This window comes from Trachemys scripta, chromosome 7 (genome assembly GCF_013100865.1).
Source record: "Trachemys scripta elegans isolate TJP31775 chromosome 7, CAS_Tse_1.0, whole genome shotgun sequence".
Classification (NCBI taxonomy): domain Eukaryota; kingdom Metazoa; phylum Chordata; order Testudines; family Emydidae; genus Trachemys; species Trachemys scripta.
Window position 1 is genome coordinate 84533637 of NC_048304.1, and position 258123 is coordinate 84791759.

The 258123-nt window shown below is 45.2% G+C and overlaps 3 protein-coding genes across 5 annotated transcripts in view; all 3 read right to left on the reverse strand.

Moving 5' to 3' along the window:
• Positions 1-38924, reverse strand: part of CDH23 (cadherin related 23) — a 544508-nt gene extending 505584 nt beyond the window's left edge. Inside the window, exons 1-2 of the mRNA XM_034775586.1 lie at positions 38815-38924; positions 26474-26613 (exon numbers count right to left, since the gene is read on the reverse strand). Of these exons, the coding sequence (XP_034631477.1) occupies positions 26474-26498 (25 nt within the window). The 5' untranslated portion in view covers positions 26499-26613; positions 38815-38924. The remainder of the gene's footprint in view (positions 1-26473; positions 26614-38814) is intronic.
• Positions 38403-67760, reverse strand: SLC29A3 (solute carrier family 29 member 3). Its single transcript, XM_034775589.1, has 6 exons — positions 67631-67760; positions 64924-65225; positions 49295-49377; positions 43762-43988; positions 41854-42016; positions 38403-40416 (listed from the first exon to the last, which is right to left on the reverse strand). Coding segments are annotated over exons 1-6 (1455 nt in total). The 5' UTR covers positions 67632-67760; the 3' UTR covers positions 38403-39737.
• Positions 67761-80951: 13191 nt separating this feature from the next.
• On the reverse strand, positions 80952-240815 carry UNC5B (unc-5 netrin receptor B). Of its 3 annotated transcripts, none has more exons than XM_034776033.1 (17): positions 240296-240815; positions 129433-129654; positions 117327-117470; positions 113675-113778; positions 109725-109905; positions 108502-108669; positions 107632-107793; positions 103059-103091; positions 100171-100365; positions 97234-97623; positions 96328-96415; positions 95000-95168; positions 94374-94607; positions 91446-91595; positions 90026-90190; positions 88010-88188; positions 80952-86750 (listed from the first exon to the last, which is right to left on the reverse strand). In XM_034776033.1, exons 1-17 carry the CDS (start codon positions 240384-240386, stop codon positions 86585-86587), a joined length of 2841 nt encoding a protein of 946 aa, XP_034631924.1. In that variant the 5' UTR covers positions 240387-240815; the 3' UTR covers positions 80952-86584. The 3 variants fall into 3 exon arrangements, with proteins under 3 accessions (XP_034631924.1, XP_034631923.1, XP_034631925.1); XM_034776032.1 differs by having other exon boundaries at positions 107632-107796; positions 240296-240814; XM_034776034.1 differs by lacking the exon at positions 103059-103091 and having other exon boundaries at positions 107632-107796; positions 240296-240814.
• Positions 240816-258123: the final 17308 nt, after the last annotated feature.

Below are 258123 nucleotides of genomic sequence, written 5' to 3' on the forward strand. Positions count from 1 at the left end.
GAGGATCTGCACAAGATCATGTTACACCACCAGCCTCTTGGTAATCACTAAGGAAGGGATGGGGAGGGGAGGGGAGGGAAGAACAGAGAGAAAAAGGAACACTAAGAGAAAAGTGATGGTGTGGGGAGAGGAGAGAATTACCACTTCCTCAATCCTTTGCTTTAGCTGAGTCCCATCTCTTGTCTGCCCATTGTATCTGGACAGTAGGTCCTTAGAGCAGGAATCTTGACCCTGTGTGACGTTATGAGTGTGACATAATATTTCATTGGAAGGTGACAGGGCCAGAAAGAGTTAATTAACTCAAACTGACCTGACCCATGGGTGAACCTAGACTGGTTAGGAAGATATGTAAATGAATAGAGCTTTGAAATGCAAGTCTGCATTGGTAAAAGGGTAGATGTTTGCTCAGGGCTTGTGATGTAAGCAAACAAGTCCTGTCTATTGCTATAGTTTTAAATTCAAAGATCAAAAAGGAATATTAACATGTGTGATGATACTTGAGTGAAATAGTATTATTGTCTCTATGTCTCTTTGAAGGTTGTGGTAACCTGTACCTGAACTGTTTAATGGATAAATTATCCTGTGCTAATTGCCAGGATGTTTGGAAGGAGGAGAGTTAGGCCTATTGTTTTCTCAGGCCAAAAGGCTGCTGGAAATGTCTAAGAACCCTGGGACATGATCCTACTTCATCTCAGATCTGCTTTGGGTTTGAAGAGGGGGAAATCGTAAGCCATAAGGATTGAGATCCCCAGTCACTGACTGGAGCCACCCTGAATATGGACATTGGACTATAACCTATGGACTATTTCTAAAAGGACTTTTGTCAACTACAAGCTCACCTCTGCTATGTATCTGAACCTCAAGAATTGAATTCAAGTCTGTATGTATATTGATCTTTTAACCAACACTCTCTCTCTTTTCTTTTTTTAATAAATTTTAACTTAGTTAATAAGAATTGGCTATAGTGTGTATTTTGGGTAAGATCTAAGTTAGAATTAGAGCTGGGTATGTGGCTGATCCTTTGGGATTGGAAGAACCTTTTCTTTTATATGATGTAGTAAGATTTTCACTAATAATCATCATATCTGACAGGTGTGTCTGGACGGAGGCCTGAGGTTGGGTACTTTAAGGGAACTGTGTTGTTTGGACTTCTGAGTAACCAGTGAGGTACTACAGGAGCTGTTTTGTGCTGGCTTGGTAAACGTAAGCATTGGAATATCCACCAGCTTTTGGGGTTTGTCTGCCCCGTTTTGTTTGCAGTTCACCCTAATTGAGTGACCTCAGCTGGCTCCCACGGGCAGCACCATCACACCCTGTGTTTGAGAAGCCCCTAGCATGTGTTGGATGCTAAACAAACAAAAATGGGGAAATAAATACAGGAAAGAGGGCAGCAAGGTTTAATGGGGTTTCACTGAAATAGGTTATTTTTAGAAGTTATCAATGTCTGGCAGAGGCTCTTGTATCTGTGGAAGAAACCCACCTATGGTCACCTAAAGAGCACACTGCTAAGGCTGGTCTCATGTACTGTTGTTTAAATGTTTTAATGGATGGCTTTTATTACTTCTTTGAGGGTGGTCCCCTGTATCGGTAGCTCTGGCTCACCCCTGCCCCACACGGCAGTTCCAGAAATCTGGTACTTCAGATACACCAAGAGAGACACTCATTACCTAAGTATGTTTCTGTGACAGTTCAGTGACTCTCAGATCCTTGCTTGTGTCCATTAAATCCAGCAAAGACAGTGTAAAGATTAGCCTGCTGTTCAAAACTCTCCCTCCGCACACATACACCCTTCTCTCCCCAGTCTGGAGGAATTAGCCCCCAGCCTCCAATATACCAGGTCTACGAAAGAGAACAAAATGTCCCAGTGTTCCTGCAGGTCTGTCCACTGGCAAGTTATTGGAAAAAAGAGGGGGGATCTAATAGAAGCTCAGTACAGCTCCTGCTAGCTCAACACAGTCAGAGAAGCTTCTCTGCCAGGGACCACAAAGGCTTCCACTTCAAGCCTCAGCTACTGTGGTGGTGCAGCCCACACACAAAGCAAGCCCAGCCCAGCCTTTGGCGAGACACCCTGTTTGTCTTTCCCCACTTGTGCTAGGCTCTGTACAAACATGTGTTTGAAGTTAAGCATGGGCCTACATGCTTGCAAGCCCAGGCCCTAAACACACAAAGTAGCATTATTACAGTAGTTGCCACTAGTACAGTGAAGGGAATTTTACAGGAGAAAAATTCCAGTGGCTGTTGTGAACAATTGGGGTCAGTTTGCCCAATGAGCATAAAAGGACATGTAATCAGAGAGCAAGCACTACATTTAAAATTCTACAGTGATGATGTCAAGACATATGTTGTGCCTGCACATATACACTCATGGCAACAGCAGCAGCAACAGCTGGGACTCTTTATGTTCTAAAACAAGAGAAAGGCACAGCCCCAGATCAAGCAAATCTTGTATCCTAAACTATTTAAATTTAAAAGCGATCTGCATTTAAAGTCATCTGCACAGAGGGCAGCCAATACATTTAAGAAACTTGACAAATTAAATCAATTTTAAGATAGAGTTCTCAGTACTCCTTGGAGGCCATGGGGGAGGGGGAGGTTTAAAAAAAAAAACCCCACAAAACATCTCATTGCTTTTATTTATTTATTTTAAAGCAATATACATGTAGTGTAGTGTTGTGGAGCAATCTTGCCCTTTAATGGGATTCCCTTGAGCATAAATGTGGCAAAAGACAATCGGTGCATTGGGTCCCTTGTTAACCAACTGATCACAGCTCTCCCACAAATCATTCAGGACTAGTAGCATACAGAGGCAAACCCAATAAGCTCCACAGTTACTCTCAGAGCTGTGTGGGAACCAGAATTTCTATTTCATGGGAAATTCCATGTTTTTGAAATTTGTTTTAATTCCAAATAGGAATGAAACATCAATTTTTGAAGTTTCCCACAAAATGATTGGGGGGTGGGGAGAATCACTGGAAACAAACCATTTCATTACAATAAAAACATTTCATTTCAGTGTTGTCTTTATTTTATATTATAATGGGTAGCAACATTTAAAAAATGAAAAAGTCATTTCAATTTTTTTTTTCTTTTAATGGTTCCAGAATGGAATGTTTTGATATATTTTTCTAAACAAAATGTCTTCTGAACCAACACATTCCCACGGGCTGCTCTGTGACACACACGATCTCTCAAGCTCAACCTGCAGCACTACTAGAGGTGTGGTCCTCCAAACCTCCCACATTCTAATTTTGAGGAACCCAGATCCAAAGTGCCCTCTTCCCCTCAAACACAGTTATGGTTCCAGATCAGAAACAGCTGATTTACATGGGCCTGAAAACTCATGAAATTTTCAGCATCACTAAGCAGTGGCAAGGAGCAGCAGCACCAGACAAATTGGAGGCAGATGGGAATAAGGGGAGAGATAAGAGGGACATGAGAGAAAGAGAAGGGGATTCTCCTCTCCACTTATCTTGGGACTTCTCTGAAAGGTCTGAATCTGTGCCTAACTGTAAACTCTCTAGTTATATAAGGGACCCTGCCTTGTGCCAGAGAACCCAAGAGTTACACAGGGAAGTCCCCAGGCACTGCACACAGTTTGGTGCTGAACAATAAAGAAGGGGCCATGTAGCTGAACTCCAGACTCCCAATGACTCTAGATAGAGCTAATTAATGCAATGGCCTTTACCCCTCTCTGGGCTCTCTTCTCTCAATATCCACAGAGCCAACTTTTATTCTGCTATTCCTCCCCTCTCTGCCTGCGATAGAGCTTCTGAGTTGCTGTTTTCCCCTCCCATAGCTCAGTTGCTAATCTAACACAGGCAGTAAATTGTTTCATGTCTCTTAGTTCGTCTCATCAACCAGGCTGCCTCAGCCCATCACCTTCTTTCTTCATACTTATGCAAAATAAAACTTACACCGTCAAGAATTCTGGTTACTTTTTAACTGAATGTTAATAACTAAACTGTTTTTCCCCAGCCATGTTTAAAATGGCAATTAAGCATGGTCTACTAATTATTTGTATTACGGTAGCACCTAGGACCCCTTGACATGGATCAGGACCCCATTGTGCTGGGTGTTTTACAAACACAGAGCAAAGAGACAAAGAGCACCTGTGAGTTGACCATCTAAATTAGGCCTGAACTCCCCTGTAGCCAAATGGGAGGCTAACACATTTTGACTGGACAGTATGAACAGGGACCAAATTGTGTTACAAGAGTTTGTCAAAACAATACTCTTGAGACTAGAGGACGCTCTAAAAAAAGCTCCTACTGTGTCCCCATCCCAATAAGAACAAACCAACCAAATAATGAGAGCCACTGTTCTTATATAATTTGGGGGCATCCACACTGGCCAGTCAAATTGAGCTGGTCAGAAAAGGATTTGTTTTCCACTGAAGAACTTCAATGAAAGATTATTTTTGTTTGTTTGGTCCACTGGTTGGTTTGTTTTTAAATTTAAAACCTGAAAACCCAATAATTTTTGATTAAAAAAAACTCATTTGTAAAAAGTTGTTTTGTCAAAAAAGTCATTTTCCATTTCAAGATTGTATTTTCTTTATTTTAAGATACCCCCAACTCTCATTAGCTAGAAAGCAGTTCTGTCTGGTTATCATTTTTTTTTAAACTGTTCTTAGGAACCACTGCAGAGGAGGCTTAATTCAAACTCTTGCTCCTGTGGTACAGACACATTCCTGTACATTATGCTTTTTTGGAAGTTCAGTCCTCTTCCTTTTTCTACTATCTGCCTTAAAAAGTTTGGAGTCTTTCCCTGCTTCCTGCCTGGCATCTAAAATCAAAACCAGGAGTCATTTGGCCTTTGATCTGCAAAGTCTTGGATGCAAGGAAATTGACATGAATATGACATTTGTCAAAATCAGAACCACCATGTCATTTCTTCTGTAATCACTATGCATCCTCCCCTTCAACTTGGTCTCTGTCATCTACTCAAGTGGCAGCCTTGCTCACTTCAATTCTCACTCCAGAAGAAACTTGCATTCCCTACAGCCCGTACCATGGAAGCAAATATATATTTAAAAAACACAATGTTCAGTAATAAGAAATGCAAACATATACTCCAGCAATCAGAGCAGCTAATTTCCTGGCATGCAGAGCAGTCCTCACACATGCATCTGACGAAGTGGGTATTCACGCACGAAAGCTCATGCTCCAATACGTCTGTAAGTCTATAAGGTGCCACAGGACTCTTTGCTGCTTTTACAGTCCTTACACTGACATTTCCACTAAGTTATTCATGCTCTTTTACTTCCTAAACATCCCTTTCACTTACCAATATGTCACTGTTGCTGGGTGGAGGCACAAGCAGCTTGCTGCAGCCTTGGGACAGGTGTGTTCTTCCTAGTCTGTCCCTTTCCTGAAGACTTTCACGAGGCAGGTATTACTGCAACTGGGCATGTCAATCACTAGACATGCCACATTCTAGACTGGCCTCTTCCGCATGCACATCTCAGATATGAGAAGGCAAACTGAAGTATTCCACAGCTGAATATTATGCCTGATTCGCCAGTCTCTCTGCACCTTGTATAGCCATTTACAACTGTGCAAAGTGGGTGTAAGCCACTCCCAAATCAGAATTTGGTTCTCATACCAGCAGTAGTGTTTTACACCCACGTGGCACAGGAAGGATTGAGGGTGGCACTTACCCTGTCTCACTAGGACAGACTTCTTTACTTAGCTTTATCATTATAATGAAAATCCCCAGATAAATCTCACAGTTAAAAATAAAAATCTATAGCTATGTCTTTTGGCACCCAACCAGGGATCTTGAGTCATGGGAAAATGCTGGCCTCTACAGGACCTCAGTTTGAGTGAATCAACTTTCTGATATCTTTCTAAAGGAGAAAAGAAGTTGGCTCATGCAATAGTAACAATAGATTGATTATTCCATTACTGTCATTGCCTCAGGGAAGTACTCCTTCACGTTTTCTTTTTCTACACTGCGATTTAAAACTTCTCCAGGTGCTTTAATGGTTTCATCTTTGTCATCGTGATCTCAAGGCAAGAAGAAATACTCTTTGTCTTGTGATCATTTTGGTCCCTCTGAATTTTTCATGTGCTGGTACAGCTATGCTGGGCGCACCTACAAACAATGATATCTCCACTTCAGTAAGACCCTGTGGCACTAAGCAGCTTTTTCTGGAAACTTTGCTACTGGCAGATTGCACCACATTAAACAGGTGATTACGAACCCTCAGAACTAGAATGCCCTCCAAGAGTCTACATACCACGCAGCTTTCAATCTGGTCTCCATTCAGATATTCTTCCATGGCTGACCTCTTGCCAGACTCTGCTTCTCTCTCGAATATTAATTATTAGTAGTAAGCACTTATGTTATGGCAGTGCCCAAAGATTCAGAGGAGAAGCAAGACCCCCTTGTGCTGCATAAACATAGAAGGGATCATCCCTGTCCTGGAGAACTTACAGTCTAAAGATACAAACAAGCAAAGGATGGAGGATGTGGATACAACATATAAGCAAAAATAGAATCATAGACATTTTGGACTGAAAGGGATTTTGAGAGGTCAGCTAGTCCAGCCCCCTGCCCTGAGACAGGAGCAAGTACATTTAGATCATCCCTGACAGTTTTTTGTCTAACCTGTTCTTTAAAAGCTCCAAATGATGGGGATTCCACAGCCTCCCTCGGAAGTCTATTCCAAAACTTAATTATCCTTATAGTTAGAAAGTTTTTTCAACTATCTAACATCAATCTACCTCACTGCAGATTAAGCCCATTACTTCTTGTCCTATCTTCAGTGGACATGGAGAACGATCAATCACTGTCTTCTTTATAAACAGCTCTTAACATATTTGAAGACAGTTATCAGGTTCCCCCTCCACTCCCCCTGTCCACAGCCTTCTTTTTTCAAGACTAAACATGCCCAGTTCTTTTTAAATCTTTCCTCACAGGTCAGGTTTTCTAAATCTTTTATCATTTTTGTTGCTCTCCTCTAGACTCTCTCCACTTTGTCCATATCTTTCTTAAAGTGTGGCTTCCAGACTGGACACAGTACTCCAGCCGAGGATTCACCAGTGCCAAATAAAGCAGGACAGTTCCTGCCTGTTTTATAGATGACACACTTGTTAATATACCCCAGAATGATATTAGCCTTTTTCGCAACTGCATCACGTTGTTGGCTGATATTCAGTGTGTGATCCGCTATACTGCAGTACTACTACTTAGTCACTTATCCCCTATTTTGTAGTTGTGCATTTGATTTTTTCCTTTCTAATTCTAGTACTTTGCAATTTTCTTTATTGAATTTCATCTTGTTGATTTCAAACCATTTCTCCAATCTGTCAAGCTCATTTTGAATTCTAATCCTGTCCTCCACAGAGCTTGCAACCCTCCCAGTTTGGAGTTATCTGCAAATCTTAAGGATACTCTATATTCCATTAGCCAAGTCATTAATGAAAATATTGACTAGTAGTGGACACAGGACAGACCCATGGGGACCCTACTAGATTCACTGTCAATCTGGGAGGATGTATCATTGATAAATACTCTTTGAGTATGCTCTTTCAACCAGTTATGCACTCAGCTTTTGGTAATTTCCCTTGTTTGCATATGAGAATGTCATACGGGACTGTGTCAAAAGCCTTACTAAAAATCAAGATATACCACAACTATGTCTTCCCTCCTATGCAGTAGGCTATTAACCCTATCAAATAAGATTCATAGACTCTAGGACTGGAAGGGACCTCGAGAGGCCTACCTCATAGCAGGACCAAATACTGTCTAGACCATCCCTGATAGACATTTATCTAACCTACTCTTAAATATCTCCAGAGATGGAGATTCCACAACCTCCCTAGGCAGTTTATTCCAATGTTTAACCACCCTGACAGTTAGGAACTTTTTCCTAATTTCCAACCTAAACCTCCCTTGCTGCAGTTTAAGCCCACTGCTTCTTGTTCTATCCTTAGAGGCTAAGATGAACAAGTTTTCTCCCACCTCCTTATGACACCCTTTTAGATACCTGAAAAATACTCTTTGAGTATAAGAAAAGTGGGTTGGTTTGGCATGACTTATTCTTAATAAATCCATGTAGGCTATTACTTCTTACCCTCACCAACTGATCATTTCTATTTTGATTTGTTAGTATGTTGACATATTAATATCAAATTCACGGCCCCAACCAAAAAAGATACTCCAAACAATCCAAGGTCCTGATCCTGTCATGAGTTCCATGTAGGCAGAAGGCCACTTCATGGTTCTCATTGCAGAATCGGGGCCGAAATGTATACACAATGAAAGCCTCTCTCCTGGTCCTCATCCATCTTCGTTTTAATCTTTCCCTCCATTGTCTAGCTTAGATTGTCCTCAGGACAGACTTTGCCTTTTCATCATCATGTACCCCTCAGGCACTATAGAAATAATAAATATTAGCCTTTTTGTACAGGAGCAATTGAAACTGGAACTAGTGGTAGGTTAAGCAATAAAATCCGCTTATCAAACTATCCTTGCAAAGAACCTTCTCTCCCTATGGCTTATTATTTTTTAAACAGACCCTCTTGAGCGATCTGCCGGGGTTACCCCCTTGTTCGCGCTCGGGGAGGAGTGGTCCCAGTTTGATATCGCTCCATTAGCATCCCCGAACTGGAGAAAGGGGTCCGAACGGCTCCCTACGTCCAACACACGCATGCCAGGACACAGACTAGCCTGCAACAGGTGCCCACCACCCCTACAACTAGTTCAAGCCCAGGACAAGCAGCACGGCGCTACAGGGTCCCTGGTCTGTACGTCAAGGCTTCCCCAACTGGGGTTTGGAGGCCGAGTCGCCAGCGGTGCGAACCTCCCCCCACCCCCAGCCCGGTAAGGGGCTGTGCCGCTCCGGGCCGGGGGACACGCCGCTTGGCCAGCTGGCAGGACATGGCTCGCACCTTCCCCCAGCCCGCGGCTCGCCGGTTCAGCCTGTCCGAGCTGGGAGCCCAGCGGAGCGGGCGAAGATTTCCCCTGCTCTGGCATGCCGAGAGGTTCGGCTGGAAACCGAGGCGCTGGCCATAGACAGGCGGTGTCTGTGCTGTGACCCCTCCCCAGAGAGGGTGTGTTATACTACAGACAGCCTCTGCAGCGTTGTGAATAAACCAGGCATCTGAAGAGCGATGCGCATCTATGGCACCATATAAATAAGATTCAACTTGTCCGGGGGGGGGGGGGGGATATCTTTTGCCCATTACCTAGGAGGACTCCATGTATAAACGGGGGGAGGAATGCCAGGCCCGCTAATCCCTAGCCAAACTCATGCAGCTCTCTGGCATGGCACCAGCCTGGCATGCTCCGCACACACCGCGAGATCGATCATGCCCATAGCGATAACTGCATTTGGAAGGTAACTACAAGTTGTCAGAAACTTACAACGTGCGGCCATTGAGGGATGCCCCATCTCAGCATATTGCCAGGGCACCAAGTCACGGGAAGGGCTGGGGGGTTTAACAGATATTTTTAAATGATCACAGGCACAGAAATGAAATAGGGGCAACCCCGCCGAAAAAGCCCCTTCTCCCTGGGCAATTTGACAGGGAGAATTAAAAAAAAAAAGTTTCCTTGCAAAACAAAAAGAAAGGATATGGGGGCGTGGGAGAGAGTGGGGAATTAGTTCGATTGTTGCTTTCACTTTGTATTTAAAATATTGATCTTCCAAGGTAGACTGGCTGCCTCCCTCCCACCCCCCACCAAAACACAGCGCAACACAAAGACACGAAATGGGGGGAGGGGGGTGTCTCTTCACATAACAGCTGAGGGATGCGATCCAGAGAAACAGGCTGCGAGGTAACAAGTGTTTCTCCCGTCCGCTCCGGACTAGACACGATTACACCCACAGCTACGGAGCGGAGGATGAGACAGAGGCTGTAAAACTTTGCCTTACCTGACGCCCGGGAGCGCACCGCATCTGGGGACCGCTTGCTCTGTAATGACGCGGGAGGAGGCTAACTCTGCCCCTTCAGAGGCTGCAAGGTTGGAAATTCTTCCCCCCGGTCCCCTCCTCCGGGCTAACGAATCCCTTGCAAAGGATGGAAAGTTCAAGGCCGGCAGGGAGAGATCCGTCATCAACTCCAGCTCGGAGCCCTTCCCCGCCACTTCCAGCCCGTTTCCATTGCCCAACAACGATAGCGTCTCCGCTGCGCGCACGGAACGTTCACACGGCTTGATTCGGCGCAAGCGAAACCCGCGGCAGAGCGATGCCCTCACAGCCCAGCGCACCCTGGAGGAGTCCTGCTGTAGCCCAGCGCCTCGCTGACTGCTCTGTCCGAGGCCATGGCGGCCGCGGGCAACTTTAGCTTCTTTCTCCCCCCTTAGGTCCGTTTACACTGCTCCCCTCTGCGAGAGCCGCGGGGCAGAGGAAGGGGGTGCTGCGGGGTTCCGCGGGGGCAGCGCCATCAGGGACTCCCGGGGATTCGGCCGCACCCCGGCTTTGGAAACAATAGGAGTAAACTGAGCCCCTCGAATGCAAACGAGAGAGGGGATGGGGGGCGAATGAGTGCAGGCAGCACAGCTGCTGCTGATCACTTTGCAAGGCGGCAGCGCCTCATTGCCAGGTAATGAATATTTCAGTGCGCGTTAAACTGCCCTCAGCTGATGTCATGGTAGTTGCTGCTTTGGTGACTCTACAAATCCCCCAGAGAGAAGCCGAGCGGAGCGCAGAAACCAGACTCAGGTGCAGCAGCTGATGCTGTTTGCTAGTGAGTTCCCTGCCTCTCCGATCCTCCCCTCGCCCGGAGAAGGCGGCAGCACGGGCTGTCTCTGCTCTCACTCACTCACAGGGCGGCTGCTGCTTTTTACCTGCCTAGGGAGCAGGAATGTAGTTATTTAAATAACAATGCTCGATGTAAAGCGATCGTCCCTTCCTCAAGCCCCTGCCCGCTCTGGGAGTTTGCCGAACGACGGAAGCAACTGGCAGAGCAAAGCCCTGAGACTAACCCAGGTACCCAAGGGGCAGCTGCGGATCCCTCCAGAGTCCAGGGTAAAGCCAGAGCAATTCCATCAATGCCATGGGGGCTATTCCGGCTTTACAGGGCTGTAAGGGAGAGCAGGCACTGGCCCAAAGCACCTGGCGAGGCGATACCTGCAGTTTGTAAAGGGGGCTGAAGAATCCCCCAACAGGCTGGGGGGAAATCAAGAGAGGAGCTGCCGCTGCCTTTTTGCTGTGGTTCAAAGTACACATTTTAGCATGGAGGGGAAGCTACATGTATGAAATTCAATCTTGCCTCGCATCCATCTCTATTCTCAGCAGTACTCCGCTTCTCTTCAGTGTAACCCCCTACCCCCTCCCGCTAGTACAGTTTAGTCACTCTCCTGACTGAAGAGTACATGCACAATTTCCCCAGGCCTTGGATTATTTTTTTAAGACGTATGCAATGATTTAAAAAACACCAGCAGCTAGAGTCATTTCCTAGTTCCTTGGCTCCTTCTCCCTCAGTCATCTCTGTCTCCATTAAACTAGCATGTTTGACTAGAAATTTGGTTTTTCAATTGTGGAGTCTGGAAAATCTAAAGCATCCAACTTTTTTTTTTAAATAATTAGGTTGGCCTCTGGCTGATAGCTCAGCATTTAAAACAAAAACCACCTAGAAAAGGACTAGGTTTTGTTAGTAACAAACTGCACTGGAAAACAATGGTCTCTAACAACCCCATCACCCTTCTTCCCATAAGTCTAAACTAGGCATGGTGCATGTACATAAAGTTCAACTTGGCCTTTATACTATTATCTATTTATAAGCCGGTCTACAACCATAATATTAAAAGCAAATAAAAATGGGCATAGAATGACTTGGATTATTGGGACAGGCCTGAATCAGAGATAAACATGAAATAGTAGATCCGGGCAGGGATTGGCATCAGTGGGAATAGTGCAATGTTGCAAGAATACAGCTCACCTCCTCCTTGCTCTCTGGTGCCTGAGGTTCTGGCTTCTATAGGCAATGCCTCCCCCCCTTACTGTTATTTCTATCTTGCCTGTTACTGGCAGTTTGATTTTGGCACCTGACTTCCACTAAGGAAGAGGGCAATTAAATCTTCTCTGCACCTGTTTTGCTCCATGAATGTCATAAAGTAAGTTATTTCCAGTAACTCTCAATACAAGTAATGGAGAGAGATTTAGTTTTACATTTAATGACAAGTTACTCTCTTAATGATGATAAATTGCATCCACTAAACATGGCTTGTCTGAGGACTAGCCAAGTGTACAGTAAAACCATCTCAATCACTGTGTTTTCTTGCATGTTGGCAGAGTTAGGATACAATATGACAACAGGATTCAGTCTGCTTGCACATAGGACCAACCTTAATCACACAAGCAAAAGCAACAGGTGACTAAAGGGAATCAAGCTGTAAGGAGCATTTCCGGATGCAATTAATGCAGCAGTGGACTCATTTGTTTCCCAGGATAAAGTCTCTAATCACTTAGGTGCACTGGGCAACCTTCCCTACTCCACACTGACAATACACCTCCATCCTAATGCACAACACCTAGGCCTGCTAATAACTCTGTATTGCCTCTATTATGCCAGTACTGAATTCTCACACATTGCAGCTCTACTAACACACTTCAGTCTTAACCTTTAATGTCCTCACTGCACTAGCCCAGAGTTTCTTTTCAGTAGAGACTGCCAGCTCTATCCCTTTGACCCCACACTTGGGCTCATGAGAGGCTCAAGAATCATGGAAGCAAACTTGGAATAGCATAGCCTTTTAGTTAAATCTAGAAGAATTCTAACTTTCCTTTCTAAAAATTATGTCCTAATTTTTCAAAAGTGAATTCTTGGGGGCCCAGCTTGAAGATGATGGATTTTCAGAAAGCAATGAGCACCAACCCACTGAAAAGCAGGCCCCTTTAAGGTGTCTCAAGTTAAGCACCCAATAAACACTAGTAATTTTGGTAAATCTACATCTGTATTCAGTTTTAGACTGTTACAGAATTCTTCCTGGATGCTTTGTTACTCAAACACTCCCTCCCCCTTTAAGAACATCTTTGGATGAGTGACTCATACTGATTATTGAAGTCAGGGTCTGGTAGCATTGATTAATCCTAGGACTCTCCTGAACATCTGTGGACAATTATATCATTACCAAACTGTGTGGTGCTTATTGATTTGGAGTGGACAAATAGCTACTGTGGTCTAAACTGATGTTAGTAAATCATTTTGCCTGTGAGCAAAATTTGAACTGAAGGTGAAAGGTTTGACTAGAGCCTTCATTTGCTGCACCATGGAGATCTCTTTAATTAAGCATTTTGAATAACTGTCCTTTTCAAAAGCACAAAATAATAGTGCATCTGACTAGATGTAATCAAATATTTACTCTGACATCCACAAGCCAGTTTGATTTTGGTAATCTGCATATCACAAAGCCCCCCAAGAATTGTAAATGAAGTAAGAGTTTGCATTACACCGACAACCCTTCAAACAGGTCTGGTATAAAATGTCAGAGGTGATTCACGTATATAATCTGTAACTGTGCAGTCTAGCCTCCACAGTGCATGTGTGAAATACCTGCTCCAGAAGGGAAATCACACAAGCCTTTGTTTACAATAGCCTCAGGTTAATCTGCTTCTCTGCTGTGATGCAGCTGTTGGCTCCGCAGGTTCTTGAAGGCTCAGATGCTGTGAGCAGTGTTACTAGTTCAGGGGAAGGAGAAGCAAACGGGAGCCTATATATAACCTTCCATTCTAGGGCTTCTGAGTCCAGTGTTATACCTTAGAGCAAGCCACACTGTAAATCTAAGTGTCTCTCTGTTACCAGACCTGTTAGACCTTGAATTATGAAACCAGCATTATAAAACATCTTCTCAAGAACAGTTGTCTGCAGCAAGAAAGTTCCTCATTACACCAAAGGTAAAGAGTGGTGACAGGGTTGGACAAGTCTTCCTGGCTCATCCCATCCAGCTTCCTGCCTCCCTCGTGATCCTCCCCTACAGTGATAATTATACAATCATCTAATCTGTTTTAATGGGCAAAACAAACACCATTGATCTAGCCCCGATCAGTGGTTTCAGGGTTTAAATACTTACAGTATCACACTCGGGAAACTCTATACCTTGGAGAGATGGATTACCTATATTGATGGGAGAGCCCCTCCTATTGCTGTAGTGAGTAGCTACAAGTGTAGACTAGCCCTAAGAATGGCTATAGGAGCACTGGACAAGCTGAATGGTATGGAGTTTACCTTTCCCATATCTAAGAGAGGCGGGGACAAAGGGTGTTCTTTGTATTATTCACCACCCCCTCCATCAATCCCCATTGTGCTTGGCTTGGAGCACAAACGTAGTGTTGAAGGCGGTAGTCACTCCCTTGGTAGAAGGGGAGGTACTGCAACAGCAGATTAGAACCATGCACTGCAGAGAGGAGCAGGTGATTTGTCATAGGGAGAACTGCCCATCTTGGATTGGAGTAATGTTATGATGGTCAAGCATCATTTAGTGTCTAGCAGGTGGAAGAATCCCTTACTCCAGAAGTCACACTGCTGACGAATGGTCACTCAAACCCTCCATTAGGATTGGACCAAGAGAGAAGCATCTGCTTGCCCTTTAATGTTGGAAGGTGGAGACTCTGCTTGTGAAAGGGGCCAGGTACGCACAGAACCAGGGAGGAGTTTAATTCACTTGGAATAAAGAGAAATGCCAACTAATAATGAATATAGTGAGGTGCTATTAGGTTTTGCTGAGACTTACTTTAATATACATAAATTGTATGCTGGATTATGTCTCTCTCCTGCACCCTTCACATGTTGCTTGTTCTCTTAGATTAGGAGCTCTTTGGGGCAGGAGTGGTCCAGCCCTTAACATGGGGGGTAAGTGCTGCTGCTGGAATATACAAATAAACTGTACAGAGGGATTTCACTCACATCCATAGAACACAGACAAATAATTAAAGTAGAGAACAGCAAGAGACAAAATAATTAAGAAAAAAAAATCCACACAAAGCTATTTGCAGACCAGGCTCAGGATTGGCCATTTGCAGTCATTCGGACTTCACACAGATGATGGCTCACTTAATGACTCGCCATGATAAATTCAGGCCAGTGTTTCTATTTAAAGTGCAGCTCTCTTACACTTAAGAATCATTGTCCTATTCCTCTCGTTCATATTCTACAGCACCACAGAACACCATTCACCATATAACCTTGACTGACTTGTTTTAGGTCATATACACAGAGCTGTGGTCTATTTAAGCCAGCCAGCAGGTGCTTTTTTTTAAGTATCCTCCTAAGTCAGTGGTTCCCAAACTTTGTCCTAAGGTGACCCACCAACTGCCTTTTGTTTTGACCCACCCAGGGTACAAATTTGAGGGAGGGTGCATCTCAGAGCCAGTGTCATCCTTCTTCACCAATGCCTCCTCCTCGCCCCATCAAAGGGCCATCAACCACCTGCAGCAGCATCCTCCACCCTGGCATTGCACCCCGAATCCCAGCCCAATGTGGAGGGGAGGCCCAAGTGGAAGGGGTATTGGATAGCAAACCCACCCATATCCTCAGTGCAGTGACAGAGGGGCTAAACCTGGATCCCCACTCTGCATATTCCGACCAGGCTCACAGGGTCACGGTGCCAATTAAGTTTGGCACCATGTCACGACACCACTCATTCAAATGTGGCCTGGCTGCCACTCCTTCACAATGTGGTAGTGTGATCCCATGCACAGGTTGCAATGGCTGGGTTGGGGACTCTGGCCCAGGCCTGTGGGATAGGTGCTGCTGCTGTGGGGTGAGTGCAGGGCAGGTTTGCTCTCCAACCTCCCTCAAGGCTTCCCCTCCACACTGGCCCACAACTCATTTAAAAACTTCCCATGACCCACTGGTGGATTGCAACTCACCGTTTGGGAAACACTATCCTAAGGAACTCCACACTACTATGGTATGACTAAATATTGCATCATAAGCACAGCTCCTTTACCTTGTTTGTCTGCAACTCTTCTATTGCTAAATAGCCAAACATTGGGACTTTGTTAAAGACTCATTGCTATGTTTAAAAGCATATTCAGATCAAATACATCTCCAGACACCATCACTGCAATCAAGGTGATTGTATGGGCCCAAGTTGAAATTGTTATCCATGGTGCAGATCCCATCATGAACCCTAAATTAAGTCTTCATGCTGTCTGAGTAAAAGGGAGAGGAATTTTTGGCAATATTCTTGCAAATCAGACTCATTTGCTTTGTTGATGTTCATGAGCTCTGGTTTGAAGAAAACAAAGGCGTTGTGAATGTTATAATGAAAAAAATGTCCACCAGAATATTTGTGGAGGATGTGCCATCATGGCCATTTTGAAAAACTCTTACTGGCATGAGAGAGACACTGAAATTATGTCTCCATAATCGCTGGCACCACACGATCTATCGTCTACAGCCAAGCGCTGAGTACAACTGCATTTGCTCCAACCCCTCAGACAGAGACCAACACCTACAAGATCTTCACCAAGCATTCTCAAAACTACGATACCCACATGAGGAAATAAGGAAACAAATCAACAGAGCCAGACATGTACCCAGAAGCCTCCTGCTGCAAGACAAGCCCAAGAAAGAAACCAACAGAACTCCACTGGCCATCACCTACAGTCCTCAGCTAAAACCTCTCCAACACATCATCAGTGATCTGCAACCCATCCTGGACAATGATCCCTCACTTTCACAGACCTTGGGAGGCAGGCCAGTCCTCGCCCACTGACAGCTCGCCAACCTTAAGCATATTCTCACCAGCAACTACACACCACCAGGGCCGGCTCCAGGCACCAGCCAACCAAGCATGTGCTTGGGGCGGCACCTTAGAAGGGGCAACCAATGTTGGGGTGGCGGGGGGCGCTCGCGGTGTTTTTGTGTTTTTGTTTCAGCCGGGCAATGCGGGGGGTGTTTAGGTGGCGCGGTGCGGGGGGGGGGGGGGGGGTTGCGGGGGCCGGGGGCGGGGGGGGGGGGGGGGAGGTGTTACAGTGGGGAGGCGCTCTTCTTTTTTGCCTGGGGCAGCAAAAAAGTTAGAGCCAGCCCTGCACACCACACCATAACAACTCTTACTCAGGAACCAATCCATGCAACAAACCTTGATGCCAACTCTGCCCACATATCTACACCAGCGACACCATCACAGGACCTAACCAGATCAGCTACAACATCACCGGTTCATTCACCTGCACGTCCACCAATGTTATGTATGCTATCATGTGCCAGCAATGCCCCTCTGCTATGTACATTGGCCAAACTGGACAGTCCCTACGTAAAAGAATAAATGGACACAAGTCAGATATCAGCAATATACAAAAACCTGTAGGAGAACACTTCAACCTCCCTGGCCACACAATAGCAGATGTAAAGGTAGCCATCTTACAGCAAAAAAACTTCAGGACCAGACTTCAAAGAGAAACTGCTGAGCTTCAGTTCGTTTGCAAATTTGACACCATCAGCTCAGGATTAATCAAAGACTGTGTATGGCTAGCCAACTACAAAAGCAGTTCCTCCTCCCTTGGTGTTCACACCTCAACTGCTAGAAGAGGGCCTCATCCTCCCTGACTGAACTAACCTCGTTATCTCCAGACTGATTCTTGCCTGCATATTTATACCTGCCTCTGGAAATTTCCATTACATGCGTCTGACGAAGTGGGCATTCACCCATGAAAGCTTATGCTCCAATACGTCTGTTAGTCTTTAAGGTGCCACAGGACTCTTTGTCACTTTTTACAGATCCAGACTAACACGGCTACCCCTCTGATACTGAAATTATGGAATATTTGTAAAAAATTTGCACGCACACACACACACACACACACAAAGGATGCCATCTGGCCATGTCATTCAAACAGGGAACAGAAACTATACCACGAGACTTAAGTGACCAGGCTTACAGCGCAAATAAGCAAAGCAGCTAGCACAAGCTACAGCCAAGGGCACAGGGGCTGTACCGGAACCTTCCAGATGTCCCTAATCTTCTCACCCACTCCATTCTGGACCCTGGTAGCAATGGTCCCAGTAGCTTCCCCTCAGTATGGAGAAGAGCAGCAGCTCATAAGAACCTTCACAGCCTCCTGAAATCACTCAGTCAACCCTGACATTTGAACTCTGTTTTTTTTTCTCATTTGCTGTCTAGCCATTGAAGTTGGTTCTCACCCATTTCATATCACCTTTCTCCTACCATTGCAACCCTTCAGCTGTCCAAACTCATTTTCCCTGACCATGATGCTTCTCATCCTTCTTCCTGACATAATATGTGGAATCATAGTCTGTATTTACCCGGAGGAATGTATTAAAGAAAACAGCTACAAGTACAAACACGCTCCCACACAGCTTGAGTTCCAACTTGGTCTTCCTTGTTTCCAGACATCCTGTCTGGAATCCTGTGCAGCACACAGACATGTAATTGCTGAATAATACTGCAACTACACTTCCTTTATTCTCCTTACCTCGCTTCTGCCCACTCCTTTCTCTTACTCCAACAATCCCTTGCTCACCCCCTCTCCAACCCAGAGCACTCATCACCCCACCCCCCAAAAAATGTTTTTGTACAATCAATAAAACCTATGAAACTAAAGCCATGAAACTAAGAACACCTGTCATGCCTTGCCATTTCCCTGATCCTTTTGCTTGTATGGTCTAGCCCTTTCCCCTACCTTTCATCGGTGTTTGTCTTTTTAGACTGTAAACATTTCAGGGACTGTTTCCTATGTGTTTTATTGCACCCAGCACAAAGAGGGTCTTGGTCCTGAATGTATTGCAGTAGTGCCTAAAAGCCCCAAACAACAACACTTCATAAGCAACCAGTTAGTAAAGAAAAGCCATAGGTGAAAATTTATATGAATAGGAGCAGACAAAAGAGCTAAATTGATCAGTTAATTATTTGCTATTAATAATTCCACCATCTGTAATCATCATAATCCCCCATTTCGGTGACAAAGGGAGGACATTGCTCTCAGCAACATGGAATTAAACATCATTTCTTGCTTCTTCACAAATGGTCAGTTAACCCATCCAGGTTCATCAGAACTATCATTTGAAGACCACACAGGGCACCAGAAAGCTACATCTTCCAACTTGTCAAGAAATGCACAGAACTGGCATTACCCAGTAGAAAAGCCAATAGATCAACATCCATAGAAATTCCCAGCATTAATGCTATTCTTCATTCAACAGCACTTTAAAATGGGAATAGCATGTGGGTGATGGTGTCTGTAACCGGGTCTTGCCTCACCACCACTGGCGCCTCCTGCTGGTTGCTCCGGGAATTAGCTCTTGTCAGCTGTGGGGTGCCCTCTGCGTGTGGTGTCTCACCCATTGTCTGCTCTGCTGATTTGGGAACCATGTTGCTCCTCACTCGGCGGTGTCCGCTTCAGGACACTGCCCTCCTGCAGTGCCCAGTACTCCACTCTCACCCCCCTTCTGGGAGTGGGGGGGAGGGGTAACGACAGTCCTTCGACTTGCATCTGCCTCAGTGGCCAACCACAACCCCAAAGTCTAGCCTCTCACCTCAGGGGCAAGTTGCAGTCAGCCTCGGCCACACTCCTCCGTGGCCAGGCCCACCCGCTACTCTGGGTCCCAACCTAGGGACTCTCTAGCGGCAGCCTCCTTCTGCCCTCCTTCTCTCCCCTCTTGTCCTCCACTTCCCCTTTGGCCCCATGCACCTTTTTAGCAGGGGCCACAGCCTGGCAGGTAACTGGGCCAGAGCTCTCCTCTGCTCCCCCAAGCTTGCCCAGCACTGCTCTGTCCAAGGTGCTACCCCCTTCCTGACTAGCAAGGGACGAGGACTGGCTCCTGAGGGAAGAGACTGCCCTCTCCTTTGCTAAGCAGCCTTTATATACGGCCCAGCCTGGCCCTGATTGGCTCTCCACAGGACTTTGCTGATTGGCTGCTGGGCTGCGCAGCCTCTCTGGCCTGTTTCAGCCCTTTTTCTCATGGAGTGGGGCAGCTGCCCCACTACAGTGTCTTTCCCCCACCCCAGCTTCAGACCCTCACATATGGGACAACCCATTTGGTACAGTCAAGTCAGGTTAACTAAATGCTGTGAACGACTTTGTGTTGAACTTGCTTGATTTGATAGTCCATGCAACATATCTGAATGTTATGGTCAACAGTGACCCATTCTTCCTGCGTGAAATGAATTTCTAGGTTAATTTTATGCAGCATTTTAAGACCAGTATTAGAATCATGCTATTTATTTGGAAAATTATAAATGAATGTGGCAAAGAAGAAGCCTGTGCAAAGTTAAGGGATAGTCCATTTTGGTGATTAAAGGGATGGAATATATATTCCTTATATATAAGCTCATCTTTCTGCACTGAAAAAGATATTTTTATTCTTTGGGAAAGTAATTATCTTTATAATATTTTAACGTATCCATTGTGAAAATCACACATATTTAAACATGATGGAAAGACTAAAGGCTGGGTACACAAAAGACCTTCGTCCTGGGATATCTATCTATCCTCATGGATCCCATAGTTCTTGGCCAGCGATTGGATGGCTTGCATTCTACAGACGGTACAATCTGCATTGCATTGCTTTAGGGATCCCTCAGAGTCCCTTGGTAACAGGAGCTAGATGTTCTGGAATGTGCCTCATTATCAGTAACAGAGCACGATGTCATGCAACCGGAGGCATAGAGATGTTAACTGCCTGGGAATAAGCATTTGGACAGGAGCTCTAGGCCCCCATGGAATGGGCTTGCAGGTACAGCTCTGAACATTCTGCCACTGCAGACCCAAAAGCATAACTTTACTCCAAAGACTGAAAAGTGTTTGTCCAAGTAGACAGTGGAGAACATTTGGCTAACTGCAGTTTATCTAAATTGAAGAGAAGCTGAAGGAATAATCTTTGTTTACAATCTAATTTAGATTATAATATCTCCATTTTAGCAATTTATCATATTTTTCTGGTTTGTATGGTGCTATTTACATTAGATACATTCATTTCCATAGAGTTAAAGAAATGTCCTAGGTTTAAAAGAATCTATTTCTCATAAACTAACACAAGGGGTTAAATAACATCCTGTCCAGCATAATTTTACAACTCCAATCCAAGTAGTTAGAGCCTCTTCTCTCTAGCCTCTGAACTAGCTGTTGTAGTTGTAATTTTCTATAAAGGGGAGTGTTAGGCGATAGACAGAAAGGCAACTATTCAATGATTCAAAGTCTCAAGTGAGGAAGGAGTTATGGGCAGGGAAAGGCAGAGTTGGAGTCTAAGTCCCTTTATTTGGATCTGGATGGCAGCAAGCTGGAGCCATTGCTCCAGATTAGATTAGATGCCACTTTAGGACAGTCCTAACATTTCCCTTCTCCCTCTCAGTTTTGAGCCTTACATTGTAAGAGCACTATTTTTTTTTTCACCATTTATTTCCAGCATTACCACAGACACAGTAAAAGGTGCCATCTACAGGCTGACGGTAGACACTACAGCCTTTTAGCACTTCAGCTTCCCAAAAGGAGCTGGTTTCCCCTCCTTTAATAGGTCCTAGTCCTATGAGCTGCCCTGTTAGCTAAGGACGCTCACAACTGGGATATCAGAGCCTGGGGGCATCTTCCACTGCACAGATTGTTCATAAGCTCTTTGTAAGCCATGACTCCATGTGTTTGTATAGTGCCTATCACAGTGGAGCCCTAACCCTGACTGGGTTCTCTACGCACCACAATAATGTAAATATTAACTAATAATAAATGCATGTGATGGAATTGACTAGAAGCATTTCCAGGGGGAGGTTAGTTAGGTCTGCTCGGAGATTGCTTATTAGTATTAATAATTATTATTATTTGTGTTGTGGTAGCACCTAGCAGCCCCAACCCCATTGTGCTAGGCACTGTACAAACATAGCAAAGAGATGGTCCCTGTCCCAAAGAGCTCACAGTTGAAGTACTTCTCTGCACAGTCAGGTGCTAAGTGACTGGAGTAAGCAGCTGAGGGGTAGATGGGTTCCAGATCAGGGCAAAGGACAGCCTAGAATGGAGGGGTTTAGAGCACTAGGTTACATACCTTAGGGAACAATCCTGCACTGGCAAGCGCTGGCTGCACAGGACTTCTCTGACTCATTTCTAAAATTGAGGAAGTTGTCCATGAAGCATTCCCTACCACGGAGGGATTAGATTCCACTTAGTATGTGCCTAATATGGGCAACGGAACTGCCCGTATTGTACATAGTATGCTGGGCTCTCTGTCATAAACACCAGGAACATGTTTTTTTAGTCCCTAGTTCAGTTTCTCTCTCTGGATGGAAGTGTGGAATCCAAAAGGAGCATCAGATTATAAAGTCATGATCATTTGCTCATCTGATGCAATCCCTCTGTGCTGGATGCATCAGGCAGAAAGACAGGGGAAGATCTGCAATTGGTGCATGCTTCCAGAAATCAGTGAGAAGATGCTGCTGAGATGATGGCTATGGGCTAGATTGGAACTTGACAACCTGCCCTCCATTTTTTGTGATCATCTAGATCTGTGTAACACGGGCCAAAGAACTTTCCCAAAATAATTCCTAGAGCAGATCTTTTAGAAAAACATCCAGTCCAATTCAAAAATCACCAGTGACTGAGGATCTTCTACAACTCTTGGCAAATAGCTCCAATGGTTAATTACTCTCATCGGTCTGAATCTGAATTCCAGTTTGGCTTCATCTTCCAGTCATTGTATCATGTCATACCTTTCTCTGCTAGACTGAAGAGCCCATTAACAAATATTTGTTCCTCATGAAGCTAAAGAGTCTTGCAGAGAATGAACTGTCTCAATACCTCCCCTGTTCCCCCCCTTTCTGGGGCTGGGTAGGGAAGTAAATTACTCCCCTCCCTTTGTGTGGCCAGCCAGCTACTGTGGCTGGTAAGTAAGAGGATGGGGCCAGGACTCCCCTCATTCTCCTCTGCTCTCCTCTCCACGCCCTTCCTCCTCCCTTGCCCACAGCTGGGAGAATTGGACAAGTAGCCCCTGTTCTCCCATCCAGGTGAACATGGTGCAGGAGGGAGCCTTGATCTCTTTTGCTCCCCTCTCAAAGTCCCTATGTGGCTCTGCAATCTAGGCCTATAAGGGCCACAGGAGCTCCAAGACCCAGGGCAGAATTCTCAGAAAGTTCCTTTGCCAGTCACCAGAGCATGGCTGCCATTTGGAAGCTATAACTGCCACTTTCCCATCCCAACTTCTCCTCTCTAGCACGCAGAAAACCACCAATATAAAGCCCAGTTTCAAGCCCAAGGGAACGGTGGATAAGTGGCTCACCTCCAGCAAGTCCTTTCTGTAAAGGAACACCTGCGCTGGCACCATTGGCCTCTTAAACTGAAGGTAAGGGAGAGAAACACAGAGAGGAGGAACTGGCACCACTGTAGAACAAAAACACCTGGCTTAAAATGGCACCAGCAACACCTGACCCGGAGGTGTGCTCTAAATGCTAAAATGTTTGCCTAGTAAGTGCCTCGGCCACAGCAAGGAGCTGAACTGTTCACCAGTTCAGAGGATCCTGCATCTTTGCTGCCAGCTATTCTCTCATTCTCCCTTGCTGTGATGGCTCAGCCTGCTTGGTTGCCCTACAAACGGGAAGTGGAACCTCCATGAGTCACCAAACAAGGAGCTGGCTGTGGCGCGAAGGACAAGGCGAATGAGCAGCACAGAACGAAGCAGAAGCTGGGCCCCTCTCTTGTTGCATAGACTCAGGGCCTTGCCTACATTGAGGACTTTAAGATTTCCCACTACTGCCAGTGGTAACAACAGCCTAAGCTCGAGCGTAGGTAACGTGCTGGTGACCAGTGGCATTTTTGTCACTGTCATTTAGACATGCGCTGAGCAGGGTGAGATGACATGGTGGTAAAACGGCCAGCACTTTGTCTCCACTAGAGCTCCCACTGCGCTAGAGGACCCAACCAAGCACAGGGCACCACTGGGGTAAACTGGGTGCATACACATAATGAGCAACAACTCCTGCCCCAAAGAGTTTACAATCCAAATATACAAGCCAGGCCAAGGGTGGGAGAAAGGAAGTATCATTATTGCCATTTTACATGTGGGGAAGTGATGGGCAGCAAAATTAAACAACTTGTCCAAGGTCACACAGGGACTTTGGGGTAGAACTGAGAATGGAACCCAGAATCCCAGTCCAGTGCCTTACCTATAAAGCCATTCATGTCTATTTTAGTGGTTCGGCCTTGATGCATGCTCTTGGTATAGGCTGGTTCAATTTTGTTCTTGTCTCCTTGCATTTCCACCTGTCTATTTTCATCCTGTCCTAGCTGTGTGCACACCTAATTCCCCTTCCTTCTCTTCCCTGCCAGATGCAGCAAAAGTATAGACATGTATAAATTCATAATATAAGGAAATGCATCTTAAGAATGCCTGCTTTACACAACAGCTGGGTCACTGAGGTCACCTGGCAGCCACAGCATCTATGAAAATGATGCTTACTTAGCCCATAAAGAGCAGTTGCTGCTTGGTAAAGGCAAATATCTACATATCCAGCTAGTTTATCTCTAAGAGTATGTCAACACAGGGACAAAAGCCCTGCAGCAGGGCCACGGCTGGGCCAGGTCAGCTGAACCGGGCTCACAGGGCTTGGGCTTCAGGGCTAAACATCGCTGTGTAGATGTTCAGGCTTGGGTTGGAATGCAAGCTTGGGGACCTGCACCCTCACAGGGCTCCAGAACTTAGGCTCCAACCCGAACCAGAATGTCTACACAGTAGTTTTTCAGCTTCAGATCCCGACCCTCACGAGCCTGGGTCAGCTGACCCGGGCCAGCTGTGGGTTTTTTATCCCTGTGTAGACATAATCCTGTACTAAGTTACTCACAAAGGGTACAGTTCTGGGAGCAAGGTTAAAATGGATCACACTTACACACACAACTGTTTAACTGCTCATGTGATGTGTTTTTCAGAACCATCTTTGCCAGCCCTTAGTGAGAGATGTTTAAAGCGGGGTTTTCTCCCTTACAGCTCATTGTATTCCTTCTTCTTAATCCTGCAATGAAAGCCGTAGACTGAGCTTGTGACATTGCTGCAGTTTACAAGGCTGTCCTCGGAAGAGGATTAAATGAACTTTACCCCATATCTTCAAACCGAATGGGAAGTTAGGTTTGAAGGGGAAAGCCGGTGCTGAAAAGCAAAGTGAAAACCATAAACAGGACAGTTGGCCTTTGTATGTGATCTCATGTTTCAAGTTTGCTCTAATTCTAAAGTCTCTTTTCAAATCAAAACCTTCTGCTTTATATTAAAAACATTTGTCAAAGCAGATATTGTGTCTTATGCTGTTGCATAATAAAAACTATGCTGTGCAGAACAAATCATGCAGTAGCTACTGGGTATCACTCATATTTATGAAATCTGGAATCTATGCTAAATCTTGGGGGTGAAGACTGCTTGTATTCATAGAAATGTGCTGATTACATTATAAGCAGATAAGTGGACTAGTTCAATTTTGTCCAGATAGATATACACACGCTGGAATTCGTACTTAGCCAACCCCTGTTACATAGTTATATCCTCCCTCCCAATATGGTGTAATAAATTAGAAAACTTTCCTAGCTCAGTTAGTTCTTCCAATGCAATCCAACAGAGCACTAGCCCATCTTACTGGGAGCTACAGTCCTTCGCCATCTGTTTAGAACCTAATTACAAATGCAAAAAAAAATGTGCTTTACAATTGCACCAGTAAAAAGCTGTAAATGATTTAAATGCATGCATATGTTCCCTGCAGAATTGAACATGCATCTGTGACTTCTCCTCACATTAGAGACACAAATCAACAGAAAAGTACCCAAATCTGACTAACAGAATGTTCCTATAATGGTGATTTTTATACCTTTATTTTTTTTTTTATGGTAAACGGGGCTTTTTTGAAGCAATTCATTCAACTGCATTTTCTTCCGTTCCATTTTAAAAACTGTTTGTCACCATTTTGTAAATATAGTACAAATCAATCCATAAAACTTGCAAAAGAAGGGCAGGAACAGAGAGTCAGAGGGTGAGCCTGCAGCTGGCGGTCTACATTTCAAAGCACGTTTTTTTTTCCTACAGAGTGAAATGCTACAAGATTCAACGATCCTGTCTGGGTGGGTATGGGATCAGACCAGCTGCCCTGGAATAACTCCATCATTGGGGGCTGATGCAAAGCCTATTCAAGACACTGGGAGTCTTTCCATAGACTTCAATGGGTTTTGGATTAGGCCGTAAGATAGTCTAATTTCAGAGTTGGAGCCCCACTTCCAGGTGTTGGTGCTCCCTCAGTCCATGAAAGAGACCACCAGCATTTTAGAACATTGGCTTAGGTGCACATTTATATATGGATGGGGGAAGCAGGTAGCTAATTTGAGGTGTGGCAGTGGGGGAGTGCAACTGCCAAGCAACTATAGCTTAAAAAAAAAATGGAACCAAAAAACCGTAGGGCCAATGTTTTAAATAGTCCAAAACAAGTAAGACTGTCCCAGGAGCATGCATTGCCCTTGACTGTAGAGGTCAAGGTAGCAAAGTCTCTAAATGCAGCTACTTATGAGCTGCTGAAGGAAGGTCAGAGAGCAATGACTTGAGAGACCCACCTGTAATAAGGAAATCTCTTAACATTCTGCTGGAATCAGTGTGGTGATGAAAAACACTGATGCTTCCTCCCTTCCCATACGAATCAAACTGACAGGAGAGTGGTAATTAGGAGTGAAGTCATACTGGCTGGCCTGTGGACCTAGATGGAGAGAAATATGCATACAGCTCATTAGGAAGCCTGTGAACTTTGCAGATAGGCTTTATGGTTAGGCTGCACAGACAGAACAAGAATTGCCACAGCATGCACAAACCTGCCTGTTTGCCTTATTCTAACGTCACAGGAATAACTCTGACCAATTGTCCCTCTACTCCATTGCAACAGACTGGCCCAGTCTCATGGATGTGGAGCCCCAGCTCCTGGAGTCATGTAATTACCTGATATCTTTCATGTAAAAGTTTTAGCTCTCATGGTTGCAGAGGAAATCTTGAACACATGAGCAGATTGGGACCTAAGGTACTTCAAAAAACAGATGGCATATAAAAAACCCAAATTATTTTTACAATCTTACTTTTTGGATGGGGGGAGGGAGGCAGAACTGATCCGTGACTTGTGAACATTTAAGAGTGGCAGTATGGTGGTAAGGAAATTGTGGGGAGGGTGACAGGGGCATATTATGCTGTAAGTGGGTATGTCTCCTCCACGCCCCACCAGCCCCTCAGCCAACTTCCTTCCCAGTGCAGGTACCCCCCTAGCCTCTTCACTTTTCTGGTAAAAAGTCTTTATTTTTGCCTGGCTGGGCACAACTGAAAATACAGGCCATTTCCATTTCAGCATTCTTACCATTCCAGGCTTGTCCTCACCAGAGAGGCGAGGAGAAGCTTCAGTTTTATCTTTGTTTTGTCTTGTATCCTCTGGCCACACTGTATACGAGCGCTGTGCAAAACTGGACTATATCAACTGGAAGTTTGGAAGGGTTCACGTGAATCTTTTATTTGGTTTCATTTCACATGGGTTCGCACTCATTAATTTTGTAAGAATCATTCCCCGGTCTTACATCCATTAGTGAAACAAATCAAAACACTGCAGCACTTCAGCTGGTTTTGCCTCAAAACTATGTGAAATGACAAGCTTTCCCCAGCTACAGTGTGAAATCATAAATTGACACAGGGTCATGATTCTGAACCCTTGCAAAGAACGTAAGCTGGGCTCACAGATGGCAAAGAAACACAACATCTGAATAACATCATTTAGGATAGAGCTAGTCCAAAAAAAAAAAAAAAATGGGGAAAGTTTTTCCATGAAAAAAATTCAATGGAATTTTGGAAATTTGAAAAATTTCAATCATCTCTGATTTTGTAACGAAAGTTTGCGCAAATCCATTATAAGCCTGCCATCAGAGGAGGGCAGTGGACAAAAGATTAACCGATGCATGATAAATTCTCCTGTAGGTCTTTATTAAATGACTGAAGAAAAGGTGTTATTTAGAAAGACACTAGTCTTTGTGGTAGACTTAGATTTACTGGGAATGGTCATGTTAAACGGACTGTTGGCTGCTGTTTGCAGGGAAAGACAGATAATGGTGGAAGAGACAGTTACCTTTTTCCGTAACTGGTGTTCTTCGAAATGTGTTACTCACGTCCATTCAACTTAGGTGTGTGTGTGCTCGCCACATGCACTGGTGCTGGAAGTTTTTCCCTCAGCAGTATCCGGAGGGGACTGGCTCTGGCACCCCCTGGATGCCACCAAGGATGCCTACGCTCTAGTCGAGTGGGCTCTGATGATCGGTGGTGGAGGGACTCCCGCTAACTCATAGCAGGTCCGAATGCAAGAGGTGATCCAGTTAGAAATCCTTTGTGTGGACACTGGGAGGCCCTTCATCCTATCAGCTGTAGAGATGAAAAGCTGAGTCCACTTATGGAAAGGTTTTGTCCGATCGAGGTAGAAAGCCAGAGCCCTTCTTATGTCCAAAGCATGAAGGCACCTCTCTTCACTAATCTCATGGGGCTTAGGGCAGAAGACCGGAAAAAAGATGTCCTGGCTCATGTGGAAAGTAGACACCACCTCCAAAGAGGCCCGTTCAGCCACGCAACATCCACGCTGTGAGATGGAGGGTTGCGAGGTTGGGGTGCAAGAGTCGGCCGTGATCCTGTGACAGCAGGTCTGGTCAGTTCAGCAGGGTCCAGGGAGGGATCGCTGACAAGCTTGATAGCGTCCCAAACCAGTGCTGGAGAGACCACACCAGAGAAATCATGATAACCTGCGCCTTGTCCCTCTTGATTTTCGCTAGGACCTTGCTGATGAGAGGAATTGGAGGGAATGCATACATCAGGTTCCTGCCCATGGCAGGAGGAAGGTGTTGGAGAGGGAGCCCTTGCCCAGACCCTGTCTGGAGCAAAACCTATGGCACCTCCTGTTCTGCCTGGTGGCAAACAAATTCACTTGGGGAGGATTCCGTGGTCGATTCAGAAGTCCCAGAGATGGAGTGCCTCTTGGCAAAGGACTGAGGATTGCGCTCCACCTTGCCTGTTGATGTAGAACATCGAGGCTGTGTTGTCAGTGAGGACTCTGACCACTCTGCCCAACAGGTGAGGTAGGAAGACCATGCATGCTCTGTACACAGCCCTGAGCTCTTTGACACTTATGTGTAGTGCCAATTCCTCTCGGGACCATATGCCTTGGGTCTGGAGGGTGCCAAGGTGCGCCCCCCAGCCGAGGTCCAAGGCATCCAAAACCAACTTGACTGAGTGAGGAGTGCTGACAAAGGGAACTCCTTCCAGGACTTTCTGGGGGTCGGTCAACCATCGCAGCGAGGTAAGTACCGTTGTGGGGATGGTGATGACCTTCTCCAGGTGGTCCCTGGACTGGGAGTAGACTGTCGCCAGCCATTGCTGCAGGAGTCGTATCCGGCATGGAGCACTGCATATGTACATGCTGCCATGTGACCTCGTAGGCACAGGCAAACCCTGACCGTGGTCAGGGTAAATGTGGAGACTTCCGCGATGAGGTCCGTCAGTGCCTTGAATCTCTCCAGTGGCAGGAACGCCCTGGCGCAGGTCGAGTCGAGCACCACTCTGATGAACTCTATCCTCTGTACCAGGAGATTTTTTGTTGTTCACCAACAGGCCAAGGTGATGGCATGTGGCTAGCAGCACCATGACGTCCCCTTGGACCTGGAGTTGCCCTTGATGAGCCAGTCATCGTAGTATGGGTAGATCTGGATACCCTGACATCTGAGGTAAGCTGCCATTGCCAACATGCACTTGGGAAATACCGGTGGTGCTGTCGCTAGGCCAAACAGAAGGACCGTGAACTGATAGTGGTAAGGACCTACCATGAAGATGGAAAGAAGCGTCTGTGTCCCTTGAAGATGACGATGTGGAAGTATGCATCTTTCAGATTGAGGACGGCATACCAGTCTCCCAGATCCAGGGAGGGGACGATGGAAGCCAGGGAGACCATGTGGAACTTTAGTTTTGCTAAGTAGTGGTTCAAGCCCCGCAGGTCTAGTATGGGCCGCAGACTGCCCTTGGCTTTGGGGATTAAAAAGTATCGGGAATAGAACCTCTTGTTCCTGTACTCCACAGGAACTACCTCCACCGCACCCAACTGTAGTAGACCCTCTACCTTCTGTACAAGAAGATTCTTGTAAAAGGAGTCCCTGAAGAGGGTTGGGGAAGGGGGGGGGGTTTGAAGTAACTGAAGAGTGTATTGAGGACCCACCATATTGAGGACCCATTGGTCCGATGTTATAGATGCCCACACAGGGAGGAAGGAAGAAAGGCGATTGGCAAACAGAGGGGAGGAAGGATCTGAGGAACAATCCAGTAGGTCGCATTCGGGCGTACCCTCAAAACGGGCACTTGCCCGTCTGCTTACTGCGGGTCAAGCCTGCCTGGGATGTAGACAGAGGTTGGTGGCCATGGAGTTTAATGTCCGTCTGTCCGGTGACCAGGGCGTGCCTGTCAAAAGGGAAGTCTTGCATTGACCGCTGAGCCTCCGAGGAAAAACCAGAGAGGAGCACCCATGAAGCCCTGCACAATGAGATGGCCAATGCCATGGTATGGGCGGCGGCGTCCGCAGCGTCCGATGCCACCTGGAGAGCTGCTCTGGCTGCAGTCGTGCCCTCATCCAGGATCGCCTGGAACTCCTTCCTAGAAGCCTCAAGAAGGGCACTCTCGAACTTGGTCATGGCCTGCCACCTATTAAAATCATAGCAGCCTAGTAAGGCCCAATGGTTGGCAACCTGCAACTGTAGACTGGAGGATGAATAAACTTTATGCCCAAACAAGTCTAGTCTCCTTGAGTCTTTATTCTTAGGCATAGCCCCCAGTTGACCCTGTCTCTCCTTGTGGTTAACTGCCTGTACCACTAGGGAATTGGGAGCAGAGTGGGTATAAAGGTACTCATGGCCCTTGGATGGCACAAAGTACTTGTGCTCCCCCGTCTTGGAGATCAGAGGCAAGGAGGAGGGGGTTTGCCAGAGGTCATTTGTAATTTTAGCGACCACCTCATGTAGGGGCAAAGCTACTCTGGCCGGGGCCACAGGGCAGAGAACATTAAAGAGGGAGTCTGCGGGTTCCTCTAACTCCTCCGCCTGGAGGCCGAGGTTGGCGGCAACCCTCTTTAACAGCTCCTGATGCACCTTAGCATCATCCTAGAGCACCAGTGGAGGGGGCCCCAATGTGGCCTTGTCTGGAAACGAGGAGGAGGAAGCCAGTATCAAGGGGTCCTCCACAACCATAGGTGGTCTGGTGGCTTGCTCGCCCACCCACTTCATCCTGCGCCTGCGGGGTGCCTGCAGCCGAGGCCTCTTGGGCTGGAGGGGGCGAGACAGGGCAGTAGCCGGTCTCTACGAAGCTCCGGATACTGAGCAGGTGGCCTGAGAGGGCTGAGAGAACCCACATGGTTTTCATGGGTACCACTTTGCCTACCACGGAGTCTGATGCCACGGGCCCGCCAACGTAGTCTGCGCCATAGGTGCCGGAGGCTGTCCCGCCACTAGGAACCTTGCTCTGAACCTGAGCCCGAGCAGTCACTCCCCTGCGACCAAGAAGGGGCTGATTGGTGGCTCTGTGCCGATCGGTACAGGTCACCCCTCCCAGAATTGGATCTGGCTGACCTCAACCAGCATCTGGCTCAGGGCCTCGGCAACCAGTGGCACTCGGCGGATCCGCGATGGCACTGGGTCAGCAATCTACGCCTCACGCTTAACATGTGGTACCAGGCTGTGGAGCGGGACCAGGAACCAGAGTGGACTTGACATTGTGAAGATGCTGCTGCAGGTGATGATGCTGCCCTAGGGGATTGGCGACGGTCCGGGGAACAGTACCGTCGGTCCGGGGAACGGTACTGTCGGTCCCTCAACCTGTCCCTGGAGCAGTACCAGTGCCACAGAGATTCCAGGCGCAGACTCCGAAACTCCTGCCGGGGGGGCGTGCCTCCAGAGGTCTGTGCCTGGTTACCAGCGAGCTGCGCCTCGAGCTTCTCTGCCATTGTCTGAGGTCCGGAGACCAGATGAGGCTGCGAAGCTTCTGCCTGTCACGGTCAGAAGCGTGTTGGCTGCGAGAGGGCGACCGTTGGTGGGACGTTCTCCGTGACGGGGAGCGCTGCGGGAAAGTGGAGACTGTGGTGATCCCAATGCGGGTTTACCCTGGGACCGGGACCCCACAGGGGGCGGAGTGGGCGGCCCTGAGAGGGACATAATGTCTTGCGCAGCTTGGAGAGCCTCCAGTGTGGACAGCACCTGGAGCTGAGGAGGACCTCTGCCGCTATCTGGGGTAGCCAGCAGGGAGTGGGCTAGGCTACACTGCTCAGCCTGAGCTGAGGCCCCAGATCCCAAAGAGGGTGAAGAGGCGCCCGAGACAGGGCCTTGGTCCACCCCAGACTTGTTCTTTCCCTTGTGGGAAGCTGGAGACCTTCCTTGTCGCGTCTTCCTGGGCTCCTTGGCTGGAGCCATGGAAGGAGACCAGTGCCAGCTCGTAGATGGTACTGGCGGGGTGCTGCACACCGAGATCACGATGCTCAGCACCGAATCAGAGCGCTGCTCCAGCATCGGGATAAGGGCAGATGTCATCAGGCACGCCTTCAAACGAATGCCACGCTCCTTCTTCATCCTGGGCTTGAAGGACTTGCAGATTTGCCCAAGCACCGTAAACAACTATTATGTGGATTGCTAATAGGCATGGGACTTTTACAGCGATCGCAGGGTTTAAAGCTTGGGGACCAGGGCATGCCCCGTCCCATGGCAAAGTCCCTTTAGTCTCTAACTTAACAAATAGGTTGAACTAAACTAGAGGGAAACGATATACAATAATATTTGCAAGAGGCAAATGAGTTTGAAAGAACGAGATGCAACAGCTCTAGCACCAGTTCCATGCACCATCACTGGAAGGAACTGAGCATGGAGGGGCATATGCGCGCCACTCCAGGGGGCACCAGAGCCGGTCCCCTACGGATACTGCTGAGGGAAAAACTTCCAGCACTGGTGCATGTGGCGAGGACACACTCTTAAGTTGAATGGACATGAGTAATCACTCGAAGAAGAAGGTAAATTTTCCTCAATATTTCTGGAGTACTGATCAATGCTAAATTGAAGCAGGATATTTAATTTGCTCGCTCGTCTTGATTCTGGTAGATTGCAGTGAGAATTTGTAATTCGTGAATTTTAAACCAGGCTTAACAACTTAATTCCACATCAAACATTTATGTATTTTTATAAGTGCCAAAAAATTGTTGTTTAAACAAAATCAAGAACACAATTGTTATTGTTACTACTATTTCCACCAAGGCATCTATAAGAATGACTTTGGCATTACAGAACATAATTATTCTATATTCGGAACTTATATGCCCCACCTTTCCCCATATCACAGTTGTATTTGAATACCTCCTAATCTTTAAGATGCAACACCCCTGGAAGGTAAGGAACTACTATTGTCCCCATTTTACAGGTGAAGAACTGAGGCAGAGAGCAATTAACTGCCTTGGCTCAGGATCACAAGGGAAGTCTGTGGCAGAACAGTAAACAATACTTGGGTCTCCCAAGTCCCAGGCTGGTGCCCTAACCATTACACCATCCTTCCTCTCAATATACATAGCTTTGGGTTTTGCTTGGATTCTTCAGCAGAGCTTTCCTATCATTCTGTTAAGAGGGCAATCTTCTTTTTGTAATGCTTTCGATGCTGTTATTTGCAGTTTGCTCTTAGAAGCTTGAAAACAATCTCTCTACCCCTGCTAGACAAGCATGAATTCCTTTTCCCCATCCCAGAGTGTCTAAAGGAACTGAAGTAAACTGCAGCCTTTTGCTTTGCGTTATCAACACTGGATTCATTTTGGTTGGGAAGGAACCTCTAGTTGGCTATTGTATACGACCTCTAGCCTCCTGACTAATTATTCCTCCTGATAGTGGGTGTCAGGCCTAACCTGGAATATGTTCAACAACAGTGGCTGTATAAACATGCTTGCTAGGTCATTGCATTGCTCTGCAAAGCCAACCTTCTTCAAAGGCACTTTTTGCTTAGTATTTCTGTTGCCATTCTTCTATACTCTTCAGTTTGATCTCTCTTATACAGCACAGCAATGCACACAATGCATCACGTGGCTTTGCCCATGCTGTATACAGAAAGAATTACATACCAATTGTTATATGCAATACCCTATAAATTATGTGTCTCTTTTCGCTGCAGCATCACAGCACATGCTCAAATTGTCATTGCCTTAAATCTTCCGTGGTGTTGTATTCTGACCAGGATTCTTCCATTTTATATTTATGTCTGATTCTGCCTCCTACACTGAACCTCTATTGATTTCCCCTCTCCCCTCATTTATCTAACTCCCTTAGATTAATAACACCAATAAAGGTAAGAGAAATCCCTCGTTTGCATCACCTGTAAGTTCAGTAAGCAGTCTCTCTGGATCTTCCTCCAGGTCATATGAAGGTATTGCATTATAACTGGCTCCAAAACTCTTTTTGAGCCTACCTCACTACCCTTCCCATAATTACTCTGAGCCTCCAACAATGTTTTTATCTGAGATGCAGTCTGGTCTAATAATCAGAAGAGGATTGGAAAAGTCAGAAGTTGTGGATTCCATTACTACTTATTGTTCTTATGCTCCATCAGACATTGCCTTCAAATTTTGTGAGCACAGTTTTGATCACAACAGCCAGGCAAATGATGTCAGTTGCACTACCCATTAATTGCTGGCATAAAATCAGAGGCCAGGTTTAAGCTTCTTATTTTTCCCCTCCATCTCTGTGATATATTGTTGGTGTAATACTTAACATGTTTGTAAGGTTAACAGTGATTGTAGAACCTCTCTATCTATATCCTTCTATAAAAAGGTGCTATGGAAGTGGGAGGTATAAGGCATTAAAATAAACACATAGTAGGGGAGGATAAATTGAGAGTGGATACTGGAGAATCACTGTAAGAGAATGCCAAGACTTTACAGAGGTCAACAGTCACATTTCAAAAGCTCTCTCAGGACAAAACAATGACAATACTCAGTTCAAATCAGAGTTCAGTATACATTTGGGCTGTGTGCATGTATATAAGCCCTCATTCTTGGCTTCTCAACCTCTGGTTCAGTAATGATATCACCAAATGTGTAACCAGTAATGGGGGAAACCGATCACAAGATGTGGCTGAAAATGCATTCCGTTGATCAGTAATGGAAGTGGAAAGCTTGCTTAGACTCTGAATATGTCAAAGTAAAATTCACGCACTTCAGACTCCAGCATTTACCCAGTACTAAATTAATTTTATTAGTAATGCTATGAGACAATTAGGGTTCTGTTTCAAGAGATACCACCTCATTTCCCTTTTTAACTGTGGACAGAATCAGAGTAAGTGCAAAATAATCAGTTAATGAGCAATCCCTCTCAAGGATCGTGTTCTCTCTCAATACTATGTACCCTACTCACAATTAGGGAGATTTAAAAGAAGGAACATTGAGCAGGTGGCTTCATATTTTAAAAATCCATTGAGAACACTTTTAGACACAAGTCTATTAAAGAACCGCAAAGCAAACCTTGAGCTGAAGTCCTTTCAGTCTTAAGCATCTGAAATAAATTTTAGCATTAGGAAGAGCGCCTTGTAACTGTCACGGAGACACCGGGCCGATGCTCTGGAACTGCTCTCTAAAAACCAGTCAGGACTCTGGTGAAGCATGCCACTGTTGCCAGGGCAAGAAGTCTACGTGCCTTCAGCCTTCCTGTGTCTGAAATTCAGAGCATTCAGCATCCCCGTTCACCGTGTGCTCCCTGCAGTGAGTCCGCATGAGCAGGGTTCCTGGGGAAACCAAAGGGCCCTGCGCCCCACCTCCGCAGTCAGACATGACTCTCAGCCAGCATTGTAAAACGGAAGGTTTATTAGTTGACAGGTACACAGCATAGAACAGAACTTGTCAGCACTGAAATCAGTGAGTTTTAGCCAAGTCCATCTTGGGGGATCCCTGGGTCAGACGGCCTGGACTCCCCCTCTTCCAGTTCCCCATAGCAGACTGCCATGGACCCTGCTGCCTGGCCTCCGACATGCCCGTTGCTCCTCCTCCGCTCTTTGTCCTGCTTCCTGGGCAAAATGTCACCTGGTTGTATTCCTTTCCTGGTTCTCAGGTTATGAAAGGCATCAACCATCACCTCCATGCAGGCAGCTGGGCAGCCTCACCTGCCTCGAGGGCCTCCGCAAAAGTCAAGCACCCAATTCCCACCACCTACGCAATGGTGCAGTACACAGGGAAACTGAGATACACACAGTATTAGTACAGGACAGTAAGACTCACATGCAACATAACAAGGTAAAAAAACCCCACTTCATCAGTTACATTCAGCCCTGCCCAGAGCTATCAACAGGCAAAAATATTTTAATTATGGCTTTACATTTGCAGACACAAGAGACTGTATTTAAGCATCTACCTGATCTGCAGTTACAATCAGCTAATTAGAAGTGCTAATGCCATTGTTTGTGTCTGTACAATTGACTGCAGGTATAAAACTGGATGCTGGGTTTAAGCCTCTTTTTAAAATATCTTACCCCGAATGGAGGTTATGTACATATATTTCCCAACACAGTTCTATTCCAGGCTCAGTTTTTTTTCTGCAAAGAGAATGAAAATTATCCGATATTGCACAGGGCTTATGTGATATAGGCAAAAATGTTAGTGGGAAATAGTTACGACCACAAATGTCACCTTTATGCCTTTATCTGTTAAAGTGAATTTGAGTTCAGCTCTCCAGTGATGAGAGACTAGTGCAGTACCCTGCTACACCACACAAAGGCTCCTAAATCTTCACAACATTGCAGAGGTGACAAGCACCAGTATGAACCAAGTCCTATTTTGGTTTAAAACAATATTACACACATACTTGCGCCTTGGGCTTCTGCAGAATGGTTGTCAGTGGTAGAAGTGCATTTAAACTGTACCATCTAGTCATTTAGCTACCCTTTAGAATCTAAACATGTATCAGCCTTGGCCAGGCTGTACTATATTTCCACGCAATGAAGGCCAAAGGATTAGTTCCTAGTGAAATGACAGTATTCATTTCAGTTTTTTAAAGCCTATGCCATGCAAAGTCACATTCTGTAAAGCTTCTCCTTCTGCATCACATGCCCTGTAAATTTTCCACTCATGTCTGGATTTTATGTTTTAAAATTACCTGTAAAGCTGAACTGTGTGTTACCCATGATCCCAGACTAAATACTGAAAAAACACTTAGTTCAGTCTCAATAACTGCTGTCAATCATGGTAGGTTATATGCTAGCCATGTATTATTCTCTATATAAAGTAATGAAAGCCAGCAGTGGGTAGACACTTTGTGAAACTCTTAGCTATCAAAACTGAACTTCAATTTTTAAAACCTTATCATCTACTGTTACTGCCCACACAGACCACAAAAAAGGAAGAGACTCCAGAACACAGGGCACTGGCTTCAGCAACTAGGCCACATTACTTTCCAATTAATATTCTGTCGAGTGTTAAATAGTAAAAAAACTAAATATATCTTTCAAGTTTTAATTCTTAACTATCCACACCAAAGCCTGAAAGCCTTTAAATAACCATCACAGAAATGGTCCTGCATTGGCAGCAGCATGGCATGCGGCCACGCCACCCTGACAAATCTTATGACTTACCGGCACTAACTCTAGGCGAGTTCTAACTCCCAAGGTTATTCATCCCATAGCATCTCTATCATGAGAACTAGTTGTGGTGGCAGTTTTTTGGCACATGACCGCTGGCACATTAGGAACTCAAAGGAGAGACTAAAATCTAAAGAAGTTACCAGCTGAGGGTGAATTTGAAACAGTTACCTAGAAGCAAAAGGTTTGATATTCCTCTTTCAATTCCTTGAGACATCAAATCCTGGGACGGAAACATTTTCCATGGTTATTTTCTCCAGAGGCATTCAATTGTAATGACAAATTATAAAATTAGGCTGCTACTCAATCTCCTTTTACAGCATATATCCATCCAATTTTAGAGTAAAAATATAATCAGAAACAGATTTAGTTTAGTTTGTGCTTCATCTAAATTTCATAGATAAATTTAAAAAGCCATCCCATTTGGAGACAATCTTTTTGCTTTATAACATCTCCTTATTCTGATAACAGTATAGGCCAAATTTATCTAATGCCAGATCATCAGTGTAATCTTTCCCTTCCTTCACAGCCAGTCCACTTGAATTAACTGGGGTCTCAATGTTTTTCATACAGTGAATTTAGTAAACATAATAAAGCGCTCCCTCTAATAAATCTTTTTTTTTAATAAAATTTCCTCCTCTCAACACACATCGTAGAACTTTTAAAAATATCAGCAAAATTTATTATTACTGGATCCTTTTCAGTTTAAGATTTAATTGGTCACCATTTGGTAGGTTTGAGAAAAAACATTAGTGTCCATTCACTTGAATTTGTGAAAGTTGCCACAACATGAACCAGTTCAAAGATTTAGGTAAAAAGAGCAGCACAGGAAGTTAAAAAAAAAAAAAAAAAAAAAAACAAAAAAAAAACACACAATTAAGCCGCTAATCATTCTACTATGCTAGTCACAGAAAAGGGCTGTTGTCAAGTCTAGTAAAGCACAAAGTATTACCCCACTCTCCAATAGTATATGCAGTTAAGAGTGAGGAGATCTAGGACATCCCCCTATCAATGCTTTGCCCAGTCTAATTTGGAATGACGCAGGCAGTGGTGTTTCCACTCTATCCCTAAGGAAACTATTCCACAGTCTGATAGACCTCATTGTTAGGAAGTTATGCCCAATATTCACAGTTTTTCGTTGTCTTAGAAAAAGTGTATAAAATCCAAGTATTGTACTTTGCTGTGTTTTTTCCCCAAGAATAACACTTCACTGCTTCGTTCCACATCATACACATACAAACAGCATTAAAATTTATACACTTACCCAATGTCAGCTGTAATAAGCAATCCTAAATAACAAAGCAGTGTTTATGTACATCATACGAGGGAAGTATTCCACAGGGAAATAGATTTCATTTTCATTTTCAAGGTCCCACAGCATTAATTCAGTAATAAAACAATTACAAATCCTCCAAGAGTGTCCTTTTAAATTGTCCTGCAGAAAATAGTGGGGCTTACTGAAGCATCTGAAAATGTTAGGTCTTGCAATGTTGGGTTCAGTAGATATATGAAAGAAGGCATAACTGTGGGTGGAAGGAAAAGAGCAACATTTGGTGCACATCCACTGGACCTAATGAGTTGTTCCGGGAGATGAAGCTTTCACACCATCACAACTGGCATTCTGGACTAACCCCCTTTGACAGTCTGTGGGAACTTCCCACAAACCATGGGGGGGAGGGAGCGCTTGTTTATTTGTTTGTGTTCTTTTACAAAACTCATTATTAGTTCACCTCTACCGTTAGTAGTAACTTGAACCAGTTTAGTCAGCCTTCTTGCTTGGGAAGCCAACAAATAGTTAATATAAGACCAAAATGATAACAGACACGGTGACAGCGATGAATAGGGTACATATCAAGCTCCTTTTTGAGCCTAGAGAATCTCTGCAGATGCTTTGTTTCTCCCCATATTAGCTAGGCACTCCTTTTATGAGCTTCTTAATGAGGGATGCATTTCACCTGACTTTCAGGTTCAGCAAGTAACTCCGCTGCTTTCCCTCAACTTTCCTGCCCACCTGCTTTTCAGGAGCTTGATTTCCGAGCCCCACTACACCTGATCAGGATCAGAGGTTCAGGAATGTAACTTCATAGATTCCCTGGGGAAAGGAGCGGGTTCTTCAGCCAACTGCTGGTGGCCTCAATCTGGTGCTGCCCAAGATGCTGGTAACACCCTCACCCTCCCACCTCTCTTCTATATTAGATGGACCAAAAGAATTGAGCAGGCAGATCCCAACGCCAATCCTAACGTCAGGTAAAATGTCATCACCACCCCTGTTGCCTCTGCCAACTCTTTTGGCAAGATCTTGGGGCCATAGATGATAGCTAAGGTACCCAGGTAACCATTGCTGAGTCCTAAGAGCACAATGAAGACAGCTGGGTAGACATCTTTGTTGAAGATTACCATTTTGATATGGCTCCGAGGCTGATAGTTACATAACATGAACAGGGGTAGTGACAAAGTCCTTAGGAGGACCAGAGCAGGGAGCAGTTTGCTCTTTGGGCCAGGGGCCTGGATCCAGGCGGTGATTTGCCGTCCACACCAGTCAGCAAAATTGTACAAAAGGAAACTGGTGAGGGGGATGAAGTACTTATTGGTCCATAAGCTCCCCGAGTCCTTGTTGACAGATTCTATGCTGGAGGAGATGGAAGGAAATATGATGATAGAGATGAAAAAGACATAGAAGACACAGAAGCCCAGGACAGCGGTCTTCTTCAGGATAGGACGTAGGGGTGGGATATTTTGGTCACTGGTCGCTTTGGCTGGAAATGAGCTGGTGGTAATGCCTTTTGACTCATCCACTCCCTCTAAATAACTGCTAGGCAATACACCAGCTGGGTGTGTGCTACCCTTGTGGCTTTTCATGTAATACCTGAAAGGAGAGAGGAAGGAAAACTGTCAACAACCCAATGAAATCAAGATGGACAGCTGCAATGAGAACAGAATTTGGCTGTGCAGGAAAATTTGCTGGCACCCAACAAATAAGGAATTCAATATTTAGATTATATAGCTTGTACTGCCCACCTCATTAGAAACTGATCCCCGCCCCAGCCCAGAATCCAGAGAGAACGTTGATGTCTGCAAACTCCCTAAAACCTTGTCAACAGGGAAACGGAGAACAGAAATTCAGCACAAGCAGTGGCAATCCCCACAGTTACTGTCAGTGGATTTTATTTTAATAAAGGGCTACACATACAGACTACTTCAATGACCTTAGAATTTAATAGACACATAAGATCACATTCCTCTTCCTTGCCAAGATCCCACTCCCTACACAATATGGGCACATGTCAATCGTATCATGGGGGAGTGTACAAAATACTTGTTTCCTGTGCTCTTCACTGTACAATAAAAGAGGGCTGTGAACAAAACAAAAACATTATCTCCTGCTCCCACATGAACCTACCTACATCACCACAAATGCACTCTAACTAGTGCTTCCTATGGAATTTACTCAAATCCCATAGACTTTCCAACTCCCTTCTCCCAACCTGAATGTGTCATAATTAAACAAGAAATGCCTCTCATGCACAGAGATGCCCAGCTATTCACAGGAGGGCTCGACAGACATTTCAAAACCAATCAGGCTTGGAGAATCCAGATGTTGAGGAGTCCAAAATACTGGTATGTCCCACTGGTTACTGCATGAACCAGGGGACCTGTTTGGTTGTTATCTGTATGTTTCAGGGGTTAATCTGAATAAGAGTTAGTTTAACTACTTCTGATTAAGCAGTTCTAGAGCTGCTTATGTGGTTTCAGTCATTCCCCTCCCCCTCTTCCTCACAAAAGTAGCTTTTCAGAAACTCAAGACAAGTTGCAAATCCTCCAGTTTCTGTTTGTGGTTTCTGTCAAATCAGGAAGATCATATGAAAGAGACCCAGCAAAGGAACTGAACACAAGCAGCAGGACTGCAATGCACAGGGTGTGTTGCATGGCCCTCCGAGCAGGGTAGGAGAGAAGGGGGATTCTTGCAACAATCAGACAAGCATGTGAGCAAATAACATACAAGGCAAGACTGCCGAATGGCAGGAGAAATGGGCATCACATAAGACTATGATTTTCCTGACCCTTTACACTACACAATGAAAGAGAAAGTAGGTCCCCAGCTACCCCATTTGCACTGCTGTTCTTATCGCTGGCTTTTCACACCTCAACATACTACAATCATGTACTTTGTAGCTCTTATTAGGGAGAAAAATACCTCTCTACCTGCACCTGAGGCATATTCACCACATCCAAAGTCTATATCAGGTGAACCGTGCTTAGGGTATTTGCATAGTCAATGGCCTGGTGGCTTGACAGGCTTTACCTGGAGTATTCCAACTTGGGAAGAATCAGGTATACCACAATGCAGACAATGATGAAGACATCTGCTGTCAGGAAGTAGGCCAAGGCGCTGTCTGTAACATCAGCTGCTGCTGCCAGGTCCACCACCGATGCCACAGCACTGACTGTGCCTCCCATGGCCTGACCTACATGGGGGAGAAAAAGCAAGAATTCAGTGTCAAAGCAGCATGTAATAATGCCCAGCTTATACTGGATCAGCCAGGCCCAGACACTTGGGTAGACAGCAGCTTCAAAGCTGAAATAGAGGGCAGGAATTAGAGAGATGAAGGTAAGAGGCCTGCACCTAGGAATTTCAGAAACCATTTTTAACTGAAATGTATAGGCAAACTTCAGTGCTCTTGGAACAGAGCCATTGATAGTATTGGCCAGAGCCATACACACAGCTGGCAAGTGCTGTGCAAGTGCTCACACACAACTTAGCCAATGCACTTTAATCCTAACCGATGAACACGGCTTGAATTCCAGCGCCAGGTCTCTCGATACAAGGCAGCCAATCGCTGCAAGCTGTATGGTGGTTTTTCTACATCCCAAAACTCCCAAATATTTGGCTAGCTGGAAACCTCTAAACTCATTTCGTCTGACCCAAGCCTCACTGTAGTCTCGGCCTCCAGAGGTGAAAAGCCAGTGCATTACCACGTTGGATCATCTAGTTACCCCAGCAGCCTCGAAAGGGAAAGCCCATCTGCATGTTTGGTATTGCCTCTACTTCTATGTAGGTCTCAAATCAGTTATTTATTGGATCACAACCCCTACTGTGTACCAATTGTGTAGTGAAATGGGAGCTCCGCTTTTCATCCATCCGTCTCCCCCCTCCAGCAAGGGTACACAAATACATTACATTGTGGGGGCCAGGTGGGTCTGGTGTGCTGGGCTTTAATGTGGATTTCCTATGCCTAGTTTCAGAGGGTAGAGTGTTAGTTACTGGATCAGAAACCCAAGCTTGGTTTTCTAAAATTGGGAGTTTGATAGTCTCTCTCTTTTACCTCCCAAAATGCAAATCAAGTTGCCAATACCACATACACATTTTTTACAACAGGAACAGCCACATCTGAGACAAGCTAATTTCCCTCACCAGGGAAAAAAAAAATCATTAAAACATTCCTGCCTTGGCCCAAGGAAGTATTTCTGAAGTCACTGTCTTGATTTCTTCCCCCTCATCTCTCTCTTAACATTCTAAATGCACTGCAGGGTAGGTATCAACAACAGCCAAACCTCCAGGGACCTCATCACTCATGACTCTCAGCGTGTCCCTCATCAGTTATGGAAATGAGCATAAATGTGGAATATAAAAAGAGAGACAATGCGAAGTTTAATATTTCCTGAGATATAAACAAATGTGGAACTAAAGAATGTTCTTCCCCCTATAGAAAAATCAACTCTGTGGTCCTTTGTCTCACATTGTTTAGGGGAAATTCACCTACAGGATATGGATACCAAGGATCTGGTATTCTCCTTGTCTCTTTTGAGAGAACAAATACTATTTTAGACAGTGAAGTACGGCAGTCTACAAAACATTTACAGAAACTAGAGAGTCAACTCACATGACTGGCTGTTTTTCTTCCTTGGGAACTTCCCTTTATCTCAGTCTACAGATTATTATTTTTTTTAAATAAAGGAAAGGTCATGTTACTTCAGCCAACATGCAGACCTCATTATCACGTCTAAATGCAAGATGCAGCAAAACCTCCACCAAGATGGAGCATGTGCTACAGAACCGAAAGCACGGGTCACAAAACTAAACCCCGTGATTCTAAGCAGTTTCTAAGCTCTCGTCAGTCTGTTTCTCAGTGAGTGGGTAGTTTTCCATTGAAAAAGCTAATTATTTACTTACTGCCACCGATTCCATTTTGAATATCAGAGAGAAATTAACCTGAAATCAACGCCTGCGAATTCTTCATGGGGAAACAGCCTGTCAGGCCAAAGATGCTGCTAGAGAAGATGGTCGAGGCACTGCTGACTATAACCACACAAACTATGGTTATGACAAAAAAACGCTGTGTCCATGTGGATGTGTCCATTTTCACCAGCACAGTGATCACCACGAAGACAGCCAGCATGACAGCCAAGGAGGACAGAATGCGGATGCTGGCAGATACCCTAGAGAAGAAATGCAATGGTTTGGGGTTTTTTAAAAATGAGACCCCCTCCACTATCTATCCCCCCACTATCTATTTTAGTCACAGAAATCTATTATTCATAACTTCTATTACAGTAGTGCCTAGATGCCCCAGCTGAGATCAGGGTCCGATTGTGCTAGGCACTGTATACACACATAGTAAGAGACAGTTTCTGAGGCGCTCACAATTTAAACACACAGACTATGGGGAAGGGGAGTGGAAACAGAGCTGGGGGAGGTGAAGTGATTTGCCCCAAGTTAGCAAATTGGCAGAAGAACCCAGGTCTCCTGGCTCCCAGTATAGTGCCCTATGCATTAGACCATACTGCCTCTCCTTACATGTGACTCACCTTCAAATGCCTACAGGCTGGCACAATCTACTCTATTCTACATATTTCATTTTTAAAAACCCTAGTCACTGAAAAGTTTCCAGACAAATACAATAATGGCTATCATTTTGTAACTTTGAAACTCTTGGGTGGAAAAGGGTACAGAAATGCAAAGTACTCTACAAACTAAGTAATTTTCACAACTCAAGCTAAGGACCTTTGCTTTAAAGGTAGCCAAGAAGTGCCATGTGCTAGTAGTACTGACTGCTGTCAAAATGCAGCGTACAAGTGTGTAGCTGTCACCCTGTCCCACTTTTTAGAGCACACACTCAAGATGCCACACCACAACATGGGAACTTGGGAACTGACAATGGAGTTGTTTTGGAAGCACAAACGACAGCCTAGAAATGCATACTCTGGCTAAGGCAGGCTGCTGATGTGTCAGCCAACTGGGAGATAATACAAGAGCACAAAGGAAGCCAGGTGCCTAGAGAAATGAAGCTAGTGTAGAAGTTGCTATGAACTAATTCCTCTGGGGTGGGAAGGTCCAAGAAAAAGGGGAGAAATAAAAAGTAATTATTTTAAAGTGTTTAGATATCAAGTTGATGACTTCCACATCTTCCATCAGTGCTTATTCAACTCAATAAGTCTATAAACCCAACCAAGCTGTAAATATCTATTTCTAGCAGAAACAGGAGATATTCCCCTCAGAAGAGCAACACGCAGCAGCAACAAAGTCTGCTTGGGGAATACGGCAGGCTGGGTGAAAGCAATCATATGCTTGTCACTACAAGATAATTAGTTGCCTGAACAGGAAAGTTACTTATTATAGACACACAAGACTTTATCAGCTCACCTTCAGGGCAGAGGTGGGATGAAGGAAAAAGGAAGAAAAAGAAAAGCTAAGCTAGCAATCAAGATCTAGAGATGAAGTGTTGAAATATATTCCTTTCATCCTCAGATACAAGGTCTCCTGTACTAAACCTTATTCTCCTAGGCAGGTCTCCCAGGGACCACAATATGGTGCATCATGCCTTATAGTTACCCAAACGACAAATACTGTAGTCTGACTGGCCCATTTTTAGGAGGATGAAGGACTCCGGACAAATATGCCTTGTGTGCATGGAACACCTTTTTGAAAAGCAATTAAAACACAAATAATTATATCTGGTCAAACAGGAGCACGGATATGAATACAAGTGTATTCACGCACCCACAAGGAGTCAGCACTACCTGGTTTTGTTGTTCTCTCCCAAATGATGTACAAGAAAAACTTTCATGATCTCATATGTGTTGGTATCCACAGACAGTGCCACTACTTTAAAACAGCAATAATGGTTAGCTCTCAAAGATGCTGTTATACTGAAGGTGGAGCATATGCTAGCCAGACATGCTGCATAATATTTGAACCACAGGGAACCGATTTGCTCAGAATTCTTCATAATGTTAATCTGCCTCATGAGTATTTATGATGTTGAAAATTTAACATAATAAAACACTTATTGATTATAGATGCACCAGTCAGAAGAATCTGTGATATGCAGGAGATAGATGCTACATTTAAATGTAATGCATTAAATACATAATAGTTTAGTGAAATGGATACATTAGCAGTCTGAATGATATGCAAGAAAAACAAGAGCTATTTTCTGAAGTTCTCCTTTGCTTTCTTTCCCTTTCCCCTGTTTGCATGCAACATGCTAAAATAGGTAACAACTGAGCACCTATTTTAGGAATTTATCACTTGGCTAATAATTACTATGGTATTAACGGTGAACATTAAAGTACCTACTCAATATGAAGTAGGTACTGTACACACACATACTCACCTCCTGCCATTGTGCACTGATATGGCTCATCTTCAGACTAATTTCCATTCTTTCTTCAGTGATTAGAACTCACAGAATAAGGCAGATAAAAGGGACTGGCACACAGGCAAACACCGTAGGTACAGAAAATAGAACTATAGTTGCCAGTCAACAGGGAATCAAGACAAGTACAGCGCTATAGTTCCCTCTAAAAGATTTTCTCCTAGTGGGTGGGGAAACCTTTGCCCTGTGTCTCAGATTCTCTTGGCAGGGGGTAAACTGGTCAATGGGAACAAGGCGGAGCTTCCTGCAACAGGGAAAGGTACCCTGAGGCGCAGGGCCGGCTCTAACTTTTTTGCTGCCCCAAGCAGCTCCCCACCCCCCCCGCGGAATTCTGCGCCGCACCGCGCCGAGCCGTGCTGCCCCCCCGCCACCCCAAGATTGGCCGCCCCTTATCAGGTGCCGCCCCAAGCATGTGCTTGGTTGCCTGGTGTCTGGAGCCGGCCCTGCTGAGGCGGGTCTGAAGTGAGGGTAGCAATCCCACAACCCCCTTACAACAGTTTTGCAACCTCCCCAGAACTTCTTTTCGGTCAGGACCCCCATGGTTACAAAACTGTGAAATTTCAGCTGTAAACATCTGCAAATGTGAAATTGACTAATTTTCAAATCCTATGGCTGTGAAATTGACCAGAATGGACCATGAATTTGGTGGGGCCCTAGTTATAAACTAGAGTAGCATTCAGAACACAGATTTAGTAAAAACTAAGCGCGCGAAAGAACAAGGGTTCTGACTCAGGCCATGTGGCGGTAAGAAGGACTGGAGAGGCATCGACCCACACAGCCTATTATATCGTGGGGTGGGAGCACAAGGGGATGCACGGCACATGTGCGGATCAAAGGGCACTGCTAAGAAAGCCTTCTGGCTCCGGTGCATGGTGTGCATGCGCACCCCACATTTGGAATACTGTAGTAGGGTGATCACCCCGCTTCTGCCTGAAGGTGAGGTGAGGCGAGCCACCGGCCTGCAGAGGAGGTGCCACACTGGTGAGTCGGCGCCCCGCCACACGTGGTGGAGCATGTGGGCACCCAGTCCACCCCTGATACAAAGGGCAGGGCAGGGACTGTGGGACTATTGCCCAGATCTGAGAGGGAAAACGTGAAGGTGGTGAAGATGGACTGGTACTGGAGAGTCTGTGTGGTCCGGCTCGCCGAGCAGCAAGCGGGACTGATTCAGCTGCTGTGGGGCAGGGCACATAGATCTCATTGGGGGCCAGGCACCTGCGGCTGGAGGCTGGTGCCAGGGCCTAAAGACTGTTTCGCCTGTGGGCGACTGGGACACTACCAACAGGAGTGCTCCTACTGGGGACCCCACCTGGACAAGGAAGAAATTGAAGGCGCACTCCCTGTGAGGGTAACAGGGGGGCCCTCGAACATGTTGGGCCTGTAAAGAGCCCGGGCACACAAGGAGGGGGTGCCCTCAGGGGACTTGCCAGGCTCAGGCTAGCCCTGAGGGAAGGGTTAAGCCTGAAACAGACAGTGGGAAGGCCGTGGCCAAGGGAAGGCACAAGAGGTGCTTCCACTGCCATACCAAGGGCCATTTAAAAAGGCACTGCCCCCTAAGAGAAAGGGGGAGCACTGACAAAGGGGCCCAGTCTGAGCCTGACCAGGCTGGAGGGACAGGGAAGGCAGGGGGCCCAAACCAGGAACTGTTGGGGGCAGAGAGGCCCCAGATAAACCAGGGAACCCACACGGAATCCAGGAGGGCTACGGTGGGATCTCAGAGAGGGGAACCCACGTGGGAGCTGAGAGGGCTATGGTGGGGACCCAGACTGTTATAGAGGGAAGCAGGTGGCTCCACATAGTGGAGAGCCCGCAGCAGGAGAAGGATTCCCTGCGAGCCCAGTTGCGAGGGGCACTGGGGCAACAGGGATCCCCCCTGCACATTCTTAAGGGGGAGGGTGTGTAGCAGGGTGGTCACCCCGCTTCTGCCTGAAGGGGATAAAGCAGCCCTGGAGAGGACTACAGCAGGGAAAGCTAGACTCATTGGGGAAACAGCCACAGCTGGGGTCACGCCCCAATCAGGCCACAACTGGCCCTATAAAAGGGCTGTGAGCCATGAGCTCAAAAAGGACACTCTTTCTCTAGCTTCTGAGAGAGAAGGACCTGGATGCTTGGGAGCTGAGATGGGTGCCTGAGGTGGAGCAGGGCTGGGAAAGGACAGAGGGAGATGGCGAGCTCCAGCCTGATAAAACCCCAGGCTGCAGGCCTTGGTGAAGGCCTATGAAAGGGTACTGGGGCTGCAGAGAGGCAGCCCAGAGATAGGCAAAGACAGCAGGTCCTAACCTCCCTGCCGATGATGAGTGGTTTACAGACTGCAGTCCACCCTAGTGAGTGGGGGCTAGATGATGATTGGCAGTAGCCACTGAGGCAAGGTGGGGCTAGAGGGTTGGAGGTTCCCCTGGGAGGGGAGACCCAGAGACAGTGGGTTGCTGCTGGGGGCAGAACCCTGAAGTAGAGAGGTACCGGGGTCTGGGAGGGACACGGGGGGCCAGTGGCGGGCGAGCCACCAGCCTGCAGAGGGCGCTCTGGGCTGGAAAGAGTAATTCCCAAGACGACCAGCAGGAGACGCCACGCCGGTGAGTCGTCACCCCACCACAAATACATATAGGGACCATCATTCAAAGAAGAATCACTGATTCCAGGGACCTGTACTATGTTATAAACTACAGTAGCATTCAGAACACAGATTTCACAGGGAAATGTAACAAGGAACTTAATACTGTATTTGACCTTTTTCTACAGTGGGCTGTTATTTCTCTGAAAAAATAACATCACACAAGAGAACATATACATGAGTTTGTGCACAGAAATGTATCTGTGCCTTGTCTAATACTTAAGAGGTGTCTTGAGTGGGCTTTGCTGTGGCGACAGAACAGCAGAGTGAGTCTCTTTCCTAAGCAGTTTAGCTAACATTTTTTTCTGGTTAAATGTAGTTCCCCCTTAGATGTTTCAGCTTGACTTCAAGCCCACTGCTGTGCTAGCACTAAAAACTAGAGAAAAGGGTGGAGTGATTGGACTGCAGAGGGAGCAGGCAAGCCTGGAAATGGTGGTGCTTAATGCATCCTGGACTGGAGATGTAACTGCACTTACCTGTTGACTAGCACAAAGTTTCCAATCAGGCAGAGCACTGAAGGCACAGTTGAGGCAATGGAAATGTAACTTTCAAAGTAGTCCTGCAAAAAGCAACAAAGGCATTTAAAACCAAAATCAGAAACAAATCTAGCTACACACTACCTCAGAAACCTCTTATACAAGTAGCAGCGAACAAATCAAGAACACCAAGACAAAGCTCTGAGCTGCCATACCATCATAATGCCTGGGGGCCTACAGACTGAGCTGCAATTTACCAAACTTATTTCTAATGCACTTGTCTTAATCTTCCAGCTCGTTACTGTGTTGGCTACCATAAATAGTATGAGCTACTAAAATATTTACTGCATTAGTATCTGTCAAGGCTGATTCCCCACTCTGGCACTTCAAGTGCAGAAAGTGGGGGCCTGCAAGGATTCAAAAAATTAATTATGGCCACTCCAGGCTTGTATTAAACTCCCAAGGTTACAGTTTCTCTCTGATCTTGGATGGGTAGATGCTGCCACCACCCAAATGCAAACCCCTTGGAACCCAGGAAGGCACACTTGGGAATTCCTTCCTGTGCGGTACCCTCAAGCCCTCTCTCTCCCTCTCTCTCTCTCACACACACACAACCGGGAAGAGCTGAGAAAGAAAAGAAAGGAAATTAGCTGTTGACCCCAGTTAATTAAACAGCATATGCACAAGCCTCCTAGGACACAAAAATCCAATCCTGTTCTTAAAAAAGGTAAATTTTATTAAAAACAAAAAGAAAGAAAATATATCTGGAACTTAGGCTTTTGCTAGATTTTTAAAAGAACAATTCCAAAAATTAAGCACCCAAAATAGCTTTCTTGGGGGTTCAACTTAAAGTTTAGAAGCAAACAAAACCATCTGGGGTTAGCACAGAAGAGTCCACTAGCCATAAGAAATAAACCTAATTGTGTCTTTCTAAACATTCCTGATCTGCTTACATATTTGGGTTGTTAAAAGTAGTTCTAGATATGATCTGATGATCTTCATATCTGGCTTAAAGCTTCTCATAGCATAACTGCTCCCTGTTCCCCTCTTTCCCTGAGAACAACAGACAGACAGACAAAGGGAAGTTTTTTCCCAATTTTAAGAAGTCCTAGCCCTCTCATTGGCTCTTTTGGTCAGGTGCCCACTCCTTTCCTTTTACCTGTGAGCTTGTTAACCCTTTACAGGTAAAGCAAGTAGAGAACAACCACCAAGAGGGATTCCATAGCCAACTAGCTGGCTGGGTGTCCACAAAAGGGAGCTATCCCCCCTCTCAATTATCACATTATCCCTCTGGGATGTGTGTAGTACGGTGATTTGTTCAACCCTGGCAGGGTACAGTAAGTATGTGCATCTGGGGAAGTGAAACAACAGGTCAGGTCCCCCTAATCCAGGGGTAGGCAACCTATGGCACGCGTGCCGAAGGCGGCACGTGAGCTGATTTTCAGTGGCACTCACACTGCCCGGGTCCTGGCCACCGGTCCAGGGGGGCTCTGCATTTTCATTTAATTTTAAATGAAGCTTCTTAAACATTTTAAAAACCTTATTTACTTTACATACAACAATAGTTTAGTTATATATTATAGACTTATAGAAAGAGACCTTCTAAAAACGTTAAAATGTATTACTGGCACACGAAACCTTAAATTAGAGTGAATAAATGAAGACTCTGCACACCACTTCTGAAAGATTGCCGACCCCCGCCCTAATCTAACAAGGGTTTAATCAATGGCTGAAACAGCACAAGCAACTAAATATATTCATATTCTTTAAGACAGAGTGGCTGATTCCAGAATGGCTCAAATGATCACTGACTTCTAGTGCATTAACCAGGCTAGACTCTGCATTCCAAGCCCTGGTGGGCCAAGCAATGGCTGTTGTGGTGTGTTCCCCCACCCCAACTTTGTCACTATATACTGCCCAAGAAAGTTCACTCAGAACATAGTTGTCCTCTCTATTACGTACAATATGGCATGACATTTAACTGCCAAATACATTTCTCTCTCCATCATAGCACATGCTCCAAAGCATTTTATAAATTAGATGGTGAAGGCAGATTGGAAACTTTCTTTTACCTGGTCTCATAACTCAAGAGCAAAGGGACATTTAATGAAACTGAAAGATGGCAAATTCAAAACTGAAAAAATAAAATACTTGTTTATATGACATACATACACAGTGAAGCTGTGGAACTCATTGCCACACAATGCTACTAAGGCCAAGAGTTTAGCAGGATTCAGAAAAAGATTAGACATTTATGTGACTAACAATAATATCCAGCATAAAAACAAACAAAAGTTGTGGAAGAGCTATAACCCCTCAAACTTCAGGGCTTAAACCAACCTCTAACTACAGAGGGTTAGGAGCAAATTAAAGGTTTTCCTGGGCAATTAATCCCATATCTGCCTAGTACATAGTTTCCTATACCCTCCCCCTGCAGCAGGAACAGGACACTGGATTAGATGGACCACTGGTCTGATCCAGTATGGGAAATCCCATATGTTCCTGCACTGCAAATGGAATGACTAATTGACTGAGCAGCCTGCAAGGACATCTCATTAAGAGGTCTTAGTGATTTAGAGCACCTCTGTATTTGTGTGGAAAGCTTGTGTATATGCAGACAATCAGGTAGCGATTTGTCAGGCCCTCCAATCCCATGGCCAGGAGCATAAATGGGACTGACGAGGAAAGGGTGGATTGATTTAAATTGCAGTGCTTTAAATCACTAATGTTTAAAATCACCAAGCAAGAAACCTTGATTTAAAAAATTGATTTTAATCATATTTTGTACTGGTACTTTTAGTTATTTTCCTATAGCTTACTTCTCATTAGCTGGGAACCATTAAAACATGGTGTCATGTATCAGAGGGGTAGCCATGTTTGTTGCTTTTTACAGATCCAGACTAAGAGTCCTGTGGCACCTTATAGACTAACAGACGTATTGGAGCATAAGCATAAGCAACAGGTGCGTCTGACGAAGTGGGTATTCACCCACGAAAGCTTATGCTCCAATACGTCTGTTAGTCTATAAGGTGCCACAGGACTCTTTGTTGCTTATTAAAAATGTTGATTTGCAAATAAATATAGCCTTTACACCCCATGTGGTGGGTTGTGTTTTTTTGCTAAAACAGGACCATATACTATAGCTATACACAGTTACTTAAAAAAAAAATATAGCGCTTAACATACATTTATTCAGATACTTAATTTTTATATTTTTATCATGTTAGACAATGGTGAATGATGCACTTCTTAGTGACTGTGACAAAACACAGTAAAAAAGTAGTCACCTAATCTCGATTTGGATAGAAATTTAAATTCAATTAAACTTCACAAAAACAGTATTTTAATTGTTTTACTAGTTCAATAAAACTACCTTAAATGTGGGGGATACATCAGAAAAAAGTGCATCAGAAAGTTTACTAAAACATGTTGTGCATTTAAAACGAATTGATTTATTAAACAAAGAAAGTATTGTCTGTAGTTAGCGAAGTGAACTGATTGTTTCTGGTTACCATGTCCTCCAAGATTTTAAAACAAGTAGATCTCATCCTTTCACACCTAGTTTTTAATTCATAGATTGGAAGAGGAAAACAAGCTTTCCTGCTTTTTCAACGTCCAATTGGTTTCTTAACTTAAAAAGAATTAGTCACTGAACTGAACTAGTTGTATATACTGAAATGAAGAAATTATTCTCTCTGCACTTATAGAAGAGGCTATTGCTGTCCAAAGCTGGTTTAGCACTTCAACAAACTCTGGTTCCAGGTGCTTAGCCAGTGACTTCCACTACTTCAGTGCTGTGATTTTCTTTAAAACTTGATAGCAAATATAACACTGCTTAATATTATTTTTTGTTTTTAATATAAATGATTTTAATAGATCATAGGCTTAACATAGGTTTTCATCACTTCAAATTTAATTTTAAATAGGTTTATTTAAAAAATAAAATTTAAATTAAAAATCTGTATTTTTTTTTAAATCATTGATTTTATCCAACCCTGGTCAATAAGTACTTTCCTCCCACCCCAATTTCCCTGCTAACACTACAAAGCTATGTTATGGAGCAATTTACAGAGCTGTTATTATATGCTGGGCTGCCAGAGGTCACTTCGTGTTTCAGGCTAGCATTGTCTATAGTCTAGTATATTTCCACATCCATGAGAATTAGCAGCTATTAATCTGGGATTGTATTATTTGCCAGAGAGAGAGAGACAAACAGACAGGCAAGGAGAAGGTGACTAGGAAAGAAAATGAAGCTTTTAATTGGAGACCTTTGAACTTCCACTGCAAGAATTCTCAAGGCAGAACGAAGAGTATGTAGAAACAGACAGAAGACTCCAATTAATTTCAACTTTCCATTCCTTCTCCCCCTTCTCCTAATAGCAGTGGATGCCTTTTATTAGGATTCCTTAAAACCTTAGCTGTTTAAGAAGAGTCTTCACCCAAAACTACGGTGTATCACAGATGTACCTCTTTGGTTCCATCCCCAAAAGAACGTTGGTTGCCATCTATCAAAAGATCGTCTCCTTCAACAGCACTGCACCTATTCACATTGGCCTCCATGGAGAGCACATATGCCCAGCTCAGAACTAATCTGATATCTATCTCAGATACATATGTGGCCCCCATTGCCAAAGTACCATAACACCTCACCATCTTTAACGTATTTATCCTCATGACATCCCTGTGAGTAGGGAAGGGCTATTAGCCCTATTTTATAGATGGGGAACTGAGGCAGAGAGAAGCTAAGTGGGTATCCTTAGTCCTAGACTAACCATTGGACCTACCTTCCTTCCCTTCACAAACACTGATGTAAATGAGGCCTTTTGTCTGGAGCACATGACTGGTAGCCACAATCTGCAGAGTTTCTAATCCTCTGATGTTTATTTTCTCTTTGGCCTTGAGCAAATCCTTTAACCACTTTGCCTCAGTTTCTCCACCTATCAAATGGGAATAATGACGCTTACTTGACTCACAGGTGTGTTGGAAGATTCATTTATATGGAAGTACTATACAAAAGCATTATTGTTAATTAACTAAACTGAAAGTTTGCAATGATTAATCAAACCTTTTTCTTCACTCTCCACTCACAGTTATTTGGGCCCTGCAGAAGACATACCCTGTAACACTAAGCATATGCAGCTAGAAAGAAGGCATGTAGAACACACCAGACACGCACACTCTATGTGAAAGGGCCAAAGACTTGGACTCAAATGTACCTTTACTGTATTTGCTCATGTATCATCTAAGCCCTGGTCTACACTACACAGAGGCAGCCTGGACTCTCGGCTCCACACATTCCCCCTTAGGTCAGTGGAAGTGGTCTTAGTGAAGACACTCACCACCAACCGAAGGAGGGTAGTGTGAACACAAATAGTAATTACTGTGGTGGCTGTAAGTCGACCTAATATAGGTTGACTTAAGTTTTTGGTGCAGACATGCCCTGAGTAACTTGGCTGACATTTAGGTCAATATTTGCAAGTCTGACATACAGAGGTGAAACCAGGCAACAATATCAATGAGACACAGAAAGCAATGACTACAATGAAGGCAATGATTTTTGTGCCAACATCACAGATCAGTTTTTATATTTGAATTCATTTTATGTGTTATTATGCTGTTAAAACACTCATTACTTTCCCCCTTTTTTAGGGTGCAGAATTATTGTTTTATTTCGATAGCTTTGCTGTCTCAGCTAATAGAAAGGCTTATGTGTAGGTCATCATGTGGAGAAGTATATACAGGAAGTGGAAATGGTTATATAATTCTTTGTTAGCTATGTACAAAGATGGTGCCATATTATGGCCAAGAATTAGAAGGTACTTGGCATATTTTCCCTTTACCTGAAATGTTCCTCATTTCTGAGAGTTTGAACCATAGTCTTTTACTCGATTTATGTGCATATTCATTTACTTTTTCCCATAAAGAGTTTTACTGTAAGCAGCAAAGAATCTAATAATCACTGTTTACGATTTCACACAGAGAGCAAGACACAAATACATGAATCTACTATAGCTGTAGTATGAATGAACAGACTCCAAACACAAAGCTGTGGGAAATGGAATGTGGTACAGGAGAGTACAATTACAAGAAAAGTGTAAATTTAATTGTTAAAATTTAGCCTTGTTTGTGGATTTTTTTAAAGGGATGCTGTCACCATAACTATCGCTCTCATATTTAGTTTTGTGAAAACAAGCCTTTATTAAACTTTTGACCAGTGAAATGTTTCCACATTTTAGAAAATCCAATTAAAGTAGCTGGATTTCAACACTGTAGGGAAGTGCTCATCTGTTTTACACATACTGTAAAATTTTCAAAGTGCCTAAGTGACTTAGGATCTTAACTGCCATTGACTTAGATGCTTTGAAATTTTTATTCCACAACACTAAGCACAGATCCTGCTGTTCAAGGCCCTAAAAACCTGATATAAAAGAAATTTGATTGCTAGCTTCCATGCCAAAAAAGTGTATAAAGCAGAGTACAAACACTACCAAGTACTGTGCATTGAATTCTTCAAATTTTTTCACTTTGAATAATCTAAGGGGTTATTAACATTGACTGTGTTAATTTAAAACATAATATACTATAGCATCACAGATGCTAGAGACAGAAATAGGTCTACAGCATTACATGCTCCAAGGACAAGGATGGCACCTCACAGAACATTTGCTAGTACCCTGACCAGCCTAGTGTTAAATATCTTCAGGGATGGATCTTCCATGACTTTCCATAGAAGACTATTTCCCAGACTATTACATTTTGCTGTTGGGAAATTACCATCTTCTATGCCCCAGAATTCAGCCTAATATTTTCCTTTTCTGAATGTCATGATTGCTTCTACTCATAACCCCTTAGTCCCTCTTAAATAAGCCGTCCCCCAGCATTGGTGTTTATATTCTTCACATATCTGTAGATTTATATTCTGTCCCTCCACCCCTGCCCAGCTTCCTAGTTCAGCTACACTGTATACATTTCGTTCTTACTGTTTCCTGGTTAGGGCCATATATATGTTTCTCTTCTCTGAGCTTCACTCAGTTTGTCTACAGCAGAGCCCAATACAATATTCCAGTCATGGTGTCACCAGAACAGGGGGGCGGGGGGAGGGCTGTCACCTCTCTATTCTGTGATGCAATGACTACGTATGCAGCACAAAACAAGCTTTTTCCTCTTCAAAGCAAAATGAGAATGCCAAGCAGCCAGCTGGGCTGATTTCAATCACATTTATAAAAGGAGGGAGGGGACTTTTCTCCAATCTCCTATATAGTTCACATCAACCCAGAAGGAACTAAATCACCAGCATTCTAAAATCTATGAGAACTGAGGTTTATAATGGAGAGGATGACCAATATTAATTACAGCATCTTCCAACACAATACTGCGATCTCTGCATATGCGTGATGTTATTCAAACAGCATACTGGGGACTTTAAAACAAAACAAAACACCAAAGTAGCAAATTAGTCACTAGCTTCAGCAGACTGCTCTGTGCTGCCAAAATGCTTCTGCAAAGTAGTTTTTATTCAGCTACAGCCTAAACTCGGCAGCAGAGGCAGCTGGCTCCAGCTGAGCTAGAAAAGCAATTCAGGCCCAGGGTGGCGGCTCAAGGCACTAGAGCGTTACCTGGATCACAGGGCATGAAATTAGCAGCAGCAAGCAGGTTGGAGCCAAGAATAGTTTGCAGTTGTAAACTCATCTTTCAATAGCAGAGTTGTGCTTCTGATGACTCTGCAGGGGTAGCACACCACTCCTACCCCAAAAGCCTGGGTAGTATCAGCTCCAAAGCAGGCAACACTGGAAAACCCTGTTGCAAGGGAGTCAACACCATGCCACTTGCCTGACAGGAGGATTCATGCCCCTAGTGACCAGAACTAGACTCCTTTCAAATATGACATACAGAAATGAGCATCCTAATAAAAAGCAATGATGGTCCTCAGACTAAAGCACAAGACTGGGAGTCAAGGAAACTTGGGTTCTCCTCCCATCTTTCCCACTGACTTCCTGAGCAAATTAGGTAACCTCTCTGTGCTGTAGTCCCTCCACCTGTAAAACAATACTTCCTTCTCTCTCAGGCATGTTGTAAAGCTTAATTTAGGTTTCCACAGTACTTTGAAATCCTCAGATGGAAGTCAGTGTAATTAATCGTATTTTACACTAAATTCCAAACAGAGCCTTTTATCTTTAGGTTACAGGCTTGACTCCAGCCCATAATCTTGGTGCCTTAAAATTCAATGGCCAAGATTTTCTTACCAATGCCCAAATGACAACTACAGGAATCATTGGGTTCTTGGTGCTTTTGAAAATCAGCCCATTTGTTTAGGTGCCTACATACAAATTTAGCAGCCTAACTTTAGGCACCCAAGTTTTGAAAATGTTGGCCCAAATGTCCAGAAGGGGGATTCCTCCCTGACCGTTGTAAAAAGGCACATCCTTCCTGCAAGAGAGGTGGGATTTTAAGGCTCCAGGACTGTAGATTGGTAGTAACCAAAGGCTACTACCATCTGAGGATGGTTGGTGCAAAATATGGTTGCCAGCCCTTGACGACTATGGAACTAGATTGAGACCACAAAATCTGCCTTACCAAACCACCATTTACAGTCTCAGCAAACACACAAGAATAAAATGGGCACGGAGACTGGACTACCCCTTCCACTCCTAGAGATATCTCCTCCAAGTCATGAGGACAGCACAAGGTGGGATACCGGAAGCCTGCACTGCTGCCGACTATGCTATATTTAGCCTGTAGATAGAGGATTTCATCCTTCAGGTCTGGCAAGCCACCACCTTTCACAGCTGTCAAAATTCACTCAGAGTGGGATTTTCAAAAGTGAGTAAGAAGCACAAATCCAGTTGCTTCTCAAGGGGGCAAATGATTTAGGTATATGAATAAAGGGGATCTGTGCTCCAAATTCACTTAGGAGATTTTGAAAATCTCACTAGTATTCAAAAAGAAAATCCATTTCCTTGTTTGAATTCGACCCTCCTGCATCTGACGTGGTTGAATGCAGCGGAGAGGAAGGCTTTCCGGGCAAATATCAAGCCGTCAGCAACTATATTGCAACCATCACACCCTAGTTATTTCTATTTGCTTAAATATCCATAGAAACCTCACCCACATGAATGAGTTAGTCACCCATGAGCTTCTAATAAACCATGATATAGCACTTCACACTGATCCCCAGAGTTTGTTATTTAAGGAGCTTTAGGAACCGAAACAATGACCACACAAGGACTTCAAACCAAAATTAAATTAATCAAACTGGCAAGAGCTAGATTTCCATGAGAACTGGTTGGAATCTTTTCTGCTATTTTCAAAGCTCAGCTCCACTTCTCAGTACATAGGTTGTAACACCTAAGAGGTTGCTAGCCATCACTGGTGAGTGGCAAACCTGCTCCCATTCCTTATGCACAGGCATATGCTGAGATGGATTTGCTCAGCCTCTTTGCAACTGGTCCTTCTCAGACGCCACATAAATTGCTGCACTATTTCCTGAAGTGCTACAAGGACTAGTGCAAAGTATTCTGGGGTGAATCTGAGGAAAGCCAGTTGCAAATGACTGAACATTAATTTATTTACTTATTGGCATATCTATAGCACTAATCCCACAGTGTCCAAGCACCTATGGGTTCACAATATGAAAGGGAGAAAAATGTTGATATTCTGGCATGAACATGTTAAGTCATTTCACTATAATGGCTGAATAAAACTAAGTAATGGGTTTGCTTTTCTGGAAATGTAATGTAGATTATAGACGTAAATACTGAAATTAATTTGGAGGATGAAGACATACGAGCTGACTCTCATCACAATTCTCAAAGTCAGTGTCATGTTCCACAAGGGCAGAATGTGGAATGAGTCCAAAATTCATTTTTGAATGGACTCAATTTCCATCACATGGTGATGAAGCAGCACAACTTTGTGATCTGAAGGCTTGGAAACCCATCTCTCCACTGCAAAGAAATTATACAAATTGACTTTCGTTTTTTTCATGTTCTTGTGAATCCCACTGGCGTTAAGCATCTCACTGCTTCTGCAGCAAGCTAACTAAAACCTCTGACCCCACAATGTAGAATATAAATTCTGATATTGGTGCATCATCAAGGAAGTAAACAAAACCAAACCAGGTTCATTTCTGCACCAGTGAATACACAGGAATGAGGAAGGAACTCAATATTTCCCATATGAAGAACAAAGTAAGTACGAAACAAAAAACATGATCTTCAAGCTAAATAGTGGGCAGTGCCCTTCGATTAGGAATACTCTAGTCCTTAAAAGTGCCGGGTAACAGTTTTCAGGAAGAAGAAAACATAAGGCTATTTCCTCATTCTGACTAATTACTTTCTTTACATTTCCAATTAATTGATACCTATAAAGAAGCCAAAGGTGATTTTACTTCCTCTCTCAGCTTCTCCTTCCATCCCTGCTCTCCATGAGAATGCCTTTCACAAGAGATCATTGCATCAGCATCTTCAGGGGGCAAGGCGGCATCAGCAGAGAACTCTATTGGAAAAGCTGTGAATGGCACTGAGCTGACTACTGGATAAGCAAGTAGCCTGGATCTTAAAAGCACTGATACAATTTCCCCTTCCCAAAACCCACTAAGGAAGAATGACCAGACTCTATTTAGGGATATTTAGAGACCTAGGTAATAAGTTGGTGATTTCAATCCATTTCCTAGTGGATAGAGTCCACTTCAGAAAAAAATGCAACTGCTCTTTCATCGGCAGAGAGATCAGGGGTCAGATGGACATGGTGACTGCATTACTCTCACATCCCTAGAAGGGTGGTCCCTTCAAATCAGGGGTAAAGATATGATCTTATGGTGGGGCACAGACTAGGGAAAGCTTCTACTGCTCCTGCTTTTGCTATAGCTGGTGTGTGGGTAAGTAGAGGCTTCAGGCTTGGCAAGATAGCACTTTTCATGAGTACTAAATTATTTATAAAAGAGAGAAAGATAATTCCAATTAAGACTAAAAAGACATTAGTTAATCAATAATGCTCTAGGGATGAGCCTTGCCTTAAAAGTAGGGAAGAAGATCGAACAGTTTGAGAGAAATCCTAACCTATTGGTTCGCAACCTTTCCAGACTACTGTACCCCTTTCAGGAGTCTGAAGTCCAAACCCCGCCACCTGTGGCAGAACCATGTAATTTAGCTTTGCGGGGGGCCTGTGGCATGGGACCCCAGGCAGTTGCCCTGTTTGCCACCCTCTAACACTGGCCATGCACTTGTGCCTCCCCGCTTCAGGTTTGCAACCCCCCGATTGAGAAACTGATCTAGATGAGTTGACGTACCCCCTGGAAGACCTCTGCGTACCCCCAGAAGTACACGTATCCCTGGTTGAGAACCACTGTTCTAACCCACCCAAAATGAGAAGATAGGCAGTAGGGAAGGGTGTGTATCCCAAAATGAACTCACAAATGTCAAGCTGAAAAGTTCAGAATCATGCTATAAATACAGAATGCATTTTTTCTCCTTTTGGGAAGTCCTATCATCTACTTTCTGAAATGCCTCATCTACTCAATCCATTTCTTCTCTTTCAAAGTGATATGAGTGTGCTAGGGCCTAATGTGTCAGCAGAATATTAAACTCTGGAGCAAAGGAGGGAAGGTAGATGCAACATATAGCAATATTTTTTTACTTGAAAAATTAATTACAATTGGCTTGGATAGAAACTCTCATGTGGAATGAAAACTGGCTAAGTGACCATAATCAAAGATTAATAATAATTGGCAATGTGACAAGCTGGGGCGAGGTTTATAGAGTGCCACCTTAGTGATCATATTAGATCAGATCTTTATTTAACATCTTGATTAATGCACTGAAAGACAAGAGTAAACAGCATGTTAATGAAATTCACAGCTAACACCAAATTGGGAGATGTTGCAAATACTACTGAGGAGACAGATTAGAAAGGAGGCTTTAGATTAGAAACATGGGCAGAAGATAACAAAATGGGATTTAATTTGGGCAAAGGCAGGCTAATATATCTGCCAGTTGGTGCCCCATTATACTAGGTGCTGTGCCACCACATAGGAAGCCCCAGCCCCTGCCTCAGCGTTTACAATCCAAGGCCCTGATCCTGCAATCTGATTTACATAGACATCCCCCAATCTTCCTATGTATCTGGATACTTCTATGGCCCTCACAACCACTGTAACCAAATGCCTCTCTTTCCCCACACTTCCCTGCCACTAGGCCCTTGTCTACGGGGGGAGGGGGGAGGAGAGGGGGAATCAATCTAAGTTACACAACTTCAGCTACATGAATAACGTAACTAAAGTCAACGTACTTAGATCAACTTACCGCAGTGTCTTCACTGCGGTGAGTTGACTGCTGCTGTTCCCCCATCAACCCTGCTTGCACCTCTCGCAGCACTGGAGTACAGGAGTCCACGGGAGAGGGCTCAGGGGTCGATTTATTGCGTCTAGACTAGACACACTAAGTCGATCCTCGCTGGATCAATCGCTGCCCGCCGATCTGGTGGGTAGTGTAGACATACCCTAAGCATGCTTCTTAGGGTGTTTTAAAATGAACAAATGAATGAATGAGGGTACTACTGTGGGAAAATCATGACAGAGATAGGTCTTTTTTGTATCTGAATGCAGTATACTTATTCCTGCATAGAATCCCAATGAAGTCAATGGGGCTGTGGCCACATAGATCAGATTGCAGAATCAGGATCTAATTTAAAATGAAATGCAACAAACAATAAGAAAAAGGGGCTCGGGCGGGCTCAGTCATCGGTCCCCCATCCTGGGGTTGTGTGGTAATTTTTGTTGTCAGAGGTGCAATGGAGTTTGAGAACTGCTGGACTAGAGTTAAAAGCCATTGGAATGTTAACCTCAGTGCCCTTGTCAAATTTCAGGCTCAAGTTATACTCTACCCAACTAAATTCCTTAGAAAGGTAATATACACTTCCTGCTCTGAACTGTAGCATAGAGTTCCTGTGCATTATTAAATAACTATGTTTCAAACTAGAGGTTGCTGCCTTTGAGCAACTAGTGATGTATAATTTTTTACATCAGTTTGCTAAATTTAGGCAGTGGTTTGTGACTCTTTGGGATGGAAGTCAAATAAATCATTATGATTAAAAGACATTAGCGACTGATGGAAATGCTAACGGGAGTAGCCAGAAATGCGTTTTCTACCTGAAGAAACCAAGCAGCAGCAAAATACATCCAGCCTAAGAGTTCCCAAGCCATTACAAGCTGTACTGCTTAGGTGGGTTATGAAGACTTTCACATTGTCAGGATTGCTCTCAGGGAAGCTTCTCTTGCCAACATTGACTTTGGAAAGCAACACTCAGAAGCAGAATTGGAATGAATTATTTTTATTTTAAAGAAATGATCTGACTGCAGGTGCTTGTGATGCCAGGTGTGTTTGTGTTCACCCACAGGAGCTTTCAGATTGGGGCATCAGAGTAGCACCTCTTGCAGGGAACTCAAGAATCCAGCAGCAATGAGAAGTGAAGAAACAAGGAATTAAGAAGAAAAATGCAACGTAAAACACAAAACCACTTCCTCCAATGGCAAGTTTGCTTTTCAAGGTTTGGACCATGAATCGAGAGGTGACAAGTTTCCCATCTCACATGCCAAAAGCCAGAGGCTTAATGCTGTAGCAGGTACTACATCCACACCTGCCAGCACTTGGAAAAAACCTGTACTGAATCATAAGGTGGCCTGCAGAATTGTAAACAACAGGACCTGGAATAGGCTTAGTGTCATAGAAGTTCAGCTATAACGGTCATTTGCAAAGTCCTGCTGTCATGATTACTTTTGCCTCTAAGGTACTTCATCACTAGGTGCACAGGGGGAAGATGTTGAAAACAGCACAACGCCTCTTTAGAAGGCAGTGTTAGTACTAATCTTGTCTCCGGCAAAGCAGACAGACACCGTGTGCCTCCTGTCTTCCCTGTGCATGGTGAAACATCTGATGTAACCAAACTGACTATAAAGTGTCTATTCCGAATACGGCCAGAAGCTACATAGTGCAGCAGCAATCCAGCTCCAAACTACAGCCCAAACAGATGTTAATTTTATCTGATGAAGCTGATCTGAGGAAGGCCAGGTGGCCTTGGATTTCTCAAGGTTTCATGCTTCCATACAACAAGATTTTGCTACACTGAATAGAAACTGTCCAGTACAAAGAAATCCCCTCCCCTCCCCCCGTCCCCTAGTCAGTGAATCTGAGAGATATACTCTTTAAGTGCCATTATTTTGTGGTGACATCTTAATCAGGAACAAGATTGTCACCAGCATTCCTAATTCTGGAATTTAAGAAGAGCAGGAAGTTAACTCTATAATCCACCATGTCTCCTCTCACAACTAAGAACTATTTTTACTTTTTTTTGTTACAGTCCACCAGGTACAAGAGTTATCTTTCCACACACATCTTAACAGACTAACCAGAAAGCTTCTATTTTAGACTTTGAAACCATTTATGAAAATTGGTTTTTGGACAGGAGTGGGCTGTGTGCGCGCACGCGCACGTTTCCATAAGGCAACCGTCTACAGGCGCAGCAACCATTCAGTAGGATGATTATAGTACAGCAATAAATAATGGTAGCTGAACATTGCATTATTAGGTCCTGTCTGACCTATGCACCTAACTTTGAACATGACTATTGCTAAAGTGGTGTCCTCCAGTTCTATATTTAATAGTTTCTGTGCTGAACTGTCTTTTGGAAAGCAACACACAGTGAAATTACAGGAGAAGGGAAATGGAAGTTCGCTTTTAGGAGGAAATGGAGCAATGTAGTGAATAACTCCAGATCCAACTGCCCTATCAGAATTTATGATGTGAGCTTTTGCACTGAAGCTGAAGCACACAATCAACTCTGTTTAATTAAAACATATTTGTGAATGAAAAGCATAATGAACAAAGAACTAAGGCTGTATTCGACTCACTTTACAAAAATTCTAACCTTAAAAAAAAAAAAAAAAAAGTTAGGTGGTCTGAAAAGGAATAGTTATGAGATCCAGAGTTTTCCAATGTCATATAATCTGTCTCTCATTAACTCTTTCCTCATCAGAATTACACCACATTCCTGACCTTAACTCCACCTTAAAATTTACAAAAATATATGCAAAAGTCAAAACATATTAAATTTGTAGGCTATAATTGGAGACAGATTCCTTGAATAAGAAATAAGATTTTACTTTTCAAGTAGGGGGAGGAATCGTAAGTGAACTTCAGGTAAAAGTTCTAAACATAAAAAGAGGTTTTGAAAGTTATGTTTATAGCACATTTAAAAAAAAAAAACTCTCTATCCCAAGAGATACAGTATGTAAAACTTCAGAGGGATTTGGTTTTTTTTTTTTGTTTTGTTTTTTTACAGAAGTGCCAAAAGGATGGAGGGGAAGAAATCAAGTTTATAATAACAACTAGTTTCAACCTTTAATTATAGAGCAGCTATTGCCACTCCTTAGTTCTGAGTGACTAACAGGCCCATTTTAGAGAACACCACAGCAGTTTAAACAATATGAAAGCAGAAGTCAGCTGCCTCGACCCCAGTACCTAGTATTCCTGTTAACCATTGCTAAGATTAAAATACAGAGAACCCAAACACATTGGATTTAGTGGCTGACGCAAGCGCTAGCACGCTGACATTAAGTGGGAACCCATCATACTCACACGGAGATCAGAGACTCCATGTCCCTTCGGCTCCTGTTGATTGGAGCAGTTCTGAAGTTTATATATCCAGTATTGTTTTGCTGTGATAAAAAAGTTCCAAGGCAACAGAGAGCCAATACCCAGGATGAAAAAAATAACATAGGCGCCATTTAAGTGATCCTTCGGCTTTTGCAGACTGTATCTGTTCCCCACCGGCTCCTCAATCAGAGGCTCTTCTTCTTGGAAAGAGGTATTCACTGGTTTATATGCAGAGTTAGCACTGTGCTGAAATCGGTCATCTCCATCTTCCAAATCAACAGCCACTTCCAGGGGAAAGCAAAGAAAGAGAGAGATTATTATGTATGATAAAAGTAATCATAAATTATATGCCAGCTGGGTGAAATATCTCAGGAAGCCAAGAAACACAAGGCACACATTTCCTGTCAGCTTGTAGAGGAAGATATCCCAGTTTTCTCTCTCAGCCCATAGAGAAAGAGGGGCAGAGTGGTCTAAAAAGAAAGTAGGATGAGACTGGGAATTGGGAACTCCCGAGTACTAATCCCAACAATTAATTCACTGTGTGGCCTTGGGCAAAACACTTGATTTCTGTGTTCACTTCCCTGCCCATACAGTGGGGAAACGTACCTCACAAGGATGTTGAGGATTAATGGGTTAGTTTGTATGCTGCTTTCAAAGAACAGGGATGTTATTTCAGACTAAGGTAAGTATAACAAAGAGGAGACATGGTCACTGACCACACACAGTGAACAGGGCTACAATGAAAGATGGAAACACCATGACTGAGAAAGGTTTAAGGTAGGGTGAGATGATGACGATGGAAACAATGGGACAAAGAACGAGATGAGACACCGAGGGATATGATGCAGTGCATGAGGGGCTACAGGCATGATGCTCTGCTCACTGGCACAATAGCAGATGGATTCGTTCTAGAGCTAAAGGAAGTCACAAGAAGCACTGGGCCAATGACAATAACCCCAAACAGGAGTATCTAACGAACTGTCATGCAGTCAGACAGGTCTACCCACTTCAGTATGTGGGGCATGTCTGATTGTACAACATCAGTGTGCTTGTTCTAACAGGGGTGGAGCCCCAATAAATAATTACTTGAATGTCAATGCTTTAATGCAGGAGTGGGCAAACTTTTTGGCTTGAGGACCACATTGGGTTTCCGAAATTGTATGGAGGGCTGGTTAGGGGAGGCTGTGCCTCCCCAAAGAGCCAGGCGTGGCCCGGCCCCTGCCCCCATCCGACCCCCCCTGCTTCTCGCCTCCTGATGCCCCCCCCGGGGCTCCTGCCTCATCCACCCCTCCTTCTCCCTGTACACTGACAGCCCCTGGAACCCCTGCCCCTGACTGCCCCCCGCCACCCCATCCAACTACCCCTTCCTGACTGCCCCCCCGGGACCCCTGCCCGCACTGAACCCCCCTTGTTCCCCACCCTCTGACCGCTCCAACCCCTATCCATACCCTCACCTCCTGACCACCACCCTGAACTCCCCTGCCCTCTATCCAACCCCCCTTGCTCCCTGCCCCCTTATCACGCTTCCTGGAGCACCGGTGGCTGACAGCACTACAGCTGCGCCGCCCAGAGCACCAAGACAGGCAGCCGCGCCGCCCGGCTGGAGCCAGCCACGCCACCATGCAGCACAGAGCGCTGGGTTATGCCGTGGCTCTGTAGTTGCACTGCCTGGCAAGAGCTCGCAGCCCCACCGCCCAGAGCACTGCGCCAGCGGCGCAGTGAGCTGAGGCTGCAGGGAAGGGAGAATAGCAGGGGAGAAGCCAGAGTCTAGCCTCCTGGGCCAGGAGCTCAGGGGCCAGGCAGGAGGGTCCGGCGGGCCGGATGTGGCCCGTGAACCATAGTTTGCCCACCTCTGCTTTAATTTCAATGTTTCCATCATAAACCCTCATCACACAGAACAGTAACTCAAACATATTTCATGCCCTACACAAGGCAGCATCAGCCTGTGCCTATCTATCCTTAAACCAAGTTCAAAATGAAATCTGGTGGGCCATTTTAAGTGAAAGACAACAAAGGAAGTAGCTTAGGGCAAGTCTACACTTAAAATGCTGCATCAGCACTGAAGCACCGATGCCGCTGTAGCACTTTAATGAAGACGCTCCTAGCCGACAGGAGAGAGCTCTCCCATCAGCACAGTTAATCCACCTCCCTGAGTGGTGGTAGTTATGTAGATGCTCTCCCACCGACACAGAGCTGTCTACACAGGAGGATAGGTTGGTATAACTATGATGCTCAGGAGGGTGGATTTTTCACACCCCTGAGCGATGTCATCACACCGATGTAAGGCAGTAGTGCAGACCAGACCTTAGCATTTCAGTCGCCCGTGTGTGGCGGAGCTCTTCAATCCCAAACCCTTCAACAGACCCTCCTCGCCAGTGGCCACAAGGCAAATGGCCCCTAGGGGTGCCCCCCCACCCCAGCTCCTTGCGTGGGGCAGGGGCCTGCTCAGCTCACCCTTGGGGCTCCCCCCAAAGCAGCTCGACAAACGTTGCTTTCAGCCCAACTTGTGCCCCCTTCACTTAGCCCCGCTACTGCCCAGGGCGCCCGGCAGCCAGGGACAGCCGCCCCGGCCCGGCTCGGGCCAGGGGAAACGCGGGGAGAGGCAGCCGAGCCGGCAGGGAGAGCGGAGCGGGGAGGCGGGGCAGGGTCCCCGGCGGCCCCAGAGAAGCGACCGGCAGCAGCCACTCACTGTTGCCGCTGTGAGGCTCCAGCCCCGCTCGGGGCAGCAACGACTCCGAGACCGGGGTTTGCAGCGGGGCCTGGCCGGGCAGGGCTCCACCGCGCCGGGTCTATGCCGCACAGCCCTCCCCCGCCGTGCTTCCCAGGCCCGGCCTCCAGCACCGCCCCGCTCGGCTCGGCCCTGCCCGGGGGCGGGTTCGCAGGCTGGCTGGCTCTGGGCTGGCCGGCCTCCCTCCCTCCTGCCGTGCCCGGCCCCGCAGGGTCCCCGTGCTGGCTCGCAGCCAGACAGGACGCAGAGGCGAAGTGGGGGCCACCGGTACCGAAACCGGGGGAGGGGGGAGCCACTAGGGGTCATGCCCCACACTTTTTAGCATAGGCGTAGGTTGGGGGTAGAGGGCAAGGCTTTTAAAAACGGGGGGGAGGGAATTGCCCACGGGGTCTACCCTTGAAAGGCAATTCGGATTAAGGTAGATTGTGAATCTAGATTCAACACAGTGCTTATTCTTGAATAACTCCCTGTGTAGACGGGCTCATGGCAGACTGAGCTTTGTGCAGTTTAGCTCAATCTACTGGATTAAAGCCCATGGGAACACGGTGTAACCAGCCTGCAATAAGCGCATCTGTATGGAGTTATGCAGGTATAGTTATTCTAGGAAAGCTATTCTGGAATAACACAATGTGTAACAAGCCTCGGGTGACACACATCCCTCAGAGTCAGCCCCAAATATGGTATCTACCTATCCTGTATTTTAATGCTTGTCTCTGGTGCCTGACACCCATCAACCACTGAAGAGCCATTCATAAGCATGGGATCATAATATTTGTTTGCAGGGATTTTACCATGGGGGACACATGCTTTTGTGCCACAAATAAAACATGCTGTGGTGCTGGCCTTTAAAATTAAGCATTGTCCTATGATATTTATAGTGATCCTTTATAATCACAAAAAGTAGGTAGATACCTTGGTACTGAACCAATGTTAGGGAACATCTAAAGCACCATCTTACAGGCTAAATGGGAAACCAGAGTTCTAATTGCTTGTGGTCATCAAAAAGCCTGGGATACTTTGTGCGAAAATAGTGGTGTTCACCTTAATGTCCTGACTGACATGTGCATGTAATTACATTCTGCCTCTCTGAATACCCTATCTAACTGAAATTTCAGGGTATTAGTCAGTTTCTGTTCCAACCAACTGTGCAGAGTTGCTTATTCACAACTGTTGAAATTCTACATTCCACTGCAGGGTTGTGGACAAAGTGATCCTTTGTTAGTTTGTACATCATACAAAGCTCTTTGGAATCGTTCAAGAGGAAAGGCACTGTAGAAGTGTAAAGACATTATTTGTAGAACAAAATTTCCATTTTCTTCTATTACTTTCTTCCCTATTTCCAATTATTGTTTACTGCTGTTATTTCAGTTTTCTACTTCTTCCTCGTTCAGGGTAAGCATCTTATTTCTTTCAAATTTCACTTGCTGTCCACACAGCTGGGAACTACAGAAAGATAATTGTTGACTACAGAACTCTCCCCTTGCTTGTGGAAGAGAGCATTATTATTTATTTACTTTAACACCCAGAGGCCTCATGTGTGCTAAGCACTATACAGCATGAGACAGTCCCCTGTCACAAAGATATTACACTCTGCAGAGCTGAGCTTGCAAAAATTTACACACATGCTTGCCTTTACTTTATTGTGATTACTCACACACAAAACCAACAAAGGATAGGAAGGGAAACACTCAAAGAAGAATCTTTATTTAAGCTTACTCAATGTGAAACTCTTCCCTTTTGCTCCCCATTTCCTGAAATTTCTGTCTTTAAACTCTCTCAGCAATTTCAGCTAGTCTCTACTCACTCCTGTTAAGCTAGAGCTGGAGATATTGAAGATTTGTTAACAAGGATACTTGTGCATATGCAAGAGTAGTCTTTAGTCATCCACTTTTTGCCATTTATTGTTGCTCTTCTGTTTAAAGTTTCAACAATCTAACAAGGACTCAGTACAGAAACAATATTGTGACTTAAATGACCCTGCACTGTGAAGAATCAAAGTGAAGTTTGCAAATAACCCAAAGGCTGATTTTTTTTGGTCCAACTTTTTGGTGAATATTTATGGATACATTTGCAGAAAGGAACATTGGCTCACAAACAAATCAAGAACAGAAAAAAAACCCCCCAACTAAATGTATCAGCTGTTTTATTTGCAATTAATAAGCTCTAGCAGAAGAACTACTACAAAAATCAGTGTTTCCAAAAAAGCCACATTCAGTTTCATTGTCAGACTTTGACATACCAGACACTCGTGAGCTGAAAAGGTATTCTCTTCTGTTTTAGGCGTCTGCCCATTATTCACTTCACTTCCTTGAACACATAAGAGTGTTAAATTTCTTGGTAAAGTTACTGATTTACCTCTAAATTAAATTTAAGCCAGACACTTTTAAGGCAATTCTTTGTTTTTTGTCAAGCAAATGGGCTGCGTTCCCCAATTACAGACGTGAATGAAGGCTTTACAGTGCCCCTTGAGAGTCCAAAGAAAAGTGGTGCCAGTGGGGGGGGGAGGGGCTACCATCTAAAATCACAAAACTATAACATTGTAACTTGATAGCTATGACATACCAGGGGCATAATCCAGACTAGTGGGGAGCTGTGTGACCCCTACCCTCTAATCTGGCGTGCCCTTTACAATGCCTTGCTGCTGTAGCCTCCAACCTGGACAGCTCACAAACTGCCTCCAGCATGCAAATCATTCCCAGCTATGTATCTGGGTATGCTGCAGCCAGCCACACCCTGGCTCTTACCAGCCTTAGTTATGTTGCTGGGACACCCCAATACACCCCCATCCCAGATCTTCTCACAGAAATGTATGTCCTGTACTGCCAAGCCTGTTTCTGAACAATACGAATATATTACATCCATCATTCCTTAGTTTAAGGGAATAATATGCCAGTTTATTATTTTAAATAGCTATCCAGCCACTTCAATTTAAACACACTGGATTAGATAAAATAGTAAAACAAGTTGATTAACTACAAAGAGAGAGATTTTAAGTGAGTATAAGTAATGAGGCATAAAAGTCAGAAATGGTTACAAGAAAAATAAAGATAAAATGCTTCCTGGTGCCTACCTTAACAAACTATATTCAATTCAAAGCAACATTTTCTCGCTGCATGCTTTCAGCAGTCATACTGATCAAACTCTTTAGGTCAGGACCCCTCCAACAGCTGTTTCCTTTATCTTTTCAGGTGCCAAGAATGTGATGGGCAGGGGAAGGGGCAGACCTGGGATGTCTCCCCCTTCTTTTAATAGTCCTGTCCCTCTTTTAAGAAGCATTTCTAGCTGGGAGCAAGGCAGCAGGCAGTCTATGTGGAAGGAAACTCCATGCCGTTTCTTGGCTAAGATGGAGATTTTTGCCCCGACCCCTTTCCAGCCAGAGAACGGCCACTTAGCTGTCCATTACCATTAGAACTCGTTTACACCTGACTGAGGCATTATCTTGCCATTTGTTTGTGAGAAACTAGCTTGGCCACTCCCCAGACTTATCTGGAAAATATCTTTAGTCATGAGCTCGGCTTATGTTTATAACTTTACACATAACGCTGCTATTTGTATTTTGCCATGTTATTATTGATCAGCAAATTATGATTTTTTAACTGATACCTCACTAGGCATACCTTGTGTAAACATTATTACAGTAATGCGTAGGGTGTGAACACAGGGGTATATTCTGTCACAGTAGCATTATCACATTTGTTTTTCTCGCTTCACCAGAAAAATGGATTGTGATTTTTATGAGATCACTCACACACACACACAAAAAAAAGGTTGAAAACATTATTTATTATTATTAGCTTTTGTTGTGGTAATACTCAATAGCCCCAGTCAGGATTGGAGTCCCATTGTGCAAGGTACCGAAAAAACACACAAGAAAAGGTTCCTGCCTCAAAAAGTTTATTGTCTAGGGGGGCAATTTTGCAAAGAATTAAGCACATGAATGACTTTGCCCACATGAAGTCAGTGGGGCTACTCAGAGCCCTGATTCTTCAAAGCTCTTACACATATGCATGAGTAGTCCTACAGAAGTTAATGGGACTACACAGGTGAGTAATTTTATTAATGTTTGTAAATGTTTGCAATATCAGGCCTAAAGTGATCTTATTTGTTCCCCTTTTTTCTGATTATGTATTAATTTGATCATTTCCTATATTTTAATCTCTAAAATAATGTTAATTTTTGATTTTTACTGAATATTTTTGTGTTAATTTTAGTCCTATTTTTGCTTATAGTAAACATGACCTTTTTCAGGTTTGGCTTAACCTTTGCCTCATATATATGTGCATAGTTTAAAATATACATTTTAACACTGGCATCTTTCTATTTTTTATATCCTAACCTTTTAAAAATATATGAGATTAAAGGCTTGCCCGCCTTTAAAAAAACAAAACAAGACCTATGCCCAAATGCTTCTCTACCTCGTTGTTAGCTTCATTTTTTTTAAAAATTGAATTAATTTAAATACAGACTATTCCCAACTACCATTCCAGCTGTTCATGCTAACCAACCTATGTTCATTCACTGTCCTATCATCCTGTGCATTCCTACTCCCCTGCTGCTCTCCTTCCTACCAGAGCCCTAGACGGAAAGTAAAAATTGCAGCCAATCACATGTAACCTTTACAGTTCTAAAGTGTCTGGTTTTCAGAGGTGCTGGGAACCTACAGCTCTCATTGACTTCACTGTGGGACTTGCAGGTGCTTAGCAGTACTTCTGAAAATCAGACCCATAGCCTCCTTGATTTCAATAGAGAGACATTAATTTACACCTGCTGAGAATCTGTCTCTATGTTCTCTGGTTCAGGCTTGGGGGGGAGGGGGAAGGAGGGAGAGCAGGGAGCTACTTTGCTTCCTTTCCCTAGTGGCAGGGAGTGTCTCTGTATGGAAACAGGTAAGGATGGAGAGGAACACAGGAATTATCACATATGATTAGGCCTATTGTCCATCTTGTTCAGTATCCCATCTCTGCAGGAACACAGGAGCCTGCACATGACTGCCTTGTCTCTAGGTCCAAATGGCTCCTGCCACTTCCTACTTGTCTACAGAGTTTGAAAGTCACCATCCACATCAAAACTGGCAAAGAAACAGCAGAGCCCTCCACTGGGACTGCATACATGCAGAAAGATTTGAGAAATTCTAGTACGTTTATTTTTTTCAGAGATAAAACAATTACTGCAGAATAGATATGCAAACACCTCAGCTACCCATAGCAGCACTGCATGCATACATAAAACAAGCCACAGCCGCCTGGAAACAAGTGTGTTGTCCTTAACACAACTGCACCACCTTCTTCATAGCCTTTTAGGGAAATAAATCAGACTGGCTTGGTCACCCAGATGTAAAATTAACCCTGGGCTCTATTTTTTTCCCCAGCAAACAAGAAGGAAACGTGGCCACCCCTGAGGTACGGTACCAAATGGAATGTACCTAAGACTGAATGACTCTGTATGAGTGTTGTTCTTTCACTGCCTAGTTTTCCTTGGGATTTTCATTTGCATTGACATATCAAACCATGAAAGCACCCGAGGAGCTCTTACAGCCTATCTGGGTCTGTAATCCATCAGCTCAGAAGGATTTGCCTGATATTTCCAAGCTGCTATGGTCTATCATGTCAAAAAATCCACTGTTTAAAAAGTGCCTCTGATCAGATTAGCACAAGAGACCGTGACAGCCTACCAAGGTAAACAATACAATTAGTATTGGTAACAAAATCTGTATTTAACTGAAGCTGTCATGGTCTATCAAGTAAATAGGATCCATGAAAGTGTTTAAAAAGCCAAAAGATGGATGTGTTCAATCAGTAACACTGTTACATGTTGGACCAGAACAGATTTTGCATACACTTGTGACATGTTTTTTCTACTGCTATTCCCTGCCTAGCTCTATCACTTGCCTTCCCCAGGAGCTATAGCCACATTCCAAAGCCCCATGGAGTAGGGAGTCTTTCTATTGGCTTCAGTGGACTTTGGATCAGGACCTATATGAGGAGGTCCTGTTGGATTTTCTGCCAGACTTGCCCAAGTCTATTTTCTTCCCCTCCCCTATTGGAGATGGCAAAAGAAATGAAAAGATACTGAAGGCAATGGCAGAATAAACTTTGCTCAGCTCTAAGCAAAGAAGAAAAGGGGAGGGCAGTTAAAGGATTCTTGGGACATAACTATATATTTTTTTCTGTTTATACAACATCTGGTACAATGGGGTCCTGGGAATCCCAGGTGCTACCCCAGTGCCAATAAAAAGTAAAATAATAATAATAATAATGAACAGAAACTACATTTTGCCAGATGCTGGAATGAGCGACAGGGGATGGATCACTTGATGATTCCTGTTCTGTTCATTCCCTCTGAAGCATTGTCCACCATCGGAAGACAGGATACTGGGCTAGATGGACCATTGGTCTGACCCAATATGGCCAGACTTATGTACATTGCTCTGTGATGTGGTATAAAGATTTTACTGGTATTTTTGTAGGATAACCTCCATAACTGCTGTGCCATTTGTAATGCAGCCAGCCCAAACTCATGCTGGTAAAACCTTTGTATCACACATTTGGCTGTTCTGTATGTGCTATAGGTTTCACCAAAAAAATATGTATAATTTTTAAGAGATTGAAATAAGTTTACTGAGACTTTTTAAAAATCCCTGCTCTTACACAGGCAGGCGCCTTAGCACTCTGCATCTAATTGTCCAAGCTTCTAAGGGAGAGGAAACAATAACTCATACATTTATAAACCTCTAGACGTGACCTAAAACACTATTACTAAACATAAGTGTGCCTTCCTCAAAGGTCTACTGTCCTGGGGATCTTCCAGGGCTAGTGCAGTTAGTCTCTTGGAAGTCCGGGAATCTCCTCTTTCTAGTGGTGTAAAGCTCTTGCTTTTAGCACTTAAGGCTCATAAAATGTCCAACTTACGCCTGACAATGTTTGAGTTCTGTGTAAGGCCAAAGAAGGAAACATTTATTTGGGAGGCTATTTTAGTACCAAGTAAAATGAAATTAATAGCCAGCCATTTGAAGCTGCTCAGAAGTTTGGGATTTTACACTAAGCCCCGAGGAAGATGGATTAGTGGGCAGAAGCCCAGTTGCCAACTTTCACGCGGTAAACAAGCACCCCGACTTTCACAATAAGCCAAAAATCAAGCTAATCCCATTTCAAAACAAGGCCAAAACAAGCCAGTCCCTAAGAATCCCAACACTCTATGTGCCTAGATCCCTCTGGTGAGTAGTCTGGGAATGTGGTGGGCCCGCTGTGCACCCCTGACTCTCCCCACCCCTTGTCCCTGCTTGCTGGGAACCTATCAAAAAAAAAAAAAAGCCACAAGCTATAAGCCAAACAAGCAACAAGTCAAAAACTAGCCAACAAGCAACTCACAAGCCAATTAAGCCAAAACCAAGCCCAATTTCTGCATTGTTGTTTTTTTGCGGGTTTGGCATAGCTGGGCAGAAGGCAGGTGAAATGGTCAAAGGGGCATGATAAAAGAGTTTAGCACGTGGATATCACCACCATATATATGGTATAATGGGATTGCACGCTCAACTCTGGTGATAATTGCTCTAGCACAGGGTTAAAGTGATTTGGGAATTAGGACAGAATATTGCAAGGGCAATCTTAACCATTGGGCCTGTGCATACAGCCCCCAGTTTTGGGTCTCATCTTGTAGTCCAGAAGCTGAGCTTTCTATTCCAAAGGTAAGTCCTTGTCCTTTATTGTGTGAAGAAAAAAAAAAAAGTATGAACCACATATAAACTGATGGAGTGATGTCTACCTGAGTTTGCAAACATCTTGAAATAATAGCTCTGAGAAGAATGAACAGCCGTGTTCATCCCAGTGGGGTGTAAACTCAGATGTCCAATTATGATATCAACATGAAATATTTCACTGCTGAACAAAGCATGTAAGGGAGAAAGAGGAGGATCATATTATGGAGATCTGCATGAACTATTGAATGATTCATTTTGGTGCGAAGAGTGGGTGGCATTTGGGAGAATACCACCAATTTTCCCTCCTCTCTGCATCCCCCAAACTGATCCATAGAGCCACGAAACCAGGAGGAGAAAAAAGGAGTCCAGTGAAGCTTCCAGATTCCACTGAGGGAGAGCCAAACCCAAATGGCCCATGGGTGTGTTTGACCCCCTTGAAAGAGATTCAAGTCTGATAAGGCCAGCGGAGCAGACAGAACCAAGTTTGTACACCTGCAATCTTCTATGAGCAGTGTCTCATTTTGTCATCCCCAGTTGATGGAGCTTGGTTTGTGGGTGGTGCTCAGAAGACTACCTCTCCTTTTGTTTATAATTTCAAGCCCTGGCACTGGATTCAGAAATGTCATTTGTGCAGCTGAGGAGCACATCTTGAGCAGACTGCATGCATCATGGGCAGTTTATTCCGTGGAGGGAAGCCCCAGCTGAGCAGGTACTCAGTTAAGCACTTGGGGCTGAGGGGGACTTGCTGGTTGCCACTGTAATTCTCCACCTGTGGATGGGGAGGAGGAGGGTCAGGGGCTACCACCTATCATCTGGCAGCTGGAGAGGGTGTCATCAGCCCAACTCCAGGAACAACAGTTCCCAGGAGAGAGCACCCTGATTCCCTGGATCAGGGGTCCATACAGGACTCTCTACTGGGATGTCAAGATGGAAGCCAGGAGAACCCTCAGCTGGTTTCCTGGGAGGCACCCAATACACAATCCTGCTCTGGAGTGTGAGGGCCGATGTATCTATCCCCTTCCCCCCTCAAAAAAGACCCACAGCCCACCTGAAGGCAGGGAATGGTGGGTTGAGGAAAAGGTAGGCATGAGGTGTATGTCTGTTGATCCTTCAACACCATTAACATGACTTTAGGTCATGTACATGGATGACACTCTGTCACCTCTCCCAGGTCAGGTGTCCATCTAAAAATCACACTGTCCCAAAGCCTTACACAGGCAATGTACAGAATTCAAACAGCATCAGGTTTAAGCTGGACATTTTATGAGCCTTAAGTGCTAAAAGCAAGAGGCGTACGTTGCTGGAAAGAGGAGATTCCCAGACTTCCAATGGGCAAACTGCACTAGCCTTGGAAGACCCCAGGACGTTAGACCTTTAAATCAAGGCACTCTTATATTTAGAAAAACTAGTTTAGGTCACCATCTGGAGGTTTTAAAATGTATGAGATATTGTTTTCTTCTCCCCCAGAAGCCTGGACAATTAGACTTGTGGTATTAAAGCACCTGTCTGTATATGAGCAGGTCTCCCGCTCAGCCTCAGGCCATCTGGGGTTGTTTGAGTTGATTTAAAAGAAAAAGGGAGCACTGTTCTCAGCGTTTGCCTTTGAGACGACAATGTGCAGCAACTGCCCGATCAGGTAACTGTGATCAATTCATCACTTATTAGGCAATTTTGTCGTATTTATTATAGTTTTCATAGCCATGTTTTAATTATTACAGTGGCATTTCATCAAGCATATAATAGTGATGGAAAAATAGATGCATCCTCCATTCCTCTAACTAAACATCAGACTTGCTGTTTTAGATGCCAGCTCCAGGGTGGAGGAGCAATGTTGCCATCTAATGGAAAATGTATGTCATTGCAAGCAGGGCACCCATGCCTTTCCAGATAATGGATGCCCATTAGGACATTCTGTTTATTCTCATACAGTCCTTTCTATGAAGCATCATAAGATACTGAGAAGAAAAAAAAATAGAGGAAGTTTACAAGAAGCAAGTATGCACTTAAATATTCTTGAAGGCTAGTGACAGTGAGGGGATAGGGGAAGGAGGAAGACCTAGAGAGAGGGAAGGGGGAGTGGGATTTTAAATGAATCATAGGCTAAAGTGAACAGGAAGACTTTGAGGCAAGGCACAAAACAGGTCTCATTACCACTGCATGGAAAGAATAAAATGATGCAAATTGAAAACAGTTTTTAAAAATGCATTGCATTTGGTCGCTCTGAGGCTTTGGGATCCAGCCTTTTTTCTTTTAAATACTAATAAAAAAATTAGCATAAGGGCTCCAGGCGGTGGCAGCAGCAGCCACCAGACAAACCTTCCACAGTTCTGTTAACAAAATGGATCCTCGCAAGATAGACAGGGTAAAAGTAACAGGGGGTCACTTGTTCCCAATTCTCTCTCTCTTTGGTGGTTGGGATCTTTCAAACTGAAAAGTGCACTTTATTTGAGGGGGAAAAACCACACTTGCTTATGGCCAGTGCACTCAGCACAATCAATGTGCCCCCTACACACTACCACCCAGACAGAGCACAGATGACACATACATTATTCTCAGCTCAGGTGGAGAGGAAAGCAAAAAGATCCAGCCTCTGATGTACCTGCCTAAAGAAAGCCTAGGATGCAGCATACTTCTTTAGCCAATTAAGGAATCCTCTTTCCAACAACATCCTGGAGAAACATATTGGAGTATAAGCAATGTGAAATGATGCCCACTGGACTGGGCACACGTTTCAAAGGGCAAGCAGTTCTGTGAGGATATTATGGGGGATGCTTTCCTTGGAGTTTCTGCAGTTCACTGTGTTCTCCCCTGGCAAAATAATCACATTCTTCCCCTTCAGAAATGTGACAAGCTTATAGGGAAAGCACTAACTCTGTGTGGAGAGTCAGCTGCCAGGGATGTTGGCCTTGATGTACTGGTTGCATTTCAGTTCCATTAAATAACTTCTACCTACCTGCACCTTCTCCTTTACCTTCAATCAGATACAGTATTAATCCAACGAGGAGTACTCGTGGCACCTTAGAGACTAACAAATTTATTTGAGCATAAGCTTTCGTGGGCTAAAGTCCACTTCATTGGATGCATGCAGTGGAAAATACAGTAGGAAGATATATATACACAGGGGACATGAAAAAATGGGTGTTGCCATGCTATCTATAATGAGAGTAATCTGTTAAAGTGGGCTATTATCAGCAGGCGAAAAAAAACTTATGCTCAAATAAATTTGTTAGTCTCTAAAGTGCCACAAGTACTCCTCGTTCTTTTTGCTGATACAGACTAACACAGCTACCACTCTGAAAGTATTAATCCACATTATCATAGAAGTGTAGGGCTGGAACATATCTTAAACGGTCATCTAATCCAGCCCCTATGCTGAGGCAAGATTATGTATATTTACACCATTCCTAACGTTCCTGTCTAACCTGTTCTTAACAATCTCTAGTGATGGGAATTTCACAACCTCCCTAGGTAATCCTTCCTTCACTTCCTGCCCAAAATTATTTGTAGTGTTGCTCTGCACTGTTGAACAGCTGCCACTTTCCACCTTGGAGGTGGCTGCATTAAAGTGGTTAGTGAAATAATGAACCAGCATATTGGCCCGTGAGTTGTGTTGACACTAGACTTTTTGCAAAGATTCCCAGTAGTTCACTTCCATGTGTCACAGCAAAGTGAGGAGTACTGATGTAGACAATGTTCCTGCATCTGCCTGCATTTTTAAATACTGTGTCATCTAATCCTTCTAAGTGGGGGTCTAAATGACCCAGTGAGAAAAGCACTGATAAATACCAGTGTCTTGTCTACACAAGCACTTCCTCTGGTGCCACAACTGGTTGAGCTGAACCTGTGGAAAAATCCTGAGCATCCAAGCCATATAGGCTAATTCTTCCTGAATGCAGGCAGCCAAAGCGCAGGTTTCAATGTTCTATACAAATAAATTAGGAGTAGTTCTCTCTCTTTAGGTCAGAACTTGGTGGCAAACAAAGAGACTTCTACTCCAAAGTACAGTTAGCACACTTCCCACAGTCACCTACTTACTCCTCCATGACAGAAAGGCTATGGATAGCAAGGACAGCAACAGGGATTAACGACTAAAACCTCCCCTTGGATACACAGGTACCTTATATACCTTGGGTTAGAGGAGAAGTTGAAAAGGCTAACTGTTGCCAAAAGAGACTATATTCCTATAGAAAAAGCTTAGTGGAGTGCTGTGTCTAGGAGTTAGTACCGCATCTTACCTGCTGGTTTGCGATGCAATCTTCTCAGGGAGGCACTATCTCCATCTCAGCTGAAGGCACGTTGTTCAAGAGCAAAATATTCTTTTGCTTTGGGCTGAAATGAAGGAAGGTAGACGATGGGTTTTCTTTAACAGAGAGAATTGTGGGTAAGCTGACCTGCTTATCAAAGATCAGCCATTCACTCAGTCAAGGCCTCAAGAGGGGAGAAGCTGCTCAGTTCATGGCTTATGATGACTAGAGATGGTTTTCCTGGTTACCGGTTTTCCCTCTTGCAAATATTTGAGAGTTTGAAATATATTTCCATCCTGATTCAGGACAAAAAGTCAAAAGCTCAAAAGTACTCACAAAACAAAACCCTTCCCTCCCACCCCCCATTTCTGGACAATCAAAAGGTTTCGTGATAATTTTCAAATGTTTTGATTTCAAACTTTAATATTTTCAGTCTAATTAGCAGCTTACATTTCAAGACAAAAATATTTTCAATCCAGAAAATGATTTTTTTTTCATTTTTAAAATGTCAAAAGAAAATGCTTTAACAATTTTAAAACTTTTTTGACATTTTGTCAAATCCAATGCGGTTTCATGTCATTTCGGTTTCAATGAATTGGCATTTTTGATTAAAAATAAACGAAATCCTGACCAGTTCTAGTTCTAACCCCTGCTTTCTAGGTCTTCCTGGGCCATTTCCCTTTTCAGAGGCACTGTTGTGTCCAGCTAGGTCTCTGCTGGGAACTAGATGCCTTCAATGTCAAATCTGGTGTGCAATACAGCCTGGGCAAGGTTAAGAGTTCAAGGAAACAAAGTGGACGTGGTTACAGTGAAGCATTGGACCTTGTAAAAGGTACGGGGATCAGGGATGCACCTGGGTATTGGATGGTTGGTAAGGTGGCCGGGGTCTGGTTATGGTGTGTGATGGCAAGGGGAACGCTAGAACCAGAGTTGAGAGAAGTCAGTTTGCCCATCTGTGACAGTGAGGAGATTGATGAAGCCAGCTCTCAGAGCTTCAGCCACAAGGGAAGGTCAGTGTGGGAGTTGGACTGGTATTGGAGTGGCAGGCTCTCTCCAGCCCACACTGGCCACCCACAGTTAAGTTCCAATCAAACTCTCACTTCCATCTAATAGCTGGAACAGTGCTGAGGTCTTCTCCCAGCAGTGACTGACAAGTGCAGATGGGGATGGATAGGAGTGTTGAAAAGCCATTACCGAGTAGTGGGCTGGAAAGGGCCTGTAGAGATGGCAGGACGAGAGTGCTGGGCAGTGAAACCAAGATTAAATTTTCCTAGAAATAAGACCAGCTGGAGCCAAACCCACCTGGAATTGAAACAGGAATAAAGAAGCAAACCACATTTCATTTTTATTAGACTAGGAAATATAATTTATTGCATAAAAATTACTTTGTTACAATAGGAATGCTAAACTTTATTTACAGTTCTTAGTTTACAGAATAAACAGATGTGTGTTTAGAGGATGCTGTCAAACTCATCCCCTGGACATATAAATATGCAAACAGAATGCAGAGCAAGAGAATGGACGCTCTCAACAAGAGAAACAACAGCTGATTTTTTTCAATGAAACTATGAAATGCCTGCCCAGTATCACAAAGCTGCTACCCTGCTTTGTGTGATCATAGCATAGTGCATCTCCAAGGGACAGAGATACACACACATATGACCAAAGGAGAAGGCAGCATGTACAGTACTTGGACACTCTGACCCAGTGATCTGAGTGCCACATACACTATAATCCCACGATCCAAGAGAGACGAAGTCAGAGAAGGGGCCACAACACACATACACTGATCGGAGTGAAGCAAATACCTTCCCTTCCCTTTCCCTCCCTCGCGCACACACACAGCTCCCTTGATCAGAAAGGCTAAGAAACACACACACACACACATACACACAGGGATCTGAGAAAGAGAAAAGCACATATACAGACATTCTGGTTCTGTACTCAGAGAAAAGGGGACACAAACACACATTGATCTCCTGATCTCACCCACACGCTGATCTGAGAGTGAGACAAACACACTGTGATCCTTTAACCAGAGAGAGAGAGAGAGAGAGAGAGAGGGTCAGACACACTGACAATCTACACCTGTCTTCCAAGAGCAGAGCATTTAGGATAAATTTCATGGATACCACTGAATTTCTAAGAAAATAAACAATGACAGGTTATTTACAGTAGCTTTGAAAATGTTAAAATGTCTGTGTATTAGCTGAGTGCTTTAGGACTTCCTACATTACTTCCCCTATTTGCTTACTTTGTTCAGATTACAAGCAAAATTTCAACAAATCAGATTATGAAATGATGTCACACAGACTGGTAGAACTCTCTCTATATTACAGCCATATTCAACTCCCACCAAAATCAACAGGAGTCTGTTCACTGACTTTAAGGGGAACTGGATTAGTCCCTCAGTTTCTAGCCAAGTCTACACAACACATTGAAAACCCAGTTGATGTAATAACACAAAGAAATGTCAGATAAGCTTGGAGCTCTCCTCCCAACGCAGTCCCCAGCATTGGGAAATGGGATTGTGATAGAGGAAGGTCATGTTTGTCAAACTTCCTGAATACTGTGCAGTCACACTGTTTGCTTTAAGAAGTTTTGTTTGTTTGTTTTTAAAAAAACAGCCACGCAAAAATATTTTCAGCTACATTGGAGCATTTGATCTATCCAAGTAGTCAGTTTTGAGTCTTAGATGATTTAAAAGTTTCATTAAGATATACATCCAAAACTCTGAATACATATCCCGATCTGTATATTACCTACAGATATATACAGATTTCCAGGTTTTAACGGCTTTTTGCAATTAAAAAAGGGGAAAGTGAAATTTAATATACATAATATTTAATGCACATTTTGCGTGTGAAACAAAAGATGTTTCTGTTTGCGAATTACACTAGTGACCCTGAAATTCACAACACAAGTGTACACCTAGGAGAAAATGGCTGAAGTGCTGGCAAAGAAACTTTTTATACAAACTTTTTAGACTTCTGAAGAAAACAGATTGTGTTTTCACCATAAAAATGGTCCCAGTATTTAAAAACAAAAAAACCCAGAATAGCTTCCATCTGACTAATCAGGCAAGAAGGTACAGCCTCTCCTACATGTAGGCCAGGCTCCAAGCTCTGAGACTGTCCTTTTCAATCAAGTTTCAAGACTGGGGCTGATTTGTTCTGCCACTGTTATGGTACCTCTGTACAATGAATCCATCCGTTCCCAATGTGGTTGTTTAAGTAGACCCTGTGGGTCCCTTTTCCTACTGTCTGCTGTCAATTTGGAAGCATTAGAGATGGAAACAGGCTTCCAAGTACTTGTGTGCCAAAGAATTAAGCAACTGGAGGTTTAGATCCTGAGGAAATACCAAACTACCTTATAAGGGCAATGTCTTATTTTGTTATGCACTGGCTCCCTGAGTTTGTGTTTACTTTTTCTTTAGCTATAGAACTATACCACAGATGGTGAACTGGAGGGAAAAGAATGTGGAAATACATGATGGGAAGCTCACTGTATTCTGTACAGTTTTAAATTATTGGCCACAAAGATCTTGTGGTAAGTGCATTGGGGGTTTCAGAGCAGATGCAGTAGCATCACAATATAATGCTGTATTGTTTGTGTCATGACGTGTTTATCCTGGAGGAGAAACTTTTAAGATGCAGCAACCAGAGTAAAATATTTCCATTTGTGGCTATTCAAAGTACCCTTCAGAATATTTTTCCTTCATTAAAATACCACATCCTGGAGATGAAACTTATGTTGTGTTCATGGATACCCCTTAATTAAAATCAGCTTTGTTATTTAACCAACCTTCATTTCAACAGAGCACTTTTAATGTAGAAAAGAAGGAAAGAAAGGAACTGCTAAGTTCAAAGAGGGAGAACCACTGAGCCCCATGCCATCCTTCCCAGACAAATTAGGTTACCCAGCCAGATTAGTGAGGGACTGTCTTCTACTATACATATTCTAATATTTGTCCAGTGTAATTTTAAATGGTCCACAAATTCCCCAGCCTAATCTGTTAGGGATTTTCATCACCTTTTCTCAATTTCTCCATTATTCCTACTTATATCTGCTTGTGCCACCCTAAATAGTTCATCTTCTCTCAAATATGTGTAGACTTATACACCCTTTAGTCAAGTTTGACATATTATGGCCCAGATCCTCAACTGATGTAGCTCCACTGCAGACAATGGAGTTATGGTAATTTACATCAGCTTGTCTACACATGGAGTTTTTCAGGAATAGTTACTGCACTTTAAATTCATACCCTGGTTTAATCCAAATTCATTTTATTAAGTGTAGACAAGTCCTGAGGAGTTGGTTCTTAGTTCACAATCTTTTCTCAGTCAGTCCCTCCATCAAACGCCTAATCATTTTTATTGCCCTTCTCCTATCTCCTTACAGTTGGGTCAATGTATTTCTAGTACTGTTGCACTGAAGACTGCATGCAGTATGCCATAGCGGTAGCACTATGACCTTATGACTCAATGCTGACTGCATATGCTGTTGTGTTGCATTGCTAATTTTTGCTGCCACATGGTGCTGCAAATGTCTAATTTGCAGTGTTTTCTTATTTCCCCCACCCCACAATTTCATTTAGTATGATGCCTGCCAGGTTTCTCTTTCCCAATGAGTTTGTGTTTCAGATGATCTTTTTCTGCAGATAAAACAGCTGCATTTTCCAATTTTAATCTCATATTGCTATCTTCAGACAGTGTTTCCAATCTCACTGGGTCCCCTTTGTATTAGTTCTCTTTCTTCACTGGTATTTGCAACACATTCTAGTTTTCTACCACCTATGAATTTCATTAATGTGCTGTTTACTCTCTCTTACAGATCATTGACCACTGCACGACCATGCTAAACTCCTCTCCCACTTGCTGCACTATTCTTTATGGTCTCTCGACCAGCGTTCAGTACAAGCATATTTCAGTCAATTTATCAAAGTAAGAGTTTGTGAAACATTGTATCAAAAGATGGATTTGATTACAAGAACTTTAAAATGATGTGGTCTTCAAACTAATCTCTATATTGCAGGCCACTGGACCTTGCTTTGTAAAAATAACCCCTTCTCACTCAACACTCCCCCGCAGTGGGAACTCCTTGTTTAAAGTGCCAAAATATAGATTTAGGAGTCTAACTGTAGGCTCCCATTTTTTACAGTCTTGGCTTATGGATGGTGGCATGTTGCTGTGTGTTAGTGCACGACTGTATCAGTGAGTGTGTGTATTTACATTGTTGATATGAAGGTCTATTTATCCTAACAAGTTTCTTTCTTTCTTTCCCAAATGTCCCAGAAGAATTTCCTCCTAAAAATATGGATCTTAAATACTTTGGGCTCCAAAATCTGACCCACCCCAGGATTGTAATAATCTGATGGCAGCTGTCCCATAGATACCAACTAGCTTTTGATGAATACACCACTGTGTTTAAGCACTAACCTTCCCTCCTAAACAACCCACATAAGAGAAGAAAAACCAAACAAACAAACCGCTACTGTAGCCTCTTGTCCTCCTCTTGCTGGCTGTGCTGGGCGTTTAGTGAGTTTTCTAACAAAGGAAACTCCCAGAGCTGTACTGATTGCATAGGAACTAGGAAAAGGCCCATTACCAGTAATGCTCATCTTGTTCAATTTCCTGCCAGTGCAGGAGTATTCCCTGCAGTTTAGTTTTAAACATCTCACATTTGAGGGTGTCTACTGCTTCTTCTGGGAGAGACTTCCACACTCCCAACGACGAATACACTTTCCCCTGAAATGCAGCTGAAAGTGTCCTTTGTACATTATCATTCCATTGAAATGATGACACTGGTGCACACAAAAAGAAGCTAATGCTCTGAAGCCACATTCTTCTCTCTGATTCAAACAGAGATGAGATGGGATTGGGAAGGAACGATCCCTGAAAGGAGGGTGAGAGAAGGCTGTGTGAGGTTTCAGCTTCTGTAACAACGCTGAGGACTTTAGTTGCCATTTGAAAAAAACCATGAAAAGAGCAACAATGTCCCTTTAACCTTGTTTCCAGAAATGGGTTTGTTCTTCTGTGAGCTGGTTGCTTAAGTGGCCTCTTTGCATTGTGCTGCAGCCCTAAGGAAGAGGGCTCAGCTTGCCCTTTCTGTGCCACGTGGGTCTCTAGGCACTTAACCAATCTGACTTCAGCAAGGGTCCAGAGATATGGAAACAAGTTGTTCTTGATTTTTTGTGTGTGTTTTCATTACTAATTCTCGCAAGTGTTTTACTTTAAATCTCTCTCTCTCTCTCTCTCTCATTCTCACGCAAAGCGGACTGATGCTCTTGCTCACACACAAAAGACTTAATGTTTTTGTTTTTTTAAAAAGGACTCATCCAAAGATCTGGATAATAAATTATTTGCGTTTCCTAAGAAACTGTGGTTTTTTTCCTTTTTTTCCCCTTAATAAGCTGTCTGAAGCATTTGACAGAAGTAAGCAGTTTGGCTAGATTGTACTCGAGTCTTCTAAGCATAAATGCCATTAAAGAAGAAGAACAAAGGTGGGGGGGAGAAGAAAACCCCCCCAAAATGAAACAAAAATAAACCTCAACCCAGACTCTAGAAGCCCTATATTCCTGCATGCTATGGCGGAAGCAGCTGCCCACTTCCACCAATGGCTGTCATCATGGTCACCAAAGATGCACTGCTCTTGCGCCGCAGTCCGGAGGATGGCCAGGAGGAGGAGAGAGCCTGTTTAACACTTGGATTGCTTGTAAACGGTGTGGTTGGATCTCTAAGGCGGATAGTGACTTGGTGAGGGAGGAGTGGGAGAAGGAGTTTGCCTTTACCCCTCATTGTTAGCTACAGATCAGCAACCCACCAGACACAAAGTAGAAATTGGCCCCGTCTCCACAACCCTTCCCTACCAGTTCAGGAAAGGCTGTTCTCTATTTTCTTCCTCCTCCTTCTCTCCCCCCTCCACTCTGTCCTTCTCATCGATTGCCTAAAGACTACCAGCTACTTGAAAGTAACATCAGCAGTCCCCCTCTGTTGCCATGACAACCAGCATCTCGCTCTTGCCCATCTCTTCCAAGGCACTAGCCAGGGTATTGAGATCACCATCATCTTGGTGCTGGGCTTCCCATAAGTCCAGGATCACCCCTGTTGGGCTGGCTTTGGTGGCAAAGTAGTTCAGATACCTGTGAACGAAGAGAGAGAGAGAAAGTTGTGTTTAACTTTACACATTTACCCTATTGGTATGGTCTGAAGGCAGCAGAAAGGGGTGTTGGGAAAGGAGGCCAGGGTATTAGACTCTGGAGCAAATCTGGGTAATTCTCTCTGATGTGCACTGGGATGGAAATGCCGTAATTGAAATGCAGGGCTCCTCAGGGCATCATCTACATTTATTATACAGCACTGATGCAGAAAACATTCATGGAAAAGCAAGGCATATTTTATTTTATTAAAATTACAAATGCTCTCTCTACCCCGCCCCCAAAGTGAAATCCTAAAACAGAACAGCCCAAGAGCCATCAAGGTCCCTGGCTGGAGGTACTTGCTTTGCACAATCATGGCAGAATTTTAGGAATGTTCAGCCAGTCCAGGATCTAACTGGATGCACATCACTCAGGGCTCTACAGTATGAATTAAAGGGGGGAAAGCACCATTCAAACCCAACAGGGAATATCAACTTCCCCACCCTCCAGGTCTCAAGGCATTGTGGCCGAGCGGAAGGAGCACAGGGTTGGGAATCAGAAACTCGCGAGCTCTAATTCTCTCTCAAGTACTGGATCACTGTGTACCCTTATAGAAATCGTTTCACCCTCTCTGTGCCTCAGCTCCCCGTCTGTAAAGCAGGGATAATAGCAAAGCCCTACTTCACAAAGGAGTTGCAAGTATAAAGTAGTTCCTGAATGTACAGCTAGTGCTACACAGTGGTATTTCTGAGTCACCAGAGCTTCATTTCTGTGGCTTCTTTCACATAGTATTCCTTCCCTCTCCCTTCCCTTATAAGCCCACTATCGTTCTCGATGCTTGCCGGCTTCGTGTCATCAGAGAAACAGCGCTGGATCCCCAAAGTGCTGTACTTGGGGGCTGCAAAGCCCTAAGAGGTTTCTGTGTTGTTGGTCAGACACTCTCCTCGAGGCTTGTGTAAGATAATCACTTTCTGTAACTGCCCCTTGAGACTTAGCAATGCTGCAAGAGCACCTTCTGGGGGCTGGGGTAAATCCACTCTCTCAGATTGTTTCTGATAAATGTAAAACAATGGGCACTAAATGCCCAGCACATAATCATGCTACACCTGGGTCACACCAGCCCCCACACTATGCCTCAGAGGAGAAAGTGGGGAGAGTGCAGAGTAACAAGGAAATACAAAACTCTGTTTTCCCAAATGACAGGTGTGAGGCAGGAAGGTGAGAGCCGAGCATCTACTGCTATACAGCGAACTGAAACCCACCGATCCATGGAAAGTTTCTGAGCAAGAAGTCTCCAGTCATTTCCTCTTGAATTGGGGGCATCAAGGCTGTTGCAGATTTTCTGCCGGATGGATAGTGGGATCTTGAAGGCATAGGGTCCCAGCTGGGTAGTCACAGCACTGCCATGGTGCAAGCAGAAGGCATCAAAGGAGCTGGCATTCTGGGAGAAAAAACATTTCAGAATGATTTAAGAAAAAATATTTCAATGGAGAACTCCTCCCTTATCAGCCTGCACTGTGTCCCCCTTTGTCACCTTACCCTGCCCACAATTCAGGGTCTGTGCATTCCTGCCCAAGAGCAGGGATGATTGTGTTTCTTTATGTGGAATTTCAGCAGTGCTTTCAAAAACTATCCAGCAGCAAAGATAACTTGGGATCACAGAGAGACTCAGACAGACCAAAAAAAAAAAGATCAGGACAGGGAAAGAGAGATACAAGATGGTAACATTCACTAAAATACATTAGGCATGGATGTCTAAGAACAGAAACAAGAAGAGAGAGGTGGATAACATGCCACAAAGAATAACAGTGAAGCAGCTAGTTCTTAGTGACACCAAGCTCTTCCCCTGAGGGTCCCTTCAGTGAACCCAGTCGAAAGCAACCTCCAAATATCAGTGCATGTGGCTAAACAATTTGGAGCAGAGCCAGTAGCATCAGAGCACATTTTCAGGGCTACACAAATATTAAAGCCTTGAAATTCCCAGTGACTCTTCCAAATGCACTGGCTTCCAAAGCCCAGCCCTTGGCCTCTTCATTCACTCCCATCTCATTGGTTAGCGCACACTTTCACCTGGCTGTGAGAGGGGACAGTCCGACTGGCATTTTAGTGCCATCCCCAAAACAGACTCTGGGAAACAGAACTCACACACAGCAGAGGTTATGTGCTATTATTTCGTGATCCACAGGTGAGTGTTCTAGGGGTTGCTCATGTACCAAAAATCAATGTCTCATCGATATTTTCAAAAGCAGGGTAACAAATTCTTATCACAACTTAGCCCCTTTGCTGTTACTGCCAAAATCTGCTGGTATCTCAGCAATAGTGTAACTGGATCAATCAATTCAGTGGGCTTTTCTCTGTACCTCTCTCTCTCTCTCTCTCTCTCTCGAAGTGAAAGCAGTGCTAGTGAAAGGAGGCAGGTTGACAGACCTAGATACTGAAGGTTCACTATTTCTCTAGTCCTGGCAGGGAGAGCAACAGTGCCAGTTTCCCTACACTGCCTTGCCATTCCACAAACTGGCTCTACAGGGGCCACCTCTGAGCAGAAGAGGGTAGTTCAGTTTACAGGCCTTGGTCATTGTCCTGAGAGTCACAAAGAGAGCTAGTTACCACCAACTGTGAGACAAATCTCTGGCTGAACCAGAAACTTAAGAAACAGGAGGCCATGGCCAACACAGATGTTAATGTAGCGTGGCATCCATAGTGGTAAAACATTGAGGAGTACTGAGAGGGGCTCAGATACTATAGTGATAGGCAACCTCTATATTAGATAAAATCGATATACAGGGATTCATGGAGGACATCTGAGGACCATTTCTAGTCTTCTCTGTTACTAGAGAGGATGGAGGACTTCCTCTTTGGTAACTAGCCTAGTGGACACATCCACAGATGGCTGTAGCTGAGCCTCAGTGATCCCAGGCTATTATCTATGGCAACAGCAGCAACACGGCAAGGGACATTTAAAGAAACAGGATGCTGTTATTCTTTTATTTAACAAGAGTGGCAAAAAGGGAAGTGTACCCCTGAGGCAACAGCACCAGCTTTCTTTGAGCTAGTTGAGAGCCTGATTCCAGTCTCACTTACACCACACATATCAGCACTCACTCTATTGATATCAACAGAATTACACTGTGGAAAACTCGGATCAGAATCAGCCCCTGGGAGTTCAGGTCAATACCCTCAGAAGAGATATCATCAGACCCTGCTCCTTCCTCTGCCCTCCCAGGTATAACTATGAGTGGGCACAGCCTCCTTGCTCTCTTCCCCTTCTCTTTGCTCACCTCTCCGAGTGTAGTGTGCAGCTGGAATATCTGCCCTTCCCCTTCCACCTGCCGGACGCAGATCTTGCAGGTGAGCTCTGTGGAAGCCAGGCTGTATCTCTCCAGGGTGAAGGTGCAGTGCAGAGCCCTCTGGCTGCCACTCCAGATGTGATAAAAGGGGATTTCCTGTCACAGCAGATGAGTTCAGTAGAATGTTACACAAATCTCAACAACCCTTCGTAAATACAGGAAGGACTTCCTGACTAAAACCCATTGGGTTTTTCATATTTTAAATTATTTATTTTTATTATTTCTTTAAGTGGTAATTTTTTTAAATGCCTCCCAAAAAAGGTTCTAGGTGCCTGACAATTAACTGTACAACAACCATAATAATGACCACACAGCCCTGTAAATACCATAGAGATTTGCTTTTAAATCATATTCTAGATTTCCCAGCTTCAACTTCGACTGGCAGGAGATAGGGATCATTCTGTGCTGACAACTGGCAGGGTGGGACAGGGAAAGCTGACAGACAGTGACCCAGCTACCATGCTGGGACCCTGAGTCAAATATGGTAAGTGAAATTTCCCCTGCTGCCTTCTCTTTCCCTTAGAAGAGTGATTATCAACCTGGAGTAAGTGTACCCCTGGGAGAACATGGGAGGTCTTCCAGGAGGTACATCAACTCATCTAAATATTTGCCTAGTTTTACAACAGGCTACATAAAAAGCACTAGCGAAGTCAGTACAAACTGTATTTTTATGTCTAATTTTGTAAGCAAGTAGTTTCTAAGTGAGGTGAAACTTGGGGTACACAGGACAAATCAGACTCCTGAAAGGAGTACAGTAGTCTGGAAAGGTTGAGAGCCACTGCCTTAGAAGATAGCCCGAGAGCAGAGAGATATATCACTCTCTTAGCAGATAATCACGGGTAGATGGGGGAGCCCTAAATCTTGACTAGATAAGAAAGTGAGTAGGCAAGGTGCTGGATTACTAGATCGCAATAGTATGAACATTGCTTACTTATCACCATCAAAGGCATGATCACAGATCTATATCAGATCATGTAAAGCATAATCCAAACATACTTTTGCACCTGGATTGCTGCTGGCATTCAAATATATATATAGATATACACACACACACAGAGTATATATACAGTGTCATTCATGCGTTATTGCTTAATTATATATGATTGAGCATGATACATGGGTCCCTGTGTGAACGGGTGTTCTTTTCTACAAACAGATGGATGAATAATTGCTTCATAGCTGTTGTTTCTACAGGGACCATTTTAGTAAAGTTTCCCTTTTGGGGGCATCTTAGGATCACTCCGCCCTGTCCTTCTCCTCCCCCCCCAACCTCTGCACTACTAGCTAAAGTTCCAGTGTACTGCTACACATGAAAATTCCATGTGACCCATATTACCACTTGGCCACCCACCTGGTATTTAGCCAGCAGCTTGCTCTTCCACAGCGAGTGGGGGATATCATGGATGGAGAGGCGTAGGTTGTGATAACTGTCTTTAAAGAGTAGTGGCTTGGGTTCCTCTATCAGGTAGCCACCCAGAGTCTTTTCCAGTTCAAGCACTTCCTATGGGGCAGACAGAGGATGGGAAGCCATGACATCAAAGGTTTCCACTATCAAGTGGAGCACATGAGTTTTTAAGGCAGCGCTATGTCAATGCAGGGTCCACACTGTTCAATGAACTCTGCCAAAAAACTTTACAAAGTTCAAAAACAACAACAACAACAACTACATTCACATTTAGTATGTTTTGAAGATATTGACATAATGGATAATGGTTGGTGTTGCAATGCAAGCCAACCAACCAGAGCTGAAATGACAAGAAGAATGACACCAAGTTTAGCCCCAGTAATCAGCAAAACACAGGGAAATTCAAATCCACGGTGTGACATGTCTCTTAAGAATTACAACAGTTGCACAGGTGCAATGATAAAACAAGAGTACAGCATCCTGCACTAAAGCGATATTTTAACATATAACAGACTAGGCAATGCTTACAACCCTTGCTGTGCTTCCCATAGGGTCTTCTTCAGGGTAAGTTACTTCCCTGATGAAGGACTGATCATTTGAAAGTTATTCTGATTCTACAGAACACACTCTCTCTAAGCTAGACCCCAATGAATTTTTTGCTGGTGAAATGCGCCATATTGACAGCCCTGGAGAATAAATTCTTCCACTTATCCAAAGAAGACCTACAATAGTGCAAGCTTCCAGATACTGCCTGGGCAATATAACTAAACTCTGACTCAAAGGATCACCTCTAAGGGGGGATGGGAATTCAGTTTTCTCCCTCATTCCATTCTTGGCCTGTCTGTTAAGGAGCTATGATAGTACATTGTGTGATGCTGACACCTATTCACCAGAAACTGGACTTAGTCCACCAACTCATTTCATAGAGGCCATCAAACAGTCATCAGATGGGAACAACTTTCAGTCACTACCATCCTGATTTGGATTTGAGTAACCTAGATGTGAAAGTCTGTGCATCCTCATAAGTCACCCCGTGGATATTTTAGAATCTGAAAACAGAACGATGCTGATTGCAATGTAAGAGTTAATGAGACAGCACACAACACAGTGAGGCCAGAAACATTGTTTTGGCTTTGGACGTTGGAACCTGCCATATTTTTCAGGTAATCGGAAGGTCTGTATTTCATAAATATGTACAGGTGGGGCACTTTAACAAGTGTGTGTGTGCCACCAATGTTAATAGCACTGCTCTGCTTCAATAACAACCCAAATCACAATAGTTATTTTCAGTTCAAGAGACACCTACTGGTTTCTAGCATGTTCTTTTTTCATCACCACTTTAAACTTTATTTTACCAGTGTAAGACAATGTTGTTTTTATAAGAAAAATAAGATCCAATAAGATTGCCAAGTGTGGAACTCCATCTAGAGAGATCACAACAAGGGCAAGAAAGTAACACAGGAAATAAATGGAACAAGCACAAAGGTCCCAAGGCACCCACCTTAAGAGATGATTTATAAGAACTAAGTTTAATATTATTATTAATTATTATTATATACCACAGACAGACAGACAAGGAATCCTCGAGTAGGAATAGGGAAACATGTCTAAGCCAGGGACAGTGGGAGCTGTGGTGAACTGAGTATTATCATGGTATATCAATTTAGGGTTCATTAGCACAGGAAGGAGAGAAAATCTTCCAGCAGTGACAACAACATAAGCCCTTGTGTAATCTCTGCAGAAAGAAGGCACACAATATAGGCTATGAAACACCCTCCCTTCCCCTCGATATTTCCTCCAAGGACCATGGAAAATGTTATGGCTGATCTCTGGGGAACACAGTAAACATGCTTATTATTTAACTTTGGACATTTTTCACAGGGTTGCATCAGGTTGTTTGCTCCCTGGAGCCAGACCTTTCCGAAAGACACCACACAGCATCTTGCGTGCCAGCATGACCACATTTGGAAGCAATGGCAGGAGCAGGCTGAAGCAATTTGTAGCCCAAATACAGAGACGGAGGCAGCTGGAAGAGCAGTATTCATAAGTAAACTTACATGCACTTAAACTTATGGGGGAGGGATAGCTCAGTGGTTTGAGCATTAGCCTGCTAAAACTCAGGGTTGTGAGTTCAATCCTTGATGGGACCACTTAGGGAGCTGGGGCAAAAATCAGTACTTGGTCCTGCTAGTGAAGGCAGGGGGCTGCACTCGATGACCTTTCAAGGTCCCTTCCAGTTCTAGGAGATAGGATATTTATAAGCTTGATATTAACCAGCTACTGTGAGCCAGAGTCACAACTGGTGTAAACCACCACAGTCAATGGAGCTGTGCTGATTTATACCAGCTAGTGGTCTGGCCCTATATATTCAGAAATTTGCACAAGGACTAACAAACTTGTGGGCTGGTGACCTACTCAAAGCATAGTTCAGGTTACAGATCACTTCATGGAAAGATTCCAAAGCCCTCAGGATTATACCAGCTCTGGATCAAGTGCAGCAGATAAACCTACCTGAAAATCTCTGATGAATATATTGTCTAACGTTAGTGCTGGGCTAACAAAAATGGATTTATGTCTGTTGCCCATTGGGACTGCCAGGCTCTAAGCTAGTTTGCTTTCCCCTGTCATAGAGAAGAACATGCTCACAGTTAATCAGTGTTTTTCCCTGCAGTCTTAGGATGAGAAAGAGCTGGAGAGTGACAAGACGTTCAGAGTTCAAAAAAGAAACACTTTTATAGCTTAGTGATTATTCATTATTTGCTCTATGGTGAAACGATTTTATGAATCCACAGGTACTAAAACGGGGCTGGAGATAGAAAAATGTGACAGTGGGGGGTTGCTTACTCGTGACCCCAAACTCTCAGGCAGCGTTACCTTCAGTGCGTCTGGTGTGTCCTCCAAGCAGTACACTTTGAGGCTGTATTCTAATGAGGTGCAGACGGTAGGTGCAAAGATAGCCAGCTGGAGTCTCTTGATGGCTGACCTGGAGTAGGACTCTCCCACAAAAACATAGGTGCCAAGCTGGTCTAGTAAAACATGGCAAGACTTAGGCTCAAGCTGGCAGTAGCAGGGAGTGTTCAGGGTCTCCTCATCCAGAGTCACAACTTCCTAAAGGGAGGGATTAAAAACAAAGGTTCCTGGTCAGCCCTTTGCTCCAGAGTAATTTGTTTGGCATAGGCACTGAAAAGTTTCCACTCATCATTCACCATGACACTTTCTGTAGTGCTGCAGGAAGCTAGCACGAGAACAGCTGTGAGCTTTCCACACAAACAGCACTCCATCCCTGCAGTAAACCTGACAACCAACCCCTTGCCACCCCCACCCCTCCCGCCCCAATCTGAACTCCTATCCTTTCCCTGACAGTGACAATTCCTCAAACGGCTATGACTGGAATTGCTGTGACCTGGTCCAAAGCCTGCACTCCCACGTGTCTCCTGCTGACTGAGGTGGAGCTCTGTGATGACATTTTGTTTCCATTGTATTATTAAAGTGCACATTACCTCCCAGTTTCCTTGGTGGGATTGTGTTTTCAGCTGGAAAATCCAGTCTGAGGAGTTGATGTCTGCACAGTGGGGGATGGTGAGAATGACTGGACGACACAAGAGCAACCCAGTGGGTCCGCAGGTCACCATGGGACTCAATACTGTCTGCGTGCCTTCTGAAGGTAAGCTGGAGGGGATGAATAAACACATACAGAAAATATTTAGCCAGCCAAGTCAGGCCCCTGAAGAAAGAAGGCCAGCCTGCACAGTTCTGACATGTGCTGCTCATAATTGAGGAGAGGGGCAACCTGGCATCCTCTAAACTTAACGGGCCTGATTCCCACACTGTGAAACCAGCAGCATTACAACCACATGTCATAGCGTGGAGAATCAGTTCTACTGGGGTTGAAGACACTGGGATTCCTCTGTAGATGACAAGGAGCAATTACTGGCAATCGAACTACTGTGTTTGCTACCAGGAGTTCTGCTGGGCTACGGAAATACTGTAGAAGAGCTAGCCAGGGAGTTGTTTAGCAGAGGACACATACTGAACAATGGACAGACAAGTGGCCAAAAGATTCCAAGTTTGTAGTGTAGCCATTGCTTCTGGAATCTTCACTGCCTTCGTGAGAGGCCCAGGTGCTGCACAGAAATCCCCTGACAATGGGTCACAAAATAAATACAAGTGGCAAAAGAACTCATTCTGTGCCATATTAGCAAACTACACAGCAAGACACACTGCTTTCCCTCCTCTTCCCTATGTCGCCAGCAATAGTCTCTGCATCTTTGGGTGCAGAAATAAAAACCCCTTATTCGTTATTTACTAAGCACCAGAGAAAATGCTCGATGATCTATAAAGCACAGAGGAAGATATAGTAGCTGACTCAAAGTGCTCACAATCACACATACACAGCAATCCAATTCAGACACAGAATGCACCAGGTGAAATTTACCACAAGGAAGCATCGGCTTTTTATTGTTAATTATGAGAAAGTAAATTCTTCTTTGTTTGGCAGCTAGAATTGAGAAGCTTAGTGGAAGAAATGCTTTAAGGACGGATTTGAATGAAGCAAAGGTAGATGCTCATCCCAGAAAGGAAGGAAGGAAAGGTGTTCGAGGTGTAAAAGGCATAGCTGAAGAAGCTGTGAAGTGGAGGATAGGAAAAGAGACAAATGGAGTGTGGCTAGGCATGAGGCCTGGTCCGAGTAAGAAGCCAGGGAGAGAGTAGCAGGAAATGAGAGCTGAGATGCAGGACAGTGAAGAGGGAATTCAGATACGCTATCTCCTTCAGGTGGTAGTTACGGTGATGGCAGACTGCAGCACGCTGTACAGTACATTCTACTTACAGTGTGTTTTCTGCCTTGTTGATGATCAGGTACATTTCGTAGAACTTCCCCTGTGGGATTGCTCCATGAGGCACCAGCAGACTCACTCCTAGGGAAAAGAAAAAAAGGAGGGATTCTTCACAGTGAGGAAATAATGAATGAAACCCCATTGAGAACAGCCAGTTTCCTCATGGGTTAATTTCAAATGGTGGGAACACTGTGCAAACTGAACTGGGGGCCTCCCTTGTTGCAGACAATGGTGTGAGAGCTTGAAACCTCCTGCTGTTCTAACCCAAAGCTTCCCAGAATCTGGGACTGCTACTGCCACTAGAAGTCAGATACCATTGTGTTGAACTGTCTGTATCAGAAGTGATACAGAGGCAGCTGGGTAAGGCCTGTGAGCTGTAAGTTGGCAAGTGCAGTGAAATGATCATGTGTTGGGTTTATTTCAGCTACTGGCCCAGATGCTTTCATCAATATGATTTGAAAGCAGCCACCCTTGAATTTGTGGCAGGGCCTAAGAGACTTTCTAGCCTGCCAAGATGGAAATCACGCCAGACTCCGTGCAGTCAGGCAGCATTCAGAGACAGGATAACCCTTAGCACAAGAAGTGGGTGCTTGTTTTCCTCCAATGCTCTCCAACAGGTTACAACTGGAGTAGCAAAAATACAAAATGATGGTCACCTCACGATGGTGACTGATTCCCATTCACTGTACCTTAGGGAGATACACAGGCCAGCAGCTTAATGGGGATGTCATTATAGAAAGGGATATTTGGATGCATCTTTCATTCCTAATCAGCACCACACTGTCTTCAAACCCAGAGGCCAACATCACAGGCCTCACTACTCAACTGTAAGTTAGCTGACGTTAGAGAGCAACTGGGACAGCAGCAACCACAGCTGCACCTCCCACTCTGGCTCTTACCTGTATCCGGGATAGTGAGCCTTCCTCCCAAGCAGCCAAATGTGCCAGTGGCACTGTTCCCATGCTCCCGGGGCAGGGTGAGGAGATGCTGAGAGCCCATGGCCTTGTTCCTTATGTTCATAAAGTGATTGTCCCTGGCAATGTCCCCTGGGTAGGTGCCCGTGGGCACTGCCCCAAGCAGGTCTGCCCCGTCATTCAGCCTGGGGGAGGAGGATGCTGTGGAGGAGTTGTACACTTTGATCTTTAGGTTTGGGAGTGGGTCAAGCAGGGGGGAGTTGGTCATTGGGATCTTGTCAGAGGAGTCCTGCAGGGCATACATCGGGCCACGATATACACCGGCATTGGCTGTTAGGTCAGGCTGCATGGAAGGGTGCAACAACTGGGGATTGTCTGCAAGAAGAACAAAGATGAAAAAGGCAAAAACTTCAGTAACTTGTGAATTTAAACATAAATCAAAAGAGACCTACATGGAAACCTAGCCTTAGTGAAACAATGGGCTCAGGATGTGTAAGACATGTCCCTGGGAGAAGCAGGTTATAAAGCAAGAGACTGGAGCATGGACTTTGAACACATCTGTCTCCCTTTTATCAATTACTTGAAAGGAAACTGCCTGGACTGAGAATCAGGATCAAAACTCCCTTAAGAATGAAGGAGAAGCTGCATCATAGTGTATGTATGGAAAGTTTAACAAGAATCTGAAAGTAGTCTGACTCTCCTGTAACTCTCACAAAGGAGTTGGCACTTCATTCCGTGCTGAATAGCTGAAATGCTTTGTGTTCTTTATACTTTCTACCAGTTCTCTTTCCTTATTATTTGTATTCCTGTTGTGCCTAGAGGCCCCAATCAAGATCAAGGCCTTACTGTGCTAGGTACTGTATAAACATGAAGTCATTATCTTGCTTGATTTGTTTCCTTATTTTTAAGCTCAAAAATAAAATGACCGGTGAGCAGAGCTGGGTGAAGATTGGGAATTCCATTTTGCAGAGGATTTCAATACTTTGAAATTTGTCCGTCCCCCCCCCCAATTCAGAATTAAACCCTCAAATTTCAAAGTCCTCCATGAAAAGGCAAGTGCTGGGGTCCGGATACAGAGACAGAACTGGTGGGGCTGCCCCAGAACCATGGACCCAGGAAGCCCTGGCGTCTCTGACTCTGGGGCAGTCCATCTTGCTGGCTGCCCTGGGGTTGCAGGTGGGGCTGGTGAGCTGGAAAGAAATCAGGCAGGTTTCAAAGACTACCCGGTTTCTGGAGGAACTTCACAGAAATGAAGTGTTCCGTGGAGATGGTTCTGATTTTGACAAATCAGCACATTCCAATGAAAAACTGTTCTGTCAGAATTTTTCCAACCAGCTCGACCTGTGAACTCGCCTGTTACTTCAGTTCTCAGCCTATGGGAACATGGAGACTTGACCCACCCTCTGTCTCCATTGAGAATTAATAGGCAGGAATCAAATGGAATCTGATCTGTCAGGTCAGTGTGCAGGGCAGACAGAAATCCCTCTCCCATGGGTACTGCCGTATTTATGGATAAATAGGTGAACAGAAGAAGAAAATGCTTCCAACAGCTCAGAGCCAATGGACCGGACCTATTGCCTATTTAAGATAGAAATTCTGATTTGATTTTTTATTTTAAACAAGTTTTGGGGGCAATTTAATATCAATTAAAGGTGCTAGATCAGGGGTGGGCAAACTATGGCCCGGGAGCCACATCCGGCCCTTCAGATGTATTAATCTGGCCCTCGAGCTCCCACCAGGGAGCAGGGTCCGGGGCTTGCCCCGCTCCAGCGCTCCAGTTGGGGGCTTGCTTCACTCCGTGCATGCCGTGGCGCTGCACAGCTCCTGGAAGCACCAGCATGTCCCCCCTCCGGCTCCTACGTGTAGGGGCAACCAGGGGGCTCCGCACACTGCCCCCACCCCAAGTGCCGCCCCCGCAGCTCCCCTTGGAACCACATCCAAAGGGAGCTGCAGGGGCAGCACCTGCGCCACCTGGCTATGCCTCCACGTAGAAGCTGCAGGGGGACATGCCGCTGCTTCTGGGAGCTGCTTGAGGTAAGCGCCGCCTGGAGCCTGCACCCCTGACCCCCCCTCTGGCGCCCCAACCCCCTACCCCAGCCCTGATCCCCCTCCAGCTCTCTGAACCCCTTAGTCCCAGCCCAAAGCACCTTCCTGCATCCTCAACCCCGCATCTCCAGTCCTACCTCAGAGCCCGTATCCCCAGCCAGAGCCCACACCCGCTGCACCCCAACACCCTGCCCCAGCCCAGAGCCCCCTTCCACACCCTGAACTCCTCATTCCTGGCCACACCCCAGAGCCTGCATCCCCAGCCGGAGTCCTCATCCCCTCCCGCACTCCAACTACTAATTTTGTGAGCATTCATGGCCAGCCATACAATTTCCATACCCAGATGTGGCCCTCGGGCCAAAAAGTTTGACCACCCCTGTGCTGGATTGATAAGCATGAAGCCTGAAGTCCTCTGTTTGCCCACAGAGCCGGTACAGTGCAGGAAGTGGAAATGCAAGCTTCCCTGCAATGCCCTGTGGGGTAATTTGGTCTCTGGAAGTCAGTGCAGAGAAAGTGCCAATTCATTTCAGTTGCAGTGGTGGCTTTGGTGAAGCAGGCAGTTGAACCTCTTTTGTTTTCTGAAGAACACATACAAAACAAACTTCTGTATGCAAAGGGTTCTGGCATCATGGATTCTTTAGTACTGGAGCACTGACTGTGGTTCTCACTCACAGGAAGGCAATGGAAAGATGAGGAGAACTTCAGTTCACCTCTCCCAGTTGGATAATAAATGAACTCTCAATGTGGCCTATTCTTCCCCTGAGTCTGAGCCCCTTTATTTTGATTTCACCTTCCTCCCTCAGCCTCCTTCCTCTGGGGGAGCAAAGATACTGCTGGACATGATATGAAGGAGCAGGCCAACTGATTTCTTCTTACCGTGCCTGGAGGTCTTGAAGTTGACTGGGTGAAAGCCTCCAGTCAGGGCAGCTGAGGAGTCTGTGATGTCAGTGTCAAAATCCCGGCAGCTGCGCCGGTACACAACCACTCCAATGGCCATCAGGATGACGATGAAAACAAAGATGGCCACAACCAGGCCGGCATACAGGGCCACATCCCCCGTGGTTTCCAACACTAGGAGAGAGAAATGAGAAAAGGGAAACTAAGGAAACAGGGGCTTTGCACGAATCTGCCATCAGAACTGTGCCACCCACAGTTGGATCCCTGCATGATCAACCCACTGTCTTTGCACAAAAGACAACTCTAATTCTACGATTAACCCAAGCTTTTGGCAAATGCTGGGCGGGGGAGGCTGGGCTAGCACAACAAGTTAACAAATGGGTTCAAAGTGTAGTCCAAAAGTGAGAGCAACATGTTGGATATGCATATCTGTATCCCCAAAATCAAGAGTCACAGTGTGTGTGTGTGTGTGTGTGTGTGTGTGTGTGTGTGTGTGTGTGTGACACAGAGACACNTGTGTGTGTGTGTGTGTGTGTGTGTGTGTGTGTGTGTGTGTGTGTGTTAGACACAGAGACACACCCACACCCAGCGTGACTCTTGATCTTTAGGCTCCCCAGTCCAGGGAGAAGGAAGAAATCTGCCTTGAAAGAAGATACACATGTAAATGGAAGAGATGATGACAATGAGCTAATAGGATAGTGCATGGAGAGATGCCATAAAGCGATCACTGGGCATTCTTCCATCTGCTCCCATCTCAAAGCAGTAGATGTGTCAACTCAGAAAAGGAAAGTACCAACTGCTCCGGAATGGCTGCTCTGGTGATTTGGTCAGCTGCTGCTACAGGGACACCTAAGCCAATATGTGTCACATTAGCCTGGGAATGTCCAATGTTAGGATTGAGGAAGCTTGAACCAGGCCCATGAATCTCTGCCTCTGTCACTGACTGCTGTTAAAATCCCTGACTCCCTTCCTTTCATTCTTCAATAGCAAATTAACCCCTATTTTATCCAGGGTATTTGCTCCCTTGATTTCAAATGAGCTCTGATGACACCACTATGCCAAGGGAAGGAATTCTAACTCCTCAAGGATCCTGCAGCATCAATGTCTTGCCTCCAGCATATTTTAGTGTCAAAGACAGAATCTGCACCCACCATTGACTGGTGTCAAGTGCATGGAGTCAGGCCATACTAGAGAATCAGATGCTGCTGTTTCTGAGACATACACATGTGTCTTATTTGAACATTGCCTCCAGGAAAATTACTCCAGATACATCAAACAGCTTGGCCTGAACACTCATGCTCTCTATTTTACCCACTCTTTTCTTTTCTCCTTTCCTGATTTCCAGGTGCTCTCAGATGATATTTAGTTTAGCTTCAGGGTTTCTAACCTGTACAGGGCCAATGCCAAGTATATGGATCAGAACCAAGGCTAGTTTGTTATGATTATTTTTATTTCGTGTGTGTGTGTGTGTCCTTTGCAGGGGTAGGAGTATCACAGAAACATTCCAATTTGATAGGGGAATAGCTGGAAACTTATACTCATGAAGAACCTGAAAGGACCGTTTCCCAACTGAAAAATGTTCATAGAACACAGTATTTCAGAGCTATTGTGTACTCCAAAATTCTTCTAAACTGTGGGAAGAATCCAATTTTTAAAGTGTTCTTCTTTACATGTGTTAAATTCACTGTCTTCAAGAACTGTTGATCAATGTTTTATGTTCTGCACCTTTAGAAGGCAGTGTTGCCAAAGCTCATGATTTCATCATTGGTCTCATTATAATTATTGTTTTCCTTAAAGCCCCAGCTCCTGGAGTCAAGTGGATATGTGATGATTTCATCCTTCATTCTTAAAGAAAAATTACATTTCTAGCACTTGTGGCTACAGAAAAAGCTTCAATATGTGACCCAGTGCACCCTAAAGGCTCAGAAAGCAGAAAGCAAATAAAAAGAACACCAAATCTATTATTTTTACAGATCTTATGATTTTAAAGCCAGTATCATGATTTTTAGTGAGCCTGACTCATGATTTTTGAACATTTGTGATTGGCAATACTGAGAAGGAGCACACACTATCAAACCTTATAATGTTGACATGACTGGGGATGTAGTGGCACAAGAGGGAAGTAAATAAAACAGCCACATTAGTTTCTGTTCTACTGAAATCCTGGGAGAGAAAAACCATTGGTCAAATGGAAAAGGACAAAACTGGCAAGGAAAGAAGTTTGCAATGTTGTTGTTGTCATGTTGGCCCCAAGGATACGAAACAGACAAGGTAGGGTGAGGGAATATCTTTTATTGGACCACTTCTGTCGGTGGCGGGTAAAGCTTTTGAGCTACACAGAGCTTTTCCTCGGAAAAGAACTGTTATTTCCTAAGTTGCTCTGGGTGCATTAACAACAACAGGGCTAGGAAACGAACAAACTGCTGGCACTGGTTTTAATTCAGGGTAGGGGAATCTAAGCACTTGTTCTGAAGCAAAAAACAAACCAAAAATTCCAACTTTTTTTATATGTATACAAACAAATTCTGTTCGGAATAACTTCATGGACTTCGGTTACTTTGGATATATTCTGTTGTAACTGAGAATAAAGTTTAGCCCATGTAAATTGAGAAACTGATGCCTAGAATATAAGTTAAATTTAGATCTCTCAAGCTTGATGGAGTAACTGTCCCTTTAACATCTGCTAACCCTTTCTGGTGTATTTCAGCTCTCTCCTCCCTTGCTCACTAGAGCAACTACATAGAGAAGCCCTTGGAGATGGAGCTTTCTAGTTCCAGGCTGACACCAGAGGTGCCAATGACCAAACAAAAGAAAAAACAAAGTAATGTATCACAATGAAATAAAGTGGCTATGAAATGAGGACTTACAGTGACTTTTGGGTTCGGTTAAAACTCTTTTATCTGTTAGGAAAAACAAAGTTAAAAACAAAAGGTGAAAATGATGATGATGATGATGCTAATGGAAGGAAACAAACACAGTCATCAGCCCCAGCACACCAAGGGGAAAGGTCCCATGGGACATAAAAACCAGTGAATAGTTTAGAGAGAACAAGGAGCCTTGGGCTCTTTGGAGCTCTGTGAAGCCATGCAGAAGCCTTGCCCATGTGGTAGTTTTAGGAAAGTAGGCTTGTGACCTCTCTCCCACCCTGCAAGCCTGGCTGGCCTTGCTGCCCATCCAAAGGGGCCTACGCTGCACAACCAGAATGGCAAAGTTTGATCTACATTTCCAATAGGCTGCGGGAGACTGAGAGCACAATGACCTCTTCCCATTAAATCGTTTACTTCAAAAGGACGAGTGGAGAGACAGCTTCCCAAGCCGCTCCACCCACTGCTCACATGAGGTTTTAGGGGAGCAGAATCTGCTTCTCTTCTGCCCAGCTTCCTGCTCTGACAATGAAATTCACTCACTTCCCAAGGGGTTCAACAGACATAAACCCCCAGGCACTTCAGGCCCCAGTGACAAAGTGATGCCCAGTTCTCAGGGCTAGCCTCTGCCTCTTTTAGGTGTAGTGGAAAGTGAGAGGGGTCCCCCTCGCCTCAGCCCAGCCCTGAGAAAGCCCCACTGAATTTCAGTGCTATTTTAATGAGTCCAGTGCAGCAGGGAGAACCATTCATTCTGTTAAAACCAGTGGTTACCACCCATTGGTTGGTCTTTTAGTTGGCACTCCCTTGTGATGGACTGAGAGATGCGTGTCCCCGTTCTCTGCCCATCTCCTCACTTACCATACCCCTAGCACAGTTATGCCACCTCTCCTCTTCTCTCTCTCTCATCTCTATTCTCTCTCTCATCCCACTTTCTCCCTCTTTGTTTGCTTTCTGCTCTAATTCTTCCGCTTTCCCTTGGGTTGTTTTTCACTCCTAGTGTACCCCTTCCTCTCACTCATCAGATGGCTACACGTTCCTGGCAGCGCAGAGGAGCCTCCATGTGAACTTTCAGGGCTTCGCTGAGTACTGTGTGTGCAGAAGAGAGAAGCTTGGTTGCCAGGCTACTGTCTGAGCCTGTACACGTGAGCTTGTCTCATGGAATCTGCATTAGAGACCACCAAAGAAGCATGTGGGATGGGGGAGCAACTTGCAGGACATTTGCAATGGAGAGGATTTGGGTTCTTGAAACCTCTCCCGCCCCACACACCCTCCCGCTTCGCTTCTCTTCTTCCCTCCTTTCCCACACTGGGCTTGGGCTCACCCCCCAGGCTGGAAATCAGTAGTTGAAACATAAAAGCATTGTCCTGTTACATGTTAGGCTTTGTCAACATTATCCTGTGTCTGGTTTGCTGATTATCAAAGCTATTAGCCTTATGTAATAATAGCTTTCTCCCTCCTGGCCCATCCTCCCATTTAACTCCAGCTTGGACTGAAGCCTTGAGTTACAAGATGGGCCAGCACAACAGTTTCAGCGGCTGTGGACGGCGATGGCCACTAGCAAGCTGACCCTGTGTCAGGAGAAAGGGCTTTGTTCAGACCCAAGGTTGGCAAATAATCGGACACATTTACATGGGAACCCACCAGATATTTTTCCTTCATGTCTGGACTGTCCAAGTCTGATCCAGGATGGAAGCCCCTTTGTAAGGGCACTCCTTTGGTTTTGGTCTAAAGCATGAAGTCCCCAGCATGGGAACAATTATTTGTAGCCGTTGATATAAAACAACCCTCCCCACTCCTTTCCACACCCTGCAGGTTCGCTGCTGCAGGAAGCCCCTGTCTCAATACTCCACTATTTTCTTTTTCTCTGTGAGGCGCTTTCCGCCTGCTAAGTGTTAACAGCCAGCACCAGGTTGGCACCACACGTAGCTCGATTCTGCCTGCGAGCTGGACCCGACCTCTGCTGTCACAATGCCTTAATTTTCCCAACCATGAGCTTCTACCAGGCCCAGAAGGCACTGGCTTGCAAGATGTTTCTTTGAAACCACTTCTGTGGTTCAATCCGCCCCCCTCCTCCTTGCTCATTGTCAACATGGATCGACACAGTGAGTTTATTTAAGATGACATGAAGGCAGTCATACAGCGAGGAAGGGGTTATGATGCATTCCTAACTCATTCTTTACAGCAGATTACAGCACAGGGGGCATTCAGGGTTATGCTAAGCAAACGAGCTGCAAGGCACCAGGGCAGATATTGCTATAGAACAGGCAGGTGGCAGCACTGCCACTATTCCTGGCTGTTAAGTAGACTAAGAAGGACACTTTTATACTCTCTAAAGCAGTTTTTTCTTGTAGCACCGCCCCATGTTTGTAATTGGGACCATTCCATGGCTGCTGGTCAGGAGTGACACTAAGGAATGAGGTGAGTCCAAGGAATTCCAAATTCAGGTCAAGGAATTCCACCTGGATTGCCCCATGAAATGTATCACATTCATTTCCACTCAGACCTAGAATAGGGTTGGTATTTCAGAATATTTACTAGATCTATTTAGATCCCAAACGGGGAACAGGAAACATCCAAGCCCTTCTCCACTTCATCCGAATTCTAGAGGAGAAGGTTTAAAGCAGAGACGTTTTAAAGACTTCAGATTTTTGGCTTTACGCCAGGCCCTGGGACATAGACTTTATAACAATTGATTTAAAGAAAAAAACAAAACAATAATTAAAATCTTTTCTCACGGGGGATTTAGGTCATAAATTAAATGAGTTTGCTGGGTCTCATCAGGACACAAACATTGCACAGAGCCTGATCCAGTACTGAGCATGTGCAACTTTAATGAAGTCTGAAGAGAGATGTTTGTGCTCAGCACTCTGCACTTTGTGGGTCTGGATCAACGTTGGGAGTGGGTGACAATTTCTGCTAGAGCAAGAGGCAGGTTCAGGATGGGAACACCCAGGTCTGCCACGACTTGTCACGAAGTACAGTGATCAGAGGCGAAACAAGCCTCTCGTCACTGCTGAATGGTCCCCTTTTCTGTGGCACTAAATGGAACTTTCCTCCTGTGGGAAGTCAAGCTGTATATTCAACCCTTCCCAGGCCTGGGGGTGACAGGCAGCACTCAGTCTGCTCAGGAGAGGCCTGCGTTTAAACACTTGTACCTCAAGAAGTGGTGTGTGAGCGTGCAGAGTGGAAAAATACACAGAGGAGTCACTAAAGAAATTTAGGACTATAACTACCCCTGAAGAGGCATATTTAAAAGAAGTGGTTGGCCCTCTGTTCCCCTCCCTTCATCCCTCCTACCACAGTTTCCTTTCCTCTGGCAACATACATGGAGCACACATGCTTTTTTAAAGGTTAATGGACTTGGTAGTGATGGAAATTGATCAGGCATGGGCCAGGAACCTGCATGGGCCAGGAACCTGCTGTGCACATTCACTCTCTTTGGTGCAGCCAGTGACCTCCACTCTGCCATGTCACTAGGGATGACAAACATTTTGCTTTCTTTTAGCAGCTCATTCCTAGGTCCTTCCATAGCAGGGAGCACACCGCCGAGTGTTCTCAATGATAATGCGTACCATGAGGTTTAGGGTGTCAGCTAGATTTGAAGCCAGGTGCCACAGAAAGAGGCTGGTGCTTCACCCAGTGACCCATGCAGTCAACTTCCATCAACCTTTTGGAGCGGTAATCAATTGCCCACCCTAAAAACGTCTAACCTTCAGGTTTACAAGTAGTGTAGCAAGGCTCCGACTGGGCTAGGGGGCTGTGCCAGAAATCTATGCTAGCATCGCCAACAGGTGGGGAGTCCAGTAATGGTGCTTAAGAATATATCCCACATCCACCTAAATGAGTATGAATAACCTTTATTTCCTACAATTAAAGGGCTTTGTGGATCTTGCTGTCACTGCCTCTCCAAGTCAGCTGTGTGCTGTACATCACTGCAATCAGAATCCATTCCAGATCAGCTTGGATATCCACTCTGGAATTTCCCTGTGGTTGTCCAATGTAAAAAGCTTATGAAGTCGGCAATACTGTCAGACAGGCTGCCAGCAACCCTGGTCTATAATGTCACTTGCAGTAAGAGGAGCTTTAAAGTGGGTTTGGGTTTCTGGGGCCACCTGGAATGAGTCGTGGGGGAAATCCCTGGGAAGAGATGATCTTGAGCTGGAGTTCTGTGCCCACCCGGAATGGGAGACCAGGTACAGTGCCTGCTGCCTAGACCAGTGGTTCTCAAACTTTTCTACTGGTGATTCCTTTCACATAACAAGTCTCTGAGTGCAACCTCTCTTATAAATAAAAAACACTTTTTTGTATATTTAACACCATTATAAATGCTGGAGGCAAAGTGGAGTTTGGGGTGGAGGTTGAGAGCTCGAGACCCCCCCATGTAATAATCTCGCAACCCCCTGAGGGGTCCCGACCCCCAGTTTGAGAACTCCTGGCCTAGACAAAAGCAGAACAAACCCTTCAACTTGCAATGCCTTCCCTTTTAATAAAACCCTTTTAGCATGTTTTTTTTTCCTGGTTGTCCCTTTCCTCCCTCTCCCTCCCTCCGGTGCTGTCCCCACACTGGCTCACTCACTTTGCATGCACAGTCCATCGGTGCAGTTTTTGGAGTCCAGCAACACTCCGCTGCAGTCCTTGCCTCCGTTTTTCGGGGATGGGGCAGTGCATTCCCGGCTCCTCCAGTGGGTGCACTCCGTGCTGCAGGCTGACCACTTGCTCCACTCTGTCCAGGCTCCATCTACTGCGTTCAGGAGAGAGAGAGAGAGCGAGACAGAGAGAGCAATTCATTGAAGGCTTAGAGGAAGGAGCAGAGAGATTTGAATCAGTATTGTATATACAGCAGTCACTTGGCTTCTCCAATCCTAACAGATAACAATCAAAAGAAACCTTAGGATGAGGCAGCTGCTGCACAACCTCTGAATTGGAAGGTTAAGCCATTACAGAAATGCAGATCTGAATTGGCTTTAGCAGCCCAAAGAGCTGAGAACTGGAAGGTCATCTCACTGGTGGCTTGTTCTCTAGATGACAGGGCAGGCAAAGAAGGGCTTCAGCAGATCATTTGGGAGAAGGGCGATCTAGAAAAAGAGACAGCTCCACCAGCCTAGGTACTTGAGGGAGACCTTATGGAGGTCCATTGTATGTCAAGCCCAGTCCTGCAGTGGCCTGGGGAATGTAAGGTGCATGGCTGCTCTCTCATCTAGGGCCTTCAGTTTTCACAGTCCACAATGAGAGTTTTCAACAGGGAAAAGTCACTTCATACTAGTTGGAAGGAGGCTGCTCTGAGACACACGCCCCCTGACCTCCTGCAGATCCCCCTCCACAACACACACCATCTCCACAAGCCCCTGGGCAGTGCTAGAGATAGTGCTGAACTGGACAATCCAAAGAGGAGAGCACACACCCATGATTACAGCTGGCCTCAGGCTCTTGCATGAATTGCCCTTACCTGGGCACATCGTGGTACAGGCGATTTTCTGGAAGGGTTGCCCCTCACAGAAGGAGCCACCATTGAGAGGTGCTGGGTTGGTGCAGGTTCGGGTCCGCTTCTGCCAGCCACGGCCACAGCGGTTGTTGCATTGAGACCATTCTGACCAGGTGGACCAGCCACCATTCACTGTGTACAGAAAAGGAAACAGGAACAAACATGCTGCTTAAAAACTCAGAGCCCAGGAGTAACATGATATTCGTGTCCCAGCACCAGTCCAGCCACTTTTGTCCTCTCCCTCCCTGGCAGTCACTACAGCCAACAGGGAAAGCTACTGCTGGAGTGAACACTACAGTTTCATGGACCCACTTGGAGGGGTCACTAAACAAGGTGAGGGTTGTACCTACTCTTTTCCGGCTCCCTAGACTGATCCACACCAGCCAATCACCAGGCTCCCTTAATCTGACACATCCCCATTCACAACACTCCAACAAATAAACATGTGCCTTCAAGTGACCACCTCCCAACCCCAGCTGCTTGAAAAACCCTGAACATTTTTGAAATGTTCCTGGTTTCTCACCTCACTGGAGCTGCACTGATTTACCCCAGCTCTGCTGGCCTAGGAGTTTTAACTTCACAAATATTTTTGACTTGGAGAGCTTTTCAGTGGGACAGAGCAGAAAACGGCCACTATTTTGCTCCAGAAATTGAATAGAGACACATTGCTTGGACTTTTATCCTTTCATTTTAGTTCACTGTGGTTCGCACCCTCTGAGTTTTGCTTTGGGTTTCTCAGATGTGAAACTCAAAGCAAAACTCAGCCAAATCCAGCATGTCATCTGGTTTCCTTGCAAAACTTGTCTAGGTTTGCTCAAACGATGCAGCCCAGCTTCACTTGAAGCACCATGTATATATTTCAGTGAACCAGCCAGGTTTGTATCAAAACTAGCAACCAGGCAAGGCTTTTTTTTTTTTTTTTTTTTCTAGTTTCAGGTTTGCTTTCAAAAGCCTAAGAATAAACTTTAGTACTGGTATAAGCTGATGGAGAGTCTCCTTCAGCTCAAGATGTCTGTGTTTCTGATGCTGAATGGCATGAGTTCTACGCCTCACATCAGGCATGTGCATTAGCTGATAACTCTGGTACTTCTACAGATAAAGCCACAGATAATCATATTAGGTTTCCCTGGGCTTGTGGACACACACTATGGCTAATCCCTGCTTTCCTAAGAACAAAGGGTCAGTACCATAGACGATGACAGTGGCTGTGGTGCTCCGGCGCTTAGCCACAATATTCTTGGCCACGCAGGTATAGTTGGCGGTGTCTGAAAGCCTGGCCTGCTTGATTATGAGGTTATGATCTATGGTTATCAGGAAGTTGGTGTCTCGGGTGGTGTCAATAACATCCTCGTTCCTCAGCCACTCCACCTAGAAAGGCAGAAAAAAAGGGGAGAAAGAAAGGAAGGAAAGGAAAGACAGAGAAGAATAAAAGAGTTGACAGGGTTGGTAAAGTTATTAAAGAAAACAGAGGAAGGAGACAAAAAGAGAAAGAGAACCAGAGGCAATTAGATATCATCATAAGAAAGCAAGATTACAGAGTTAAAACATCCAGCGCCCATTGTCACTACCAGAAGTCGCCTGGCTAAATCTCTGAGAACACCACTCAAGATCCATCCTTGCACACCCAGGAAAAGAAATGATAAATAGCTAGGTGAGTGAGTGAGAAGGTGGTCTCAACCATCCTGCTCATTGCACAGGATGAGAGAAGGGGAAGGTGTACTAACAGGTGGCCAAAGAGATGTGAAGCACACTGGCTCTTTCCTGAGCTACTGTGATCTCCTAGCACACAATGAATGCTGGTCAGTGGGTGCAGGGATGAAGAGGCAATTAACATGGGATGTGGCTAATGGGAGTGGGGGGAAGGACTAGGAAAAAAATCCGAACGCCATATGGTCCCCACCACAATGCTGGCTTACAAATGGTGTAAGTGGGGTGTAAACCAAATCAGGGTCCAGTTGCTTTAATTATACAGGAAGAACCCTGCACTGGGGTGGTAAGGAAAACTACAAAGTAGAAGGTAATTTGATTGACACACAGAAGGAGACAAGCAGGAATAAGACTCAAAGAGAGGGGGAAATGAGCTCTGAAGTTGAAGCTAGACAAATTCAGATTGGAAATAAGATCTACATTGTTAACAGTGAGGGTAATTAATCACTGGACCCATTTACCAAGAGTCATGGTGGATTCTCCATCGCTGACCATCTTTACATCAAGATCGGATGTTTGCCTAAAAGATCTAATCTAGGAGTTATTTTGAGGAAGTTCTATGGCCTGTGCTATACAGGAGGTCAGACCAGATGATCACAATGGTCCCTTCTGCCCTTGGAATCTATGAATCAGAACTAGGAGTGAGCAAGGTATAGCCCTATGAGGCGTGATGTCATCATGCAGCTCCTCGGTGAGTCCATTGCTGGGACTGTGCGTTCATGGTGGTCACACTTTGAGCATGAGTTGGCACATCTCCCTGTACTCAGATGTCCTCCAATCAGTAGAGGGGAGGTGCTCTGTGAGATGCAGCAATCAGGTCCTGCTAAGCACAGGTGCCTTTGCTTGCTTTGCCCAGTTGTTGCCTTAGCTTTGTTTGCTTTAGCATTTGCAGCGTCATGTCTAGTTGGCTCTTCCCCCCACTGTCAGAGTTTATTAATATATCCTCCTTCGGTGGGGACAACTGAGTGCACACCACATATCCCACTCAGGTTGTAGTGTTGCGGATTTGTTTCTGCTGTGCACTAGTGCAGGCTACTTGGGAGGGGTATGTGCAAATTATGTGTGACGGAGTGTGTGCATGTCTTTCTCTGAGAGAATTAGTATATATAGGAGAGAGCTCAGAGAGTGTTAGTTATTAACTGTTTGTACTACAGTAGCACCTAGAGGCTGCAACAAGAAATTGGAACTCCACTGTGCCAGGCACTGTACAAACACACAGTGAGAGACTGGTCCCTGCCCTGAAGATCTTACAATTTAAGTTGACAAAATAGCTCTGGAGGGAAAAGGTAGGCACAGAAAGATAAAGTGACATGCCCATGGCCATACATCAGATCACTGGCACAGTGCCAGGAACCAGGAATAGAACCCAAGTCCCCCAAGTCCCAGTCCAATGCTCTCCCCACTGAAGAACACTGCCTCTCTAATGTGTGTAAGTATTTCTGCATCTGTCAGTGTGCAGGGGCTTGTTAAAGTACATGCGGGCGTGAAAGAGAAAGAAAAATATAAAGATTTAAAATAACCTTTTAGGTGTCGCTTATTTACACATTATCAAAAAAGTTGCAAAGGTCAACAAATTCCATCCAAGAATGAGGCTTGCATTGCCTGGAGATATGCTGACAGCATGAGGCATGTGAGTTTTGTTTACCTATCAAAACCAAAATCAGGGGTTTTGTTTACCAATCAAGAACTGTTCTCACCTTCCCTACAAGCTGGGCTGGCACTAGCCTTGTTTGTCCATCTAATTGCTTTTTCTATGAGAGATGACAGGTCAGAAACTAATCTCACACAGAGCACACTCATGGTGATGCTAATGGTACTGCACTGAATTATTGGAGCAAGGAGGAAAGGTGACTGGCCTTGGGGAAAGGCCCTGCCTTGCTAGGAGAGTCCATGAACTTTTCTTTCCAGGCCTCACTCACTCATTTTTACCCATAGCATTTAAACAAACCATTCTGTGCTTTCTTTTCTTCCAGATCACTCCTGCAAGGGGTTAATGGCAGATGAGCATGTACAGGAAGGAGGCATGGGCTGAACAGGTATTGAGGTTAAGTGTGTTATTAGATGTCAGAATAACAGATCCACTGCCCAAAATAAACAGTTTTGCTGAATAATGGAAGCTGACGGCCTACATGAGGCCATCCATCATGGCCCCAATCCATCTGCAAAGGTGTGGCCAATCTATTTCATATGCTCTCTCCCTCGCTCCTCACTGGAATTTAACTGGCACACTGCTGAGGTGTTAGCAAGGTGTTGCAAGGGACAATGGGGAAGATGTGAATGCTGTGGGCTGACCGGAGTTTGGGGGAGGCCGCATCCCCAAAGGTGGCTTGGAAATAGCTTGTGCTGTTTTATTAATGGATCACGATAGTGAATGTAGCAGGCTGGCTAGCAATTATTCACCTTCATGATCAGGCCTCATTGAAGCCACAGCTGTGTCCAGCTGAGGGAGGCAGGGAGGGCAGGTGGGAGGGGTTGGTTACCAGTAAATTCTCATAGCCTCTGATTAAAGAAACAAAAACCACAGCAGGAAAAGGGGAAGGGCAGTAAAATCTATACCAGAAAGCGGCGTCTGCTAAAACTGGCAAAATACAAGCTATGCCAGGAGTCTTGTAAAAGCTAGTCCAGCATCTGCCTCCAGCAGGTGGAAAGTTATTTCCAGCAGTTACAGGTGCTCTCAGAAACAAGCCAGCAGCTCCCGCAAATCTAAGAGGGTGGAGTCTCTCCAGACTAACACCACCAGGACAGCCATAAACAGAGACTGCAGCTGAGAGAGGTAATGTGCTTAGCATTCCTTCTTTCCCTCCTGGACTGCAGGAGTGTTTTCATGAGTCAGCCTGAATAGTGGTGGGGCTGGCAGCTGGGAACTGAAATGGTGTCGCTCCTGCTGGAGCAGGGAAGTCGGTTTTATTGGGCCAGTCTAGCCCATTACATCCCTGGGGGGCTACAGCCAACCGAGGGCAGGCAGCGTTCCCTAGGGTTTTCTGCCCGGGGAGGGCAGCTCTAGTCATCTGTGGAGGGATGCCTAAGAGCCACACCACCATAGGCTGTGGTAAATCAGCACATCCCTCTGCTCATCTGACCATGCCCCATCCCCTGCCAGTGCTGCCCATTTTTGAGATGCTGCTGCTCGACTGAAGGCCCCCAGTGGACTGGAGATGGTGCAGCCTCCCCTGTAGTAACCCCTCGCTAGGAAGAGGGTTTTGTGCTGCTGAGGGTTGTCTGCCAGGGTCAGTGTCAATGGAAAATCTGGTCTATTTGGGCAAAGATGCTGGGGGAAAATAGCTGTTCTAAAATGTAAGAGCACTCAGGTGAGTAGAGTTTTTCATGTGGGAGTAAAATATGGTCCCCAGCATGCTGGCACCTTCTACCTAGTGTGGCCCCTCAGGCCAGCTCTCCTGTTGGGAGGTGTGAGAGAGATAGCATGGCTTACCTCTGCCGTTGGCACCCCCTCCGGGGGGCGGCACTGCAGTAACACCTCATGTTCCAGTGGAACCTCTTTCCCTAGAGGCTCCTGGTCAAAGTTCTTCCTCAGGTCTGAGAAAGAAAAATGAGCCCCAAGTGTTATCAGCCAGTGACAGGAATGGAGCAACCCACAAAATCTTGGGGATACCGTATATGGACAGAGGAGCCTGCAGCGAGATAAAATCTATGAGGAGTTTATTGTAACATAGCCTGCTGACCAGCCACCTCAGAATTCCCAGGGATTTCCTGTCTACCACCTCCACCCTTCTTTCCTGGTAACACTACTACCTGCCCCACCCACCCAGCTGGGCTCTTTGCACCCCAGTTTATCCTTGCCAATGTAAGAACTGTTATTTCCCAGGTGCTTGCTTGTCTTCTAGATGGAATCATATTCCAGCAGAAAGAGGACAAGTCTGCCAAAGGATGTCTCAGAACAAGGGCTGACATCCACTTGCCCATGGATAAAACATGATTTTGAGTGCTCTCCCATTCCTGAAATGGGATTCATTCTCCTTCCCTTAAATGAGCCGTTCAGAGCAGGCAGAAGGGGGGGACGTTCTGGTCCGCTATTGCCAGAGTGGCATGTTCCTGCCGAGAAACTTCACATTCTTTCATCAAGATCAATCCAAAATGAAGAAGTCTTGTGTTTCTGAAAGGGGACCACTGAAGTACGGGCTTGCTGCTTTGCTGCACTAGTGAAAAGAGGGACTGAGCATCTGGCAGTGCATGTTGGAGCAGCTTAATTCACAGGGGTGATGTACCATTATGATCTGGAACTCATGCTGTCTAGTAGGTAGCACTGTGCATTTCAAGGAAATCCATGGGCCAGATTCTCAAAAGAGCTCAGCCCCCAAAAGCTCCATCTGAGGCACCTAAATGAGACACAACATTTTCAGAAGGGCTCTGCTTCCACTTAGGTCCCTAAATGAAGTGGTCAGATTTTCAAAAGAGCCCATCTCCCAGTAACTCCCAGGATCTGGGCACTTTTGAAAATCTGGCACTGTGCCTTTGTCAGACGTAAATTGCAATTATTTTATTCGAAGTGAATTATACATAAATATTGTATATGTTAAAATTTGGAATTACAGAATATGCAATGACATGGTAGGTCAGATAGGGTCTAATATGAAAGAACTGGGCCTAATGTATATAGAACACATATGTCCTTACTCATGATCACATGGGATGTTAAAAGAAAGAGGACAAGCAGTCCAATACACCACCACATGAAGGCATGCATGCTGTACATTCGTGGGCTACGCTTAGCAGGGGAAAAGGAGCAACTGATACTAGTTCTTCCCTTCCTCACTAGATGGCGCTGCAATCCATAGGAATTGCTTCCAACAAGCATTGCTCCAACTCGAGCTAAGTGTGATTGGTCACCAACTTTTTTTGTGATCCCCACATCCCTCCTCTTCCCGCCTCCCCCCCCCCACGCACACACACTTTTATGGGGTGTATGACAAGCGCAGGCTGACTGCCACAGGGCTACTTCGGGAAACTCAGAAGTCCATTAGCAAATGTCACCGAGCTGGGAACCATTTTGGAAAGGAGACAAGAGAAGGCTTTTCATGTAGCCTCAAAGCAGGCAAGTTAAAAAAAAAAAAAGTGCTGTGTGTTCCTAAGAAACAGACAGCTTTTTTTCCTAGCTGTGGCCTTACTGTCAACTGAGAGCAGGAAGCATCACTTTGTGTCAAAACTGCCTTGAAGGCTGAGAACATTTCAGTTGCTGCAGCAGGGGAAAAGAAACTGCTACAGATAAAACAGCATAACAGTTTCCACCCTAAATAGCCCTGCTTTCAGTCCCTCTGAGTCTTCTGGAGGGAAGGCGGCACTGCAGGTGCACACACAGCTAACGCAGCTGCCTCGTGGAAAGTTACAAAGGGGCTACTGTACCCTTTGTCAGGTGTGCAAGAGAGAGGCCCACTAAGGCTAGGTCTACACTACCTGCCTGAATCGGCGGGTAGAAATCGATCTCTCGGGGATCGAATTATCAAGTCTCGTCGGGACGCAACAATCAATCCCCGAATCGATGCGCTTACTCCACCAGCGGAGGTAGGAGTAAGCGCCGTCGACAGGGAGCCGCGCAGGTCGATTTTGCCGCCGTCCTCACAGCAGGGTAAGTCAGCTCCGATACGTCGAATTCAGCTATGCTATTTGCGTAGCTGAATTTGCGTATCTTAAATCGACCCCCCCTCGTAGTGAAGACCTGCCCTAAGACTGGTCTAAACTTAAAACTTAGGTCGACATCTCTATGGCACTCAGCGGGTGAGATATCCACATCCTCGAGTGGCGCAGTTAGGCTGACCTAACCCGTAGCGTAGCTAGGTCAGTGGAAGAATTCTTCCCCCAACCTAGCTACCAGCGTGCAAAAAGGTGGTGTGCCTATAGCGACGGAAAACCCCTTCCATCGGTGTAGGGTGCGTCTAGATTATGGGGCTATGCTGGCAGATGTACGGCGCTATCCAGGGCTTTGGAGCGGAGCCCGGAGCTGGAGCGCAGAGCAGCTCCGGAACAGTGGAGCTGCAGGTTTTTGCCTGGAGCTGGAGCGGAGCTGGAGCACAGCTCCAAAGTCCTGGCTATAACTATGCCATTATAGTTCTCATAGTGTAGCTATGGTCTAAGATGCACCTAGGAGCTCTGCAGAAGGGAAAGGTGCATATTGCCTTGCTCAGCTGTGTAGCTAGTGCATACAGGGAAGGGGACTCCCTTGTGCAAGCTGTACACAGTGCAACTGTAACATATTCTTAAAGTAGGTTTCCATATGGACTTTCAATATTCGGCATGATGCTTCTATAGGGAAGCATCTTTAATCACAGAACAACTTCCCTATTGGCAGAACTGAAATTTACACACTGCAATGGACTGTTTCGCCAGCTCTCCCCCTGTCAAGAGAATCACCTCTTACATCCTTTGGGTGGCAGAATAGCCCAGTTGTAGAGTTCTCCCACCCTAAGAACGCATGAGCTATTCACTTGGTAAAGGAAACAACACAGGAGGACAAGCCAGGATGTAGGATTTAAAGTTGCTGAATCAGGCAAATCACCTCTGTGGCTGAGGTGCTAACTTGTCAGGCTTCTAAAAATAATGAAGCACCAGGTAAGTGCTGAGCATGTTGAAAGTGCTATACAAACATTAACTAATTAATTACCACAACACCCTAGTGAGACAGGTAAGTTTATCCCCATTTACAGGTGTGAACACTGAGGTACAGAGAGGGTACATGACTTACCCAAGGTCACACCTTGAGTCAATGCTAGAGCTGAGAACAGTTCTCAAGAGTTCCCGGCCCTAATCCTGTAACCACTAGACAGCACTGACCCTATCCACTAAGTCCAGCAGGGTGGTGTAATGGGGGAATGAGGCTCTGCCACACTGAGTGAACCCCACTGGCTCATTAAATGGGAGCATCTACCTCAGTGGTTATCCTGGGTAAGCTTACTTATGGTGGCAGGCAGTGGGAAAGGAGGAGCCATGGAACTATAGTGGGAGGAAAATCCCCACTAGGGCAGATGAAAAGGATTTCCCACGCAGGGCGTGGGGACAGGCTGGCAAGAAGGAGCAAGTGACAGAGATAGGGACAGGGGCTGCGATGAATGAGAAGTGTGTATGACACCTACACGCTATCCGGACGTAGGCCCTTCGGCTTTTTGTGGTCCCAGCAGAGCTCCATGCCACACACTGACACCAGTAATCTTCTAAACCAAAGAGCTCCTCCACCTGCTGCCGGGAGACCTCGATCTGGACCTCCCGCACCAGCATCCCTGGAAGGAGAGACAACAAAACAGAGGGTTAAGGAGGCCAGAATGCTGAACCTTTATGAAATAAGCTGCATATGGAAGTATACTGTGTGTGAGCATGTGTGTACTCACACACACATGCACTGATTGAAGGGGAGGAAAATGATGGTCCTGCAGCTCGAAAAAGGAACTTGAGAGAGGGATGCATTTGATGAGAGACACAACCCCTTCTTCATGAGGCAGTCATCTCCTCTCTTCCTCTGCAACCACTTCTTCTCTTGCCCCATCTTCTTTTTAAGGGCTTGACCCAGATTCTGATCCATGCCAGGATCCCCTCCACCCACACACACTGTTTTAAAGATGACACTATGTTTCAGGATATGCTGGTGGTTCTGCTGCATTGCCATTTAAGGGTTTTTTTTTTTTAAATCTCATCTCAAAAACAAATAAGCTGAATATCCTGAGTTCGTAACACCACCATACCCTATTAAAACTGAAAGATTTAAAAACATCGCATTTGCTTTTTACCACTGATTCTTGCTTGTTTACTTTTTACATTTCGCCCAGGCAGGGCAATGAAAGTAAAGTAGTCAATTTCACTTTTGTTTCTAGCCAGGTTCGTGTCAGGTTCCCTTCCTGGGTTTTATGTACTACCACAATGCTGAAAAGTTTGGGTTCCAAAACAAGGCAGGGGAATGTTTAAATCCAAACAAAAAATCTTTTTCCATTGGAATTTTTTTTTAAATCTACACACATTTCTGTTGAGCTCACTTTAGGCCCCCATTAAATCTTGTTTCTATATAGAGTAAATGTTGTGTCAAAATCACCCTGACAATGTCCTTTTAAAGTGCCTGTCTGCAGCTGACAAGGACCCTTGGACATATTAAAGCTCCGATGATGCACATGGTGCCACTGCACCCAGCAGAGAGGCCCTGAAGGCACAAAATGGTTTGGAAATAAATCACGTGACTGCTCATATTTGGTAGTGAAGTGAGGTGGGAAGAACAGTATGTCAGCCCCTCACAGTCTGAGAGAGAGAAGTGGCCGCTGAGAGGAGATGAAAGAGGGAGGTGAGGACTCTGTCTCTTAAGCTGCGAAACGCAATCTAGCTGAACTGAACAGGGTCATGGCAAATGGTCAAGTGGGTCAACTTCTGAGACTATTTCTGGTCACATGAACATGTCTTAGCCAGCTGACTGTGTTTAGTCATCCCAGGGTGTGATAACTTATATGAGGAGTCACTATCAGAATTTGGTCTTGTTTAAAATAAATCCCCAGTTACTATCTGTATAGACTAAGGAATCTGTTTTATTGCCTCAACAATACCAGGCACTGATACCTTAGCCCAGGGGTCGGCAACCTTTCAGAAGTGGTGTGCCGAGATTTCATTTATTCACTCTAATTGAAGGTTTCACATGCCAGTAATACATTTTAACGTTTTTAGAAGGTTTCTTTCTATAAGGCTAGGTCTACACTACCCGCCTGAATCGGCGGGTAGAAATCAATCTCTCGGGGATCGAATTATCGCGTCTCATCGGGATGCGACAATCGATCCACGAATCGACGCACTTATTCCACCAGCTGAGGTAGGAGTAAGCGCCGTCGACGGGGAGCCACGGAGATCAATTTTGCCGCCGTCCTCACAGCGGGGTAAGTCGGCTCCAACTACGCTATTCGCGTAGCTGAATTTGCGTATCTTAAATCGACCCCCCCGTAGTGAAGACCTGCCCTAAGTCTATAATATATAACTAAACTATTGCTGTATGTAGAGTAAATAAGGTTTTTAAAATGTTTAAGAAGCATCATTTAAAATTAAATTAAAATGCAGAGCCCCCCGAACCGGTGGCCAGGACCCGGGCAGTGTGAGTGCCACTGAAAATCAGCTTGCGTGCCACCTTCGGCACGCGTGCCATAGGTTGCCTACCCCGCCTTAGCCTTTCTGTGTTTTTGTACAAACCTAGTCACATCTACATCACATTAAAAAATAAAGGAAAGGTGTTATTTTAGTAGGTGTCCCACCCATGGAGAAACATATAGAACATTCTCGTCCTCATATCTATTGTTGAAGAAACAAAACAGGGTATATTTCACAACATATTCCATACATGTATCCCTCTCTAAGATCACTCATGTAGCCACTCTGCCGATGGGAGAGAGCTCTCCCGTCGACATAATAAAACCACCTAAATGAGTGGCGGTAACTATGTCAGTGGGAGAGTGTCTCCTGCCGATATAGTGCCATGCACACGAGTGCTTTCGCTGGCAAAACTTATGTCACTCAGGGGTTGTTGGTGGGTTTTTTTCATACATCTGAGCGATACAAGTTTTGGCAACATAAGTGGTAGTGTAGACATGGCTTTAGTATGAACTGAGGAACACGCTTTGTTCAAAATGTATAGTGCCCTTCTTATAACTCTTTCCATTCCTTAATATATTTCTATTGCATTGACAGAACAAGATGGAAACCTGAAGGGTTGCCTAGTGGTCTAGCAAAGTCTGTGTAACTTAATAGATCATGTGCTAGCCTTGCATTTTAAAGGCACAGACTTCAAAGCCATGTGCAGTTGTATATTTTGTTAATTAAAATTTTGGTTAATTTATTTCCATCAATGCAATTAGAAATTACTTTATTTGTAATCACCTTTCTATAGAAAAAATGAGACACTTGAAACAAACAAAAAAGATTTCCCATGGGAAAAAAAGAAAGTTTAGGGAAGAAAAAAAAAAGCCAAGATTTTCAGAAGTGACTCATATTTTGGATGCCAAGATTCTTTACACACTTCAAAGGGATCTGATTTTCAGAGGGAGGTGCTCAGCGCTTTCTGAAAAATCAGCCCTTTACAATATCTCAGTTGGGCACCCAAGAAGTCAGATAGCCCCAAATCACTAATCATTTGTGAAAATCTTGGCTGAATTGTTTAACCACATAAAGAGGGGTTATAGCTTTAAACTGCCATGTTAGAACAGTAAACAATCAAGTTGAACAAGACAATTGGGACCAAGGCGAGTTTATGCATCTTAGCAGTGCAAAGTTAACACTCATGTGTCTTGCTCCCCATGGCCATTTAAATGGAGAGCCACTTTCTAGCATGGCTGCTAGTACAGATGTTACCTATTTTTCTGTCTGAATTATTATTCTCTGATTTGGCTTATTTTCATTTTTTCCACATAAAATATACTAAGATAAACTACAACACTTTTAAAGTATGTTTACATCAACAAAATTTGTCATAAAAGTTATAATTCAAAGCCCATATTTCTGATCTGTAGCTAAGGACATTGTGTTAAGGGAATCAAACTTTACTATGTTAAGTTGAAATGGGCAATTTTGTGACCCCTCTCCCCTTTGTAGTTGTTCTATCAATGCATATTGGACACCTGATATGCATACTGTTAGCAAAGTAGGCCATCTTGATTTTAGCTTCTTTTCTCAGGATGGCTGCTGGTCAGATAAGCCAGCTGCCTATAGTTTTCTTACAGAGGTTCAGTATTGCCTCTATATGAAAGTTGGATTCAGTTTTTCACTTATAGTTGCAATTCAATCTCAGTGAAGAACAAATGTTTTCTCCCCAAATTTACAGCACCTAATCTGTGAGTGAAGATTGAATTTTCTGAGGACTGTCAACTAAATCTGTTACTGCATTTATGAGTTAAAATTATAAGAAATGGGGGTTTTAAGAAAATTTTCCCCAACGTGAGAACATTTTCCAGACCCCTTTTGCTCATAAATGAAAGTTTTTTTATCCTTCAGACTTTTCATATAGCTAAAACTCATTGCCAAACGCCTTCAAATATGCCTTTGAAGAAATTAGGTTCTAATTAAGCAAAGTTATCAGCAATGTTTCCCTATGTTTTCCATTATATCAACAACACTCCCTTACTCAAAATGGCCACTATTTCCCATGTTATGAACATTGAGATGTAAGAATTTTATGAACACTATAGGTAACTAGTCAGTAGGAGGAAGTTATTGTATATTGGGGTTATTTGAATTTCCTATGTCACAGATCAATCTAATTTATACTGGGGGAAGTGGACTGTTTATTATATATCCATAATCTCAAATTCAATAGGGTCCAATGCATGAAGGCCATGTAATGGCTTCCCAGATAAGAATGCCTAAGCACATACTTGCAAGACAATGGGGCAAAGCGTTAACTTCAAGATCCTGTTTCAACCAGCTGCAAACCTTGTTTTGCCATAGCATGGAATTACCAGATCAAAGGGCTATAAAGAGTTAAAGTGACTTGATCCTGCCAAGTGGGGACGGGAGGGTAAGTTACCAGGGGCTATCCAGGGAGTTGTCAGAGAGCTCTGACAGGGCACAGGGCTGAAACTGAGAGGCTCTAGGGAGAAGTCTGCATGGAGTGAGTCCAACCAAGGTCCCCCTGTGGAAGATGGTTATATACCTGGTAAGCTTAAGACACGCGTATAGTCCATTATATCGTTTTTATGATATGTTTTCTCCAAAATGCTTTTGTTCTAAATAAGTAAGTGGATTTAAGGAGGCTGTTTGGTCACCAGTTACCACTGTCATTGAGAGCTGCAGGGTCTGGACATAAGTCAGACTTACTGAAGCAACTCACGGTTAATGCACAGGAGAATGCAATCCAGGGCCCAGTCAGTCAGAGTGGGAGAATGACAGAAATACAGGGGTGGACAGGACCTCGAGAGCTCTAGTCCAGCTCCCTGCGCTGATTCCATTCCCAGAGACGGGTGACTGCTACAGACCTGACATTTAGAGGGCGTGCGCTCAGAAAGACCGGGAGTAGTCAAAGGTGTGGTCTGCCCAGTAACTGTGGAAAGCTGCTCATGGCCTCAGAAAGGTGGCCACTACTTCAGCAACATGTAGGCAGTACCCGTTAAAAGCAAGCAGTCACCACGTGTCATTACTTCCAACAGGAGTGAAGCCACAAGAAGTCACCACCTTACTACAATGAAATCGCTCTTGGTGGGCTTTTTAGCTGTATTTTTCTCTCCAAGGTAACCACCCACCTTCTGAACTAAAGATTCTGCACATTTCCACTTGAGAAAATGAAGCCCCTTTTTGAACTGCAGAGCATAGAAGAATCACTGGAGACAACCAGCTTCTCTATTTTCTGTGGTATGTAAAGTTCCAACTCTGAGCAAAGATCCATGATGGAATTATAAACAGAAAAGCACTGCCAGCTAGTTACAGATATAAAACACATAGTTACTACAGCATTCGCTGCTCTAAATGTTGCGTACAGCTCCATGCACTGTTACCTTTATTAGAAGGTTTAGTTTGTTATCACACCCTTGCTCATATAAGGTGCCCATCTCCCTAGCTTCACTAAACTCCTTTGCATTGCCCCTTGGCTCTACCACCTCTGAATCACACCTGACATTTGGCTCCTTTAGCTAGTATGATGGTCACACAGTTGGAATTATAGCAGTACGCAGCAACTAGCCTCCTGGAAACGTAAAGCCTCCTGCCATCCTGAATTCATTTGATATTCATACTGGTAATTTAGATACTAATTAAATAAATTTACCCATTTCATATGGACTTTTGCAGAAGTTCAACAGTGCAGCACGCATTTCCTTAATGGACACTTTAATTATAGTTATACGTTCATTCTAGATAGAAAACTGAACACCGCAAACAAAAACAAAAACTATCTGCTCAGGAACAAGCATTTTTCCTTCCTACAATCACTCATCACTTATGATAGAACAACAACTCTACTTCATCCCCACACACCTTCTCCGGGTAATCCCCAGCTGGGGGAGATAGCTGCCCTGCATGAATCCAGGAGAGGGTTTAACGAGATGTCTGACTTGTGATGTACCTCCCTTCAAAGCAGCCACCCATCCCAAAATTGGCACAACTATCCTAATTTTTATGGGGCTGACCTGCAACTTGTAAAGACGGCATGCAAGATAAGTAAGGAATCTTGAGTGCATTTATTAGGAAATCTAGGTTCAGATTTTTAAAGGTATTTGCGCATTCCTGCACTCAGCATTGTAATGCCTAACTAATTTAGGAGCCTAAATTCCACTTTCAAAAGTGATTTACACCCTTAGGTATCCTAATCCCATTGCTTATCAATGGAATTTTGGCTCCTAAGTGCCTAAAATCACTTTTGAAAATGAGATTTTGGCTCCTAAATCAGTTAGGCATTACAATGCTGAATGCAGCAATGCCTCAATACCTTTTAAAATCTGGGACATAGTGAATAAGGTGCGACTGGAAGGCGTATTCAAATTCAGTAGAATAGAAAGTGACTGGGGAATCCTGTAGGAAGAGTGTAAGTAGGGAATAGCGGACTGCAAATCCTCAGGAAAAGAAAAATGCAAGGAACAGGAAAAGTGGCTTCATGAAGAACTGCTCAAATATCTCAGGTTTCAATAAACAGTCTTCCCTTTACAGAGTAGTTTTGGAAAGGCAACCAAGCAAGAACTCACAGAACTGAGTGACCTCCCAGTTAAAACTAGATGGTGATGATATGAGGATGATGGAACAGGAAAACATTGACACAATTAAGAAGCTCTTCATAACAGGCAGGTGAATGAAATACTTATACATGTGAACATGCACAAATCAGCTGACCCAGATGTCATGTACCACTGACATTTGATTTTGAAAACTAATGGAAACTTAAACATAGACTGTGAATGGCTATTCAACTAGAGAAGCAGTTTCTCCTCCCTTGGTGTTCACACCTCAACTGCCAGCAGAGCACCTCACCCTCCCTGATTGAACTAACCTCGTTATCTCCATACTGATTTATACCTGCCTCTGGAAATTTCCATTACTTGCATCTGAAGAAGTGAGGTTCTTACCCACAAAAGCTTATGCTCCCAATACTTCTGTTAGTCTTAAAGGTGCCACAGGACCCTCTGTTGCTTTTTAATGGAAACTTTGGGAGGTACTGATTGCCTGGAAATAAGAAACTATAATGCTGATATTTTAAAAACAAAGAAGAGTGGGCCTGGTAATTACTGTGCTGTTAGTAAAGTACTGGTAAAAATATTGGGGGGGGGGGGGAATCATTATCTAGGGGCTAATGGGATCATGAACAATAGACATTATTAATAGATTTTAAGGCCAGAAGGGACCATTATGGTCATCCAGTCTGATCCCCTGCACAACTCAGGCCAAAGAACCCCAACCTATAACTTTTGCATCAACCCCGTAACTTCTGTTTGAGCTAGAGCATATCTTTCAAAGATATTCCATCTTGATTTAAAGACTTCAAGTGATGATCACTTCACCACATCCATGGGCTTATATAGACCCATAACTTATAAGAGAAACTTGATTGTTATTTTTTTTCAGGACACAGTTACAAAATTAGTGATGAAGAGAGGGGTAGATGTAAAATATTTAAATTTTAGCAAATCATTTAATTATGTCAGAGCAATAATTCAACCAGTTCATTATCCTGTCTCTGACAGTGACCAGAACCATGAGGATTTCAGAAGAAAGTGCAAAAAATCCAGTAATGGACAATTATGGAATAATATGCCCATAAGATACATTTTTCCTAGTCCAGGCAGCTACTGGTTGATTTATGCTCTGAGCATGAGAGAGTTGATATCACTTATATACATTTTAAATTCTACCTATGAACATTCTCACTATCCATTAAAGATCTAATTGTTTTTTGAATCTGACTAAGCTCTTGGCCTCTGATACCCTTCACCAATGAGTCCTGAGGATTGATTATGTGTTGTGTATTTTCTTTTTATCAGTTTTAAATGCCTTTCAATTTCATTAAATGTCCCCTCATTCCTGGATTATGAGAAAGATAAATGCCAGTGCCTGACCTACCTTCTTTAGACCAGCCATTATTTTGTATAATCTCCCTTTCTCGTTCGTTTTCTCTCTAAACAAAAATCTTGATCTTTCCAATCTCTCTTCAGCCAATTTTTTTCCCTGCCTGTAATCATTTTCATTGCCAGCCTCTGAACCCCTTTGTATTTCTGCTTTACCTTGTTTGATATAGGGTTGGCAAAACTGAATAGAGTATTCCAGGTGAGGGTGATACCAAGGATTTATATAATGGCATTATAAAAGTCTCAATATTCTTTTCTATCCTATTCTCTAAGCATCCTGTTGGCTTTTTTGGTTGCCACTGCACACAGAACAAAGCTTTTCAATGAGCTGACCCCTAGCTTTTTTTCCTGTGTGATTCCATTTAATTTAGAACTCAGCAAAGTGTGTGAGTAATTCACGTTGTTGCTTCCAACGCGTCTTTGTCAACAGTGAATTTCATCTGACATTATGCCATCCATTCACCCAGCTTTGTTAGGTCCTTCTGAAGTTCCTCAGAGCTCTCTAGATTGACTATCACAAATAAAGTTGTGTCATCTGCAAAGTTTGCCACCTACTTGTTCAGCCTGTTCCAGACCATTAGTGAATATGTTCAATTAGAGAGGAAGGAATGTCTGGTGGTTAGAGCAGGGGTCAGCAACCTGCGGCACATGTGCCAAAGACGGCACGCGAGCTGATTTTTGATGGCACGCTGCTGCCTGCCGGGGTCCTGGCCCCCCCCCCCCCCCCCCCCGCCCACCGATTTCTCCTGCAGGAGCAGGAGGCAGAAGCTTGGTCATGCCAGCAGCCAAGCTCCCCCCTCCCCTGCTTCTCCTCCCAGCATGGTGCTTTCCTGCCCCTGCCCCTTCCCTTCCCTCCTGCTGATCAGCTGATCGCCCTTGCAAGGGGGAGGGAGAGAGAAGAGGTGGGGACGGGGCCCTAGGGAAAGGGATGGGAATGGGGCATATCCCCTCCAGCCCCCTGCTGTGAGCACCCCCACGAGCTGAGCACCCCAGCCCTCTGCCCTGACCTCTGAACCCCCCCCCACACCCAGCCCTCTGCCCTGATCCCTGAACCCCCTAACACACTTCCAGCCCCCGTTCTGACTCCTGCACCCCCACACATACTCAGCCCCCCCACACCCCATGCCCTGACTCTTGCACCCCCTGCCACATCCCCACCCCCACCCTGAGCACCAAGCAGGAGCTCCTGCACCCCCCATTCCCACCTGCACCCCCAGTTTGGGGTCCCTGCCCTGACCCCTGAACCCCCCCCACACACCCAGCCCTCTGCCCTGACCCCTGCAGACCCTCATACACACCCAGCCCTCTGCCCTGACCCCTGCATCCCCTCACACACACCCAGCCCTCTGCCCTGACCCCTGCACTCCCTCACACACACCCAGCCCTCTGCCCTGACCCCTGCACTCTCTCACACACCTCCAGCCCCCGTTCTGACTCCTGCACCCCCACATATACCCAGCCCCCCCACACCCAATGCCCTGACTCTTGCACCCCCCCACACATCCCCACCCCCACCCTGAGCACCAAACGGCAGCTCCTGCACACACACACACACACACACACATTCCCACCTGCACCTCCGGTCTGGGGTCCCAGCTGCCGGCCCCTTAAGTGGGCTGTAGCCCACGAAAGCTTATGCTCAAATAAATTTGTTAGTCTCTAAGGTGCCACAAGTACTCCTGTTCTTTTTGCGGATACAGACTAACACGGCTGCTTCTCTGAAATCTGACATTTTTGTTGAGAATTTTGCACCACTTTTCTATCAGAAAGGCATTTTGCCAAAGGCTGAATTTTTCAAAAGAGACTAAGGGAGTTAGGCACCCAAATCCCATTGAAACTGAATGGGTATTGCAGGCCTTCCTGAGGCTCCTTGAAAAATCCCAACCAAAAATCTTCCAACCTTCTCTGATCAAACAGAACAGGTCCGAGTACGGATCCTTGGGGCACACCACTGTTTACCGTTTGCCATGCTAAAAACTGACCATTTATTCCTGCTCTTGGTTTCTGTCTCAGCCACTTTCTAATCCATGTCAGTATTCTACGCCTTACCCCGACTACTTAGTTTTCTCAACCACCTCCTGTGAAGTGCTTTCTGATAGTCCAACTAAATTATATCTAATAGTTCTCCTTTATCAACACTGTTTTGTAGCTTGGAGAAGAACAATTTTCATCTAAAAAAGCCATGCTGGTATGATTCCTCCCACAAGGGTATTGAACTTAATTACATTGTGGTCACTATTATTAAGTGGCTCAACTATAGCTACATCTTGACTGAACTCCTGTGGGTTACATACAACTAAGTTGGGAACACTGTCTCCTTTTGTGTTCTCTAGAACTAGCTGTTCCAAGAAGCAACTGTTTTAACATGTTAATAAATTGCTTCTCAGTGGGGTACCGCAAGGGAGTTTGATAGGTCCAGTCTTATTTAATATCCTCATCAACAAAGTTGGAGGGAATCATAGAATCATAGAATATCAGGGTTGGAAGGGACCTCAAGAGGTCATCTAGTCCAACCCCCTGCTCAAAGCAGGACCAATTCCCAACTAAATCATCCCAGCCAGGGCTTTGTCAAGCCGGGCCTTAAAAACCTCCAAGGAAGGAGAACCACCACCTCCCTAGGTAACGCATTCCAGTGTTTCACCACCCTCCTAGTGAAATAGTTTTTCCTAATATCCAACCTGGACCTCCCCCACTGCAACTTGAGACCATTGCAACTTGTTCTGTCATCTGCCACCACTGAGAACAGCCGAGCTCCATCCTCTTCGGAACCCCCCTTCAGGTAGTTGAAGGCTGCTATCAAATCCCCCCCCCATTCTTCTCTTCTGGAGACTAAACAATCCCAGTTCCCTCAGCCTCTCCTCATAAGTCATGTGTTCCAGACCCCTAATCATTTTTGTTGCCCTCCGTTGGACTCTTTCCAATTTTTCCACTTCCTTCTTGTAGTGTGGGGCCCAAAACTGGACACAGTATTCCAGATGAGGCCTCACCAATGTCAAATAAATGGGAACGATCACGTTCCTTGATCTGCTGGCAATGCCCCTACTTATACAGCCCAAAATGCCGTTAGCCTTCTTGGCAACAAGAGCACACTGTTGACTCATATCCAGCTTCTCGTTCACTGTGACCCCCTAGGTCCTTTTCTGCAGAACTGCTACCTAGCCATTCGGTCCCTAGTCTGTAGCAGTGCATGGGATTCTTCCGTCCTAAGTGCAGGACTCTGCACTTGTCCTTGTTGAACCTCATCAGGGACAGCTCTTCTACTAAAAGTCACAGATAATACAAAATTGAGAAGAGCTGTGAATAGCAGTGAAGACAGAGAAATCACATAAAAGTGACCTAGACAGTTTGGACACATGGACAAGAAATGATCATATGAATTGGAAAAATACAAGCTAATATATCTGGGGGGAAATAATCTCAAACAGAGATATACAGTGGGAGGAAGAAAACTAGAAAGTGGTAAATTCTGAGACAGACTTCTGGGCAATAGTATACAACAAATTAGCCATGAGCTTGCAGGAGGATCTGGCAGCAGAAAAGATCAATTCGATTCTGGATGGCACATGAGGACACTTCACAGCACAGAGAAGGGTGATCACACTCCTGTTCTCTTTGGCTCTGGTGTGAATGCTCCTCCAATATTGCATTCACACATGGACACTTCAGTCTCAGACTTTACTAAAGACTAACAAAAAATCTTCAGTGGCCTGAAGGAAAATTAGACAAAGTAAAATGCACATAGCTTGACCAAACAAGGCATACTAGGGAGGCATTATATCAGTCTACAAATGTATGGATGGAGTAGGCAACAAGGAGGGAGAGGAAATTCTTTCTTACATGGTGGGAAGGTCTTCCTTGAACTTGCAAAATCTGACTGTGGAACTAGAGAAGGGGCTTACAAAACACTTCTAAAGGGGACCCATCCTGTCAGGCGATGCTGAAAGGAGGCAGTAATACTGTTCCTCATCCAAAGTGGAAAGGGATCCAGTTATTCCTCCTTTTCAAGCATGCCTGCACAGTAATGTGCTTTAAATACCACTGTGTTGTACACTACAGAGCCTTAAAAAGAGAGAGGGAGTACACAGATGAAGTGGCAGAGGAGAGAGAAAGTCAGCAAAGAAAGAGAAGGGGGGGAGGGGAGGAATGGGGTAAAAAGAGAGTCGGGTCTGCAATGGTTTCTTACCAGTCACCTCATCCAGGCTCTCCTTAGTGAGATGGTCATTCTGATTGACCCACTCGCCATTGCACTTGAAGTAAATCTGAGTGGCTGGGTTGGCTCTGCAGATCAGCTCCACAGGTTTGTTCTTTACAATGTATGCATCTTGTGGCTCCAGTAGGAAATGGGGGAGGGTCTCTGCAGGGGCTGATGGGAAGGAATCTGGAAGCACATCACCGTACTCAATTCCTGCAAGGAAAGAGAGAGAGTCAGGAAAACAGTTACTCCTACAGAGTATGCTCCACAAATGCTTCCACTAGCGTAACCAGAGTCTAAACCAATAAGCTCTTTATTTGAGAATTATCAGACACATACATGCACATAATATGTTGGGGAAGGGTCAACACACCTTTTGTAAAGGGAAATCATGCCTCACCAATCTATTCGAATTCTTTAAGGGTGTCAACAAGCATGTGGATAAGACAAGGGTGATCCCGTGGATATAGTGTACAGTAACTCCTCACTTTAAGTCGTCCCGGTTAACTGTTTTGTTGTTACGTTGCTGATCAATTAGGGAACATGCTCATTTAAAGTTGTGCAATGCTCCCTTCTAATGTCGGTTGGCAGCCGCCTGCTTTGTCTACTGCTTGCAGGAAGAGCAGCCCGTTGCAGCTAGCTGGTGGGGGCTTAGAACCAGGGTGGACCGGCAGCCCCCATCAGCTCCCCACTCCCCTAAGTTCCCTGTGCAGCAGCTGCCTGCAGTTCAGCTGTCCCTCCCCCCACTGCCATGTGCTGCTCCTGCCCTATGCCTTGGAGCTGCTCCCTGAGACTCCTGCTTGCTGTGCAGGGGAGAGGGAAAGAAGAGGGGGGCTAATGTCAGGGTGTCCCCCTCCCTCCCTGCTCCTGCACCCCGCTTACCCCATCTTCCATAGAGCAGGGGGGATACACAACAGGGCTCAGGATGGAGGGAGCTTGCTGGCAGCAGCTGTGGTCTCAGCAAGCTGATCTAATTAACAAGGCAGTGTACTTAAAGGGGAAATGCGCATCTCTCTCTCTTACACATACCATGTGTCTCTGCAATTGTCTCCCCTCCCTCCATTCCTGCTGCCTTGCAGAGTGAGAGAGTTAACCCTTGAGGGCTCAGCCAATTGCTAGTTCATCATTTAGCAGTAAGGGAAATATCCCACTCTGACTCCTCCACCTCAACCAAGCTTCACAATCATCATCACTGTGTACCAGTATTAAATTCTTTGTTTAAAACTTATAGTGTGTGTGTGTGTGTGTGTGTGTGTGTGTGTGAGAGACTATATATATATAGATAGATATATAGATATAGATAGATAGATAGTCTTTTGTCTGGTGAACAAAAAATTTCCCTGGAACCCAACCCCCTCATTTACATTCATTCTTATGGGGAGATTGGATTCGCTTAACATCATTTCACTTAAAGTTGCATTTTCCAGGAACATAACTACAACGTTAAGTGAGGAGTTACTGTACTTGGACTTTCAGAAAGTCTTTGACGAGGTCCCACACCAAAGGCTCTTAAGCAAAGTAAGAAGTCATGGGATAAGAGGGAAGGTCCTCTCGTGGGTCAGTAACAAGTCAAGGAAACAAAGGGTAGGAATATATTCTCATTTTTCACAATATCAGAGGCAAATAGTGGGCTCCCCCAAGGATCTGTAGTAGGATCAGTGTTATTAAACATATTCAAAAATGATCTGGAAAAAGGGGCAAACAGCAAGGTGGCAAAGTTTGCAGATGATACAAAATTACTTAAGATAGTTAAGCCCAAAGCAGACTGGGAAGTGTTACAAAAGGATCTCACAAAAGTGGGTGATTGGGCAAAAAAATGGCAGATAAAATTCAATGTTGATAAATGCAAAGTAATGCACATTGGAAAACATAATCTCAACTATACACACAAAATGATGAGGTCTAAATTAACTGTTTCCACTCATGAAAGATTTTGGAGTCATTGTGGATAGTTCTCTGAAAACATCCACTCAATGTGCAGCAGCAGTAAAACAAAACAAACAAAAAACACTAACAGAATGATAGGAACCATTAGGAAATGGATCAATAATAAGACAGAAAATATCATAATGCCACTATATAAATCCACGGTATGCCCACATCTTGAATATCACATGCAGTTCTCATCGCCCCATCTCAAAAAAGGTTTATTAGAACTGGAAAAAGTACAGAGAAGGGCAACAAAAATGATTAGGGGTTTGGATCAGCTTCCATATGAGAAGAGATTAAAAAGACTGGGCCGCTTTGGCTTAGAAAAGAGATGATTAAGGGGGGATATGATGGAGGTCTATAAAATCCTGAATAGTTTGGAACAAGTGAATAAGGAAGTGTTATTTGCCCCTTCACATAACAAAAGAACCAAGGGTCACCCAAGGAAATTAGAATCATAGAATCATAGAATATCAGAGTTGGAAGGGACCTCAAGAGGTCATCTAGTCCAACCCCCTGCTCAAAGCAGGACCAATTCCCAGCTAAATCATCCCAGCCAGGGCTTTGTCAAGCCGGGCCTTAAAAACCTCCAAGGAAGGAGACTCTACCACCTCCCTAGGTAACGCATTCCAGTGTTTCACCACCCTCCTAGTGAAATAGTTTTTCCTGATATCCAACCTGGACCTCCCCCACTGCAACTTGAGACCATTGCTCCTTGTTCTGTCATCTGCCACCACTGAGAACAGCCGAGCTCCATCCTCTTTGGAACCCCCCTTCAGGTAGTTGAAGGCTGCTATCAAATCCCCCCTCATTCTTCTCTTCTGGAGACTAAACAATCCCAGTTCTCTCAGCCTCTCCTCATAAGTCATGTGCTCCAGACCCCTAATCATTTTTGTTGCCCTCCGCTGGACTCTTTCCAATTTTTCCACATCCTTCTTGTAGTGTGGGGACCAAAACTGGACACAGTATTCCAGATGAGGCCTCACCAATGTCGAATAAAGGGGAACGATCACGTTCCTCGATCTGCTGGCAATGCCCCTACTTATACAGCCCAAAATGCCGTTAGCCTTCTTGGCAACAAGAGCACACTGTTGACTCATATCCAGCTTCTCGTCCACTGTGACCCCTAGGTCCTTTTCAGCAGAACTGCTACCTAGCCATTCGGTCCCTAGTCTGTAGCAGTGCATGGGATTCTTCCGTCCTAAGTGCAAGACTCTGCACTTGTCCTTGTTGAACCTCATCAGGTTTTTTTCTGCCCAATCCTCTAATTTGTCTAGGTCCCTCTGTATCCGATCCCTACCCTCTAGTGTATCTACCACGCCTCCTAGTTTAGTGTCATCTGCAAACTTGCTGAGAGTGCAGTCCACACCATCCTCCAGATCATTAATAAAGATATTAAACAAAACCGGCCCCAGGACCGACCCTTGGGGCACTCCACTTGAAACCGGCTGCCAACTAGACATGGAGCCATTGATCACTACCCGTTGAGCCCGACGATCTAGCCAGCTTTCTATCCACCTTACAGTCCATTCATCCAGCCCATACTTCTTTAACTTGGTGGCAAGAATACTGTGGGAGACCGTATCAAAAGCTTTGCTAAAGTCAAGAAATAACACATCCACTGCTTTCCCCTCATCCACAGAGCCAGTTATCTCATCATAGAAGGCAATTAGGTTAGTCAGGCACGACTTCCCCTTCGTGAATCCATGCTGACTGTTCCTGATCACTTTCCTCTCCTCTAAATGTTTCATAATTGATTCCTTGAGGACCTGCTCCATGATTTTTCCAGGGACTGAGGTGAGGCTGACTGGCCTGTAGTTCCCCGGATCCTCCTTCTTCCCTTTTTTAAAGATGGGCACTACATTAGCCTTTTTCCAGTCATCTGGGACCTCCCCCGATCGCCATGAGTTTTCAAAAATAATGGCTAATGGCTCTGCAATCTCACCCGCCAACTCTTTTAGCACCCTCGGATGCAGCGCATCCGGCCCCATGGACTTGTGCACGTCCAGTTTTTCTAAATAGTCCCGAACCACTTCTTTCTCCACAGAGGGCTGGTCACCTTCTCCCCATGCTGTACTGCCCAGTGCAGCAATCTGGGAGCTGACCTTGTGCGTGAAGACAGAGGCAAAAAAATCATTGAGTACATTAGCTTTTTCCACATCCTCTGTCACTAGGTTGCCTCCCTCATTCAGTAAGGGGCCCACACTTTCCTTGATTTTCTTCTTGTTGCTAACATACCTGAAGAAACCCTTCTTGTTACTCTTAACATCTCTTGCTAACTGCAACTCCAAGTGTGATTTGGTCTTCCTGATTTCACTCCTGCACGCCTGAGCAATATTTTTATACTCCTCCCTGGTCATTTGTCCAATCTTCCACTTCTTATAAGCCTCTTTTTTGCATTTAAGATCAGCAAGGATTTCACTGTTTAGCCAAGCTGGTCGCCTGCCATATTTACTATTCTTTCTACACATCGGGATGGTTTGTTCCTGCAACCTCAATAAGGATTCTTTAAAATACAGCCAGCTCTCCTGGACCCCTTTGCCCTTCATGTTGTTTTCCCAGGGGATCCTGCCCATCTGTTCCCTGAGGGAGTCAAAGTCTGCTTTTCTGAAGTCCAGGGTCCGTATTCTGCTGCTCTCCTTTCTTCCTTGTGTCAGGATCCTGAACTCGACCATCTCATGGTCACTGCCTCCCAGGTTCCCATCCACTTTTGCTTCCCCTACTAGTTCTTCCCTGTTTGTGAGCAGCAGGTCAAGAAAAGCTTTGCCCCTAGTTGGTTCCTCCAGCACTTGCACCAGGAAATTGTCCCCTACACTTTCCAAAAATTTCCTGGATTGCCTGTGCACCGCTGTATTGCTCTCCCAGCAGATATCAGGGTGATTAAAGTCTCCCATGAGAACCAGGGCCTGTGATCTAGCAATTTCTGCTAGTTGCCAGAAGAAAGCCTCGTCCACCTCATCCCCCTGGTCTGGTGGTCTATAGCAGACTCCAACCACGACATCACCCTTGTTGCTCCCACTTCTCAACTTTATCCAGAGACTCTCAGGTTTTTCTGCAGTATCATACCGGAGCTCTGAGCAGTCATACTCCTCTCTTACATACAACGCAACTCCCCCCCAACCTGTTAATACGCAACAGGTTTAAAACAAACATAAGGAAGTACTTCTTCACATAATGCAGTCAACCTGTGAAATTCATTGCCAGGGGATGTTTTGAAGCCAAAAGTATAAGTGGTTTTAAAAAAGAATTAGATAATTTCATAATGGCTATTAGCCAAGATGGTCAGGGATGCAACCCCTTGATCTGGGTGCTTCTGACTACCAGAAGTGAAAACAGGGGATGGATCACTTGATAATTGCCCTCTTCTATTCATTTCCTCTGAAGTATCTGGCACCAATCAGTGTCCGAACACAGGATACTGGGCTAGACGGACTATTAGTCTGAACCAGTGTGGCCATTCTTATGTAAAATATCACTGCCAACTACTTCACTGCCACTACTGCCACTCCACACAGTTTGCCATACCCTCTTAGAAGCCCCATTAGTCTGACTCAGTGTGGCCATTCTTATGTAAAATATCACCGCCAGCTCCACACAGTTTGCCATACCCTCTTAGAAGCCTGAAAATGATTATTTTCTTCCAGATTTTGTCCTTCCCCTGTTTATCCCTCATGCTTCTCTGCTCTGCGGCAGCCTTTCCCTTTCTTCTCTCTCAGACACCTTCACCATGTGAGTGGGGAAGTGCTTGTTTTCACTGCTGACAACAAGGGCAGCTCTCAGTAACTTTCAGTGTGTCACATACAAATGGTGGAAACAGAATCCAACAGGGGCCAGCCTACTAGCCTTGAGGCATCAAAGGAGACCCAAGTTTGGGTGCCTCGCTCCTGGACCAGTTCAAGGCTGTGAGCCCTACAGAGGGCCAGTGCCTGTAGAGGAAGGGAGCCCTTTTAATCACACTATAGTGATGTCCTCTGGCTAATACACAGAGGGGCATTTACCGGCTCAGGAGAAGTTGCATATATTGACCTCATCCCCTGGAAGCAAGGCTGATACAATGTGTACCTTAAGGGAAGGGAATGGGGAATATCTCTCTGGTTCTGAAAGAGATTGGAGGCCCTCAGAGAAGAAAAAACAAATATTAAGAATCCAGAGAACATTCGTCACTAGATTATAAATTAAATGTACTTCTGACATGTTCTGTGCTCCAACAGAAGCCTGCTCTTTCACCCTTCATTGGAGCCATGAGCAACATATGACTCAGCCAAGTGCCTCTGACCCACAGCCATGCTGCTGCTAACCAGACCCAGGGCATCCATAGTGTGTCACTGGCACCCTAGTACTCCAAAGTCACACTAATCCTGCAATTCTTGCTGGGTGGAGGTACTTGCAATAGGGAAAATATACGATAAATCCAGGAGTTGGGGCAGGCACTTCATGTCAGAGCCACCTCATCATTGCCCAAACAGCAATGTGAACGCATTATCAGGACACAAGACATTTGAGGCTACTCTGAAGGAGGGTGCTTGGAGGATGTACCTACAAGTCATGGATCAGAACCAAAGGGGTTAAAGAAAATCAAGCCGCTGAAATGGAAAGGAGGCTGTTCACACTATCTTCCTCCCAGTCTCCTGCTCCATGTCAGCTCTTTTCACAGGTTCCCTTCTGTGAGAATGAGCAGAGGGTCTGGCACTGCCCCAGGGCCTCCAATCCCACAGCCTAAAGGAATGCATTGGAATGATCCAAACAAAACCCCAGCAGGGCTTGCATTGGGAAAGCTGACCATGACCGCAACATAAATCACACAGACCTGCCTTTTCAGGTTTTAGGCACAGCTCTTTTTTGGATTCCAGTGGTCCCCACACCAGCCAACTCTCCCGCTTCTTTTGCATAACACTCACATTCCACTACCCCTGCCCATGCCCTGCTCATCCCTCTCAGAAGATTATACACTCCAACACAGAGATCACAATATTTCATGAATGATCAACAATAGAGGTTTTGCAGCAGCTGCAAATATAATCCAAAGTACCAGTGACTTTTTTTTCCATGACTAAAACCATTGAATTGGTAATGGACTTGGACACCACACTCACAATCTCCCTGGCACATAAACGTGACTACTTCTATTCCAGCCAGGCCATTTGCTTTAGGAATCAAGAGCTATAAAGAAAGCAAGATCCTAGAGCCCTTGACAGCGGAGCAAGGATTTAATATATTAGTCTCCTCTCTAGAAACCTGAGTTCAGGTATGACATTTTGGTCACAAGTGTCGTGAGTTTGTCAGGTATGATCTTAGTGAATATTTATCCACATATACCGAAAGTTGACACAAAGGGACAATTGGTAGCTCGTGTTCAGGCAAGGCCAAGTAGTGACACAGAACAGAGGTGATGTAGGTGAGCACTGAGCTACCACAGCAGAGCTGTATGTGCCCAGGAAACAGCATAGGACGTAGCAGGTCGGGCTTAAGATGCTTGAGCAGAGTTGCCTGCATGCCCTACATGCAGCTCTAATGAATGCTGTCCAGTTCATCACCTTCATGAGCCCTAAAATGTAAACTAAGAATCACTAAACCCCTAGCATTCACAAATCACAAAATCAGGCCCTTTAAAAATCATGAATTTTTAAATTTTGAAGGTTGTTTTATTGACTTTTTGGTTTCAGAGCCTTTAGGTAACTTTCAGGTCAAGTTTTCAGGCTTTTCTCTGCAACCCTGAGGGTTATAAGCTTATCTTTTTTTCAACTGGGAAGTGGAAGTTGAGATTCTCAGCTCCAGGCACTAGGGCTTCACAGTAAATGTTGCCAGATTGGTGATAAAATCTTGAGAGCTGGCAATGCTGAAGTGAGCCCACTCCCCAGTCACCCGTAGCAAAAAGCTATGGTATAAAAGAGGGCCACGGAACATTGAAAGTGTTATAGGAAGTAAAAAGAAAACAAAAGCCAAGCAGACCAAGAAAGCAAAATGACCAAGTTGCCTCCTGAGTGAAAAGCAGCGAGTGAAAAAACACACGAGGTCAGTCATTTAAAATCCATTTAGGAAAATTGACCTTCCATTTCCATTTTAACACAACACTAAGGGAGAACAGTAAGAAATTTGTCATAATCCATTAACTGCTCTTTTGGAAACAATGAATTAAACTCCAAGCTAGCTTCTCTCTCTCTCTTTCGGGCTCTTCCCCTCTCTGCTGCTGCCACCAGCCATTCCCTCTCTGATTTCATTTGCAGGTCTGTAATTTTCTCAGCACCCTACCAATTGCACTGGGACACAGAATAATTAGGATGTACAATGCCCTCCTGGAGAGCTATTGTGAGCTGCTGCCCAACTCAAACACCAGGCTGCCGGCTGACGCCCCAAGCCATCACAGGGTAGGAGGGGAAGAAACAGGCAGGAGAGCATTATGTTTTTGTGAAGAACTGAACACAGTGCAATGAACATTCAAATACTTGAGGATTGAAGGATTTAATGAATAAGTGTCCTTCAGTGTAGATCCCACAGATAAACAGCGGGGAGTGATGACTAAAGAACAAGCATGTTCACAGCTTTCTGTTTTGGCCTTTAAAAAGAAGACATTAGTACAAAGCTCAGCAGGATATCTGAGAGGACAACCAGCACTGGGGGTGACATAAGCACCCCATCAGTTACAAAGATAAGGAGCAAGGGGGTGGGGAGAGCCTATCAGAACTGGGGGAAATAGGTACGGGAAGAATCACAGTCAAAACTGCTGACCATGATAATGTTGCAGGTGATGTTCTCAATGGAGTGCATGGATTTTACTGCTGGGCCTGACATTAGACCATGGTCTTTTGCGAACAACACCAAACACAACTGATAGGCATAGAAAGGTTCTGGCCAACTATGGAGCACAAAGGACAGGAGCAAAACCAAAATGGCTTCTGCCCTCAGTGAGTAGAGACCAACTGATACAGATGGACAGAAAGGAGCAGTATAGGAGGAGCCTTCACCTTTCATCAGGAAGACATCATCTTATACCTCACATCACTGAAATGCTGCTACCTCTGGGGTGAAGCAAAACAACTATTACACAGTAACACAACAACACAACAGCAGACCCTATTAGAGTTGAAATTTTAGCCAGGCGCCAAGGCTAAAAGCTGCTCATATCGCAAAAAGCGTCACTCGAATTTTTGAAGTGCATTAGATCAACAGAAACCAGGTGAAGTGGAACATACACTGCACCTAAGATACATGTTCAAGGTAAGAAATAAATGACCATGTTACAAACCATTTACTTGACTATAATCACCCTCCCTAGTCACCATATTCAATGCTCTCCAGACCAGGTGCCGCTGGGAACACACTGTTACTGGTTTACAGAGAAGAGCAGGTCTGTGAGCCTGGCTTTGAGTATAAAATTCATAGGGCACTGTACGTCCTCACAATCTGACCATGAGACTTTGTGCGATGGAACCCTTAATAGCTGAAGTGGAGGTCAAGACCTCTATTTTACCTCACATCTGAAAACCGCAGCACACCTAGCGCCATGCTGTGGTATTGATTCAGCACCATCCCAGGGGGAGGAGCATCACTTTCTCGCTGAATCGCCAACACTACCTATTGCAGAACCTGCATGTTTCTTGGAGATCTCCCATCTAGGCACTGGCCTGATCACATCCTGTGTCTCTAACTTGGCCTGATGAGAATCATGGAAAAAGGTAATACGGCTACAAGCAACAGGGTGAGTGGATGGATTAGCACAGTGCCGGAGAGGCTTCTACCCTGCATTTGGCTGAGCATTGCTGATTCAGAGGGATGGTCAAGTGCAGCACTGCAGAGACCTGTGCAAAGCAGCAGGTAAGAGCAGCTGATAAAAAGAGATGGGAAGTGCCAAGTCACTCATGACTGAATTCCCAGTGACTCCTGGGTGCTTCCAGTATGTGCCATAAATCAACACGTTCTTAACAACGTGCACATGCGTAAAAAGCCAATGCATGCTGCAAAAATGCCATTATGTATCACCATACCCATGTTTAGGTGCCATTGTCATTAATGAGTTCATACAAGGCTCTACCAGGCCTAAGTGCTCAGTCTCCATTGCCTCTAGTTATTTCATAGACTCATAGGGTTGGAATGGACCTCAGGTTATCTAATGCAACCCCCTGCAGGGCCAATTCCCAGACAGATTTTTGCCCTGATCCCTAAATGGCCCTGTGACAGTGTACCCCATAAGGCTTTATGGGGAGGGGGTGCTTATAAATGTATGTATGACATAACTGGAATATGTTTTGTGCTGCCTGTGCCAGGTAACATATCTCCGTAAAGGTTATGGTCTACTATATCTATTCATCCTATTTGTACATATTATATATATATATCATTTTCTACTTAAGGTTAAGAATATGGGCTGTATGCTTGCTTGGTTTCTAAGTAAGCTTTGGGAGGCATTTGGTCAGCTTCTTTAGGAAGGAATTCGCCAGGTTAAGTACCTGATCAGGAAACACTTGGAGAACAATGCATCTTGGAATGCTCCAATCCACATAAGAAGTCTTCCTGGAGACATGCAAGATACCATGTGGACAATGGCGTCGGCCTGTAAAGACTGAGTCATGCAGGGGCATGTGATTTGCCCAGGTGACTCCAAAACTCCATCTTGGAGCTGGACTTTGCATAGGAGGGAGGAGGGGGGTCCCCACCCACAAGAGTCTATTTAAACCCTTGGGAGACCCCTCCATTTTGTCTTCAGCTGGCTAAAGAAGGAGCCTCTCCATCCCCCCCAGGATACTTGAAGGAGACTGAAACAAAGGACAGTAACTACAGGGGGTGTGAGTGATTGCTGGACCCAGGCTAAAAGGAAATTAGCCTGTAAAAGGGAGTGCTCTGGAACTGGTGAAGAAGTTATCTGTATTTAGTTTGATTAGACATAGATTTGCGCATTTTATTTTATTTTGCTTGGTGACTTACTTTGTTCTGTCTGTTACTACTTTGAACCACTTAAATCCTACTGTCTGTATTTAATAAAATCACTTTTTATTTAGTAATTTACTCAGAGTATGTATTAATACCTGAGGGAGCAAACAACTGTGCATATCTCTCTATCAGTGTTATAGAGGGTGAACAATTTATGAGTTTGCCCTGCATAACCTTTATGCAGGGTAAAACAGATTTATCTGGGTTTAGACCCCATTGGGAGTTGAGCATCTGAGTGCTAAAGACAAGCACACTTCTGTGAGCTGGTTTCAGGTAAACCTGCAGCTTTGGGACAAGTGATTCAGACCCTGGATCTGTGTTAGAGCCAGACAGGAGTGGCTGGCTCAGCAAGACAGGGTGCTGGAGTCCTGAGCTGGCAGGGGAAACAGGAGCAGGGGTAGTCTTTGCACATCGGGTGGCAGCTCTGTGATCCAACCCGTCACAGGCCCCCTCAAGGATTGAACTCACAACCTCTGGGTTTAGCAGGCTAATGCTCAAACCACTGAGCTATCCCTCCTCCTATATCTCTGGGGTGGCAGTACAGTGGCTGCTGTAGCATTACATCATGTCCTCTTAAACGGACACCTTTCATACACACTACGAGCTCCTGGATCACAGGGAACTTCACCTGTTTTACCCATTGTTCAATCACCAGGCTTTTTGGCAAAATAATGTAACCTCTTTGATTCCACAAATCTAGATTTTCTGGCAAAAGAGGCTGAGTAGTAAGGGTATCTGTTTCCAGCATCAGCCAATGAAGTGTGAAAACCTCCTTTAAAATAACAATATTTTGCATTCTGACAGCACTTTCCCACCAGGATTCCAAACTGTCTTACTAAAAATTAACAAAGTGTCTATCTCTGCAATGATAACTTCTTGTTATCCCCCCCCCCCCTTACACAGATGGGGAAATTGAGGCACACAGTGGGAGAGTGACTTGGCCATGGTGTCAGAGCAGCTGGCTTGTGGACAGGCAGGAATAGAAAACCCAGATCTCCAGATTCCCAGTCTCCTCTGCTAACTCACCTATGCTCAAAGAAGTGGTTGATCCCAGGATGGATGCACTGACTGTTCACTCATAGAGACCTAACAAGAAGTCTTGATCACAGGTGTAATGAATTTGGTATCCTCAATAAAGTCTCTACAGGACAGCTGCTGGTATCTCAGTTCATCCCCACTAGCAGCCACTGCCTAGGAGAAGCAAGAGACTGGAGTGACTGGGTGTGTTACAGGTCAGGAATGAGGCGCACTGGTGGAGCTGGACCAACACTGGATCAGCTGGGGACCGGAAAAGGAGACTGAAGGTCAAGCGGAGACGTACTGTAAGAGCGTTGTGGGAGAAACTTGCACAGAACCTGACTGGTTCTACCCAAAGCATTTCCTGTCCCTCATTTTCCTGAGACCCAACATTCATCCAGGAAAAAAAAGTAATCCCAGTGTCCCACCATAATGGCTCGCGGCATATATTGTGCATATGCTCCACCTCCTTCCTGTACTGCAGAAACGCAGATACACACATAAATATTGATTGCGACGTGCTCTGCGACGTGCTCTGCTTCCCCCATTTATGCTCTTTGCCTGAGCTGCAGGCCGTTTTTATGACTTTGTTTTACAACTCTAATGCCAGGATCATTTATAAAGTAGGTTTGTATATACCGAATGTAAACATTAGAAATCCATTAGTCTCTTAAAGTGCGTCTGGCAGAGTTCTCCCCACCCTAGCCCTCCCGGTAATCTCCAGTCCTCTCCCAGGCATGGCTGAAGGGAATTTCAAAGGATTACAAGTACTTAAAGATATATTATCCCTGGCCAGAGTTGTAATGCAGGCCTGAAGCTACCGATTAAGTTTCTCTCCGCTGCATGTGCGCCAGTTAGTTTTTTATTTCACTTTTTTTTTTTAAAGTCAGATTTAAAACCCTATGCCATGGGCTAACAGCACTGCAATTTACAAGCTGTACAAGCACGAACTTCCTCCAAGCAGGGCGCTGACTTGCAGAAGGAAAGGGACCTTTGCCTTCTAGTTTACAACATTCTTTCCTCATGACCTTACATATAGCATCACCTCCCACCCAAAATTCATGGGAGTATTCTGATGCTTACCAGCCTGCCCCATGTCATATAAATCCAGCTCATACAGTGACCAGAGAGGCATGAATTGACTTCAAGTGCAGTGGGGCTGAGACATCACAACTTGGAGACCTTTCATCTTCACACGGAGACATAGTGTCATGACAGGATGCTGCTACATCACATCACCATATGCCAAGGCAACACCCCAAATGCAAACATCTCTATGTTCTGTTGTGGCACTGCCATGTGATTGCTTTGTCCCAGAACCCAGGCTAGGTAAGACGGCAGGCGCTCTTCCGTACTACAGAACAACATGCAAATCCTTCTGGTGTGCGTGAGAGGGCTCATCATTAACCAAAACAAAATCCAGACATTTTCCCTTCTGCAGTAGACACTTTGCTTCTCTGTTGATTATAATTGGGGCTTTGGGTCATCAGAGAGGATTTTGGAGGGGGGAGAGGGGGGAATTACAGATGAGTCATGGCAAAAGTGGATAAAAAAAATTGCAGATTTGACTCATCCTTGATTATCTGCAAAATGATCTGTACTATCCCTGCCCAGGAGCACAGACAGCCCGTCAGCGCCCTGCCTGGGGCTCAGCAGCAAGAAGAGCCCGCAAAACCAGAAAGTCAGAGTCTGTGACTCCTGGGACCTCCTGTGACAAAACCACAGCCCTACTTACAGTCCAAAACACGTTTCCCTTTCTAATGTACTTACGGAATTCCAATAGTGCCTAATACACAAGTCCACAATATTGGGGTGTAAGAAATATGAAGCTCCAGCATTTTCCGGAAGGCTCCTCGCCCCAGTTATACAGCACAAGGAGGGAATCTGAGTGATGTGCCCAGTGGGGTCACATAGAGAGCTGGCAGCTCAGCTGGGATTAGAACACAGGACCATCTCTATCCTTGTCTTTTGTTCTAATCGTTTGATCACATGATTCCCTAAATCCCCTTTCATTTCCGTGAATCAGCCCGTAACTATATTGCCGAGGTGACCAGCCTTCCTTTGTTTCTGTGAGGGGAAAAGGAGAGGCTCCTGATGTTGGGGATGTGGATAGCAGCATATTATCTCACAACCTTCTTTCTTATCCACACTAGTCTTATATGGAATAACTTGCACCATGGAAATACCAGTGAGTTCCAAGCAACTATTGTCACTAGGCAACATGGAGAAAGACAAAAGATTCCTGCATGTCCAGCCCCCATCCAGATCCAACCCCGGTATCTGCTGAGGACGGGACAATGGGAAAGCAGCCACTTCTCTACTCCTTATACAAAGCTTGTGCACATCATTTATGTGAAGGGGCAAAGAGCCGTTTCCCCACCAAGTATCACCGGCACCCAGAATCTGGCAATGCTCACCCTTCAGCTACATTCCCTCACCCCTCCTGGCCTGTTCTCCCATACATTTGGTTCATTTACATAAATACCTGCACAGCACTAAACCAGAGCAAACTAACCCTTCACCAGAGAGACCACCCCAGTGTGAGGGACACCAGCAGCCATGGCGTCAGCAAGGCACAGCTCCGCTGACGCGTCTGTACCTGGTTACACCAGGGCTGAGCTTTGCCCTAAGAGACTGCTCCTCTCTTTCCTCTGAAAATGGAGAAGGGAAGAGAAAATAAACCATCAGCCCAGCTCCCAGGTAGACAGCTCCCTCTCTATCGCCACTTCAGCTGTTGCTTGCAGCCAGCAGTGAAGAGACAGAATACACAAAGTGGCAGCTCAAGCCAGGAGTCCTGCCCCTGTAACGTGCCTCTTATTTCTCTACGACTTAAAGTGAGCGAGGGAGGGGGCCAGGGAAGAGAAGAAAGAAATAACTGCTAGCAATCTTTATTACCATCAAGCAGTGGAGTGCTCCAGCCCCCAGTCAGCCCACAATTCAGGGGAAGGGAGAGCGTGTGTTATTAACCTCCACCCTCCTCCTTTCAGTGCCACAAATCTAATAGGCTGTCCCTGCCTGAGCAGGGACGTGAGGCTTCCAGTCATGTCATTGCAGCACCAAAAGATGTGAAACAACAAGCCTCAGCTGGGAGTGGATTCTTTGGGCCTTGCTTTCCCATAGTTAATGGCTGGGCTGTTACCATCAACAGTATGGTCCCTGTTAAAGTTTAATGGTTCTTTGTTCAGGATAGGGTGGCTGTGGTCCTCAGGGCCGCTTCTGGAGCACTGACTCCTCATTTTTCCCTACTTGAACCCCTTTCATTGTCACTCAGGTCACAACCACCATTCAGATCAAGGAAACTCCTTCGTCACTAAACAGTGGGAGCCCTCCTGGCAGAGCTGAGCAAGCTTCTTAGGTAGAACTCTGAACCCCTACAGATACGAGGAAGAAGCCAAAGCAAGACCCCATGCCCAGCGGCACAAGGCACTGAACCTCAGGGGCCTCCCTACTTCTGTTTCATACCTTGCCCTACAAGTTCCAGGTTTCTTATCCATGGGGAACACAATTAATTTGGTGGAGGAGGGTTCCAGCTCATGTGTATATTTCCCCGTGAGAATCAGTCTAGGTTTTAATGGCTTTCAAATCCTGTTTGGTTTTACAATTGAGTTGAAAGAGCTAAAAACCTTTAAAAAGGTGAATATCAAAATGGATAACGTCTGCCACTGGCTCAGATGGGCAGGTTTCAAACCTGAGAATTTGCCCCAGTAGTGGGGATGGCTGGAAGAATCCTATGTAGGCCAGGGAGAGCCGTGGGGACTACTGGGCTCAGAAATGCAGTCCTAATGAGCAGCACAGGATCTGGGTGGCATATTCACATAGGATTGTTCTGTTGAAACCAGTCCCCACAGTGCTCCCTGGCTCCTGCCCCTTTGCCCCACTCTAGCAGCGCACACAGGCCATAAAGCTGCCCTAAGGCCACCTCCTTCCAGCACTGGGGCATGGCTGAAAGGGACTGGACACCAGTGATGCCCAGCCTGTGTAACAGCCCCTTGGAAGCCATTGCAGCCGGTCAAATTTAGCAGCCCTGATTTACACCAGAGGTCAAAGTGGTTCCTGTGAGCCCTGCTATTAGGGAAGTGCTTTAGGCTACCTTTCCCATCCCTGCCTGCCCAGCTGTGTGAAGCACAGCTCTGCTGCATCTGTGGATGTGGCCCAAACAGTGTGGCTGAAAGAGAAGAATGCCGTAACTAAAGAAAGGACCCCGCAGCTTGACAGAGCACATTTGCTTCTTCGGCAGGTTGCAAAAGTTGATGTTTCAGTGAGCTATGGCGAGTGGGAGAATGGGAGCTTGGGATGGCAGCGGGGAGGGGAGGGGTATTTTGTTGGGAAGAAGGAAGAGCACCATGCTGGGCACATTTATCATAAGCAATCAAAACAGCCTTTTATACCAATTCCTGACACTTGCTAATTCCAGCCAGCCCTGGCCACCCACTGCATGGGAAATCTCTTACATTCTCTCCACGGGGAAAAAATCCATTTAGTATTTGGGGGGGTAGGGGGGGGGCGGAGTGCACACACAAAACAGCCCCTTTCCTTTTACACCAGCTTCATTGTGGATGAATAGATTGATGATCCTGGCTCTTCTTAATATAAAAAGGGAAACACTAAGAGCATTAATTTAAAAAAACCAACACCTGTTAAATGGAAGCTGACTGGTATGGGAAAAGCAGTGTTACTTGCAACGGAGAAGCACCCTCTTCCTGGTATAGGCAGATTCCACTAGGAGAAGTTTTCTATAGCTCCTTTACCGCAGGGGTCTCAAACACAAGGACCGCGGGCTGCATGCGGCCTGCAGAGTTATTTGCTGCGGCCCACCAAGCTCCCCTCACCTGCCGCCCCCTCTTCCCCCCCAGCGGGCCACGGCCCCGCTCCTCTGCCTACCTCCAGGTGCGGTTTGGGGGTGCTTAGCGCTTTCGTAGAGGGAGGGGGGAGGAGTGGAGAGCCGTGCACTCAGGGGAGGAGGCAGAGAAGAGGCAGGGAAGGGGCGGGGATTTGGGGAAGGGGTTAGAATGGGGGCGGGGAAGGGGTGGGAAGAGGCGGGGCAGGGGCAGGGCCTCATGGAAGGGGTGGAGTGGGGGCAGGGCCGGGGGCAGCGGGGGTGGGGGTGTCAGTGATGTGGCCCTTGGGCCAATGTACTAGTCCTCATGTGGCCCTCGTGGTCATTTGAGTTTGAGATCCCTGCTTTACCTGATCTGCCACTTCCACCTGGCATAGCAGGAAGTCGTCACGTCCCTAGCCTTTCAAGAAAGGTCAAATAAAAAGGAGGTGTTAGCAGGAAAAGGGAGCGTAAAAGGGTAGGGAGGACTACAGAGGGAACAGACTGCTTGGAATGGGAGCAAGGAGCCAGCCACAGATGCAGGCAGACAAGCCGCAGAATTATAGAAATGTAGGGCTGGAAGAGACCTCAAGAGGCTACCAAGTCCAGACCCCTGTGCTGAAGCAGGGTATAGTAAACAGAGACCATCCTTGACAGGTATTTATACAATTTGTTTTTAAAAACCTCCAATGGTGGGGATTCCACAACCTGCCTTGGAAACCAAGATTACTGGGAGTGGAGGGAAAAGTGCAGCTGGAGAACAAGCGTCTCCATTGTTCTCTTTGCCTTTACTTCCCCCGCTGGAATCCTGAGCAAAGCTCAGTTTGCTGCTGGGCAGCCAGGGGTCCCAAGAAAGGCTACTTAGCAGAATACGGAAGCAGAGTCGAGGATAGAGCCTTTCCCTCTGCTTGGGGGCAGAAAGGTGGGGGTGGGGGATGAGGGTAGAGGGGGCATTCTCCTGAATGATGGCTGAAGAAGCTGGTGAAGAATGAGAGAGGGTGATGCCTGGGAAAGACCCCCTCTCTCCATATCTGAACTGCTGCGGGTTCCTGACTCCCTCTTTTCCACCTCTAGAGAAGAAATATTTGCTGTGAACACAGGTCCAAATTCATCCCTGGTGTAATTACACTGAAGTCCAAGGTGGTACACCAGGGATAAATCTAGCCCCCAAAGTCCAGAGATACAAGGCAATGGATGCGGCTATTAGAGAGCCAGGCCAGTCAGCATCACGCCCCACTCACCTGGTGAGCTTACTGAACTCATTCAAAGACACAGCTTAAAAGTCATTATCAAACCATGGCAGACAACACAGCGGGGACAGCTTCCTTCTTAACGATCCCCGTGAGCCGTAATTTCTCCTCAGGCACATCAGGCAAATGTGTTGCTCTCTGCTTTGTTAAAAACAAAACCAAAAACAAAACTGGATGCAATTTTGGTTAAGGTTTAAACCTTTTGCCATTTAATCAGCTTCATATTGCTCCTAGTATTGAGGCACTAATAGCACTGGCAAGATCCAAGCAGAAAAGCCAGCACTGTGCACTCCTCCTCCTTCCCAGTGATGCCAACACACCTCCGTCTGGACATATAATATCCCTGCTATTCCAACCTTCTGGCCTCCCGAGGCCAGGCTGCCAGTCACATCAAACTACATGCTGGTCTTTTAAATAAACATCTGCCACACAGAGACCAGCAAATTCACACATACATTTTAGCTACACTGAAACCCAGGCCTTTGGAACGGAGCAGACTGAAAGTTAACACTGGGTGTCTCCTGCCCCTTGCCAAACTATGGTCCCCCGAGAGGTACTGGGAGTTTTTAAGATCCTGTCTGTACTGTTTCAAATCTATGGGGGGACCTGGTCCCACAGGAGCTCCAGCCATGATCAAAATGTGTGTTGGTCTTGCACTATAGAAGGGAAGAACTGTAGTTTAACAGTGTTCCTTAACCCTGCGAAAACTCCACTACAATCGAAGGTCATTTTACAAGCCATTCAGGTCCTAAACATTTGTGGAAGTAAAGAAAGACAGAAAACATGGCAGCACAGGGTAGGTGCGGTTACCCACAAGAAATGTGATGTTTTCTGAACCCAGGCACTTAGGATGTTTTCAGGGTGAAACATACAAGCACCTCTCTCTCTCTCTCTCTCACTCTCTCTTGCTTTCTCCAAGTTTTTTAATGCTATTAGCAGATAAAAAGTAATTATAATAAACCTGACAAAGGGAGAGAGTTTCAAAAGTGCCTAAGTGACATAGAAACACAAGTCCCATTGATTCTCAATGAGAATTTTGCTACCAAGTCATTTAAATATTTAAAAACATAAGATACCCCAAATTCTGGTCTCAGTTACAACTTGTGTATACTTCACTAATTTCCAGTGTTGCAGATGTAACTGAGAACACATTATGGCCCTTAGAATAGAAGGAAAGAGACGCATTCTCTTATGGCGCGCGCGCACACACACACACAGGGGAGAGAGATACACACACTTATGTAAGAATGAGAAAGATTCGCCTACATATCCATGCAGTAGATTTACACACAGGCAACAAAACTTGAACAAAGAAACCAATAATATTTGAGAGTATAGTGCACTGACTGTGATCACACTACTTCCTGCACACATTTACAGGGGGGGCATTCCTCTGTCTCAGGCTGCGATCTTTAAAGAGGATGTCATTCTTCTGATGTCAGTGACTTTCAATGGAACCAGGTGCCTAACTCCCTCAATTCCTTTTAAAATATCCCAGCCCTAAGAAACAACTGAGATACTTTACTATAGTCTTCCACCTATGTATGCAGTTACATTTGTTCAAAATGAGTGCACACCTCTAAGTGATTATTACAGAGGGTGCAAGTGTTACCCCCGGTCAGTGTGTGTTACGCATTCTCCTCTGTTCCCGATCCGCGGAGGATGAGAGTCAGTTACAGTGCAAGACACAGAGCCTGGCTCTTCAGCTCAAACTGTGGTGACTCCTCCTTTCAGGTCTGGAGGTCTCTGGTTCAGTGTGTCAGTGGCCATCACACAAGGCAGCGCAGGATCAAGTCCAAGCCCTTTGCTACTAGCTACCATTGGGACACAGGCATAAGGTGAAAGGGTTGCGTTTGCAGTGCTTTCTAAAAGGAAAGAGCCACAGGATTTTAAATGATCCCTCTGACCCTCCCCGCCAAATAATGTTTTGTCAGGTTGAATTTAGCACTGGTTCTTCATGTGTACAAAGTGCTTTGGGATCTTGATGAAAGGTACTATATAAATGTCAGTCATTATAAACCAAAGTAATCCAGCATGTAGGGAAAAGGGTGCATTTCAAAACACATACATTTGGTGCTACAACACCTACATTTTTAGTTGGCGGGGCGGGAGGGGGGACAGGAGTACTTTGAAGGCTGCTTTTTTCAAGCTATGAGTACATGATGTTTCCAAGCACGACATTGACTTGAAGTAGTTACAGAAAGTGCAGCTAGAAAGAAGAAAATGCCCTTCCCTTCCTTGTTTGGACAAAGATTTCCAACTAAATCCTGACTTTAATTATAACAAATCTTTTACCAGCAAAAATCAGTATAAGGAATCAATCAAAAGGCTGCATTCAGCACCTTATGCTGCAAAGGAGTTTCTTCTTGTGTCTGTCCTGAAATAAGGCACCACCGCTAATCATCGGAGCTGACAAGACAATAAAGTGTTAACTAAATCAAAGGAAGAGTGTTCTCGCCTCATGTCCTCCTTCAAGAGCAAAACAATTATAGTCTCCCTGACCAGGACTTAACAACATACAGGACTTAATGATGCTCTGCTTTCCAAACACCCCCCACAACTCCAAATGATTTCCTTTCCCCAAGTTTGCAAATAGTGCAATAATTTAACCTCCCTTCCATTTCAGGTTTATTTATTTTGTGAAGGGGTAGTAGGTTTAAAAAAAAAAAAAAGGAAGAGTCTCTTCACCTCCTTTTCTGAAAGGAAAACAGAACACACACAAGCTATTGAGCTGGGACTAAAGATTACAAAGGTCCTCTCTGTATTGGCGGAGTTTTGATTGTTTTGCCCTACACTGTGTTTTTGCTTTGCTAGTACCAGCAGGTCAAGGCCTCCTTCCCCCTTCGCCTGCCATCAGCCTATTCAACCCCACAGGACAATTCCCTCAGCAAGGGGCACTGAGAAAAGGGGAGGGGCCGGGTTTTGTCCTGTCATGGGACATTTTTGAGGAGAGGGGAGGAGAAAGGCCAAAATAAAGGAAAGAAAAGAAGGGGATGGCAGGGAGTGAGGGAAGAAGAAAAGGCTTCAGAACGTGACACATATCAATAGACACCGCTCAGCACTTTCTGCTACATTTGGCAATTTGGGGTCTTTTTCTGAGTGGCAACAAAAGGCCGGCTGGCTTCTGTAAACAAAGTCCTTTTTGCCTCACTGACCTCACTTGAGCAAGCAACCCTCATGAGCTCTAGATGGGCAGCATAGAAGAGTGTGAGAGCCAAAAAACCCCACATACCCCACCAATTTCCCCTGTACTTCTGCCCCACCCGATGAGCATCATGTCTACTCCAGGATTCGATTCAGAGCCACGCCACATGACCTCCAAAGCAGAAGGGAACATTACTGCAAGACTGCACACTGGACTTTGTCTTCAGGGGTGTGAAAAAACACCCTCCCCCCAAAGATAAAAGTTTTACTGACGAAAGCGCCGAGAGCTTTCCTGCCGACAAAGCTACCGCTGCTTGTTGGGGAAGGAAGGTTTTTGCCGGCGGGAGAGCTCTCTCCTGCCAACAAACTGTGGCTACACTGCGCACCGTTTAGTGGCACGGCTGTAGTGGCACAGCTGTGTTGCTAAAAGGTGCGTAGTGTAGACATAGTCTGAGAAACGTTTCACTGCACCGCTTTATACAATTCATTAAACTTCCTTATTTGGTGGTAACCAAAGTGAGAAACTGATTTCACACAGAGCCAGGCATAGTGTTAGCAAGCTCCTCTGTATTGCTCTGTCCAGGAACCTTAATGCTGACCAATGGCCCCCAATGCTACACCAGCCCTGGTCCTCCACACAACTCTGCTAATGCTGCTCAATCTATGACAGACAGGCAGTATATGGACAGACATAATTTGGAATATGTATCTATAGCTACAGCCAGGCCCCTTGCCACCTGGAGGCTAATGAGGAACCAGATCAGGGTAAATGCAAATGCATACCAGCCAACACAGAGATAATATAGTCATTCAACATGGGACCTACTTATGGAAGAGCACTATGTCATAGATGAACAGGGACAGCCATAACTAACATACCAGATATAAAATGGCTTATACACAAGCCACCTCATCCTGTCCATCCCTGCAATGTCAGAGAGCTGCATAGCAATCATGGTTAGCACATGGCAGCCACAAACAGGCCAACATAGAACCATTCTGGACAGTGGTGGATTAGCCACTGGGCCAACGGGGCCCATGCCTAGGGGCCCCTGCCAATTGGGGCCCTCCGTAAAAATGGGCGCCCCGGTGCCTGACCCTCTTCACCTGCCTGGTGCTCCTGCTGGGGAGCAGGTCGGGGCGTGGGGGCTTGCCCCACTCTGCCTGCCCAGTGCTCCTGCTGGGGAGTGGGGGCTTGCCCTGATCTGCCTGCCCGGCGCTTCTGCCAGGGAGCAGGGGAAGCCCCCACACCATGACCCCGCTACCCAGCAGGAGCGCTGGGGGGAAGAGGGGAAACTGCAGGTGGAAGGGGTGGGGAGAGGCCCCCACTTGCTCTAGCCCAGGGCCCCATAAACCCTAATCTGCTTCTGATTCTGCTTTTCCTGCACCATGGCTTGCTTACTGCTATCCAAAACCCATGTGCAGAGGAGGTCATAGGCACCAACTTTTCCTGGTGCTCGCCCCCGGCCCCGCCCCCATTCCAACCCCTTCCCTAAAGTCCCCGCTTCAACTGCGCCCCCTCCCTGCCCCTATTGGACCCCTTCCCCAAATCTGTTTTGCGGCATCAAGTGCTGAGAGCTAGGGGGAGAAGTGGGGACATGGCACGCTCAGGGGAGGAGGTGGAGCAGAGGTGAGCTGGGGCAGGGCACTGCTGGTGGGTGTTTTCCCCGTGGGTGCTCCAGCCCCAGAGCACCCACAGAGTCGGCGCCTATGCAGGAGGTGTCATTTTCTCTCACCTGCGTATCAGCATCCTTGAACATATTCATATGGGAGCTTGCTTATCTACTGACACTGGAGCCTTAGAGTGCGCCAACACTATACCACGCTCTGACTGCTCCTTGTGCAAAACACTGCACGCTTAGCCACACATTCTCTCTTGCTCTTTGCCCACTTTGCCATGGACATTCTTCCAGTCAGTTTCACACCCACTGCCCTATTTCCCATGGCCATTGCATCCATTAGATTGCTATTACTGGTCAGGGGCATGGTGTGCAATGAGACACTCCACCCTTTACTTGATGTGTGCTGTTTGCTATACGTGGATCAATAGGAGGCAATCCCAGGCAAGGGACACTACCTCTTTCTCATTTTGCTGCTGTCTTGTTGCCAGAGATTATTGCATGCAAAAGGATGATCAGGGAGTGGAATTTTGAGACAAAAGTGGCTGCGTGCTGACTGTATGAGACAGAAAACCACAGCCCAGAGAATGAGTAAACTGAATCCAAGAGACTGAGAGGGGGAGGGGCACGGACGTCTCCTTTAGCCAGGAAGATGACTTTTCTCTCTCTCTCTCTGTCTCTCTCTGACAGTAGGTGAAATGTTGGCGCACAGCATATTTGATGGGATGTATGTCACACATTTTAATCCGACGGACTTGATCCGGATTACCCGCAACATCTGTTCCTCAGTGACTTATGTGGAGATGTTTGCAGCCAGCTCTCTCAACTTGTAAAAGATTGACAACCTCCAACAAGGAGAGTCTTTCATGGGGGGTGACATTTTGGGGGAGGGTCTGAAGGGAAATCAGTTTAAACAAAGAAAACAAGAGACAGATTCAGAAAACAACTTCCCCACACCTGTCGGCTTGTTGTTCCACAGTTCAGGGCAATTGTCTCCGTCACATGCAAACATCAGCAGGAAAGCGTTAAAATCCTCTCTCCTGCAATTGTTATCCATCAAAACATTTGGGAGATTATCGGAGCATTAGTGGCGGAGAAACCCAGTGTCCATCCCCCACTTCCTCTCTTCCCCTCCCCAACTGCGCCACGCGCAGGCATGCATACATACAGTGAGAAAAGGAACATCGTCTAAGGATTAAACACATGGCCAGGAGTCAGGAAATCTATGGCCAGCTCTGCTAAATCTCCTATGCGGCCTTGGACACTTAACCGTTGTGCCTCAGTTTCCCCACAAGTACCATAACAATATTCCTCACAGTACCCTGTGAGGCAGTGGCTAAATTCACTCATTGTTGTAAAGCACTTTGAGATTCTCACACAGAATTCCCATAGATGTGTACAGTATTATTATTGCTTATCTCACTTGAGTGTGACCACAGAGATCAGATGCACCTTGCTCTCAAAACCCTCTGTACCAGTTGACAGGGCTGCTATCTCTTTAAGGCCAGACTTCCAGCGCTGTTTCATTGGTTTTACTTTAGAAGGCACCTCAAGGCACCTGTGGAAAGTCTGGACTAGGACTCTGACTCTCTGGCTCTCTAGCCCTAATTTCTCTTTCCCCACTATCTAGGGTGACCAGATAGCAAGTGTAAAAAATTGGGACAGGGTGGGGGGTAATAGGTGCCCATTTAAGAAAAAGTCCCCAAAATCGGGACTATCCTTATAAAATCGGGACATCTGGTCACCCTACCACTATCCTCCCTCTTGCCTCAGGGGAAACAAACACTCATTTAAGGATTAGCACTGCAAAAACAACACATCTTACATTCCCTCTCCCCCTCCAAGCAAGACCACTGTTACCAGAGGACAGAGGAGAGAGATTTCTCCTCCCAGCCAATGTATCAACTGGTGATGCTGTCTCCATTCTGTGCATGAGATGAATGAACTGTTGGGGGAGAGGAAGCAGCAAAACCCATCAGTTATACCAGGCTGGAATTAACCTTGCAGGACAGAGACCAGTCTCTGGATCCGAGGAACGAGAGACACTGTCCCTTCTTCCTCCCATGACCCCCAGGTACAGTTTAATAGTTGAGATGAGTGATTAAAATAAATTATTTTACTTCAGTTCACTGCTGGATTACATCAAGCTCTGCAAGAGGCCCACAAACTCCCCTCTGCAAGAGGTCGCTGATTTAGCTGTCACAGCCACAACAGTGGGTGGTGCCAGGCCAGGGGGTTGTTAGGGCGGCTGGGTATATGCTGATCAAGCTACCTTCAGAGCAGCCTCTTATTGCCCAATGACTGTAATCTGAAGTGGTGCTCCAGCACAATCCCTAATGAGAGAAACAATTTGCCCCTTCCGATGAAAATTAGGGTGAACCAAGCCTGTTACCTTTTAAAAAAAGATAGTGGACAGCAGTGTTCCCTCTATTTTTTCCCACCTATGTAAGGAATTAATTTTGTTATGTGCACCAATATGGAGGTGATGTGTGACACATCATCTTCATATTGGTGCACATAACTAAATTCATGTGGTGGGGGTGGGGCCGAGGGATTCGGAGTGTGAGAGAGGGCTCGGGGCTGGGGCAGAGGGTTGGGGTGCAGGGGTGTGAGGGCTCCAGCTGGAGGTGTGCGCTCTGGGGTGGGGCCAGGAATGAGGGGTTCAGGCAGAGGGTTGGGGTGCAGGGGTGTGAGGGCTCTGGCTAGGGGTGCGGGCTGTGGGGTGGGGCTGGGGATGAAGGGTTTGGGGTGCAGGAGGGTGCTCCAGGGCTACGAGGGGGGGGGGGTGGGAGGACTCCCACAGCAGCACCTGGGCTGGCAGGGAGAGGAGCCTCTCCCTGACGGGGCAACTCCGGGACTGGGACTGCAAGATAGGCACCCCTCCCCCAGCCCCAGTGGGTCCAGGCTGGGGCTGGGTTCGGGCCGGGGCGCCCTGGCCGCGACTGGGTTCTGGCGCCCTGGCCACGGCAGGTTGGGTTGGGGCCGGGGGTGGATCCCTTGTGCCTATTTTCAAATCTCATGGTACTCTTTACAAGAGCAGCGATCTAATTTTTGGTGTACTGGCCCCATTCTAACTCTAATAAATCACCCACACACATTTGGCAACCTAAATTTTACCTGAAGTTTTAATGGAGACAGTATCCTTCCTTCGTGCCCAATGTTGTACTATTATAGTAGCACCATGAACTATTATAAGCAAATGCCACATCCCACCTGAAGGATAGCTGAATTTCAGTAAGGAGTGAAAAAACAATACTCCTGTTTAATACTATAAGAAGGTCCCGCAACACAAATTTTGGCTTCAGATTTCCCCAAAGCCTGGGTTGTTGTTGGGCTCTTGGGTTATGATTTGGCCCATATAAGAGCTAGGGCCCAGATCCTAAACCGTAGTTAGGCACCCAACTCATATTGAGAGATAGACACCTAAATGAGGATTGGAGCCTTAGGAGCTAGCTGTTAAGATCAGATCCAGATGTGAACTTGCCCATAGCAGGATGATGTTTACATCTGAGGCTCTGGTTCTGGCCCATCTCTGCTCAGCACTCATGTTTTCATCTTTACAGTACTTTACAAACAGTAACTAATTAATGAAGCATCCCCCCTTATCTCTTACCTAGCTCACAGGGATGTTGTGAGGCTTAATTAGTAAGAACGTGCTTTGAAATCCTCGGATGAAAGGCCTTATAGAATTGCATAGTGTTCTTACTAGATGATACCACTCAGAATGCTCCCTGCCCTGTGATGCCACAGCAGTCTAGTCCCTGGAGGACTAGTTGTTTCAGAATCCCCACTACCAAGATTTCCTGGTTTTAGATGGAAAGCTAAAGAGGAGGGAATAGGGAAAGGGTAGCAACTTTTGGGAGTGCCTGAGCTGGGCTCCCCTGTGCTGGGCTCCAGGACATCCTTGCCCTCCCTTTGCTATTTCTGTACTATATCACATGATGCAACTGATCTAGTTTACCTGCAGGGCTTTGAAAATGAAGTAAACACATAGAACACCCCCATGTCATGCCTCTGTCATCAATATGAGAGGACAACAGAAGGAAACTCTCTTGGACTTTGTGATTCAGAGCATCCCCAAGGCATGGGGTTCTAGCAGACAACAAAGCAAGCACAATCAGTGGCATAAAGTACGGACAGTCCCCTGAGTCTGCTCCATGAAACCTTATAGAGTCATAGATTCCAAGGCCAGAAAGGATCATTGTGATCATCTAGTCTGACCTCCTGCATAGCACGGGCCAGAGAACTTCTCTCCCACTCTATTTCAGCCTCATAATCAGGACATGTTTATTTCTTCTGTGACCACATGCTATTGCTGGGATTTGAACTACACTCTTCTCCAGTCTTCAGGATTTTGTGGGGTGAAGATACATGTGTGGACAGGAAAGAGTCCTTTCACTCCATGGATCAGGGCACTGCCAAATTGTGAGGCACCGAAGGTTGCAGAGCAAGCAGTGACACAGCCCCTCACGGGTCTGGATTGCACCCCAGAATGTAACAACAGGTACATGCAAACAGGAGATATGAAACTGGCATGGTGCTCAAATACTTCAACCCATACTTCTCTGTATGTCAGGTTTCACTGTTTCAGGATCCTCAATTACTGAGTTCGGTTTTATGGAACTATTATATTTGTAATTATTCCATTAGTTTCCATTCTTTTAGATCTGGTTGCCCTCAGCTGTCCTCTCCTTCTTGAGCTGACTATAAGTGGCAAGGGAAATCTTGCCCTTAACAGGTAGTGTTTTATAATCCACAAGCAGACAGAGCAGTATATATTCTAGCACTGATTACTTTTATTTCTGAGGAATCACAAGTCTCTGCTGGCAAATGAGGCAGATGTCCAGGAACTCTCACTTGCAGACACAGAGAAGGAGAAAGGGGAGGGAAAGAGGATGCAAGAGAATGGAATTGCGGGTCAGCGTTAAAGTAATCAGCATGGGGAAGTGAGCTAGTTAACATCTTGTATTGCACTGATCCAGTGGGACAAACAGAAAATTTCTGTGCTATAAGTCCTTAGCCATACATACCTACAATATCAGCCTGGTAAAATTCTACTCATCCACTTACCAGAACCCTTTTTTTTTCATTAACATCAATACCACGTTGTATGGGAAAATAGGTGGATTTGTCCCTAGGCTGGTAAATTCTCATGTCAATTTTGTAAGGCTGATTTTATACATACATACATACATACATACATAGAGAGAGAGAATTCATAATGGTGTGACATGGTAAAAAGGTCTTACCAGCATGAGTTTGGGATGGTCACATTACTCGTATGTGGCAAAGTTACAGGTGAGTTCTGCAGGTCTCCCAAGTATGTGTAATTAAAACTTTCATACCATATTGCACCACCATGAACAATGTATGTCACATGTGCTGTAGTAAAACCTCTTATCAATGAGTTAGAGAGTTATTACACATTACTTGGACTATTTTTGAATCCCTCTGCCTGTGAATCCAACTGCTTTGGTTACCAGGAGTCCAATTGTGCATTTCAGAGAGGAATTAAAATTAAAACTAATGCCTGTAAAATGTTTCCAAAAAGTAGACTAAGAATAGCTTTTCCATGTATGCCATGACTTGAACAACTGATGCCTCTAGACCGCCCAGGACTTGGAGTGAATGCTGGATCCCATCTGGATATTGGGACTCTCCCCTTCCAAACAGTATGAAGCACCTTTTTCTAGCTGTGCAGGACTGTAGGGTATTGGTCCATAAATGAATCATGGTGCAGGAATGAATCCTGACAGTCCTTGGCCTTGATGGTCATTCTAGGGAGAAAGGGGCACATTTGGTGGAGTGGGGCAAAGGATAGGGAGCTGGTCAGGTTTGGAGATGTCAGAGAAGTTCTGGGGGAAGATAGATTAATGGGCAGAAGGCAGGAGAGGTGCTCAAAGAGTACATGATAAAATCTATTTATTACATGGCTCTCCAATTCACCACCTGGCTATCATCTCCACATTGGTGGTGTATATATTTATATGTAATAATCAGAGACATATATGCAAGATGCTGGTCTGACAATCTCCACATTATACCACGCTGCCTTAACTAAACAAGCAGGGAGTTGGCAGCAGCATGAGTCTCTCCCCTTTTGGTTTCTCTGTCTGTGTATGTCTGTATAAGGCATGTGGTTATTTTGGATACCTGCAGTGTCAGCACCTGAGTCAGCTAAACTAATTCCTCCTTCAGTGCCCATTTCCAATGCTACTTCGATGCTCAGTTGATTCCTTAAAGTCTCCATAAGGCAAGAATCTTCTATTTGTTCATAGCAGAATTCTGTGGGGATCTCCCCACTTTATATAGTCTGTGCATCATAACCCCAGCTCAGGGATTGCTTTTCTAGCCTGTTACCCCTTTGTACAGCAAACTGCAGACTCTTGCTCAAGGCTGGCTTTGCAATTTGCAGGACACCAAGCAAGACCAGAGCTCTAAGATGCCAAGGGAAATAATGGCCTGGAAATTGTCTCCCTCTGTGGTCCCACTACTATGAGGTTCAGGGAGAGTGTGTGGGGAGTTGCCTCACTCTGGTCTACTGGCCAGAGCAGTCTGTGAGCTGAGCTGGTGCCACCCAACAGGGAAGCCTCAATCGATTGCTAGGGTTGCTTATGGGCAGGGCCGGCGATCGCGATCTGCAGCAGCAATTCGGCGGGAGGTCCTTCACTCCGAGCCGGAGTGAGGGACCGTCCGCCGAATTGCCGCTGAATACCTGGACCTGCCGCCCCTCTCCCGACCGGCCGCCCCAAGCACCTGTTTGAGAAGCTGGTGCCTGGAGCCGGCCCTGCTTATGGGTAAGGCCATGCCTGCAAACTAAGAAATCCTGCTTGGCAAAGTTAAGGGTCTGTGACTGCGTCAAACTTCCAGGACATGGCTACCTGGCTGTTTGTGAGCAATGTGCTTGCCCCTACCCACTGACGACAAGGAGCTGCAAAAGGCTGATGCAAGTTGGAAACAGTCGATGAAATAGAGAGACAGAGGATATAATGGGGCCTTGTCACCACCCTCCCGGGAGAGCTGCTGTTACCTTCTCGCCGTTGTTTGCAGTTTGCTGATGTAATCCCTCGTCCTCATTAACTCAGTGCTGAGTACATTAACCTCTCCTTCTAAGTGAGGAGTGGGAGGGCATGGAGGACTGACAGTGCAACAGGGTAAACAAATGTGTCTATGTGACAGGGAAAAAAAGGAATGTGATTACAAGTAGGGGGTGTGAGACTACATCTGAAGAAAAGAGCTGTAAGGGAGAGAATCTGGGGAGGAGAAACAGAGCTCCTGGGATGAGATGTTAGAGAAGGAAGGACAGTTGGGAAATATTTATACCTTACGTCTCAGCTACAAACTGAAATTGTGAGTAACAAACCTGGAGGCATGGCGCATGTCTACCCATCTGTGTATTTATACAAGGCTCCTGTCCCCTTGGCATCTGACATCTCATGCTGGTACATACTATATAAGTGCCAATCAAATTCCCAATGCTCACGAGACCACCATAGTGACAAGTTAGGTCACAGAAAGGAGGTTCAGTGGAGACTGGACCAGGAATGCATTCCCCAGGACAGTTCTCTCTCTCTCAAGGTCACAAAGGCTTTGTAATGAGGTTCAGTAGAGAAGGAGAGGAGGAAATAAGTACTGAGAGGAAGGAAATCAGAGATATTATGATCTGGGTGTATTAGGGAGGTAATAAGATGATTTAGTTATTTCAATTGCAACAAAGAAATGGTACACTATACATTAAAGGCCAGATTCTGATCTCAGTTACACTGGTGCAAATGCAGAGTAATGCTCCCGATTGCAGTACAGTTACTAGGCTTATAGACCTATAACTGAAATCATAATCTGCTCCTAAAATTGAAAAGGTCTACATAGTTGCATTGTTGCCAAGTCTCAATGTATTTGGTGGCAAGTATCAGGGGGTAGCCATGTTAGTGTGTATCCACAAAAACAACGAGGAGTCCAGTGGCACCTTAAAGACTAACACATTTATTTGGGCATAAGCTTTCATGGGTAAAAAACCACTTCTTCAGATGCAAGAAGGACTAAAGAAGTGGTTTTTTACATCTGAAGAAGTGGTTTTTTTATCCATGAAAGCTTATGCTCAAATAAATCTGTTAGTCTTTAATGTATTTGGTGTTTTCCCTGATGCACCAACTTCCGCTGTCATCTATCACATGGGAATCCCAACTGTCACTTAACACACACACACACACACACACACACACACACACACAAAAACCACCAAGTTTCTAGCCCTTCTGGCTGAAAGCACCCTAAAGATTCAAAAACCAGCAGGGAAATAAAGAGAACCCCTACATTTATTATTTTTAAAATTCTCACGGATTTCTGGGGACTGACTCATGATTTTTGGCTGTCTGGATGTGGCTATACCGCATTTCTTTCTGTAAAAAGGATCAGTCTATATGGAGCCACAGTTTCTGCTGTTTTAACGTTAGCATGTATGAACGGGCACCAAGGGAGAACAGTGTGTCTCAAGCCACTGAGCTAGGAGCCACTGATCCGGCAAAGGGAGAGGGGGATTCGTTTCTTTAGTTCAGCTCACAGCCAAACCTGAATTTTCTAAGGGATTTGCACAGAGCCCTGTGCAGGGCGTGGTGCAGAGCTACCCTGCCCAGGGGGAGCACCAGCAAAATCTTGGATAATCTGTGTCATCCACACCCGGCTCTGGGAGCAATGACTGGGCAGTCTCATCAGATCTTGCTTAGCCATGCATGCTTTTTCTGCAGCCCCCTTTCCTCCTGAGCACCCGTGCAAAGGCAGATCACAGCCTAGCCCTAAAACACAAGGAAGAAGGAACCCACTATATCAGGGGTGGGCAAACTTTTTGGCCTGAGGGCCACATCGGGGACTAGAAATTTTATGATGGGCCATGAATGCTCACAAAATTGGGGTTGGGTTGCAGGAGGGGGTGAGGGCTCTGGCTGGGAGTGCGGGCTCTGGGGTGGGGCTGGAGATGAGAGGTTTGGGGTGCAGGATGGTGCTCCATGCTGGGATCGAGGGGTTTGGCGAGCGGGAAGCAGATCAGGGCTGAGGCTAAGGTGGTGCAGGCTCCAAGCGGCACTTACCTCAAGCGACTCCCAGAAGCAGTGGTATGTCCCTTCTCCAGCTGCTATGCACGGAGTGGCCCCAGACCCTCAGAGCAGGGCCATGCTGAGGCTTCTGGGAGATGTGTGGTGTGGCCCCTGACCCGGCTGCCCAGCGGGAGCTCGCGGGCCGGCTTAAAACTGCTCACGGGCTGGGCTGTAGTTTGCCCAACCCCATCCTATATCAACATACCACACTGTACCTTTGCTCTCAGACTGCCAGAGACCCAGGGAACATCACTGGAGTGAGGTCTTATGCCTTGAAGCAGGGCATGACTCTCTTGTGTATCCCTCCAAGCCCCCAAAGGGATAGATATTTTGAACACAACTAGGCAGACAGCTAGGAACCCCCGAGGCCCTGTGACACACCAATTGTACAAGGAAGCCAAACAGATTTAAACCCCTTTATCTGTCTAGATTGATTGGGGGGGGGGACAGGGGGTAAAATTCAGTGCTTAAGAAATAAAAGATTAGTAACACTAGGCAGAGACAGTCCTAATGCAGACGGTTTAATGCACACAGTGCTGCCAACATACCTCAACCCTGTCCTGCAGCACTCCTCACCCTGGCGGCTCTTAGCCTGCATAGACCAAAGCATATCTGCGAGGATGAATTGTTTGTAAAGCCTTGGGAGCCGTAGATGAACGGTGCCATACAAATGCAAGACCTCTACAATTATTATTGGTTAACTGTCACCTGCAGCTCCCCTCTACCCACAGCATTCTGCCAGCACATCTCCCTCTTTGCCAGCAACAGTCCTGGCTGTTCAAGTCTTAGACCTCCAACCCAGCTCTGGCAATGCTGGCCCACGGCACGCTCTGTCATGATAGCACTCGGACCCCCTCAGCGTTACCAATGCCCCTCCAGCCTGCCCCAAAATATAATGCAGTTCGCATTGCTACTCCTTTGATTGTGTGCCTATGAAATATGGTAAAAAGCAGCTAGTGTTGTAGAAGGTGATTCTAACCATAAGCATGAATAGTTCTGTATAACACACTTGGCATTGTGGTCTCACCCTCTGTTACACTAAGTGCGCTTTCCAAAAATATCACTTTTCCCTCCTCCCTAAGGTTAGCTCATGCAAAACAATGGACAACATTTTCTATTCTACATAATCTTTTATTTAATAACTAATTTTAGAAAAACACTTAACCTTTTCCCAGAAGGATTTCTGTCTGAATAAAAGGCTCATTTTCCTCCACCAATTGCACTTTTCCTGGAGTTTCATAGTCCCTTTTGTGTCCCTTTCTGTCAAACTTGGAATCACTTGCTAGGGTGAAATCCCTCTGCATCTGACCCAATCTTCTAGTTTCTTTAAGCAAGGAGGCACACAGTCTCTCTCATGATTATGGGGGGCCTGGGAGATCCTGTTTCCCGAGGTGTATCACCTCACAACTTGTTTTGCATAAAAGTGAGTCAATGACACTTTTCTCTTCTCTTCCTTTGGCTAGAGCCCATTTAAACTCCCACAGTAAACAGGTGACACCAGCCACCCAGTGGGTTCGTCAGCTAGTTCCTGAAGAACCTCACTTACAAGGGCCTCCTCTTGAGGATGATGCCAGTCACATCTCTCCATTTCCTCATGGTGTCTTGACACGACCACCGCTGCACTATGAGGAAGCTCCAACCTGAGGATCTCTCTTAAGAAACACCTCCCCTCTCAATTCCTTCAATTTCACAACCTTGCAGTTCCCTCCCCCTGCCAGGTGGGGAATTGTGTCACCAGCCCCTCACTGCCAAGAGACTTGGTTTCTATTCCCAGCTCTGTCACTGACTCACTTTCAGTGATTGCAAGACAGTCCACTACTCTGTGCTCCAGTATCACAGTTATTATAATGCTTGCTCTCCTTGGCAAGGTGCTTTGAGATCATCAGGTGAAAGCATTACACAAGTGCTAAGTATCAACTGTTGTTGTTGTTGTTGTACTACTTGATTCCAAGGGTTTTCTGTACTTTCAAGGGTGAAATCCTGGGCCCACTGGAGTCAATGGCAAAACTTCCATTGGACTTCAATGGGGCCAGGATTTCACAACAGATTCATGGGCAACAAGGGCCTCCAGCTAGCCTGAACCTGTGAACACTTCCCTAGTATTAGGCATGGGCTGGCTGAGCCTCTCCCTTTGACCGATTGGCTGAAAACCGAGTGTGCTCTCACACATTCTTCACACATGAATTGTCTCCAGCTTCTGAGACCTGTTAGCAGATCCCTTCCTTTCCCCTCCCTCCCTCCCTTCCCTCCCTGCAGTAGATGAATGCTGTAATTACAGAGCATTCCTTCCAGACTCCAGTAATGAGGGGGTGCTTTAAGCCAGCAGTAATTATACAGTTTTAAAATAAGCAGATTCTTCTCCAAACAAAATTAAAAGTCTGCAGATGAACTCCCTTGCTGTGCACCTTTATTAAATGGGGATTGGACACCGAGAAAAAAGGAGAGGGATGTCTATACAAAGAAAGAGAAAAAAAGTTTGGTAACCAACTAGGGAGGGGCTGGCGCTCAGGAGTGCTGGCTGAATAGCCTCTTGTTTTATTGGGTTGAGTTCTTTCCCTCGCTGGTCCCTTTCACTTTAAGAGTTCAGCGCTGAGCTAAAGAGGGGTCTAGCTGACCGTTTGCTCCATTCTCTGTCTCCCCCACTGTCACACTTTACCAATCCATGTCCTTCCCCTGACCCAGCTTCAGCTGCCCGATGCCCTTTTGCAAAAATAGCCCCTACAGTGATTCACCCACTTCTTCTTGCCTCTCTGCCTCCTCTTCTCCATCTTCCACATTCAGTGTGACAGTTTGATTGGCAGGGCTCAGGATTTCTTCCTAAGTAACTGCCTCCAGCATATGTCACTTTCGCCCTGTTAATGAGAAGAACCAATAACACTGCCCTGACCCCAACATCCTGCTCCTTTGCCTTGGGCCTGCACTTTCCCCTTTATGCTCTCCACCCCCTTCCTCCTGGACTCCTCACCATGTTGCTGGGCTGGCTGAACCTCTGCCAGGCACCTCCGGGCACAGGAAGTACAATGCTCTACACTTTGGGAGGAATTCTGCTTCCTCCTGTACTTTCTCCCAAGGTGCTGCACAGCTGGAGGTAGAGGATAGAAGTAAGGATAATAAAGGCGTTCGACGGGTCAGGGAAAATTATTTTTCTACAGGAAATCGTCATAAAGTTTAAGACCAGAAAAGACCACAGGATCGTCTTGTCTGACCTCCTATGTCTCTCAGGCCACCAATACCACCCAGCCAAGTGCACAGTAAACCCACCAACAAACTTAGACCAAAGTATTACAACCCACAGGAGAGCAGACTTACTGTGTGTTAGTATTTCTATAGCACTGTAAATGTACATAATGTGCATGTCCTTGATGCTTCAAAAAAATTAATAAGACAGCCTCTGCCCTGAACAGCTTAAAATCTAACACTGTCAACATAAAGCACAAAACAAAAACCACTGCACTGCTAGTGCTCTATCTGCAATGGTCAGGCACCAGCTTAAGTGGAGATTCCACGCAAAGTCTCCTGCTTCTTTGACTGGCTGAATCAGAGCTTTGTTACTGCTTCTGGAAGGAGAGTTACAGCAGCAATCATTCACCTTTGGATTCCTGGATGCAAATCCTGCCTCAGGACACAAATAAAATTGTTTTGGTGGTCTTCCAGAACAGCTAACATACATCAGCTTCTTAATGAAGAAGGATGGTTGTGTGGTTAAAGTCACTGGAAAGGGGCTCTGGAGATCTGGGTTCAATTAATGGCTCCGGTATGGACTTCCTGTGTGACTTTGGGCCTTGTTCCATCTGTGAAAGAGGGTTCACTCTTCCTCTTCCCCACTTTTCTCCTGTCATCTATAGAGTGTAAACACTTTGGGTAGGGACTGCCTCTTGCTACGTTTGTACAGCACAATCAGAGCCTGCTTTCAGCTGCGATGTAGGCACCACTGTTACAAGAATATCATAAACCATTGCAAAATTTGGCATCAGTGCCATTTTATGTGGAAGAAACCTGGACCAACAGCCCAGCATGACTGGCAATGGTAAAGTGCACAAGCAAAGGTAGGAGTGGGTCCCAGAACTGGACAAACTGAAGATGCTGTGGGGTGGGGAGGCGGGGAGTTGTGTGCATGGGAAGCTGGCAAGGAGTGTGCCAGCACTAGCCAACGTTGTTATTCTCTCACTTTTATGAGTCCTACATTCACTCTAAAATATAAAACTAAAATAAAATAGGTGAACAGTGTCTGCTGAAACTGACCTTGCGTTGCTCTCCTAGGCAGGAAGAATGAGGACAAACAGCCTGAAAGTCTCTGTGTTAATGAATGGTGTATATTGATTAGGTATCATCCACCATGCCCTTTCCTCTCACCTTCCCCCTTCCCACCTCCAGTCATTAGCTATTAGCCTCTCTAGCAAGGGATCTAACTACTCATTCTGACACCAATGGGGATGCGCCACCCCCACCTATCTGGCAATTTCCATTCGGGCTCCAGTCTGGTCACACCATCCTCTTTAAACAACACTCCATCTCTTTGGGGAGCACTATAGGAGTGGGGCAGTCCAGATTCATTTTATTTTTATATTTTTAAGGTTTGAACTGGCACCATCCATCATGCTGGAGTTGTGGTTCAATATACACCACTGACAGACTTACAACATGGTACACTTTGGCTCATTAACCTCTGGCAAGGTCCATAAACTTTCAGCTGCAGCAGGAATGACAAGTTGGCTACCATGAGAAGGGAGCTCACCATTCACCATGTGCACTATATATGCCATGCACTGATCACAGGAATAGCAAGGGGCCTCGGCTGAACAGGAATCTGCTCCAGAACGAAGTTTAGCGCAGATGTACCCCCCCCGCCCCACACACACACACACAGGACCAAACCCTGCGAGGTGCTGAGCTCCTGCAATTCTCCTAGAAATCAACTGGAATTGCAGGTGCCCAGCTCCTCTCAAGGCTTAGCCCAATGGGGATGTTTTCAGTTGCTCAGGGATTCCGCTGGCACACATTACAACAGATATGGGACTTGCTAATAGGCTTGTCCTAGAAATTCCCTTACTCTCATTGCAAAAAAATGGCATCCAAGTGCCTTGGCACATTCTGGGGCCCCGTTCTAACATGACACTCTCGGTTCTGAGGGGACATGAGCTTTAGCTCTCCAACAACATCCATGGCCAGTTCCTTAGGAGGGATCGTGACAAGAATTTGAACAGTATCTCAGGACTCAGACATTTTGAGGGTTCTGATGTATCTAACACTCTAACTCCTCCTAAGACTGAACAGAACCACCTGGAATTTACTTCTGCTTCGAAATCTCTGTGATTGGCTTTATGGCCTCTTGACATGGCCCAAGTGAGAAGACACGTTACCTAAGAAAAAATCAACTTTTGTGGTAACCCTTTACCAACACTGGGTCTGCAGCTTCTTGTTCTGGGGCTTCCAACCACAATGAAGGACAATACCAAGAGTATGACTAAAATGATTAATCCATGTTCTCTCCAAAGGGGGATAGGGGGAGGGGGAGAAAGATTCTCAGTGACAACCTTTCAGTTCCATCTTCTGCATATAATCCAAAAGCTCCCAATACACAAGTCAAAACCTCAACCATGAAAAGGGAACAACTCTAAACAGCCACAAATACAAGTTGTCTCCCAAAAGGATAGAAATCAAGAAAACCAACCCTCAATGAAGACAAAAATGAGATATTGCCAGAGCCTTGCCCTATTCAGAGTTAGGAGAAGACTGCCTGTTTATTATGTATTAGGTCTTAGTATTTATAGAGTTATTAGTACTATTCTTTGGTTTATCTTTATGATTATGATAATCAAAGGGGAAACCGACAGAGAAGTGTAAACAGATGAGATTTGTCATGGTATGAACCTGCTCATTTTTCATTACACAGATTTATAACACATCACAGGCAGATTGGAGCAAACTGTTCCTTGTTTCTGGTTTTAACAGGGCATATCCATGAGCCTTGTGAAATCTCCATAAATACCAAGGGAAGGGAGACTAAAAATAATATGTAGCAAATCCATATTGTACTCTGCTATTGTGTTAGATTCTTTTGTACTATTTTACACATTTCCTTTAGGGAGGCAGTTATGTTTGAAAACTATCCCAAAATTTCATCTAGCGCTGGTTCTTATTATGGAAAAGAAACTTCTCTTTGTGCTGTTTTAATTCTATTATCATTTTACTCGCGTATATTTTGTTCTGTTTATTGAGCCCCAACATTATTTTAATGGATATAATAATTATATGGGCTTTACGCCATGTACAAAAATCCATCAGTAATGAATGCAGTAATATTCTGTTTTCTGCACATGCATCACTAGATTGCACTTCTGTTGTGAAATGAATGACAGTTTCAAAACAAAAAAGAGAAGAAGAAAGGGAAGTGACTATTCCAGTTAATGTCAGAAAGTCCAAAGCATTATTATTAGTTATCGTCCAACATACAGCAAATTAAGCACAATATGAAATCTCATTGAAATAAATGATTCAGACAAAAGGAATGGGCAACACCTTTTAAAGAGTGACACCTTTTAAAAATACTACATGGGAAATAAAGGAGCCATTTTGCACACACAAAGTGGTCTCTCATTAATGGAAATTACACATATATTTAAAATTTTAAATTCCCAACCATTCAGTTGAGTTTATAATTTAAAGCAATTATTTTGCAATGCACTGTCTTAACATGGAAATCAGGCAGCAATCATGTTTTGTTTAAGGCATGTAAGGTGACTTAAAAAGCTGTAACCAATGCTTTTAAACCACCTGAGACAAAAATGTTCCATGTAGAAAGGAGATGGACACAATATTGTAGATCTCACTACCAGCTGAGGCAGATCTCAACTGAAAAACTAAGGAGACCAAAGCTAGCAACACTTGGGGGAGGGATAGCTCAGTGGTTTGAGCACTGGTCTCCTAAACCCAGAGTTGTGAGTTCAATTCTTGAGGGGGCCATTTAGGGATCTGGGGCAAAAATCTGTCTGGGGATTGGTCCTGCTATGAGCAGGGGGTTGGACTAGATGACCTCCTGAGATCCTTTCCAACTCTGATATTCTATGATTCTCCAGGAACCTCAATGCAGCTTCCTGCCTTGCCCACAGCTTCAAGACTTGTCAGGGTTCGGCATCCCACTGAAAGTGGCTCAGGATCCAAATGGCGAGAGATCAGATTGCAAAAGATGGGCTGTACCGTATCCAATATCAAATAAAGCCGATGACCCACAGAATTGAGGGGCAACCTGGAACTCATAATTCCAAGCTCTAGAATCCCATTTAGGAGGGGGGTGGAAGGGAGCATTTTTTACTCTTGAGATCTCTAGAACTATTCTAAATGTTCTGGAGAACCAAAAATAACCTGGAGCAATTTTGTGCAACTGCTAGAACTTTCTAGAAACTCACCCACATTCTTCCTGACTGTCTAGAAACTTATATAGCTATCATTGCCATAGTATCTGACCAGCCCTAGTAATAAGCCTGGTTCAACTGCTACCTTGATAAATGATTTATCGTTAGCCCGCTCCCTTTTAAATGCCCTTTCCGCCCCACTTGTGCAGCCAACTAGTGCTGTGCTAGAGAAGTTTTACATTTCCCCTTAGAAGAGGTGTCATCATGGAGATCATTTCTCTTCATTTGTAGCATACAAACATATAGATTGTACTGTTAACACACACTGATATACAGTGGCTGACCAAGCCTGAAGATCTACCTTGTCCCTACCCTACAAAGTGATCTCAGCAAGCAAACCCTTCCCCGACTCCATGCAGAGCCCTATTGACTACAAGCGTGATTTGGTGCAGGTGTAAGGCTCTGCCTAAACAGATCCCTTTTTCAGTAATGGGGCTCAATCTCTACCTCTCTTCCTCACTCTGCTCATTTGCATGACTTTTAGCATGTACCAATAGCCAGAGAGGACACTGCTACTGTACAGTACAATACACAGACACTGAGTAATTGCTCTCTTTACCACACAAGCCTTGCAGTTCTATCATCCCCTTTGATGCAGGACTACTTGCTCAACCTCAGCTTCCAATCACAGGAGTCAGCCCCATTCAAATCACTTTTTTATAAAACTCATGCAGAGCTTGTCTGTTAGCTCCCCAGGGACAGTGTTATGCTAAGGAGGAGGAGGAAGATCATTCATATTTAGAAAGTGAGGCCCAGAGACAATCTGCATTTGAGTGTTCAGAAATCAATACCTCTCTGAAACGATTTTGAGAGAGACAGGAGGCAGAACAACTGTGTGCTCCATACCATATACAGCATGGATAACTTTAAATGTGTTCATTTTCTCTAGCCCAACAACGGGAACAGTAGTTTTAAAACCTTCACTATAGAAAGGCAATCATTGCTCTTCGCCATCTGATCAACATCTTACTTACCTCCTTCCTAGGTTGACCAGACAGCAAGTGTGAAAAATCAGGACAGGGGATAGGAGTTAATAGGAGCCTATATAAGAAAAAGACCCAAAAATCGGAACTGTCCCTATAAAATCAGAACATCTGGTCACCCTACTCCTTCCCCATTCTCTGCTCACACAAGCCTTTGTTCCCAGGATCATCTTTGATCATCTTTGATCAGCCTCAGTCAGCCTTGTGATCACCCTCCCCCTGTGTGATTAATGAGGGGGTAGGGCTGACCTAGGAGAGAAGGCCTTAAAAGCCAGAGGCTAAGCGACCAAGGGATGGGGAGAAGGAGATCCCCCTGCTAGGGTGACCAGACAGCAAATGTGAAAAATCGGAATGGGGGTGAGGGGTAATAGGAGCCTATATAAGAAATAGACCCAAAAATCGGGACTGTCCCTATAAAATCGGGACATCTGGTCACCCTACCCCCTGCTGAACGAACAAGGTGCGAGTACTAACTTTGGGGTGAGTGATTTTGTTTGGCTGCTTGTGTGTTTCTTTCTCTTTCAGGTTATTTCAGTTATTTTCAGTTACTGGGTCAGTTGATCATCTTTGATCAGCCTTGTGATCAGCCTACCCCTGTGTGATTAATGAGGGGGTAAGGCTGACCTAGGAGAGAAGGCCTTAAAAGCTAAAGGCTAAGCGACCAAGAGGAGCTAGCAAACAGGGGAGTTTGTAAGAGGGAGTTGTAATATAATCACTATGGTTAGGAAGGGCTGCATCGCCTGTGTGCCAACCCTGCTCCTGTCCCCTCCACTTGCGCCTGTATCCAGACAGACAATCTAACCATGTGTGCCTCTACCCAGATCCTAGTGTGGATTTGCAGAGACTGTGGCCTGCCTTTCCCGCTGGGGGGACCATCCAGTGTGAAAGGTGCCTGCTGGTGGAATCTCTCAGGAACCAGGTGGGAGAGCTACAGGAGGAGGTAGCTAGGCTGAGGAGCATCCGTGCCCATGAGTATTCATATGGAATCATCCAAGGCTAAGGAAGCTATCCAGCTACAGAGGACTGCTATCACACCACTGGGGGAGGAGGATATGGCTCTGTCACAGGGAGGACACTGGCAGCTGGTTTCTTCTGGCAGCAGGCAGTACTCCACCCCTAACTCCCAACCAACCCACCATGGAGATGGAAAACGATATGCTGCCCTGGCAATGAGCGATGAGGAATCACCCTGAAAGGTGGAGGAGGAGAAGCCATGTACCCCCAGGGCTGGGAGGATCACAGTCATGACTCCCAGGAGGAAACATGGTTGGTGACTCTCTTCTGAGGGGGACAGAGGCACAAATTTGTCGCCCTGCCGTGGCATCCTGGGAGGTACGCACCTGCCAGGGGCCTGTATCCGAGACATTACGGAGGGATTGTCGAGGATAATTCCTAATATATAGACCAACACCTACAAGATCTTCACCAAGCATTCTCAAAACTACGATACCTGCACAAGGAAATAAGGAAACAAATCAACAGAGCCAGAAGCATACCCAGAAGCCTCCTGCTGCAAGACAAGCCCAAGAAAGAAACCAACAGAACTTCACTGGCCATCACCTACAGTCCTCTGCTAAAACCTCTCCAACGCATCATCAGTGATCTGCAACCCATCCTGGACAATGATCCCTCACTTTCACAGGCCTTGGGAGGCAGGCCAGTCCTCGCCCACAGACAATCCACCAACCTTAAGCATATTCTCACCAGCAACCACACACGGCACCATAGTAACTCTAACTCAGGAACCAATCCATGCAACAAACCTCGATGCCAACTCTGCCCACATATCTACACCAGCGACACCATCACAGGACCTAACCAGACCAGCTACAACATCACCGGTTCATTCACTTGCACATCCACCAATATAATATATGCCATCATGTGCCAGCAATGCCCCTCTGCTATGTACATTGGCCAAACTGGACAGTCCCTATATAAAAGGATAAATGGCACAAGTCAGATATTAGGAATGGCAATATACAAAAACCTGTAGGAGAACACTTCAACCTCCCTGGCCACACAATAGCAGATGTAAAGATAGCCATCCTGCAGCAAAAAAACGTCAGGACCAGACTTCAAAGAGAAACTGCTGAGCGTCAGTTCATTTGCAAATTTGACACCATCAGCTCAGGATTAAACAAAGACTGTGAATGGCTAGCCAACTACAAAAGCAGTTTCTCCTCCTTTGGTGTTCACACCTCAACTGCTAGAAGAGGGCCTCATCCTCCCCTGATCGAACTAACCTCATTATCTCTAGACTGATTCTTGCCTGCATATTTATTCCTGCCTCTGGAAATTTCCACTACATGCATCTGGCAAAGTGAGTATTCACCCACGAAAGCTTATGCTCCAATACGTCTGTTAGTCTATAAGGTGCCACAGGACTCTTTGGCCTGGTCCACACTAACCCCCCACTTCGGACTAAGGTACGCAAATTCAGCTACGTTAATAACGTTGCTGAATTCGAAGTACCTTAGTCCGAACTTACCGCGGGTCCAGACGCGGCAGGGAGGCTCCCCCGTCGATGCCGCGTACTCCTCTCGCTGAGCTGGAGTACCGGCGTCGACGGCGAGCACTTCCGGGATCGATTTATCGCGTCTAGACCAGACGCGATAAATCGATCCCAGAACATCGATTGCCTGTCGCCGGACCCGGAGGTAAGTGTAGACGTACCCTCAGTCGCTTTTTACAATCCAGACTAACACGGCTACCCCTCTGATACTTAGCAGGAATAGCGTAAGCAAGACACGAGATCCACTCTACTGTGCTCTGATTAAACCTGAACTGGAGTATTGTGTCCAGTTCTGGGGGCCACATTTCAGGAAGGATGCGGACAAACTGGAGAGAGTCCAGAGAAGAGCAAAAAAAAAATGATTAAAGGTCTAGAAAACATGACCTATGAGGGAAGATTGAAAAAATTGGGTTTGTTTAGTCTGGAAGAGGGAAGACTGAGCGGGGACATGATAACAGTTTTTATCTACGTAAAAGGTTGTTACAAGGAGGAGGGAGAAAATTTGTTTTTCTTAACCTCCAAGGATAGGACAAGAAGCAATGGGCTTAAATAGCAGCAAGGGAGGTTTAGGTTGGCCATTAGGAAAAACTTCTTAACTGTCAGGGTGGTTAGTCACTGGAATAAATTAGTAGGGAGGTTGTGGAATCTCCATCATTGGAGATTTTTATGAGCAGGTTGGACAAACACCTGTCAGGGATGATCTAGATAATACTTAGTCCTGCCATGAGGCAGGGGACTGGACTAGATAACCTCTCAAGGTCCCTTCCAGTCCTATGATTCTAGAACATGTTAAAAGTGACCTGGTCCATAAAATCCCTGCATAGCTTCTGATGCCTGCTCTCAGCTCTGATAGTTTCTTATCCATGGAGAGTATTCCAGAAATGTAACAGCAACCATTTTAATTTGGTATGCTGGTGACGAAACTCTTCCTCCCAATACACGCAGACCACCTCAGTCTCCTTTTTCTACCTCTTGTGATTTTTGCTGTCACCAGAACTCCTTGATAGAAATATCTTCTTGTAGCTCAGTGCAGCCTGTCCTTTATAGCATAAATATACATCTAAATAGCACCAGCGGGGAATAAAAGCTATCAATAAATCACAGCAATTCTACATTTCTACTAGCAACTATATTGATAACATGAACAACTGTACTGATAGCAAAAGCCTTATCCCTGGTGCTGCTCTGCAGCCCATCTCTCTGGTGTGGTATAAACAGAACATGTGGCAATAGGCAGCGTGATACACTTCACTCCACTCCACCATTGCTTGAGATTTATACAGCCACTCCTAAAATGTGGAAATAAAACACACATACACTAGCCAGGGTCATTCCCTTGCCTGCTACGGAAAACATTACAGCTAGAGATTGGCAAACAACTAGCTTTAATATTGTCCTATAAACAAAACTAGATCTGGTGCCCAAAATTAATCTACTAGCAGATAAGACATCAGCAGAGATAAGGGTTCAAGTCCCTTAATCTCTCAAAGAGAAACATCATAGTTAGAGCAGGTTGAAAAAATGCCAATTGTTTTTTTGCAGGAAACTTGAAACTTTTTTTTAAAAACTGCAATTTTTGTTTATTTTTTGTTAAGAAACTAAAAATGAAAGCTGAAAATATTTAGATTTCCATTGTCAGCTTTCTGTTGTCTGTTTTCTCCCCCCATCTCTTTCTCCCCTTTTTCCAATGGCAAAATGGAAAGGCAAAAAAAAAAAAAAAAAAAGAGCAAAAATGGGGTGGTGGAACGGAGGAAAGGGGAGAAGAAAGAGAAAAAGGTTAAAAAAACTTAATACCCCCAAAATATTTCAGAATGTTGTTTTTTGAAAACTAAAAGACTTTTCAGTTTTTTTCTTCCTACTTCAGTTTTTCGTTAAAAAAACATTTAAAAAGAAACGAATATATAGACATATCTACAAATATTTTTGAACAGCTAATTGCAGCGAGTGGCAACTCTGATGTTGCAGTGCATTGAAGGGTGAATCTCGTGTATTTGAGAAACAAACTTATTCCATCCTAAAGGCCCAATCCTAGAAATATTTACAAATGCCAGTAGTCCCACTGACCTCAATGCCCTAAATAAAGTAGTTGGGGCACATATCGTGGCTCTACTGTACCCTTTCAGGTTTCTTAGAAACATCATAAAGAACAAAATTGTGTTTATGATGTTTTCTTATGGAAAAAAAAACCCACCCTAAATAAATATGCTTCTCGACCATCCCAGGGACACTAGGAACTTCTGAACAAAACTAAAATTTCACAGTGACTACAAGGAAACAAATTAAAAATTGCTAACAGTTTCTTATGCATGTATCCAAGATGGCTGCCACTGCTATTGATGGAGGGGAGATAGCAGCCGTAGAGAATGAAGGTTCTCGACTATATGGAACACTATTCACTTTGGGGTTGAAAACCCAGCTGCACAATGACATCCTCGACTCTTGGATATTTTGTATATGCAAGTATTATTATTACTTATATTGTACTAGCTCCTACGAGCCCCAGTCATAGACCAGGACTCCATTGTGATAGGTGCTGTACAAACACAGCAAAAAGATGGTTCCTGCCCCAAAGAGTTTACAACCTAAGTAAGGTATGGATACCGTCACCATGCAGCTCTGGGCATTCTGTCCCACTGTCAGTCACTTATTCCACCTGTGCAGGGAACAGTTCTCCAAATATAAACCTCACCTCCAGTCAATACTATATCCACCTTGATTGTGTACAGAAATGCAATTTTAGGGCATTTTCAGAAGTATTTATTAGTTTGATTCTTTCCTTCCCCTTTAAGCCCTGCACATTTGGTACATGTGAACCTCACCTAGCTTTACAGGATATACAAGACATACAGAGTAGTTTAAGACTTTTGTTCTCAAGGAATCTTAAGCGATTTGGGTGTCTAATACCCTTTGAAAATCCCAGCCTAAAAACTCTTAAACACCTTTGTAAAATAGCTCTTCTGTCACATCTGTGGGCTATATGGCATGTGAGGTGCTATCAGAACTGCTTTGGGAGGAACAGTATAGTGCACTTGTGGCATTTTCAGCTACAAGTAACGGGACCATCTCAAAGTCAGACTTTCTGCCACTCACCCATTCCATACATGCTCATGTGTCTGTATAAATGACTCAACATCTCTGTTGCTCCATAACTCTATCTGGCGATATAAAACACAAGAGTGATGTGTCCTTTCGTTACACTTCGCATTGCTCTCTCTGCTCATGGGCTGCATGACTTCTCCTCCTCTGAGTGCAGATATTTCATTATAGCAGACCCCCTAACTGCACCTGCTGCTGAGAGCTCATTCCTTAAGGTTACTGATGTTATTGTTTGTTGGCCAGACAAGGAAGGGGGAGAGGGGGTGAGAAAAACAAAAAAATATTGAAAGAAAGGAAATCTATATTGACAACAAAGTCCTTTCCCTCCACTTCCATTCCCACTGATCGCAAGCCAGTCTTAAAGCGGGCTGTTTATTCTCACCATTGGTGGGAAGCCTCTCCATTCACAGTTAGCTCCTCACGCTCTGTGCCTGCAGCCTGTTGGTTTCCTTTGGGAGTTTCCTTGAATTGTTCAGGTTTGTGTCTTGCAGCCAGGAGCAGCTGGCTCCCTCCCTCCCTCCCACCCAGCCCCACAGTCGCATTAGGAGCAGCTGGGCGATATGTGGCATATATGCTTTCACCATGTATTATTAACATTTACAAACAGGAACTGGCTCCAGGCACTTCTTGTGCCACTGGATTACTTCCTAATCAGAGCTATAAAGAGACTCTCTCCCTGCATGCATGCATGGCCTTTATTGTTTTGGAAACAGGGAGCCGGTAAGTTTTAACTGGTGATTTTCCAAATGATTAGTCCTCCGTTCCCAGCTCGGAGCACAGATCAGAACCTGCTACCAAAGAAACACTGTTTTAAAAGAATATATTCAAAACACAGATCCAGCGGCCAGACTTAATGCCATTTCTTTCCTATTTTCACTATTGGGAATTTCCACATTGTGGTAGGTTTGTGTTACATTTTGGGGGGTGGGAGGAAGGCATTCACAGAAAAAACAATTCCCTCCCATAGTCTCTTTCTCAGTATTCCCTAGGCTCACACAACGTCATTGCAGAAACCTGCTTCCCCTCCCCCCACTCAGTTGTCTCAAACATACATTCCATCATTTTGCAAAATGCACTGTCACTTTTGCAAAATGCTGTAGTTGATTTTGCCAAAAGGTGAAATGGCAAAGAGCACCTCCCTGGGGTGGAATGTGGTGGCAGCACTCCAAGATTCCTGGGAGAAATTAACTGAGTGCTAACAAAGCAGTTAGCATCCCCACTGGAAAGAGAGACACTGAGTCAAAAGAAACATGCCAATAAGATATGTTAAGAGCCCAACACCGAGTGAGCAGCATCTCCACACCTTGTAATTCTGAGATTGGGCCAATGGCTGCTCAGAGGTATGGGAGGAGAACATAATTCAGTGTGACTGACACTCTCCGCACCGGGTGGGCCCAAGTCCAGGACAGCAGCAGGAGGGCTATAAATGAGGACTACGGTGCTTTGGCAGAGCTGTGCATCAGAAGTTTGCACAACACTTGCCTGTCTCTAACTAGAGCCACCAGTCCCTCCCTGTCCACGAGTGCCAAATTCAAGTCCCACAAAACAGAATCAACACGGAGAAGAAAGAAAACAGATGGCTGATTTGCTGATGAAGATCCAGACCATGTGGGTACCTGATGTATCCACATGGACTTGGACTCCTTAGGCAATGATTGCAACTGCGTATGCTACACCTCAGCATTCAAACTACAACTGAAAACACTTGGGTTTGGCCTCCGCTCAAAACACAGTCAAAGCATGTCAGCCCCTGTTCTAATTGCATGGCTTTGCCATGTGTTCGTGTTGACATTGTTAGCACCACAAGACCCACACAGGCCTTTGAAGACCTGATGGGCAATAGCAGCAAGCTACCTGCACCTCATCTTTAAAAAGTCACTCCAGCTTGGTACTGCTCACAGCCGGTGCCCCTCCCCCACCACATGCCACTCAGGAATAAAGGCCTTTCTCAGATGGAACACACTGTACATGAAACTGCAGCGACTGTAGGTAATGAAGCTTTTAGCACATAATGCCTGCTGGGCCCAAGCCACTTTGCAGGCAGTCATTATGGAGGATGGCACTCCTGAGAATGAGCGAGAGCCGGAAATACATACTCTGGCTCTTACCCATATCAATACAAAGAGTAAATCTTCTCATACAACAGCTCCCATTTGTGCACCAAAGCTACCCAGTACCCTCCATTTCCCTGAGAACATCTTTCATTTTCATGACATTTGGTGACATCCAGGGCGCTAAAGATATGAAAGACTATGACCTGCATGAGCAGCACTGCACCACCACACGACTGTGGCAGGGAATCCCAATAATGTTAGGGGAGAGCCCATTGAGACAAATTACCTGTACAATTATTGCTGGTCCATATGATACTATGCAGCAGCATGCAAATTCACATCAACCTCCAGAAACTTGTGACATGTATGCGTGCATGCATAAATTGACTAAGGACCATTCTATCACTCCCAGGGCTTTGGAGCTGTGCTCCGGCTCCGCTCCAGCTCCAGGCAAAAACCTGCAGCTCCACTGCTCCGGAGCTGCTCCGCGCTCCAGCTCCGGGCTCCACTCCACAGCCCTGCAATTGCTCTAGGAACGCTGGAGCCCTTCCTTCTCTTCTCTGTGTGTTAACGAGGAATCTTACTTGCTAGGCGAAAAGAGGAGGAAGTGAAATAAAAGTTTGATAAAAAGAATCCAGAAACTTTAATCACTTTATTATTAGAAATATACAGCATTCACTTAGCGCTGTTCAGTTTGTTACTGACAGAGATCATCTCAAATGAGAACTCTGGATCTAATCACCCTTGATCTTCACTAAAGTATGGATCCACATCTAAGCTTTGGGCCAGGTCTGCGAGGGCGGCTGAAGGGCGTTCAGCACAGCCGGGCAAGAGGATGCAAAGGTCCCTTTAAGATCCTGCTCATGCTCCCCCACTCTTGGGGCCCTTTGGACGTTGGTACAGTCCTCAGTATTAATTACAGCAATCCCCAGGCTGTGAAGTTGTCATCCATAGGCCATGCTTCTCTGTCTCCCACCCACCAGTCGCAAGCTGATTTAAGACTGATAATACCTTTGAGTGTACCACTTGTCAGGGAGCCTCATCATACACACCTATTCCGCTACACACACCGCTTCTGAACGCGCCATCTCAACAACACAGTTGAATGTTCACCAGCCCCAGAGTCTGAGTCCAAAGGTGACATGATAACCCTTGCACCTTCCGGGTAGCCTGGGATTAGTAATATTGTCATTTTGCTAGAACTGCTGCCAGCTGAAATAGAGTCAAGCGTTTGGCAACAGACTAACGATAAAGAGGCTAGGTGAAAACATGTGTATGTCTTATAAGCAACAGAGACCGAACCTACTGTAACCAAAACAAAAAGAAAGCAAGGTTCTAGTTACATCAGGTTCCAGCTCCTGACAACTGCATTGAAAACCTTACATTACTGGCACAGGTATCCCCATGCAAGGAAAGAAATAAAGCTTCCAGGCTGCTTTCTCCCACAGTTACTGCACGTTGCATCAGTATCAGCATCTCCCCAAAGGGACCTTCCTATGCTGCCAAAGCCCTGAGGTCTGATCCGGGGGATTTTCCAAGGGTGCTATGTCTACTTTCAAAAAATCAAAGCTAACTCACAGACTGGAGAAGGATGGAGGCGCTACAGGTCACAACTCTTGTGAACCAGCAGAGATTTGCTAAAACCCTGGGCTGGAATGGCAGGAAACAGCTTTATTCAAAACAGAGGGGCATTAGCGTAGCTGTGCTGCCCCCATCATCACCCCCACACAACTGGAAGAGCAGAGTGTGCTGCGAGCCAGTGCGGAGAGATGCAATTTCCAGTGCACCTATGTGGCAACAGCTTGTGTAGTGCCTAATCTACATATTCCAGCCTCTCCTTGTGCCCTCAGCCCCTAACTTCCAAGTACATTAGAATGCACCCAAAGTATTTCAGGAAAGAGAAAGGATGGAGGACGCACAATTCTGAACCGCAAGGGCTGTCAGCACAGGAGAAGAAGCAGGAGGTAATAGTGAACAGCCTTACATAAGGCCATGTGACAGGTAACTGGGGTCATGAAATGACCTCTGATCTGGGCGGGCATCGAGGCCTGCCAGAGAGTGTTCTTCATGCGGTGCTGTGAGGGAGCAGAGGCTGTTCATAGGTTCTCCCCCAGAGAGAAGGATGTGCTGCCTCCATGAGAAGGAACAGAGAGGGGCAAGGGGCTTCAGTGACTGTGTTACTGGATTGGTTCATTTTTATTTAACTGGGATTTTAAGTAATAATTAGCATATTTATGTTGCTTTAGAACTTCAAAGCATGGTGGGAATGCTAACTAATTTACAGTCAAGGCTGAAAAAAGGCAAGTAATCCACCTCCAGCCAGGCCCAGCGTAGCACTTGCAGTCCAGATGTTCGGCAAGGACCAGTATGACTCTGGTTTCTATTTTCCCTCCCATCAATTCCAATGTGTCACCACAATAACAACTGTGAGGTCACAGATACTAGACTATGACATCAGTGAAGCAGTCAGGGAGCAAACTAATTAGCAAAGACAACACATGTTTCTTTGCTTCTAGTCAGCTATGGTTGGAAAGGAAGTAAGACCACAGGGCACTTTATATTCCATGTTTGGGTAAAATAGTTTTGCCATTTGAAGTTTTCTGGGGAATTACTCTCCACCACTTTAACCCCTGCATCTGCCCATTTAGCAAATTATGCCTCTCCTCTGTCCTCTTTGGTATTTCCTCTCCTCATCTGTCTGTTCAGCTTGCTTAAGAGAGTCAAAATGAAAACTGGTAAGCATCCCAGAATGAGGAGGAAGAAGGAATCTAATGACAAACTCATGTTGACACATGAGCCATGATTACTGCTCTTACCCCTGACAGTTCATTCTATGTCCTTCCCATCAGCACTTAATAGTAATTTACAAATCAGGATGGGAGGAGGTGGGTTGGCATGACGGGGCATAGAAGGAAATGCTTTGTTTTCCTATAATGTATCATGACAGGTACTTGGCAAAACTCTCCATTGAATGTACAGAAAGAAACACACACACACACACATGAATATAACCACAACTGAACAACTTTATTGGTGTTGCTGACTTTCCACCAACTTCTAGGGCAGGGGTAGTCCATAGGCAGACTGCGGGCCAAATCTGGACTGCTGGACCCTTTTGAATGGACCCTGAAATCTTTGTATTTACTTATTATCTTTATTATTATTTTGACCAAGAAATTTAGACCTTGACAACAATAATTGACTACCCCCGTACCAGGGTATATCTACACTGCAATCAGAGGTGTGGCTGCAGCACCTCTAGACATACCTGCGCTTGCTTTGATCTAGCTAGCTTGAACAATAACAGTGAGGCTGCACAGCATGGATTACATAGCAGCAGCATGATAACATAACAATGTCCCCAGTGGGCTTGTACAGTCCTGCTGCCCCCCATGCTGCCATGGTTTCACTACTATTGTTATTTAAAGCTAGCTCGGGTGACTGCAGCACCCTTAGATATACAACTCTAATTGCAGTGTAATCATACCCGTTACTCTCCTGCCTCTTCTGGTGATTTGTCCTGTTGGGTATCTTGGATAAAAGAGTTGGAATTGGTAAACTTCCAGCAATGCCCAACACTAGTTTCCCATGCTCAGAACACACACAATCATTTTACCTTTCAGAGTGCAAGTCCCCCGTCATGGGAAGATTCAGGACTCAGCTACTAACGTTGTCTATGTCCCAGGCAGCATTGTGATTTTTTGTGGTTATAGTGTATGGCTGTCCTCAGTCAAGGCTCCTGGAGTTTATGCCCTAATAAAATAGATTTGCTTATTGTGTCCACTTCTGTGGATAGCCTGAGAGATGGTATGAGGCCCAAAGGTGTGAATGAGCCACTAATTACTAATCAGCAGATGTAGTCTAAGACCTTTGGTCTGGTGCCTTTTGGACCGTGAGAAGAGGTACTACCATAATGACTGGGTTAGTGGCAGCAAGACTGTATAAATGGAAATAATTACAACAAACCAGCAAGAGTGCTAACGATCACCTTCTGAGATCTGTCGAGGTTCGGTTTGCGTATGTCCAAGTTCAGCTGGCTGTCCAGGGAACCAGAACAGAACTATAGGTACTGTTCACTTCTACCTTCTAAGGGTTGATTCTCCCACATTAGCCCATCTCCCTTGACACCAGGTCTGTAATTTAAGGGATTTTGCTCCATCAGTGTCTGTCATGTCCACCTGCTGATCGGAGTAGTCTTGCTCATCTGGCCCATAAAGGTACTTCCCCCATTCCTCATCCTCCCTTGGTTTACTCTGCTAGTTCCAGAAGCAGATCCAAAATCCATTCCAGGAAGTCATCAAATTTCAGTCCACAATTTCACTTAGGGGTCCCCATTTGAAAAGCAAAAATATAGTTACGGATAGACCATGAAGCCCTCCTTGTCTGATGCAGTTTCTTTGGGAATGGCAAGAACCTGCACTGGATTTCATTAGCCACTACGAGACCTGGATTTCTGTGCCCATCTGGAATGGAACCTGTGTGCCACCTCAAGGAGGAAACCTGCCCTCTCAGAGTGGAGTCTAGATACTGTGCTTGGGACATGCTGAGCTGGATTTCTATGACAGCAGACAAGAGCAATGGCTGTCATTTTCCAGTGGACATTAGCCATTAAGATTTAAATGCAAGGCGATTTGCCAACCTGAATCTGCCTCATCAGAAACAAGCATCTCTGTGACAATGAAATAATGGGTAACTGGCAGTTCATGTAATCTAGTGTTAGTCTGTGACAGGAAGGGGGCCTGACATCTCTGAATTTCATCTCAGAGATTCTGCAGTGGAGAAGCCAGCTGAGAAGGTAAGAAACCCAGCAATGCTAAACTGAGTCTGGAAAGTTAACTAATTGCCTGCTGCAGCAGAGGGAATAAATACATTGGCCTTTCACTTCTGGGGACCAGAGTTGAAATCTGGTTTAGTTCAGAAAGACTTTGGTCAACACACAGATCCCTGTACCTATTTGTCTACGTTATACCACCACCTTACAGAATTTACACATAACTCTGATAAGGAAATCTGTGTCAAAGCTGTGTGCTCCCACTAATTGGGACAGGATAGCCAGAAACTAGTTTCAGAGTAGCAGCCGTGTTAGTCTGTATCCGCAAAAAGAACAGGAGTACTTGTGGCACCTTAGAGACTAACAAATTTATTAGAGCATAAGCNAGAGCATAAGCTTTCGTGGACTACAGCCCACTTCTTCGGATGCATATAGAATGGAACATATAATGAGGAGATATATATACACACATACAGTGTATTATTAATTGGCCTCTCAGAGTTGGTAAGACAACTCCCACCTGTTTATGCTCTCTGTATGTGTGTATATATATCTCCTCATTATATGTTCCATTCTATATGCATCCGAAGAAGTGGGCTGTAGTCCACGAAAGCTTATGCTCTAATAAATTTGTTAGTCTCTAAGGTGCCACAAGTACTCCTGTTCTTCTTTTTGCATGGACAATGCATTTTCCCAGGCTAACCCATGCCGACAGTGGAGTGAAGTTCTGAGGAGAAGGGGGTGCTGAAGCAAAGAGGTGTTAGTATCTGGACAGGAGAGCAAACAGGCTCCTTCTGCCTGTCTCTGGGGACAAGGTAACAACCCAGTGGCACCTTTCTACAACAGAGGGAATAAAAAATGCTGTTGACAACACCTGGGTTATCATCTCGCCATTTGAAACAGATTTCTACAGCTGTGTGTGAACTGTCACTGAACTCATGATGGCTGTCTTATTTGTCTATCCAGCCACTGTGCTGTCTAGAACTCATGAGTTTGTAAAACGGTTTCTAGATCCCTCAAATAAAAGGCACTGAAGGAATCTATTCTGTGAGAGTACTATCCATTTCGTTCTAGTGCTCTCACAAGTCTATGCAGGCCCCATTTCTTAAGCTAGTGCTAACTAATACAGCTATGTCTACACTGCACAGAAAGGGATGTTCTTAACTCAGGTTAGCTAACCCACGTTAGCTAACTTAGATTAAAATAGTGGTGAAAACATTGCAACTCTGTTTTTAACCTGGGTAAGAAGAGTGAGTTCAATCCCAGGCTGCCTTTTGAACTTGAGCTGCTAACCCAAATTCAGAGCAGAGTTGCTGTGTCTTTACTGTCATTTTAAGTTGATTTAGCTAACCTGAGTTACCATCTTTTTTTTTTTTTTTTTCCATTTTGAGGCATAGTCATAGCCATCTAATAGTATTCATAGCTCCTGTCTTAATCCAAAATACTGGGTTTCATTGAAAGTATAACTCCTGAATGACTAGATCTGAGTTTTAGAGTGGAGAACAATTGCTACAAAGAAGGTTGAAAATATGGTCAACCGTATGATGGAATACTCAAAGCTGCAGGTTACGCATGCATTATAGAACAGGCACACAAGCACACAAAGATCCTTTCAAAGGCCTCACAGTGCTGAATGCCCCAAGTGCCAATCTGATCAGTGTCATCAAAAGTGCTGCCGTAACAGATGCAGTTTGTTTCTTCACTCCACTGTTGCAGTGAAGCTCACTAGAAAAGGCCATTGGTGTTTATCCAGCAAAGAAGTTTTGAATCCTGCGCTGGGGAGAGTCAGCTGAGAAGATTCCTGCTCAGCCCCAGCCACCCTGCTACGGTACCAGTGTTGTTCTTTTCACCAGATCACAATCAAGACTTTGGCTACCAAGGAGCTCAGGTGTTGCCCCTAGCCTCATCTCCACACACACAAAACCCTCTGACCCGAGTGCAGTGGTGTTTTAAACTCACGCTAGCTAAGTCACGCAAAATCACTAGCTACCTCTGACAATGTTGGCCTTAGGATTTAAAGCTCTTATCAGATGCTGTCTTTACTGCCGCCTTCAAGGGCACTCGAGGCTACAGGTTAAGTGAGGCTTTCACTTGGGCTAGTAAGCCACCCACTTTGGAGTGAGAACATAGTGCTTTAGCATGAGAGTCCTCCAATACCTTCCCACAATTTCCCTCTCCCACGTGCCCAGAAGGATAGACAAGTTTCCCCACAATTCACTGGGAAGAAGTCAAGGAGCCACTACACTTACCTAGACTGTAAGCTCTTTGGGGCAAGGACAATCTTTTTGTTCTATGTTTGTATAGCACCTAGCACAATGGGGTCCTGCTCTAGGGCTCCTAGGTGCTACCACAATACAGATAACAACACTGCAGCACAAAGACCCATGGGATATGCCCCAAAATCCTAGTGACACACACAGGGGAGTATAGCACCAGTGAGGACACAAAAACTTGAGTGTGACTTTGCAATGTGGCTGTTGCACATGGGCAAGGTTAACCTGGGCACTCAGACCCAGCTGCTGATCACCTGAGTTAACTGTGCAGTGAAGACATAACCTATATGATGAAGAGTCATTGGGGACGGGAGTGGGATACATCTCTGTGACAGAGCATGTGATACACTGAATGAGCTATGCAAATCATGTAGGAGAGTTCATTCCTAGTACCCTAGAGGGGAAGAAAAACTGAGATACAAGAGTAGAAGGATTTTTTATCACTATATTATCCTTCCCCAACCCCTCTCCACAGCTGTAATGGGGAACTCCATATCCAAGCGGATTCAGATCTTCAACAGCTAATTTGATTGGCTTTAGAGCCTGGCTTTGCTATCGGAACCAATGCTAAGACCAAGCGTCTGCCTTCAAAACTGGATTGCTCTTTGCTTTGGAGATGGGCAGGGAGTCTCTGGCCACTGCCCTTCTCCATTCAGTACCACAGGTGCACAGGAGGTTATTGGCCTAGCCCTACAGCTGTGAATCATGAGAAAGGCATGTCAGGGCAGGCAAACCGCAACCAAGTTACAGCCATACAGTCACTCAGGTGGGGACAGGCAGGTGTCACCCAGAACAGCGGGGAGAGCTGAGCAAATGGCAGGAAAGGTGTTGCTTAGTGAGAATTCAGGGAAGAACTGAACAGAACGCATAGGTGCCCTTGAAGGCAGCAGCAAAGACAGCATCTGAAAACAGCTGTAAATCCTAAAGCCAACATTTTCAGAAGTGCCTAGTGATTCTGGGCATCTCAGGTTTTGGGGACCCACCTTGACATGTTTTGAGCCTGATTCCCAGAGAGGTTAAGCACTCACAGTTCTCACTAACTTCAGTTGGAGATAGGCATGCTCAGCACTTCTGAGAACTGAAGTATCTCAAGCCAAAAGCACCCAAATGAGCAGTCTCTTCATGAAGTTTCGACCAAAAAATTCAGAGGAGGGAAATGTCCTGGTGACAGCATGCTCAGCCTTAATGAGTCTGGAGGACCAAATCCCTTACACTGCACGACTGCAACCCCCTGGGCTGATAAAGGAATGGCAAAAATGGGCTCTTATGTGCTGCCCAGTGACTAAGGAGGGTGGTCATGATGTGCGTAGTCCCAGGGTGGAACTGTAGAAGTACTGAAAGGAGGGGAGGGAAAGAGAGGGTGTGTGGAATCCTCAGGGCCCTGGCAGAAGCATAGTGGGCCTCTGAAGGATGAAAAATATCCTCCCTCGCTATGATTTAGGTCTCCTTTAATATTAAATAGACAATAAATATTCTCTTCTTTGCTATGCTACTGCCAAGAGAGTGATCTCAGGCCTGTGAGATGCTGATTAACAGGACACTGAGGCAAATCTGCACAAATTACACAGGTCAGGAAAGCACCAGCTCTCAGGAAAAGATGGGCTGGAATTGCTCAAGAAACGTAGGGAAGGAGGTTCTGTATTCTAAAACAAGTGGATATGTGTGCATGTTAAAAGTGAATAGGTGCAAGTGAGCTACCTGTACATGTGCGTGTGTGTGTGTGTGTGTCTGTGCAAACTTCTGTACATGAGGGGGGAGGGGGAGAGTCACCAAAGAGCGGGTGTTCATACCTCCATGTGTGTGCATACATACCTGTGTGTGCAGATGCACATAGTTGTGTGTGTGTGTGTGTGTGTGTGTGTGTGTGTGTGTGTGTGTGTGTGTGTGTGTGTGTGTGTGTGCATGCATGCAATCAAATACATGTGCCCACATGTGTTTAAAATAAAGGCCTGGAGGTGTAAAGAAACAGATCATATTCCAGGAAAATGCATTGCAGTGTGGATTCTGCCAGTCCACTGGGGCCCATTATACTAACAGTGTGTCCATTCAGCCTGATATATAAATTACTAATGTAAATTAATGGATAATTGAAGCCCTTTAGTCCCAAATATTTAAATTATTTAACAGGCAATTAAAGGAGGGAGAGGGAGGGGACAAGAGAGAGAGATAGAGACTAACTCCATAAAGTAGAAAAGGCTAACTTGGGCACAAAAACCAGCTGACAATCATTTATTAAAGGGATACTGTCATCTTAATTTTGTTTTCCCCAGTTTCAGCCAGAGCATCTTTTAAGCAACATGTCCTGAATTGTTTTTTGTTTTTTTTAATTGTTAAAAGACTTTTTTCTTTTTTACTGATCTTTATAAGGGTGTTTTCAGCATGGAAAAAAATGACTAATTAGCTGGGTATACAGAGGAACAATGAAACGGACTAAAAATTATTACAAGTAGTCCTTAAGATTACTACAACTGAAAGCAATTAGCCGATATTTATAGTAACTTTAGGGACTACTTGTAATGTTTGTAGGTACAATATTTTCAGACAGAAATATGATTTTTTTTCAAGTTGATGGTGCCGCCTTTAATATTTCCATTTCTCTCTTCCTTAGCTATTTGGTATCTCATTCAGCTTCCTATTTATTCCCATAAATGAATAAATCAAAATACTTGGGCCACAGACCCTATTAAAAATGGTCTAAAGTGCTATCCTTCTCACTCACTCTCTCTCCAGGGCTGTCTTATTTCTCTGACTCTTGGTGCTCTCTCTAAATATATTGCATATGGTAAGGGTTGCAAGCACAATTAATTATCCTATTTACCTACCTGTCTTTGATGTCACTGAAGCATTTCAGGTAAAAGGGGCTGTGCTCAATACGTATATACTCATTCATAATTGCACACGTACACGCACAAAATACACTGTATATCAAGAAAACCACAATATACTCCTAATGCATTTTGATAGAGCTTTCCTTACCCACAGGGAAGGAGAATCCTATCCAGAAGTATTATACGTGTGTGTTTAATAGCCCACAGTTCCTACATGACAGCCAGAATCAGGTTATCTAAGTGTTCAACCTATATAGGAAACGTGCTTCATTCCCAGCCACCTCAAGACATTCCCACCATTTCTCTGATGGCTGGAAGAGATAACAGAAAATGCCCAGTGGCCGACTGAGAAAAGGTATCATATGGGAAAAAACCTTTAACAAAAGAAGTGTGTAGGGTGTTGAGGGGTGGGGGAGAGGTGAAATGCCCCAAGACAATAGTGAATAGATTTCAAATTATATCCTGAACTTGTCCCTTGCATGGGAACAGGGTTATAAAAGCCTTTTTTTATTTTGTTTGTAGTCCAAAACAAATACATACACACAAAAAAGCTAAATGCGGAGGAGCCAGACAGGAAGTGAAAAACATCTGGGAAACATCTGGCCGTTGTTACGTTGCAAGCCTACAGTGGCTGGATTCTCAGGGTACCTGGTGCCATGTCTCAGAAATAATAAAAGACTAAATAGGTCTGTTGCCTCTTGTCCCTTCTTCCCTAAACTCCCACCCCTGCCCTTTTGATTCTGAAGGGCACTACATGTATGGGGCTCTCGCTGTTGACAGGGTCTGGTTCAATCCATCTCATTGGATACATAATGCAGCAATTCCTAAACATCCCAGGATTAGATCAGGTCTCTCCTTCTCTCCCCACCCGCCCTTAAATCCCTCTCTTTGCCTAGTTAAACGGGTAAGTCCACTGTACTATAAATACACACACACCTGGCATAAACATTTACATACACACACCAGGACAGAGAGAGCTGTGTAGCAGTGACATCTCTTTTTGCAGCATCTGTATTGCCAAACCAGCCAGTGACAACAGATCTGAGTCTAAAATAACTTATCACGATTACAGCCCACAGGAGAGTGAGATGAAAGGTTCGTGGTATATCTCCGGCAGCCAGACTGACCCCATGGAATAACGGAAGGTGCGCAGTGTATTTCAAACAATTGCAACAGCTTTGCTATGGCCCAGCAGAGACAGCAAGGGGACTAATGACACACTGCATTGGCAGCAGCTGTGACAGCCCTGCTATAGCATGGTACTGAGATGGAGGGAGCATGTGATGTGTCCCTGGAGAAAGCTCTACTACAGCCCCTGAAGAGGGGGGGGGGGGGGGGAGAAGAGAATTGTCCACTCTGGTTTACCAAACCCCACCCCTATGGGCTAATCCTTGACGAGCAACACAGCAGGACCTGCACATTCAGCTTTTTCCACTCTCCCAACAACTCCTGAGGCGAGGCACAAAAGGTTCAGAGCTCAAAAGCAAGTGGAGGAGGGTGGGGGAAATCAGTCTCCCCCAATAGTACAGCACCTTTGAGTTGCTGAGCTTCCTGGAGCTCTCTCCTACCCCAAGCACATATGTCATCCCCAGCAAAGCTGAAGACCCGGAGCGCCGCCCTGTCAGTAAAAGGGCCGCAGCGGGTGGCGCCTTTTTTTTTCCCGCTCCCGGGTGAGCAAAATTAAAAAGGCGCCACTTGTGCTCGGTGGGGGAGCGGCCGCTGCCCCGCTCCGCCCCAGCTACGCTACTGGCCACATGTTGCCCTGATGTTCAAATCACCTTTCACTGCCCCTGCTTCCTTCTAAGGAGGATTGAAAGGATCCTGCCCAGAAGTTATGGGGCTGTGGGTATTTTCTTTCTTAATCTCAATGCCCATTTAACGTAACTTTAGACACATGATCAGAAATCGCTGGATGCTGCAGAGATTATGGGCCCGATTCCTGAGTCCACTCCAGTGGAGCAAAGCAGTCAGAAAGCAGGCTCAATTGGCTCCTTGTGGATTCCCTCTAAGTGAGAGAGAAGCTCCTGTGGTAGAGAGCCAGTGTAGCAATTCTGCATCGTCCCACCTCCCAGCCCCAGGCAAAAAGGGTGATCTTGGGAGAAGGGGTGTGTGAACAGGTTCTTTCACACTCTGGCAAGCCCCTGATACTGAGCAGGCCCCCAGGGAGCTGCCGGCAGCTAAGTGTAATGTAGAGCAGCCCCAAAGCTGCTTCCAATTATGCTAAGAACCCCAAGATCATTTCTTCCCCCCAACCCAACTGTGCTGAACATATTTCAGCCACAGCCATATTTCCGATGTTCTAACCCTTTTTCTCTGTTTAGGGATACTTAACCCACAGGGAAATCTCATTTAACACTCATTTTACACTAGTGTAACTCCACTGACTTCAGAAAAGCTATGCCTGACTTACAGAGGTATAACTGAGAGGAAAACTCAGCCTGCCATGTGTGGAGCTGCTGTATAAAACAGCAGCAGTTTGGCCAAAGGTGTGGGAGAAAGAGGTAGAACTTTCAGTGAACTCTGCTTCATTTAGGTACAAGGTGAGACCAGAAGCAAGTCGCAGCTAACATAAGGGTAGGATTTTTTTTTGCAGATCATCAGGGAGTGAAGCTGCTTTAGAAGGTGTTTAGAGCAAGTCATGGTTCTCATGTTTACTGTTAGCATCTGTGCTTTCTGAGCAGGGAGAGGAGGTTCCGACTCATTCTGTGAAAAGTCCCAGGATTAGTGGTTTGCATTTTCTAACAGTGAGGATTAAAGACAGCTCCCTCATTTTACAGCCAAAGCTTTGCTGGACCAAACAGGTGTCAAAGTGATAGACACACTCCCGAGTTGCAGAACATCTGGTGTCCTGTTGTTCATTTGTTAATGCCGTACATATGTATGCCGGCAATGCTAGTTTGAGTTTCGGTGTACAATGCTCAGCGCGTCACTATCACATGCAAACTCTCGGGAGCTACAATACAAGTGAGGTCAATCCTATATCATTCAGGACTGAGGCTCCTCAGAGCACTACAGCTGACACCCTGTGGAATATGGTGACTGAATTGCATGCCATCCTCCGGATGCTAGATTAAACCAAGGGCCCTTCAGATGAGCTCTCAGATGGTTGCTGTGAGGTGCAGCGCGATATCCCCAAAGTCCCACCCAACATTCCTTCTCTTAATGAACCAGCTTCTAGAGTTCAAGGCTGTACACAAACACTATTGTCAAGTGCATAATGGCTGCAGCATTGGCCAGCCATCACTGTACTAACCCCCCAGATCTAACTCATTGCTCTGTAAAGCACTTTGGCATCCCACAGGCATCGGCGTGCGCAGCCTATTTCATTAGGGTGTGCACCCAGGGAGCCCTGCCCTAGCCCTGCCCCCATCCACTCCCTCCTACTTCCCACCCCCTGACTGCCCCTCTCAGAACTCCCAACCCTCCCTGCTCCTTGTCCCCTGCCCACCCCATCCTGGGACCCCTGCCCCTAACTGCCCCCCCCCCAGGACTCCTCCCCCTATTGAAGCCTCCCTGCTCTTTGTCCCCTGACTGCCCCCCTAGGACCTTACCCCCTACCTGTCCCCTGACTGCCCCAACTCTTATCCACACCCACGGCTATCCAAACCCCTACCACCTGACAGCCCCCCCCACCCAGAACTCCCAACTCATCCAACCCCCGCAGCTCCTTGTCCCCATAACACCCCCTCCAGAGACCACCCCCACCCTAACTGCCCCCCCAGGACCCTCCTTGCTCCCTGTCCCGACTGCCCTGACCCCTATCCACCCCCCGCCCCCTGACAGACCGCAGGACTCCCATGCCCCATCCAACCCCCCTGCTCCCTGACTGCCCCCTCCAGAGACCCCCTACCCCTAACCACCCCCCCACCCCGGGATCCTACCCTCTATCCAACCCACCCTGCTCCCTGTCCCCTGACTGCCCCCACCCCTTATCCAACCCCCCTGGCCCCAGACCCCTTACCATGAGATGAGGCTCCTAGCCTCCCCGCGGAAGCACACAGCCCCAGCTCCACAGGGGGGATGGGAGAGAGAGGGGCTCAGGCCAGCTCCACACAGAGTGGGGTCAGGGCTGAAGCCCTGCAACTTTTGCCACTAGGGTGGCTGGGGCTCCCGAGACGGGGACTTCAACCCCACAACTTTGCAGCTCCTGCTGAGGTCCAGGCTTCTCCCCCGCCCCCCAGTGCAGCTCCTGCCGGGGTCCGGGCTTCTCCTCTCCCCTCCCTCCCCCCAGTGCAGCTCCTGCTGGGGGCCGGGCTTCTCCTCCCCCCCCCCCCCCCCCAGTGCAGCTCCTGCCGGGGTCCGGGCTTCTCCTCCACCCCCACTCCCTCCCTCCACGTGGCTCCAGCCCCGTCTAGGGCTTCTCTTCCCCCACCCCCACGTGGCTCCTGCCAGTATCTGGAGCTTCTCCTCCCATTGCACCCAGCCCTAGCCTAGCTGGGCTCCCGTGGGTCACCTGCTGCCTGCTGTGGCCGGATGGACCCTGGCTGGCAGTGAGCAGCCATATACGTGGACGCCATGGCCACCAGCCCAAGAGGTGGGGGCGGCCCTAGGTAAGCAGGGGCTGGCTGTGCTGCTGCTGCTGATAGCCCCACACTCCCGCCCACACCTAACCCTAAGGCTTTTTATTTTTTGGAGACTCACTCAGTCCCTGCTGGCGCAGGGAGCAGTTGATCTGAGCCTGCCCCACAAACAGCTGAGGAGGGGAGGGTGGAGGAGCAGCCTTCCCAGCCGGAGCGCAAGGCATTAGGGTGTGCCTAGGCACACCCAGCACGCCCTGTGCACACGCCTATGCCCACAGGTACAGCAGGTGCTACAAAGAAGGAAACGACACTGTATTTGCTTGAGTCACTACAAGCACGGCTTACAGCTTTCCTGTACTAGACTGGCTCTCTCCCATCCACCCTCTGAAACACACTAGTTTGGAGGGCAAGTAGGACCTAGGCTCTGCCTCAAGAGGACCAGGAGAGAAAGAGAAAGTGAAGGGAAAAGATTAGAGCTGAGAGGAGGAGGAGGAAAAAAAACCCTAAAGGTAAAAACAGGGAGGGGAGGGGGAAAAAAAATCACAAAAAGAGAAGAGTTGTTTTGGGAGGAAACAGAACGGAAACACTTAAAGGTAAGATTATGGATTAGTCTTGGGGGAGGGAACACACCCAGGGGCAATGTAAGTTATTTAATTTTTTTTTTTTTTTTAACATAGAAAGTTTGCTTTACACCAGATTTTGAACCCATGGTGGTTGGGCTGTGGCTGGGAACTCTCCCCACCAAAAGAAGCTCCCCAAAACAGCCTTTAGCTCTATAGAGGTACAACTCCCTCTCTACTAGTAGTATTAAAGTAGCACCTAGAGGTCCCTTCCCAGATTAGAGCTCCATGGTGTCAGGCACTGTCACAGGCCTCTGCCCCCAAAACATTTCAGTCTAAACAGACAAGACAGACCCAGGGTGGGAAGGAAAAGTGTGGCCGAAGGAGGTGAAGTGATTTGCCCAAGGTCACACAGCAGATCAAGGGCAGACAGGGGCGGCTCTAGGTTTTTTGTTGCCCCAAGCACGGCAGTCAGGCGGCCTTCGGCGGCACGCCTGCAGGCAGTCCACTGGTCACGGGGATTCGGCGGCGTTTCTGCGGGTGATCTGCCGGTCCCGCGCCTTAAGCGTACGCACCGCCTGACAGACGCCATCACGGCGACCGGCATGCCGCCCCCCGCGGCTTGCCACCCCAGGCACGCGCTTGCTGTGCTGGTGCCTGGAGCCGTCCCTGAGGGCAAAGCAGGAAACACAAGGACATAGCTATTGCTGTACTGGATCAGCATCCAATCCCTTTCTGAATCTTTTTGAATTGTGCTACGTTAGTAGATCCAGGCCTTATGGCATCCAGTATAATGCCCATTCCACTGGATTATGCGTGCCCCCACTTCCCTTCCCAGACCCAATAACCCTTTCATGCTATTAAATCACATTTTCTTTTTCAGAGAAATCTGACAAGCCAAATTCAGCCCTGGCACCAGGAGGTAAAACAGCACTGAAGAAGTTACATGTGCTTGACACCACAGCTACATTTGGCTAGACAAGCAGGCAGACTGTCTCTCGAAGACATTTGAACACATACAGCAGGAGGGCAAATAGACTATTTCAATTAAGAAAAAGAGCAGAAGGTGTTGGATTCTGGCACGCTGTTTGGAACGGCTCTATTTCAGCTGTAAACAGTTAAGAATCCTTCATCATCCTCAACACCTATGTCACTCACGCATCCCCTGACCAATGCAAAATCCCAGCCCCCACCCCCCTCCGAAATCCACACTGAGGCAAGTACAATATCTAGAAGGCCAGGATCCAGAGTCACTTCAAACGGGGATGAATTCACAGAGCCCCCACCAATAATCGTGATCAGGACCAGACAGTGAGATAAACTGACTACCAAGAAACAGCTTATGGTGGGATTTCTTCACACAGCCACTCTTTACTCAGCAGTGCTCTCCTTGGGAGTCTCTCAAGAACTACCCAGGAGTGCCATGCTAGAGTACCACCTGGGGGCACAGAAAGGGGGAACAAGGACCCCCCCCACACACACACATACTTTCTGAAATGCCGTGAGGTCACAGAAGAACAGACAGTGTGATGGGAAGCACCTTTCCCACACTGCTCAGCTTAATTCAGAGGCTTGTTTATGACAACTGGAAGTCAGAATATGGTTTGCCAGCATGCGCTCCAGGCCTGTAGCCCAATAGTGGGAACGCAGACTGGCTGCTGCCTTTGGGTTCCACAGCCTGGCGATAATTCTGTTCGACCTCACCCAGAAACTTGCCACCTTTGCAAAAGCTGGTTTAATTTTCACTTCTAATATGAGCCCCTTCCCTTGGTGGCCAGACTGGACCCCACAACAATGGCCGCCAGCCCTCCTGATAAGTTAGCATCAATGCTGCATTTCAATTAAAAGCACAGATCAGTGGATTAAAGATAGAGGCCTCCTCACAACTAAGCTCCTAGTTAAATAAAACCACCACCCTATCTATGGGAAGCCTCATGCAGTTTGGGGTCCACTGAACTCAGCAGGGAGCATGACTTAAGGCAAGTAACAGCATCTTTATCTGCTGTTTGTGCCTGTCCTTTAGTACAATTTGCAATGCCAGACAAGGCAGTTTTCCTTTTCCTCGCTCCCTCATGGACTCAGAGTCTTACATGACAACATGGAAGCCACTAATAAAGTGTCAGTCACAGCTTGAGAGAATGTCTGACGTAATGGAGTCATGTTGATGATAAAGATGTAAGGCTGGGACTTTTAAAGGAGCCTATGGGACTTGGGTGCCCAGTTCCCACTGAATTTCGATGGGAACAGGACGTCTAACTTCCTCAGCCTCCTTTGAAAAATCCCAGCTAAATAGGTTTGAAAAAAGTGAAAAGCAAAGCTGACTACAGAAAACAATGCAATAGTAGTGACACATGCTGTTTCTTTTAACTCTATTGTACAAAGCTTTTAAATTTATCAGGGCTCACGTCTCTTTCAATACACAATGAAATAGTCTCCAAGGGAAGTGGTGGAAGCCCATGGGACATTTAAAACAAAAACTGGACAAAGCAATAGAAATAATCCTAGAGCAGGGCCTAGATGATCTAATAGAGTTTTTCCATTCTAATTTCTCACTCCTTTCCTTCTTCTCCTATTTTAAACATGGCTTTGTAGTTGCTGATAAGTACAGTCACTTGACGTGAGAGGAGTTTTGTTTTTCAGTATGTGGCCGGCAACCAATCACTGAGGAGTTTGCAACCATGGAAGAAAATCAGGGGCATAAGTGACAAAAGCTATTGCAGGGATGGAGTTCTTATTTGTAGTCTAAAGTACACATCTTAATGGACAGATTGTCTACCAGACACCTTTGCTCCTACTTACTGTGTTGACTGTCTCCCCTCTCATTCACAATTGCATTTCATCCCTGAGCCAAGAGCAACTGCTTACATGGGAAAGTAACATTAGGAAAGTATTTATGTATTTTTAGAGATCAATAAGAGTTTTTGGAAAAAAGAATAAAGAAATTACAGTGTTTATATTCCATTTACTCTCTCCCTCCCCTCTGTTTGTTCTGTTCCTCTTTCCCCCTTTGCCCCAGCACATGTTTTTCTGCTGTCTGGTCCCACTTCTCATCTCAACTGCTCCTCTTTCCTCCATCATCATGGCACATTCTTCAAGGTTCAAGGACATCAGTCTACAGCAGATCCATGTCTGTCTATTAATAAAAACAAGCCTTTCTGCCTAAAGCAGAATGCTGGGATAGCAACAGGTGAACGTGTTAACTAGCTAGGACTCAGTTGAACATGAAAACTGCTAGCTTGAGACCAGAGTTAGGGTTGAGAGTCTGGTGGGAATAGGAGCTGGAAGCAGCCTCATAAGCAAAGGCAGTGAAAGTAAAGCCTAATGATTTGTTTTGACTGAGTTAAGGGATGCAACCATACAAGCTTGAGATGCCTAGCTGAGAGAGGAGGGAGGACAGGTGTCAGTGCTGTATTCTCAGAACCTACAGAGAGACAGCATTACAAAAAGAAAATGACTGTCCCCTTGTGGGAGGGGGGGGGGTTTGCTGAGGCAGCACACTTGAACAAGAGCTACCAGAAAACTGCCTCTTGCATAATCAAGTCCTCTGCAATGTCTCTCCTTTATTTCCCATACTACAGGTTTATTGTTTAGACATAGCCAGCCAAGAGAGAGGGGGGAAGAGAGGGAAAGGAAGAGGAAAAAGAAATGAGGGGGAAGGTCCTTGAGCCGCTCCATAGCCCAAAGCCCTGTGAGCCCAAGTCAGCTGACACTGGCCAGGCACGGATGTTTAACTGCAGCGTAGACTCACCCTAACACTGTGAGGCAGTAGGAGGCTTCCCATGCAAGTAGTGCTGTTGCATCGACTAACTGGCAGGTCAAGCTGCAGCTCTGGCAGGGTCAATAACATACCTGTGCCTGGAGGTCATCTGACCCAGGCCCCGCCCAGTTTGGCAGAAGATGGTGGAAATCTTGCAAGAACAGTTGACTTCATGAGATTTTCTCCAATCAGAATGGAAACAACTTGTGAGACCAACTGATCTCAAAGAGATTTCCGCCATTTGGGGTCAAAAATCTCATGAGCACAATTCAACCTTGAAGTCTGGTCCAAATCTAGGGCCAGATTCTGCCACTCTTACTAACGCTGGGTAGCATCTTACTCCATTAGTGGTGTCAGTGGAGGTACCTGTAGAGCAACGTGCCACTCACTATGGGTAAGGGGGGCAGAATCTGGTCCATAATCTGAGTCCATCCATCATATCACACCTGTTAATTAGTGATGCTTTTCACCTGTTAGCTCAGATTCACCTGCAAGACTAAAGTTGGTCACCCATGGGTGAGGCATGGGGGCATTGTGTCCCCAAACTGAAAGCCTTGGGCAGGCATGGAATTTGCCCCCCCTCATCCTCATTGGCCTGGCTGGAGCTGACCCCCCAAATACAGAAGTCAAACTATGCCTATGTGGTCATCTCTCCCCAGTGGCGCTGGAAAACTTTTAATAGTGGGGGTGCTAAAAGCCAGCTCCCTTAGCCTGTCCGTACTCCCCACCCCACCCCGAGCTGAGGCCAGGAGCAGGGCTGTGTCTCCAGGAGGGGGGACCCAGCCAGAGGTAAGGGGGCCGAGGATGGGGTGGACATGGGGATCAGCAGTGGAGTCCCGGGGACAGGGCCGGGAGCCAGGACCACACATGTGGGGCCAGGAGTAGAGCCTCGCGTAAAACCTGAGGGTGCTGCAACACCTCCCGCGCCTATGCCTCTCCCTTAAAACATGGATTCCACCTGACAGCTCTGGCCTTTTGCTTCACAACTTCCTTGATGCTAGCAACTACCACCAGTAGGGGGGCACTGGGAGATCCTGAGGCAGTACCACATCTTGGCTTTCCCACACATTAGTAAGTGGGACTTTGTTATTAGCCACACACACTCTCTTACTCCTACAGTGCCCTGTCACAAGCTCTTCCTTCTCATTGGTTTTATCATGTAATTTATTTATTTGAATTGTCCCTAATTCCCGCCTCAGCAAGTAATAAGCAGCAGCATTAAGTTATTTGTAATTAACTTAATGAGGTGGTACACTGCCAGGATTCTGTGCCCTTGCTTTGCCCCCCCTCCCTCCTACACACACAGGAAAGCAAATGAAGGCTGCCTGTCGTAATTACCTGCAAGTCTGTAAATGCAAACAGGCTCAGAAATCAGGTTCCCATTAACATTCCATCTTCCACTCCTCTCCGTTTCCTACCTCTACTCCTCTATCCCTCCCCCCTCCACACACACATACAGTCTTCCCAACTCACTATAATTAGGAAAAGTTAATCTAATTTCAGATTTTATTATCCTTAACCTAACACAAGGATTAAAAACTTTATTAAGAAAGCCATCACTGTGCAGTCCGAGGAGACGGCAGCCACAGAAAATTCTGAAGCAGCCCTGAAAAGAGCAGCTGTGGACAGAAGACGCTTTAAAAATGCATGCTTTGTGGATGTACAAGGTACACCGGCAGCCCTTCTGTGCAGGGCCCATTACATGTGTTTCTTCAGCAGAAACAAACAGGAGTGAGTACTGTGCCATCCTGAGAGAACATTTATCCCAAAATGAGACAACTCAGTAGAGCTCAGCGCTCTGCCTGGTTCTGGCTTGGCACGAGCATAGGGAGTGCCTTGCATCGCTCAGCAGCAATTCCTTAGGGCAATAAGGATGCAGCACTGAGAAGAGACACATCCAGCCACTGAAACCCAGCTTGTAGGCAGATGAGAGAGTTTCACTTTCATTTCAAGTCTCACCCTGTGAGGAGGCAAGTCTTCACTTCATGCTGGTGTCTGCATTTGGAGGGTGCTGTCTCAGTGCCTGAAGATGTTGTGCACAGGGTGAAGGCGCAAGCCCCAGAGGACAAGCACAAAGAGGGGTCAGTCATACTTGTGGTCAGGGGAAGTAAGCTGGAGGAAATGACAGAAGCACTCCTTCGAATTCATACCTGGAGATGGGGGGAAAAGGGGGAGGTAACAGTCCTCTGTCTCCTCAGAGAATTGCGGGCTGGGGGTGTGAATTCAGGAACCATGTGAATGGGATCTGAGTCCTCCTCCCTTGCTTACTACAGGCTCAAACCAAGCACCTCGCCATGCTACAGCTTCTTCAGGAGACAGAGGGTACCTAAGCCCTCAGCTGAGACAGGAGTGAGAGGCCCTGCTAAAAGAAACATTTACAGCCTTCTAAGAAGGAGCCCGCTGACAGCTTAATGACCTTTTTGTTTTCCAAATAGTGGTTTGATATTTACGACCTGAAAGGGAAAGATGCAAGGAGGCAGACAATCACAGGGCTATCAGGCCTTCTGTTTCTGACCTACTGCCATCCCGTCCTCTTCCAAGTAGCTCCGGGAAGCCATAAAAAATGATTTTATTTCAGCTTTTTTTTTCCCCCAAAACATTTTTTTTTTGGTGGCCATTTCTTTTTAATGTTTGCCCCAAGGAAACGCATCAAACATTAATGCTGGAAAGTTTCAAAGAAACCAGACTGGAAACGAAAGCATGTGTGCATTCCAGACCCTCCCCAATGCATAATAGAGGAGATCTCCCTTTCATTGTATCTCAGAGTCCTTATTTTATGGTTGATTGGCTAAAAAAAAGTGGGTTGGGAGGAGGGTTACTGATGACTGAGGCTAACATGAAGGCTCTGATGCTGGGTTTGGTGCTACAAAGGAAGATAACCTCTTTTAAAAACTACAAACAAAATCAATAGAGTTATTTTTGGTCTCAAGCATGCAACAAAATTGCATGTGGGTTCTCACAATAGCCACCTGCCTCTTTATACTGCCAGACAGGAGACCTTGGAAAAAGTGCTCTGACCCTCACTCCAGTCCTCTCACATTTTCAAAAGAGCTCAGCTCCCAATTAGGTACCAAATTACTTGATCAGATTTTCCTAAGTGTTTTGCTTTCAACAGGTCACAATGGGAGCTGAGTACCTGGAAATGTGGCCTTTAGCATGGAAGTGCAGGTATATGGGAGTGTATGTGCATCCGTACACTCCTACAGGGATACAGTATTACCCTCAGAGGGTCTTCCCCCAGGGAATAGGTGGGATGCTCCCTCTTATCTTCACTGAGGCACTGTGTTCCCAATACCACATGAACATGGCGAGCAATATGTGTAGGAAGCACTGCTTTGTCATAACAATAGTGTAACTACAGTGATTTATATAAAAAATACATCTAGAGCACATCGGTATTTTGTGACATACCCAAAGATGTTGCTGAACAAAGCAGTGCAGCAGGTTAAGAGACATTTAAGGTTAAGATTTTTTCTCATTAAGTGTTGTGGAGATAAATATTTATTGACATAAAATATCCAATATTAACCAGTATTAAAGGAATGCCCATGGAAGACTCAGCATTGCTCTGTGGCAGAGGAGGGCACAGAACTTGTTTCATGGAAGCTGCCACCTCCCACGGGAACAGATTAACTAGGATGAGAGAACCTTCTTTTCAGCTTAGTTTATGCCACAGACAGATGGGTCCAGGAGCTGGAGAGAGACAGTCTGTCTGATACCTATTACCTCCTCAGAGAACCAGTGTTTCTATAAAGAGCTTCCCTTCTTATCTGTGGACATACACACTACTGCCAAACCCAAGCATTCAAAAATAAGACTGGTTTAACTGTAATGAATACGGCCCAACCAAATTCACTGCCATGAGAAATGCATCACGGACCATGAAATCTGGTCTCCTCTCATGAAATCTAGTCTTTTGTGTGCTTTTACTCTACACTATACAGATTTCACAGGGGAAACCAGCGTTTCTCAAATTGGGGGTCTTGACCCAACAGGGAGTTCAGGGGGGTCACGGTATTGCCACCCTTGCTTCTGTGTTGCCTTCAGATCTGGGTGGCTGGAGAGTGGAGGCTGCTGATTGAAGGCCCAGTTCTACAGGCAGCAGCGGAGAAGTAGGGGTGGCAATACCATACCAGGCCATCCTTACTTCTAAGCTGCTGCTGGCAGTAGCTCTGCCTTCAGCACTGGGCTCCCAGCCAGCAGCCACTGCTCTCCACCTGCCCAGCTCTGAAGACAATGCCGCTGCCAGCAGCGGCACAGAAGTAAGGGTAGCAGTAACGCAACCCCCTCACCAATAACCTTGCAATGCCCCACCCACCACCATATACAACTCCTTTTTGGGTCAGGATCCCTTCAATTACAACACTGTGAAATTTCAGATCTAAATAGCTGAAATCATTAATTATGATTTTTTAAATCATATGACCATGAAATTGATCAAATTGGACCATGAATTTAGTAGGGCCCTGCTAATGAGGTTTGTTTTTTTGTTTTTGTTTTTTTTGGGCAAAGAATACATTTTGGGTTCCCTTTATTTGTTTTCTGGCATTTGAGCCACATTTTCAAACTTTCTTCACAACGATGAGAGCTTGAAACTTACTTTTCTTAAATGAAAGCTGAGATCACCTGACTCCTGGAGCTAGGGCTTTAGGGAAAACACCACATATTGCAAGACTCATGATGAAATAATGAGAGTTGTAGACAAGACACAGACACACATACACAAAATGGGGGATCCAAGCTGAATTTCTTCCTCCTCCCACAGCAGGAATGGGGAGCACTGTTCACTCCCTGAATGGGGGAGCACCTCACCACACTCCAGCAACCTCATGAGGCTGATGTCAGAAAGAGAGTTCAGTCTCCAGATGGAGCAGCACCCCGCTTGCAGAGAAAGTATATAAAAAAGTGAGAGACTTGGAGGTGAGGGGAATTTCTGGGAGTTCAGAGCGGGGTATGGAGAATACCACTGAGAGGGGAAATAATAAATATAAACACTGGAATGTTATACTATTTACACATTCTATTAGAGTGGAAGAAAATAACTCTTTGGTTTCTTCCCAGAGCTCAGATTTTACCACAATTGTGAAAGAACTGTGAGCTGGAAAAGTGTTCCAGTTATCAGCATGCAAATGAGCAGAGCAAGCTTCTTCCTTTGCTGCTGAATTCCCTAGCAGAGCAGAGAGAGAGGACACCTGGATTTTAAATAGAGTAGTAGAAATACCAGGTCAGATGCTCAAACGTGATAGGTATTTTTGCCCAGCTAAAGACTCATCCATCTGGTACAGCAATTTGTCCTATAGCTGGTGAAACCCAGACTCTAAGGTCTGGAGCAGGAAACATACAGAACGCTGACAGTCTACAAGACTAAACAGCCATGTGGCAATGCCAGGGAGCTGCATTACAACATACCCATAACTCAGGCCAATGTGTGAGGGTCTTGTGACTTCATACGGTTAGCATGCAATGGCATTGCATGCTGACCCTAAGATGCAATCTTGTACCACTGCACTTCAGTGTCACCAGGCCCAGAATGAAAACAGGGCATTTTAAACTGTGCTGCAAGGTAGGTGACAGAAATTTATGATCAGGGTAAAGAGGATAGGAAGCAGGCAAAACAAAACAAAACAGAAACCCTAAGAAACACAGCACTAGGCTGTTTGCTGTTTTCTTCTGGAGAGGGATGAGAGAAACACTAAAGCTCAAAAAGGCTTGCATCTCCCTTGGTTTGGCTTCAAGAAAACATAATTTTGCAAGATGCCAACCCTCAGACTGTAGGTTTCACTGCATCTCCTCTGTTCTTTCTGGATCCAAGTGGTGATGATTACCTAATGCAATGACCACAGACAGACTCTCTCTTCTCTGTCTTCCACTGCTATGTACGAGCCATCCCGTTCCTCCCTTTTTCTTTCCCAAGTTGCATGCCAGGAGGAATACACTTACCCTCCAGCCCTGGGTTTGCCTGCTCTCAACCTGGCAGGTAGGGATCAAACCCCTTTGCCAAATGCGGAGAATTCTAACAGCTGCCTTTCATTAAGGCTTTGGTTTCCTCACTTCCATCTGTGGAAGGAGTTGCTCAGCATGGAGAGCTGGACAGCATAGTTTTCCTTCACTTTGATTTCATCTCATTATTTATTTGGCTCGGTGGTGATAGCTTTCAGCCTTTTCACTCCCAAAGTCACATTTGGCCAACTGGTATCTCATGGCCATCCCTGTCCTTTTGCTAGCAGGAAATAGCTCCAGTCAAGCTCTTCCTCCTGGATTCATTTTATTTTTTGGTTTTCCTCCCATTGCCTCTAACAAAGCCTGTCAGCAAAAATACCCTTTTTACCAGGGCTAACAATTTCCTCAGCACAATGGTGGCATTAAGCAATAGCCCAGTGGGGTTTTGTTTTGCTGGAGCGAACAGAGCAGACAAGCTGGGGGAAGAGACTGCTGCTGTGGTCTGAAGAATGCCTTCCCTTCTCTCTATCTGTTGCCTGGGGCTCTCATACCAGGGTGTCTGCAGATAATCAGGGAGCAGATTTGAAACCCAGGCGCCAGACAGGATCCTTATCTCCTTGTAAAGAGGAATGTTGGATCAGGGAAACTAGTACAACATTTTTAGAGAGGGGGAAAAAAAACACACACACACACACACACACACACACACAAAGGAGCGGGGAGGAAGAGAGCTGCCTTTCAGTAGAAGAAGCAGGCAAGAGGCTCCAGGCTTTTATACATGGGAAAGTTTACTGGCATAACTATAGCTCTGTAATTATACCCCTCCCCCCCCCAGCCCGTTTCCAAATTTAGCTGTGTACTGCTTCTAAAGCTGCATAAGCTAGAAGAAGGCAACTTGATTCTGGAATAAAAGTGTCCACAGAAGGAGTTTTACCAGTATAACAACTATAGAAGTATAATTATACTGGTATAATTATTCTGCTACATTTTCCTATGTAGTCAAGCCCTCAGTCGCTGGAGCTGGCCAGGGCACAAGAGGAAGAAAACGTGGGGATACCAGCCCAGGTGCCTAGTGTACCAGCATGACGGAAAAGTTTAATTCTTCGGGAAAAGCAGGGGCAACATCTGGCACTTTTTTTTGTTGGTAGCATTTAGCTAGAGAGCGTGGGGTGACAGTCAAGGGAGCACAGATTTCCAACTCAGACTTCAGACTAGTGTTTTCCTCAGCTCCTCCCAAAAAAGTGTGCTCTGAGGAAGGTGTGGGGGAGTGGTACTTAGACTTAGCAGCATGCTATGTTCCTTGTTTGCTTTATAAAGGATTGGTTTAACACCCAGGGAATAAAAAGAGTTCAAAGAGGTTAGGGTTATTGGAGTCATCATGGCAGCAGCCACCACTGAACAGAGGTTAACTCCTTCACCACTGGACGGAGGGTGTATTGACCCCGTAGAAAGTTTTTAGTAGAACAGCCATTAGCATATCCTGGATGCATCTGGCAGCACTGAGGGGCTTGTGCTGCACTTGGATCCCAAGCCGGACAATCTGTGTTGCTCCGGTGGCTCAAAGGGGCCATAATATCTGATCGCCAAGTTTACCCCTTGGGTAGGGAAAATGTAGCCTGGGGAGACAGGGCATAGGCAAGTGCCACTGTGCTCCAGCTGCTCCTGACTGACTGAATATCCCTAGGAGCTACTGACATCTGGCACAAGCTCGAGCTGCCTAAAAGCTGATCTAATGTATGCTAGGGACTGGACGGACGTAAAGCCTGTCCATACAACACAGTGCATACAGTGCAGCGGTGAAATAAAGCCTGCACCCCTTTGTTCCTTTAATGAGCATAGTTCAGCCAGGGGGAATATTGAAAGAATCCATCCCTGACTATACAAATGCCTGTGTGCACACAGATTCTCTCTAGGATAGTAACTCTCCTCCTGAAATCCTGTGTGACACCATTTATCCCTCTTTCTCCCCACACACCCTAAAAGTGGAGAGAGTCCAAAAGTGTTCCAGTTGGGGGCTGGCTGCCTCTCAGCCACCTCTTGAGCCTCAGCTGCGGTCAGCCAGTAACACACTAAATAAACAGAATGAATATTATTTTGAAACAGCATCACTTATATAGACTCCTACAAAATGTCGGTCAGGGCCCAATAGTGATTTAAAGAGAGAAAGCAATTGAGTGGGTTGGGTGAGGAAGTTTCCAGCACATAGGACAGACCCCCAACAGTGGCAGGAGTCAGAGAATAGACTCAGAAGTGGAGCGAGCTGGCAGGGGAGTAGGTGGATATGAGGTCAGATGTAGAACTGAACAAGTCCACAGAGATTTTTACAAGCCAGTGCAAGTCCGAGTGTGGAGCAGGAGGCAGAGTGCTTTGGACGCACACACAAGACGCAGAGACTCAAAACCAGCAAGAGGAACTCCCAAATGTCTGACTGATGATGTAGTTAAAGACTCTGTGGGGAGTGAAGATACTAACAATTTCTTGGAGCCTGGCCTCGTCTTAACCTCCATTCTGTCCAATCCTTCTGGTGCAAATACTCTCAGCCACATTTTAACAAACTTGAAAACTCTAAGCGATTACTCTTATAATTAGAAACCTAAACCATTACCCCTGTTTGCCAGAACTCATCAATCCAGCACAGGCAGTAAATTCATGCCAGTGATGAATTCATTTCCAGCACTGTGCGTGGCCGTTTAGATACGCTGCTCCCATTAACAGTATCTGCCGCTGTGTCCCAGTCTGTGGTAACAACCGGCTGCTTAATCTTTGCAAGGGATTGTATAGAAATGCTGGATGGTTTCATGTGCATCTATCTACAAAGGGCTCTGTTTATGCTAGCAGGCCTCAAGGAATTTACATCCAATTAACAGGGGCATTTAAAAAAATAATAGGGGGCTGATGAAGTTTGGAAGCAATAGGCATCAACCATATGCCTCAAATATGCACAGTACAGTTGGTGCCTAGGTAATGCATCTGCAGGTAGGAGCTCGTCTAATTAACCAACAGAAGAAAGAGTCTAATTTAAAACAAAGCTCTTATTTTATTTATGTGCTGACAGTAGCAGTGAAGTTCCCTCCAGCATGATGCGAAAGCAAACTCCAATCGATGTTCTCAAAACAAACTGCCATGGGCTTCCTTTAATTTTATACTTCAACAAGGGTTCCCTAGTTGACCTTCAAAGAAAGTAAGTTAACAGCAGACCTGCAGCTTCCCACTTGCATTACAAAGAGGGGCAAAGGCAGCTTCTGCGTCTCTGCTTTTGCAGCTCAGCCCACTTGAAAGGTCACCCCAATGCCACAAAGATTTGATCACTTTATTAAAAACAAAAACAAAAAAACAACCCACAGCTAGTAAACTACTTTTAACCTGCTCCCTCACACTGGGGAGGGAGGGGAAAATGCCTTTTATAAACTGTCCTTAAGAAAATCCCCCCACTGTCATTATTGGGGATGATTAAAAAAGCTCTGCTCTGTCCAGCCCTTTTACCAGACCAGTCACCTGCAAGAAGGGAAGGGGCTGGTTCTCACTAGAGTCCCCAGTGGTGGCAGAAGTTGGGGCTGGCACGGCAGCTTTCAACCATCAGGAGTATCTCACCCAAACACAAATTGGGTTTTGATAGTTTCCATTTCTTCCCATTCTTTTTGTTAAGGGGCATCTAAAAGCAAATAAAACCCAAGAGCCTGGGGGAGATAACAGGGACACAGTGGTTTTATTTTTGTACCTTTATTTATTAAAGTGCTTTGGATACAGATTGACTTTCTTTGCTCTGTATTTATTATTGTTTCACCCATCTTGAAATGGCAGCTACAGGCACTTTAATTAAGGAAATGAAGTTTGTTTTGTTTCACTGTAGCTGCCTTGGCATCCAATGCTATTTTGTATCTTCTCGTAGGAATAGTCAGTAAATCACAACAGATATCCCCTACACCTCCTATAGCGACAGGGCATTCGGTCATGTGGCAGTCCGATATATGCCATGACTCCCATGAGATATGCTTTTAGTTCTCCTGGGGCATTGTTTCTTATTGTCACAGGCAATGATTGTGTTCAGACCTTTTATTAAACAGACTGCTAGATATCTTAGGAAATATTTTTATTATCTTCTCCCAAATTTGGTCTGCCTTGCCCACTTAAGCCCCAATCCAAAGCCCACTCAAGTCTATGGTAAGATTCCCTTTAACAGCAGTCGGCTTTGGCCAGCCCCTTACATTGTAAGCTCTTTGTGGCTCTCTCATAATTTGTGTTGTGTTTGTGTGGTACCTAACATAAAGGGATCCCTACCTGGGTTGGGGTCTTTAGATGCTACCTTAATACTACTAATAGCTTACATTTTCTATGGTGCCTTCATCTCAAAAGAATCCCCAAGAGCTGGGTGCTATGAGCAGTGTACACAAAAGTCACTTCAGCCACCTCCGGGGTGGAGCGTGGAAGCAGTTTAACAGTGCAACACACTCCAACAATTTTAGGCAAGAATGGAAGCATAACTTCTCCAGATGAAACTGCTGTGGTGCTGGTGGTGGTGGTGGTGGGAGGCAGGTGACATAGCTAGAATTTTGACAGACTATCAGAGCTAGCCACCCCTTGCCTTGTGAAAAGTGACTTGGGATCTTTAAAATGGCCACTATCGATCAGAACTTCAATTTTACATCTCTGAAAGGGGGACACCTCCAGCAGTACTGAGTGCTCCCTTGCACCAAATCGGGGCAGTAGTTCAACATTAACACGCAAGAATCCCACCTGCTGATTCATCACCTCCAATTCCTGCAGCTTATAGGTGTTCCCTTCAAAGCCTCCTAGCAAAGAACTCATCGGCTGCTACCACGCCCAGCTTGAGAGATCTGATTGGATCACACCAAGATCCTTCTGTCTAACTGCAACCACAGCACAGACGATCATATAATGTGTAATTCCATGCTTACCTTGGGAGATTGTAGGTGTACTGCAGCCAGGACTTGAGTGTGTACAAGTTAGAAACTGCTAGTGATATCCTGGAATTAAGAAGGGCTATTTTCCCACTCCCGCTAACCAGCAGAAATACAGCAATGAAGCAAATGGCTGTGCAGTCAGGATTTTCTCTCTCTCTCTACATCAGTACAAGGAAATTTAATAACTGGAAGTAAAGTTCAAGAGGAGGAGGGAGGCATGCCAGCCCTACCATTCCATCACCACAATGTACTGCCACATGAAAAGCCCCAGTTTGGAGGAACTTCAGACCCCTCCTTATCTGAGCCAGAGGCTCAACATGTGTCAGGGACCATGCTACAGTGGAGAGAATGGGAAGCCTAGGGAGGCATGGCATAGCTGGGATCAGGAGAGCTGGAACACGTTTGCACAGGGGAATCCTCCCTCCTCTCTTGCTGTACTCTCTTTTGTAGTGATATGGCTTCCTTTGAGGTACTGCTATTAGAGCTCTCCATGCAAAGCCGTAAGAGGACAGAGTTCCCAGCTCGACAGCAGCACAAGGCCATTCAAATTTGAGGTTTTATAGCCCTAGTCTTGATGTGGGGTGGGGAAGGGGGGGAATCAAGCTGTTGGAAATCACCGCTTCCTGTCCACAAACCTACATGGCCCTTACTACAGGTTAACGCCCAGTGCTCCTGCTCAAGAAACTCCCTGCACCCTTTCTAAGCCAAGATATTTCAGCTCTGCCAGCTCCAAAACTAAACAATGGAAGAAACATCTACAAAAGTTCTGCCCATTCATTACACTGGTTTCCCAACACCACAACCTTCCGCTTTGCTCACAAAATGAATTCTCCGTGACCCATTCAGGCTTCACCAGCTGCCAGCAAAACCCTTTCCACCTGGCCCAACTTACTTACTCCTGGTCTCCACTTTCCCAGCTGGAGTTTAATGCACATGTATGTAAACCCACAATGTCTTCCAGCACTGCCCTTTTCAATTATCTTCACTAACAGGCGCAGTGACGCCTCCTTCCATGAAGGTAAAACTTCCATCGTTACGCTGTGGGTGTTTAATTGTCACAGGCTAATGCTGATACACGTTTAGAGGCGTCTACTGTAATAACAGCATGCAAGCACACACACATATATCCTCGCTCCCCTCTGCCAAAAAAAGACTATGCAATCAATTTATGAACATTTAAAACAGAGTAAAACACCATAAACCTTTAAGTAAAGTGTCATCTAGAATGTATATTTACATTTGGCAGGCTCCCTATCTGAGGAACAAGAGTATAGTATGTTCAGATAGTTGTAGAGAGAAAAACCTACTAAACTAACCCCACGCAAGGGCTGGATATAGACTCTGTGGCAGAGGACCTATCAGATACTATATTGACAACACACTTCAGCTGAGCCAAAATGTTCAGTGTGTATATAAGATGCATTAGTAAGTTCTACTGATTGAATTTATTGAATTTAAAAAACAAATCTGAGAAATGTCAACTGAGGGGGCCTGGAGACTAGAGACCCCTCCAGGCTAGTAGTTGGTCTTAACGGTGGGGCAGCTTTCACTGTTACTATCCATGCAGTGCCTATGTTTAGTGGTAAGAGAGGATTCAAGGCTCCAAGGCTGTCAACCTCCCATCTTCCACCAATGCAAAGTTCATACAGTTGTAAAAAAAAGGGGTAATAGGTTGCTTTCCTGTTGTTCAGAGAGTGGAGGAGAGGAAGATGGCGGACTTTTGCTCCCATTTCACTAATTTCTTCACCTCTGGCTGTCTGGCCTTCTCCCCACATCTAGACCTCAGTAGGCAGCTGTCTGACCTCACTGGCCTCTCTTCCCCTTTGGCACAGCCAGCCAGTGAGGCTACCTCATCTGCACCACAGCCATGGTACAGTAAGGCTCTTCTAAGGCCATGTCTACACAGGGAAGATTTTTTGGCATAACTTAATGTGTGAATTTAAGCAGATATAATGATATGAACACATATGCACACACCCCCGCCCACCCCATGCAGATACACTTATTCTGGTGTAAAAATGTCTTTTTCAGGTTAGTTTATGTCGCTTGGGAAGGAGTTTAAGTTAAGTTAAGCCACAAAAACCCACTCTTATACAGGAAAATGTCTACACACGGTGAGGGTAATGCCTGTGTACAGTATCTGTATAATTGGAAAAAATTTCCCATGAGGACAAGGCCTAAAAGATGTCTGGCTTGCTCACACCCTTACTGCAGTGACACTCTGATCCTGGCTTTTTATGCTGCTGCTCCACTGGGTTGTTATGTCTCCCAAAAAACAGTCAGCCAGCTATGTCATTAATTTAACTACGAGGACTTTGGTTTATTTTCTTGCTCTGATTCAGTCAGTTAACCCAGTGAGAGGGCCCTCACTTGCAAGCTACATCCCTCCTTGCTGCATTCTTGGGTCTGGTTTCCAACCAACTCTCGCTGCAATTGCTTCCAAATGATGAGACTCTTGTTTTGAGCTCTGCATCCAGAATGTTCCAGGTCTTAAAGGTGCAGTAGCCACAGTTCTTAGCGCTTTGCATATCACTCTCCTCCCTTGTCATTTTTAAATTACAGGTTTAGGCTTTTGGGAGGCTTACGATTATGTTTTGGTTGGACGGGCATGTCAGGAAGAGCAGTTGTCACTTGCTTCTCCAGTTCAGATTCATTTTCTACAGTAACATTTGCATCTTTAGATTCATTTTCTGCATTTATATTGACATTGATACCATCATCAGGCCAATGAAAAGGAGAACAATTTTCTTTCATAGTAATTACATGGTAAGCATCCATTTAAATTCCTCTTCTATTTTCTAAGCCTTCAGTAACAATACACTTCTTCATTATGGCTCCATTTACCTCAACCAGGTATGTCACTGATCTCAATACCTTTCTTACAACACCTTTCTAACCTCTTCCCCCCACACTTTTCTCCTCCCTTGTAATTAAAAACTAACACCCTTTGTTCTAGATAAAAATCTCTGAGGCTTATGTTGTGGGTTCCTTGCTCTCCGTTGTTTTTCATCTAGTTTTTTTGCTATGTCTGGTCCAAGCAAATTGAATCTGGTTTGTAACTGATGTTTAAGAAATAACTCTGCTGGAGTTTTCTGTGTAGTGGTCTGTAGTGCTGACCTATACAATAAAACACAGTCTGCAGTACAGCTTTGGAGGGTTCTACCCTCGTTTTTCTCTAATGACTCTAAGTGTCTACACAAAGCATCCTGTTAACCCATACGATGCTGAATAAGAAGTAGATGATCTAGTGCAGGGGTCAGCAACGTTTGGTAAGCACCCTGGTGGGCTGGGCCAGTTTATTTATCTGCTGATGCGGCAGGTTCGGCCGATTGAGGCTCCCACTGGCTGCGGTTCGCCGTCCCGGGCCAATGGGGGCGGCGGGAAGCCGCGGCCAGCACATTCCTCGCCCATGCCGCTTCTCGCTGCCCCCATTGGCCCGGGATGGCAAACCACGGCGAGTGGGGGCCGCGATCGGCCGAACCTGCCACGTCAGCAGGTAAATAAACTGGCCCAGCCCGCCAGGGTGCTTACCGCATGCCAAACGTTGCCGACCCCTGATCTAGTGTGTTTTTACTACATTCTTCTTGAGGAAAATCTGAAATCCTTCTGAAACCATCTGAACTGTTATTCCAAACTATTTCTTCAAACAAATCATGTGCAGCAGACATAGTTGATAGTGCTTCCATAGTCTTGGTAGAAGAAGTGTGTGTGATATGAAAACTGCCATACTGGAGCAGAGTAGTGGTCCATCTAGCCCTTGTCCTGTTTCCAATGGTGGCCAGAAGCAGATGCTCTAGAGGAGATGCAAGAATCTCAGCAGTAGACAGTTATGAAATAACCTGCTCCCAAGAAAAGTTTCCTCCAATCCCCAACACAGGTTGATATATGTACCACTTCTGGTCACCTTGTTGTAACTACCATTAAATACATTTGCTAATTCTTTTCTACCAAAATCAGTATGTATTCTACCAAAATCAGCACATATTCTTTGCCAAGGCTTAGTGGGGCCCATTTACACAGATTACATGGAATAGTTTGTGACACATTTCAGTGATGACTAGAGAGTTCACATTGCTTAATATCTCCTTCAATATCTTAATCTAAGTTTCACCACCAAAAATAACTTCTAGCCAACCTTTTTCTTTCCAGTATGCCTTGGGAATAGTCATATAATTCAAACAGCATCTTGTCGTTAAAGCTTTCAGGTATCATCACTCTTGTACCCCATTGTAAACAATTGTTCTCTGAACACTCAATTTTTCCTAGAAGAGCAAAGATAAAATTTCTCATTCATTATATGATTTCACCAGCCACAAAGAGTATATTGCACTCTTTAAACAGGAAATTCCTTAGTTTCTATTATTTACTCTTTTGCAGTAATGGGAAGATCCTCTAAGGAAGAGATACTGCTATACAATGATTCTATTTCTAGCTGGGTGTCATCTTTTAGAGACAATTGAGTTAATGAATCATTGTTTTTAAGTTGCACTGAACACTTATACTCTATACTGTACTGATCTGCCACTGAAATTAAGGCCCTCCTCTGAATCCTGGCTACTCCCAGAGACAGCATACTTGCTTTGGGCCTACTATCTTTTCCAAAAGCTTATGATCAATTAACAGGATAAATTTCTTTCTAAATAAATGTTCATTAAATGCAATTACTTCAAAAATAACATCTACTGCCCCTCTTCATTTGAGTGAATTCTTTCCAGCTTTCATTAATGCAAATGTTATGGGTTTCTTGTTCCATTTTTGCCTGTGTTGGAAATTATGGTTCCTATTCCACTGGAAAAGTACTGCATGCTAACAGGCAGGGAAGCTCTGGACTAAAGATTACCAAACACATCACAAGTACTCTGTTTTGCTGTTGCTTCCTCAAAAGTCTTATTTTACTTGTTGGTCCAAACCCATTATGCATTTTTCTAGAAAAATTAAGACTTTGAGTTTACTAATACAGACAATTTCAGTATAAACCCTCCAGAATAGTTTAACATAGCCAAAAATGACCTCAACTCTGAAACATTATGAACTACAGTCACATTCTCAGAAGCTTCTGTTTGTTTGTTTTTCTTGTAAGGGATATAGCCCCTCTATAGCATCTATGCTATACCCTAAATAATCAACTTGCTTCTGGAAGAAAGCACACTTTATATCCTTACTTCTAAACGCATATTTTTGTGGCTTTTTTAGAATCTCTTCAAGGTTTCTCAAGTGTTCTTAATGTCATATCAATAAACAACATGGTTCAAAGTTTGAGGAACTTGATCCATTATTCTTTGAAATATGCCTAGGTCCTAGCTACACTGCCTGAGAGACTTTCGCATCTTAACAGGTTTCAAAGTGGGAGCCATGTTAGTCTGTATCCGCAAAAAGAAGAACAGGAGTACTTGTGGCACCTTAGAGATTAACAAATTTATTAGAGCATAAGCTTTCGTGGACTGCAGCCCACTTCTTCGGATGCTTATAGAATGGAACATATATTGAGGAGATATATATACACACATACAGAGAGCATAAACAGGTGGGAGCCATTACAAACATTGAATCTATCTCCCTTTGTAAGTATTCTACATTGTCTACAGCCAAGCTCTAAGATATAACCGCATTTGCTCCAATCCCTCGGATAGAGACAAGCACCTACAAGATCTCTATCAAGCATTCTTAGAACTACAATACCCACCTGCTGAAGTGAAAAAACAGATTGACAGAGCCAGACGAGTACCCAGAAGTCACCTCCTACAAGACAGGCCCAACAAAGAAAATAACAGAACACCACTAGCTGTCACCTTCAGCCCCCAACTAAAACCTCTCCAGCGCATCATCAGAGATCTACAACCTATCCTGAAAGATGATCCTTTACTCTCACAGATCTTGGGAGACAGACCTGTCCTCGCTTACAGACAACCCCCCAACCTAAAGCAAATACTCACCAGCAACCACACATCACTGAACAAAACCACTAACCCAGGAACCTATCCTTGTAACAAACCCCGATGCCAACTCTGTCCACATATCTATTCAAGTGACATCATCATAGGACCTAATCACATCAGCCATACCATCAGGGGCTCGTTCACCTGCACATCTACCAATGTGATATATGCCATCATGTGCCAGCAATGCCCCTCTGCCATGTACATTGGCCAAACCGGACAGTCTCTACGCAAAAGAATTAATGGACACAAATCTGACATCAGGAATCAAAATACTCAAAAACCAGTGGGAGAACACTTTAACCTGTCTGGTCATTCAGTGACAGACCTGCGGGTGGCTATATTACAACAGAAAAACTTCAAAAACAGACTCCAACGAGCGACTGCTGAGCTAGAATTGATATGCAAACTAGACACAATTAACTCCGGTTTGAATAAGGACTGGGAATGGCTGAGCCATTACAAACATTGAATCTATCTCCCCTTGTAAGTATTCTCACACTTCTTCTCAAACTGTCTGTACTGGGCTAGCTTGATTATCACTTCAAAAGTTTTTTTTTCCTCTTACTTAATTGGCCTCTCAGAGTTGGTAAGACAACTCCCACCTGTTTATGCTCTCTGTATGTGTGTATATATATCTCCTCAATACATGTTCCATTCTATATGCATCCGAAGAAGTGGGCTGTAGTCCACGAAAGCTTATGCTCTAATAAATTTGTTAGTCTCTAAGGTGCCACAAGTACTCCTGTTCTTCTTTTTTCGCATCTACTAACCCTTTTGTGTGGGTTCACCATAAGATTTTTTAAGGCTCTTGCTCTATTGCCACCTGTCAATATGCTTGAGATAGGTTAAGTTTTATGAATTTTATCTCTTCTGCCAGTTTATCATCATTAATTGTTTTGTATGGTCAGGGCTGCCCAGAGGATTCAGGGGGGCTGGGGCAAAGCGGGGGAGTGGACATAAAAAAAGGCGCCACCGGGCGGCGCTCCGAGTCTGTGGCGGCGGCGGGTCCTTCACTCGCTCCACGTCTTCGGCAGCACTGAAGGACCTGCCACCGAAGTGCCGCCGAAGACCCGGAGCGACTGAAGGGCCTGCCGCCGAAGTGCCACCGAAGACCTGGAGCACCATCGGGTGAGTAGCCAGGGAAGGGATTTTCAGCCAGGGCTCATGGGGCCCCTGTGGGGCCCAGGGCAAATTGCCCCCCCTCCCCCCCCCCCCCCCCCGGGCGGCCCTGTGTATGGTAGCACCTAGGGACCAACCAAGATCAAGGACCCACTGCTATAGACACTGTACAGACAGAATAGTAGACAATCCTGCCCTGAAGAGTTTACCATCTAAACCAAATAAATCATGTGGTTTTGGAACTGGATACTGATCTGCCCTGATCCGGGGATTTAGAATGCCTTTCTAGTACCCACACCTACTTGCACTTCCATCAGTAGTAGAAACACACAATCAGTGTAACCCATTCACTGAATTATAGGTGAAATTTTTCCATGGTTCTCCCATTCTAATTGCCTTTTTACATGTCCGCACAAACCATAAGGCACGGAATGAGCCTTCTGTAGTTTTGGAATGGCAGTGTAATGTGCAAAAAGAAGAACAGGAGTACTTGTGGCACCTTAGAGACTAACAAATTTATTAGAGCATAAGCTTTCGTGGACTACAGCCCACTTCTTCGGATGCATATAGAATGGAACATATATTGAGGAGTGTAATGTGCAGTTTCTTTGTTATATCTTTTACTAACCCCATGTCTATATAAAAAACAGATTCACATTTTTCTCTTAATTTCTTTACCAGATCTAAAAGATGTGTATTGGGCTCCAATTCAGATTCATCTTGTGAAGTTGATTTCTGCTAATTAGTGAAGGACCATTTGCCTCCATAACTATTAATGGTATCAAACAAAAACCAAGTATCATTGTATTTGACAGTGACCCAGAAGGCATTCTACAGTGTTCATCCCACCTTGACTATAGTTTTTCAATATAGCTTCAGTTCTTAGTTTAATATTAGCAAATTCTGGCTTGTGCATTTCTTTTAGAAATAACAGCTATTCCAGCACCTGTATCAATATCCATCCTCCTATTTACATTATTTATATTTACATTAACCCAATATGGAACATTAGCATCCCATTGATCCTGTACCACAAACAATTCTCACAAGTGGTATAAATCACAACTCATCTCAATATGCACAGGCGCAGTTTTTGCCTTCAGATTCCCATAGCTGGTGTGATATATTCAGAGATGCAAAAATACACAGGAATTGGTTTAATTCCTGTCCCTGTATAAATTGGATGTCCTCTTATCACAGAACCTGCACTTTAGCTTATTGAAAAATCATTGCTCTGGATGATGATACCCAAACAATAGAAAAATAGATCCCTCCAGCATGCTGATGTCTTCCTGGGGGTAGTAACTCTGGTCACTTTCCTTGCCCATGGGCTTCCTTCCTTTATGTCAGTGGTTCTCAAACAGGGGTACACATACCCCCGGGGGTATGCAGAGGTCTTCCCGGGGGTACATCAACTCATTTAGATATTTGCCTAGTTTTACAACAGGCCACATAAAATGCACTAGCGAAGTCAGTACAAACTAAAATTTCATACAGACAATGACTTGTTTATATTGCTTTATGTGCTATACACTGAAATGTAAGTATAATATTAATATTCCAATTGATATATTTTATAATTATATGGTGAAAATGAGAAAGTAAGCAATTTTTTTACAGTAATAGTGTGCTGTGACACTTTTGTATTTTTATGTCAAATTCTGTAAGCAAGTAGCTTTAAGTAAGGCGAAACTTGGAAATATGCAAGACAAATCAAACTCCTAAAAGGGTACAGTAGTCTGGAAAGGTTGAGAGGCACTGCTTTCTTTATGTGATGTGTAAGGGTTCTCTTGAACTGCAATACATTTCTCGGAGGGACTTAACCACCAAGGCAATATCCACCACGGCTTCTAGGTTCAGTTTCTTTCTGTGAACAATACTCAACAGCCTCTCTCTTAGTTCTGGACTCTGATCCCAGATACAGAACCACTCCTGAGGGCTTCTAGTAGAATTAGATGGTAACCAAGATGACAGGTGTGAACAGCCTTGTAGGACTAGCCAGGAAAATCAGATATTTTCCCTATCCCTTTGTTTTTTTAAATGAAAGATCACTCGCAGTTAGGAAATTTGCTTGGAGAACTTACTGTGGGTTTTGGGGTGGGGGGAGGGGTTTAAGCACTTTAGTCAAATTCTCAACATTCACAACACTCACTTGGGGAAACCTATACATATTTCAGGGCTGCAAATGCCTCTTTTTCAACCAGAGTTGGGATAATGGATGTTTTTATGTGACTATCTCCTCCTATGTTATTGGCATAAAAACCCTACAACAGCTTTTGTGGGGAAAAACAAACTTGCTTTTTCATAAAAGTAGAGACCATCTATTTCCCCCACACATGTAGTCACTTTTACCATTATTTTACTTTCTTTTTCTTCTTCTTTTTCAGTGCTGCATCTCAGATCAGCTTGCTGTTTCCAAAAAGGACTCCGTCTTTGCCACCACCTATTTTTCTTATTTCAGAGTAGCAGCTGTGTTAGTCTGTATCCGCAAAAAGAACAGGAGTACTTGTGGCACCCTTAGAGACTAAAAACTTTATTTATTTATTTTCTTATGTCCCTCAAAAACCAACCCACCCACCAATGCCCTTAAATTAACTACAAGGATTTTAACTGGATCAGAACAAGAAAATAAATAAATAAAATAAAGGAACAGCAAAATACTCAAGAAAGGAGCAGCAGTGTCTTTGTTCATAATCTACTTTCAGCCCCACTACTAGAGTTTAGTCCCCAAACAAGGAACTGCTTTTTACTGACTATTCTCTTTGAGTTCTGCCAGCTCAGGAAGTACCAGCGCTTAAAGGGGCAGTGCCCACACACCATTAGCACAGGTCTTAAGAGCTCCACCCAATGCAGGGTCTGAACACATTCTGGAGCTGAGGGACATCACCGCACAGTGCATCATCCCAATCGAGGTCATCCAATTTAATTAATATGGAAAACTCTCTCTCCTTTAAGAAAAAAGCATTTTCCAGCTTAGTCCTCAGGTACCTCTTTGGAAGTGGGCTCCCACTTAGAAATGGGTTTTCAGTTCCCCACTCAGCTGTGGCACCAGTCACCAGGACTCTTTAAAAGAGATTCTGCAGCCATGCAAAGAATCCTGGGACACATTCCAGTCTCCAGACAAGTGACTTAGCAGTTCAATGAAAACCCATTTGAAAAAGGCAGATAAGCATCAGGAATCAGGAAAGAGAAGACAAATATAACTTTTAAAAAAATCTGGCAGGAGGCCTTGGAGAAGAGGTAGCAGCCAGGTAACTCAGCATGGAGAGAGCAAGCAGTCCAAGTAGGCAGGCACTAAGGGAAGGGGAGAAACTGGATTACTTTGCTCTTCATCTTTAAAGGAGTGAGGGGGTGGGGATCGGCATTCACATCGCATTCCCCTTCAGTACCCAGTCCGGGCCAGGGAAACAAATGATCCAACCAATGGACCAAATGCAGTGATGAATCCTAGTCACGTGCCACTGAGGCATGCTGCACATAAGCTAAGAAGATTTAAAGGAGTGCAATAATGTACAGACGATGGAGATCTTAATATATAGCAAAAAGTCTGGCCAATCGAGTTTAAAAAGTAACCACCCAGAGACAATAACACTTGGATTACTTTGCAACCAGCAGGGCAACTGTCTCTCTCTCTCTCTTACTGAACTTCAATCAATTATCACATCACTCAGCAGATTGTACTAGAAGCAGGATAGCAGCCAACATATTATACACATATTTTTTGTAAAGCCAGAAAACAGCCGTCCTTGCATTTCTGTGAAAAGGCCTCCTGCTGGCCCCCTCTAAGTGGATGACAAGGGGACCCCAAAAAGACTATGCCCCTCAACAATGCTGTGAGCTAATGTAAACTCCATTAACAGAATTAGAGTGTAATAAGGACCATCTTTTATGGTATAAAAAGTGTTAATATTACCAGCGATATAACAAGAAGATATGATATATATGAACATACATCCACACACTGGAACACACATTCAGTTCAAACTTCCCTGATCCTTGAGCACTGGGCCCCAGAATGCCTACAGCCCCCAGACATTCTCCAGGGAAATATGAGATGAACAGCTGGAGACCTGGAGTGAAATTTTGGCCTTTGGGAATATCGCCATTGACTTCAACAGTGCCAGGATTTCATCCTTGGTTTCCATGGCTGCTTCCTAGCATCTCTTGGCCTCTCCAGTCCCTGATTAGCAAGGGATCCACATAGACCTTTGCTGCAGTCTCTTTTTGTGTGACTCCACAGAGACCTGTAAATAAATGCTGCTTTAGTAGCTACATTCAGCACACACTCCTTAAATGTAGAACAGGTTGAAACTTTATTGTCAGAACATTGTTTTGTGGAAAAATGGCTGTGTGTGTGTGTGTGTGTGTGTGTGTGTGTGTGTGTGTGTGTGTAACAATACCCCTAAAATAACCACGCAAAGCAGGTTTCAGAGTAGCAGCTGTGTTAGTCTCTATCCGCAAAAAGAACAGGAGTACTTGTGGCACCTTAGAGACTAACAAATTTATTAGAGCATAAGCTTTCGTGGACTACAGCCCACTTCTTCGGATGCATAAGCAGGTGTACAAATGACAAGGTTAAAGGAGTATATATTTCAAAGACATATTAGTAGAGTACATAGAAGGAATGTACCTGTGCCTCCAGGAAGTCCACATTAAGATAGTTTATTCATGGTTCCCCACCACCACCCTTTACTCCCACATTTTTTAAGCCTAGGAAGTTAAATACAAGCAATTATGTGCCTGTGATATTAAGACTACACAGTTAACATTGTAAAGAATTAGGATAATGTAGAGTTGTTTTTATTCCTGTTTTCCTTAAGGGTCCAATTTTGCAACCTTCACTCACTCTCAGTACCACTTACTCACACAAGTAGTGCCATTTACATTCAGTGGGACCTTTGCATGGGAAAATGCTATTATGTTAACATATTAAGTTGCATAATTAGGGTCCAATTCTGCAACCCATATTTCATTGGGGCTAAAGGCATAATTCAATGCACACAAAACACAGTGTAGCTAAACTGTAGGAACCATAACTATTTCCATTTCCTCCATTTTTGTTTTAACTTTACAACTTAAGCCTTGTAGGCACATATTTTGCATCCTTTCTCTAAACACACACACACACACACACACACACACACTTGCTCTAAGTGAAAATCACAGACATTTTTATATCACTCTCTAAAGGAATAAGACAGACATAGGCAGAATGAGATGGACAGGCTGGCAGTAAAACTCTTCAACTGAGTCAGCTAAGTGGTCTTTGCTATTGCATGGAAGGGTCATTAACAGTCAGGCTGGAGCTGCTGCATTCCCTTACAGCTAGTACATAAATACTAATGAAAACCCATCCAATAAGTCATGTGTATATGGAGACAGAGAGAAAGTGAGGCAATAAGTGAGTGCTGAACAGAAAATCTGCTCTGTAAGTAGAACTCCAGCATGCTTTGTTTTTCCAAGTGAATCAAAGGCCACTGAAAATAAGTGGCTGATCCAATACCCACTGAAGTGAAGGGCAGCCTGTCCATTGACTTCAGTGGGCTTTAGACTGAGCCCTAAATCACTCCCCTTTAGGGCTGACAACTTTCTGATAGCAAAAAACTGAACACCCTTGCCCTGCCCCTTTTTTTGAGGCCCCACCCCGCTCACTCCATCCCCCCTCCCTTCGTCACTCACTCTCCCCCACCCTCGCTCACTCACTCATTTTCACCAGGCTGGGGCAGGGGGTTGAGGTGAGGGCTCCGGCTCAGAGTGCGGGCTCTGGGGTAGGGCCGGAGATGAGGGCTTTGGGGTACAGGAGGGGGCTCAGAGATGGGGCTGAGGGATTTGGACTGTGGGAAGGGGCTCTGGGCAGGGTGTTGGGGTGGGGGCAAGGGCTCTGGCTGGGGATGCGGGCTCTGGGGTGGGCCAGGGATGAGGGGTTTGGGGTTCAGGCGGGTGCTCCAGGCTGGGGAGTGGGGCCGAGGGGCTCAGAGTGTGGGAGAGGACATCAGGCTCGGGCAGGGGTTTGGAGTGTGGGAGGGGGCTCAGGGCTGGGGCATGAGGGTTAGGGTGCGGGAGAGAATGCGGGAGGGGGTACAAGCTCTGGGAGGGACTTTGGGTGCAGGAGGAGGTTCCAGGCTGGGGCAGGGGATTGGGGCATAGGAGGGGGTTCGGGGTGCAGGTTCCAGGAGTATGGGTGTGGAAGGGGGCTCAGGGCTGGGGCAGGAGGTTGGCATGTGGGAGGGAGTTCGGAGTGCAGATTCTGGGCAGCGCTTACCTCAGGTGGCTCCTGAAAGTGGCCAGCATGTCCCTCTGATTCCTAGGCACAGGGGCAGCCAAGGGGCTCCACGTGCTACTCCCGTCCACAGGTGCCGCCCCCGCAGCTCCCATTGGCCGCGGTTCCTGGCCAATGGGAGCTGCAGAGCCAGTGCTCGGAGTGGCACAGCAGGAGCAGGGGCAGCAAGCGGAGCCACTGCAGGCCGCCCCTGCACCTAGGAGCCGGAGGGATATGCCAGCCACTTCCAGGAGCTGCGCTGAGCCAGCCACTGTAGCCAACCAGACTTTTAGCGGCCTGAGCCACCAGGGTCCCTTTTCGACCAGGCGTTCTGGTTGAAAACTGTACGCCTGGCAACCCTACTCCCCTTCAAGTTAGCGGTCTGAGGAAAAACTCAGCAACGTGAGCCTCAGAGTATTCCTTCTGGCTATGGAAGGGGGGTGATCCGCTCTGAATGTCTGCCAGAGAAGGTGCAGGCCACCACTTAAAAATCATGAGTAGCTGCCTGGAAGATTTTATCTCGGCTGAAAATGAAAACTGGGCCACCTGCCTTGGTTTTCTTGCAAACCCAGTGAACAGCAAAATAAACGGATGATTTGCTTACTAGGCCTTCAGTTTTGCTCAATCTCCCCTCTAGCTTGCACAGTTGCAATTGAAGAAGCATGCACATGGCTAAATCCAGGATTCAAAAAAATTGTGACAATCATAATTTTTTGATGGACGACCAAGTCTGAGATCAGCCTTGTCCTTGGATAAATCACCTCAAAATATTTCTCCCAGCCTGCTTCACTAGGCATTTGCCACCTGGTCTAACCCAGCTCTGAGTTAAGTACTAATCCTATGTCTGCTCTGCAGTGTCCACCAGAGGAGCAAAAACGTGTGTGCAGTTGTCCTACTGGAGACACACCGCTAATGTCAGATGCCAGTATTCTTACTGGGGTCTAACACTACATTAGACACTCCCTCTCCTGATCAGAGACAATTGAGTGAATTGTCCCAGAGGAGCAATGGGGGTAGGAGGGTGAGCTAAATGTTGTCCATTCAGTAAAATCCCACGGTCTGAAACAAAGCCTTCTGTTATCATTATTAAAAACTGGTGCATGAAAGGAGGAATCTGACTAGTTAATAAAGGTTCTGACCATGCAAGTATCCAGGATAGCTACCCAGGGTTGCTATGATAGTGTAATAAGAACAATTTTATAAATGCTTCAAGAAAACACACATTCACACACACACAAAAGAAGAGGGAAAAAGGTCTTGAGGGTCAGCAGGTTACCTTAGCTTGCTAAGCTGCAATTAAAAGCATCAGTTAAGACAGACAAACAAAGCTGGTGCTTATCAAAGTTACACTGTGTGTGGCCTAATGCCGCCAGCTGGTGGCAGTCTCAGCCTAGCCTGTAAACACAAGGATTTTCACCCACAACCTCTGAGAGCTGACGGCTGGCTCCATGAGTTCTAACACTATGGGCTTGTCTACCCTTGCAGCTGTGCCACAGTAGCGCTTAGTGAAGACACTATCAATGCCAACAGGAAAGCTTTTCTCATCAGTGTAGGTCCTCCACCTCCCCGAGAGGTGGTAGCTATGTCGATGGGAGAAGACACTCCCGTCAACATAGTGCTGTCTATGCTGGGTGTTCAGTCAGTGTAACTGCATCGCTCAGGGGCGTGGATTTTCTGACAACCTAGCTATACCGACATAAGTTTGTAGTGTAGACCAGTGTCAAGACCCAAATTCAGCACCAGTCATTTCCAAACTCTTACAGACTGCCATTTTCATTTTACTCAGAGACACTTCAGAGATGGGCTTTTAAGAGGGTGGAGACAATTCACACAGGATTCCTCAGCAGAAAAATGAAACATCCAAAATGGTGGAATTTGAGGAGAGGCTCACTGGGCAGTCACTTATATGCGACACACTGACAGATGCGATATAAAAACCTAAGATAGATAAAGAACTAGGAATTTCCTTCTAGAGCCCAGAGTTCAGACCTGACTTGTGTTAAAAGGTCAGAGGAATCCAATAATGTCTAGTGCCCATTTGTTCCATCAAAATACACTACACAATTCAGCACAGCCTGCGCTCCGAAGAAAACCAAGACAAACTGAACTGCAGGGCTCTAGGACTGGAATGCCATGGGTGTTACAGGCCAGGACTGAGGTGCACAGACAGAGAGCGCGAAGCTCACGCATTGCTTGCTTAGGCTATGTTTGGTTCTAGGCAGTGCAAATGGTTCCTTCTTTTCATAAACACTGAAACAAAAGCTGGGACACATGAACATACAAAACAGCAACACTTACTATGTTAATGCTTATCTCTGAACTTAAACTACAGTAAAAACCAACAGGCCAGGGAAGGAGTTCAATGGGGGCTGTAAACCATGTAACAGCGTGATCACCCAGAGGCATATTGGAAAGAATCTGCCAGCAGAACAGCCCCACTGCTGTCCCCCGAATCTATCAGAACACTCAATCTACTGTACGATTATGCAACCTTGGGGGGGGAGGGGGGCGGGACAGCAGATGGTGGGTTTGTTCTAATGGCACTAAGCCCATCACTAACAGTAAATGTTCTTGACATAATGCTTGGGAGTTGGACTATTCTGACCTTTGGTTCAGAATGGGGAGGCAGGAGGAGGAGCTGTCAGGGATTTTTTGGAAAATAAAAATAAAAAAACCCAAACAAAACAAAAAATAAGAGAAAAGTCAGTTAATTCTAGCTTTGCTTAAATCCCTCCCCCATCTCACTCTCATCTTCCCCGCCCCCTGCTACCACCATGAACAGTAATTCTGGCAGTACATGAAAAGCTATTTCAATTCCAGTGAAGCAGGGACCAAGAACAGACTCCTCCTCCCAAAACATGTAAAATTCCAGAAAAGAACTCCATAAAATAATGGCAGGCACAGGCCTTCAACCTAGAATCTATCTCACCAGACCTCCGATAAAAGGACAAAGTTCTAACAGAAAACAGCTACAAACACACACTGTCCAGTCATCTCCTGGGTTCTAATGGGATTTCAGCAGCCCTGAAAAGCAGACATCAGGCACAGAACTCACGGGAACAACAAGGAGTCCGGTAGCACCTTAAATACTAACAGATTTATTTGGGCATAAGCTTTTGTGAGTAAAAAAAACGAAGAAGTGAGGATTTTTACACACGAAAGCGTATGCCCAAATAAATCTGTTAGTCTTTAAGGTGCCACCGGACTCCTTGTTGTTTTTGTGGATACAGACTAACACGGCTACCCCCTGATACAGAACTGACAGGGTCTCCTACCTCATGTTCTCTCATACAGTTAGAGACCTTAAAGTCCTCTCTGGCTAAAGGCAGGGAAGAAGTGACAATATGCAGCAGGGTGAGAGACTTAAAGAGAGCCCTTCGTCTCTTCCTAACTAACCTCTCACTGCCCCAGCTAGCTATCTATTTAGTGGCCATTTCAAGTTGTTACTTTGTACTATCTGGTTTCAAGATGTTTTCCCAAGAGGGCCCCTGAAGCAAGAAAAAATGTGCAATTCCTGATGCAAGTAACCCAGACACCTCACAGCAGAAACAAGACAGCTTGTTTGCAGTGGGTTTAGGTTTAGTATTATTCAGACCAACAGTATAGGACACTGCTCTCTGGCTTAATTTTAAGATTGAAAAGAGAAGTCCTCTAGGTGAGTCCTGCTGAGAATGGGGTGAGGGGACCAAACTCAAGGGAGGAAATACTGAAGGCAGGGCCTACTCAGAATGATTATGCAGCCACATAACTGCTGCATAATTGTGCTGGGAGAGTCTAAGTGTTCATTTAAAGAGAAGTCTCTAGCCCTCATGTTTGCAGGGAAAAAAAACCTTCAAAATATGACCCAAAATGCAAAACGCTGCAGCACTGTCTGAAGGGAGTTAAAAATAAATCAGCCAAATTAGAAACTATGTTTTGTGTTGTATTCACAGTTCTTACTGTTTATTTAGGGTAAACAGAGGGTGGAAGAAATGACTGAAAGTGGCTTGTATCTGGGCTGGGTAGTGGCCTGTGTGAAATGAGTTGGTGGCCTCAGGCCAGGTCCCAGTGGACAGAATGTCCACATTACAGGAACCACCACCATAATTGGCACTAATTAGCAGCCTAATTGCTGGTCTCTGCAGAGGACAGCCTACCTCCTTGCCCCTAGAGGTTGTCCCTTCAGGTCAAAGTGGGGAAGTTTACCCTAACATTTGCCTGTGCTGTACCCACTCTGTGGCTAAACATAGGGCTTTACTCTGCAATTTTATGGATAAACCACTCTCTAGCTGGCTGAAGGACAGTCTGTTCTCTAAGCCAATGAAAATATAGCAAATCAATGATACAGTAAAACATGGCCTGTCAAAAATACAACAGACTGTTTTGCTAACAGTCATCCCATACAATGGGTAAGTCTCCATGGGATATAACAAATAAAGTCCTGGGACAGAACAATACCAGAGGTTGAGTGTCTCCTGCAGAGACAATAGAAGTCTCTTGGCACCATCTCAATGTTTGTTTTTGATTACCTGTATTTCAAAGCTATTATAATATATTACACAATCAAACCATGAGAAAAATGACATCCCCTTAACAAGTCTGGGAATTTAGTTCATTTGCTGCTTGGCCAGGACAGTAAGTTAAATGAAAAGGATTGGTATCAGAATAGAAATTAACTCAGGGGCAGAAAAAGCAGGAGCAGTTTTCTACCCTCTTGGCTCCCACACCTCCAGAGTACCTAATGGAGGGTCTCCAGAAGACAGGAGACATGAGTCCAGCTGGACCAAGAGAAGCTGGTACTGAGAGAAAATCATGTGTCAGGAAGAGGAAGAGAGAATTCAAGGTGGTCAAGTTGGATGTGAAAAAGATGTTTCCATCCTCTCCCTTTCCTCAGCATCTTCCAAACTCCATGCAGTATCCCAAGGTCCCCTTCCTAGCCTACTGCTTGCTTTAAGTCTCCTCCTTATTGGAGTCCCCATCATTTCACCAAAGGATTAGGTAGGACTCCACAAATGCATCTCTGTCTCAGTCAGAGTAGCTGTTCAGTAAAGCAAGGATTCTCCCCCCAAGGACTGAATGTGCTGCCTTCATAACGTTTGCAACCAATGCCAATGCTAACATTTGACTGAGTGGGATATGGCACATACAGTCATATACCCTCTACCCCGATATAACATGACCCGATATAACACAAATTCGGATATAACACGGTAAAGCAGTGCTCCGGGGGCCGGGGCTGCGCACTCCGGCAGATCAAAGCAAGTTCGATATAACGTGGTTTCACCTATAACGCGGTAAGATTTTTTGGCTCCTGGAGACAGCATTATATTGGGGTAGAGGTGTATATTAGCTAGGTTAAAAAGTTATAAGGCTGACCAACTCTCATGGTTTCAGGCATCAGCTGACAGCATCTTGAGTTACAAATGAATTTACCCATCCCATTCCCCATGGAGTACGCTATTTGCCCAATGCTTGATATGGGGTTTTTTAAGCTGTACTAAGCAGTAACCAGTCTAACCTATTGCCAGAGGAAAATATACCAAACCAAATTAATCTGTTCCTATGTGGCAAGGTTATTTTAGTGCTTGGGTGTCAGCCAACAGGGTGAAAAGCAAAGCCCAGCTCTAGGTTTTGTGGGGCTCTGTGAAAGTTGTCATGGACAGCCTATCCAGCAGCCTCCCCATTTATATCCAGGTCCTCTTGCCTTCATGGACTCCTGGCACCCTCACTGGCCACCTCCTGCTAGCCCAAACTATCACCTGTTTGCGAGATCCAGGTCCTCTGAGGAACCCTTAGATGGGTTGGGAAACCAGAAGGTGGAAGTGAAGTGCAGCTTTTGAAGCAGGATTTGGGGAAGGACAGTTAGGGAGGTCAGCCTCTGCTACTGCCCACTGGTAATGGAATCAGGTGGGACCACATCCATGTTATCCAGGACAGCACTCTGTCTGGCACGTCCAAGTAAGTGCAGTGCCCCTGGAAGACCTGAGAACTCCGAGGCTAGCCACTTGGCTTGCACAGACCAGTGGATAACAAAATGCTAAAATGTGTAATACAAAGTCAGTGGTGGAGGAGAGCCCAGGCAGCAGCACCTGTTCTCTGCTGCTGGTGGGTTCCTTCCTCTACCAGGGATCTGAAACAAAGGCAGCAGCTGCACCTTAAGCAAAGTCACATACATTTAATGGGAAAAGATACAACTTTTAGAGCAGCCCAGTGCCTACAACACACACAAGGAAATTCTAGTCAATGGGCCAAATCCTGCACCTCACTTCAGAAGATCTCCCAGAAAACTCTGTGGAAGTTTTGCCTGGGTAACAGCTGCACGATTTGGCCCAATATATTAATGTTGGCCCAATATATATCATTTGGCCCAATATAAAGTAGCCAAGTCGATCAGGAAAGTGTTGGATGGTGTTTGTGTGTGTTTGTTTGGCTAAATCATGTACATGTGTTTATCAATTGGAGCAATTCTGTACATTTCCAAAAACACACACACCTGTGTAGACGACAGAGCTCTCTCATTTTGATATCTGCAAGCTAACCCTCTAGCTACCAACATGAATGTACATTAACTGCTGATGGATGCTGATAACAGGTTTTGCCCACAGTATTGCTTCCTAAAAAAGAGAAAGACCTCCCCATTTCACCACTCTGCATCTGTCTGTGCATTATGCTAAAGGGTCTCTGGCTCTTCTCTTTTGGTGGCCTCCAAGTGAGAGAAAGGGAGCTCACCCCAGAGGCAGATGGATGTAATAAGCATTAAACTTCTCAAAATGAGATTTTCCACGCTCTTTCAAAGGAAAACAATCCCTTCGCTTTGGAGCTCAGTGCATGTGTGTGAGGAAGGGGAATTGGGGAAAAGAAAGGTCACTCAAAGGACCCTTAAAGAAATCACACTAGTGAGACCCCCTGGGAGCATAAGCAATGCTGGAATCTGGTTTTTGTTTCTGGATCGATGAAGATTTTGTAATGATTAGGAAGGCAATCCATCCCTTCTGTGGACTGCAGTTACACCCCCCACCTCCAGCTGGAGGAGAGCTCACTCCACTGCAGACAAGTCTCTGTTTTAGAAAATAAAAACGCAGGCAGGGGAATCTCCCTGTGAGTTCTTGCACTGGAGGGTGGGGCCCGCTGGCTGCAGGGAACAGGGGTAATTTCCTTTATATTACATTTTAGCTGAAGATGCCATGATTCTAAAACAGCACCCCTCCCCAACTCTCATTCTACTTCATTGAAAAGAAAATGGAAACACGTCTGGGTGGTTAGGGTTCATTAATTATATGTCTCTCCTTTTTGTGAATAACTCATGGGCTACATCAGACCAGACTTGGAGGGAGAGCGACTGAGAAAGAAGCTTTACAATCTGTGGCATTGTTATTCACTAACAAAAGGACCCCTACTTGTCCACAGAGAGGGAGAGTGTAGATGCTCAGTCAAACGGTCTTTCAATGCTTACAGATTCAGATGCGTTGGAGCCCTTCCAAGTCTACCTACTGTATAACCGGATACACGTTCTTTAGATGGGCTTCCATTCACTCTGTTCTTCACTTTCTGAGTCCCACCTCCTCATCAGATTTTGCTCTTTTCTTTCTGTACTTTTAACATGCAATAATAAACTAAGCTGAGGGGGAAAGAGGCCAGAATGGAAGGAAAAAGTAGATCCAAAATGTTTGCCTTTGCAGTCTCATGGCTATGTGAACTAAGCCCCACATTTCAATGACAATAAATGCTTCCCCACCACCTCATTGGAAATATTTCATCTGCAGAAACAAAGCTCCAGGAAGAAGCATGGCCTTGTGGTTAAGGCACAGAACTAGCACTCCGGAGACTTGGGTTCTATTTCTGGCTCTGTCACAGGCTTCCTACATGACTCTAAAGAAGCTATTTGACCTCTGTTTTCTCTAGCTGTGAAATGGGAATGATCATATTTACCACAAGGGGGTGTTTCTGAGATTGGTAAAGTGTTTGGAGAGCCTCAGGTGGAAAGTGTCATACAAGAACAAAGTATAATCCAGGCCTTCAGGTGTAGTTACAGACATTCACACACATGCACAGGGATGTGGACATGAATCTCACACACACTTCAGGCAGTTTCAAGGATTTCTCACAGGGCCTTTGTGAACAGATATTCCCTCTCTTTTCTCCCACAAAACCACATTAATATTCAAATGATGGCACTGAGCAAGGTCAGCAATTATTATCTCCTCTCCTGTTATTTTCCAGGGGCTAAAAGGGTGATTATGGACCTACTGAAGAGTCTTCAGCAAGGGAGCTGTGGAATAAATATGGAAGCATTGCAAGGGGAATTACAGTGACCTACTAGCAGCAAAGAGGGTGGGAGTCCTGCAGGGTGGGCTGGTATGAGGAACAGAGCACACAGGCCGTTTAAGTGACCTAATGAGACGGTGTGGGTCCTACAGGGCAGGATGGGAGGGGAAACAAAACACATAGCACACAAAATCTGCCCTTTCCTCACAGACTCCCTCCACATGCTGCTCATCTCTTGCCTTGATCATTGCAGCTGTCTCCTCAGAGTCTGTCTAAAATCCCACTGTTAAAGGCACCTTTTTCTTCCTGTTTGAAATTCTCTGTTGAATCGGATGCTGTAAGAGACAGGAAAGCAAACTCCTCATTTTCACCTGCAAGGCTCTATGTCCTCTTGTCCTCACCTACAGTACTGCCCCATCCCCTCTCCCTTCACCTACACTCTTCCCAGTCCTCTAGCCATACTCCTCCATTTGTCTCCTCCTCTTACTCTTGGCTGCTTTCCTCCTTAGATCTTGCCCTCTACACTCCCTTATGTCCTTACCTGCCAAACACCCCCTTTCTCCTCCTTAAAACACAGCTCGCTCCTCATTCAATCTCCCCTCCCTTCTTACCACTGGCAATTCCATCCCCTGAAGAGCTGTCCTCCTTATCTTATTTATACTCTAAGCCCTCCAAAGTAGGGAGCATATCTTTATACAAGTTTGTAAAGTATCCTGCATATTTACAGCCTTATCTGTTTTCTCATAAACAACAATAGTGTGCTAAAGAGACCTAATGAAAGGGGTGCAGGGCCTGAAGGACTTTCTGGGACAAGAAACAAACAACACAGGAAGTTTGAGTGACCTCGTGGGAGGGGATGTAGCTCCTGAAGGACAGAATGGAATGAATTGCAATAGCACATTACAGGGAGCACGTAGTAGGCTGTCAGCTGTGCATGATAGGCTGGAATGGGGAAGGAAGCACACACAGATTAAGGCTAGGTCTACACTACCCGCCTGAATCGGCGGGTAGTGATTGATCTCTCGGGGATCGAATTATCGCGTCTCGTCAGGACGCGACAATCGATCCCCGAATCGACGCTCTTACTTCACCAGCGGAGGTCGATTTTGCCGCCGTCCTCACAGCGGGGTAAGTCGGCTCCGATAGGTCGAATTCAGCTACACTATTCGCGTAGCTGAATTTGCGTATCTTAAATCGACCCCCTCCCCCCCCCAGTGAAGACCTGCCCTTAGTGACCCACTGAAGGGTGTGAGCTATGTGGGACATCCTGGAGCAGGTCCTGCATTAAATACTTAGTTCATATTCCTTCTCCTTTTTAAGTTGGGCCCTACCAAATTCACGGCCATGAAAAACGTGTCAGACCATGAAATCTGGTCTTTTGTGTGCTTTTATCCTATACTATACAGATTTCACGGGGCGACCAGCGTTTCTCAAATTGGGGGTCCTGACCCAAAAGGGAGTTGCAGGGGGGTTTCAAGGTTATTTTAGGGGGGTCGCAGTATTGTCACCCTTACTTCTGTGCTGCCTTCAGAGCTGGGCGGCCGGAGAGTGGCGGCTGCTGACTAAGGGCCCAGCTCTGCAGGTAGCAGCACAGAAGTAAGGGTGGCAATACCACAACACGTCATCCTTACTTCTGTGTTGTTGCTGGCGATGTCTCTGCTTTCAGAACTGGGCTCCCAGGCAGCAGGGACGGCTCTCCAGCTGCTCAGCTCTGAAGGCAGCACTGCCGCCAGCAGTAGCACAGAAGTAAGGGTAGCAGTACCGCTATCCCCCCACAATAACCTTGTGACACCCCCCCACACACACACACAACTCCTTTTTGGGTGAAGACCCCTACAATTACAACACCGTGAAATTTCAGATTTAAACAGCTGAAATCGTGAAATTTACGATTTTTAAAATCCTATGACCGTGAAATTGACCAAAATGGGCCGTGAATTTGGTAGGGCCCTATTTTTAAGTGTTGCTTTGCATAGTCTTCCCAGTTGAATTCTTGTTTGAACTGTGGGGTTTGTGCTGGATCTTTCCTTTTCTAAATCAGCAGACTCAACAGAGCAGGCAAGTCCTCAGTGTCTAAGAGTTCATGCCCGATTTCCCCACCTCCTCCATTCATACTGACACAGAGGTGTACAGCATACGGCCGGGGAGAGAGTGTCCACGTGCAGCCTGCCATGGCCTATTTCACGGCCAGCCAAGCTTCCCCATGAGCCAAATTAACTGTAGCCTGCCATGACCAGCGGCAGTAAAGAAGACCCTATCAAGAGGGCCCCAACTTAGCAGACACACAAAGGGGATAAAGAAGTGGCTTCTGGCAACTATGTGACACACAGAACACAATAGCTGTGGTGCTTGCACCCAGTCTGGCACTTTAAAGGGGGATTTGGTTTCAGAGCAAGAGAAGGCTGCTTTCCCCTGCCACTATGTAGGGCACAGTATTACCAACCACAAGCATTCCAAAGTCATGAGTCAGGCCCCCTCGAAGTCATGAGATTTGAAAAATAATATATTTTGGGTTCTTCTTATTTGCTTTCCATTTTCCGAACCTTTTGGACGTCATGTTTTCTAGCTTTTCTCCACAACTATGAGGGCTAGAAACTTACTTCAAAACAAACAAAAAAATAAAATGATGAGATTCTCATGCAATAACAGGAGCTAGGGCTTTAAGACAGATACCAAATACCTTCATTTTCATGATGTAACATTTCTTATGGCAACAGGCAAGGCTTTCATTCTTCAGCCAGGCATGTACTGACTCTTTGCTAGGTCCAACTGCACCTGTCATGTTAGGGATCGTTTTATGTCTACACTGCAAAAATAGATAACAATTGTTCTTTGCTGTGTAGTGTTAGGTGGACTGCAGATACATTTTGGTGCAACGGCATGCAGATCCTGTGGTGCATATACCAATCCATCTGTCTTTATAGCAGCACTGCTACTATCCAAAGCCCACTGAATCAATGGAAAGACTCTCATTGACTTTTATGGACTTTGGATAAGGTCGTCATAGAGAAGAGCTCTGGTTCAGGGAGAAGATAGCGCACTTTGACTTTCCTTCTCTCTGGTGTGCTCATGCAGGAATGATGCTTGGTGAGAAGGGGAATCTAGAGCTCTACTGAGAAATATGCCCCACTGGTGAAAAATAAAATCACAATCCACTTCAGTCACAGGCCTACACATGGCTGGGGCATAGCAGACCCATTCAAAGGAAATACAAAACAGCCTCCTTCATTCAGGAAGAAACCCTATTTTGTGTTCTAGGCTCTCGTTCCTCAAGCTCAAAGGACTAGAAATGCTGTGGAAACAGCAAATAAAATCCTGGACCCACTGAAGTCAGTGGCAAAACTCCCACTGACTTCACCAAGGCCCGGATTTCACTCAGCATCAGTAGCCTCTCTGTGGTGTGGAAGGGAGTCCCATAATTCAGTCAATAGCACCATCTACTCTGGTCAAGTAAACCATATCATGGAAAGGAGTCCCAGCCAATCCTTCTTAGCTGGAAAGATAGCTGGGCTATGCCATGGGACGAAGAGTTACTGCACTTTATTTGTTTAAAAAAAAAAAAAAGTACTTAATTTCATGTAGACCAATTTCTAGAGTAGAAGAAATTTTCCAAATTTTGATTTTGCAATGAAAGTTTTATTAAAATATGGGATGAATTTTACACAAAAAAGTCATTCTACTTTCTGGTAAGCATAGAGCTGAGCAACATTTTCTGAATTTCAAAATTGGGATGAAGTTTGAGATTTTGACAAAAAAGGATGAATTCCGCACAAAATTTCCCCCCACTTTTCAACCTGCTCAAGTAATTTCTAGTTGTTCTTTCCCAAGTCCTTCCCTTTTCTCACACAAACAAAAAGGATATTTCTAAACATAGCTACAATGGGCAAGTAAGTATTAATTTCACTCAACCGCAGTTGTCATATTTAAAGAAATAGACATGTTCTTTCCTTACACCCCTAGTACTACCTTTAATTATTAGACCAGAAGGGATTTTAGAAGAGCAATGTGTGCTGTTTGCCTATGCTGAGTGACATGCAGAAAGTAATCGCAATGCACTTAGCCAACTTCACTGATTTGCACTGAGCCCCTTTCTAGTTCTCAAGCATTAGCACAACAGAGCTATTGTGTCTGGATTCCCAACACTGCAGCAAAGTGACAAAACTTACTCCAGATTGAAAGGAACAAGGCTTAAAAAAGATTAAACAAAACCAATTTAAGTGTACCTGAAAGTGTTCTCGTTTGCATTAGGGGCTATGAAATCTTTTGATACAAATCCTAAATGTTACACATAAATGGCATCCCTAGAATCCAGCCCCTTGCTCACAGCTGGGAGCTCAAAAAAAAAGACAGGCATCACCAGGAATAACCACATGAAGGGTTTAAAGTGTGTTGTGGGTGAAAATATAACAGAGACTGGTGAAAGCACGGGAACAGAATCCGGTTCCACCACTGCCCAGACTTCTTGAGGATCAGTAATCCCAGCTGCCATCACTCACTTCCACGGTCTCTCTTTTTCACCCTTGTTTAAATAGGAATACATGGAACACCCAGTTGGGAAAGAAGGAAGTTACCCCTGCTGTTTCCTCTCTAACAGGTACTGTGGGTGCCTGTGTACATCTGCCTCTCTTCCCAAGTAGCCAGCAGAGGCGAGTCAGTTCAATCACAATGGAGCCTAAAAAGGCCCTCAGGGGAAAACAACCTTTTTGGGGACAAATAAAGCAGGTTTTCATTAACAATCAGATCAGGGCAACAGCTCAGCCTCAAACTGGGAAAACAAACCGAGATCAAGGTCACCGAGAAGGTCCAGGGCAGTCGCTCTCCAGCTTTCTCTGCAGCAATCCTAAATCCTGAGCACCTGGAGGAACACCCAAGGGAATCTGAGGTGTTGTTATCCTCCGATGGAATGTCCACTCCCAACACCAGCTACTGCACTTGGACTCCTCTTTACTTCAACCCTCCCCATCCACCGGGGAAAGCTTTACCAGAGTCAAACTCTACTGCTTCTTCTTTAATGCACCCACACACGCGCACATGCACACCCCTCTCTTCATCAGCGGAGAAACAAGTATCTCTGTCATGAAAGAGATAAAGAGTTACAGTGAGATTATTGCAGCTAGATCGTGCAAGGTGAGAATTATTTCCAGGCCATGCATCATTATCAACATCACAGCTTCTTGGGTAAATCATTTATATAAGACTGGGAGAAGGCAAGCGAGGGGGAGGGGGTCGAGGTCCTTGCATGTGGGCTGGTGATCAGGAGTGTGCTATTGTGTGCAGGATGCATGTGAATGAGTGTCAGCATACTTGGGGAGTGAAGGAGGGAGTGTGTAGACAGTAACAGAGTGGTGTTTGCTGAACAGCACTGAATTAAACCCACATTGCTAAAGAGATGCTAATACGCACTCTTTGTTGCAGGGGAGAAATGTGCAAGTTTCCACTGACTCTGCTGCTGTTATGTAGAAGGGAAGGAAAGAGGCAAACAAAAGAGAAAGATGAAGAGAAGGGGAAAGACAAGACCTGGGGGGGTTGGGGTGAGAAGAGATTTGTAATTTATAACTCCACTTCAGCAAATGTTTTCACTAACATTAGCATTGCTAAAGCTGAAAGGACATAAGCGAATAAGAAACAGCAGGAACCTGTGGCTTTACGGCACTAACATCTGCTGTAATGAACTCCTCGCAGACTCGTTACAGCCCCTTCCATCATCACCTCAGTGCTTGCCACTTCCTGCCTGCTCTCCAGACACACCGCCAGCAAATCCAGGAACCCAAATATTAGCCATGTGGGCGCCTTTTTGGTGACGGCATCAAGCCACTCAGCCAGGCCTGTGTGTCTTTTGAAAGAAAGGAAGAATGAAAGAACGACAGGAAAAAAAAGTAGCTCAGAATGTGGCGCTCCCATTTACCTACAGGGATCACACTGCATGCCAGCTCATGTTAAAATACACCATAAAGGGGGAAGTCATGGAACTAGTGACTTTAAAGTGTCATTACAATCAGAAAAGAAACTAAGTAAAGAGACCGTCTTACTCAATACAGATCTGCTCCCTGGAGTCGTCCAGTCATATGAGCTCTCTTTCCTGACAAACTTTTATTCCTGTTAGCATCACACAGCTAGTGCAGCAAAGGGAAAGGGACCTGGATTCCAATCTGGTCTGTACAGCATCAGCTTCACTGCCCTTCAGGGTCTAACTGTAGAATCTGTCTCCTATGTTACCACCAGTCATACAGGACACAACTTGACTTTTCAGGCTGTGTTTGCAGAGTTGCTGGTTAGAAAAATCTTTAGATTTGCAAGCAAAGAAAATGGCACCTGAAGTCCTAAACACAGAACCCCACGGTGTCATTTTCACAGATTCACTGTTCTTAATAGAAACATTTAGTATAATGAGACAGCAAGAGGGGACCTGCTTTTTATTTTAGGAAGGGGACCCAGTCCAAGAATAAGGGGGGGGGGGGGAGAGACAACATAGGAGAAGTTCAAACACCGCTGATTTCAGCCAAGCAGGTCTCTTTCCTATGCAATTTCTGGCTTCACTGACTGGTCAATCTAATATCTCTCTCCCTTTGCCATACAGTTGCAATGACATCACTTGGGAGGAATTCCACTGGGATTCACATAAACAGCATGTAGAATTCCATAGGCATCCACTTTCCAATTAGTTTGGGATAATGGTGCTAGCTTATTTTGTTACTGCACTGTCTTCCCAATAGTTTGCCTCTGGCCTATTATGAAAGGGTCAAACTGAAAACTACAGATCCTCAATTAAGGCTCTCTAGCTCAGAGGATCCAGAGGTGCCCCTGGCTGTGTATTTGGGGCTATGGTGCCTGAAGAAGCCTACACCTTAATGTACCCATATCAGGTAGGCAAGGGCCTGCAATCCTGGCTGGGGACAAGAAGTTTCCTTCTCTTTCCTGTTACCTTTTCTGTATATTAATGGGCAAGAGACCCAGGGGTAAGACCCCTTCAAAAAGTGATGAAAGTGCAAAACTGACAGCGCTGGAGAAAACCTAGCATGGTACAGGCAGTGCTGTGAAACTTTCATCATACAGCTCTGCTCATGCATCTCAATCCTGACCTGCACACCTTCTACTACTGCTATTTTAATCCTAGGCTCCCAGAGATTCCATCTCTGTCAAGTAGGATAAACACCAGTGTATCTATTTTTTTAAAGCCATCTGCGTGTTGGCCCATATCTTAGTCAAACAGAAGCGATGGTGTTACCTTGCAATAAACAATCAGAGGTTCACGCTGTTTCTGGTACAGCATGGTAGTCAGTGTCACAACATCACACTCCATTTTTTCACAGCCACTACACAACCCACATAGAGTTGGCACTGAGGTGTGGGGGAAGAAAGAGGGAGAGGGAAAAATGTACCCTAGAGAGCTTGTGATCCTTGTTCCAAGTTGTACATGCCAATTCTAACAAAAACCAAATGCACAACAAAATCAGCTCCGTGTCAGAGAATGGCAATGAATTCCCATCAAGCAAACCTTATGATCGGGGTGGTAGTAACATTTTCTGGAGCAACAAAGAAACTCAAAGGAAGGAATACTCCTACTGTTTCTCTACTGAAAGCTCTCGAAAGATAAATAAAACCCTAAACATCACTTCCCTCTTTAACAGAAAATACAGCGCAATAAAAAATATTAAAGTTCTCTTCCATTAAAAAGAAGAGAATAAATCTCTCCTGTCAGGCCTCATATTCAACTTTTCCCCACCCTGTTTTTAATTCCTTTTCTTCCTTTAATTATACTTTAACTCTGAGTTTAGTGCTCACAAAACTAGAGGACAGATAGCGTCAGACAGACAGGGCAGGACAGGAGCTGTATGACCTTCCCACACATATAGATCTAATCCAATGCTTTTCTTTCTAAACCTGCACTCAGCCTGCTATTCCAGTCTTGGGCACCCACACAGTTCTGCCACCATGCTTCAATCTTGACCTGCAGCACCCCATTCTAATCCCCATCCTGAGCCCTGCAGCTCTGACAATGCACCTAATTCCTGACCTGCAGCACCCTTACTAATCCCAGTTCCCCTGGCCTCTGTTCAACTTTGCCAACGCACTGAAATCCTGACTTGCACCACACTATTATATTCCAATAGATTGAGTCTCCCTGAAGCACACAGTGCTAACCGTGCCAGAATATTTGTGTGGTTTTTTTCCTTGTCTTTGTAGTCCCTAAATGGACAAACATTCCCTATTATGGGTCAAGCTTGCAAACAACCAACTCATTTTCACTTATGCTGACCCAGGACTGAAATCTAATGTCAGTCTCTAGAAGCAAAGGTCCAGCGCATTAAAACTAGTCCATCCCCCCAACCCTTATTTCCCCTCCCCCACATTGTAAACAGTACCTTTGTAAAAGATAAATCTTCCTAAGTGAAGCATGCTGAGGGGTTAAATCTTCTAGTTGAGAAACACTCTCAAAATTCCTACTCATCTTTAATTACCCTTTAAAATGAAGGCTTGGTTCATTTTCCTGTAAGATCACATTGTCAAAAAATGCTTTTAACAAGACGAGGACAAATCTGCACAACATCCAGTTCTGGTGACACACACCTACCACATTCCATTGTCATCCTCTTTCTTCACAATATGGGAGGAAAATGACCAGCTATGTTAGTTAGGCTTTAAAGTTTCAACAAAGATTACAAGCTGTCTGCCTGTCACAGGCGGACAGGCCACTCCAAAGGTCTGACATTTATAGTTATGGTCTCTTCCAAACTCCACAGCCATCAAACTTTATAGAGCCTCACTTTTGAGATCTAAAGCTGAAGACATCTTTTTATATCTGCACTTAAAGGGAAAACACTCGCACCTTTATTTTCCTATTGCTGGAGGGTGACAAAGGATAAATGGTGCAGAATCAAGAGATAAAGAGAGGCCAGGCATCAAAAGTAAAGTCATTCTGGGCAGCATGCAGCTGAATTTTGTCATAGGAACCAGGGATGGGGGTAGGAAACAGGATACATGCTCCTTAGTTATTTTGGGGGGGAGGGGGGAAATCACAAACACACACAAACAACTTGAAGGGCTCACTTTAAATGACTCATGATCACCAGATCTGTTTGCCCCTAGGAAATTTTGGGAGCTGTTAGAAAAGGCTTAGGTAACTTAGTCTGACCATGGCAGCCTGATTTACAAAATTAAGATCAAGTATGAGAAGAACATGATTCAATTCCATGTTTGAATCAATAAGAAATCAGAGTCCATAATTAAAAGGTAATTCTAGAGTTCAGTGGTTGCAATGATTACTACATTGGCCTTTTTTTATTCCCACAGTAAGAAGCCCCTATGCCCATAATTCGAACTGCACCTCTAGTTTTTCCGGATTATTGAATAGAATGAAATTGTAAGCAGGGATGTAATTCTCCCTGCCAACAAAACAAAACAAAACATCAGTAAGAATCAAATGAATCACAAAGTTGAGTTAATAGCAGGGGCAGCTTGCAAGTCACCCACTCAGTTGGGCTTCCTTGTCTCCCTTCCTCTCCCTCATCCGTGGCCTCCAAATCATCATTTTCAAAGAAATGCACCTTAGTTATTAATATTAATTCAAAACAGGCCCACTTTCTCCATTCAGTGTCTCCATATTGTGCGGGGGCCCAATCCCATGCTTCTTGCACACCCAAGTTTCCCATTGAGTTCAGTGGGTATTTTGGGTGCACAAAGAACGCAGAATTGAGCCTTTGATTTGGAATATCTGCTCTATTGCTTTACTTCTCTTTAATTTGTAGTACTGCACATTCGTAAACATACTCTGAATGTTCTTAAGCCAGTGCTCCTATTTCACATTCCTGAATCCCTTTAAACAATGTTCTCCATTCAGTACTGAACCTTCCCCCTATCATTAACTGCAACTTCAAAATACATCTTTAAATACCAGACTCTGGACAGATTATAATTAGCCAAGATCAAATTATAAGTGTTGCAACTTTTTAGAACTGTAACAAACACTGAACTAGAAAAGAAAGGCACTCAGCCTATGAGACTAGCAAAATATTAGCTGCTGCACAGGGTAGCAACCATTGCCAATTATAAATATTTAACCAGACACAAATTGTCACCAATATAGTCTTTGCATATCTGTCCTTCAATTTAGCCTTAGATTTCAAAACTGTCTGACATACAAAAAATTCCATCTGTTGTTCTAAAGCTCTGCCAAAAAGCAGGTCTCAGATACACAGAACAGCTTAAAGATGGACCAGTGTTCTCACAGTAGACCATGCATTGGCCTGAGAGAGAATCCCTTTTCCTTTGAACCAGTAATTTAAGAGTCTGTTACACTTTTCTACAGCACATGATACAAAAGGATTAAGAAGCACAAAAACATGTGGTGTACCTACCTAATTAGATAGTGTACTGTCTCCTTCCCTTCCACCACAGAAAGGTCTCTTTAATATACACGCAGAACATAACATACACAGTCATCAGCAATCCGATAGGCAAAAATGTCAATGATCCACTGGAAGAGGACTTTGACTCACCCTCCTGACACTAGAGGGTCAAAACTTCTACACTGTTTCTTACTGCAAAAGTAATCTGACCATCTGAAAGGTCCAAACTCTGGTCCCCTCTTTCCCCTGGAATTTGAGGCCTTCAGCAGTAAATACTGCAGCTAAAAAGGCAAAACTAATACTGCTCATTCATTCTCCAACTCCTTTCTAGTTTCATCTGAAGATATTTATTTTCTCCCTTACACAGACCTCTTAATTCTTCCCACTGTAATTATTTACCTTAGACGAAAGCATCTGAGGTTGTGTAGTTCATATGAAAGATATTATACAAACAAGGGCCTTTGAGTAACATCTTATTCCAGGATTAGACATGGAACTAATCCTGAAGTAAGATGCTACTCAGCAAACCTAAGGAGTGGCAGAGTCAGCTACTAAAGTTGAACTGTATTTCTGCAAAGGTGAGCATGCTCCTATTTCCCTTGCATGAGACCCATTTTACTACCTGTGCTCACCGTGGATCGCCTCAAGGGCTTCAATGAGACTATTGTCAACTGAGGCAAAGGTGGAAGAACAGGGCCCATAGTTTGAGGGGTTGGAAATGCACTGGCAGGCCCTATTCCCACTTCTTTACTCACGGTCTTACAAGTAACTGATGGGCTGAACAAACATTTTTTAAACCCCCTTTTAGAGGTATTTAATGTTGTCATTCTTTCTCTGTGCCACCATTTAACATCCATGTCCAATTTGCCTTCCTCTTCTACCAACAGTTTCCAACTTCATAAAAACAACAATCAAAGTAAAAACCCACTTCTCAAATGCTACATCCCGAATCCAAAGTAATCTCCTGCCTGGGGCTACCCTTGAGTGTGAAGCATTTTCACTTGTGCAAAATTAATCAACGAGGTAACCAAAAGTACGGGAAGAGTTAGTGAATAACCCTCTTCCCCTCTCTGGCCGGACTGAAATAGCTTGGTTTCTTCCAGCTCCCCCTAAATCACTAGTTAGGGAGCAGTGGGAAACCAGCCCGGTGCAGATGTGGAATAATTTGCTCCAGTTTCCTCTCCAAATAGAATGGGAACGTTTCTCGGTTTTCAATGACTTAAAAACGGCTCAGCCTCGGAAGCCGCCACGGGGCCAGCAAAGCAGCGATTTTCCTGACGGCGAGCCTGTTATTAAAGCCCAGCTCGCATTCCTGCCGCCGCGGAACAGCGCGGACCCAGCCGGAGGCAGAAGGGAACAAACGTGCACTTCAGAAGCCGAGAGCGAGGGCAAACTTTGGAGGGGCTCCGGGGGGCTGCCTCTCCTGTGGGCGCCCAGCCCGACCCCGGCGGAGACAGAAGGCCGGCGGTGGCCGGGCGCACAGGCGCCGCGGCTCGTTCATACCATCTTGTTGATTCGGTTCCTTACCTGCTCCGCAGCGCCCGAAGTTGCAGTGCAGCATCAGAGCCAGGAGCAGCACCCCGGGCGCGGAGACGGCCCGGCTCCGAGCTGAAGGCATCGCTCCCCGGCTGAGCGTCTGTGTCCGTCCCCTCGGGGCTGGCTCCCAGGCTCCTTCCTTCTCCTCGGCTGCCTGCTTCGCCCCGAGTCCCCCAGCTCCCCGGCACTTCCCCGGCCCGGGATCGCCTCCTCCCGACGCGCTTGGGGGACGCGGGTCTCGGCAAGGCGAGGGAGGCGAGCCCGGGGAAGGGTCCCGCCCCTGCCGCTGGATCCCGCCGGTGCCAGGCTGGGCAGCTCCCCTCCTAAGTTGGGTGCCAAGGAGAGCGTGTCAGAGGAGCGGCCGCTGGGTGCGCATCACTGCAGGCTCCTCCTGCCGCCGCCTCCCTGCCCGGGCGCTGCGCCTAGCACGGCACTTGCATCCTGCCCCCAGCCCGGCTCCTGCCACACTGCCAAGGTGTCCCGCACGCTGGAGCCCAGGCGCAGGGGGGCGGCGGGGGGCCACGAGGGGGAGCCGACAGCCGCAGCAGCGGCGTGGGCAGGGCGCAGGGGGGCGGCAGGGAGTTCGGAACGGCCCACGCCGCTCCGGCAGCAACGCGCAGCGGAAAACCCGGCTGGCTGGATCCGCAGTGAAAGCCGGAGCTGGAGCCGCTCGGCACTTCCCTCCAGCCCGCTTGGAACCTCTTCGCCCGTCAATTTCTTTTCTGCCTCCCCCTTTTCCCTTTCCTCAATGGCCCACATCTTCCCCCCTCATGCCGCGTCCCTCAAGCCCCCCCTTTCCCTCGGCTCGCTCTCAGCTTTATACATTATTACATGCAGTGAGCTTCTAGCGCCTCTCCCCCGCGATACATTGTGGGTCTAGCTAGCCATGGGGTCGGCAGACTTTCAGAAGTGGTGTGCCGAGTCTTCATTTATTCACTCTGATTTAAGGTTTCGTGTGCCAGTAACACATTTTAACGTTTTTAGAAGGTCTCTTTCTATCAGTCTATAATATATAACTAAACTATTGTTGTATGTAAAGTAAATAAGGTTTTTTTAAATGTTTAAGAAGCTTCATATAAAATTAGATTAAAATGCAGAGCGCCCAGACCGGTGGCTAGGACCCAGGCAGTGTGAGTGCCACTGAAAATCAGCTCCCAAGCTGCCTTTGACATACGTGCCATAGGTTGCCTACCCCTGAACATACCACTCCCTTGTGCTTGGATTTGGTGGTGGTTAGTGTACAAACATACTCCAGAGCTGCTCTTTCCTCGCACGCTCCAGGTGGAGCCGGACAGAACATCACACCTGAAAAACCCTTAAGAACACTTTTATTTCTCTCTTCCTTTATCCTCCTATCAGTCACTTAATGTGTCCCTCGCGCATTCTGTGATGTTTTCCAATGCTTCCTGCCCTCTTCCTTTTCTTTAGTCAATACTTCATTTTCCATTTGATTTTTTTCCTAATTAAAAAATCAGTCCAGCTGTTTCCAAAACAATCCTCAGTTCCCACTGGCCTTTGCTTCCTGCTGCTTTCACATGCACCGTATCTATGGAGTATGGGGGAAAAGGGGGTTGTAGTGGGTGAGTACAGCACCCGTACGTGACATAAATTCTTTGTCTGGAGGAGGAGACGTCCAACTGAGAGAAGTGGAAACAAGGGAGGAAACATTGCGGGAGGGTGGGGAAGCTAACGTGATCTGTCAATTTTAGGTGCCCTTCCTATGGTCCCGAACAAATTTCCCTTGAAATGAAATTTGGGAGGAGATCCTGAAAGGGATTGGCCTTCCTGGTCTCCCTTCCTTTTCTTGTAGGTCTGATGAGCCCTGAAACAAGCTGTACGGTGTTTTAGATTTAAAACTTAAAAAAAAAAAGTCACTGGGTTTTCAAAGTATTAGGAGGCACTCTTAGCTTGCCTGATTTATTTTTATTTTATTTTATTTGGTCTGCAACAGATCAAAGGAAAATAGATTAACAGTGGAGACATCCATAGCAGAGAAATTCTAACCACCTTTCCCCCCTCAAAAAACAATCCGAAAAGGCTAAGAAAAGGACAATTAGGGTGAGTTGATGGGCTGCTTGCGCTCTGCTGATTGCTTTATGTGACCTTATTCGTGCCCAGAGTGGAATTATTGCCTTCTGTGAAGGGGATTTGGGGGGGAGGTAGCAGAATTGGCCGGAATAAGCATCCACACCGTGCTGTTCTGAACCTTCGTTAGAAGCTTCCGAGGTATCTGTTACGTTTAATTCTTCCAGTTCCCTAGGCAGAGAGAGTGTAGCAGGTCTGGTGCTTCTCCTACTGTTTATTGCTTAGGGGGAAAGGGATCTGGATCTCTATCCAAGCAAAGCCTCTTCTGTTTGATTAAAAGGGGGCGGTGGAGGGGACGCTTCTTTCGTTTGTCTCCCCTTGGCATCTACTGTATTTCTCTTTCACAACTTTCCTGAACTGGATCATCATGGAATACAAGGAGACTCGTGAGCAGGTTCCCTTTCCTCCCCTCCCTTACCGACCGCCATCTCTCGGAGCGACCCCCAAAGTAGGGGGCCGGCGAAAGGACAGGAGTTGGCCTGATTCTTCAATTTTCACCATTGTAGTAAGTGGCAGGAGAATCAGGCCCACTCTCTATACATTCCCCATACACCCTGGCCCGCCTCCCGCTCCTCCAGATTAGATAGCCACGTTTCCCTTTGGCCTGAACAATTCTACAGGGCAGGAAAGGTGCCTGAGTTATCAGCGATCTGATGCCTGCCCTTGATGTCGTTCTAGTGCAGGATGAAGTGATTGCGCTGGCGCCATGCAGGGCGGGTTAGGACCGAAAAAGCTCGACAATTACTTGCAACTTGTACAGTTTCATCCACCGACCCAGACCAATGGGTTCTCTAGAGCTCGCGCCAACACGAGTGCCTGCGCCAGCTCAGGGACCTGAGTCTGCAGGTTGCTTGGGGGCGAATATCTTTAGTTGCATGTTGGTTCAGGGGGAGTTTAGCAGAAAGGGAGAGTGTAAAAATACACCCCACGCAAACAATCATTTGGGGGAAGAGAAACAATAACTACATTTATCCTCCTAATACCCGACTCCCCTTCCCCTGCCCCTCCCTTCCCCTCCCCTCAATGCAATTCCACACTTGCTCGGAACATATTTCCTCCCACAGCTTTGTGAAGAGTTACAACAGAGGGGCACTCCTCCAGCAGGCAGCAATTACAGCGAACCGTTCTGGGGGGTCCCCGGTCAGGTTTCACTCCTTTGGGGGACGCGGCGAGCGATGTACCTGGCTCTTTTTCTTTATTGACTTTTGAAAGTACTCCACAGAACCGCGCAGCCTGGGCTTGCCAGCCGGAAACTAAGGGGAAAGATCTGACCGGTCAAACTTTCCAGGGAGAAGTGGAGCACTCCGCTGCATGTTGTGGGTGTGCGGTTTTCTCAAACAAGAAACCTTCGCGGTGGTTTAATACAGTCCATGCATTTTTGTCCTGATTTCGAAATAAATAATAGTAATAATAATATCGACATATTTATTGCAGAGACATGTTTTCCCCCATTGTTTTGAACTTACCCCCCTATTCATCCCCTCCAAATTGTTAAAGCAACTAACTTGGTTCCGTATGTTTCACTGACTCTGGCGGTATCCTTACAACATGCCAGCGGGACTGTGAAGTGGATCGGGTTTTTAAATGCTGTGTGGGAAGAGGCAGCTCCCCCTCCCCACCCCGCCAAACACGCAGACAAGCCGGGTGGATCCCCTTCATAATTTGACGCGGAGTGAAAAGCTAATGGGATATTACTGCGGACCTTATTGAAGGGGTGATTTAGCGTCAGCTAACGATAATGACAAGTTTTGGCTTGTAATTTTAAAGCTTTGCGCTGTTGCAAAGTCAAATGAAGAGAAAGCAGCTCTCAGTTTCCACTGTTTTTTTCCTGACACAGTTATTAATGAAACACAGAAAACAATGATGGACCTCAATGATCAATGGAGCGTCTGGTGCCAGCAGTTCTGTTGTTTCTCTGCGCTGTACCATTTCAGTTTGGGCTGGTCTCAGCTAAAAGATATGACAGATGTTTATTAAGTAAGAACCTCAAAAACAGTAAGAACAGCTTGATATTAAGAACTCCCCTTCCTACTGCTGTTCTGCAGTAGTAAAAAATCAGCACCAGGGGGGGCTCTGCAACTTTAACCACTCCAGTGTATTCTCCGGATAGAGGGGAAGTCACTGCTTTAAGGCTCCCATCCAGTCCCTAGATCTGTTGCATATGGTTTCTCCCAATCTCCGGCAAGAGACAGTAGGTGTCTTTTTTTGTTGTGGCCCTCAGGCATCATTCTACCAAAGAAGATCAAACAGCACAACCAACTTTCGAATAGGCACTTTCGAAAATGTCAGCGTCAGTTTCTCAGGAGATGCATGAAAAAGTCCAGCCAAACTTCAGTCTGAATGCACTCATTTGACTTTAACAATGGTGAATTGTTATCGCAGCACCTTCCCACTTGTCAGTTTGAGCCAGGTAAAACTCAAAGATTATCTTTGCACCCACAAGGTCTTTTAAGAGTTACTTTAACTGGGCCAGAGAGCACCCTGGGGATGGAAGATGCTTTTCCTGTTGAACATGTATTTATTGTGCCTACAAAAGTGCTTACCAAGGGGGAAAACACTTAGAGAATAATATTTTAACACGTTAAGACAATGTGTGACTCTCGGGGTAAGTTTGTTGCCTGTTAGTTGGGTGCTTGCCCTCGGCCTACTTAATTGAAGTTTAGAGTGTGGTCTTTGTGCTGAGCCTAGCCAAACTCTGCTCCCTAATCCCTTTAGGATCTTTGACAAGGGGGCAGGACTGTCTCAGGGAGAACAGAGATTTAAAAAGACAGCTCCTCAGCTACCTGAGATAGCAAGCAGGGAGCAGCAACTGGGAGTTTTGTGAGGGAGCTTGAGAGCCAGATACACCTAATAAACTTTCTTTAAACGTAGGCAAATAAAAAAACCCAAACAACAAAAAATGCTTCAAAAGTAAAAATAATGCGGGCAGAAGGGAGGGAACTAGTTTATTGCACTGACTGCAGCATATGATTGCCTACCTTGTGGGGAGATGGCATATGTGTGCATTGGTGCAAGTAACTCATGGCCATCAGAGACCAACTATGGACTTTTGAGACCAGAGTAGCTGAACTGGTGGAGCTAAGGGAGATGGACAGGTACATGGATGAGACTTTCTGGGACACAGTAGAGTGGTCCCATCCCCAGCCTGCCAGCCACTTTGCTGAGGAGTATGAAAGTCTCGGGGAAGGAGAACATCAAGCTGGAGTGGAGGAAATGATCCCATGGTTCCTCCCAGATGATGTCATGGTATCCTCTCACACTAAGGGTACCTCTCTGTGGGAGGGCACCCCAATTATTAGGAATATAGTTTGTGAGTATATATATTATTAGGAATATAGTTTTTTTTGACAGGCAGAACCATATGGTGAATTGTTTTCTGGGTCTGAAGGTTGTGGACCTTTCAAGACATCTAGATAGACTTATGTGCAGTGCTGTGGAGGAGCCAGAGGTGGTGGTACATGGAGGTACCAATATTATAAGGTAGGAGAGAGGTCCTCCTGGAGGCCAAATTTAGGCTGCTAGATAAGAGATTAAAGTCCAGGCCCTCCATGTCTCTGAAATGCTTCCACATGCAGGGACAGTTAGACTGGCAGAACTGCACAATCTCAATATGTGGATGAGGCAATGCTGTTTGGAGGAGGGATTTAGCTTTATTAGGAACTGAAGAACCTTTTGGGAAAGGAGGAGCCTGTATAGGAAGCATGGGCTCCACCTAAACCGAAACGGATCCAGATTGCTGGCATGTAAAATTAAAAAGGTCATAGAGTAGTTTTTAAACTAAGGACTGTAGGGAAACCAACAGATGTGAAGGGGAGGATTTATGAAAGGTGATTATTTATATCCTAGTAAAAAGGAGAGGATCAAAGTTGATAAAGTATGGGTAGAAACTGAAGAGAAACATATCCACATATCTATTCAAGGGACACGATCATAAGACCTAACCACATCAGCCACACCATCAGGGGCTCGTTCACCTGCACATCTACCAATGTGATATATGCCATCTTGTGCCAGCAATACCCCTCTGCCATGTACATTGGAGAAACTGGACAGTTTCTATGCAAATGAATAAATGGACCCAAATCAGACATCAAGAATTGTAACATTCAAAAACCAGTAGGAGAGCACTTCAGTCTCCTTAGACACTCAATAACAGACTTAAAAGTGGCAATTCTTCAACAAAAAAAATGTCAAAACCAGACTTCAGTGAGAAACTGCAGAACTGGAATTAATTTGCAAACTTGACACCATCAAATTAGGCCTGAATAAAGACTGGGAGTGGCTAGGTCATCACAAAAAATAATTTTCCCTCTGTTGATACTGACACTTTCTTGTCAACTGTTGAGAATGGGCCACATCCACCCTAATTGAATTGGCCTCGTTAGCACTGACCCCCCACTTGGTAAGGCAACTCCCATCTTTTCATGTGCTGTATATTTATACCTGCTTACTGGATTTTCCACTCCATACATCTGATGAAGTGGGTTATAGCCCACGAAAGCTTATGCCCAAATAAATTTGTTAGTCTCTAAGGTGCCACAAGGACTCCTCATTGTTTTTGAAGAGAAACCGTAAAACAAAAAAGAATCCCATTCAATTACATCTCATGAAGGCAGACAACTAAATATTGACAAATTTTGTGAGTACTTGTATACAAATGCTAGAAGTCTAAACACTAAGATGGGTGAACTGGAGTGCCTGGTATTAAATGAGGATATTGATGTAACAGGCATCGCAGAAACTTGATCGAACGTTGCTAATCAATGGGTAGTAATACCAGGGTACAAAATATATAGGAATGACAGAGTAGGTTGTGCTGGTGAGAGAATAGCACTATATATGTGAAAGAAAGCATAGAGTTAAATATAGTAAAAATGTGAAATTAATCAAATTGTACCATAGAATCTCTATTGGTAGAAATTCCATGCTTGAATAACAAGAGTAGACCAGTAGGAATATACTACCATCCACCTGACCAGGATGGTGACAGTGATTGGGAAATGCTCAGAGAGATTAGAGAGGCTACACAAACAGCAAACTCAATAATAATGGGGCATTTCACCTATCCCCATATAAACTGGGTACATGTCACCTCCAGATGGGATGCTGAGATCAAATTTCTAGACACCATTAATAACTAATTCTTGGAGCAACCAGTCCTGGAACCCACAAGTGGAGAGACAATTCTTGATTTAGTCCTAAGTGGAACATAGGATCTGGTCCAAGAGGTGGAATATAGCTGAACCACTCAGTAATAGGGAGCAGGATGTAATTAAATTTAACATTCTTGTAGGGGAGATAAATACCAAAGAATTGCAACACAGTAGCATTTAACTTCAAAAAGGAGATCTACACAACAAATGAGGAAGCTAGTTAAACAGAAATTAAAAGGAATAATCATGAGAAGGAAATGCTTGCAAGCTTCATGGAAATGAAACACGATAATAGAGACTCAATCTATATGTATATTCCAATTAAAAAAATATTTAAGAGGACCAAAAAATACGACCATGGCTAAATAGCAGAATAAAAGAGGCAGTTAGAGGCAAAAAGGCATCCTTTAAAAACTGTAAGTCATATCCTACAGATAAAAACTAGGAAGGAGCATAAAATCTGGCAAGTCAGGGGTAAAAGTATAAGTAGGCAGGCCAAAAAGAATTTGAAGATCAACTAGCAAAAGACACAAAAACTAACTGTGATGCTGTATCAAAAGGAAGATAACTAGGCACACTAATAGAGTCACCACTGTTACAAAATTGCAATTAGTCTTGTACAAAGTATGTCATGTAAGGTATCAATGGAAAAGTTATAATCTGTTAAGTATGATTATGCCATTTGAATCCACGTATCATCATTGTATCGGAAGTAATGAATATTGGCTATGTGCTTGTATCTCAAACATGTTATTTTCTTGGGTGGTACCCCAGGACAGATTTGCATCTAAAGTAGACAGCTTGATATCAGCTCACTCAGTGAGCCCCTCCTGGAGATGTTTCAGAGAGCACTGAGGCAATGGCTGCTCCATGATTCAGCAAGGCATTTAAGGATATGTGATAAGGACATGTGATCTAAGACTCCATCTTTTGCCAGTAACTTTCCATGCACTTGGGCTGAGAGGGACTGTGTTTTTAGCTTCTTGTTAACCAGTGTTATGATACAGGAAGTCACTTTTGTTACTGGCTTGGTGAACTCCAATGTTAGAATAACCACCAGTATTGGGGAGTGATTGCCTGTTTGTTATCAGTCTCTGCTGAATTTGGCCTTCTCAGCTGTGACCCACACCAGGCAAGGTCAAACTGGTGTAGTCAGGACAGGATCCACAGAACCATGTCAATTGGGCTTTGGATCAGAACCCCACACATTTCAGAATCTAAATTTGATATTGAGAGTTTTAAAGGTTAAAGATCAGTGACCATGAGTCTGATATGAGAACATAAGGCAACAACAGAAGCTGTCCATCTGCAGATGCAAACAGATGAAAAGAGGCTTGACAATGAAGCAAAGCTGGCTGATATCCAAGTTAAGGAGAAGCAAACTTTTCCCGAACTGGAAAAAGCAGCCAAGGAAAGGGAGAAAACTACTCACCAAAGACGAATGCAGCAGCTGGAGGCTGAAAAGGAAGCACACCTATAAGAGTAATAAGTCACTAGACCCAGAAGGTATTCACCCAAGAATTCTGAAGGAACTCAAATATAAAATTGCAGAACTACTAATTGTGGCATGTAACCTATCCCTTAAATCAGCCTCTGTATTGGATGACTGAAAGATAGCTAATATAATGCTTATTTTTAAAAAAAGGCTCCAGAGCGGATCCTGGCAATTACACGCCAGTAAGCCTAACTTCAGTACCAGGCAAATTGGTTGAAACTGTAGTAAAGCATAGAATTATCAGACACATAAATGGACACAATATGTTGGGAGAGAGTCAACATGGCTTTTGTAAAGGGAAATCATGCCTCACCAATCTATTAGAATGCTTTGAGAGGGATCAACAAACATCTGGACAAGGGTGATCTCATTGCCCCACTGCAGCGCATCTGGTGAAGACGCTCTATGCTGACAGGAGACAGCTTTCCCATTGGCATAAAAAACCCACTTCCATGAGCAGCAGAAACTATGTCAGTGGGAGATGGTCTCCCATTAACATAGTGCTGCATACACAAATGTTTATGTTGGCAAAATTTATGTTGCTCAGGGGGACATCTCTCGGTGACATAAATTTTGCTGACATAGGCTATAGTGTAGATATAGCCTTAGGTATATCTAAGATGCTAACTTTTCAAAGTGCCGGGGGGTGCTTGATTCCCAGCTCCACCTCAGGCCTTGCTCTCACTCCACCACGTCCCGCCTCTTCCTACCCCCATGGCCTCGCTCCCTCCCCCTCTCTGCCAGCCTTCTGCATGCCGCGAAACAGCTGATTGTGGTGGGCAGGAGGTGCGGGGAGGGAGGGGGAGGCACTGATTTGTAGGGCCTGCTGGCAGGCAGGAGGCACCATGGGGGTGGGGGCGAGCTAATAGGCGGGCTGCCGGTGGGTTGCTCTGCACCCACCATTTTTTCCCCATGGGTTCTCCAGCCCCGGAGCACCCATTGAGTTGGTACTTATGCTTATGCAAAGTAAGCAATCATGGGATAAGAGGAAAGGTCCTCTCATGGATCAGTAACTGGTTGAAAGACAGGAAACAAACGGTAGGAATAAATGGTCAGTTTTTACAGTAGAAAGAGATGAATAGCAGGGTTCCTAAGGATCTGTACTGAGACCAATGCTGTTCAACATATTCATAAATGATCTGGTAAAAGGGGTAAATGATGAGGTAGCAAAGTCTGCAGCTGATGCAAAATTATTCAAGATACTTAAATACGAATTTGACTGCAAAGAGTTACAAAGGGATCTTACAAAACTGAGTGACTGGGCAACAAAATGGCAGATAAAATTCAATGTTGATAAGTGCAAAGCAATGCACATTGGAAAACATAATCCCAATGATATATACAAAATTATGGGGTCTAAATTAGCTGTTACCACTCAAGAAAGAGATCTTGGGGTCATTGTAGATAGTTCGCTGAAAACATCCACTCAATGTGCAGCAGCAGTCAAAAAAGCGAACAGACTGTTAGGAACCATTAGGACAGGGATAGATAATAAGACAGATAATATCATAATGCCACTATATAAACCCTTGGTATGTCCACACTTTGAATACTGCATACAATTCTGGTCATCCCATCTCAAAAAAGATATATTAGAATTGGAAAAGATACAGCGAAGGGTGAGAAAATGATTAGGGGTATGGAACAGCTTCCATCTGAGCAGAGATTAGAAAGGACTGTTCAACTTAGAAAAGAGATGACTAAGGGGGGATATGATAGAGGTCTGTAAAATCATGAATGGTATGGAGCAATTGAATAAAGAAATGTTTATTCCTTCACAAACACATGAACCAGGGGTCACTGAATTAATAGGCAGCAGGTTTAAAACAAACATAAGGAAGTACTTCTGCATACAAGTCAACCTGTGGAACTCATTGCTAGGGCATGTTGTGAATGTTAAAAGTATAACTGGGTTCAAACAAGAATAAGATAAGCGAATGGAGGCTAGGACTATCAATGACTATTAGCCAAGATGGTCAGGGATGCAACCCCACGTTCTGGGGGTCCCAAAGCCTCTGATTGCTAGAAGCTGGGACTGGATGACAGGGGATGGAGTATTTGATAATTGCCCTGTTCTGTTCATTCCCTCTGAAGCATCTGGCACCAGCCACTGTCAGAAGACAGGATACTGGGCAAGATGGACCACTGGTCTGACTCAGTATGGCTGTTCCTATGTGTTCTCTCTCCATACACCGTTTTATCACTAATGATGCAGTACTAGTGGATTAGACACAATGGTCTATTAATTTTCTGTCAAGAATCCAAGTTTGAACATCCAGGCTGCAAAACATTCAGATAAGCAAAAACAGATAAACAAGCACACACACACACAACGTGTAAGTGTCACAATGTAAATTCCCAGGTCTAGTATTACCAGTGGGGCTGGAAGCACCTCCTATTATTAAGGTTGCCTGACACTTCCCATTCTAAGACCTTGTTTTCAGTTGTTTATAACTTAACCAAACTTTAACTGTTTGGACTGATTTTTTTCTATTCTGGGTGTCTGTCACAAGCTATTTTTTGTTTGTTTGTTAATTTTCAGCTGAAAATGATTCAACCATTTCTAAGCTAAGGACTAGGAACAAATAAGATGTTTGCCTATGTAAAAAAATTCTTGTCCCCTTTTCTTTGAAACACTCTCATGCTTCGGAGTAGCAACTTGAAATTTGGGAGGGGGTGATTTTGTGTGAGGGATGTGCCTTTTGCTCTTCCCATGATAATCCATACAACTTTAGCTAAATTTATAAGACTGAAAAAAAATGCAGTTTGCATATGCTCAGTAGAGACTTATTGGAGCTCGACAACTGACATCTCCAAAGATTCTGTCCTCAATGAGCATGCTAGATCCTCTCACAGCTCTTAGTGCTGACCAGACTGTGCATGCAGCATCCTCACAGAGTGATTGAGCTTGCTCCAGATCAGGACTATATAGGGGCTTAGAAGGACTTTCACTGTGATGGCTGCTCAGGCTGAGGTGGGGCTAGGTAGTGGAACTATGTACCCCAACCCCTGAGTCCCTTTAAAGTGTTCTCTGTGATAACCAGTCAGAATATGCACTGGATTGCATAGGGCTCTGTCTCCCAAGAGCTGCAGGACAGGAGGGACTAGTTTAGCAACCTTAGGCACAAACATATTCTGCCAGTTCTGTCAAGGGCAACGGTGGACGAAGAGTACACTCATCCCCATGGGCAACATGTCTATCCACAGAAGTAGGATGTGGGGCTGCTGCACAATTGTACTCAGGGCCTCTCTTCCTACAGTGCATTCCTGAACTCTTGCCAGTACGATGCTGCTTGAGGCCATACTGGTTGTGGTTCCTGGCCCCTGTCTAGGGGCTAGCTCTATCAATCTGAGGACTAGCCTGGTGCACACAACACTTTACACGAGACTCTTGCCACTAGTGGTAGTTTGTGCAGGAGTCAGCTATCAGCAGAAACAAGGAAAATCCACATGATTGATTGTTTCTGCATAGCACACAGTGAGAGGTGGCCACTCCCACTTGAAATAGTCCTCCCCACTGCAGCTTCCACCCCACCCTCACCAACCCCATTTGGGTTGCTTTCTGGAACTGTGCTTCTCAGTGCAGAAGAGGACTTATTCTGCCTCCCATGCCCAGCGGTGGCTCCTGGCACCAGTGCTCCAAGCTCCTGCCTGGGGCAGCAAGCCGCGCGGGGGACCCTGCCGGTCCCTGCGAGAGCGGCAGTCCGGCAGCCTTCGGTGGCTTGCCTGCAGGAGGTCCACCAGTCCTGCAGATTTGGTGGCAATTTGGCGGCAGGTACGCCGAAGCCGCAGGACCGGCAGACCTTCCGCAGGCATGCCGCCGAATCCGCGGGACCGGGGACCTCCTGCAGGCATGCCGCCGAAGGCTGCCTGACTGCTAGCTTGGGGCGGCAAAAAAGCTAGAGCCGCCCCTGCCCATGCCTAGCTGATGCACTGCACAGCAGAGCTGCTATGGTGACTGAGGCCCAAATCATCACTGTCCTCACTCAGAGAATGTTCAAACAGTGAGCATTTTGTGTAAAATAAATGAAGCCCACCTAGTTCAAAGCCCATTTCGGGGGAGATGGAAAAGGAGGAAATTATTGGTTACACGTAATATCTATTTCTGCAAGCATTTTGCAGAAAGGGCCAAATCCTGGTTCCTTTAAAATCACTGACAACATTCCCATTGCCTTCCATGGGACTAGGACTTGGCCCAGAGGATGGTATTAGTAATGGAATGAGAGCCAGTTTCAGGTAAAAAGAACAGGAGTACTTGTGGCACCTTAGAGACTAACAAATTTATTAGAGCATAAGCTTTCGTGGACTACAGCCCACTTCTTCAGATGCATATAGAGTGGAATAAATATTGAGGAGATATATATACACACATACAGAGAGCATGAACAGGTGGGAGTTGTCTTACCAACTCTGAGAGGCCAATTAAGTAAGAGAAAAAAAACTTTTGAAGTGATAATCAAGCTAGCCCAGTACAGACAGTTTGATAAGAAGTGTGAGAATACTTACAAGGGGAGATAGATTCAGTGTTTGTAATGGCTCAGCCATTCCCAGTCCTTATTCAATCCTGAGTTGATTGTGTCTAGTTTGCATATCAATTCCAGCTCAGCAGTCTCTCATTGGAGTCTGTTTTTGAAGTTTTTCTGTTGTTTCAGGTAGCAGAAATAGCATTGTAGCACAGGAGGAGATACAGCACTGCTTAAAGAAGGAGCCTTAATGAGCAAAGCACTTCCCTGCCCAACAATTTCTTATGGCCTTACTTTTTCAGAAATGGTGTGCTGCATTTCTCTCCTTAGCTGGAAGCAGAGTTGGCCCCAGGCCTTGTGGCAGCATGTCAGAAGCCAGAATTATATCCTGCTGGTTAGTCCATAACCCACTGATAACACAAATATTATCTAAACTGAGAAGCCTTATTCTGCCCTTACTGCATCTGTGACTTCTACACATGTTATTGGGGACTATGAGCTCAAACAAGGAGAGAACACAAATCCTCCGCTTCACCCCCACCACTTGTATCTGGGCAATGAGGCTCAGTCAGGTGGACTATCATGAACCATTTCAATATAAGGGGAAAGCTGAATGTGGATTAGATGTTAACCCCCCACTAGGGACTGAATTATGGAAAGTGTTGTGACACAGAGGCCCATTGGTGACAACTGGCAAAGGTTTCACTGCTCTTTACAAGCAATTCCTGCCTCAGACCCGACAAACTCACTACACCTAACACGGTGCTTTCATGGTATTTATCCATAAAGGGTAGCATGTGAGGTCTCTACTTAAAGCTTGTAACTTGTTGATACTCCTCATAATCATTGTGAGATGTGTATACAGGTGATATTTAAGGCAAGTATAACTATATTGAAAATTATGGTCTCAGAATGAGATTGAGTAACCAGGGAATCCTAAATCTCAATGCTGGCCCATTCAAGCAGGAGGGAGTTGTCACCCTTCTCTGACTAGCCAATTACATAATGTATTGCTCAATTGTCTATCTTTGCACCAACCCCGAAAAGTCAAGGGAAAACCATCAAAGACAAACTACAATAATCAACACCCCTTGGAAGTGAAAAGAAGCATTATAGTAGACATGGGATGGCCCTGTCTGCGAATAAAGACAAAAGACTGATTCAGCATGGAGAAAGACAATATGGATTGATTCAGCATTCACTGAGGAGGTATCTTGATGAGCAGGGGTGCTTCATGAAAGACTGGGTCCTAGTTCCTTGGGACTAGCAAGTGGTGCAAAAGACTGAACTTTGGGGTCAGAACCTACGTTATTAGATAGAAAAGGTAGCTATTAATAAGTGTAGGCCCTAGTTCACATTTTATGATTTTGTTTCATATGTAGACATTTGTTTCCACTATTCATGTGTTTCTCATTGAACTTCTAGCCTTTTTAAACCAATCTCCTTTTGTTTTGCTATAATTGAACTCAAGTGCTTTGTGTGATACAGAAGCAGTGGGCTAAGGAAAAACTTGTAAACTGGGGTATACTGTTCCTTTGGGAATGAAGGACATGGGATTTCTGTGGGTGTCCAGTTATCAGGGGCTGGATATTACATGGGGACATTTTGAAGGGACTCAGGGGTTGGGGTATATCTATTGCCAACCTTCAGGGCAAAGGCTGGGCTGACTGTAGCCCAGAAGACAGAGGTTGAATGGTTGAAAGGCTGGTTGTGCTAGGGAGTTAAGGTCTGGTCTACACTAGGGGGGCAGGGGGGAATCGATCTAAGTTATGCAACTTCAGCTACGTGAATAACGTAGCTGAAGTTGACGTACTTAGATCTACTCACTGCGGTATCTTCACAGTGGTAAGTCGACGGTTGACGCTCTCCCATCAACTCCGCCTGCACCCCTCGCTCTGGTGGAGTACTGGAGTCGACAGGAGAGCGCTTGGCGGTCAATTTATTGTGTCTAGACTAGACACAATAAATCGACCCCTGCTGGATCGATCGCTGCCCCTCGATCCAGGGGGTAATGTAGACAAGCCCTAACACTCAGCTGGCACAAGCAAGACCCCCTCATGCTAGAGCCAGGTGGCAACAAGGTGACTCACAGCCCTGAGTGCCCCAAGAAGTATCACAGGTGTCTTCCAGGTACCAGCGTTTGCCAACTGGATTTTACCAGTATTCATCAGTCAGATTTCTTTACTGAGCACATCCCTCCTATGAGGAAAACATATAACCTCCTTTAAAATATTGTCTCGGCCACTCTGGGGCTTCTCTGGCTTTGCTCACTGCCACTTGAGACCTGCTATTCACTCCACATCTTATACTGGGTCTTCCTCTTATGGGCTAGTATCAGCTGATGTAACCTCCTTCTCTGCCTCCTCTCTGATCTCTCTCTGTCTCCCCACCATTCTATCCAAAACACCACTGCCAAGATTATTTTCTTCCACTGATATTTTAACCTGACTTCTTGACTCTCTTCACTCACTCCATATCTTATTCCACATAGGGCTCCCTAACTTAATCCCCACCTACATCTCCATCCTCAGCTTCCCTTGTACTCCTCCTCTCTCCCTATGGTCCAGCCAACCTTCTCTTCTGACTGCTTCTTTTTCCCACTTCTGAGTTTGTTCCTCCTTTCATACAAACCAATACACTTGGAACAGTCCTATTTAATGCATCTTATCTTTCCTCTTTCCAAAAATATCTGAAATCCCATCTCTCCTGTGATGCATGCACATTATAAAGACCACATGACACTTTGTGCTGCTCCATTATATTGCACTGTGCCTTTAGACTGTAAGTTATTGGACTCAGCTATTCCATTCCTTATTCCACATATGTTAGCTATTGTAAAGGGCTATGTGCACTTACAGTATTATTTTAAAAATCAAAATAATAATATAAATTATAGAAGAAGAAGAAAACTCCGAGGCATAACCTGTAGAAGAAGCAAAGCTTTACTCAGTCTTCCATGAAGGTCATTTTTACCATGAAGGTTCTTTCCCAACTCCACTTAGGTGATCACACCACAGCATCCCCAAAGAAGAAATTAGTTTATCTTCTCCCATCCTAACTGCAAGAATGATTTGCCATATGTACTTAAGTGCACAGGGGCATACACACACACACACATCACATCCTGCCTGCTGGGAGAGTAGGATCAGCAATCACTTGGAAATACTTATCAGCTACTAGACTGCAACATTACCACATCTAACCTTCCCTCCTGGAAATTAAGTCTGAGCAGCAACAAGTGCCCTGAGACACCAGGAGAGGTCTGGTAAGTATATTTAGGATACAGATAGGATTTTAATGGAGAGAGAATTAAAAAAAAACTTTCCCATTTCACTTTTAAGCCATTGCTTCTTTTTGGCAGTCTCCTTGCCTTATCCCAATTTATCAATTCAAGATGCAGCTGGTTCACAGGCAGATTACAGCATGCTTGTTATTTTCAGCCTTGGTCAGCTGAAAAGACCCTTTAACAGGTGTGTATTGGGTTAGCTGGAGGCCTTTGTCCATTCTATTTCAGGGCTTCTCAGGACTTCAAGACAATTTGCATACATTAACTGTAACTACACTATCAAGTCTGACAGTCACTCCAACCTAATTAGGCATTTGTAAGGTGAAGGAATATAAAGAAATTAACACAGCGTTGAAAGAAATATAGAGAAATTAACACAGAGAAAAAATGAATGTGAGGCAGAGATATTGGATAATGCTGGATACAGGATATGAAAAAGGACAAACCAAGAAGAACTCCTGTACACAAGCTATGTTGGAGTTTGCCTGGATAAGGGAAATAATTCCCCAGGCTGTGGCTTCCCTTACAAAAATAGCAGGCTTGTTTTTCTCCCCTTTTTCTGAGGATGAATTATAGCACTGGGGAAAAGCCGACAAGAGGAAAGCCCTGGATTCCAAAGTTCTCTATTCGTTACAGAACAAATACAGCATGAGCAACACTAGGTCAATCCATTGCCCTGCCAATGTGACTGATGCCTGACTTGGGGGAGCCACCTTTTGAGGTGACAGGTTTCAGAGTAGCAGCCATGTTAGTCTGTATCCACAAAAAGAACAGGAGTACTTGTGGCAACTTAGAGACTAAAAAATTTATTAGAGCATAAGCTTTCGTGGACTACAGCCCACTTTTTCGGATGCATATGGCATGGAACATATACTGAGGAGATATATATACACACATACAGAGAGCATGAACAGGTGGGAATTGTCTTACCAACTCTGAGAGGCCACTTAAGTACTTATGTATGTGTGTATATATATCTCCTCAATATATGTTCCACTCTATATGCATCCGAAGAAGTGGGCTGTAGTCCTTATGCTTATGCTCTAATAAATTTGTTAGTCTCTAAGGTGCCACAAGTACTCCTGTTCTTTCTTCTGAGGTGAGAAGATGGCACAGTTTTTTGTGCCATTCTTTCTTTGGCCTCTGCTGAGGCTGTCACCAGCTAGGATGTTGGTTGTGATTTGTGACAGTTGTGATATGGAGAGGTATCCATTTGTGGACTGAATCCCACAATTCATTTCACCTAAGCAATTGATCTGCCTAATATCCTGGGATCAACATGGCTACAACGATACTGCATACATTAAATGGCAATGACTTTAGATCACCACCAACCA

Excerpts from the sequence above, each read along its gene's own strand:
- UNC5B (XM_034776032.1), bottom strand. The coding sequence starts at position 240,386 with ATGCCTTCAGCTCGGAGCCGGGCCGTCTCCGCGCCCGGGGTGCTGCTC. Across the intron at positions 129,655-240,295 it reads CTTCGGGCGCTGCGGAGCAG|GAATTGAGTACGGTGATGTG; the intron begins GTAAGGAACCGA and ends CTTTCCTTGCAG. Across the intron at positions 108,670-109,724 it reads AGCCACTGTCATCGTCTATG|TGAATGGTGGCTGGTCCACC; the intron begins GTACTGACCCTT and ends TTCTGTACACAG.
- SLC29A3 (XM_034775589.1), bottom strand. Across the intron at positions 42,017-43,761 it reads TTCGCAGGCGTTGATTTCAG|GTCAGGCCATGGGAGGCACA; the intron begins GTTAATTTCTCT and ends TCCCCCATGTAG. Across the intron at positions 40,417-41,853 it reads CCCAAGTTGGAATACTCCAG|GTATTACATGAAAAGCCACA; the intron begins GTAAAGCCTGTC and ends CTCTCCTTTCAG.